General features: G+C 36.2%; 20 protein-coding genes, 1 long non-coding RNA gene and 3 pseudogenes across 22 annotated transcripts; 8 read left to right on the top strand and 16 right to left on the bottom strand.

Moving 5' to 3' along the window:
• Positions 1 to 4,756: 4,756 nt before the first annotated feature.
• LOC130736038 (uncharacterized) lies at positions 4,757 to 8,345 on the bottom strand. Its single transcript, XM_057587896.1, has 4 exons — positions 6,085 to 8,345; positions 5,702 to 6,007; positions 5,521 to 5,608; positions 4,757 to 5,395 (listed from the first exon to the last, which is right to left on the bottom strand). Exons 1-4 carry the CDS (start codon positions 8,343 to 8,345, stop codon positions 4,757 to 4,759), a joined length of 3,294 nt encoding a protein of 1,097 aa, XP_057443879.1.
• Positions 8,346 to 11,797: 3,452 nt separating this feature from the next.
• Positions 11,798 to 14,973, top strand: LOC130735252 (uncharacterized). Its single transcript, XR_009018351.1, has 2 exons — positions 11,798 to 12,762; positions 14,690 to 14,973. It is a non-coding gene; the product is annotated as an uncharacterized LOC130735252 (long non-coding RNA).
• Positions 14,974 to 17,799: 2,826 nt separating this feature from the next.
• Positions 17,800 to 22,045, bottom strand: LOC130735251 (uncharacterized; annotated as a pseudogene).
• A 6,919-nt stretch (positions 22,046 to 28,964) lies between these two features.
• On the top strand, positions 28,965 to 30,511 carry LOC130735250 (uncharacterized). The gene is made up of 2 exons (XM_057587325.1): positions 28,965 to 29,189; positions 29,626 to 30,511. Exon 2 carries the CDS (start codon positions 29,626 to 29,628, stop codon positions 30,154 to 30,156), a length of 531 nt encoding a protein of 176 aa, XP_057443308.1. The 5' UTR covers positions 28,965 to 29,189; the 3' UTR covers positions 30,157 to 30,511.
• A 23,200-nt stretch (positions 30,512 to 53,711) lies between these two features.
• LOC130737560 (uncharacterized) lies at positions 53,712 to 61,411 on the bottom strand. Its single transcript, XM_057589368.1, has 14 exons — positions 61,042 to 61,411; positions 60,605 to 60,702; positions 60,281 to 60,367; positions 60,041 to 60,191; positions 59,370 to 59,771; positions 58,856 to 58,998; positions 58,577 to 58,765; positions 58,347 to 58,437; positions 58,088 to 58,253; positions 56,029 to 56,136; positions 55,839 to 55,938; positions 55,323 to 55,398; positions 54,053 to 54,088; positions 53,712 to 53,967 (listed from the first exon to the last, which is right to left on the bottom strand). The coding sequence occupies exons 1-13, from the start codon at positions 61,150 to 61,152 to the stop codon at positions 54,077 to 54,079; spliced, it is 1,734 nt and encodes a 577-aa protein (XP_057445351.1). The 5' UTR covers positions 61,153 to 61,411; the 3' UTR covers positions 53,712 to 53,967; positions 54,053 to 54,076.
• A 4,119-nt stretch (positions 61,412 to 65,530) lies between these two features.
• Positions 65,531 to 72,762, top strand: LOC130737559 (uncharacterized). The gene is made up of 5 exons (XM_057589367.1): positions 65,531 to 65,645; positions 71,720 to 71,818; positions 71,943 to 72,011; positions 72,083 to 72,366; positions 72,498 to 72,762. The coding sequence occupies exons 1-5, from the start codon at positions 65,607 to 65,609 to the stop codon at positions 72,508 to 72,510; spliced, it is 504 nt and encodes a 167-aa protein (XP_057445350.1). The 5' UTR covers positions 65,531 to 65,606; the 3' UTR covers positions 72,511 to 72,762.
• Positions 72,763 to 86,268: 13,506 nt separating this feature from the next.
• LOC130737557 (RHOMBOID-like protein 9, chloroplastic) lies at positions 86,269 to 91,387 on the bottom strand. Of its 2 annotated transcripts, none has more exons than XM_057589365.1 (7): positions 91,139 to 91,387; positions 89,922 to 90,411; positions 89,229 to 89,442; positions 88,934 to 89,099; positions 87,909 to 88,079; positions 87,262 to 87,416; positions 86,269 to 86,764 (listed from the first exon to the last, which is right to left on the bottom strand). In XM_057589365.1, the coding sequence occupies exons 1-7, from the start codon at positions 91,370 to 91,372 to the stop codon at positions 86,533 to 86,535; spliced, it is 1,662 nt and encodes a 553-aa protein (XP_057445348.1). In that variant the 5' UTR covers positions 91,373 to 91,387; the 3' UTR covers positions 86,269 to 86,532. The 2 variants fall into 2 exon arrangements, with proteins under 2 accessions (XP_057445348.1, XP_057445349.1); XM_057589366.1 differs by having other exon boundaries at positions 89,229 to 89,439.
• Positions 91,388 to 93,385: 1,998 nt separating this feature from the next.
• On the bottom strand, positions 93,386 to 96,002 carry LOC130737556 (60S ribosomal protein L30-like). The gene is made up of 5 exons (XM_057589363.1): positions 95,844 to 96,002; positions 95,629 to 95,734; positions 94,590 to 94,691; positions 93,689 to 93,757; positions 93,386 to 93,601 (listed from the first exon to the last, which is right to left on the bottom strand). The coding sequence occupies exons 1-5, from the start codon at positions 95,862 to 95,864 to the stop codon at positions 93,561 to 93,563; spliced, it is 339 nt and encodes a 112-aa protein (XP_057445346.1). The 5' UTR covers positions 95,865 to 96,002; the 3' UTR covers positions 93,386 to 93,560.
• Positions 96,003 to 102,092: 6,090 nt separating this feature from the next.
• LOC130736037 (uncharacterized) lies at positions 102,093 to 104,963 on the top strand (annotated as a pseudogene).
• A 1,886-nt stretch (positions 104,964 to 106,849) lies between these two features.
• LOC130736036 (uncharacterized) lies at positions 106,850 to 108,535 on the bottom strand. The gene is made up of 4 exons (XM_057587894.1): positions 108,201 to 108,535; positions 107,748 to 107,913; positions 107,398 to 107,631; positions 106,850 to 106,996 (listed from the first exon to the last, which is right to left on the bottom strand). Exons 1-4 carry the CDS (start codon positions 108,533 to 108,535, stop codon positions 106,850 to 106,852), a joined length of 882 nt encoding a protein of 293 aa, XP_057443877.1.
• A 9,843-nt stretch (positions 108,536 to 118,378) lies between these two features.
• LOC130736034 (secretory carrier-associated membrane protein 1-like) lies at positions 118,379 to 121,268 on the top strand (the record flags this gene model as incomplete). Its single annotated transcript, XM_057587893.1, has 6 exons — positions 118,379 to 118,495; positions 118,586 to 118,648; positions 118,748 to 118,781; positions 118,877 to 118,999; positions 120,390 to 120,526; positions 120,625 to 121,268. Coding segments are annotated over 5 exons (372 nt in total), but the record flags the coding sequence as incomplete, so codon positions are not given.
• Positions 121,269 to 140,958: 19,690 nt separating this feature from the next.
• On the bottom strand, positions 140,959 to 143,848 carry LOC130736033 (glucan endo-1,3-beta-D-glucosidase ARB_01444-like; annotated as a pseudogene).
• A 5,423-nt stretch (positions 143,849 to 149,271) lies between these two features.
• LOC130737554 (wax ester synthase/diacylglycerol acyltransferase 4-like) lies at positions 149,272 to 154,433 on the top strand. Its single transcript, XM_057589361.1, has 5 exons — positions 149,272 to 149,571; positions 151,229 to 151,798; positions 152,005 to 152,361; positions 153,305 to 153,442; positions 153,581 to 154,433. Exons 1-5 carry the CDS (start codon positions 149,398 to 149,400, stop codon positions 153,728 to 153,730), a joined length of 1,389 nt encoding a protein of 462 aa, XP_057445344.1. The 5' UTR covers positions 149,272 to 149,397; the 3' UTR covers positions 153,731 to 154,433.
• A 301-nt stretch (positions 154,434 to 154,734) lies between these two features.
• Positions 154,735 to 166,387, bottom strand: LOC130737555 (ultraviolet-B receptor UVR8-like). The gene is made up of 11 exons (XM_057589362.1): positions 166,213 to 166,387; positions 165,991 to 166,135; positions 165,779 to 165,889; positions 165,573 to 165,633; positions 164,720 to 164,838; positions 163,200 to 163,285; positions 162,314 to 162,515; positions 158,341 to 158,394; positions 157,061 to 157,174; positions 155,949 to 156,005; positions 154,735 to 155,169 (listed from the first exon to the last, which is right to left on the bottom strand). The coding sequence occupies exons 1-11, from the start codon at positions 166,239 to 166,241 to the stop codon at positions 154,957 to 154,959; spliced, it is 1,191 nt and encodes a 396-aa protein (XP_057445345.1). The 5' UTR covers positions 166,242 to 166,387; the 3' UTR covers positions 154,735 to 154,956.
• A 4,089-nt stretch (positions 166,388 to 170,476) lies between these two features.
• LOC130736032 (uncharacterized) lies at positions 170,477 to 171,316 on the bottom strand. The gene is made up of 4 exons (XM_057587892.1): positions 170,954 to 171,316; positions 170,773 to 170,874; positions 170,627 to 170,692; positions 170,477 to 170,536 (listed from the first exon to the last, which is right to left on the bottom strand). Exons 1-4 carry the CDS (start codon positions 171,314 to 171,316, stop codon positions 170,477 to 170,479), a joined length of 591 nt encoding a protein of 196 aa, XP_057443875.1.
• A 1,106-nt stretch (positions 171,317 to 172,422) lies between these two features.
• LOC130736031 (uncharacterized) lies at positions 172,423 to 174,519 on the bottom strand. Its single transcript, XM_057587891.1, has 3 exons — positions 173,653 to 174,519; positions 172,476 to 173,462; positions 172,423 to 172,431 (listed from the first exon to the last, which is right to left on the bottom strand). Exons 1-3 carry the CDS (start codon positions 174,517 to 174,519, stop codon positions 172,423 to 172,425), a joined length of 1,863 nt encoding a protein of 620 aa, XP_057443874.1.
• Positions 174,520 to 176,275: 1,756 nt separating this feature from the next.
• LOC130737552 (serine/threonine-protein phosphatase 7 long form homolog) lies at positions 176,276 to 179,039 on the bottom strand. Its single transcript, XM_057589360.1, has 2 exons — positions 176,743 to 179,039; positions 176,276 to 176,653 (listed from the first exon to the last, which is right to left on the bottom strand). The coding sequence occupies exons 1-2, from the start codon at positions 177,346 to 177,348 to the stop codon at positions 176,495 to 176,497; spliced, it is 765 nt and encodes a 254-aa protein (XP_057445343.1). The 5' UTR covers positions 177,349 to 179,039; the 3' UTR covers positions 176,276 to 176,494.
• A 17,079-nt stretch (positions 179,040 to 196,118) lies between these two features.
• Positions 196,119 to 196,900, bottom strand: LOC130736030 (DNA topoisomerase 6 subunit A-like). Its single transcript, XM_057587890.1, has 2 exons — positions 196,402 to 196,900; positions 196,119 to 196,318 (listed from the first exon to the last, which is right to left on the bottom strand). The coding sequence occupies exons 1-2, from the start codon at positions 196,898 to 196,900 to the stop codon at positions 196,119 to 196,121; spliced, it is 699 nt and encodes a 232-aa protein (XP_057443873.1).
• A 5,841-nt stretch (positions 196,901 to 202,741) lies between these two features.
• Positions 202,742 to 205,848, bottom strand: LOC130737550 (protein MAIN-LIKE 2-like). Its single transcript, XM_057589358.1, has 4 exons — positions 205,667 to 205,848; positions 204,139 to 205,134; positions 203,293 to 204,053; positions 202,742 to 203,204 (listed from the first exon to the last, which is right to left on the bottom strand). Exons 2-4 carry the CDS (start codon positions 205,127 to 205,129, stop codon positions 202,848 to 202,850), a joined length of 2,109 nt encoding a protein of 702 aa, XP_057445341.1. The 5' UTR covers positions 205,130 to 205,134; positions 205,667 to 205,848; the 3' UTR covers positions 202,742 to 202,847.
• A 122-nt stretch (positions 205,849 to 205,970) lies between these two features.
• LOC130737551 (uncharacterized) lies at positions 205,971 to 210,444 on the top strand. Its single transcript, XM_057589359.1, has 3 exons — positions 205,971 to 206,136; positions 206,231 to 206,378; positions 210,185 to 210,444. Exons 1-3 carry the CDS (start codon positions 206,082 to 206,084, stop codon positions 210,261 to 210,263), a joined length of 282 nt encoding a protein of 93 aa, XP_057445342.1. The 5' UTR covers positions 205,971 to 206,081; the 3' UTR covers positions 210,264 to 210,444.
• Positions 210,445 to 229,778: 19,334 nt separating this feature from the next.
• Positions 229,779 to 233,567, bottom strand: LOC130737549 (uncharacterized). Its single transcript, XM_057589357.1, has 4 exons — positions 233,386 to 233,567; positions 231,400 to 231,723; positions 230,692 to 230,925; positions 229,779 to 230,303 (listed from the first exon to the last, which is right to left on the bottom strand). Exons 2-4 carry the CDS (start codon positions 231,676 to 231,678, stop codon positions 230,052 to 230,054), a joined length of 765 nt encoding a protein of 254 aa, XP_057445340.1. The 5' UTR covers positions 231,679 to 231,723; positions 233,386 to 233,567; the 3' UTR covers positions 229,779 to 230,051.
• Positions 233,568 to 236,870: 3,303 nt separating this feature from the next.
• LOC130737548 (probable dolichyl pyrophosphate Man9GlcNAc2 alpha-1,3-glucosyltransferase) lies at positions 236,871 to 244,426 on the top strand. Its single transcript, XM_057589356.1, has 6 exons — positions 236,871 to 237,426; positions 238,409 to 238,592; positions 238,694 to 238,801; positions 239,481 to 239,642; positions 243,435 to 243,687; positions 243,788 to 244,426. Exons 1-6 carry the CDS (start codon positions 237,029 to 237,031, stop codon positions 244,234 to 244,236), a joined length of 1,554 nt encoding a protein of 517 aa, XP_057445339.1. The 5' UTR covers positions 236,871 to 237,028; the 3' UTR covers positions 244,237 to 244,426.
• A 3,720-nt stretch (positions 244,427 to 248,146) lies between these two features.
• On the bottom strand, positions 248,147 to 250,354 carry LOC130735249 (LOB domain-containing protein 41-like). Its single transcript, XM_057587324.1, has 2 exons — positions 250,110 to 250,354; positions 248,147 to 249,040 (listed from the first exon to the last, which is right to left on the bottom strand). The coding sequence occupies exons 1-2, from the start codon at positions 250,297 to 250,299 to the stop codon at positions 248,475 to 248,477; spliced, it is 756 nt and encodes a 251-aa protein (XP_057443307.1). The 5' UTR covers positions 250,300 to 250,354; the 3' UTR covers positions 248,147 to 248,474.
• Positions 250,355 to 269,260: 18,906 nt separating this feature from the next.
• Positions 269,261 to 281,684, bottom strand: LOC130737547 (cystathionine beta-lyase, chloroplastic). Its single transcript, XM_057589355.1, has 13 exons — positions 281,450 to 281,684; positions 281,187 to 281,370; positions 280,960 to 281,072; positions 280,722 to 280,792; positions 280,528 to 280,619; positions 277,876 to 277,963; positions 277,628 to 277,739; positions 275,059 to 275,155; positions 273,163 to 273,244; positions 272,217 to 272,334; positions 270,617 to 270,724; positions 270,430 to 270,532; positions 269,261 to 269,689 (listed from the first exon to the last, which is right to left on the bottom strand). Exons 1-13 carry the CDS (start codon positions 281,513 to 281,515, stop codon positions 269,511 to 269,513), a joined length of 1,413 nt encoding a protein of 470 aa, XP_057445338.1. The 5' UTR covers positions 281,516 to 281,684; the 3' UTR covers positions 269,261 to 269,510.
• Positions 281,685 to 288,358: the final 6,674 nt, after the last annotated feature.

The following is a 288,358-nucleotide window of genomic DNA, read 5'->3' as shown; positions in this document are numbered from 1 at the left end:
TTGCTTAGTTTCCTCCAGAGGTTGTGGGCGGAAATCATCACCATCGTCTCTTGGATCCAAACTAAATCCCTCGTGTGGAAAGATTTCCGTGATTCTGTGACTTTCTTTGGCGGCCTTACGCCCATAGAGCGCCACACTTCTCAAATAACATTCTCTTGCTGCATTTTGGTCCACATGTAATACCCCAACCTTTCCATTGCAGGCTGGATATTTAACAGTCAAATGAGCAGTTGAAATGACCGCACATAGCTTGTTGAGGGTGTCTCGCCCCAAGAGTACATTGTAGTTGGCTCTGCACGCCAAGACTAAGTACTTCACTTGAAATTTCTTTACAAACTCTCCTTCGCCAAAGGCAGTTGGTATTTCCACATATCCCCGAACAGTGACACGGTCCCCTATAAATCCTACCAAGGTTCCTTTGTACGGCCTCAAGTCTGATTCTTTTAGCCCCAGGCGATCAAAGGCATCTCCATAAATGATATCCGCCGAAGACTCCTGGTCTAAAAACACTTTCTTCGTCACATAATTGTTAACCCTGATTGTTACCACAATTGGATCGTTGTCATGGGGAATCACATGCGCAAAGTCCTGAGGGGTAAATATGATAGGGGAGTGATTCACCCAACACTCGCTTTCGCTTGCCTCATGTACTGAGTGTACTGCCGCCACATAGAGTTTTCTAGCCCTACTTGAAGTGGCACCCCCGCCAAATCCTCCTGCAATAGATGAACATTCCCCAACAGGATCGCCCAACTCTTCAACTATCTCCTTGCCTTTGCCTTTGTCCCCTTGGGTGATCCTAGCGACCTCTGGCGTTGCTGTGTCTTTAACGAAGTTTGCCAAATGACCAGCCTTAATCAAACGATCGATTTCCCGCCTTAAGTTCCAACAATTATCTGTCGTATGTCCCAACGCTTTATGGTACTCGCACCACCTATTGGTATCCACATTAGCTGGCGGCCGCCGTGGTGGTGGCGGATACTGCACAACGTTTGTCTGCCCAACTGCCCTTAAAATGGCACTTAAGGGTGCATTCAACTTAGTGAGTGGCGCTGGAGTTGGCGGAGCACCATGCTGACCAGTTGTGGCTGCAGTGGGACCTTGAGAATTTCTGTGCCATGTATTCTGAAATCCGGGTTTGGAGTTTTGATATGGTCCCGGTCTTGGTACACGAGGGGTTTGCGCTACCCTGGTCTCCTTCCCCGCCTTGGGTTTCTCCTGTGAAACACCGCCAGATTGAGACTGCTTGCGCCCTTCCTCTCTTTCTTGTTTCTTCTGATCATCTTGTTCAATCAATATGAATTCCTGAACACGAGCACGAAGATCCATCATATCCTTCGCCGGTCGCCTTGTTAGGTCTCGATTCAGATCTCCTGCCTGAAGGCCATTTTTTAACGATGCCAAGCATACATCCGGGTTATCCTCCTCCAACTGTACCGCCATCTTACTGAAGCGTGCCATGTAGGTTTTTAATTTCTCGCCTGGTTGCTGATGTATGCTGATAAGATCAAACATTGTTGCTTTTGTGGTTTTATTGGCAGAGAATTGAGTTAAAAATTTCGTGGACAAATCAGTAAAATTGTCAATGGAGAAGGGCGGTTGGCGGATGAACCATTGCATCGCCATCCCCTTGAACGTTGATGGTAACAACCTACACTTCACCTCATCTGTTGCTCCTCCAATAACCATTTTTGTGTTAAAGTAACGCAAGTGTTCCATGGGGTCAGAGTCGCCTGAAAAGGCGTCCAACGCCATCGTTTGCAGATGCTTTGGTATGTCCACCCTTGTGATGGCGGGAACAAAAGGCTGGAATTCCACAACGTCCTCGGCCTCGAGCCGTTGTTCTTGCTTATAGTCTTGTCGCTGAGTTAAATACTGCACCTGGGCTTGCAACTGCTCGTTCTGGCTTTGTACTTTTTGCAAAGTGTCCAACATTTGTTGCAGGGCCGCCGGAGTGATTCAGGTCACCACCTCTGGTGCTTTTCTCGGAACGCTGGTTTTGAGGTCATCCAGATTTACATATTCAGGCGGCGCTGATCGTCGCCTGACTCCTGGACCTGATCTAGCTATCAGATCTGAAGGTCTCCCCGGAGCTGCATTCACCAACGACACCGGTGACTGGAGGTACTTCTCGGTTGTTATATCGTCCACCGCCGCGGCCGCCGTGACGACCACCACCTCTCCGGCGATGATCGCGGCGGCCGACGCCACACGAACGAGTTTCCATGGATCTTAAATCTCACCTTCTATGTCAAGTAATAGATCGAGGTAAGACCCACAGACGGCGCCAATGTTCCGTACTAGGGAGATCTGACGTAGAAGTCTGACAGAAAGTAAACCCTAGCAGAGCACTAAAAATATCATAAAAGGAATATTCTCATTAAATGTTCAAAAGGTCCTTTTTACAAGGTGTTGACCTCTCCTTTTATAGAGGGGATGGTCATGATGTGGACTTTTGTTGTACTTGGGCCTGACAACCGGGGCCCAAGCCTTTATACATATAAGACAAATCTAAAGGAATCTTCCAGCTGGCGTGTGGGCCTATCTAACGGGCGGGCGGTATTCAGTGTTGTTCTGTGAATCCCGCCAAGATTGACTTTCGTTCCTGGTTGCTCATTTTGGGCGGGCATAAGCATGACTGACTTATGTCCCGTCCAGTCCATCTCCTATTGTCACCTAGAAAACCTCAACCCTACCTAAGACATGTCTTTCTTAAGATGACTGATGCAAGAGTGGTTTCTCTCATTAACTAAACTCACACCAACTTTTCAATTGTCATGCAAATCCTAAAAATCATCATATTGGCAAAAGATACATGAACGCGCCAAGAGAATTATTAAACCTAAGACATAGGTGTTTTTCCCCTTTCTATAAACTAAGCTACATTAACTCATATCAATTTCCCAATCTATTTATGAATGAATATAAACTCTTTAAATCACCAATTAGTCAATTGAAGCATTAAACATAGAGAGAAACACCAAATAATGAAAAATCATACTTATAATTGCATAAAGATGTTTTTACTAAGAGTAAAATCAAACTAACATCATTCCAAATACCAAAAGAGAGTCAAAACATAAAAATAGGTAAAGAGAAAAGCAAAACCCAAAATAGAACGGAGTCATGGACATCCGGAGAAGCTATCACCTCCTCCATGGCCCTGACACCGGCCCTCAAGGGCCTAGCCTTCCTCTCCACCAAGAAATTGCCTCCAAGTCTCCCAAAGGTTTTTTATTTGGTTTTGGAGAAAAGAAAGATGAAAAGGATCTCAAAAAATAGGTTAAAAACTGATTTTATAGTGCTTTTTCGTGTTCTGTGCGTTTTTGTCTTTTTCTGATGAGCAGATGATCCTGTGCGGTCAGGTGCACCATAACACAGTGCACCCGCGTGCATCTGGTGCACTTTCTTCTCATCTGCCACGTGTCGCGATCCCGCCTCAGTTGCATGGTAAGCTCGTGCACTTGCGCATCGCATGATTCCAGCCTCCAGAATTCTATTTTAATTCAGAATTTTCTCTATCTTCTCCTAAAATAAAGCAAATAAAAATAAGATAACACCTTAAAATAAAATTATCTAATACTAAATTAAAGTAAATAAATCCTAATAATAATTAAATAGAATATAAAGCTAATTTAAATCCTAATAAAATCTAGAAAAATAATATAAAATGTAGAAAAATACTAAAACTAAATAAAAATATTAAAACGCATGAAATAAGCCTAAAGTGTCCTAAAATGACTAAAATATCTTAAATAATATATCAAAATGCATGCAAATAAACTAGGAAAATAGCGTTAAATCCCGGGTCATCACTAGACAATTACATATGAGAACAAATATCCTTATTTATGGACATGTGATATTGCAATTAGCAGCATTGACACGCATCAAGCCAACAATTCATTAGAATTCTCCCCATTGCAATCGGTTCATGGTCAGGAACCTAATATCTCTCATCTAAGAATTTTCAATGTGCGTTATATATTTTGAATCGCTCCACCACAACGCACTAAGGTGGGACCACAAGGAAAGCTGAGATTATGTAATCAATTTGAGCCAGTACCGATATATATTTTATATCTTACTTGTTGTTTCTCAGCTGAGATTATGTAATCAATTTGAGCCAGTAATTGTTATCTGCGCCAAATCTGTTACCTTTTTTTTTTTTTGGAAGGAACAAATATGTTACCTTAAATTTCTTATCTTTATAGTTTCTTTTTAAAATTTGAATTAAACATAGATAATAAAGATAGTCTATAAAAAGCATAGATAACATAAATTATTTAAATACTTATCTAATACCATTGATCAATGTCTTATCTTTATCACTTGAAGGTTTGAATTAAGCATCTGGATCAAATTTTACGTATATATTTAATATTTTCACTCTATACACATTAAAATGGGATATTTAAAATTAACTAAATTAATTCATTTATTATTTTAGCATAAAATTATAAAGAATAAATATTATGTTAAAATTCAAAAACTAAAAGTACTAATTCATACTTGTCCGACACTAAATAATAATTACCCAAAAAAATATACAAAAGTATAGAATATAAGCTAGAAATTTCTTTTATTCTGTGTCAGAATCTTCTTTCTCTGAGTAATCGTTTTCGGTTTCAGATTCTTCTTCATCAGTACTACTTTCAGAGTCACTTGCATCATCAGCCTCTTTTAATTCTTCTTCTTTCTGAATAATACTCTCATCCAAACATAGCCCTACGACATCATCCCTATTTAAAACCTCTTATACTTGGTCCACTAGTGGTGTTTCTTGTTCTCCAAGTAAAGCATCTTCATCTTGGTTCTCTAATGGTGTTGCTAGTTCTCCATGTGTATCACTCAACTCATTTAGTTGATACGCTTCAAATTCATCGTCATCTTCGCCATTTGGCAAGTCAAAGATATGTCTTGGCTTGACTTTAACCACTGAATACCAATTTTCCTTGTCACTGTATTGTACATAATAAACCAACTCAGCTTGGGAGCCCAAGATAAAAGGATCATTTTTGTAAAATAACCTTGTGATATCTACACTAATAAATCCATAGTCATCTTTCTTATATCCCCTGCCCTGGTTTCGACCTTCAGAAGGAGCCTCAAACCAATCACACTTAAATAGTATAACAAACTTGTTATCTAAATATTTTATTTCAGTGATCTTTCTAACAACCCCATAGTAATCAGCATGCCCAGTTAACTCATCTCCTTTCACTATAACACCGCTATTTTGGGTTTTCAGGTGTTTCTCTGCATCTTTTGTACGAAACTTAAAACCATTCAGAATGTATCCTTTATGATTGAATACTCGAAAATCTGGTCCTTTAGATAATGTTACTAGTTGATTAGTAATCCTCGTATCACCTAATTGTTGTAATCGCACAACCTACATTTAAATTTTGTAAGAACCATCAGATCTTTAATAGTAAATATAAAAAATATCATAATAACTCAATAGCTAGCTAGCGATCAACGACTTTAAATATAGATTAAACACATTAATCGTATTACCTCATTTTCAAACCATTTATGAAATTGCTCCCTGTGTCTCTTTGCTACATTCCTTTCACTTTCATTTCTAATCTTAGTCATGTGCTCTCTGAAATTTTTATAAATATATAATATAATTAGATATTAAAATATATTTAATTATGACTGAATATGAATAGAAGCTAGACTGGAAAAAACTTACTCAATCCAAGGTCTGACTTCTTCACAATTTTGCAAAATGTAAAAATGTGCTTGTTGGATATCCGAAGAGCTCATACTTTCCCATGAACCTCCTCCAATAGATCGACCATTGTTTTTGAACACCGACAAACCAACAAATTCATCGCTTGCATAGTCCATATATCTATCTGGTCGATTTAACCTAGAATCCATGTCGGTCAAATATCTGGCACAAAATGTCATACATTCTTCAGCCACATATCCTTCTGCTATGGAACCTTCTGGTCGTGCTTTGTTGCGCACATAACTCTTTAGAATGCGTAAAAACCTAACCACAAATAAAATAAGTTACATATAAATATTGATAAGTATATTTTTAATATAAAAAAAAAACTTTAAACTAACCTTTCAACAGGATACATCCATCTATATTGAACAGGACCTCCAATTTTTGCTTCATTTGCCAAGTGAACTGAGAGATGAACCATAACATCAAAAAATGACGGTGGGAAGATGCGCTCCAGCTTACAAAGTGTCAATCCGATACGATTCTGCAAATGATCCAACTCATCCAATTTCAACTCTTTAGAGCATAAGTCACCAAAGAATAAAGACATCTCAATCAAAGGATCACAAGCATCCTTCGGAAGCAACCCTCTTATGGCAAGGGGAAGAAGTCTCTCAAGTATAACATGATAATCATGGCTTTTAAGTCCTGAAATCTTCAACTCATTTATATTTACGCAACGGCCTATGTTTGAGGCATAAGCATCAGGAAACTTCACATCTTTCAAGATACGACAAAAATTAGTTTTTTCTGTCTTTGACATAGTGTAACGTGCGGGTGGAATCACATACTTATCCTCAATCTTAATAGGATGAAGTTGCTTCTTGAGTCCCATACGCTGCAAATCTAATCTAGAATTTATTGTATCTTTTGTTTTGCCTTCAAGATCCAACAACGTCCCAATAACACTTTCACAAATATTTTTGTCCACGTGCATCACATCTATGTTATGCCTCAATAAATTTGTTCTCCAATAAGGTAATTCAAAAAAGATACTTTTCTTCTTCCAATTATGATTTACCTTTGCAATTCTTTTTCTTTTCCTTGTAGCTTTTCCAAATGGTAGCAGCTCAAGACCCTCCAGTTGTGCAATCACTTGATCTCCAGTTAATGGTTCAGGTGCAACCCTTACCTCTCGTGTGTTATCAAAAGGACTCTTTTTCATACGCCAAGGGTGTTGAGTAGGTAAGAATCTACGATGGCCCATGTAGCATTGCTTCCGACCATATTTCAAACGACAAGAGCTGGTTTCTGAATGACAACAAGGGCAAGCTAGTTTTCCTTTAGTACTCCATCCAGATAGCATGGCATAAGCAGGAAAGTCATTGATTGTCCACAATAAGGCTGCACGCAATTGAAAATTTTGTCTTGATGATGCATCATAGGTTTCAATACCTGCATCCCACAACTCCTTTAAATCATCAATTAGAGGCTGAAGATAAACATCAATATCAATCCCAGGGCTTTTTGGACCAGAAATAAGCAATGTTAAGATAATATTTGGTTGTTTCATACACAACCAGGGAGGCAAGTTATAAGGAATTAAAACAACCGGCCACACACTATAGGCGGTGCTCATAATACCAAACGGGTTGAAACCATCAGATGCTAAGCCAAGTCTTACATTACGAGGATCTGAAGAAAAATCTTCATGGTCATCATCAAAACGCTTCCATGTTAAAGAGTCAGCCGGGTGCCTCATAACTCCATCATCAATTCTTTTATGCTTATGCCATTTCATGTCATCTGCAATTTGTTTTGACATAAATAATCTTTGTAGTCTTGGTTTTATAGGGAAGTATCGAACTACCTTATTGGGGACAACATTCTTCTTCTTATTTTCTTGCCACCTACTTTCCCCACAAATTGGACATTTATCAAGATTTTCATATTCTCCTCCTCTAAACAAAATACAATCATTGACACAAGCATCTATCTTGACATAGTCAAGTCCAAGATCCTTAATAATCTTACGAACCTCATACATAGAGTTGGGAAGCACATTTCCTTCAGGTAAAGCTTCTACAAGTAGCTTTATCAGTGAATCAAATGAATTATTGCTCCATCCATAAACACATTTCATTTGAAAAAGACGCATAATAAAAGATAGTTTGGAGAATTTTTGACAACCTGGATAAAGTTTTTGCTCAGCATCTTTCAACAATCCATACAAACTTTTAGCTTCCTTATTCGGCTCCTCATTCATATTGCTAGATTCGGGATAGTCAAACACATTACCTCTATCCATGTCATGAAGCATGGAGTAAGTTTGAGCATCATCATTTCCTTGAAGATTAACATCATAATCATTGTCCTCGTCTTCAGAGTGACTATCATTATCAGATGATGAATCACTTACCCTTTCACCATGATACTCCCAACGCTCGTAACTTGGTTCAAACCCCCACTTTAGTAAATCATGCATCACATCATCTCTTGATTTATAACGAACATTATTGCATTTACGACATGGGCATCTTAAAAACCTTTTCGGTTTGAGTCCAGAGAAAGCAAAATCTAAAAAATCCTCAACTCCTTTTAAATACTCTGGCAAAGTTCTATCCTTAAGTTTTATCCATCTCCTTTTCTGCTTATCCATGATCACGATATCTACAAATTTAAAAGAAAATACGTGTTATATTATTTTACAAAATGGGTAGGCAGCTTATAAATAAAACTATAACAAATTAAAATAGAAATATATAAATTTTGTCAAATATTAGTGTTATCAAAATAATATAATAACTTAAATAAATTATAATTTAATAAAAACATCTAACTATTGACAAGTATTTAGAGATAGTTTCCATACTCATCTTTCGAATTGTTCTATAATTTCAGTATATGAACTTAAATTCAAAATAATCCTCAATATTGGTATATTTAATTCAAGTCCAAAATTACTACCTTGAATCCTATATTGAATTTAATATATCAATAAATTATCATCCAATATCCTTAAAAGAATTCAACTTTCTCTCCTCTCTCATCTGTTAACTCCAGAAACATAAATTATGCCTCTGTAGCACAATTAATGGAACTTGTCTCTAAACCCACTCCTGATAAAATCTAAAGGTTGAATTAAACATGAACTTTGGTATTATACATACACCATGGATTGATAAGGAATTGTGAAAAAGGAAGAGCATATAGAAGTATATAGCATTGATGGGCCTGTTATGAGAAGAGGACGCCATAGAATGGGAGCAATAAAGTGTTTCTTGGATCTTTGGGATATGAATCTCTGCCTATTCTTTAATAAATTTCATTATTGGGAAGAGAGAATACTTTTATTTAATTAAACATTACATAGTTACTCATCAATTCAAATTAGTTTAAGATGAATTTGCAGCACCGCTGCTTTAGGATTACAGTTGCTAACAGTTTTATGTGAATTTGTAGGTGGAAGGGGAAGCAATGGATGAGGGAAAGCATAATTCGAGAAAGTGATTCTAAGAGGGACAAAAAACAGAGAGGGAAAGAAAGGAGGAGAAGGAGAGTAGGGAGAAAGGGAAAGAGAAGCATAGGGATAATGATAGTGAACCCAGTGAGAGAAATAGGAAGTAGCATAGGAAAGAGGATGACGGTTACAAGGGGAGAGAGAGAGGGAAAGGAGCGGTGGCAAGTCAAATAGGAAAACTGAGGAACTTGAAGCAACTCCAAGGAAAAAGAGTGATGGAGATGACTCAGATACCAAAGAAAAGGAGATAAAACTTAACTTACCCGCGAAGAGATAAATGAGGTGGCAGCTATGGTGTTTTGATTGAGAGAGGTTCTGAAAGGAGACAAAAAAAAGCTGTTTCATTAAACTGGAAAAAAAAAGTACAACTACTCAACAATTGAAAGATAAGTAATAACATTCAAAGAACAAATAGGACTACAACATGCTTATACGAGATAAAACTCTAATTTGACATAGCTTTGTTTTTCTTTATTGACTCATAAAAAAAAACTCTAGCGGAATTTTATGATTGATTTGTGTAAGTTTGCTAAGTATAAGAGATAATTTTAAATATATTGATTGCTGTTTAAATTTAAGCACAAAACAAAAGCAAAGAGAGTAAGCGTGATTACTTGGTTAAAGCACAGCAAAGAAACCTTCTTTAAAGCTTGGTGATGACTCCGCTACTTATATGTCACAACTTCACTCTTAGTTGCTCTCACACTTTTTCGAATTGAGGTTCAAAGATGGAACCCCAACTCTTGTTAGTAATGCTCTATTTTCTCTTGTGCCTTTTCACCGTCATTGCTCATTTATTTATAGTCATTCTTCTATGTTTGGTTGTTCCCTAACATGATAAAATTTTGATTTATTTTCAAATTTCAGATAAAATTTATTTGAACTTTATGATAAAACGTGATAACATTTATATCTGTTGTGATTCAGTTAATTTTCAGATTTCAGCTGATTATTATTTTCTAGAATCTTCTAAAATCATCTTCTACTTAATATTTTCTGATTTTTAATTTATTTTCATTTTTTGACTTAATATTTTTTTCAGTTTCTATTTTACTATTTTCGAATTTTATTATTATTTTTATTTTTTGAATTATTTGATTTTATAGTTTTTACAAAGTTTAATAAATTAACAATAAAATAAGATAAAAATGAAATAAAATAAAATGTAAGATAAGGTGTAATAAAGTGTTCATACCAAAAAAATTCTAATATTTTAAATTCAAAGTTGATATTAATATAATTTTCTAGCAAATAAATAACATAAACATAATTTTTTCCATTTAAGAAATTAAATGGTTTTTTTAGAAGAAACACACATATCGTTTCGCAGCGACAATAGTTATTGTTAGGAAAAACATAAATTAGGTTGTTGCCATAAATTTGTATCTTTTTGCAGCAATTATAATTGTTGTTGCTAATCTTATACATTTATCTCAAGTAAAAATATAGTTGTTGGGATATATGTTAGTCAAATCAATTATTATCATCAATAATTCGTTTTGTTGGCATACATGTGAACCTTTTAGCATCAACTATAATTGTTGTTGCTAAAATATGCAGGTTATTTCTCAGCGACCGGTACAGTTGTTGGGATAAGTAGATTTTTTACAACAATATTAGTATTGTCGCAAAAAAAATTCTTTTGGCAACAACTTGAAAATGTTGCTGCCAAATATACCTATCTTTAGCAACAACCCAAATGTTGTTGGGAGAAAGTCGCTGCGAATTAGCTTATTTCGCAGCGACCAATAAAGTTGTTGGGATAAGTACAATTTTCTACAACAATATTAGTGTTGTTGTGAAAAAAAATTCTTTTGGCAACAACTTGGAAATGTTGCTGCCATATACCTATCTTTAGCAACAACCTAAATGTTGTTGGAAAAAAGTCGTTGCGAATTAGCTTTTTTCGCAGCGACTAGTAAAGTTGTTGGGATAAGTTCATTTTTGACAACAATATTAGTATTATTGCGAAAAAAAATTCTTTTGGCAACAACTCTAAAATGTTGCTGCCATATAGCTATCTTTAGCAACAACCTAAATGTTGTTGAGAAAAAGTCGCTGCGAATTAGCTTATTTCTTGTAGTATAAGATCATAAAATTATATCCAAATTGTTTTTTCAAATAAGACACACACATTATAGTTAATAGTAAATACCTTATAGCGTCATTTAAAAAAGAATACCTTATAGTGTCATTTTAAATTTAAACTATTTTATCTAAATTATTTATTGATGACATTATTTTATCATTAATCAAGTTTAATTTTTGATATTTTTCACTAATGCAACCCAATTTTTATGTTTATTAAATATTATTTTTTAATTTAGGTAGTTAAATAAATTTTGACAGTAATTTTTTTTTTCAATTTTTCAATTTTATTATTAATATATTAATTACAAATAATTTTTCTATTGCTTTATTTATTTTAATAAGAATGTAGGAAGGTTTTACTACTTAATGTAAATGAAATTTTTATGATAGTTAAATAAATAAAATATTTATGACTAATTTTTTTTTTAAATTTTTTTACTAAAAGAAATATTTTTAAAATTATATTATTTTTTATATCATTTTGAAGGGTGAAAGTTTTGCAATACTTTTCTATGAAATTCTCTCTTCTCACCGTCCCGATCTAGGGTTGCTTGGGTGGCCGCCGGGCCGCCTCCCGGCACGGCGGCAACGCCCATCTAAGAACCTCATTTTCCAATACTTTTCTATGTTCTTTGTTCCTTCCTTTTCATGTCTTCATCTATTCTCTGCTTCGTCCGACATGGTTCCGTTCTAACTACCTTGGCGTTCACGTCCTCACTCCCCTGGCTTCTTTTCTGACGCCCCTTGGTGAACACAGGCTTCTCCACCTCCTCGTTGCCGCTCCCTACTATGCTTGTTGTGCTCCGTTTTCGTTCTTGCTGATGTCGGTTTGCCTTGCCTTCCGATGCACCGCCGAGGCTTCTCCTAGTTCCTGTCGTCGTCGTAGCTCGCCTTTGCTTCATGGTTGCTGCGGATCTTGTATTTCTGGGGTTTGGTGTTGCAGGGTTTTGGGCTTTGATCTGAAGATCTCACTTTCCGGATTTTATCAGTGGATACCCCTTCTGCGTGAAAGATTTTTTTATCAATCAGCGTGCGTTGCTGGAGCCTTGGATCCATATCAATCTTTAAGACAAGGCTCGTTCTAAGTGGTTTTCTTGAGGCTCCAATCTTTAAGACAAGGCTCGTGCATATGCTAAATGGAAAAAGTTGTTGAGACTTAACACATATGTATATATAGGCTTGATCAGCTTATATGTGCTTGGCAATTGTATATGGAACAATTTGGTGGTGTAATTTGTATTGGATCATGGTGCTTATGTTGATGGATTGATGTGTCTTCACGGCTGATGAGCATGTGGATTGAGGTTGTCAGTGGTGGCTGATGTTGGCGTCTCTTCGTTTTGACCATCTTTGGATGGGTTCGAGTCTTTTGCAAGAGTGGTGCTTCTTGGAGTGGAGTATGAGTTCGATCATCTTCTTGGGTTAAGCCAAGGAAACGTTGTCGCGGAGGTGGTCTGGTTGTCAGGTTTGTCCCCCTTAGGTTCTTATGTTTTTGCTTTTCGGTTGTTGTCATGAGCTGATTTGCGTCCCCTTCCATAGTGAGAGGAGCTCTGTTTTTGTTGGGTTATGTAACACCCCACTTTTTGTTATTAGGTTATTTAATATTTTATTTTAATTATTATGTTATATGGTAATTTGATAATTTATGTGATTTAATTTGATGATTATGTGATTTAATTAGATGATAAGGTCATTAAGTGATTTTATTAAATAATTATGTGATATAGATAAATAAGATTTTTTGATTTTATTGTGATATATGGAGTGGAGCCCGCTAATATTACTAGTTTAGGGTTAGGAGTGATATAAGTAGAAGGAAAGAAAGAAAATTAGGATTAAAGAAGCAGCAGAACAGAGAAACACGTGAAAGGTGAAGGAGAGGAGAAAAGGTGGAGAAAACCTAGAATTTGATCTTCAAGAAGAAAAGGGTCAAAGAGGCTTTGTACAGGTGTCATAGAAGGTAAGGGTTTGAATTTACCTTGTATAATTGTAGAATAACAGAGGTTGAGTTTAACATGAAGGAACCCCCATCTTCTTTGAAAATTCAGAACTGAGAGACTGTGTTGAGTGTTAACATGTGGTGAGCAAAATTGATTTTGAGCGAAATTGAGGTTCTGAGGAAAATTGGGTTCTGTTCTGCCCGCAGATACCCTAACAGTCTGTGTTGTAGAGAGCATAACTCTCTCTACGGAATTTCAAATTGAGTGAAACCAATTTTGTATGAAAGCTAACTCATAGGGCTATGTTGGGTAATATTTTCATAATTTTTCGATTGCTGGTTCAATACCAGAATCATTTGCAAGTTCATTCTGTTTCTGCCCGCAAATACCCTAGCAGCCTGTGTTGTAGAGAGCATAACTCTCTCTAAAGAATTTCGAATTGAGTGAAACTAATTTTTTATGAAAGCTAACTCATAGGGTTATGTTGGGTAATATTTTCGTAATTTTTGGATAGCTGGTTAAGTACCAGAATTATCTGCAAGTTCACTCTGTTTCTGGCCGCAGACACCCTAGCAGCCTGTGTTGTAGAGAGCATAACTCTCTCTACAGAATTCCAAATTGGGTGAAACCAATTTTATATGAAAGCTAACGTATAAGGCTATGTTTGGTAAAATTTTCATAATTTTTGGACTGCTCATTTAGTACCAGGATTATATGAAAGTTTGCTATGTTTCTGCTTATTTCTGGGATTGATTCTGAAATTGATTCTAGTAATTGATATGAGACATTTGATGATTTTGTGTTGCTATTTTGTCAGTGGAATAGTGAATGAGTTGATAATTATATTGAAGTGTTATTTTGTGCAATTTTGGTGTGATTTCCGTTATGGAATTTGGTGAGAAAATATGTTATATATTTGGGGCTGGAGTGGTCTCAAATTGCATGTTTTAATTTATGATTTTTTGCACGAAATACACTTCATTTAGTCAAGAGGCAACGTGTCGGTTTTCATCGGAAAACTGAGGTTTGTCCCAGAACTGGCGTGGTTCTGGAAGTCTGAAGTGGACTTCATTAGTGGTTAACTGTCTGGAGTGGACGCGGTGATACCGCTAAGGTTAACAATTGGTACCACATGCATACATTAGAGTCTCACACACTAAGTTTCACATTTTCAGTGGTTTTATATGTTTGGTGAATTGTTGGTGAATTATTTTGCTGTTGTGGTAAAGTCAAATTATTATTCCTCTTAAAACTTATAATTTTCCAAAACAACAATAAGAATTATGAAACTGTCTTGAGAGCAAATATTATAATCACTCAGATTTTAAAGAAAAGGTGAAGAGTTTATAAAGCAAAATCTGAATTGTTTACTTGCTCTTTGTTATGCTATATTTTATACAATGTAAGTTCTTACCCTTCTGTTGGAATGATGTTCAATGCGACATCGCTCAGGTACTGGAGGTAGAGATGTGGCTCATGAGGAGTAGCTTCGGAGAGTCTTAGCTTATGTTCTTATTATTATTATTATTATTATTATTATTATTATTATTATTATTATTATAAAATAAGTGTCTTGCTCTGTAATGTAACACTGGGTAGATATTTTACGTTACTTTTACACTTCTGTTGAGAGGATTTTATAACCTCTCCTTATGGAAGTTGTTGAATAATTTTCTAAATTATGGCGATGTCGTACTGTTGATGGTCGAAGTGCCTATGAAATTCAGTTTTGAGTATGATGAATTTTATTGGAATATCAAGGAAGATAAACCTATTTAAATAAGTGATTGGCTTAATTGCATATTTGATCCCTGAAGTAACATCATTGTGCAAAATTCGTCCCATTTATTTAAAACGAGCGCTTTTAGTCCTACTTGTTTTTAACGTGAGCAATTTTGGTCCTTCCGTTAATCTGCCGTTAGAAAGCTAACAGAACTCGCTGATGTGGACTCTATAATTGACGTGGCGGGTGATATAAGCACCTTACATAAATAATTAATAAAACTTTAAATTTATAATCCAATAACTAATTTAAAACATTAATTTAATTTAAAAATAATGACCTAATAAAAATCTTATCTCCCAAAAGTTCTCCATCTCTGCCAGATGTAAACCCAGGACCTAACCTTCTTCTTCCTCTTCTCCATCCAAACTCTGAGTCACACAAACTCTCATCTCCCTTCCACCCTATGCTTACCGAGAGAAATTTCGCCCCACATGCAAATTCCAAATCTGCATCCCCAATAACAAGGCTCGACTCAGGGTTCGGCGGAAAGAGGGAGAGAGAGATTGTGGAGTCGATAAAGTAAATAGAGGATGAAGATGGCGGAACCGTTGGCAGGCAGAGAGTTGCGCACGACTCTAAGGCTCGGCGAAGGAAGCTTCTGTCACGGTGATTCAGTCCGGGGAGGGGTTGGTGTAGCCGCGATTGGGCTTGGCTGAGGAAGTCGAGGTTCAGAATCAGGCGATGGTGACTGATTTGGGTGGCGCTGGATCTGGGTGAAAATGAGATTTTCGTGACGCAAAGGTTGGAGCGACGGCGGATTTGTCTTCTTCGCATATTCTTGTACAGGTTTGCACCAAAATCCAAGCTCTTAGTCTTGGAATTAGATAAATCTTATTCTGAGATTTGAAGTCTTTTCATTCATAACATTGTTGATTGGATTTTAATTCCTGATTGGGTTGGTTTTAGGTTTGTTGATTGGGTTTTAACGATGGACCTGAAGTTGGAGAATTTTGCCCAGTAGCAAGGAAATAAAATAGCAAGGAATGGAGAAGTATTGCGTGCCCATGGTTCTTTGGAGGGATAGAGACACTTGAATATACTTAAGGTGAATTCACTTCATAAAGGATGAATTTGGATATATTGAGCTTTACTCTGTTGGGTCCTGTATACATTGAGTTCAATGTAAATGTGTTGCTCGGTGGTCTTTCCTGTGTATTCACTTGCAAGGTTGATGTTTTTTGTGATTTTAATTTTCTGGAGATTAAAGTTAGGGTTTCTGGGTTTGGTTGATGAAGATGGAAGGAGGATGAATTTTCTGGGTTTGGTTGATGAAGATGGAAGATATGGTGATTTCACTGATTTGTGTAAATCTGTGGAGAGCTATAATTAAGATGAAAAAGAAAGATTTGGAATTTTTTTTCTTTAAACTTTTTTGTTTTTTAATTATATTTTAGTCTGTAGTTAACCCTTTATTCTATTTTTTTGTGTAATTAACCCTTTTTTATTTTTTTTTATTTAACACTTATCCAAGTGGCGTGCTGATGTGGCCTGCCACATCAATTAATGAGTCCACATCAACGGTTCTGTTAGCTTTCTAACGGAGATTAACAGAAGGATCAAAATCGCTCACGTTAAAAACAAGTAGGACTAAAATCGCTCGGTTTAAACATATGGGATGAGTTTTGCACAATGGTATTACTTCAGGGACCAAATGTGCAATTAAGCCTAAGTGATTTTATGCATCTTAGGATTATCTGGCTGGATTAGAAATTTTATTGGCATAAATAATTCTTTCTTTGAAAAGCATATGAACTTATAAATTTTCAAACGCAATCAGTGTTAATTTTAATGAGTTTCGTGAAGAAGTGTAATACTCCCTTAATATGTTTTTAAACTCTGATAAACGTTTTTAAATAAAACAATGGGAAAAAGGGGGTGTTACAGGTTATATGGTGTTTTCTTTTCCATATCTCGGTACCCGACAGATGCTCATTGTCTTTGTTCGTATAGTGCTTGATCTGGTTTTTGGCCTTGTCAATGTCACTTGTGGTTTTTCTTGCATTTTGTGCAAGGTAGGTGTTCATTAGGTGCTGGATTTCTAAAGTTTTATCTTGGGCGCACCTGAGGTATTTAGTTTTTAGGTATTTCTGTGTAATATTGAAGGGGATTATGCTCACTTTATTGAGTTCTGATTGTATCACCAACCATTTCATCTAATAAAACTTTTGCTTTCAAAAAAAATCATTATATTAACTCATATTAACCTTGGTACCTCAAACAAATATTTTCTAACTCATTTTTTTGTGTGCTTATCCTCCTTCGGAAGCAATTCTGCTCAAGCCGTGAATATTCACATCATAGCAAAGCTAATTCTCTAGCGGTTTTTTTCATCCAAAATATTCGAAACTGAGACATTTCTTAAGGAGAATAAATCACCCACAAATATATTTTTTCTCACTCCTTTATTTGGTTCTTGTGAGTTGTCGACCTGTTAGTTTATTTTAAGAATAAGTAGAGTAACTAAATCATATGTATATGTGTATGTATATGTATGCATATATGAATAAACATATGAATTTTGAGTAGAATTTACACATTATAAGAGTTTAAAATACATTATAGTAATTAATCACAAGATAAATTGTTTCCCAATATTTTAGATAGTAAAATCTATTATTATAATCAAAATTACTACAATTATAATATAAAAATTATGAAGGGACTAAAGTGTAAAGACAAATTGTTTAGGGACTTTAACATAAAACCTCCCCCTATGATATTAGAAACAAGGAAATTATGGAGAAATGGTTTTGTATATATACAAAAGAGTATTCACTTCATAGCTCATAGCAAACAAGCTTTTGATGTTTAAGGCTAGAATCAAAGTTTATTCTAAATGGTCCTTCAAACTATGTACCTTTATTAGTGTGTTCCTTTAAATAAGGAACTACATAGGGTTTCATATCACTCTCTAACATAAGAAGATGTTCTCCGGTCACATTAACAAATTTAACTTTCCCAGCTTCATCTAATGCTTTTATTCCAATCCAATCTTCAGTGTAAAGCTTGGTCTGCACAAAAGAAATCTTCTTATATCAAATAACTGAATATGGAAGATGATATAAACAATCATAATATACCATGACAAAGTGCATGTGTGAAAATCCTTCTACAACTGATTATAAAGGAAGAATTAATTCCTGCGAGAAATTATTGGATTTATGAGTTGATACTGGAAAAAGAGAAGTTTATCGAAATAAATTTCCAAACATGCACGTAATCAATCTGAGATCATGCTTTTAGCAATAATGTGGTGTCAAATGAGTGTTTTTCTTTCTTATTAAGAATAGCTAAACCATTTCCCATTTTTAACTGTTATGAGCAGCACTTGTAATAATAAACAAGACATAGGAGATGCTTAAATTACCATGTTCTTATACATAAAAATATGGATTAGAGCCGATACCTTCCTGACACACGCATTATCCCCAAAAGTTTGCTGAACAGCTGCTAATGTGTGTGTCGGACAAGTGCCAGCCAAATGTATATGTTCTTTAATCATTTCAGTAAATTACCTGTTGTACTGGTATAATAGGAGAGAAAACCCCATCTGAATAAAAACCAAACCAGGATGTTTCTTTGGGTATTACAACTCTATCTTGATCAAATTAGTTTCCATGCAGACAAATAGAGAAAGATGGTTCAGCCTTATTGACTTAAAAAGTAAATTGGAAATTCTCAAATCAAGAAGTAAGATTAGAGGAAGATTGCAGAGCTTTACTCACCATTATAAGGATTAAATTTTCTAAACTCGCAAATCTTTCCCGGTATGTAGAACTTCCTTGGTTCATGATTTCATTATTTATATATGGAAGGAAACTACAACCTCTAAGGTAGCTCTCAATGTTCTGAAAATATGAAACAAGAAAAGAATGTCCTTTAGTAGCATGTTTATAAATCCTTCTATATTTGATTCTAAAGTCAAAATCAATTCTTGAGAGAGTAGCTTCTGCGTCGCATAATTGATTCTTGAAAAAATAAATTAATCAAAACATGCTACAAAGAAATGTTGATGAAAATATCATCCAAAACAGAAGTGCTTGAGAAAACCAGGATCATACTCACATCTGGTACTTTAACATAGCCACTTGGAGCCACAGTATTCTGCATTAGTGCATTGGGTAAAAAAGTGAGTGAAGTGATAAGCTATTTGTTTCAGGAATGGATTTAAGAAGCAAAATGTTTTGAAACTAAAAGCTAAACCCACATGATTATCATCTAAATGTAATAAAAAGAGAAAATTTTCTGAGTGGAAACCTGAATCGTGCTGCTGTAGACCCCTAATTTTAACATTTGATTAATCATGGTGCATACTGGCCCAGGCTGAGAAAAAAAAAGCTCTTGTTAAACCATATTAAGAAATTCTCTATAACCAAATTTCAGATAATTAACAACTTAATTATTTACATTTCTACTTGTTCCACTTATATTCTTCAAAACAAGTATATTCTTTCATTATCTCGGCAAATCCTAGCATAATCAATTTTACCAAATCTGAAATCGAAATTTCTTGATTCATTACAATGTCTATGAATACAAGTCACGATTTTCAGAGCAGAGTAGTGGAACAGAACATACCCCACAGAAAGGCACAGAAGCAATACCAGCATGTGGACCTGCCAGAGATATTAAGGGTCTGTTTGTTAACTGTTTTCAAAACAGTTTTCAGTCTTTAAAAACTGACCTGTTTTAAAAGTTTTCAAAAACTGTTTTTGAAAACAGTTCTCATTTTCAGTTTCAGTTTTTAGTTTTCAAATATCAGTTTTCTAAATGTTTGAAAACATGTTATTCAAACTGTTTTCTTCTTCTGAAAACTGTATTTAAGAATTGTTTCTGAAAACTGTTTTAAAAACTGAAAACTAGCTGCAATCAAACAAGCCCTAAATTCTTAACCTGTATCATAAGCAAAGAGTAGAAGTAATAGTGCACTGAGTTAAAATATTTTCACAAACTCAATAAGTAATAAGAGCTAAAACAACTTAAAAAGAACATGTTCAATGAAATAGAGTTCTGCAAAAAAAAATTCAAACACCAAAATGAATTGTAAGAAGTTCTTTTACTTTTAGAAGTAATAATACAATTGCAATGTCAAAGATAATAAGTTCAGTTCTTACCGGAGGTGCTCCATCACACGTTTCAATAATGCCTCTTGCTATCATGTTGCCCTAAGAACCAAGAACTGACATCTTGTTAATATAAGAAAAATGTATTATAGTTAAATATTGTTCTATTAAAGTTTCCTATTATGCACGATAATATTTGTTTTCTATGAACACTGTTAAACTTGATTAGACTCTGAGTTAGTTAGAGTTTGTTAGATTACAGCTGTAAATAACAGCTTGTTGCTATGTTAGTCTAACTGCTATATATATATATATATGGTCCTAGTAACACTCTTAATTGAATCGAATCAGTTTTTATTCTGTTACATTTTCTAAACTAGCCTTTCAGTTTTCTCTCAACTTTTAACAAAATGAAGTTAACACTCAAAGTTCAGTAAGTCAATGTTAGAGCAAACAGAAGAAAAAAGTACAGGAGAAGAAATATTTACATTAAATCCAAATTTAGAAGAAGATATATTGGGCATAAAACTGCATAATTTAATTTCAAAGTATGTGCCCAAGGATGTAGCTATGATGTTTCAGAATCAGGCTATGAATGTTAATGAATTTCCCTTTCTGGGATGAGAGACTATTATCAGTCTTTTTCTCCCACACAAAAAAAATTAAAATTTCTCTCAACAAAGATCTTTGTTAGAGTACTAGTCAAGTTTCATTAGCATAGCAGTCTATATTTATTAGCATAGCAAAAGTAAGAATATTAATCAACTATATATTAAATTCTGGTTAATAGATTTGAATTAGATTTGTAATAAGTTTTGACTAGTTTTTTCAATTAAAGCATACATAGTTTATCCCAAATACTTTATGTTACAACTTCATATCAGAGTAGTATTGTCCACCATGAGTAGTGTCACTGTCAGAAGAGCAGGGTTTGATAACTTCAACTAGAAATTATATATAAAAACAAATATGCTTCAGAATAAGCAAGATCTGCATATAGAGGCATTTAGTATGTTAATTATAATTACATTCCTGCAAGCTTCAAATGTTCCCCAAATATATAGTGAGTTAAAGACTATATGCAACATGACATCAATCTTACAAGATGTTCTTATGAACAATTTTCTTGGTTACAGAAACATCAAAGGACAAATGAACACACATTTACAATATTAGACTGCAAAAAATAATGTTTAAGATAAAAGTACAATTGCATAGAATTCATATACCTGAGAAAGTCCAACTATGTTGTAACCCTGAGCGAGATCACTCATCTCCTTTACCTGTAGACATAAACGAACATTCATGTGAAATCGAGTATGATTAAACTACTGAGACAAAAATTTACAGAACAACTTCTCCACCTTCTCGCACGCAATAGCCGTCTGCAGGAATATAAACTAAATTACTTCTTGGTTACAAAATTTTCAAACAAGTGAAAAAGTGGAAGAACTTGATTCAAGTCACCTGTTGGAATAGGGGCTTGATCCAGGAATCCAATCTTCCATTTCCAATTTCCCTACAGATAGACCAAGTAAATACAACCATTTAGGACGTAACAATCAAATAAGTAAAATAAATATCAAGAGAGTTAGCAATGACGTACAAACAGTATCCAGGGGAACCCGACCAATCGATTAAAAACCTGAGCATGTTTCTGACTAAATGAGTCCTGCAGTCAATTCCAACACCTAACACAAAGTTCAAAAAGCAAAATATTATAGCTGTACATGATTCAAACAAAACGAGTATATCCTTGGGATGAATTAAATGCAATTTAGAAGTCTCCTTGTGTTTTTGGACCTTCAGTATGAACAAACAAAAGAAAAATGTATAATTCTTCATGTTTGAGGAGACAGCCCTCAGGGAAACTCATCTTTGATCTTGAAAACCAAGAAGAAATTGAAAAGACATAAAACATTGAGTTTTCAAAATTCATAGATCATTGACGACAACATAAGTAAGCAGAAGTGAATCATGAAAAGTAATGAAGTGTTTATATTGTAGAAAAGAAGAAGAAGAAGAAGAAGCTATGAGGTGATCACATTATCAACGAAGCAGTCTATGAGGAATATGAGCAAAAATTGAATAGATGAGGGAGAAGAAAGAAAATAACACACACCATGTATAAGAACAAATGGAGTTGAATGAATGCTCATAATCGATGCAAGAAATAAAAGCATCAAAAGCACCTTCACACTACCCATTTTAAACCCAATTGAAACCAATAAAAAGTACTATAGTAGTAGAAGTTTCAGGCTAGGAACAACAATATAGTAAAGTAGTGTGTTTCAGGTGTTTTCAGATGTGTTTAAACTTCTGAATTTATAGATCATTAAAAGGTTTGATGGATTGTAAAATGTAAGGGAGGCTTTGATCACATGTACCAGGTTGTTTTCAACAAACATAAAATCGTATAAGGGAGGCTACATTTAGTGCATGTAATGAATTTTCACGTTAAAAAGGAGATTTATTTCTGGGAGACGCTACTCTATAGCTTTTGTAGGTGCAGAGTTGATTTGGAACGTGAACAAACATGCTCTTAGTCAATTACAAAGGAAAGTGAACATCGTAACAGTCTATCTGATTAAAGTAGGATTTCAGAATAGAAAAAGCATGAAGATTTGAAAAATCCCTCTACCTTGCGTGAATGCTAATAATATATATCAGAAGATGTCAAAGTTCTCATTTGGTTAAAGCAGTAGTTTGGCATGAGGACTACGTTTTTCTACTGCTCATTTTGCAGACGTGGAGCCTTTTGGTTACACTTTGGGCTAATTACACATCACTTCATGTATTTCGTACCAAGAGAAACAATATCATATTCTTATTGGAAAAGCAAGGTGTTATATTGAGATACATGCCTAAGCTTAACTATGTTGGCTCGTGAATTCATAACTTCCTTCTTGGGGACGTTGCTGATATACTTGAACTCAGGATCCTATATAGCTTCTTTTCACATTTTATATGTGCTTTGATGTTTCGTATTAGCTTGTAGAAATCTAGCCTAGTAATCTGGTACTCAATTTGAGATTGGTGATTATTGTCATGAGGGCTTAAAGTTTTTTTTTTTTTCTGTGGTGCATGATTACTCACTTGGGAGAGTTTGTTCCCAACTTGTTCTCTTTGTTAGAGTATATAGTGATATGAAAATATCGGTTATGCTTAGTGTGTGTGCCAGCTGGACACAGTTGTTAATTCTGTTTTGAACAGCTGTCAATTCTGTTAGAGATTGTTATCTTTCAGTTAGAGTTAGTTACCATTCAGTTAGAGTTAGCTTAGCTGTTAGCTTAGCTTGTAGAGCAAGCTTCTTCAATCCTATATAAGGATTCTATACTCATTGTATCGATTAACAATTCATAGTGAATATTTCAGATGCAAATCTTTTTCTCTTTCTCTGGTTTTCCTATTATGGTATCAGAGCCTAAGATCCATGGCTATGGATGCTTCATCTTCTTCCTTACCTTCTTCTTCTTCTTCTACGAACACTCTCTCTCAAGCGTTTCTCACAAATTGAGCATCAAGCTAGATGACTCCAATTTCTATTCATGGAAACAACAAGTGGAAGGGGTCATCAGATCACACTAAGCATAACCGATATTTTCATATCACTATATTCTCTAATACTCTTTATATTCTTAATTATTTCAATTCTTAAATATAAAAGTTTCTTGTGTATAAAAAAAATACCATATTGTTTCTCTTGGTACACAACACATGATGAATTTATTGAAAGACTTGATAATGTGTTAGATTTAATAATTGTATATTTATTTAATGATATTTTATATGATTGGAGGTCTTAATTGTTAAAATAAAAATATATTAGCATTAGTATGTCATAATATTAATCGTCACTAATGAATTTAGAGCATTATTTAGAAAATTTTACCAAAAATCAATAATTGTCTTAATTATTACCTAAGGTAAAAAATTAAAATGTAGTTATAATGATGTATTATTAAAATTTAAAATTATTTCAACTTGAATTATTGATAATGAATAAATAATATTGGAAAATATTAAATAATACAATAAATATTAAATAGAAAATATAAATGCTATGTAATAATAAGTATTAATATTATAAATAAAAACTATAAATATTAATTTTCTTCACTTAGAAATATAATTAATTTCTTTCTTTCTTTATTTTCTTAAAGTTCTTTCTATGATGTTTACTTTATATCTCAGAATTTATTTAATTTTCAAAATTTAAACCATTTGAGTCACTTTGAATACTTTTGGTTGAACATCACTTTCCCCTAGTTGCCTAAGTTGAGCCTTGTAATTGAATATTTTTCCTTGGTCCCTGAACTATGGAGAACTGTGTTATGGTGAGTAATTTATGGTTTTGATTGAGAAGATAAAATATAAAAAGGACCTCCTTACTAAGGAAAGGAAAAAGAAGAGAAAAAGCATGTTGAATTGTCAAAAGAAAAAGGCAAGTGCCTTGACACTTGAAAACAATAAGTTGAAAAGAAAAAGAAGAAAGGAGTCTCATAGTCTTAACATTCTGTTCAGGTCTTGTTGAATAAAATAATTACTCATCCCAAAATATTTCTGAGAGCCCTTGTGCTATCCTTTGCTTGTTTTCTCTATCTATGCCTTTGCAAAAGTTATAACTTTTTTTATGTGTCTCTGATTCTTGTAACTATGCAAATGAGTTTGAATTAATTGATTACTAGATGGTAACCCGCGCATTGCGCGGGCGGATGTTAATTTAGTAACATTTTAAATCTTGATGAACGTGTTGTATAATTTTAATTTATTAAATGCAATCATGCAATCTTTAAAATGTATATAGAATATGAGAAAAGTTTAACAATGAATGGACAAATGTTGATAAGATGAAAGGTAGTGAAGATGTTCCTTTTGATGAAGTTAGTGGAGGGAATCAAAAGGAACTAATTTGTGTTCATGCTTATTGTTTGTGTGTTAGTTAAGCCAAATCAAGCACAAAAATTAACAACTTGTCATTAGCTTCTTAAGTAGTGAGCTCCGAGGAATTTTATATATATATATATATATATATATATATATATATATATATATGCATTGTTAATGTGATAGAATAAGTACTTAAAATCACTTCTTTTTGTTCTTTTTGTTCCAAGGACTAAGTAGTGTCCCAAAGTTTCTAACTAAGTTAAACAATCATTAGCTCTTAAGTAGTGAGCTCCAATGAATTATATATATATATATATATATATATATATATATATATATATATATAAACACACACAATATGCATTGTTAACAACTTGTCTAAGTTCTGTACCAAAAAAAAAACAACTTGTCTTAGTTGAAATAGAATAAGTACTTAAAATGACTTCTTTTTGTTCTTCATGTGATAAAGGTCATTTCTTCCTAAATTAGGCACCTAATCTCTCTTTCTTTCTCTCTATATATATATGTGTGTGTTAGAATTCACAAAAAGTGCATGCTTACAACTTTTTTATAATTATTTTCAATACTCGAATTAATTTTGAAAAGAAGCTCTGAGTGACATAATTAATTGTGCATTGCTCATTTCTAGAATATTGACAGTTGTTTTTTTTCCTTTCACATATGTTTATAGTTGATAGCATTAATAATATCAACTAACAAAAAAAAAAATAGTCTAATCACATTCAATCTTCATATATAGGTATGTAGTTGTTGTAAATGGATGACAAAAGAGCAAAATAGCATAAGCAGTTGTATGATCCACTCTAGTCTATTATGCACACGACACTCCTCAAAAGAGCTTCTTTCATAAAATTTCTTTTTTGTTTTTGAGTTTAATTAGATAAAGGGAACCTAAAAGCTAATGTGAAGAATGAAGAAAAATCACGGTAGAGGAAACAAACAAACCTGAGAGTAGAACCTTCAACTATAACTTTTCCTTCAAAAATAAGGTCTTCATAATTTCTATAGGAGCAACTGAAAAATCCAAACAACACGCAACTGTTTGCTTGTTACAATTCACAATTGAATTTGTATCATAGAAAATAAATCATAACAGAAATTTATCTTCAGAGACGACAATGACCTTGCTAAGGGTGTTGTTGAAGTCCTTGATGTTCTGATTTTTGTAGGTTCGTAAGAGTAGAAACGTAATTCACGCCATTAACACATGATGCGTTTGACATTCTCCAAGTGGCTGCCACTTTTCAAATGAACCTCCATTTTTTTGTGTCCAATTGAATTATCATATCAAGGAAAAAATATAGAGAGAAAATGATAATGTTTTGGGTACATCACTTGCCTTTAGTAATCTTTTATATGCTTTTAATCTTTACCCGTTTCTTTTCATTTATGTCATTAATTCAAGCGTTTCAAGTGGCTGAAGATGATTTGCTGGCGCTGCCGCTCTTGAGAATTAGAATTAAATTAACATAAAAGTAGAAATGGAATCTTGAGAATTGAACGTATAGAATAGAAATGAATGTCCCAAAAGAAGAATGACTGAGAGTAGTTATAGAAGAAAATTAGTTTATGCTTAAACCGAAAGTCCAGTAACGTAAAGCAGTGGGATGGGCATGTCAGGTGAAAAAATATGAAGTTAAGTAAAATGGAATAGAGAGAGAGAGAGGTGAGTGAAAGGGAATTGATACTTAAGACTTGAGAGGTGCAAAGGCTTCTTAATGCATAGAGTGTGACATGTCAGCAAAAATACATAGGTGGCAAGGTAAGAAGAGCTGAATTGTCATTCTAACAATGCGCGCTTCACAATTACTATATTACAATAGATAGATAGACTAGGGATTAAGTTTTGCGCTTGTGTATTAGAGAACCCAAAAGGTGAGATGAGTGCTTGATATGTTAGAAATTTGGTGAACTCTTGTTTGGAAATTTTGCTCACTTGTGCTAACGATTCACTTTGAGTTTTGTACATTGACCTCTTCTCATCTTAGTGAAGTATCTTTTGTGTTGAAAAGCTTGAGAAACTGAAGAAGAGGTGATTAGTTTTGTGCTTGAGAACAAGCTCCTTTAAGTTTTACATTTGAGGACAAGCTGTCGTTGACTATAGTGGTGTGATGACCGAGATTTATATGATCTTTTTTTCCTTTATTTACTAGTCCTTTCTTTAGTTTTTCTTAACTTTTTAGTTCTTAATTAAAGTCTTTAGTTATATTTAAGTCTTTTGGTATTTTAGAGTCATCATTTGCATAATAGTCCATTTTGAGTCTTCTATTGCACTTTTATTCCTTAGGATTGAGTCTTTTTGCATTGTTGTCCTTGGTCTAGCATGTTAGAGGAGGTAAAATGGGAAATGTATAATTCTAACATGTGATGAATATTCAGATGCACCTCCATGGCTTGATGATCATTATTTGATGTTGTGTGGTTACAAAGATGGCTCGATGGTGTATATAGTGTGCAGCTCACATTTATAGGTCTTGAAGGAGGAATGAAGCATTGTTCATGGAATATTTTGGTGAAGAATTGCAAGAGTTGATGATGATAAAAGACCAAGAGGTTTTAGAACTGAATAATAAAGAAGAAAAGAGTTGTTGAAAGGCATTTAATGAGTAGTTTTGAGCTGAAGAATGAAGAGAAGATGCTGCCAGTGAGGTTTGGCCGCATGTGCGTGCACATATGGCACGCACATGCATGTCGGGTTAGTGGCTTGGCACCCTGGAGTGGTGTTGGCCACATGTGCGTGCACATATGGCACGCACAAGCATGTCAAGTTAGTAGCTTGACACATATGCACGCATGTGCGTGCAAAAGTAGCACGCACATGTGTGTCCATTCGTCAGTTTTGCCTGTAAATATGAATTTTGGATTTTAGTTTCATATTCTTAGTTTTTTTGAACAAAAGCTTGTGTAAGGTGTTTTGGAGCTTCTCTAAGGCTTCTTCTCAGGTTAGAAATTATATTTTCCTTAGCCGTGCTTGGCTAAGTTTATTTTAGCACTTGGAGAGGCAGGGGATAATTTTTATCCCTTGGAGAGGTAGGGAAAAAATACTCAACAATGCCTGGAGAGGTAGTGGCCAAAGAATACTCAACTTCCTGAAGAGGCAGGGACAAAGAATACTTGTTCTGCCTGGAGAGGTAGGGTCCAAGGAATACTCAAGTTGCCTGAAGAGGCAGGGTCCAAATAATACTTGTATGGAGAACTCCTTGATACTTGAGCTTAGTGAAATCTTGGCGATGTCAAGGACTAGATGTAGCCCTATCGTTCGAAGGTGAACCAGGATAAAATTGCTAGTGTGCATCGTCTACTTCCCTGCTATACATTTCTGCTGCACCAAACGATTTCAACAAAGATGATATAATCCTTTAATTGTTTGGAAATCCAATTTTTTGGATGGCACAATTCAAACCCTCCCCTTTCTTGTGCTACTCTGATTAACCTCAAGACCCTCTCAGAGGTAAATGCGACTAATTTTGAGCTTAACCAAAATCTTACCAGGCTTTTGAGCAGACACAAGTATGGGGGGTCAAATGATGAGAATTTCTATGCTCACATGGTCTATTTCACTCAAGCAAGGCAAGTAATCTGGTAAGGAAGAATGGCGTATCTGGTGATGCAATCAAGCTTAAACTTTTCCATTATTCATTGAAGGGTGAAGCCAGAACTTGATTTAATTTTCAAAAGGATGTTCTCACATGGGAGGACTTGTTGCAGAGGTTAAGTGAGAAATTTTACCTTGCTCATGTGAAAATTTGAGTAAAGGTGAGTCATGTTCTTCCTAGTTCTTGAGGAAGAAAAGTCTATTAAGGACTATAACATTGAGCTTCTTGGGAGACAACTCATGATTTTATTTTACATTTTATTTTAGTTTTTATTTAAAAAAAAGTGTGAACCATTGTTGCTCCACGCATGTGCGTGCAGTATGGGGCAGGCACATGCGGGACAAAGTGCCAAAGCACTGTTGCTTTATGCAATAGGACATGCGTGCCTCACCAACGCTTGCACTAAAACCAGCACGCACACACTCTCATTTGTCCTACTCTTTTCTCTTCACCCACTAGCACCCACGACCCAAAACCTTCCTCCCACTCAAATTTCTTCAAGTTTTCATCATCTGCATTAACACCCACTACTCCATAATCATTTTTTGGTCACTTCCACTCTTTAATTCATCCCTCATCTGAAAAATTTCTTCAAGGTACGTGGTTTTATGAGTTAGTTCTTCTATTTTTTCTTCACTTCATTCTTTCTCATTAATGCTAGAAATGTTGGTTGAAGTTGAATTAGAAGACCTTTGTTGATTATTGTACATGCTCAGAGGGGGGTAATGTTAATGGGTTGATGATTTGGGTAAAATTTGTTAAGTTTTGAGTGTTGAAAAACCTTGCCCATCAAGTGTTTGATAAAAAATTTCAATGAAAAGAGCTTGAAGTTTGTTGAGTAGTCTTTGATAAATAATAATGTGGTCAAATTCTAAGTTTGTCTATGATGAAAAGAACTTGGTATGGCTTAGTTTACTTGAAAAATTTTAAAAAATGAGTGAAGTGAGAAATTGTGCTCTTACAAAATGCGTTTGTGCTCGTATGTGCTAACAAAGTGTGTTTGTGGTTGTACCATATTTGTTTTGATTTTAGATGTCACCAAAAGGTGCAAGTTCTAGCTCTGGTACCAAGAAGAGACAAATGCCTATTTTCAAGAATCCTTCTAAGCAACCCATAAAGGAGGAAGAGTCACTTATCCCCATCAACTACAATGAGCATGAGTTTGGATTAGCATCTAATGAGAAGTATTACAATGAAATTGTTGCAAATGCTCAGATGATAAATGAGAGGTCGGTCTCAATTCCATCTGGAAAAGACTCTTGGGGGATTGGTGCTGCAATAGTGCAAAGAAGATGGAGTGTGGTGTTATGCAAACCAGCTCCTCTAGGATGTGCAAACCTCGTCACTGAGTTTTATGCTAATGCTCAGTTTGACTCTTCCATACCTACTCCTTCCGAGCCAACATACAAATCCTACTGCAAGGGAGTAGTGATTGACTATAGTCCTGACACAATCAGGAGGTTCTTGAAGTTGTCATTTCTAGCAGTAGAGGCCAGAATTTTTGGAACAGATAAGCCCAACTTTCATTTCCCCTTGAACAATACCCAAAGGAGGAGGTTCTAGCAACTGTTGCTATCCCGGGAGCCATTTGGAAGGACAGGAAAGATGATGGAGAAGTGGAGGGGAGAACTACTCCAAGGTATATTCTCAGGCATATTTGTAAACCTAAGGTGAGAGTGTGGTGTCAGTTCGTGTTGGACACCATAGTTTCTTCCAACAAAACAAAGGTGCACCATGAAGCCGCACTATGTATATATTGTTTGATTAAGTAGTACCCCATTGATGTTGCTAGGATTATTTCTTGGAGGAGGGGGGCCTTCGGGTGCCTTACCCCAACCCCATTACCAATGTAACGCCCCAATTTCTCAGGTGAGGAGTCACATTAGTAACCTAACAAAGTCTAAGGACTATTTCGTAATCCTAAGAAAACACGATAATTTTTTTCTTTTCAAAACAACTAAACACAGTTTAATACATAACATAGTCTTAATTAAACAACTCGTTCCCGACATATAATAATAGTGTCTTACAATAGCATAAGCAAGTTTCCAAAATAAGTACGCACACTTAAACAGTGGCGAAAACAGGGTTTTAGTAACAGAGTTTTCAGATAACAAAGAAGACTCAAGCATAAACTATTAAGAGGAAAACTATACAGCTTCTTCCATCCTTGCTCCGCCGGTTACTATCCCTCCTCCATCTCAGCATGGCTAAGCATCGCCAGAAGGCTCTTCATCGCCTAATAGCGTTAAGCGCCCAAATAACAAGTAGCAAATAGAAAGGGTTAACTCCATGCAACTACCACATATAAAGGCGAAAATCATGCTATTCAAATTTAATTACCTAGCGTGGTAAATAAACTAACAACTTAAGTTAATCCAGATATCAACAAAACCAGCAATATAACTAAACTCAAATATCAAGAACTTAACATAGATTAACTCAGATAATAATAACCTCAACAATATAACATCAAATCAGATATCAATAAACCAATAACTAAAATCCAACAACATAGGGTCAGGTGTTAGTTCCCTATAATGCAACTATATGTTGCTACCAAAATGGATCGATCAATAACGTCTCACAAGACGGGACAATCACGCGGGACCACACCCACCTCATCGCCACTTAGCGCCACTACTGACGGGACAATCGCGTGGGACCACACCCACCTCATCGCCACTTTAGAACATCTCGAAAGATGGGACAATCCCGCGGGACCACACCCACCTCATTGCCACTTTATAACACCTCGAAAGACGGGACAATCACGCGAGACCACACCCACCTCATTGCCACTTTCCCTATATGCCAAGTCAGTCAACGCCAATTTCCAAACCAATAATCAACTCAGAATAACCACATGTTATTCATAATTTCAATAATAATCAATGGCCGAAGCCCCAGAAAACGGATATGCATGCCTCTATTGTTTAACAACGGCCTTAGCCTCAGAAAACATTTGACACAAATCTCAGAAAGCATTCCAAATAAGCAAGTATACAACATGGCAAGCATACCAATATTTCAATTAATTGCCAATCAAATTAAACACCTTCATCTCAAACGCATGCAGTGCGATAAAAGCATGCAAGACTCAAAGACACTCTATACTGAGTTACCCTTACCTTCGTGAGTAGTAGTAGTGCATAGAAGTTCTGAACCTCGTGACCTTTTAGATCTGAGAAAATTAGTAGCTTTCGTAAATGCTATGCTTCAAGACCCTAGCTTCCGCTCCCCAAAACTCAAGAATTTTAAAGGCTAACTCACTCAAATAGCTAATGTTATTGTCAATTTTGTGTGTGAATATAACTTTGAGCGTTTTTTTTTTCTTTTCTTCTGCCATTCATGTTGCTCCTATTTATAGTAAAAATTTTCTTTGACCACCTCATGTTATAGGCTGCATAGCTTGGCCAGCAAAGTTTTTCTTCAACCTCCACGTGTGTTTATTTTTTCCTTGTCATGCTTGCCATAAGCTTTTGTTTCTCTGCAATCTACACGTATGTTTTTAATAATCCTTGTCATGCTTACTTAAGTCGATGACGAATCATGCAACAAGAGGAGGTGTGAAACATTTGGAAGCATGACGTGGTGGAAGCAGAAGATAATGGAAGGAACGAAGTGATGAAGTGGAGAATAGAATTGTAAGATTAGATACTCTCACCACAAATTGTGTGTGAGGTAGACAGTGTTATTTATAATAGAAAATTACAGAATATGCTAAGGAATATTCTGAGGCATATTACAAAATATAACAAATAATAATAAAGGAATATCCTGTAGGATATTATGGCTATTCATCTCTAACACCCCCCTTCAAGCTTAGCGTTGGGTTGAGACCAACTCGAAGCTTGGATCGAAAAAGCTCAAACAACGGACGAGGCAAAGCCTTAGTGAAAATATCAGCAAGCTGGAGAGAAGTAGGCACATGGCGAACAGCTAAACGGCTAGAAGCAACCAACTCACGAACGAAATGACAATCCAAGTCATTGTGTTTGGCATGTTTATGAGCAACAGGATTCTGAGCCATAAACAAGGCATTTTGGTTGTCACTGAGTAGAAGAGGAGTCGCGGATAACCGAACACGAAGCTCATGGAGAAGATTAAGCAACCAAACGAGCTCGGAAGCAGTATTAGCCATAGCGCGGTACTCAGATTCACAACTAGAGCGAGCAACAGTGGGTTGTTTCTTGGCACTCCAAGACAATAGATTATCACCAAGAAAAATAGCGTAGCCATAAGTAGAGCGGCGAGTGTTCGTGCAACGAGCCCAATCAGCATCACTATAACCAAGAACCGCGGGGGAAGAGGTACGACGAAACGTAAGACCAAAATGTTGTGTGCCACAGACATAACGAAGAATGCGTTTGACAGCCTGAAAATGTTCCATAGTCGGAGCTTGAAGGAACTGACTAACCGTGTTAACAGCATATGACAAGTCAGGACGAGTAATAGTCAAGTACTGCAAGGCCCCAACCAAAGAGCGATAATGCGTAGGATCTGAGTAAGCCTCACCAGAACTGACAAGATGGGAACCAGCAGCCAAGGGCGTCGAAACATGACTGGCCTCAAGCATCATAGCACGAGAAAGCAAATCATGTGCATATTTGGCTTGTCCCAAGAATAAGCCATCAGGAGTATAAGTGATCTCAAGACCAAGGAAGTAGCCAAGCTTACCCAGATGTTTAATGGCGAACTCAGCATTAAGGCGAGCAATAAACTGAGTGAGAAGAGAGGGATCGCTACCAGTAAGAATGATGTCATCCACATACACAAGAAGATAAAGCGTAGTATGTCCTTTGTAGAAAAAGAACAAGGATGGATCAGCCCGACTACACGAAAAACCATTACGCAGCAGAAAAGAGCTTAAGCGTTGAAACCAAGCACGAGGCGCCTGTTTGAGGCCGTAGAGAGCCTTGTTCAACCGACACACATGAGTGGGGAAACGAGGATCAACAAATCCAGGAGGTTGTTCCATATAAACAGTTTCAGTGAGATGACCTTGAAGGAAAGCATTTTTGACATCCAACTGATGAAGCTGCCAATCATTAAGCACGGCAAGAGATAAAATAAGTCGTATAGTAGTAGCTTTGACAACAGGACTGAAAGTAAGAGAGTAATCGAACTCTGGAATCTGCGTGAAACCCTGAGCCACCAAACGCGCTTTTAAGCGCTCAACAGTGCCGTCACTATGGAATTTAGTGCGAAAAACCCATTTACTTCCAACCACATTGGTAGTGGAAGGGCGAGGAACCAAAGTCCAAGTACAATTCTTATGAAGGGCAGAAAGTTCATCCTCCATGGCTGCCAACCACTGAGGATGTTTCATAGCTGATTTGAATCCCTTAGGCTCAGTAACAGTATGCAAAGCAGTGAGAAGGTCAGTAGATTGAGAATGAACCAAGGCATAACGCGGATTCGGCTTAAAAATACCATTCTGAGAGCGAGTCCGCGGACGAGCGGCAATAGGAGCAAGGGGAACCTGAGCCACAGCAGGGGGAGTAGTCGGTGGTGAAGCAGGCGGAGCCTGAGTCCCAACAGGAGGGGTGGCCGTCTGTGCTGGGGAAGGAGGAGCCGGCGAAGGTGGTGCATCGGCAGGAGGAGCTGGCAGAGTAGGTAGGACATCTGAGTCATCACAAGAGGGATAAGACAGAGAACCAATAGGCAGTGAACTCTCCGAAACAACAGGAACAACAGGTTGTGGAGATGGAGGAGAACCGGAAGCCGGTTCATAAAACGTAGAGACCACCAAGTCATGAGGGGAAGAATGAGAACCTGCAAAAGGGAAGCAAAATTCATCAAATTGCGCATGACGAGACACATAAGTCCGAGAAATAGCCGGATCGAAGCATTTAAAACCCTTGTGGTGACTGCTATATCCCAAAAATATGCAAGGAGTACTCCGAGGGCTAAATTTATTCTTCATGTATGGACGCAAGCACGGGAACACCCGACAGCTAAAAGGATGAAAATTAGCATACGTAGGTGCAACATGAAACAGGAGCTGAAATGGAATATGATGAGAGAGCACCTTAGAAGGGACACGGTTAATAATATATACCGCAGTACTGAAAGCATCAACCCAATATCGAGTAGGAACATGTGAGTGATACAACATAGCAAGACCAAGCTCAAGAACATGTCGGTGTTTCCGTTCAACCCGTCCATTCTGTAACTGAGTATGAGGACATGAAAACCGATGAAGCACACCTGAGGAAGCAAATAAAGTTTGGACTTTGTTATTGGTGAACTCGGTGTCATTATCACTTTTGAAAACTTTGATCGACTGGGAAAATTGAATTTCCACAAACGCTTTGAAGCGAACAAGAACATCATAAAAATCAGACTTGCGCTTCAACGGGTAAAACCAAGTAAACCGGGAAAAATCACCCACAAAAATAACAAAGTACGAAAAATCATCAACAGAAGCAACAGGAGATGGTCCCCACAAATCACAATGGATAAGGTCTAAAACTGCAGAAGCTATTTTATTATTATCATAAAAGACTAGACGTTTACTCTTAGCCATCTGACAAGAAGTACAACAGATAGGCTTAGGCAAAATTGAGGAAACATTGAAACAACCAAGTTTATGCAATTGTTGAATAATGTCAAAATTAACATGTCCTAATCGGGAGTGTCACAGTTCAAAGGAGGCACGAGGTAATGGAGAACTGGTAGTAAGCAGCGCCTGCGATCCTTGATCAAGCACATAAAGTCCCTTATCACATCGGCCCCTTCCCAGAACGGCTCATGTCTGTCGGTTCTGAAGAACAAAAGAATCATCCAGAAAAATAGCTTTAGCATTATGATTACGAGTCAATTTGCTAACAGAGACAAGATTTTTAGTTAACTGAGGCACAACCAAAACATTAGATAAAGGAACAGAATGTGAAGCAGAACGAGAACCAATATGAGTAATATGTAAACCAGCCCCATTACCAACAAGAACACGATCATTACCAGAATAGGCCTGAGAGTCCGTCAGCTGAGATAGAGAAGGAGTCATATGAGAAGTGGCACCTGTGTCCATATACCAGTCGGAACGGTTTGAGTTGTCCAATGAACAACCCGCAGCAAATGATTGTGCCAAATTAGCAGACTCGGAAGAACGATCCCAGCGAACCAGACACTTATCAGCATAGTGACCCTGCTCACGACAAATCTGACAGCGAGGAGTGTAAGAGCCATGACGACCAAAGCCACCATTATTGCGACGCTGGCGAGATCCACCATTAGAGTTTCCACGATTTCCACCACGATAACCGCCACCGGTAGTTCCGCGGTTGCCATTAATGGAAGACTGAGTACTAGAAGAGCGGGGCTGATTGCTCGCATGGAAGGCAGCAGGCGGAGGGGTCACTGATTCTTCAAGAGAAGCCTGAAACATAGCATGGCTCTCGACCTTACAAAGAATGTCAATAAAGAAAGGTAGGGGTACCTGATCAAGCTGACCTGTGGAAAAATTTGCATATGAGGGATCAAGACCACGAATGAACCAGTGAACTTTATCATCATTAGGCACAGGTGCACCAATAGCAGCCAGCTGATCACAGATAGTGCGAAATTTCCGCCCGTACTCAGAAACTGATAAAGAACCACGACGCATGAGTTGAAGTTCATCACAGAGACGAAGTTCACGTGCCTTGCTGCGTGAGGCATAAGCAGAGTGTAAAGCAACCCAAACATCACGAGCAGTGGTTGCGCGTAGAGTCTCAGATAAGGCCTCCTTAGTGAGGGAGGAAAGAAGCAGACTGTTGACATTACGATCGCGAGCCTGCCACTCCGCATAAAGAGGGTTTGGAGAAGGAGCACCGTTACGTAGTGGTTGAGTAACAGTTTGTGCAAATGTCTGTTGAGTAAATTCTGCCGGAGGATCGACCGTAGGGTCAACAATATCATACAAGTTCTGATTCTGAAGAAGAGCAGTAACCTGTTTACGCCAGAGAAGAAAATTATCTGGTTTAAGTTTCACCGTAAGCATATGCACCAAAGTGTTCATGGAAAAAGTCGGAGGAGTAGCAGCGGAAGCCATGTGAGAAATATTAATCTGTCAAAAAAAATTAACTACTGCCAAAAGGAGTCAAGTCCAACCGAACCAAAAAAAGAAACGTGACTCGAAAAAGAATAAAATAAGGTCTGGGCTGACTAAAGCTGACAGCCAGCAAGGGCACGGAAGTTGAGGCTGCAGAAAGACGACGCACGGAATTTCAGGTTGGCTGCTGGCGGCTCGAAGCACAAGACATGTGCTGGCAACGCTGCGCTGAAACACACGGTCACGTGGGACGGCTGTCGACTGGATGTTGTCACCGCACGAAGCACGAGGGATGGCGGCTGCTCTGGCGCGTGGCAGGAAGCAAGATCACACGCGGTCAACAAGAGGAGCACACGCGCAAAGAAGAAGGTTTGGCGGCGCGGGGCTCGAGGCACGTGTGACCAGAGAATGACGTTAGCGGCTGGAAAGAGAAAGAAAAGTGGTTGCACGGAAAGCAAGGCAACGACGGCAGCAGCTAGAAAAGGAAAAAAAATAGAAGGTGGCGGCTTAGGGTTGGAGGCTAGGGTTTCAACCTAAACCTGATACCATGTAAGATTAGATACTCTCACCACAAATTGTGTGTGAGGTAGACAGTGTTATTTATAATAGAAAATTACAGAATATGCTAAGGAATATTCTGAGGCATATTACAAAATATAACAAATAATAATAAAGGAATATCATGTAGGATATTATGGCTATTCATCTCTAACAAGAATCCATAGTAATAAGGTGACTGATTAAATATTCACAAAGGTAGTGTAGAATTTAACTCATAGAGCTATAGAAAAAATTATTAGAAAGATGAATCATTATCCTAAAAATTATTAGGGACTCTATAATATAATTTAAGATCACTTTGACTAAGTTAAAATTATCCATGAACAAGGAAATGAGTAAAAACTGGCTAAAGAATAATTGTGAGACAATTAGAACAAATATGACGTCGTCATATTTTGCGTCTAAACTAAGTATGAATTTATAGAAAAAATGACAATAGTGATTATTATCATTTGAGGAGGAAATATTTTAGAAACGACCTACTCCAAAATCTGACACAAAACTGATTAGGGATATATTCTCCAGATGAGAAAACTTACTTCACTGAAAAGATTTCTAGAGACGAAAGGATTTAAGCAACGCGGACGCAAACTACGGAAAGAGCTCCGAACACAAACCCCTTTGGTTCAGGGTCTTGCTTAAGTCCCTGCGGAGATAAAGTCTAACTTTATCAAATTTCTGGAAAACGAAACCTATCGATCTTACAGTCGATAGTTCTGTAATGGAACATTTGCCATAATCAAACATATTCTGAATTTAATTATCATATAGATAATTTTCATGACTCACAAAGGGTTCGAGTCAGGAAAATAACATAAAAATAATTGAGGGAGTAACTGTGCTTTTGCGGAGACCCAGAGGCAGGCCAAAGAAGTCCGAGGCTAAAGGAAGCAGGAAGGTTCCGCCGGTGACTATGGCCGATGCAGCGACCAATGGTGAGGAGGTGTCAACCGGAAAAGAGCTGATGATTCTCTCTAAGGAGCTCTCTAATCCCTATAGCGTAATGACGCGTGCAAGAAGTGCTATCTTGATGGGGAAGCGACTCGGGATGACGTACGACTGCCCAGACTTCATAGCTGAAGGTGGGATCGCGACACAAATTTTGGCTAGAAGGGTTTGATAGCCCTTGTTGAGGGAGTCCCGCTGGTTTTTTCTTGGTTGGGTTTTTGTTTTTCTAGATTGCTTTGTGTCTATAGGGTGGGTTCCTCGTTTTTTGTGGGCTTTGCTGGGCTTTTTTGACCGTCTGGCGCCTTTTGTGGTGGGCTTTGCCTAGGCTTTTTGGGCTGTTTTTTGGCTGGTTTGTCTTTTGATCCCGTTTTTAGGAGGGTGTATATCGTGTATATCTCCTCATTATTATATGAATTCTATTTTACTTTCGAAAAAAAAAATAATAGAATATAAATACTTAATTAATTAATATGACAAAAGTAAATAAATAATCTAGTTATTTATTTCAGGGTCTTACAACCAACATATTGCATACTCAGATGAGGTGGGGAAAGAAGTTGATAGAACCTGAATTGAGGCTTAGTCCTAGTCTTACTCTCCTTGCTGGAAGTTAGGCTTAGTCCTAGACTTACTCTCCTTGCTGGCCGGAAACTCTACCTTGAGCATGAGGCAAGATTAAGAGACATTCAATATCCTCGTGCCTTGGTTGAAGGTATAGCACCTGCACATCGGTCTAAGGCAACTTCCCGATCGAGGGAGGTCCCTGCTGATGTTTCCCAGACCATGGAGCTTCCACCCTACATGCAGGAGTTCATAAGAAACAATGAGGAAGCTCATGGGAGGTCGTTTGATAGGTTGTTTGATCTGCACCATGATGTTCATATGTTATGGAAGGAGGGTGGATACACCAGACCAGGTTTCAGAGGGCCTATGGAGTTGAATGAATTGGAGAGGAGGATGATTGGATTGAGCATGAATGGATTATGCTGCAGAAGGAAGTGGATCAACGGAAGGAGGTAACAATTGTAACATCCTTAAATCTCGAGGGTCACTTTAGTAACCTTTTTGAAAATGTGAGTAAATTTTTGCCGGAAATAAAACCCTTTTTTACACATTAGTTTAAAGAAGTAACTAAAGGAGTAAATGAACTGAATAATTTCATTTTATTAATAAAATCTTGATTACAAATAAATCCTTCAATTTTAAAGACATCAAGGTAAACTAGTGTTCGACCACCACCGAGCCAACACAACAAGAATGTCTCTGGGTTAGGTTCGAACCATATAAGCAAACTCGACTCACCCCCAAGTACAGACTCAATTATCACACTCAAAACCCGACTTATAAGTCGCTTGCCTACAAGGCCTCCTCCAACGCTCGCATCACATCGTCTCGCATCCTCTACTCTCGCCAATCTCATAGCTGAACCATCAGTCGCGGGGTCGATGTCCCGAGCTTTGTTGTTGTCCACATCAAGTAGGTATAGGGTCGCATCTCGACTGATCACACGCATGCTCGTTGTCTAGGCGTTAAGCGCCTCAAACAACAAACAGCAAACAAGCAAGGGTCAACTTCTAACACACACATATCATAAGTAGTGTATACTACCCTATCAATCAGAAGTTCTTCCCTAAGCTAATATTCACAAATAGGGGAACTATATTAAGTTCTAAGTTTCACAAGTATGGAGAACTATCTCATAGCTCTACGTTATAGTTAGCCAATGCTCGTGCACATGCATGCAGACGCTTCGGATATCCATAAGTCGATCCCTCATGGAAAGGCAGGACGAACACGACTCCACGATCGGGATTGGACCTCTCCAACGCACCGCTGCCCAACAACTTGATGATCAGGGTTGGGCCTCTCCAATGCACTGTCGTATCACGTTCGTCCTTTGTTTAGTTCCATCTCGTGAACGTCACCACCGACTAGCCCAATCCAAACACTAGTCGTGGCCTACCAAGCCCAATCCAGGCACTTGGTCCATAAATGCCATGCAAGTCAGTCCTCATCACTAGACCATAAGCATTTTCACGTTCATCTTATATGAACAAAATCTAATAACATAATTTTAACTTGCATGCATAAAAATAAATGGAGCTAACACCCTAATCATATATGCATGTTCATAATAACACTAGCTAACATTTATTACATCATAATCATATAGAACTACTAGCACATATATCATTGATAACCCTAGCATGATGCTCACTAGCAATCACAATCACAAACAATATCTCTAGGCCGAGGCCGAAGTACCCTTACCTTAATCACAGCAAGGATGTCCTAACGAATTTGGATGTGGCGGGGATCTCATACTCTTCGAACTTCCTAGTCATGCGGACAGAGTAACGGTATGAATTAGTCGATCGTTAGCGATAGTATATCCCTTCCCCATATTTTCGAAAATATCTTCTTAAAAGCCTCGAAAAACCAAAACTTTCTCTTTCATAAGATCAAAACCTCGAAAACTCACGGCTAGCAAGGAAGAGAAGTTTGTGAGTGGTGTGATGAAATGAGAGGGGGAGACGCTCTATTTATACTAGTGAGGAGGGGACAAGGCATTCAAGGGAGGAATGGATGAAAAATTTCCTCCAAAATCCACTTGGAATTTTAAGCCATTGCTTGGTCAACAAGGGTCTCTTTGCAAATTAATTTCTAGTCCAAAACTTCCTTTAAAACATGTTTTAAATCCTTATTTTAATTGGAATTAAAACCTCAACTTTTAAGCATTCAAAAACAAGTCATTACTGACTTTAATGAAGAAATCATTTATTTTTAAAATAGCCCTTTTAAAAACTAAACATTCAAAAACAAGTCCTTCCATCAATGTGGTCAAAAGTCACCACCCCTTGATTCTCTCCTTCTTCATAAACCACCTTAAGAACATGAAAAAGTCTCACTTCACTCCCTCACTCCTCTTGGCCGCCCACCTCCTTCTTCTCATCGGGATTTTCTCTCAAAAATCTCATTTAACACAAAATCAAGTCAAGAATATGTGATTAAGTGCATTAACCACCAAATTCCTCCCCTCTTAATGCACCATAAAACCTCAAATTTGAATTCAAAAACCTCTTCATCTTTTCTTCCTCCAAAATTCAGGCTAAGACTTCATTAAGGCTCCAAAAATATTTTCAAAAATATTTATTTAATAAACCATAGGTTTAAAATAATTAAATACATTTTATTTAAATAAAAACTCATTTTAATTAAATTAAACCCTCAAAAAATAAAAGTAGGAATATTCTTAGAATCATGCCCAGCACATCCCCATAAGGTGTGGCCCACGAAAATGTCCTTGCTGACTCGATTCGCCAACTCATCGTCGTCGTCGGGGCATTTCTGACCTAAAATTCGCTGTCACGAAACCCTAGCAATATTATAGTCAAAACGACCGTAATGACGCGTACATTTTCATCTAGATATTAATAAGATCTAATAATGTCCCTAATAAAATCATTTCCCTTTCTAAAGGCATAATATCACATATAACACAAATAAATCACATAATATTATTCAATATTATTATTAAAATAATATGCCATAAAACCGGGTCTTACAAAAATGAGGAGGAGGATGAAAATGACAGTTTCTATGAGCCCATGGAGGGGCTCTAGACCAGGTTCCTTTTATCATTTTTTAATCATTTTTTTAGGCTAGTTTTTGCATATAGTCTTCATGATTTTCCTTTTAGGTTTGAGTCAGTAATAGATTTATGGTTTCATGTCCTTATGCTCAACTTGCTCAAGTGGTTTCATTTTTATTTGACTGCTCTTTTATCTAAAGTTGATGGTACTCTCACATGTTTATCTTGTGGTCTTGTGCATGTCAATGTGTTTGGGAAGTGAAGTGAGTGTCTCAAAGTCTATTCTTAACATGCTTGTACATGCTTAGCTCTGTTTTGAAATGCATATTTGGTTGTTGCTTAGTGCTTGAACTCTGAAGAGACTTGGTAGGAATTCTTTCAGGCCTCAGATTTCGGTTGAACATCACTTTCCCCTAGTTGTCCAAGTTTAGCCTTATAATTGAATTCTTTTTCTTGGTCCCTAAACTATGGAAAATAGTGTTTTGGTGAGTGATTAATGGTTTTGATTGAGGAGAGAAAATATAAAATGACCTCCTTCCTAACAAAAGGAAAAAGAAGAGAAAAAACATGTTGAATTGTCAAAAGAAATGTAAGTGCCTTGACAATTGAAAATAAAAATAAAAATAAAAACAAAATGTTGAAAAGAAAAATAAGGAAGGAGTCTCGTAGTCTTAACATTCTAGTCAGGTATTGTTGAATAAAAGAGTCACTCACCCCAAAATATTTTTAATTTAATTACTCCCTTCATTCCTAATTATAAGACCTAGTTTTAAATGTTCCATGTTCCTAAATATAAGACCTTTAACAATAATCTACTCCCTCCGTTCCTTATTATAAGACCATTTTTTAGTGTTTTTCTTGTTGCTAAATATAAGTCCATTTACAATACCAATGGAGCATTAGTTATTTTTTTTCCAAAACTATCCTCATATTTAATATGAAAGAGACAATGAGATTTTGAAATAATAACTTGGAGAGAGAAATTTATAAGAAATTAAATAAGGGTAATCTAGGAAAGTGAATAAATTCTTTTACAAATTTATTGCTTGTAACTATTTTTCTTAATCTAAAAGAATTGGGTAAAATGGACTTATAAATAGGAACAGATGGAGTATCAAAAAGTATTATACTCTTCCACATATACCCCTCACATTAATTGTATTTTTTCAATTCCAAAGTTTTAATTACCACCTACCATTAATTAGTGAGAGAAAATGACAAAGAGTAAAAATGGAGTAATGTATGCTTTTTTAAAAAACAATACAATAATTAGACACATTTAATGTTTTCTTCATAAGCACAATTTTTTGTAATAGGTCTTATAATTAGGAACGGATGGAGTATTATTTACACATGTAGAATTAAAATTTTAATTCAGAATTACATGTGGCATGCCACATAGGCGTTGACCTGCCACTATGCAATCTTGCCGGAGCTCTCACCCTCAAGCGATGACTAATGCCAACTTGATGCAATCGTGAGGAGATATCACTAATTTTATCCAAAGGAGGGACGAAATTCAAATTCCATTGCAAAAGACAAAGACTAATTTATTCATTAACCCTTAAAATAAATCCGGCGGTATTATCCAAATTTCATTTATTTAGGGGAGGTTTTAGTAACCTCCACAAAATAACCTCTTATTTACCTTATTTTTTGCAGTGATAGGCACAGACACAGTGGCTGATCATATGCCATAGTTTACATCTCAATAGTCTTGGTCACTTTTTGTGCACAAATTTATCTCAAGACCATTTATCCTTGAAAACATAATAAAAATGTTAAAATATATAAAGGTTGCAGACATACTCCTCAGTAACTACTAACTAGAATAATTGTTTTGCTTATATCATAAAACAGCCAAGAGGAACAAGGCCATTTGAGAAATCCTGCTATCATCCACCTTGTTTGATTGCAATGATCATGAATGGCCTGTAAAAAAGGCAAAACAAATATGCCACTTTAGCATTGTGTTAGTGGCCTGAAATGTTCCAATTCCTCCCATAATACTGTCAAATTAGTGAAATAATTCATAACTTTAGAAATGCCTTGTTTATGAAATCTCTTGTTGTAACTCTGAAATCCTCATCAGATACAGGGGAGGAGGAAGAAATTGCCATTACGAACAAGCCATGAAAAAAGAATTTCTATGTTATTCAATACATAAGCGAAGAATCAATATACATTGCATACTCGGAAGTCTTGGAAGAGAGGGTCATACACTTTATGGCCCTCCAAAGGTAAAGAGGAGAAGAACTCGTTACTTCTCCGTGAGAACAAGCAGGAAATACAACAAACAAAAATAAAAGCAGCAGTAAGGTCACAATTTCAGGACTGCTAAATTTCATTGATGGGATTTGGCCGGTCATCTAGTAGTAGAGAGAGACTGATCATATATACATACCACTAATTATGTGGAGAAACTTGATACCTAAGGTGGCTAATGAAAACATTGACACTTCCTGGAGAAATTGAGCAAAGCCCTTACAAGTTACGAAGAGGAGGCACTAATAAGCCCTTAATTCAAAGACATGAAGATTTCAAATAAGCAGTGTTTCATATTGATGATTCTATTTCACTTTGACTAATTTCACTTGAACTTTTCATATTAAATTTACTAAATAGTAATTTAATACAGTTATCATTATACAAGGCACTGCATATATATACCAACCAATCTTTTCAGGAGGTCCTATGTTTCCAATTTGCTTGTCACTCTGGTCCTCACTATTTTAGCTCCATCTGTCTCTCTTATAACAAGATATCAAAAAGAAACTAGAGAGAAACTCACCCTTCTGAAGAGACTTCTTTGCCCGTAGAAGACCACATGCCATGATTCCCATTGTAGGGCGCCTTCTAACTTCAAGCTATATCGAGGAACAACTGGGAGACCAAGAATATGCATAATGCATAAAAGCTCTTGCCACACCCAAACCTTGAGTTGAAAAACAAGAAAAGCAGGGAAAAAAACAACCATGGGCATAAAATAAAATGCTGACTCCAAACTGTAGCACCCAAAAAGAAAATGCTCCTTTATGCGATCAAAACATGACAACAATGCACAGATAAACTTTCTTAAGCAGATAGAGACTAGAGTTACACTTATAGACACTAATCCCCACCCCAGCATGATTTTTATTGCTTGACTAAGTATGGATATTAGTAACACTTGTTTCATAAAGTATTCCTGGCTGCTCAGGAAACAATTCAAAAGAATGTTTCAAAAAATCGCATGTTTTCTTCTGCAAAGCATCTGTCAGGTGAACACCATCCCTGTTAATGTGCAAGTTTTGGCATAAAATGTGGGAAAGTATGTTGTATGCTTAATGGGTTTCAATGTATGTTGGACACAAAAGTTTTAGAACAAGTTTGTTGAACAATTGAATGAGCACAAACAGAATAATCATATGAATGAGCTTATAGAGTGCAACCCGGACAAACAATGTTTGTTGAACAATTTCAAAAAGCTCTTAAAGGTTCAGAAAATCATCAACGAATTATCAGTTCAGAAAATCATCCGTGAGGAAAGGCCCACAGCTACAAAAGTAATTAAGAGTATGCCGGAAGGTATAATAGGACCCCCATGAAAATGAGAGGAATCTGAGTCAAATAGATCAAGCATAAATCACTGCAAGTGAATGCACATACTGAGAAAAGAATTCAAACAATGAGGTTGAAAATGAATCCGAATCTATTCAATTCTCTAGTATAAGAAGAGTTTGTATACAATTGAGAGAAAAAAACAGGAAGCTGGTCTAGCACATGTAACTGATTACAAGTAACAAACTATCTGGGCTAACTAATTTTCAGTTTCAACTCCTTTATTACAAAGAATCTCAGTTTTATTCCTAAACATCCTACATATTTGCTTCACTGATTTCATTTGAAAGTTTGTAAGGAGCCTTGCGAAGTTTAGATCTTTTAGCCCTGAAACCAAGGTAAAAAAGAAATAGATTCAATTAGTTGCACTTGTTGAACATCAATTAAAGGACAGATAATTGCAATATCACTAACAGAACTTTGAATTCAAAGCTTAGAGATTTAATACACAATTGTTTCAAGTACTACACCACTCACGAGTTTCTTTTTTTTAATTCAAACTCATGAATTTCTAGTTATGTGCCAATTTTTTAAAACAAAAATTAAACAACCCAGGTGTCTTTAATTTAAAGTTTGAGAGTGAGTATTATTGTAATATTGCAATTTTCGTAAGTAACATTTTCGATAGATGAGGTATTTAATACTATGTCATATCTAAGAGGGAAATTAAGAAGTTTCATTAACAATATTAAGAATATCTATAAAAATCCTGTAATTTAATTTGACTTAATAGAATTAAAGAGTATCCACCCACCATTCCAAGCAAACATTCAGGGCTCGTTTGGCACGCCGTATTAGGCATGATAGTATAAGCTTATACAATACATTATGAGTTTATCCATTGTTTGGTGATGACATTGTATTGTATAAGCTTATCCATCAAAGTCCCCTTATACGTTAAAATGACGTATTATTTAATCCATCATGTGAGTGATGGATAAGACATGATAAGGTTGCGACGTATAAGTCACCATCACCACCACCCTCTATTGCTGCCAACTTACACCACCATTGGCACCACCACCACCACCACCACCATCCGATCACCGCCGCCGCCGCCACCACCGCCCTACCGTCACCACTGGTGTTGCCACCACCACCACCACCGCCGCCCTACCGCCACCACCACCATAATCGCCGCCACCACAACCCTATCGCCACCACCACCATAATCGCCGCCACCACCGACACCACAACCACCACCCTATCGCCACCACCACCACCACCACCATTGCCTCCACCCTCCACCGTCACCACCACCCTACTAAGCCGCCACCGCCTTACTACCACCACCACACTCTATCGTCGCCAACACCACAACCACCATCGCTGCCACCACCGCCACCACCGATGTTGCCGCCACCGCCACCGCCCTACCGCCACCACAACCACCACCCTATCGCCACCACCACCATAATTGTCGCAACCACTCTATTGCCACCACCGACACCACAACCACCACCCTATCGCCGCCACCACCACCACCATTGCCTCCACCCTCCACTGTAGCCGCCACCGCCTTACCACCACCACCACCACCCTATCATCACCACCACCACAACCACCATCGCTGCCACCACCACCACCAACCTATCTCCACTGTCACCACCACCGCCACCAACACCAACCTACCACCATTGCCACCACCACCACCAACCTACCACTACTTCCATCACCACCGCCACCACCGTTATAATCACCTCCATATTTGATTTTTATTTTATATCATTATTCAATACTTCATTAAACATAAAATTGCATTAATTTAAACGATATGGTAAATTATACAGTGTATGTCCAAACGCTGTATAGTATAAGAAAATTATCAGGGCTTATACTATCAGGCCTAATACTATCAGGCCTTATACTATCAGGCCTTATACTATACGTCACACCAAACGGGCCCTCAATTAAATGATCAAGTACAAGATCAATCTGACTTTTTAAGTTGCATGAAATCAATAAAAACAGCAAATTATCCCATTTTTATATTTTGACTTTCTGTAGCAGTAAAGCATTTGCCAATAGTAATATTAAGTGGGTCAACTACTACATGTAGCAGTAAACTGCGATAAATCATGCAAAGATTTAATACAAGAATCATACCTTGCCAAACTCTGTACAGAACTCCAAAAATTGCAATGCTTTCCTATCCTCATGTGGGAACTCAATGCCCAATATCTCTTTTAACAGACTGCCAGACGGCAAAGGAATTTCCTCCTCTACTTTTTTATCACGAGCACATAGAGGATTGAAGACAACCATTATTGGGAGTAAAAAATTTGGGATCATAATAATCATTTGCTGTTTGCAACCCAATCCGCAGGACAACCTTTCATTTGATACACGGTACTGTCAAGATTCCCTTCTACTTCTGCTTCCTCGTCTGAGGTTGCATCGAAAATCTCATCCAGCGACACAACATCATCAGCATCAATCACAAGAAGGAACCTTTTGCTATTTGTTTTATCCTTTTGGCAAGCATCATCAGTGCTGGTGATAGGTATGTAAATTGTGCAAGTGAAGAACAGAGAAGATTAATACTGAAATGAGAATTATATTGATGAAGGTAAGGAGTAATACAGGAATAGAAAAAGATAGATGGTGTATTGTTAGAGAAAACTCTAACAACCCAGAGAAGCTCTAATGGCTCTCTTCCTAGAAAGATTCCTCTTTCTCTCTCCTATAACCGAATTTGATACTCATCAGTGCCCTCTCACCTCACACCTCACTACTCTATATACTAACTTACTAACTAACTCCCTCCTCTCCATTTTGCCTGAGACACCTCAGCACCTTTCCCTTTCTTTCTTTCATAAACTTTCCACACCTTGGGCTTTCCTAAGCCCATTTCCCCTTTTGTGTTCGAGTCTCTATCAGCTGGTGTCATTAAGTATCTCTTTTAACCCTTCCCCTGATTCTCCTAATGCAGCCTCCTGTAGTAGAAAACAAACAGAAACATCAACTAAAATCTCAAGAGAAAAAAACTATGCGCCAATCAGTTAAGCCAATCTGTGAATAAATATATCTAACAAAATAAAACAACCAAAGATTAATGAATTCAAGTAATCAACACAGTTTTTCTCCTATCAGCATTAATTTATATTTCACAAATGAAGAGAAGCTTAATTAGCCAGCATACAAAATGACTCCATAGATAAGAAGTTAAATGGAGAGAAAATCAACACACCTCCTTTGAAAGGGAATCAGCAGCATCATTGTTCGTGTTTGTTTCCAAATTTTCTGCAGCCCTAGTGCCCAGCAGTTCCGGCACTGACCTAAAACCAGAAGCACTGGCTTCACGCGTCAAGGCACCGGTTGGCGCCTGACCTTTATTTTATTTTATTTTAGAAAAGAGAACTTCATTCAAAGAAAAAAATCTTGGGAACAAACTCTCCTATCAGCATTAATTTATATTTCACAAATAAAGAGAAGCGTCCATTAGCCAGCATACAAAATGACTCGATAGTCGATACATAAGAAGTTAAATGGAGAGAAAATCATTAAACGAAAAAAATCTTGGGAACAAACTCTCCCAAGTAAGTTTTAAGGTTCAAAATATATAAGAAAGAAAGAGCACAAACAAAGCAGTCCAAGCCAGACATCAAACAAAGAAAACAAAAACAAAAGAGACAAAGAAAACGAAAGCAGAAAGCTGAAGCAAGAAGCCTGGTCACGACAATGAGCAGCAAAGATTTCCAAAGCTCTCTCCAATCATGCTATCACGCTCCCAAAACAAGCATCACCACATCAGCAGCCAGCAATCTAGACGCTGGGAATCATGAATCAGCAAGGTTTTAGGAACAGAACCACCACAGCACCAAATTATACAGAAGAAGCCAGCAATCTAGGCACCTGGCCTATTTCTCCTGCAAAATCCCTCTTCTTTTAAAATCAACACACAAATGGAGCAAAAGAAAAACAACAATGCTAAACTCAAAACTCACATAGAACTTACATACAAACGCTGCAGTTGCATTGGCCTCGGCACTTAGGGCAACTCCAGTGGTCCAAAAGAACTAACTCTCGTGCATCCTCCCCATATCTAATCCAACAAATAAAAAAATCTCAGTAGGAAAGGCCCATTCAAATATAAATCACTCTACTTTTGTACCCTTACCAAAATGAAATAATTCTGAAAAGTAAAACCAGATTAAAAAGAAATCCACAAATATGAAAAACTGATACGATACAACACAATTACGGGCATAGAACTTATATTGAAAAATATAGAACTTAACACAACTGTAATAGAATACACAAAAACTAATATAAAAACAAATTTCAAATCAAAAGAAATGGTGTACAGTTACACGACACATACACATTGCCAAGATAATTACAAGATCATACATCTATTATTTCTCATTCATATCCCTGAGCCTAACCTGTTTGAAAGGCATGTATGGCAAAATTTGATCACGCAAGGCTTGCCCTCTCTAAGATTCTTACATGAAGCAGCAAAACCCTTGATTTTTCGCCGGCACTGGAAAAATAACAATAAAACACTATCATCAAAATGAACTTGAAAACTAAAAGCAAAGAAACACACAAATTACACAAAACAGACTAAGTCAGAGATCCATCTACAAGCACCATCACCCTACAACTCCCTCCAAGTTGCAGTTGCGATCATGAGTGTAATCATGTCGCAATTCTTAATATTGTAAAAAATCAAAACTAAAAATGCAATCACAATTTCTGAGACTTTCAAAACCAGCATATAAACATACCAGCCAATTACACACAAAAAAAAAAGGAAGAGATCCATCTACAAACACCATCAACCTGCATACAGATCGAGATTTTAAATTGCGGTTGCGGTCACAATCTCAATAGTGCCACGATTCTTAAATTGTGAAAAATCACAACTACAATTGTGATCGCAATTTCAGACAACGGAGACCTTGATGTCACAACCACAATCGCTGTTACAGACCTTAAATTAAAACCATAGGTCCATCAATTTTCAAAAGTTTACATTTTTCACATAATTCCCACCTTCCCTTTAGATAGCCACTTCTGGAATTTGGTTTTTATCCCAAAATACAGACAAAAAATAAAGCATTCATAAAACTCAACAAAATTAAGTAAAGCAAACTAAGCTCTCATTTTTATCAGCAACATTTTTCAAAAAAACACTGACTCAATCTTGAAAACTTAAATGAAAAATCTTATAAAAAAACAGGGTGAATTCACTCAAGAAATTGAAAATTTCCATTACTTGGTGGCAATCTATTCGCTTTGCAGGATCATTGATCCTATTTCCAACAAGTGGAACCCACCCATCAGAGTTGGTGCCTCTAGCTTGCTGAGCAATGAGGTTCTCAGTTTGGGGAGACAATTCATGTTCCATGTTGGTGGTACTGGTGGTGGCAGAGCAAGACAAGTATCACAAAATCAAAATGAATGACTTAATTGGTTTGAGAAAAAGCCTTAGATACTGGTGGCTTTATAGCAGCAACACCGGATGTAGGGTGGCGGGAACTGGGAAGAATATGAAATTTTTGGGGGCACAATTAGAATTTTGCAATAATTGGAGGGTCTGTGTGTGATTTCAGTGAAAAGTCGCGTCTGTTGGAATAGATGGAAACATTTTGTATGGAAGGAGTGAACAATTAAGGGTACAATTAATTAATTAAGTGAACAATTCAAGTTCAAATTTATCTTCTGAAATAAAATAAAATAAAAACAAAAAGGAGGAAAAAGCATGAAATAGAAAGTATAGGAAGAAGAAGAAACCTCGCCGGTATAAACAAAACATAGGTGGCAGAGACAGTTATCGTCGGAGGTGGACGGCATGAGCCTGCGGCGGCTAAAATGGAAGAAGTGTTCCGGCACGGCGAAGATGAATTGGGATGAGAGGAGGTTAAAATGTTTTAATTACCGTTTTAACTTTTAACCTGTTTCGTTAATTTTTTTTTTATTTCAAAAGACTGAACTGCTCTTTTTATTTTTAAAGAAAAAATAATATTTATTTTTAAAAATGAAAACAAAAACATAAAGAGATAAGGGATTAATTTAAGTCTTAAATTAACATGCATTAAAGCCTTTCAAAAAAAAACACTCCTTAAAGGTTTTTAACGGAACCTTCCTTAAAGTTTTTTTTTTTTTTTGAACTTTCCTTAAAGTTAACAATGATATAAATTCCTTTCGAAAATAAACAATAATATATTTTTATTATGTTTCAAAAAAAATGATATATTTTTATTATAGGCAAAATATAATTGAGTAAAACTACACCTTTAAAAATAATTGAATTAAATATGATTTAAGATTAAATAAATTGACCAAAATACACATGCATCAATTTTCTTCCTGAAATGATAGCTCAAGTGTTAAGAGCTGGGACACACGTGGGTTGGGGAGGGGAAGAAAATCTATATAACCATTTTTTTTGTACATCGGAAAGATAAATTGCACCATTCCTGGGTTGGTCCTGAACCTCCCCCACCTAACTCATTAATCCCTGACTCTTACTACTTGAGTTATTATTCGGAGACATTTTAACTATTTATTAATACAATTTATATTATTTATTATATTGATTATTATGTTTTAAACTTTTTCATTTCTCATATTTAAATTAAATATTAATATTAATTAAAATTTAATAATTTATAACAACTTGGAGGAAAAAGTTAAAAAAAAGTAATATTGATTTTTTTATAAATAAAAGTAATATTGATTTGACCATTACATTCATAACAATGTTAATACATTACTAATCACAAGTTGGAATTTTTTTTAAAAAATAATAGAATAAAATTAATTACTATTTCATGTATATAACAAATGCACGACGGGAAGGGCAACGGACAATGCATCCGGGGTTGTCGGTGGTTTCGAAGGTGGGGTGGCATGGGCCGATTGCTGGGGTGCTGAAGGTTAGCATTGATGTCGGTTGGTCAGGAAATGGAGGTCAGGGTTTAGCTATGGTGGTGCGTGACCACGATGGTGATTTTGTGTATGCTGCAACATGCTTTTTGGAACACCGGATGGAGGCGTCACTAGCAGAGGCAACTGCTCTTCGTTGGGTGATAGCTACAATCCAATCACTGGAGATGGACACAGTGGTGGTGGAGACTGATGCTTTGAACGTCGTGTCAGCGTTTAACAAGGTAAGTGACTTTGCGGAGCTGGAACCGGTGATCAAGGATTGTCGCTTGCTTGTTGCTCATATTCCTAATTTTACGATACAACTTGTTAAACGTGAAGTTAATAAAGTGGCCCATATTTTGGCTTCAATTGCAGTAGAGTATCCAAATAGTTGGTGGGAGGATTTTCCTACACAAATTCGTTCTGCAGTTTTAGTAGATGTATTTTCTGTTTTGATTTAATGAAGTTATGCATTTTCCATAAAAATAAATAAATATATTAGGTATAAAAGTTAAGTATTTATATAAAAAATTGACTTGACCATTAAATTAATAAAAATATTAATTAGTTAATTGTAGTTTTAAAATTAGAAACTAATATTATTTATACATTAAGTAATCACAAGACTAAAGAAGGACAATAACCCAAACACGACAAAATATGGTAAAATGTTGAATATGGGCTGCAATCGATTAAAAGCAAAATCACATATGTACAATCATATATCATACCCAAGTGCTTCCCCATCAAGAAAGCACTCATCGCCCTAGTCATAACACGCTGAGGGTATGAAAACTCCATCAGCAAAAGCATTAGTTAATTCCCTTCGTGTGCGTCCAAAGAAGCTTAGTCTTCCATATAATGATTTAATCATATAAACTTCTTTAGAAACTGACTAATGACTTATTTACTCACTTCAACAATATAATGGTTTTGATATATTTTAACTTGTTAGTCATAAGTTTTTTAATATGTTTAGAAATATATTTGTAGGTTTACTAGAATGTCTTTTACAAAACAAGTCTTTAAATAGGCTATCGAGCCAAACTTAACTTTCGAAAAAGATTAGATCTAAAACAAAACCTATGACAAGTAACAAAGCAAACTAAAATCATGAATATATTATGCAGGTCAAGCTTATTATATAGCAAACTTCAACCTAGCTCAACCTATTTTCTACTCTACTCATCAGCTATTATACTATCCCTTTTTACCAATTCACAATTCTGTTTTTTTACACTATCATATCATTTATCATTTAAAATATACATTTAAAGAAAATCAAATTAATAATATTTTATATTTATATATTAAATTTATTAAAATTTTAATTTAAAAAAATTGTACATCAGAAAATTAAAAAATGATACTCTAATATATACTATTTAAAAAAGTAATATTTTAAAGTGCATTGCACGTGCTAAAATGCTAGTTGAACACAATCGGAAACTATATCTCAATTCTCAATCATAGCAAATTGTCCGGAGTTGGAAGTGCAAATGGATGAAATGAAAATTTCAGTTGGCAACAGTTGTACAACATGGTACAATGACTGAGTGCTTCATTATCTAAAAAGCTAATGGTGTATATATGATAAACCATCAACATTACAAAAAGGGCTTATCTACTCATAGTATATTAAGATTAATCATTTTGGAGGTAGGCACATTTAGTCCAAGATCAAATTACTGTAATATTTTAAAGTTTCAGTTGGTTGCATTCCTGTGAGCTTGACCTCAGTTTTCATTTTTCCATCCTAAAAGAACAAAGGCAAATATAGAACAACCAATTAGTAAGGTTATGTTGGAACATTGAAAACAACTAAAATGACATAGAAATACCTGGAAAGAGGTAGGATACATAAATCAGCAAATACCCTGGAAAATAGATATACCAGACTATGGGTGAGAACTTGGGAATGTGTACCATCATCAAGCTGAATTTCACATTACACATGGCTATGTATAGGAAAGAAATTTTTATATAAATGAATTATCCGTCTAGGATCAGATATAGCCAAAACAGATGCTTCTCTGTCCTGTAATGTTATCATTTGTTCGCATCTGGAAAGGTAATTAGCAACTTCAGCTAGAGGTTTCAATTTTCTTCTGATCATATGCCTAATAGCTAGATAACTTTTATCAGTTCTGGCCTCAAATTTAAGTTTTTTTATTGTCATTTCAAAATGCAAATATCAATTGCTTCAAGAACAAACAAAAAAGGTTGATATGAAAAAAAGAAAATAAATACAGAAGCAATATACATGCTACTAATCTGAAACAGTACATTATATTTTAAAACTTCATAAAATAAACTTATAGACTGCCGAATAGGAGAATAGACTAGTTCCATGTTTATAGTGACTTATCTTCAATATGACTCGTTGGGCAGAAGTTATGCTTTTTTAACTCTTCAATTAGATCTTGGACTTGTAGAAATGATTTTACATCTTCAAAGAAAACTAACTTCGCCTTCTAGCTTCCATTGACAAGTAGTTATTCATGGTTATTCGTTTCTGCTGATATGTGACATTTATTTGTATGATAGATGTTATTGTGATCATGCAGCCTTTCAAAGGCTTTGTTAAATCATTACTCATTGATGAGGTTGCATCTAATTTTTTATGACCAGTGATAGGGGGCTGTGTGAACCATGCGCGTGAACAGTGCCTGCGGTTGCAGTTGCACTCTGCAGTAGCAGTTAGGGGGTGTTTTAATTTAAATTAGGTCAGTTATTATTTAGCTTAAGTAATTATCTTGAATTGATTTAATTTTTATTTGATAAGCAAAAATCTTGAATTGATTTAATAACACATAGCAAAAGATGAGAAGCCAAGCAAAAGTCATAGATATCTATTTTTTTTCAGGCTAGCCACCCTCACATAAGGCAACGCCATCTGTCAAACTTCTTCTGTGATTCAATATTATATCATAATAAATCATCCTATTTGTTATAAATCATCTACCATCATATCACAAATCATCTCTCAGATATCATATATCATTCAATATTTGGAAAAAAATAAAATTAAAGCAATAAGAACAATTCATAACCAACAGTAGTAAGAAACCAAAGGAAACAAATGAAAAACAAAAGGGAATGAGCACTCACTTCAGCAAAAACAAGGGGACGAATAATTTCAACTTCTGATGAGTAAACACGAGCTTTTGAGTGTCCTTTATCCAACCTTCATCCAAGACAAGAATTATTATTCTTATAGGAAAAAATCAATGTCCGGAAGCTTTTCTTTTTAAGACTAAAATGGGGACTTTTGTTTCTTAAGACTAACTTGCATATCAAGAATAATTTTATGACATATATAGCTAATGATCAATTTATAAAGATAAGTGACTATTATAGCATAACAATAATTAGCAAATGATAATAATCAAAAGCCAAGTTGTACATAAAGTCATCTTAAGCATGAAATGGGGAAAAATTGTGTATCTTATCCGTGTAATCAAAACCACTTATAAAGGTTTTAATCTCAGAAGCTTTCCATCTTCAATTTTGGGCTTTCTTCAAGGGTCAAAAGTATTTCGTATGTACAATCCACTTTTTTTGAGACCAAGGTATCCACTGCCGGCTCAATGGCTAATCCAATTTGAATTAAACAGAAGATCTCACCTTGAGGAAATGTACTTATATATCTCATGCTTCTTCTCAGGACCATAAACAAACCATCTTTCTTCAATTGCAGTACCATCCTCATCTTGTATTTTGATATCTGCATGCCGTGCCATCCTTTAGAAAACTTGTTGGAGCCAAAATCATAATAGTATCATATTCAAAAGTTAAGCTAATTCATGAGAATTACCTTGCAGCAAAACAGCATCTTCTCCATCATAACTCCGTAATTTCCAAAATGCCTGACCATTGCCATCCACAAACTCAGGCTCAGTTCTCACAGCATCAGAACCTTTCACTACAATATTAAAAAACAAATAACCATTGCATTAGAAGAAAACTTAATCTCTTAAGAGACATGAAGTAGTCATATATAAACACATTTTCATGCGACAATCACATTTTTTTTTACAACAAGACAGCACTTTTCATTAATGTGGAATGGAACTATGAGGTTCCAGGCAGTCATCTAACAATACTTTCCGTAGACCACAAGGACCTATGTCAAACCATACATTTCTTTTTTAGAAACTAGGAAACTTCAATACATTTTGAGTGAGTGCATAATATCATGTAAAAAAAGAAACAAGATGTGAAATAATAATAGCATTAAAGATCAATAGTATATGATGCAAATAATTACTAGAGTCTGTCTACAACTCTGATTCATTTACAAGTTATGTTGTTACTCATGTCCTAGTTGATGCTTAGATTGCTGGTTCTTACAGAAGAATTGCCCTAACTGTGGTTCATGATCTCTTTAAAAAAACACAAACTCTGATTCTTTGAATAGTGTTAATTTCTGAAAGGAGGAGGAGGGTATAACTACATTATGTGCACTTTTGAATTAATGACCCAAAGTCTGCAAAATGTTTCTATTTCAGTTAACTATCAGAAGTCTGTTATCTAGTTCTATTCCAGCTGTCAGAATATATCTCAACAAAACTTATTCTATTTGAACAGAATTAATCAACTTCTAATGTGCCTCAGCCTATAATGCAAACATTATCAGATCAATAATTAAGTTTTTATTACTTGTAAGACTTCTCCATCTTCTAGAGGGTAAACAACACCATCCAGCAAGGGAAAGTAATTACTAGTATTTAATACTCTTCATGCCTCCAAGTGAATAAAAAGTAAGTGAGCAGAAGAAGCAGGGCGAAACTTTTCTCTTTTTATTATACTATAGATGTGCTCAATAATGAGTTTTAGGCATACGCATAAGATAATTTGAATCACCAGATATCTACATATGTATATTACTATTAATATGGGGGGGGGGGGGGGGGTGAAAAGTGATACACTGAATTGAGCTTTTTGCTATACACTGAATTGAGCTTTTTGCTTTTCTTTAACAATTCCATTCAATCCTTCATCAAGCATGGAGGTGAGTACAACACACACTACCATAATCCCCCAGTGGCAAAACATAACCCGCTTCTAAAATGTACTGGGATCAAAAGGACATGTTTTCTGCTACTTATAAACAGTTTCTATGAATTGAAATCCCTATTCACAACACAACAATAAGTAAAAGTCACATCTCCATTACATGTTTTGTTCTTCCAGCCATCTAAGCTACCAATAAATAGGAAATAAATATTGAAAACACAGACAAGCGCACATATCAACAATGACCAATATTCTGCATTTGGAACAACAATGAAAAAAAAATGAAATATTCTATGCTAAGGTTAGAGCAATTAATGCCAAGGGCCTCGGACAGTAAAATAAATCAGAAGCAAGCGGGCATTCTTTGAGTATCCAATCAAAATATTACTGCATGTATGTTATCAACTCATCAAAGAGAGAAATCTCAGCCTAGAAAACCTCAAACTGTAAGGGAACTAAAAAATTTGAAATGAACGCATCATCATATGTAAATGACTAAATCTAATGAAGGTTTTCTGCAATAAAATGGCAAAACAGTTACTCACATACCAAATCAAGGACAAAAGGATTAGGCCATTCTGTATATTTACTATATTCTCCTAAATCAAATTGCAGTATAGATAACATCACCAGTTATAAATTTTTTACAATAAACTAGTCATTCATCTTCAGAAAACATCAATACGATGAAGCATATCAGATGCCGTGAACAAAGTCAAATTCCATTTTCTAGTGCTATTTGTTGCTTGTTTGCAGATTAGATAAATCTCTTCAAATAAGAAGATCGTGCAAAACTTCAGCAATGAAATTGAATAAAAGTTAGAGCATATAAGCAACTCATAAACATCACAACATACTTTTAGGAGTCTTTCCCTTAGCCTCAAGCATCTCACTGTGAGCTTGAGCTATTGCAGTTCTTAACTTCAGCAAAAGAGCATCTTTCTTTGAAAATGACACAGGATCCCCATTTGATTGAACTGTTTTGGCTATCTCTTCCTGCAACTTTTGTTTCAAGCTTTTTTCCTGTAAGTGACATGTAAACACATTTATGAACACAATGAGACAGTCCCACGAATCCATATACAAAGAACATACCACCTTGTTTCTTGTAATTACCTTCTCCTTCGCAGCCTCAACTTGAACTTTGGCTTCTTTCTTGACCTGAGCAATTTTTGAATTTTCATCTTCAATGTAACCCCTCACTTTCCTGAACATATTAAGCAAGTTTTCCAACCAACTTAAACAAGATGAAATTGAAAACAAACAGAAGGTAACAAAAAAAAGATGAATTAAGATAAGAAAAAAAACAGAAAAAAGTATTTTCTATTTGAGTTTGAAATTCTTACTCTGTGCATAGAACTTCATCACAAATGAAATTCAGGAGGCTAAGCTTGTGAGACAAACTCAAGTTGCCGTACCCTTCATTAAGCATTTCTAAGGGGAAATCTTTAAGCACAAGAGCAGATTGTGAAGCTAAATCCCCCAGCGCTTTCAACCATGAATTTTTCCCATCTGTTGTGGTTAAGGATGGAGACCTACACCAAAGTGATGCAGATAACAAGCTTTAAACAAAGAAAACAAACAAAAAAAAAGAATAAAAAAAAAGGTAAACTGGATCAACTCACTTGTGTCCTGAATCAATGAGTATCAGGATCAAAAGTCTAATTTGGAATTGAACAGCTACGGTGTTCTCTCCTCTGCGCAAATTTCGTTTGCGAATTAGCTCTCGCAAAATAGCCTCAGCTTCCCCTTTCTTCATGTCAAGAGCCTGATTTCATAGGGAAGAAAAGTCAGACCACATGATAGAGCAAATAAGAATGAATGCAGCCCCATGAAGTATAAAACAAGAATTATTTCTGCAACAATACCACCAATAAATCTACAGAATTTTGAATTGACTTAGTAGAACTAAGAAGTATCCACCCACCAATCAAACATTCAATTAAATGATCAAGTACAAGATAAATCTGACTCCTAAGTTACATGAAATCAATAAAAACAGCAAGTTATCCCAAATTTGTATCATGATTTCCTGTAGCATTAAAAGAATATGCCTGTAGTTTTATTCAATGTGTTAACTACTACATGTAGCAGTAAATTGCAATTAACCAAGCAAAGATTTTAAGAGAAGAATCATACCTTTCCAAACACTCTACAGAACTCCAAAAATTGCAATGCATTACCAACATCCTCATGTGGGAACTCAATGCCCAATATCTCTTTTACTTGAGTGCCAGGCAGCAAAGGAATTTCCACCTGAACTTTTTCATGAGGATTGATGACATAACCATTGTTTACAGAGACTTCCTTGCGAACTAAGCTGTGATCCTTCATACTTCTTTTTGTTTCCTTCTCTGGAACTTCACTACAAATTTTAGGCCTTTTCAGGTCCTGGTTTTGGCAAGCATCATCAGCACTGGTGTCATTAGATATCTCTTTTAACCCTTCTCGCTTGGTTTTCTTAGTTTTCTTGGGGTATGTCTTCTCAACTTTCTGAGAGTTTTCCTTCCCAGGTTCCGCTGGTAGAGACACTGCAGCCTCCTGCAGTAGAAAACAAACAGAAACATCAACCAAAATCATAGGGTGAAAAGGCTATGTACATATCAGTAAAACCAACCTATGAATAAATTAAAATATAAAACAATCATCGATTAATTAATTCAAGTTATCAACACAGCTTTGCTCCTATAATCATTAATTCATATTTCACAATGCACACAGGAAGAGAAGCTTCATTAGCCAGAATATAAATATATACTCGATCAACCACTTAACAGAAGAGAAGTTAAATGAAAAGAAAATCAACACACCTCCTTTGGAGGCAAAACAGCAGCCTCATTGCTTGTGTTTGTGTCCAAATTTGCGGCAGCCCGAGCGCCCAGATATTCTGATACTGACCTAAAACCAAAAGCCTTGGCTTCACGCGCTAAGTTACCGGTAGGCTGCTGACCTTGTTTTTTCCTACAAAATGACTCTTCTTCCAAAGTTAACACACAAATGGAGCAAAATAGAAACCAATACGCTAAACTCAAAACTCACATACAACTTACCTGCACAAGCTACAGTTGCATTTTCCTTGGCACTTAGGGCAACTCCAGTCATCCAACAATTCTACCTGTTGTGCATCCTCTCCATATCTAATTCAATTCAACAAAACAAAATCCTCAACACCAAAGACACATCCAAATATGCATCACTCTACTTTTGTACCCTTAACAAAGTAAAATCATATGACAAATAAACCACGAATATACAAAACCGATACGATAAAACACAAATATAGGCAATGTGGCTAATATCCACCTTGTAAAAATGATATATTAGAAAGCACATGCATTTCCAAGACAGTTACAACACCACAAATCAATTATTACCTGTTCAAAAGGCAGGTATGACAAAATTTGATCACGCAAGGCTTGCCATTTCTCGTATTCTTACACGAAGCAGTAAAATCCCTTGTTTTTTGCCGGCACTGAAAGAAAAAATACAACAAAAGTAGACTGACTCAAAGATCCATCCACAAACACCATCACCCTACAAATTTTAAACAACATCATCACCTTCCCTTTAAAAGTACCCATTTCTAGATTTGGCATTTTAACAGCAATAGCCACAATCCAGATCCCAAAAATACAGAGAAAAGAAAAATTAACATTCATAAATCCCAACAAAATTAAGTGAAAACTGAAAAGAAGTAAGATTTCATTTTTTTAACCACATTTCTCAAATAAAAACTGAGCCCCAATTTTGACAACCAATGTGAAAAATCATATACAAAAATAAGGGTCAAAAAATGAAAAAGTTTCATTACTTGGTGGCAAGATTTTCCATTTGCAGGATCATAGATTCTGCTTCCAACGACTCGAATCCCCACGCCAGTGTTACCGCCTCCTCTAGGTTGCTCGGTCTGTTCCGGTTCCATGTTGAAGATAGTACTGGTGAGGAATGAATGAATGAATGACTCGATTTGAACAAAAGCCCTAGATTCTGGTGAGTTTATAAGAGCGCCTCAGGTCGTGAAAATTTGTATGAAAACAATTTTCCCTCTCCGATGCAGGGGTGGCGGGAACGGAGAGGAATATGAAAAGTTTTTGGAGATTTATGGGGGGGAATTGGAATTTTTTGATCTCTCGAGGATGTGTCTGTGATTTTCAAAATGAAAACATGTGTGTTGTTTGGACTTGGGAAACAGGGTGTGTTTATTAAGAGGAGTAGGGATGACAATGGATCGTGTCGGGCTCGGGTTTTGGGTTTACTCAAATCCATCGGATACCTAACTTTATGCATAAGCTTTATTTGGATTTATTTAAAGCAAAACGCAACTTAAATCATTTTATATCTTTTTGCAAAAATATATGGTATCTTATTGTTCAAATATGACCGAATTGTTAACAAATCGAGTTATTAATATGATATATATAAGTGTAGTTTTGTAATTTATATATATTATTCGGGTTCGAGCTGGTGTCCACGGGTTCGGGTTATATTGTCATGCCTACTGAAGAGTTAACATAAATTCGATAATCACTTTTGTAAAAGGATTATGTGATGTCTCTGAGTATAGTTTAAGTAGTAAGAGCTAGAGACATGGTTGGGAGGGAAAGGTCTATGGATCAATCATTGGAAGATGAATTTAAATGTTTATCAATGTAAAAAACGAAAAGAAAAAAAAAACTACAGATACAATATTTGAACTTGATGAAACTTGAGAGAGTTTACAATTAATATAATATTAATTCACATAAGTTTCGGTGTGTTTGTGAAGAATTAACAATTGGTTCATTTTACATTTTCGCATTGGTATCATCAAACTAGCATTTTTGCTTAGGGAATTGTTATTGGTTTCACGCCAACTTCTATTCATAACACCCCTGAAGTGATGAAAACAGGTTCTCTGAAGCATCATTTGTAATAACATCTCTATTTTAAATTTGATACATGATCCAAGCACTAATTACTGCAAATACAGGTCCCTGAAAACAAGTTAAAGTGACACAAACAAGAGTTGAAGAAAAAAACTCAGAAACCAAAAAGAAAGCAAGATAATTGCGAAAATTAAATCAACTTGACAATCATCTAGAGAAGTAGAGAAGGGTAAAAATAAGGTTCTTACTTCTATTCTAACCACTATGAAGCACCAAGACACATAAATAATGAAATATAGAAAGAAAAATTTAACTCAAGAACCTCTGTTCTTTTTTCCATTAATCCTCCCCCAAAACACTAAACAAGGGTGCATTTGGTGGTATATTGGCAATAATTTGAGGGCGCGGCGAGACGACGAATAAAATATTTTAAATCAGAAGAGTTGCCACCAATTTATTAAGAAAAATTGAAACCCTTAGAATAAAGAGAAACTGGTATGCATTTAGAGTTCTCAATTCGGGAGTTATTTACATGTGGGGAAGCTATTAGCACCCCAAAACCTTCGTATAAAATGATTATCTTTGATTGATTGTGCAAACTTAAATAACTTTAAAAATATTCATTTTACCCAAAAAGAAGATTTAAATTTGATATCTTATGTGCACTGACCGTGGGGCGAGGGATTAGGCTCACGGCTATCGGTTGTGGAGATACCTTGGTCAAGACTAGAGCTGGGTATGCGGTCTAGCCCGCCCCGCATAGGCCCGCACGTTAGCGGGCTTGCCCGTGTAGGCCCGCAAATAAATGAGCTTGTATTTAAGTTAGCCCGCGTCCGCCCCGCTTAAACCGCAGATAAAAGAACTGGCCGGCAGGCCACTATTAGATTTTAAAATAAAAGATTTTAAAATCAGAAGAGTTGCCACCAATTTATTAAGAAAAATTGAAACCGTTAGAATAAAGAGAAACTAGTATGCATTTAGAGTTCTCGATTCAGGAGTTATTTACATGTGGGGAAGCTATTAGCACCCCACAACGTTCGTAAAAAATGATTATCTTTGATTGATTGTGCAAAATTAAATAACTTTAAAAAGATTCATTTTACCCAAAAAGAAGATTTAAATTTGATATCTTATGTGCGCTGACCGTGCGGCGAGGAATTAGGCTCACGGCTATCGGCTGTGGGGATACATTGGTCAAGACTAGAGCTGGGTATGCGGTCTAGCCCGCCCCGCATAGGCCCGCACGTTAGCGGGCTTGCCCGTGTAGGCCCGTAAATAAATGAGCCTGTATTTAAGTTAGCCCGCGTCTGCCCCGCTTAAACCGCGGATAAAAGAACTGGCCCGCAGGCCACTATTAGATTTTAAAATAAAACAAGAAAAAAAAACCTAAAAAATAGAGAAAAAAACTGATTGTCAAAACAATTCTCCAAATTTTACATTACATAATCAAACTCTAAAATGTTCCACAAATCCAAAGCAAGAAGATTTCATGGTGGCGGTGGGAGACTTGAGAGAGACGGAAACCATAAAAGAAATAGAGTAAGAGAAGAGAAGTAGGGTATGTAAGGTAACTTATCTGGTAAGTGATGAGTGTCTCACTTCACTTGGGTCTCTTGAGTTGGTTTTTTTTGGGCCACTCTATCAAGAATTCAAGATCAAGTAAAGTAGTTCATGGACTATGAAGATAATTTTTTTATGTAATTATATGGCCCGCGGACCAACCCGCAAAACCGCGGGTTCAACCCATTTAAACCGCGGGCTAAACGAGCCAGCCCAGATAGACCCGCATTTAAGCGAACCACCATACACCGAGTTATTGACCATGCAGATCGCGAGTTACGCGGGTTGGCCCGCTTACCCAGCTCTAGTCAAGACCAAAAAAATTTGATATCTAATGATTTTTTTTTGACGTTAATGATGTCTTACAATTTAATATTTTCAATTGAGAGAAAATGATTATTTACATAGAACTTAAAGTTTTTTTATTTTGAAGTGCCCGTCGGGAATTAAATCCCGACCTACACATTTAGTTTTCCGTTTATTACCAAAAAATGAAAGCAAATTTTTAATACTAAGATTAGAAAAAAGATTTAAAAAGTACTCATAAAGGCAGAAAAACAGATTTGATCACGCAAGAGAAATTAATTAAAAGACTAATAATAATATATTAAAACTAAACACCAATGACTAAACTACACATATAGACACTAAAACATATTGGGCTTATCAGCCCAAGAGAGTGGAGAGAACCAGAGAGGTCGAGAGGCAGAGGAAGATGGTGGCACAGGCAGCTGTTGAATCTTGGTGGAAGGAGGATGAAGCTTTGTGCTCATGAACAGGAATTAGATGGTGGATTGGAGGGTCTAGGGTGGCTGCTATATGAGAATCATGGTGACTAAGGTTATTAATTTTCTCTTTTGGAGGAAGAAGTAGTCAGAGATAATGATATGAACAATTCTTGGGGGGAGAAAGTTGATTTTTTCCTCCCCCTCCTCCTTAGACTATCCACAATGGTTTTAACATTCAACACCCTCAACACTCCACTTTTTCTCTTCCCAACACTCCACATCACCTTCTCTCTCCGGTTCAACACTTCATTCAACTTTTACCCACTCCAATGGTTTTTCATTCAACACCCTACCCTACCACTTTTATTTCATATTTTGATTTAATTTTATATTTTTCTTTTTATGATTTCATAAAATTAAAATTTTCGATAAAAATTAAATTAAATAAACTATTATCGATTTAATTTAATTTAATGTTTTTTTTGTTTATTTAAATTAAATTAAATTAAATTAAATTAACGTAATATTTTTTTAACGTAAATTAAATTAAAACACTTAACAATTTAATAGAAAGAGGATAGTAGAAAGATAATAAGATGATGAAAAACTTGGTTTTTTTTTTGTGTCCAAATCAAACGAATCAAGTCTCTATTTATAGAGAAAAAAAAATCATGAATTTTGGTAAAAAAATTATATTTTTAAAATTTTTTTTGAATGAAATAATTGAGTTGGAAAGATTAGGATAAACGAAAATCGCCCGGACCAATCAAACGGAGCCACGTGTTGATCTGCAACCCCTCTCTCTCTCTCCACTGGGTCCCACACGCAGGTTTCAACTATGTTGAAAGTTTTCAACACCTCTCTCCTCCTTCCAACTTTCAACACCCACCTTCAACACCATTAAACTACCATTTCAACATTAAACTACCCACTTTCAACACCATTGTGGGTAGTCTTAGTTTTGATTCTCTTTTTATAGACTCAAAGTACTGCAAAATCAGTTTCTGCCAAACCTAAACCCATAAAGTAAGTGCTTATTTTATGTTTTCTCACTCATGCTTTATGTCCAAGTTCTGTACTCAATTGGAAAGAGAAATAATTAAAAAATTGAGAAATCCTATCTCTTCCAAATTTCAGATTTTCAATCGTACTTCTCACTCATGCTTTCTGTCCTTTTCATCTCTGTTTAGTTCTCTGTTTGACAGGAAAACGAAAATATCAATATGTTCTTCTTCTTCCTCGGTCGTCTAGAACGCATCAAGGTTTGCTTTTTATGATTTTTCTACTATTTCACTCCCTCTTTTGTTCTTCTTCCCATTCTTTTTTCCTATATTGAGTCTTTTGGTAGCATATTTACCTTTCTCAGCACAATCTACATGCTATTTTAGAAATTAGCAGCAAGTTTTGAAAATATAGTCTTAACTCTAAACCAAACCTGACACACTTTTGGACAAGTGAGTTCCAGAGCACATGAAGACTGATGAAGTTAACTCATGTCCTGCGCGCTTTGCAGTGCTTTCTATTACATATGTTGCTCATATTTGATTCTTGGTTGAGGGATTGTGAGTGCTTTAAAACAAGCTTGACTCATATTTTTTGAAAAATCACCTACCTTGAAACCTCCCTTTTCCATGCAAGGTATTTGGGTTTTTGTTTTCATTTGCTATTTCTACTAACCATGGGTTCCTGTTTGCTGATCCATGTTTTTGTTTTGATAAACAAACCTATTTCCCTTTGAAGATTTGATTTTGTTATAAGACATGCTTTTAGAGATTTTGTAACAAAACTGATTTTGAGGTTATTGATTTCCCTTTGGCTATGTTTAGATTGTTGGTATCTGGTGGAGTGGAGTGGAATGGGGTGGTTAGGAATGGGATTCCATTAACTGCTCTCAATTTGCTTCTTCCACCCAACTTAGGGAGGAATGGAATGATGAAAAAGAAACAACAGGGTTGGTAGGTTTAAGTTAGAGAGGAAGGGTGTAACCAATATAAAAAGTTAGAGAGGAAGGGAAAGAAGGAGAAAAATAAATAGAAGATGAATGTTTTAATGTAAATTAAAAAATTTACAGAGACTATAACTACTAAGAGCAACTCCAACGCTGGTTTCTTAACCCAGCTGGAGTTGCTAAGATACGGTTTCTTATTTTTTTCAGCATTGGAGCTTGCTGAAAAGGCAGGTTCAGTTTCTTAGCTACAGTGCATGGTTGCTTCTGCAAGCAATTATGCTTTTTGGTTTCTTAAGTTAAAAAATGATATTTTCTCTCACCGAAACCCAACTGATTTCAGTGGGAAAACAACATAATGGAAAACAGAAGGCAAGAAGATGAAATTGAACATGAACATAATTTTTTTGCAATAAATTTACATGAACAGAACCTCAAATTTACAGACCAGAGGTTAAAATTTACATGAAAAAAAAAACAAAACAAAAATCATAATCCAAATCTTGACTCAGAAGCTCTGATCTGCAAAGGGAGATGAGAGAGTTTCAATAGAAGGGTCATGAACAAACGAAAATCAACAAAACAAAGAGAAAACAACACGAACTCACCTCAGATCACTTTGCATGTGAGGAAAGGAAGCTTCTTTGCGAGATTGAAGGCCTTGATACGATGAAACAAGGCCGGTGGTTGCCGGATCGTGGCCGGAGGGTGGCGGGTTGGGGGCGTTAGGCCTGGAGCATGGCTGTTTGGCGGCGGATTGTGGCGGAGCCTGGCTTTTTGAGGTGGATCGTGACTCTTCTTCTTCCTGCGAGCGTGAGTGAGACCGAGAGAGGAGATCGCGAACAGGAACATGAGAGGAGAAAGAGAGAGCGAGTGGGTGAGAGAGATAGAGAGGAGGGACAGAGGTGGAGATGGCGGTGGTGGGTGTTTGTTGCCGGTGGAGGTCGTTTGGAGGGGCTTGAGGAAGAAGAAGGTGAAGGAGAGAGCTTGAGGGTTAGGAGGAAGAAGGGTGAGGGTGAGGAGCGGCTAGGGTTCTGAAGATGGGAGAAAAGAAAATGTATTTATAGTGGGTGACCGGCTGAGCCGGTCATCCCACCGTTATGGACCGGTCCAGACCGGTTTAGACCGGCTGGAGCCGGTTTTCTGCCCGTTTGGGCTTTTTTTTTAAAATTTGTTTGAATTGACCGGTTTGACCGGTTTTCTTACCGTTTTTTTCAATTCTCAGCATATTTACCTTATATATAGTATTAGCAACAACAAGTATCGCATTCATTGGCCCAAACCACTATTTAACCTTCAATTCCCAGCTTCTTTACCTTATACACTAGCATTTGAAACACTAGCATTTACTCCCACAATTTCTCTCTTGTCCAAAAATTCTCAAATTTCTCAAAATGTCTAATCCTTATGAGCAATACTATCCACTGCTCGACAATGAAACACCTCCTACAAGTGAAGGTTTGCAACCTTCGCCTATGTTTCCGCCACAAAACCAATCTCCGCAGATGATTCACCCGCAAAGCCAACCTATGATGGTGTTCCAACAACAAAACCAACATTCGCAGATGATTCGCCCGCAAAGCCAACCTATGCCGATGTTCCAACAACAAAACCCACATCCGCAAATGTATCAACCACAAAGCCAACATCCGCAGATGTGTCACCCTCAAAACCAACCTCCTCACACCGGTGGTAATGTTCAAAATCCTTCGTATCAAATGTTTCCACAATCGTTCTACCATCAAAACCAACCTCAGGGTCAAATGGGACCATATCCACCACAAATGTCTTATCCAAACAATCCACAATATTGCATGTATCCACCACAATACCAAGCACCTCCTACTGGTAGCAGCAGTAGTTCAAAAGTCTCAAGTACACAATGTGAGGCTATGCCCGATGAGCCTGAATTTTCTACTCAACGGGGTCTAGATGATATTGATCTTGAAGAATCCGGAAAGAAACGCACCAAATGGAGTGGTAAAGATAATATACTTCTTCTTCAATCATGGCTCAACGTTTCTACCGATCGGGTCGTGGGAAATGAGCAAAAGTCAGATTTGTTCTGGAATAAGATTCGAGCCCAATATGAGGAGTACCGCGACGATGCCTCTCCTTCGAGGACATGGTTATCCCTGAAATCTCATTTTAATAAATTGAATGCTGATCTTCAAAAATTTGTCGGTTGCCACACTAAAGCCGTCAATCATTGGAAAAGTGGACACTCAGATAAGGACATCATGGCTACGGCGCATCAATTATATCATGTAGATACGGGTAAAGATTTCAAACATGAGAATGAATGGTGGTTGGTGAAGGATGAACCAAAGTGGAAGGGAACATTTATGACAACCAGTTCAACGAGGCAGAAGAAGTCAGGAGATGGGGTGTATGCAACATCGTCTGACCGGAGTGCATCAATTGAGGGCGACGAATATGAGGCCACACAACCAGCAACCCGCCCGTTGGGAAAAAAGAACCAGAAAAGGAAGGCCAAAGTAGGAGACACAGCTTCAAGTGATCTCGATTATGTTCCTAACTCCGAGATGATAGCCATCGGGAAAGCTAAACTGGGATTCCTTGCGAGTTTTGAGAAGCTCAAGACTGAAGAACTGGAGGTGAAAAAGGAAAAAAACAAACTTCAAAAGGCGCGGTTATTGAAGGAATACAAAGATATCCTTATGGAGGACACATCTGAAATGAACGAGGTGCAGTTAGCAACGCATCAGCGCCTAGTTGAATTCGCCATGAAAGAACTAGGAATGTCTTAATTCTTGTTGTTGTCTTTCTTAGCGTGTGCCAATGTTGTGATTTTAGCATTTCTACTTATTGATTCTGCATTAGTGTTGTAATTTTAGCATTTCTACTTATGTGTATTGCATTAGTGTTGTAATTTTAGCATTTCTACTTATGTATTCTGCATTAATGTTGTAATTTCAGTATTCGAATTTTTCTTAATGTGTATTGCGTTTCTACTTATGTGTTCTATATAGTCGTTGGGGAATATAGTCGTTCGAGAATATAGCCGTTGGGGAATATAGCCGTTGTAGAATATAGCCGTTGGGGAATATAGCCGTTGGAGAATATAGCCGTTGTTGTTTCTCTTATTTATACATGTCATATTTCATTCATCTCAACATTCAAGAGTTGTTTTGTCCTCTCATATTGTCTTCCTCCTATCCAATTACACTGATAGTTTCTCATTGTGTCATAGAATGGATCCAAACAATATGGCCGACTTGGACATTTACGACGTTGTCATTGACGAACTTATCAATGACACGACTATAGAAGATATGATGCAGGAGGAGATGGAGTTTTATCAACGACGTGCCAACACCGTTAGGCCCAAGCGAACAAGAAAGGTGATAGAGAGAGATCGTGAAGCTGGGAACGAGCGGTTGTGGAATGACTACTTCTCCGAAAATCCTGTGTACACGGAAGAGCTTTTCCGACGAAGGTTTCGAATGCGAAAGCATGTGTTCCTCAGAATTGTAGGGGCTCTTGGGTCTCATGACCCGTACTTTTTAATGTCTGTCGATGCAGTTGGAAGACAAGGCCTGTAACCATTACAAAAGTGCACCGCCGCTATTCGTATGTTGGCGTACGGATCACCTGCTGACAGTGTTGACGAGTACGTTCGAATTGGTGAAAGTACTGCAATTGAGTGCTTAAAGAATTTTGTGGAAGGTGTGTGTGCAGTATTTGGTGAAACATACTTGAGGCGCCCGAACCAGGAAGACATTACCCGCTTACTTCAATGGGGCGAGTATCGTGGATTTCCAGGTATGTTGGGTTCTATTGATTGTATGCATTGGGAATGGAAGAATTGTCCAGTTGCGTGGAAAGGTCAATTCACCCGAGGTGATCATGGAAAGCCCACAATCATGCTTGAAGCAGTGGCATCACAAGACTTGTGGATTTGGCATGCATTTTTTGGCATTGCAGGTTCTAACAATGACATTAATGTGCTAAATCAATCTCCGGTTTTTAATGAGGTTTTGAGTGGAAATGCTCCCATGGTGAACTTTAGCGTGAATGGAACAATGTATAACATGGGATACTATCTAGCAGACGATATCTATCCCCCGTGGGCTACATTTGTGAAGACCATCCCAATGCCGCAATGAGAAAAAAGGCAAAAATTTGCGAAAAGACAAGAAGGAGCAAGAAAGGACGTTGAACGTGCATTCGGCGTTCTCCAATCTCGGTTTGCAATAGTTCGTGGTCCATCACGCTTTTGGCATCCGAATGAGATGAAGTCAATAATGTATGCTTGCATCATATTGCACAACATGATTGTTGAAGATGAGCGCAACACGTACCGAGGTAATTTTGTTTATGATCAGGTCAATAATGACATATTGGATGCTGAAGTAGTAAGTGGTCCTATTCCCGCTTTTAGAAATATCTTGGAAAGAAGAGCACATCAAATTGATAGGTCAATTCATCACCAGCTTCAAGCAGACTTGGTGGAGCATATTTGGCAGCTTCCCGAAAACGAGAATAATGAAAATTAACCTTCAAGTGTTATTATGTATTTCATTTCAAATGTATTGTTGCTTATTTTTCATTGTCATGTATTTTCTTTCGTCTTTATTTCTATCATTCAATAAAATTGTTTTTGCTAGAAATAACACAATGTACTTTTTTATTTTTGTTTCAAGTTAGCATGCCGATATTTAAATTTAATTGTTTTAAATATTAAGTAAAATTAAATTTAAATTAAATTCGTATTAATTTTAATTAAATTATTTTTAAGTTGAAGTATTGATTTAGTATTAAATTTTAAATCTAAATTGAGTGAAAATAAATATTATTAATTTATGTTGTATGGTGGGACACGGGTGAGACCCTTCAAATAGTAATTTAAGAAACCATGGGTTGAAGCAAAATCTGCTTCAGTTTCTTAGGAGTTTCTTAAGTCTGATGTGGCAGACAGGGCCCACAGGAATAGTGCTGAATAGTGCTGAATAGTGTGTTAAGAAACCAGATAAGAATTTTGGGGTTGGAGTTGCTCTAATGTTAATAAGTTCAAGTGGTTACCCTCAGTTTGCAAGATTAGCCACGTGGATGGTTGTTTAGTTAAAATTGATGACACTTTTGACCAAAAAATATTCCCAATTTTTTCAAGAATCCAATTTAATTTAATTCATATTACAAAGTTAGAAATCAAAACCAATATATTATTAGCTAATATGGTGATAGAACTTCCAAGGTAATAATGATATTACTATATACCGTATATTAATTATACCATTGATGGAAATAAGTGAAAATATTTGAAACAATCTCTATTCCCATCCCTGATTTCAGATTTATAATTTTGAAAAAACCATAATTGAGTAGTGAATAATTGCGTGTTAATGCAAATTACACATATATCAACAGAGAGCTCGAGCTAGTAAGAAGAATAACTATTTTCTCAGGAGCAAGAAGAATAACTATTTTCTCAGGAGCAAGAAGAAAAGTGCAACTCAATATACAGAGGTATGGTTTTTCTTTTTCTGTTGATTAGTTTCAATTACTTTCTCAATATAACACAACTCCAAAGTTCCTAATAAACTACACTCCACTTTTTAAAAAAATTCCACTAACGGTTCTCTTCATTCAGAGGAAGCGAAGCTGCCCATATTGCCGTACTTCAACTTCATGTTCTTGTGCTTCTTCCTCTACTCCAAAGGTAATATCTTGCTTTTGGAAATTTCTTGATACTGATGGGAATAAAAATTAGGTTACTTCATGATCATATAGGAGGAGTTGCAACAGTTTTTGGTCTCCCTCACACAACCTAGTGGGCCATCTGCACCGGTCACCAATTCGACTTTCGTCCATGGTGAACCATCAGTATCTCATGCTAGTGTTTCTACTGCTAATGTGGATGTTACCCTTCAAAAACATTGTCGGAAAATTTTGAAGAGGATGAAGATCAATTCTCTAACGATCACTTTCATTGTTGGTGTCCTTAGTGATGGAGAAATGAAAAGCTTGCTCTCGTGTGATAAAGAAAGCAGGGTTGAATATGTCAACTATTTGCTGTATGATTCTATCATTCTGCATTATGGACTATATTTAGTTTTTTCTTTTATTGTTAATTCTGCATGTTTTATATGTTTTGTATATATATTATATTATATATGTCATTGTTTTAATTGTACCATGTTTGCAGAAAGAAGATCTAGAGTAGACTCATCAATGGCATGCGAAATGTTGGACTTTGCTCCTGAGATTTCAGAGATTTCATCATCAATGTCATGCGAAATTTCGGAGTTTGCTTTTTTCTATGTTTGCTTCTAGACAAATTCTCATTCAAAATTTCAGTGTTTGTTCCTGCAATGTGAGATTTAGGTTTTTCATTCATTTCAAATTTCAATTAACCTTGCTTCTCTCACAAACAAAATTTGTCTAATGAATCTCTGTTCTATTTCTACTAATCCCTATAATTTTAGGATGCAATTGAAAGTATGTTGTTTCCAATTGGGATTTGATCAGGTAGTTTGCACTCATTTTGACATATCAGATCTTTGTTCATAGAGTTTTGTAGCTTGAGGTCCAACCGATTAGGTGCTTTTTCTGCTTTTCCAGACTATTAAGAAATGAATTAAGGCATGACTTTGATTTATCTGCAACTGAATATTTTTTCCTTTCTTTTTATTTGTTTGAATGAATATACACAAGCATAAACAACCTTGACTTAGTTGACTTTGTAGCAAATTCATTTTTGTGTGGAGTTTTGCTTCAATTAATCATTCTGGCATAAGATCTTACAACATCATAACACAAAGTGATGTTGTCTTTTGCTGGACTAATGACGACTAGGTCTAATTCAGATTATGCGAGAATGTTTTCATTGAGGTTGGACAGCCACATAAGTCCAAGAACTCAAAATGGCTTCAAGAAAATCTCAGTATGGTAATGTCTTATATCTTTCTAGCTTGAGTAGTAATTCTATTTAACAAGTTGAAAACAATTAAATTTCAGGCTTTAGTAGTAATTCTATTTAAGTGTTTCTGACTTAAAACTTGAAAGGAAGTCTAAATGAGAGTATTTTTTTTCATCTCTCTAATTTCTTTGCACGGTAACATAATTACGTGTATGAGGTTTAAAAAAAATATGGTTTTGAAACATACTTTTCTACTAGAATTCTAGAAACATATGGTTTGTCGGGCTTATGCCCTCCCCTTTAGCAAAAAATAAGAAAAAAGAAACATATGGTTTGCCAATTGTCATACTCCCTGTTGTTAAATTGAAGGAGTAACTATTGCTGCATATTCCTGAAACTTAATTACACATGGTTAACTATTAGTGTTGTTTTCAAAAAAAAAAACTATTATTGTTAAGGCGTAATACACTTCTGCTCTTCAAATCATGATCAACTGCAATCTCATAGGCTCTCTTATCTATCCATCCATATGTTATGAGATTGTACAACTTATCTGCTAATCTATCCCATTGCCTCTTTATAAGTCCCAGGAACAGGGTCTTCTACATTCACAAAAGGAGAACAATGTTTTATGCAAAATAGCCCTTAAGAAAATTCTTTAAAAGCAAACGACAACCTAAATTTAGATATAGGGGCCAATTGAAACCTGGATAGAATAGAGGACACGACACTTACTCTAAGACGACTCTGTTAGGTGGCAGTGTCACACAAGAGGATCTAAAGAAGCTTGATAGTTTCAACCAATGGATGCGTAAATAACTTGGGGATGTGGAAAAATTGAATAAGCAATCCACCTTTGATGCTTATTGGGATACGGTTGGAAGTGAAAATGTGGTTGACAGTACAATATATGTTCTCTTAAATTGCACTTTACTAGCTAATCCTTGACATCTTCGTCGTGCTTCCATAGATTGAGCATTGCAGACTTTCAAGTATCTAGGTTTAAATTAACTCTGTAAACTTATTTTGTATAAAAATAGGTTGTAGTAGTGTGTCAAAGAAAGTTTGAGTTTCTTATTTTATCTCATTGAAAGAACTACACATTGAAAAACAAATTAAAGAGGAAACATTTGACTAATTATGTAAGATCAAGTTTTGATCAAGTAGTACAACTCTATGTTTTGATGATTACATGTTAACTATTGTGTATGAACAATTATGGTACTCTAACGCTGTTTTCTAAGTGTTTTAATGACAGGCTCTGACTCTGATCTAATTACACATAAATCAGAAGCACTATGCTCAAAGAGTAACCTCCGCAACGCTTTCACACTCACTATGTTCAATCTGAACAGTAGAATAAGCTTCAGAAGATCTGAAGATAGTAAAGCTCTGATATAGATTCAGTTCACTTGAAGTTCTGAAGACCAGAAGCTCTGAAGGTCCAGAAGCTCTGAAGACCAGAAGCTCTGAAGGTTCAGAAGCTTTGAAGGTCTAGAGGCTCTAAAGGTCCAGAAGTTCTGAAGGTCCAGAAGCTGAGAAGTGAAGACTCTGAAGTCCAAGAGTAAGCTGGCTCTGAAGACCAAGTACTTCTCCTCTGAGTCCAGAAGCAGAAGGTACAAATGTCAGAGGATCCAAGCTTCCCTCTGACTCTGATCACCAAGTTTCACAAGTTCCAACATGAAGCGTCACTCTGATCAGAAGTCATCTAGGTTAAAGGTGAAGTCGCTATCCAAAGTACAAAAGCAACTGTACTATTCCTGACGACCATACCTAACTTATTCAGCCACAGCAGAACCTGGAAAATCCAGATCTGCCCTCCAACGGTAGCATTCCATGCAAACGTCTAAACCCTAATCCTTGGAGTATATAAAGAGGCTGAAGATGAAAGATGCCGCCTAAGAAACCTTGTTCAAGCTCACGCGATATTCAAATATTCTCTTAAGCAATCTTTCTTCAAACTGTACTTATTGTGTTTACCTTAGCTTTCTGAGAAGCATTTCTTTGTAACCAAAACTTTCAAACAGTTGTTTGTTTTTCCTTAAGGAGACCAAGGTTGGTCAGATCCTTGAGAAGACTAAGAGAGTGAATCTTAGTGATAGCTAAGTCATTGTATTGTTAGTCACTTTGTAGGTTGCAAGTGCAGTTGTAACAAACTCTGATTAGTGGATTGCCTTCATTCTAAAAAGGAAGAAATCACCTTAACGGGTGGACTAGAGTAGCTTGAGGGATTTATCAAGTGAACCAGGATAAAATCTTTGTGTGCTTTCCTCATGTAACACCCCGATTTCGGTGGCGTCACTTTAGTAACCAAAATAAACTTAATGCGGAAAAACGTGAACATTTTTTTTTTTTATAATAATAACTAAGACAAGACGGAATTAAATAAAACCCAACAATAACAAAAATCAGAACTAATATACGATATATAAACAGCCCCCGCTGTAGTAGCAACCTCGTCACGAGTAACCTCTAGTGACGGAAAGAAAAGTGCAACGCCCGTAGGCAATATATACAAACCAAATGAAAAGGGTGAAGTGCCCGCAACACCATCCCTCAAAACTGAGAATCAGCTGACCCAATGGCCTGAAAATAAGACCTCCTAAGTCCAACCAACTCTCTGTGATTCCCGTAAGGAAACCACACAAAAAGCTATAGGCGGATCTACCCTGTCCCCTAAGTAACAAATGAAGCAAGACTGTCAGAGCTAAAACTCTACTCCTACACTAATCCTAACTCGAGGAGCTCATACCAACACTCAAAACTATGTGCTAGCATGATCGTCGTCTGAATCAGAATCCAGAACGACCAAGTCTACCAACCCTATCTGTCCTCCCCTCGCAACCGCAGTGCGCTCCGATGCTGGACTCACGGGCTTAGGGCCCGAACCCTGATCATCGATGATCGCAACGGTGGGTGCACTAGACCCTGCCGAAGGCACTCCCACTGGAATCTCCTCTGAGGGATCCTCCTCGTCTGAAGACAATGGTGGTGGTGGTGGTCCTCCAAGTCCTGATCCACAGTGAACGCCCGGTGGCAAGTTGAAGCTGATAGAGCATCGCCTCAACACTCCTGACCTCAGAAGTCCTCCGCTATCCACGTGATCCTCCATGATGCGCCCCGAATACGTCGCTCGATGGCTCGCGGGGTCAACCACCCACGACCCGGGGTCGTCCTGATCGATCATCTCATACCTAATCCCCCCCGAAGGGTGGACCATGGTGTACCAATCCGCAATATTCATCTGACAAAAGGCGTTGTCCGCCAAAACACACACAGAAGACGCGAGGGTCAACTCTAAAGAACTATGTAGATAATAAACCCAATAGGTACAAATAATAGATAGCCACTTAGGCTTATAACTAGAGATATCATTCCTAGGGTTGCATGTTCCACAAAATCATAACGACAATAATAACAATTAGCATGTTCCAAGTAAGTTTATCAAATAGCAACCACACTCATCAACTAAGTCAGTATGCATGTTGCGTGATATGTATGCAGGTTAACCCAGTCAACCAATATGCAATCCGAAACGGATGGACATCAACGGATCAGCCCTTCACCAGCCACGGTGGTGCCATTTCGGCCCGCGTGCCTTTTACTCCAACAACAACGGTAGTCAGATCAGCCGTAACCCGTAGGTCTGCCATTTCGGTCTGCTACAAGAGACGTCTACAGACGCTCTATCACGGAAATCCGGGTCTTATGACCATTTTGGAATCCGACGAGGTCCAGAGTACGTCCTGTGTTAATACCCCATTAATGTTGCATGAATGCAGGATGATTAGTCAAACAACGTCTCCGTCCTCACTCGACACGTCGCCACGTGTTCTAGGTAAATTAAAGTCTCTAAAATCTTACCCTAAGGCAAAGTCGATTCTGCGACAAAAGACACACTTCACAACACACATAGCTGCTCCAACAGCACAAGAGTATCACATACTCGGGAACTAACGGTTCCCCGGACTTATCCCCAGGATAGCCCCACAACATAGCTGCTCCAACAGCACAACAACAAACGCTGCTCCAACAGCACAACAACCAACGCTGCTCCAACAGCACAACAACAAACGCTGCTCCAACAGCACAACAACGACATACTCAACACTTGGATCCGACGACACTCCTCGTTTTTCCAAAACTAAGATTTGACTTCCAATGCCTTCCTTCGAGGTTATTATCATTACTTAAAGATTTAGAGGTTATTTAAGGTCTTATGAGTTTTCTTTATAAAATAGATTCCATTTTGTCTTATCGCAAGTCTTATACATTTACAGGATCTACCAATCCCAAGTCGCTTCCAGAGGATGTCTCGATCCACTAAACAAAATCAAGGCTCGAACCTCGTTCGTCCTATCAAACTTTCTCAAAACTCTCAAAATAAAATCGGCATGACCTGCCCGCTATTCTCACCATTCAGAATCTCAGATTCCAGTACAGAGCATATTTAAATCATCACAATCAACAACGTGTCATATATCAATAAATCGCATCATAAACACTTAGCACTTAGCATATAAAGCATGCACCACACATCCTAGATTACCCACATAGCACATAGCATGTAAGTCAATCTCAAAAACATTCAGTAGATGAATCATCTACATTGTCAGCCGAAGCCTCAGAAAACATTTTCCAATCACACACAATCCCAGTGCATAAACAGTAAACAATGTCGAAACATCGACCCTAAGCATTAACTAGAGATTCAGTGAGAAGCTCTCACCTGAAAGTTCTCCAGAATGATCAACTAGTGCTTCCTCGCACTCAAAGTGTTGGTCCTCGGGGAAATCCTCAAAAGCACCTTTACAATAAAAACACAGAATACTATCAGAATCTATCGGAAACTAAGCTATCGATACTTACTAAGGTTACTCGAAGTAATCTATACTCTAAGGTACGATAATCTAGCGCGAAAAGACAAGTTTTCGGAAAAGGAAATTTTCCTCCTCCCCCCTATAGGGCTCGGCCACTTTGGTTAATTATGGGGCTCGATTTTTCTTCGATCAAACTTGGTTCCTATGCTTTCATAAGCCGTAACTAAGGGTATTCTGAACTCGGAAAAATTATCGGATCAAAAACTGTCGTAGGGGTATTTTGGTCATGATTTTTAACTTAGGATTTTCAAAACTGAAATCCCAAAAATAAAATTTTGCAGGGACGTCACCAACGACGTTTATGACAACTAATCCTACTAGCACTAAGCTAAGGCGATAGTTTTCAGCCTAAAGGTTGAAGCTTTACACCAAAAACTCCAAAAATGGGTATTTTAGGTTCAAATTGATTCCGGCGGAATTCCGGCGACATAACGGAAAATCTAACCCGGCAGATGTGATCTTGGGCACATATAGAAGAGGTTTAGAATCAGAAATGAAAGATTCAGGATAGTTTTGCAAAAACCCATAAACTATCAGCTCAGAAAACTCTACAGAAAAGCTATGGAAAAAGCGATCAGAGGTAAGGATTAGCGACTATACCTCGAAGCCTTGAAGTAGCAACTGATTGATCGACGATCAAGCAAACGATGAAGAAAATCTTCTCCTCCTTCTTCCTCTTTGTGGCCGCGGGTTTGGGTGGGGAAATGGGTAGTTTTTTTTGGTTTTTTTCTTCCTTTCTTTGCTATATATAGAAGGTGGAAATTCGCGGGAAAATGAAAGTTTCGCGAATCTGATTTTTCCGGCGTCATTCTCCATGAATTATTAGATATGTTTTGGCAAAAGAATTCCAAAACTATAAAGAGGTCTCCTTGTATTTTTGGCAACTAATGCATAGTCGGTATAAAACTATTTTACCCGATAAGTTGCTTTTTGCATCGAATGTCGGAATAGAAAACTTCCTTCGGAAGAAAGATTGAAATCATCAAGAGAAATGGGTGTACGCGTGTAGAATATTCATTTGAAGCTCTGAATAGATAAAGTCTTCATTGTCGAGAAATTCTAGGGTTTCGAAATACCAGGGTTTCGGTTTCGGCAAACTTCCGATGATTGGAATCGGACGTTCGTAGATCCTAGAGTTTCGCCTCGAGACGATCGTGATATATGGAAAAAGAGAAGTTCTAACATTTCTCTGAAGATTTTTGGAATTAACTGCCATCGTGCCTAAAAGTGAAAATTAGCTATATACTAGGGTTTCTGACCTAGGTTTGAGCGTAAAACGTTCGTGCTATAACTTTTATCGATCATAATGAAATCCTTGAACTTTTCCTGAACTTTCTCCTTCATAAATATATTTCATTTAATAAACTTTCGTTCAGGTTTCCCTTCACATTACATCAACCCTAATCGTGAATAAGAAGTTTATTCACTTAGCATGAACTTAAAAACTCGGGCCTCACACCTCAACTCTTATCTTAGCACTTTTATCTTCGGTGTTTGAAAAGATTTGTTAAATCTCAAGTGGGAAAAATTTTAGATTGAAAACGCTATTCAAACCCCTCCCCCTTTTTATCGTTTTTCATACCTTCAAATTAAACATGATTTTACATCTTCGTATTATTATCTGGCTATTATGTTGTTCATATAGACTTTAAAAATGTGTTTTTGTTGGTCTTTTTCTTTTTAGTGTGGGTTGAAATTCATGTTCTTAAAACATGCATAACCTAAAAGATTTATTTTCCTGTATTTTAATAATTAAATATAATGTTATTAATCTAAATACTGAAAATTTTAAAATGTTATTATACTAAATTTCAAGTTGAACATTTTATCAAAAAAAAATTTCAAGTTGAACATACTTTAATACTAGATATTATATCCGTGCGTTGCACGGGTTTACTTACAATATTTTTTATCATTATATAAAAATTATTATTTATCATTCAATAATATATTTTGTTTATGAAAAAAAATTGAAATACAAAACTCAAGAATTTTTTTATTTTATGAATGTTGCTGTTTAATGTAAATAGTTTAGTAGTTTTTTACAATATAAATTTTTTCAATTTTAATTTAATTATTGTTAGATATATTTATTACAATTTTTTTGTTTGGATGCTTTTAATATGCAACACTTGAGTTTTGCTTATGTATTTAATGCAAAAATTCAAGTGTGCTTTACATATAGAAGATAGATATGTTTTTAATTTTAAAACTATTTTATCTAATTTTTTTTTTTTGACAACATATGATATTTATTGATTGAAAGAAGTAGTCTGAGAACAACCCTCTCAAGACATGGGAAACATAGATACAATGCTAACAAATCCCTTTCCAAGAACATCCAAACATAGAGATCGTGCCTCGTTAAAACCTTCTCTAGGAAAAACCCATTTAGGGAATAAACTTAGAGAAGGAAAAAAAGTACACTATCTCTATGAGATTTTAAAACCTGAACCACCTTAATATATCCATATGCACCTGAGATAATCCAAAGTGGCAACAAAACCCCACAACAAAATATAAAGCATCCCCTTAAAGAACAACCAAAGTAATCAGTAGCATATGCCAAGCACATAACATCCTTCTTGCAATACTTATCCAAACACAGCTTCAACATGACAATATACGTTGTACTCCCATCTTCAAATCAAATCCAATACTTATTCAATGCAGCACAATTTGCATTCCACCTGCCACCTACAAAAGTATAAAACAACACCAAGAAAAACAGCCAGCCCATGCGCCCAAAACATGACACTCATTCCTGCAATTTAAGAAACTAATCTAGTGCTATGACAGAGAATATAGAACAACCATCTCTGCCAACTCCTGCTTATTACAGAACCCAAAACACTGCACTATATAGTGACTTTTAAACACAATACTGCATGTTTTAAATTATTTCTGGGAGCCCCTCTCACCCTTTGACAAAGTAAGATCTCAAACACAGACCTGCCACAGTACAACCCTCCCATCCCTTCCACTCTTTGCCAAGAAATCTGCTACTTCATTTGCTTCCCTCAACACATGAACAATGCCAACACAATTAACCAAGGGCTGAAGTAGATCAATTTTGCTCAGGATCTGATGCAACTTCCATGGCCTCCGCGAGTCATTACCTGCCCACCTCACCGCTGAGGTTGAATCACTTTCAATTAGAACTGTTCTGAAATTGAATTCCTGGCAGAAAAGCAACGCTTGAAGAATTGCATGAACTTCTGCCTCATAAGCCCACATATCATCTACTTGTTGTGCAAAATACCCCAGAGCTTCCCCTTTATGATTCTGCAACACCCCCCCTATACCACTTCTCCCCGACGTTCCTAAAGACAAACCATCAACATTAAATTTCAGTACCTGCTCCTCCGGCGGAACCCATTGTTGTGCTTTACGAATCTTTGCTGGTTTCAGTATCTAAATTTTTGTTAATAAATATTATTTTTTTATTGAATTTAATTTTTAACATTTGTGAAATACAACACATTAGAGGTTGAGATATGACATGCTTTTTTTGTATTTGGTTTGGTTTTGACCCATATCATGAGATGACTTGTTCTCATGTTTTTTTATCATTCAATAATATATTTTGTTTACGAAAAAAAAAATTGTGAAATACAAAACTCATGTAAATTTTAATTTTATGAATGTTGTTATTTAATGTAAATAGTTTAATCGTTTTTGACAATATAATTATTTTCAATTTTAATTTAATTATTGTTTAATATATTTATTACAATTTTTTTGTTTTGATGCTTTTAATATGCAACACTTGAGTTTTCCTCATGTATTTAATGCAAAAAACTCAAGTGTGCTATACACATATACTAGATATTATACCCGTGCGTTGCACGAGTTTCTTTACAAAATTTTTAACATTAAATAACAATGATTATAGTTTAAATTATTACATAAATATTAAAATATTTTTTATTTTAAAATAAATAATAATAATTGTGTTCAACATTTCAATCATTTCAAAAAAAAAAACTTTTCAATAATATATTATTGGAGTTCTCTTTGTAAATAAATTAATATTACTCAATTTTAATAATTAATATTTAATAATCAGCATTGGATCATTTTAAATTATTTATTTAATAATTTAAAAAATAATACAGTCCATTTGAAAAAACAATATCAAGCAATAAGTTTTTAATGCCATCAAAAAAGTTGTTTTACCATTTTTGTACTTTTTACAGAGAAAGTCATTTTTTTGGACACAATTTTCTAAACAGGTTTACACATGTTAAAATTGAGAAAAATAAAGTAATACTCCCTCTGTTTCTATTTATAAGTCATAAATAACTAATTCTCTTAGATTAAGAAAAGTAGTTAGTAATAATAAATTTGTAAAGGAAATGATTAGCTTTCCTAGACTACCCTTATTTATTTTCCTATGATTTTCTCTCTCCAAGTTAATAGTCAAAAAGTTCATAATCTCTTTCATATTAAATATGAGGGTGAATTTGGAAAAAATTATTTAATACTTCCTAGATATTAGAAAGTGACTTATATTTAGGAACAAATTTTTTTCAAAAAATGTGACTTATATTAAGGAACGGAGGGAGTATCATCTTTTTCAACTATAATAACATATAAATTAAATAGATTAAGTATTATGTAGTAAATTTATATTTATTCAACTTTGGTCATAACTTATCTATTAACCTTTCTCAAAATCGTTTTTACTAATATATAATAAGATCATAAAATTATATTGAGATATTTTCGTCAAAAAAAACACACATACATTATAGTTAATAGTAAATACTTTAGAGTGTAATTTTTAAATCTAAACAATTTTATCTAAATTATTTATTGCTGACATTATTTTGTCATTAATCAACTTTAATTTTAGTTATTTTTTCCTAATGCAAAATTTAAGTCAATTACTATATTTATGCATATTATTATTCAATTTAGGTAGTTGAATTACTTTTGAAAATACAATTTATTTCAATTTTTTATTATTTAATATATTAATTACAAAGAAATTTGCTATTGCTTCCTTTATTTTAATGTAAAGGTAGGGAGATTTTATTGCTTAATATATTTAATTAAATTTTTTATGATAATTAAATTAAAAAATAAATGACTTTGAATAATATATATTTATTAAATATTTTAGTATATAATTAAATATTTTATTAAATCATTATATTAACGCTTATTAACTTTCCTACCTCAAATAAAAGTGTAGTTTTTATTTATTAGAGTGTTTTGTTTCATTTTTTTTCTCTCTTTTTTAGAGAACTAAAGTGTTATGTTTCAGGAGTCTTTTGTCATGTTCTATTCTACCTTATACAACAAACATGAAAATTAGTTGGTAGTTGAATAACTAATTGATCTAAAAAATTATTGATTAGTTTTTAGTCTAGTTTAATGTTTATGATACAAATAATTATTTTTCTATTTATAACAAAATTTCATCTGAGTTATACATTTTAGTAGTTAGTTGAATAGCTAATGACTTAGACAAATTTATTCATTTTTAATATTTTAATTTATTTAATACAAAGGTTCAAAGTAACTTTTACATTTTAGTAGGGTGTAAAAAATAGTAATAATAATTATTTTTTATTTTCAAAAAATTCCTCAACTTATGATGAATAATTATTATAAAATTAGTTTTAATTTTAATATATAACAAATTAGAAAGTTTTACAATTAAAAGGAAGTATAAAAAATTACTATTAACTATCTAATATTGTTTTTTTAGGAAGCAGAAATAAATCTAATATTTTTATTAATATAATGTTAGTCAATTTCAGTTATTATTATTACTTAAAATTTCCCTCATGTAGTAATTAATAATTAAAATATAAATAATATTAATATTTAATTTAAAATATGAGAAATTGAAAAGTTTAGCATCACTAAATAATAATTAATAATAAGTGGATGTATATTGAAAGATGAATAGAAATTTGTTTAACTTTTCATTCTTTAATGCATTTAACACTTATAACTCAAGTGAGCTTTACATATATATATAGATATTTACTCACTACATAATAATTAAAACCTTATTAAATTGTTTAAAAAAAAAAACACCCGTGCACGGGCTTCTTACTAGTTGGTTAGAAAGTTAAATCTTGGAACTAAAGTCAATTCTAAAAAATAAGCCTTTTGCCGGCACTGAAAGAAAAAAATACAACAAAACATACTAACTCAAAGATCCATCCACAAACACCATCACCCTACAAATTTTAAACAACATCATCTTCACTTTAAAAATACCCATTTCCAGATTTGGCTTTATAACAGCAATAATCACAATCCAGATCCCAAAAATAAAGAGAAATGAAAAATTAACATTCACAGAAACCCAACAAGATTAATTGAAAAGAAGCAACCTTTCGTTTTTAACAGCATTTTTCAAATAAAAACTAAGCCCCAATCTTGACAACCAATGAGAAAAATCATATAAAAAAATGAAAAAGTTTGTTTACTTGGTGGCAAGATTTTCCATTTGCAGGATCATAGATTCTGCTTCCAACGACTCGAATCCCCACGCGTAGTTTTGTAATATATATATTGTTTGGGTTCGGGCGGGTGACCACGGGTTCAGGTTATATTGACATTCTTACTGAAGAGTTAACATAAATTGGATTATCATTTTTTAAGAGGATTATGTGATGTCTCTGAATGATAGCTCGAGTAGTAAGAATTATAGACATATGAGTTGGGAGGGGAATGTTTAGGTATCAATCATTGGAAGATGAATTTAAATGTTTTTCGATGTAAAAAACAAAGGAAAAAAAAAACTATAGATACAATATTTGAACTTGATGAAACTTGAGAGAGTTTACAATTAAGATAATCTTAATTCACATACGTTTTAGTGTATTTGTGAAGAATTAACAATTGATTCATTTCACGTTTTCGCATTGGTATCATCATACTAGCATTTTGGCTTAGGGAGTTGTTATTGGTGTCACACCAACATCTATTCATATCACCCATGAAGTGGTGAAAATATCAAAATTCCCTAATGAAAAATAACTTATCCAAACCACCCCACCTCACTTTCATTTCCATATCTCTCCCTAAACCAATTCTTCTTCTCCCTTTCTAACACGAACTAGTTCTCTTTCTTTCTTCTCCACCATTACTTACTTCTTCTTCTCCCTCCCTAAACCACCCACGACAAGCATTGCTCGTTCTTCCCATCTTCTTCTCGGTCGCCGTCGTTCAACGTTTGTCGCTCATCACTTCGTGTGCATAGGTAAGTAAGATCTCCCTCTTACTCGTTTTCTCCATTTTTACGCACTTTAAAATTTGTTGTTGGTTTCCGCACACATTAAAATGCGTTTCGATCGCACTTTAAAATCTGATACTGTCGCACTTTAAAATGCGTTACGGTTGCACTTTAAAATGCGTAATTGACGCACTTTAAATGCGTTAAGTAACACATTTTAAAGGGCGTCACACTCACACTTCACGGTGCATTACTTACATTATTTGAACTATCCCCCATTTTTTGATACAGATATGACAAGGACAAAACATTTAGAGCGCTCCCTTCAAGCCCCCGTGGATCAAGCCCTCGTACGCAAACGTATGACAACGTCAGAATGTAAAAGGCGTGAACAATCTCGTGCAGTGCCTGAGCCGGTTATTGAACTTGAGCAGGACCCTGAACCTGAATACGTGCCAAACATTGTGAATGAGCCTGAGGATGATATGTCTGAGAGGCATAGTGAAATGATCTGATACTGATAAGAACCTTGTAGAGCCCAATGCCTTGTAAACCCCATATTAGAATCTCATACTTCCAATGTTGAACTCAAATCTCATACCTTGCAATTGGATGAATCATCGTAACGAAGACTCAGCGGAAAAAAAATTAATTTGCTTATCTTTTTCTATTGTTGTTAGTGAAACTTTACATGTCAAACCCTAATATGAGCTAAATTTTCTAAGGAATAGAAAGTACTACGAATTTATAAGATGATAATTGAGTGATACAATTTCAAAGAGTCACAACTATTCACCTAGTGTGCACTTAATCATTCCACAAAACAACACATACCTCCACTAACATTAATAACTTTTTTTTGGTATATCGGAAAAATAAACTACAACCCTCCTGGGTTAATCCCTGGACCTCCTCATCCCCAACTCATATGTCCACCATCTCTTACCACTTGAGCTATCATTCGGAGAAACTAACATTAATAACTAATAATGCATATCTATTACTTTCCACTAAACATTAATATCAGCAATATGAAACTTCAGGACAGTGGCCCTGTAAGTGTTTATAAAGATAGAAACAAAACTGCCAAATCTTAGTGATCATGTCCTTAAGCACTTCTCACTCTACTTTCCTATTTACAATGTACATGTCATTGTGTGGGAGTTTCCAACACCTTCCTGCAAGAGAAATCTTCAGAAGACACAAGATGAATTGATGACATGGTGCATCAAACAAATATCTACATAAATTCTAAGGTGTCAGCACTGAGAGGGGGCTCCATAAAGAAAGGGAGAGAGCTTAAAACAGCAATGAAGATGGTGAATATGATCAGCGATTTCCAAGAATCACCATTTCTTCTAACAAGTTTGAGCCCTTCTTCTCGACCAGTTCCTGACGTATCATCCAACTGAAGAGCTGGGCTGGTTAGAAACCCATATGCCATGCCTGTGAAAGCTGCTCCAAAGTGTGACCTACAAGTGAGTCAGTCACCAAGTAAATGTTTCTATTTTACAGTTTAAAGAACATTTTGAAACATACAAGTTAACTTCAATTTTCCTCAATATATTTCTACCATTTGTAGGGGAGCCTTGGCACAACTGTAAAAATTTGCTGCAATGTCACGAGTTCAAGTGCTGGAAACAGCCTCTTGTGTAATAGGTAAGGCTGCGTACATCAGACCATGTGGTTGGACCCTTCCTCAGGTCCACCTCTAGCAGGAGCTTTAATGTACCACGCTTCCCTTTTTATTATATTTATTCCATTCCACTCTATCTTTAGCTCTAGTGCATATATTTGACATGTCAAGCTGTATTATTTTTTATAACCTTGATATGAGAAGAGAACTTCCTCTCATCATGAGACACCCAGTTTATTTACATGTGTGTCTCTTCCTTTTGAAGTTAAGTTCCTTTTGTATTTTATTTAGCTGAATCTATAATGTACTTCGTTGAAGTAATGTAAGCCATACCACTCATCAATAGGACCAAGGCTACTTAAGATGAAGCCAAGTGCTGTAATTATTATTGCCTTCTGGAACAGGTTCTCTGAAGCATCATTTGCAATAACATCTCTATTTTGAATTTGATACATGAGCCAAGCACCAATTACTGCAAATACAGGTCCCTGAGAACAAGTTAAAGTTAGACATAAACAAGGAGTTGAAGAAAAAAAATCAGAAACCAAACAGAAAGCAAGATAATTGCGAAAATTAAATTCAACTTGTAAAAATAAGGTTCTTACTTCTATTCTAACCACTATTAAGCACCAAGACACAAATAATGAAATATAGAAACCAAAATTTAACTCAAGAATCTCTGTTCTTTTTTACATTAATCCTCCCCCAAAACACTAAACAAGGGTGCATTTGGTGGTAAATTGGCAATAATGACTCATCACATAAGCACTTATTGATAAGCTAATTTGATAAACTTTGAAATAAGCTCAAAATATGTTAATAGACTTATAGGTATATATAAGTGCTTATTCATAAGCTGATCCGAGCAACTTATGAAAAGGTAGTAGATAAGCTCTCTCACACACTTTGCATAGACGCTTATGCTTTAAGATAATCTCAGATAACCTATTCTGAACGGGACAATGTAGAATTATACTTACAGTCCCACCAACAGCTGGATCTGGTGTATGCATAAAACTTGTCAAGTTTCCAGAAACTCCACCCAGTATGTAGATCATGAAAAATGTAAATGAACCATAGCCTTTGCAAACTTGAGGCCCGAATGATAGAAGAGCCCAACAACTGAGAGCCAAGTGAAAGATTCCCGCATGCTGCATCGCAAAAACAGTCACAATGAGATTAGTTTTTCATGTGGTACTAAGTATATGTCTTAAACAATTAGCAGAAGACACTTATTCACTTTAGTGTTGCAAAGAGTCTCTAGAGTCCCCATCAAGATTATACATATGGTGCATTATGTCCCTTGAAGTTCATGATTTTTCAAGATAGTTGTGAGCAATGATTCAATAACTCCTTTCTTTTTATGGAAGTACAACATTGACTTAGCAATTCTAGACTATTATTATCATGACCAACTATCTCAGAAGATTAAGTTGTTGGGTGACATGAATGTTATTTTGTATTATATTTCTAACATGCCCCACACAAGAGCCTTTTTGGGCTTGAAGGGTGGACAATGCCCAGACTCATCTACCTTGTGTTTAAACAACTTTTTTTATTAGAATAATGGGAGAAACAATGATTGAACTCTAGACCACTTAGTCATAGAGGATCTAATATCATGTCATGAACCAACTATCCTCAAAGCTTAAACTGTGGTGACAACACATGAGTGATTTTTTATACTGCTTTTCTAAACCCTATAATGGCCGTGTTTTAATGTTGTTGGTTAGAAAGTTAAATCGTGGAACTAAAGTCAATTCTAAAAAATAAGCAAGCAAAAAAACGCCTAAGCCTTTTCTCCGTAGATCATAAGGCATTACAATATCTTGTCAGGTATTATGTTTCAAATCTCACGAGTAAATGTAGAGAAAGACAAAGCACAGATTAAAAAAAGAGAACAGAATTAAATCTCGTGAGCCTGCCAAATGAAGATGGGTGTTATGCAAACAGTGCACACTATATCTGTGGAATGGTAACACAGACCCAATTCTCAATCTTGTACCAGAAACATTGGTGTTACAAGCCTCCACCATTCTCCGACCATGATCAAATGATTTATCTTTGCTCCATATAGTAGAGGAAGCGAAAACAGCTCGAGATCAGCATTCCTAACAGGACTTGCTATTTCAAATAGAAACACTGCAATGTTTACAGAAGCCAATATGCCACTGCACCCAAGGTAAAAACAGAGAAAATGAGAGTTATTTATAATATGAAAAAGACTATCATCAGTTGATAACAACAAGAGTAGTCTTTGAAAGGATAAGACAAAAATTATGAAAGGAATCAGAACTTACATTAGATAGAGACTGGAGGTTTCATCATGCTGCTGTGAGTCTATACCAGAATTTGGACCACCTACACCTTCTATTCTTCTTAGATCCACATAAGTATTGCGTTTCCTAAAGTTTGTTCTTCCAGTATAATTTCTGAGTGATTGTTTTGGTGCTAAATTTTCTTCACAGCGATTCTCAACATAAAATGGCACAAGAGACTCTTGATTTATTCCTGCTGCATATAAAAGTAGTTGCATATTCAATCTTTTCAGTATTTAGCTCTGATTTCTTGGTTTGGCTCAGTTTGAGTTAGGAGCATCCATATCCCCGATGGGAGTAGCTCGGTTTTTTCCATACACAAAACCTTTTTTAAGGAGAATCAAACATGTACCACCTAAACTAATCACGCATTGGCTGTATTTAGATCTCATGGGAACAGGAAAGATTATAGATGTATAAAAAAATCATCTTTTGTATAAAGAAAAAAAAAAAACTTATTTTGTAGCCATTACAAATTTAAAAAATTCATGTTATGCACTTTAAATTTTGGTTGGAGCTTGCAAAGGAGTCGATCGATTACCACAATCCTTTGAAACATAATTATTCTTCTCAGTTGACACAAGATTTAATTTACTAAGAAGAGCTAGTCAACTAGAATACCAAAAAGATAATAAATGAGAAAGCTCTATAATACTCAAAGCAATTACACTTTACCATTATTTAGTTTTCCAAGATACTCATCAAGAGACTCCAGTTCATTTCTTGATCTGAATCTGTGAAGCGCCAGCTGCATCACCTTGTTTGATGTATCAAAAGTTCTTAACTTTGCATTATCTTGAAGCTTTCCAAAATAGCAATCTAATGATCTTAGTTGCTTCTCAATAGAGCTAGACTCTCCTGAACACCAAACTGTGGAAAGTTTTTTTTTCTTTGAATGGCATCCCTGAAAGAAGCTTAAGTTACTGTCTTGACTACGAGCTTTTGTCGTGGTCTTATGCAAAGAATCTCTGCCAAGAACTATGCACCTAGGTGCATTCCTTTCTTGTGTGTTTGATTTTGTAAGGATATTTGAAGGGAAGGACCTTAGCATATTATCCGAGTCAAGCATAAATCTCTTGTCACTCTGTCTAATTACGCTTTGGGTTGATAGATTTTGGTCCCTGTAGCGCGTTTTGTAACATATCGGAAATGCAGCCATGAACACCTGAAGAACACACCACAAACATAAAAATGAAAAAAAAAAGGATAAGCAAACATCAAAAGGAAGAAAGCATTACTGTATTCATGAAACAGACAATATCTTATGAGCCTGCTTGGATACGGACCAAAGAACAACTACTGGAGCTTCTCTACTAAGAAAAAATGTACTAGATAAGCTCTAATAACCAATCAACATTTAGAGAAGTAAAACACAATAAAAACAGCCGTTGAAACAATTCAAATCTGCAATTAAAGCAAGAAACATTGAAACAGCATGGAATGCATGTCCATGTTACGGTGTCTACATGCATATTAGCATGCTCGGATCAGTTTATTTTTCTTCGGAATCAATTCTGACAACCAGAAACTACTAGTCTACTACCACATAAGCTTCTCCCTTGAATTAATTGTCTTTTAAGTCAATTGTAGAAGGATTTATAGACATGCTATCAGAAGAACACGAAGAGAAATAAATTATTTCAAACTTACTGAGTTCTGTTTGGTTCCAAAAAAGGCTCAAAGAAAAAACAGTGCCAATGATAACAGCTTTTTCTACCTTGTAGAAACAGAACAAGATTGCCTCACTCAAGGCCTTGTTTTAATTGTTTTAAAGCTAACAAATTGGAATGGTGAAGAAATAAACACTTAAAACAAAATGAATACCAGAATTTCCTCACTGCATATTCAAATTCACAACCTCCTTTAAAAATTTAAGCAAAAAAAGAAGGTACCTCTTTAAAACACCAAACCAAAGTGTAAACCTTCCTTGGCTCTAGGGTGCAAGTGTTGTTTATCTTCAGAATACCAAAAGAGGCCTGGGGTAGTTGTTGCTTAATAGTTCCATTAATGGCATAATTGACATTTGATAATGAAACCCAAGCGATTACTGATTGTACCTTATCTCTGTTTAGCCATTCACACTTTGGAACAAGAGATATGCAAAATTTAAGGGCCAATAAATGCATCTAATAGGATTCGGATGGACCCACTTGCCACTTTAATCAATGTTACACGTTGCACGCTCAAGTACCTTAAACTTTGTTGGGTTTTCCATCAGCACAAAATATATGTGGGATAGGACTTATTTATAGGAAATGTAGAACACAAGAAAACCAAAATATACATAGTTATCAGTTGAATATAAATCCGCAAATTGTCACATCACAATATCACGTCAAAAGATTATGTTGAGAACAAAATAAAAAACTGTCAAAACTAATATTGAAATATTGAATTTATTTATGTTGTCTTAAGTTTTTAATTACTTGTATGCAATTAAATATGTGCTCATGAATTATTCATACAAAAATATGTGTACATGTGAATTCTCTGGCTCCTATTGCCTAGGTCAAATGTTTTTTTAAATCTTTTTTTCATATGCTTGTATCTCATTTTCTAGTCCATAGAATGGGATGAAAATCTTAGCAAAAAAAAAGAATGGGATGAAAATCCATTTTACTAGAATTTCAAATCTTTTTAATTGTACTTCATGTTGAGCAAAACAATGAAATACAAACACATTATATAATACGAGTTGGATTAAGTTTGGTACATAATTTGTTACTTCATACGTAACTCAAACCTACACAAGGTGCCCACTAGGGTGGACAACTTTTATTTTGGTCCACCGGTGCACGAGGCTTAAACACCATTAGATCCAAGAATCTTGGAATATTCTTTAGTTGAACAGTTAGGATTTGATGACGATTAAAAGGGCAAAAATGAAAATTGTCAACCCCTCTTCTTCTTTCTCTCTGCTCCTCCTGACGTCTCTTTCTCCCGTCACCAAACCACTCCACATAACCAAAATCAGCCAGTTTGAGATTTCCACGGTGCGCAACTCCAAGACGGAGACAGTGTGCAACCGCTTCAAGAAGCTGCTTCTTCATCCCAACAGCTTTAACCTCCGGGATGGAGGTTCCACCAGAGGCGACGATGCGGTCGAGTGGACTTCCCCTCACCTTCTTTGACATCCTCTGGTTAAGGTTACTCCCTGTTCAACGCATCTTCTTTTGTGAATTCCCTCATCCAACCCATCTCTTCTACAATACCCTTCTCCCTAAACTCAAACAATCACTCTCTCTTGCACTTGGCCACTTTTTCCCTCTCGCTGGCACCCTTCACTTGGCCCCATGAATCCAACAAACCCATTATCATATCCACCTTTGATGACACTGTTTCCCTCACTGTAGCTGAATTTGATGCTGATTTTGATCATCTTTCAGGTACCCATCTATGTGAAGCCACAGAAAGTCACCATCTTTTACCTCACTTGACCATATCAAATGAAAAAGCTTCAGTCTTGGCCCTTCAGGTCACTCTGTTTCCAAACTCGGCAGGAGAACCATTGTAACAGAAGATGGAACATCAATGGTAATTTGGGAGTAGATACGAAGGGGAGAGGGAAGGGAGAAGAAGAAAGAAGGGAAAAGTCCAAAATACCCTCTGGTGCACCGGTGGGCACCCCTACTTGACAATCCCTTCAACTTTTTTTTTCTTGCGAATTACACATTCAAGAAAGCAATAAAACCATACTTTTGAAAGTTGAATCAGCCAAATTCAAGCTATAATTTTTGTTGTAAGTTAGACATCCTAGAGTAAAGAGTTCAATACTTCCCAAAGTGTAAAGGAAGAAAAAACAAGTGAAAAAGAGATGTTAGAGAAAGTTGGTGTGAAGTGTTGGCTTCTAAAACTTAAACTTTCAGAAGTATAATTTTTAGCTTTCATGAGCAAAAAAACCACACTTCCAAAACTTGAGTTTTTGAAAGAAATAACACTTGCTACTTCCAGAAACATACAAAATCCATTTCAAAAATTCAAAGTTAAATAGAACTTTGGGAAATATCAAATATTATAGGGTTGTGAACGAAATTTCAACTGTGTATTGCCCCTCTTTTATTAGTTAGCCCATTCCAACTTTATTGAGGCATTTTTTAGCATGCCCCGAAAAATACTGTCAAAAGTTGCAAACACGAGCATTTTAAGGGAAAAAATTGCATTCTCAATCAATTTCGCTTGAAGATACCAAACACATGAACCATACATGCTACCAGATCATTTAAACCAATATTCAATTTTCTTTTGACAATGTCTGAATCAACAGAAAACAGCAAATGTCAAACAATCACAGTTTTATAAAGACTTGATACAACTTTACTGGTCGCCAGGCAATGTTTTAATAATATCCGAATCACCTGAAAATAGCAACCAAAATCATTAAAAAAACAAAGCAAAGAATTAGATTCTTACATTGAAGTAATTGATTTTAAAGTGAAAGATACCAGGATCAATGATGCTCAGGCAGCACACTCTGTAATACTTGCCGCAAGCAGTGCCCAAATCCACATTATCTATAAACAGGAAACATTCCATTACAAAAAGTTCCATAGACACAGTTTCATGTCTATATGTTCATAAACAAACCCTACCAAATATCAATGAACTTGACATCAAACAGAACTGTTACTTTACAAATGAAAAACAACAACAAAGAGACATACAAAAATAGCAACCAATTCCAGAACAAAAGTTATAATTACAATAATACAAAATATCCAACACATTAGCTCAATCAATCAAGTGCCAGAACATCAGAATCGTATATTTTCTAGTAGGTGAAATCATTATCTTCAATAACATTGCATGCTTGATCAAGATTCAAGAAATGATTCTGAACGAAACAACTGAAAGTTCAAGGACATGAATGATAATCCCATAAATTTTCCCGAAAAAATTTTCCACGGGATAGGATTTCAACAGCAGAGATCTATAAAGGAAAAAAAAAATTAATTTAACCTGATCTGGTCAGATTGCTTCTCTTGAAACCACCATGGAAGTTACAAATAAGGCCATTTAGTCATATGAAAGCAAATAGTGTTGCTTTTAACCCAACCAACCAATTTAATATTCTTTTCAACTTAAGTTCAAGTTGCAGAAGCCAGCCACCTCCAATGTGGGTGTAACACAGAATCATGATGAATGAAGCATACAAATAATCAAATATATCCATGGATAAAGAATGTATCAAGTTAAACGAAGACTTGTTTATGACACTCCCCCTCCCCAAAAAGAAATAATAGCAGAATAGGCCAAACAAACATGGTATCTAACATTTACTACACATCATTTATCATTTATAAATGTTAAAAACAGACACAGAAAATGGCTAGATTGAGAACTTACTTCCATTATAATGATGAACTCCGACCTTCGCCAACATAGCATAGTACTCAATTTCAGACTTCCTCAACGGTGGGCAATTGTTGGCAATGATGATCAGTTTCCCTGCAAAAAAAGTTACACAATGATTACAACGTTTCCCATGAAGATTAACAAAGTTCGCAATTTGAATTTAAATCAAAGGCTGCAACTGTGACTTCGACTGCAAAATCAATGGGGGTTCCCGAAACACGACTATGCTTGCGGTCATGGCAGCCACGTTTGTTCACAACTTTGCACAAGACCGTATCGCAACCGTGAAGCTCTGTTACCATGACCGCAATTTAAAACCTTGGTTCAAAAAAAAAGCTAAATCTAAAATCCAAAAATAGTTACAAAAAGAAAAGGGTATGATTTTCAGTGATGCTTCAAAACAAGTAGTGAAGGGAAGGAAGGAAAGAGTGAGGCTGGGTTTAATAATTTGGAAGAGAGAGAGTTGGCAGCAAAATGGATGAGGTTGGTTGACAGGACAGTTGAGAGAAGTAAGTGAGGAACAATCCAGGCACAAATTTGATCCTGTGTGTTTCTTTTTGCTGCATTTGATTGTATTGAATTAGATCAGAGCACTGCACTCCGCCCATTGCACTTCTACCTCTTCCGTGGATCCTCACACTATTAAAATACAGGATGAATTTTGTGCTCAATTTACTTAACCGGTGTTTTATTTGACCATATGGACTAATTTGACTGACATTGGGACTAACTTGTCTGACAATTACATTTTTAAGGATGATCCATAATATTGAGCATTTACTCTAAACATGATATTTGTACATTTTTAAAATCCAAATTAGTTGCAAAATGAAAAGGTTGTAATCTAATGCTGACGCATCACTGCAGATTAGGCTTCATTGCAATTAGACTTCAATCGCCAATACATACACAGAACGATATCCTCAATCCTCAGCATAATTTCCAACTATCGACACTCACAATTTGAAATGCTAAATTATGCAGACAAAGCAATGGGTTACTGAAATCAAAAGAAAAGAGATACAATTACCTTTGGAGCTTCTGAGGGATTTGAGAACCGTTTTGTAACCCAAAGTGAATTTGCCACTCTTCATAACAAGAGCGAGCCTGTTGTTAATACTCTCATGGGTCTTCTTCTGCATTAAATCAAAACAAAAATAAATTAACATCTCGAGCTTGTTGAATGAATCTAGAGATAAAAACGAGGATAGTGAATGCGAAAGGAAACTGAGAGAGAGGGATTACGGTTTTCTTGGCGGCAACCATGGTGGCGCGGCGTCAGGGTTCTCTTCTCTCTCTGAAGATAGAATGAATACACTCTTCTGTCTGAACCAAGAAACCCTAATTGTTGGAGGCAGAGGCTTAAATAAATACAAACTTCACTGTCGTTAGGGTTTTGTGTTTTGGGCTGTTCGGCCACCATTTTGGTAATCTCGTCTTTATTTTTACTTTTTGGGATTTTTTTTTTAGCAGAAAAGAAAAAAAAAAAGTACAGTTTTTCGATGCATAAAAAAAATACTTAGTTCATCTCCAAATGGTAAATGGACCCGAAAACAAGGCTAAAAACCTGAAGAAGAATGACTCACACCTTAAAACAGCTACAGCCTACAGAGGAACAAAATAGAAAAGCATAAAAAACACTACTAGATACACAAAAACCCTAAACGAAAAACAGACGCAATCAACAAAATAGCCTCAAAACCCAAAAAAACCCGAACTAGACAACCCAAAACAAGAAAAAAGGCATCCCAAAAGGACCTCTGTGGAAAGGACCAGAATCAACAGTAAGAAAGGAGAAACCATCACTACTGTGGCGCCCTGCTTGCCCGACTCTGGGACTATATCTAGATCATAGTAGTGTCATATGTATAATCGTATCTCATACCTAGATAGTTCACAATCAAAAGAGAACTCCTCGCCCTAGTCATTTCAGGAAATATCACTTATCGTCTATCAAAGCTGGAAGTTAGATCTACAAGACAGTCTGCAGAAGTGAATGCTCTACAGTTTAGTTGCTTTTATCGTCTAGCTTTAACTAACCAACAAAAGACATTGTCTAGAGAATGAGTGTCATCTTTAATTTGGAAAATACTCTGACAAGCTTGGAGAGAAAGTTAACTGCGAAAATCACGTGATTCTTTACAAAGCACACTGACCGAAGAAACAAATACAACGTTGTCACAATCAAGTTTCTATATTCTCTCTACAGAAGAAAGGTACAAAGTTAAAGTGCCACCAACTAACTGACAAGATACATCTTTATGGAAAAAAAAAGTCTTCGTCAAATAGTGGCATGCTTTTAATGTACCTAATGAAAGGAACATTTGATCCAACGGCTAGAACTTGTTGTGACTTACATGCTCCAACGACTATTACCACTCACACAAGCTCTTGAAGTATAAAATGAGGACTTGAAGATTTTCAGAAGAAGAACAAGAATTGCAAGAATTTCATTAAGCTTTTAAAAAAAACATCCTCTTTTACTTCAGTTGCTAACAAGAAAGATTAAACCCTAAGAGTCAAATCTTTTCATCTTATTCTCTCTAGATCTAGAACTAAAAGTATACCTTAGATTCAAACTCATTTCAATAGTTTGTAGTTCGATATGTTTCCCTATCAATTTCACCACAAGACAATCCTCCCATGGTTTGCACGTTTTTCAAACATCTTTAGATCAACAAAATCAAAGGAATTGAACAAACGATTCCCTCCATAAGGTCCATCTTCATGACTTCTTCCTTGGTGAGGTCCACCACCCCTTCTATTCAGTTGTCATCGTCGTACAAAGCACTTTTTCCTTGAACGTAGCTTTCTTTTCAAATGATTTCCCTCGCCGACCGTGCGTTGTTTCCAATCACATCTCCTAGTTTGCTCTCAACTTCTATAACATAATAAAAAAGACTTAATCACCCATATATTGTTCAACTTTTAATAATAAACAAAATGTGCATGCATGATATATTCAACTTATGTCTCAATTACAATGACATTAGATATGATACTCATGCGTTGCAGAGGTGGAGTGGGTTGGGGGCCTTGCAGGGGTCCCTTGGTTCGGTTTGACGAATTGACCGCTTATTTTAGCATGCTCCCCATGCAGGTGAAACGATGGCAAGTCGAGGTCGGGGGCGACGAGGCGCTGAGTACGCTGGTATTCCGGCATTGAAGCCTCGGGATTCCGAGCCGAAGCGGAAAAATAAAGAGTGGGTGTTGTATCCTCCTTTGAAGGGGGACTTGGCACCCTACAACTAGTGTTGTTGCACGATCCTAGACTTAAAGTTCTGGTACACGAACAAGGATGAGGGGCACTTACAGACCCAGTACTATGTCTCCGAGACCCAAATAGGGCCGAGTCACCAGACGTTTTCCTCGAGCGCCACAGAGCGCCTGTCCTTCATGCCTCCATTTCGTGTATCCATGTACATATATACCGTAAAGAAGGTGAGGGTGCATATGTCATTCATCGACTTCTAGATGCGAGTGTTGAACCATCTTCAGGTGGCTCCTTCTCAGTTGCATCCGGGCGGTTTGGCCTGCATCCGAGGGTACGAGGCGACATGCATCCTGTTCGGGAAGGAGCCCACCATCTCCCTTTTCTTCTACATATTTGAACCATCCCACACCCAGGTGTTTGGTGGATGGGGCATTGTTAGCCTGAAGACGAGGTGGTCGATCTTCCATCAGTTTGTTGATTCATACAAGGACTTCAAGGGTGGCTATTTTCGTGTAGCGCCAACTGCACCCGGACCAACTTGGTGGTTTGAAACGACGAAGAATGGGGGGAGTCGTCCAAGGTTTCACCTGGCTTGAACTAACAAAAACTTTAAGCTGAAGGTCACGAAGTATTGCACGAACGACATAGGTGCGCTGTCCGTGGTCGACTGGGTTCGGCCTCTTGGAGGGCTCAGTGCGATGTGTGAAATATCGGGGGAAAATGAAGCTGGTTTGGCCGCTCTGAGTGTGCGATCTCTGCAAGTACAACGCTCGGAGGGTTGCTAGGGAATTAAGTATGCAATACTCTTCTTTACTTGGAGAAAACTTGTCCTTTTTCATGACTGACTTTTTTCTCTTTTTTTTCTGGAGTTGACATGGACGTTGATCCAGCCTTGATGGCGTCTCTTCACATCGTTGATGAGGAGATCACTGATGATGAAGCTGACTAATAACAGGACAATGAGCATCAGGAAGAGGAGGAATGAGCCGAGCCAAGCCGAACCCAAATGCACCCTAGGGTGAGGATCAGGTCCAAAACGATCAGGATCAAGGTGGTCCGGGGGCCATCCAGATTGACGGGGGCCATCAAGGTGGTGAGATGGTCGATGGGGGTGAGGACCGTCAAGGCACTCGAGTCTTGACAGTGAGCTCATAGGAAGAAGAATAAGAAGAAGAAAAAGAAGAGGAAACTGAAGTGGACCAGCCTAAACCAAAGAGGCAGAGCCGATTGATTCTTGGTTAGGGTTCTACCCCTGATTACTCAGAGCAACCAGGCCCTAAGGTTGACCCAACACTTTCAGTCCCCATTTCATCTGTTGTCGGTCGGGGGGGGGCGTATAGGGCCATTTTGGTGTGGGGTCGTGACGCACTGAATAACGATGAGCATTACGATCGTGTTGATGATTTGGTCATTCAAGAGGTCGACCGGAAGTACATGGAGTTGCATAATCCTGGTGACCTACTCAACTCTGCCCTTCGGAACACTCAGCACCTGGCCTCAGTGATTCGGTATTCCCCGAATGACCTCTTGGTGGAGCTTAACGAGTATAAGGAGTAGGAGTCCAGCCTGTCCGAGACCTTGAGAAAGTGTCAAACCGAATTGGCGAACAACATGGCTATGATCTAGTCCTTGACTGTGGGTATGTATGGGGCGGTTGCTGCAAAGGTTGAAGCTGAGGGGAAGCTGGAGGGAATAATTGCTGTGCAAGACAATGTGGAGAGGAAGCTGGCCGCTGTTGAAGTTGATTTGAAGAGATCCCAAGAGTTGCTCCTACAAAGGGATGACCGGGTCACTGAGCTAGAAGCTGAGTTGAAGACTTTGAAGGAGGCTGCGCAGAAAACAACTAAGGAAAATGTCGCTTTGAAAGATGAAGTGTAATTGTTAAGGGGGGCGACGACTAACCGGGATGAACGGGTGGCCATTTTGGAAGCCGACAAGAATGAGTTGAAAAGTAACTTGGCCAAGATCAACAAGGCTGCCTTTAACAATGTTGTTTCCTAGTTGCAAGTGGTCAACCCTGGCATCAGCGTCGATCACATTCATTACCGAAAATGTGTTTTCGGTGGGAAGATCAGATCATTCAAGGGGGAAGCGTTCGTCCCCTCTTTTCCTATCGTTGATTAGGAGCAGGCCCCTTGATTTTTTTTTTGAATATTTGGCTAACTGTTAAGCCTTTGTTTCCTCGCTTTTTGAACGATTTTCCTGTTTTGCACTTAAGCTCTTGTAACTTGTTTCTTTTGAGAGTAAAATTTGTTATTTCCGGTTGCCCATTTTGCTTCAGTCGTGATTTTATGCTTATCGTTTCTCTCGTTAGCATCGATTTCGGGACTTAGGCAATTTGAATGAATTTGCAGTTTTCTATCGGGTGCGCGATTGATTGATTTGACCTCTGCCAAGTAATCGGCTTCCGGGGGTCTTTGGGTTCCCTGATCGGGTCTTCTGCCTCTGCCAATTGATTGACCTTAAGAGGTCTTTGAGTGCCTTGATCGGGTCTTTTGCCTCTGCCAATCAATTGGCCTTAAGAGGTCTTCGAGTGCCCTGGTTGGGTCTTTTTCCTCTACCAATCGATTGGCCTTAAGAGGTCTTCGAGTGCCCTGATCGGGTCTTTTGCCTCTGCCAATCGATTGTCCTTAAGAGGTCTTTGGGTGCCTTCGGGGTAAGCCGACCAAAACTACCCAAGAAGGGGTAGGTGTTGAGAAAATGGGGGAAGGCTAAGGAGAGGGTACGTCCGTGGATCGGCAGGGGAATGAGTAACGCCCGGTCGCCGGTAGTGAGCCCAGGAGGGGGGCCTGCAAGGACTTCGATGCTAAAGTTAGTTTAGAGGACTTAGCAAATATTATAAGTGTAAGAGTTAATGAGAAAACATACCTACTCTCTTGGAGAAAGAGCCTTTTATACCCCCCTTAGGGGCTAGGGTAGCTCCTAGGGAGGGGTCATGAGAGCGTAGGTCCATAGGGGTCTCCCCACTGTTGGATCTCCCTGCAGTCTCTGTTGTATTCAGAGATCTAGAGGGTCAGGGGTTCCTAGTAACCAGCAGCTAGATCCGGGGCTGCACCCGTACTTTATCGTGGCAGGGGCTTAGAGTCAGCGGTGTGACGCTTGAGGTAATTTGGATCACTCTTCCAGCTGGCATCACCCGTCCCGCAGTGGTCGAGAAATTGGGTGCTCGACATGTATGAGTAATCGGTCATGGGGGTCATCAATGTTGTCAGACTCGCGAGTATACTCGTAGACTCGCGAGTCTAGGTGGGGAAAACGGGTAGACTCGAGTGTAAACTCGTTTTCTGCCCAGACTCGGTCAGACTCGATAGACTCGCGAGTCATGATCGAGTCAGCGAGTCAAGGTTTTTTAAAAAAAAAAATTAAAAATTCTTAATTTTAAAAAATTCCCAATCTCTAAAAACCTAATTTCGAAGGTCAGAGCTCCATTCCTTCTTTCTCGCGAGTCAGCCTCCATTCCTCTCTCGCGACCTGCCTGGGTCCAGCTCCTTCTTCCGCCGCCTGCCGCTGTTCAAGGGTGCGCGCCGCCGTCCAAGGCCATCCCATCATGATTCACACCTCCCCTGTACGTTTTATTTCGGGTAAGCAAGCTTCTCACCCTTTTTTATTCATCTCCTTGTTCCCTGTTCGTTTTCTTCTTCTCTTCCTTTTTTTTTCATCTCCTTGTTCCCTGTTAATTTGCTTATGTTTTTCTTACCTTCTATTTTTGTTTTCTGGGACAGTGAGTAAGTTCCTTTTTTTTCATTTCCCTATTCCCTGTTCATTTGCTTCTGTTTTGTTTACCTGCTATTTTTGTTTTCTGGGACAGTGAGTGAGTGCATAAATGTCAGGGGCTGGAAATTCACAAAACACTGGTACTGCTGCTAGTGCTTCTTCTAACGTAAGAGGAAGGCTGAACTATCCCAAAAGAAGAAATGATCCTGGGTGGAAACATGGGGTAGATGTTCTTGGAACTGGCAAAAAAGTTTGCTGCAATTATTGTCATACCGAATTTTGGGGAGGAATTAATCGATTCAAGACACACCTTGCTTGTTTTGGAGGAGATGCTGGACGATGTGTTGGTGTCCCAGATGATGTGATGCAATTATTTAGGCAAATTGTGTCTGATGCTGAAGATGCAAAAAATAAAAAGAGGCATTTGATTGACATTAGTGCAGAAAATGATGTGGTGGTTAAGGTTGCTTGCTAGACATCAAATTCAAAGCAAAGGGAAATGTCTTCTTAGCTTGACATCAAAGGGAAAGAGTAGTGGAGGAGGGGTGCAACAACACTTGAATGAAATGATGAAAAAGGACTTGAAGGAGCAAGCTTATGATGAAATTGCTGAATTTTTCTACACAAGTGGTCTTTCTTTCAATGTGGTGAAAAATCCTGCTTTTGCAAAGATGTTGGAGACTGTTGGGAGATATGGATGCGGTTTCAAACCACCTTCTTATAATGATATTAGAGAAAAGCTTTTGACACGAGTTGTGGCTCGAACTGATGAAACAAGAAATGAGTTTAAGGAGGAATGGAAAAAAACTGGTTGCACAATCATGTCTGATGGATGGACGGATAGGAAGAGGCGCTCAATTTGCAACTTCATGGTAAACAGTCCTAAAGGGACATTTTTTCTATACTCATTGGACACTTCTGACATTTCGAAAACCACTGATAAGGTTTCAAAAATGTTGGAAGATGCTATCAATTATGTTGGAGCAGAAAATGTTGTCCAGGTGGTTACTGATAATGCTGCAAATTACAAAGCAGCGGGAGAAAAGTTGATGCAGACAATAGATCATTTGTATTGGACTCCGTGTGCGACACATTGCGTTGACTTGATATTAGAAGATTATGAGAAGATTTTGAATGTGCATAAAGTTACTATAAAGAAGGGAAGAAATATCACCACCTACATATATTTCAGGACAATGCTTATTACTTTGTTGAGGAAAGAGACTTTTGGGAGGGACTTGATTAGGCCTGGTGCGACTCGCTTTGCCACATCATATTTGACTCTATCTTGTCTTAGTGAACTCGAAACACCATTGAGGGCCATGTTTGACTCGGAAGACTGGAGGTCAACTAAGTTTGCTACTTCAACATAGAGGAAAAATGTGCAAAGAATGGTAAAGGATTCTCAATTTTGGAAGGACATAGTGATATGTCTCAAGGCTGCTGATCCAATGATAGAAGTCCTTCGCTTGGTGGATTCAGATGAAAGACCCGCCATGGGTTTCATATATGACGCGATTGATACCGCTAAAGAGAAGATAAGAACAAACTTCAAGGATGTCAAGAAAAGGTAAATAAGTTTTCCTTATTCATAGATTAGTTTCACTCTTTCTTGAAACTAAATGTTCTCTAATTTATTTGTATATATTTGTTGTTTGCATATTGTAGATATGAGTGTGTATGGAAAATCATTGATGAGAGGTGGGATAAACAACTTCATAGGCCCTTACATGCAGCTGGATATTATCTTAATCCCCACTTCCATGGGATTCTAATTTCAGAAAAGATGATGTTGAGGTCAAAGAAGGGCTATACAGTTGCATGATAAACATGGTACCCAATGTCGCAGAGAGGAGAAAGATTCATGCCCAACTTATTGAGTTTCATAATAAAAAAGGCATGTTTGGACTAGAAGATGCACAAAGTGTTAGGAAGACAGTGACTCAAGCAGAATGGTGGGAGGCTTATGGAGATCATTGTCCCGAACTAAGGAATTTTGTCATTCGGGTTCTAAGCTAGATTTGTAGTTCTTCCGGGTGTGAGCGCAGTTGGAGCGCATTTGAAATGGTATGTTTGACTTGTATCTCACTTTGTTCTATATATTAATATATATGGCCTAGAATTTAGGAAGTTATGATATTTTTAGATAATAATAAAATTGTAAACTTATGTTTTTTTTTCTAGGTGCATACAAAGAAAAGGAATAAATTGCACCAAAAGAAGATGAATGATTTGGTTTATGTCATGTACAACTTGAAGTTGAAGAATAAATCAAAAAAGAGAAATGTTGTTGCCTCTTGTTCTTTTGAGGAAGTTGCTTCAGATGATGAGTGGATAACTGAGGAAGGAGAAGATGTTAATGTCAATGAAGAAGTTGGACTTGAACATCTTAATGATAATGATGTTAATGTTGATTTGGATGAAGTTGGAAGTATTAGTCATACTAATGCAAGTGGAATTAGACAAGACTTTTCATCTGATTCTGATGAAGGTGATGGAAATGATGATGAAGGAGAATCTGAAGATGATGATGGTGATAATCATGCAATGGAAGAATGAAGATGCTGCTGAAGGAGGAATTTAAACATCATGAATTATGAACTTTGCTTTTATTTACTTTGCTTTAATGTTTATGTTGTGGTACTTTGAGTATGTACTTTGTTTTGGTACTTACTACTTAACTTATGGTGTGGTACTTTGTTAAACATTGCTTAATTGCTTTATTATGAAGTTGGATTTTGAGTTTATTTGATTAAATGTATCTTGGATGCTCTTATAATTAGATTATATGTTTATATTTGTTCTTCATGTGACAGAGTTATATTTAGTAATTTTTCATTTCTGGTAGACTCGAGTCCCGTCGAGTCTACGAGTTGAGTCTATAAGTCGAGTCTACCTACCCAAAACGAGTATGCTTAGACTCACGAGTATGACAACCTTGGGGGTCATCATACATATATATAACCAACATTTAAACAACAATAGTACCTTAAATCCAACAACATTTAGTGATGGATCTAGGTGGCATAAGAATCTCTAACAAATCCTTATCTAACGTACAAAATCAACTACTTAATTGAAGTTGAAATCCATATATTCAAAAGAATAAGTTCTACATCCTTTCAACCACTGAATGATCGACTGCACAATAGTACAAAGAACTCGAAAACAATACAATCAACCTTACATGTCTAACACCTAAGTCGAGCAATTTGCAAGAAAATATGAAATGTCAAATCATCAATTATGGACACGAAAGTAAGATTTCCAAGAAAACAACAATGTAGTAATTGCTTCCTTGTTAGATTTCTCTTAAGCTTCTAATTTGTCTTGTTAAAGCAGGGTACTCTGGATCCCAACATTTAATTAAAAAGATACTTCCTGCAAAATTCAGGGAGATAACTGAATTTCCTTTTGGGTGGCATCTACTAAGATAACCCATATACTTATTGTACAAATTTCATAAAGAAGACTCCACTTCTTAAAGTAGGGTGAAATGAAACACCACTTAATCAACTCGTCAAAATTTATATATCATTTACAAGTATAAAAACTAACTTATAGAAAATGGTAATTCAACCTTCTTAGCACATATTAGACTTTCTGTTACATTCCCCCTATTTTATCTGAGATAGCACTCTCATCTAGAGAAACAACTTTGACACTCATCATTTTGCAACAGCTGACACTATTATTAGATCTCGCATGGACCCTAGAAACACCATAGAAGAATGCATCAAACACCTATAGGGTGACCAAACATAAGTTATTGATGTTTGTCTCAACATTAATTCTTTTTCATAAGGAATTCTCCCAGTAAAAGCATTAAAAGATTAAACTTACATTTACCAAACTAGTATAATTGGTAATGCAAGTTGGAATGGATCCATGTAGAGAGTTTCAGTTCAAGACAATAATCTTTAAATTATGAACCCAAGTTTAAAGGGAGTTCACCTGTAAGGAAATTCTAGCTCATTAACAAGTAAGTTTATCAAGTTTGTTACTGATGAAGGTAATCTGGCCAGTAAACTTATTTAAATGAAAGGTTAGCACTTGTAAGGAATTTAGAGATCCAATTTCAGAAGATATTACTCCCTCTAAGTTATTTTTTAGAGTCATAAATGTGTTATAATGATTTTAACTGAAATATGGTGGAATTTAAGTGACTTCCATATAACCTCAAAGTCTGCAATTGGACTATATTTCATTTCCTAGCTCGTAAGGAATACTTGCCACCTCGTCATTTTCTATTACCAATTAGATGGAAAATAGACAGAATGATCCAATTTCCACAGATAAAAATTCTCGGGTTAAAATTGCTCCTTTTAAACATCATGGACCTAAATGACACAATAAAAAATAGTCGAGTTAAATAAACACTCTGAAAACCCAAATAGTCGAATAAAGAACAATTTAATTAAGGTAATTGTTAATTTTCCACCCTCTAACATCAAGTTCCACCTCCCCTGAACACATAAAATCTAAAAACACCGTTGAAGATAAATTCGCTCACACTGAAAACTGTGTTAACTACGCACCTCAATGTGCGTAGGTAGAGCAATTTTTAGTACGTAGTTAACGCAATTTTAAGTGCGTAGTTAACGCAGTTTTAAGTGTGTTATCTACGCACTTTGAGGTGCATTACCTATGCACTTTGAGGTGCGTTACCTACGCACTTTAAAGTGCGAAATAACATAAAGAAAAGTAGAAACAGATACAGATGAAGCAGAAACAGAAGCATCATTGAAATAGAAATAAAAACATAGGCAGAAAAAGTTAAAACAAATAATAATTGTTTAACATATCATATTACAACAATTTACAACGTCACAATCGTTGAATAAAACATCATATTACAACACCACACTAACCTTAACTCAGTTATCGGTTAGATATACTATTTCTTCGCTCTTGACTAAGATTTGTTGTTGTTGAAAAATGTCTAGAAATGCGCTGATACGATCTATGTATGGTTTTTTTTGGAAAGCCAAAAGACGAGTATATATATATATAAAAGAATAGCACAAAGGGTGCTAAAAGCCCATGTACACTGAGTAAGAATACATTAGCCAGAGGAAGAGGGAGATGAAGAATGGAAAAAGAAAAAAGGGAGAACCAATTGGTAGGCAATAGGACACAGAGCCTCAACCGCTAAATGAAACTTATCTTGCACACAAACAACAACAAGCAACAAGAACCAATTGGTAGGCACCTCTTTAACATTGACCAACTACAAGAAACAACCCATGCTTCCTACCTTTATCCCAATTACCTCACGAGCACCCCATTCTTTCTATCACCAAAACCTCACCATAGCCTCTAATCAACCAGCACCCTCGAGACACACCTTTGGGTTAGTGGACCACTCATAGAAAGAATAGGAGAACCCCTTTAACTTGCCTCTGAGCCAAATCCAAGATTTCAATTTAATCACCTCAATTAATCTTTCTTTATCAGCAACATTAACAACCTGTTTAAACACAATTTGATTCCTTGCTAACCATATGGCCCAGACACACGAACACCACACGTTCACACCATCGACCAACCAATTCCCACACTTTTCCTGCCTACACTCACATATTGTTCAAAGTGTCCTTTACAGTCCTTGGGCAGTACTGTTTGTATCCCCCACCAGTTGTAACACCACATTCAAACTTCCCAGGATCGATTACTTGACAGTAACACATGACTTGTACTCTCTTCAACCCCTTGACAAAATACACATAAGCCGCCCTGCCCCGTTGGTATTATATTTCGCTTTCTTAGATTTTCACGGGAGTGAATTCTATCAAGGAGAGCTTAACAGACAAATGCTAACACGTTTGAAGGAGCTGTAATTTTCCACTGTGCCTCAAACACCCCACTTACCTCAACCATCCCTTGGTCTTGCAGATATTTATAGGCCAATGCAACCGAAAATCCTCCATCCTCAGAGGCTGCCCATACCCACCTATCCTCTTCCACCACTGTTGATTTAAAACTCCCTACTGCGTTTCTCAGCTCTTCAAGCAGTTGCACCTCCCAATCGAACAACACTCGTTGCCAATTAAACCGCCACACCCAGCCGCCATCCACCCAAGTGCCCATATCAGATATAGAGTTCTGTTGTTGGTTGGAGACATCAAACAATCTCTTATATTTCAGCTTCAGTTTAGTCCCTTCACCCCCCAAGAATCATTCCAGAATGATGTGTTCTTGCCATTCCCCACTTTCCTAACCACACGACCTTCAAACCAGTCCTCCTCCTCCGCACAACTCCACAAGCTCCTACACCACCCTGAAACCGTAGCTGCTCTTTGTACTGACCACTCAGAATGAGAATTAGCATACTTTTCTTTCACTACACTATACCAAAAACTTCCATCATCATTCATCAAACGCCACCTCCATTTAGCAAATAAGGACCTATTAAATGTTCTCAGATCCTTTGGCCCCAACCCTATTCCTCCTTCGGCTTGCACACAACCTCCCACTTTACCCAAGCTAGTTTACTCACACCTTCCCCCCACCCCACAAAAACTACCTAAGGATCTTATTACACATAGACAGACCGCACACCTGTAGGAATCTTAAAGAACGACATGTAAAACAAGGGTAAAGAAGATAGTACACTTCGGATAAGACAAATTCTCCCACCAAGCGAGAAAGTTTTGTGATTTGAAGTTTACAACCTCCTCTTCATTTTGTTGATCACCGACTCCCATGTTGCCTCCTTCTTCAGGTTCGCACCTACCAGAATCCTCAGGTATATGAATGGGATATTCATCGTCTTGCAATCGAGGATATCCGCAAGACCCTGAGTTCTTCTATGATCCACTAAAATCCCGACCACCTTGCTTTTGTGGTAATTTACTTTAAGCTCGGACATAAGTTCAAAGTTCCTCAAAATGCTTTTTACTACTAGAATATCATGACTTGATACCTCTTCAAAGAACAACGTGCCATCCACGAACTGTAACAAAGAGACCTCCACTTCCTCACTTCCCACCTTGTATCCCTTGCACATATTTGTGCTAATCCCTTGCACATATGAGACATCCACGAATTGGCCTATTTTCCTGAGTTTTTTTATTAGTTGTCGAGGTTGAGTCATTGTATATTTACAAATGTTTTTGATATAAACAAAAGCTTACTTATTTTAACTATTTTTGTTGAATTTTATGACTAGTTATTTTTTTCTATACATTCTTGGGATTTAGAATATTCTTCTTTATGTTAAAAAGCAACATCTAGAAGTGGGTATCTGAAGAGAAGACCCATTATGTGAAAAATGATAACTTTTGCAGAGACATGGACCCATGATTTTAAACTAAGGTAGGCAGTGATGATTATAGTTGTGACATCTGAGATGTAAGTAAATAACACAAGAAAGGGGGGGGGTTTGAATTGTGTTCTTATAAAACTTAGTTTTTCGAAAAGAATATATGTTTTTGAAAGCTTTTCGTAAACGTTTAGTGCAGCGAAAATGTAAGCAGAGTTATCAGACGATCAACACACACAGATTTATACTGGTTCATCCCTGAACGATGGGCTACGTTCAGTACTTGGCTACCACCAAGATTTTCACTAGGTATCAAAGACTTCTCCAATACAAGTATTCTCCAGGACTTCTCCTACAAGTATTGTCCAAGACTTCTCCTACAATCTTTACAAAGATCGTTTGGTTCTACAAAGATTCTCTTCGTACAAGAGTGATAGTAGATAATTTATGGTACTGGAACTCTAAGTGTTTTAGTTCAGATATGACTTTGGATCACTCAAGAGTTATGATTCTTAGAGAGTAATAAATGAAGAGATTCGAGTCTTTAAGGTTCTAGGTTCTCTCTCTTTACTTATAGATTTTGCGTTCAAAGATTTGACACTAAAAAATTTTCTGCCGTGGACTTGAAGAGCTTTGAATGCTTAGAAGAATGGATGATTGAATGCTTAGGGTTCTTGTTCTTTCAGTTTTTACTCTTGCGTTCTTCTTTCTTCAAGGTTGCCTTAAATACTTGCTTGCATTTGTTGTAGCCATTGTGAGACAAGATCCAACTGTTATTCTAATTGTTGTGAGATAAATTCATCAGTAGATTCAAATGGTTCTGGTTGGTAGATGCATTAAATGCATGCTACTGTTCAAGTGTGTCCTTTTGTTGAAAAGGTGAGGCTTGTCAGCTAGTAGGTGACACTAGACTTTGACTACTTTTCAAAAGTGAGACAATTGGGAAATTTGAAGTTGACATGTTGTACTTTTCCTCGTTGGTTAGCGTTCTTGAAGGAAAGAGAAAATTTTCATGTGATCTCGTTTGAATCCTTAACACTTGGTTGCATTCTGACTTTATCGTTGATTCTTTGACCTATGTGTTCAATCTTTCTGAATGATGAGTTGTCATTAAACGATCAAGAGCGAATGTGACTTAGCTTGTGTCATGTGCCAAACAGTCTTGGAAATTTGAATCTTAATCTTTAGGATAGACTGAACGTTGAGGTCCTTTATTCATAACGAATAAATCCTGAAATTCAAATTAATTTAGAAGCTTAGATTTCAGCGAAGTGCTTCTATGTATACTAAAATTGTTATTGATCAAAATTAGATTTTAAAACGATATGATGCGTTTGAACTTAACAACATCAAGGTATTATAGATTTCAATAGCAATTATTTATTATTGAAATTTTTGGCAATATTTAAATTTGTGATTACGATAACAACTCCATTTTAAAACCTTTGATTAAGTTATAAGGTGATACGATAGTTGTAGATAGATCTATGACCAGATCTATGACCTATTGTGTTTTGTGTAAGTTGTATGTTTCATACAACGAAGTAATAAAACTTTTTAATGTCTTGAGTAACTACACCCCTTTTTCTGTATAAGATTTTTTATATTATTTGATGAAAAGGTTTGATGTTTATTAGAAAAATTATGGTCATGTTTTATGATAAAAAAGAGATCTTGCTTACTTTTACTCAATTTTGTTGAGTTTTATGAATGATATTATTTTGTATTCATGAGATCTGGAATGTGGTTGTTGTTAAAAAGAAAAATTCTAAAGTGGGTATCTAAAGGAAATGTGAGAATTACGTGAAAACTTTTGTAGAAGGATGAAACCATGGTTTAAATTTAGGGTATGCGTGATGTGGAGGTTTTGAAGCTCTCAAAGACCTTGTTCGCCATTTTTGTTATGACTTTTTGAAACATTAAGATTCATGACATGATTGAACTGAAGGTCACGATTACAATTTTAAACCTTGGATGGGATTATAATGTGATGGTGTTTATGGATGGATCTTTGACTCAGTTTAGCGTAATTTGTGTGTTTCCTTGCTTTTAGTTTTCATGTTCATTTTGATGATACTATTTTGTTTTGTTTTTTCAGTGCCGGGAAAAAACAAGGGATCTCAAAGCTTCATGTAAGAATTTGAGAAAGAGAAAGCCTTGTGTTTAAACAACAAAATTTCACCAAAGTGTTTTAATTTATTGGTTATCTTTTAAAAAAATCTATAATTTTTTTTTTGAAAATGAAAGATGTTTTAATAATATAAAAGCTTGAGCAAAAGAAGCAAACAGGCAAAGTACATCTATCTATATATATTAGAAAAGAACAACTTCTAGCATGACGTGTCGCTCTCACAGGCCAAGTTAGTGACGTGTCGCTCCCAGATTAATTCTCACCTAATATTTTACATGTAAGCTCTTTCTCCTTGGCCCCACTTGCCACATGTGCCCTGATTTTTACTTACCTTATTTCTCCTTAATAAAAAAAATACATTTTTAAATTTTAGATTTGATTAGGATTTAGGTTTTTTATTTCTTGATTTTATCTTAATTTATTTTTGATTTATTTTTAGAGTATTAATTAATTTTTATGGTATTTTTATTGAATTTTCGGATTTTTATTTAATTCCGGATTTTATGAGTTTTTATTGTGATTTGCTAGATTTTGATAGTTTTTATCTATTTTTATTTAGTACATTTTTAAATTTTAGATTTGATTAGGGTTTATGTTGTTTATTTTTGTATTTTATCTTAATTTATATTATTATTTATTTTTAGAGTATTAATTATTTTTTATGGTATTTTTATTGAATTTTCGGATTTTTAATTAATTTCGGATTTTATGAGTTTTTATTGTGATTTGCTAGATTTTGATAGTTTTTATCTATATTTATTTAGAACATTTTTAAATTTTATATCAATATCTATATATATTAGAAAAGAACAACTTCTAGCATGACATGTCGCTCTCACAGGCCAAGTTAGTGACGTGTCGCTCCCAAATTAATTCTCACATAATATTTTACATGTAAGCTCTTTCTCCTTGTCCCCACTTGCCACATGTGCCCTGATTTTTACTTACCTTATTTCTCCTTAATAAAAAAATACATTTTTAAATTTTAGATTTGATTAGGATTTAGGTTTTTTATTTCTTGATTTTATCTTAATTTATTTTTGATTTATTTTTAGAGTATTAATTAATTTTTATGGTATTTTTATTGAATTTTCGGATTTTTAATTAATTCCGGATTTTATGAGTTTTTATTGTGATTTGCTAGATTTTGATAGTTTTTATCTATTTTTATTTAGTACATTTTTTAATTTTAGATTTGATTAGGGTTTATGTTGTTTATTTTTGTATTTTATCTTAATTTATATTATTATTTATTTTTAGAGTATTAATTATTTTTTATGGTATTTTTATTGAATTTTCGGATTTTTAATTAATTTCGGATTTTATGAGTTTTTATTGTGATTTGCTAGATTTTGATAGTTTTTATCTATATTTATTTAGAACATTTTTAAATTTTATATATATTAGAAAAGAACAACTTCTACCATGACGTGTCGCTCTCACATGCCAAGTTAGTGACGTGTCGCTCCCAAATTAATTCTCACCTAATATTTTACATGTAAGCTCTTTCTCCTTAGCCCCACTTGCCACATGTGCCCTGATTTTTCCTTACCTTATTTCTCCTTAATAAAAAAATACATTTTTAAATTTTAGATTTGATTAGGATTTAGGTTTTTTAATTCTTGATTTTATCTTAATTTATTTTTGATTTATTTTTAGAGTATTAATTAATTTTTATGGTATTTTTATTGAATTTTCGGATTTTTAATTAATTCCGGATTTTATGAGTTTTTATTGTGATTTGCTAGATTTTGATAGTTTTTATCTATTTTTATTTAGTACATTTTTAAATTTTAGATTTGATTAGGATTTATGTTGTTTATTTCTGTATTTTATCTTAATTTATATTATTATTTATTTTTTTTATTGTATTTTTATTGAATTTTCGGATTTTTAATTAATTCCTGATTTTATGAGTTTTTATTGTGATTTGCTAGATTTTGATAGTTTTTATCTATATTTATTTGGTACATTTTTTAATTTTAGATTTGATTAGGATTTATGTTGTTTATTTCATGATTTTATCTTAATATAAAATCTGTGATAAGTGATTTAAATTAATAATACATCCCATCAGCAAAAACCTCCACTATCTCCTCCATGGAATTCATCTCTTCCATGCAATTTTCATCTCATCTCTCCACTGAACGGAACCACCCCCACAAAATCGTCTCATCTCTCAACGGAACCACTTTGCCATCGACTTGCAATCGCATCCCTCCGATTTGCTGCCTTGGACTGATTGGGAAGGTTGCAGATGGAGGTTTCAAATTATTTTCTTCCTTTGCTTGCATAATATGTTATGGTTTTTTCAATTTTATTTTACTTTACCTTTAACTTTCATTCACTCATGTTTGACTTCAAGGTCAATTTCGTTCATCACTTGCCATGCTAATTTCAAATTCTTTTCTTCAGGTTTTTTTTTATAGATATTCCACCAAAAGAGATTCTTTGGAAGCCATGGATGGTGAGTCCATTTTATATTCTATATGGAATTTTGCAATATTTTGATTTGTTTTTTATGTTTTCTGATTCTCCTTTGTATGTGATTCTACAGGAAATATTTTATTCTATTTTAGAGTTATTTTTAGAGTATAAATCAATTAGGATTTAGGTTGTTTATTTTTATCTTAAATTAATTAATACTCTAAAAAAAATCCGAATTTTTATCGTATTTTTATTAAATATTTTTTAAAGATTTTGTTTTGTTTTTATTGTCAATTTGTTAGATAGCCTCTCTTATGTTGTGCTATTTTATCTTGAAACCTGAATTTTAAAAGATTTTCCCTAATTATCTAAGATTTAAATAAATTATATTTTGAAAGAAGATTTACTACTACTCCTTACTAAATTTATAATGATGGCTTCGACTCCCCTCTTTGTCACGTTCCATGACTCAATTGGAGAGCTGGCCGGAAAAAGTGGTGAGCATTCTCCCTTTTCCTCTTCAAATTCCTTCTTTGCATAGTTTTGTTTATGTTTAATCTTATTTTGACTCGGGTTATAGGTGATGGTTCCGCCAATCTACCTACGCGTGTTGCTCCAAAATTAGTTTCTTGATATAATATTGTAGGTTGAAATGATTTTCATGATCTAAGACATATTATGATTTGTTTTCTCAGACTATGCAAAGGAATGAAGAATGCAGGAGATTTCAAAAAAAAATTAGAGAAGAATTGTTGAAGTACATTAAAGGCTCGAGATAGAGTTTGGGAAGGAGTAGCATGTGGCTTAATGCTTTTAATTTCTGAGGTAGGAGAATGAATCCTTTTAGTTAAAAGTTCTTTATGTCTAGCATTTGATTCATAAGATTAATGTATTGGTTTGAAGCTACTTATGTGTCTGTTTTTAATTTTATTCTTTATGTGTTTTGGTTGGTTCAATTTGGCTAATTTGAATCAAATGCCTTAAAGAAATCAAGGCACTACTTGAAATAAGGTATGAGAAGCTAGAAGAAGGAAATGAGTTGTAGGCAGGAGAATAGAGAGATAGAGAGAGAGAGAGGAGGGTGATTGCACACAAAGAATGCTAATGAAGTGGATATGTTACTTTCAAACAAAAGCTATATTGGATAAGATTTGAAAAATAATTTAAAGAAATTTTAAAATTATTTTCCAAGAACTCCTATGTCATTTTGTTATAGCCTTGCTAAACTATTCAACTAGGTTCTCTAATGCTTTGTTTGATATGGTAGTGAAAAAGAAGAGAGAAATAGAGGAGAGAGAGATAAGAGTTAGTGTGTTTGATTAGCAAGGGATGAGAGATAAAGGGGGCAGATTTTGTGGGTCCAATGTATTTTTTCAATCTTCTCATTTTGAGTAGACATAGAACAAAGTTTGATCAATTTTTTTAGCTTTCCAATTGTAATCTTATTAATTTTTTTGGTTATTGGGAGGGAGTAATCTTATTAATTTATTGAGCCTATCATTGTTTTTATATTTTGATATTTTTATTTTTATTTAAATGTCGATTCATGGCAAACTAATTCCCTCTCTTATTCTCTATTTAACCCAACGATGGGAGAGAATCTACGTCATTCTTTCTCTACTATCAGAGCTCTCATACAAACAACTTATATAATTTACTCTATATCACACGTATTTCTCTATACTCATCACATTTTGTTATATTTTTTATTAATGTCAACTCCAACAATCAATTTGCCGTGCAACGCACGGGTAAAAAACACTAGGGGATATACAAGGGGTAGTTTCAAACTCCAAGCGCAATGTTGTCTACCAAGAAGTTTTTGAGAACATATGAGTGGTTAGTTTAATTTTTTATCTTAATAGTTTTTTTAATACAAACTGACTTCTAAGTGACCTAACTTTATTTCATTGTTAACATGATGTCTATGACATCTTATAAGTTGATGAACATCTGATGCAAAAATATTATTGTCGGTTTAAGGTTCGTTCTATTTTCCCTTACAATGAAATAATTCTTTATTGATTAAAACAAGTATGTACAAAGTCTGATATATATCTTAAATTTTGTAGGCACCCTGCAATATTGGCTCAAACATGGATGACTTGAAATAAAAAAAATGAGGCCATGCTTTATGATTTATCTTTCACAATTCAGATTTGTGCTACTATCACGTTCTTTTTTTTTCCATGATTAATATGTAATTATCATCTACTTTATTGGTGATTCTTTTTTGTCCACTTTCCTTAGCATTTCAGACTCTTCTATTTCATCTATTGTTTAATAATCACTTTTTTTTTAAATTAAATATGTAACAGAATCACAGTTGTTATCTAATGTATTGACACGTTGAATTTTTAGAAAAAGAATCACGTGCTATTTCTTCCATTTTCAAAAAAAGAATAATTTTTTAATGAATGTACTAAGGGTGGAATCACGTTGTGGTAATAGGACAGTCATCACCCTTAGACACAAAATTGTTACTTGATATACTATAAAAGATCATAAACTCCCTATATATTTCGGCTCTTCTCCTTTAGAAGACAAATTTCAAGTAGACGAATCAATATATATTTCTTACACATTTTATTATTATATGCAACTAAAGTAGTGTTGACAAACTACTAATAAAAAAGTCAAACTTTTTTTTTTGAAAGATAAATATATATATATATATATATGTGTGTGTGTATATATATATGTGTGTGTGTGTATATATATATATAATATCAAAAGGCTTGAGAGCAAACTCTTAAGCAGGAAATACAAACCAACCAACACCGGCGGAAAAAACCCGAAAGTACACCCAAAGATCGAGCCAGACAAAAACCAAACAGAAGAAACCCAACGACAGAAAGATAGGAAAACCTAGAAAGTGCCGGAAAGAAAACAGGACAGAGCAAACAAACCAAAAAAAAAATTCCTATATATTTCATAAATTTTATAGGTACCTTGCAATATTGACTCAAACTTGGATGACTTGGTATAAACACAAAATGATGTCATACTTTATGATTTATCTTTTACAATCCTGATTAGTGTTACTATCACATCCTTTTTTTTCCATAATATGTGTTTATCGTTTGCTTTATTGGTGATTCCTTATATCTATTATTTGTGTCATTGTTTTCATGTTCATGAAGAATGTGAAACGATTTCATCTTGATCTCAATCAGGCTTAGATGACAAGTCTTTTGGTCCACTTTACTTAGCATTTGAGACCCTTCTATTTCATATGTTGTTTAATATATTTTAAATAATCAAATAATTGATTGATGTATCAAATACGATAGACATATTCCCTGTGCAACGCGCGGGTAAAAAAACGCTAGAATTTCCCCTTCTATATTGATTTATGAAATTTATAAGATTTTGTTTCTCTGATAAATGAGAATCCATTGAGTAAGATGATTTGCATTTAAGTCTGCTCTGAAACCTAAAAGCGGTTGTTGTTTGTATTTGCGTATAATTTTCAATTGTATGTTTTAATTTTAAAGTACTATAATGCTATCTACGTGAGATTTTGTTTTATATAAAAAGTATCATTATACTTTTTTTATACAATCATTATATTCTAAACTAATTAATTGATATTATTTTAATAGAATAAATTTAATATAATTAACTTTAGTATTATTTTCAAAATTTTAAGAGTGTATATTTATATAAGTATATAACTATAATAATTTGATAATAAGAAAAGTAAGAGGAATACAAAATATTAATACATATGTACTATAAAATTATGACCTGAATTTATTAGTGCTAACAAATTAGAGTTACGAGATCTCACGGGGAGAAACATTTTACATGAAAATGAAAATTTGTACGAGTTAAAAAAAAATTCATTTTCTATAACTTAAGTGTATTTTTAATAATTTAAAAAATAATTATATATTTATGTATTGTTATATATCTAAAACACAAAAGCATTACCCTTTATGCAACACGAGTATACATCTTCACAAACAAAATTCAGTTATACCTCACATATGCAAAAATTAAAGTTTTTGGTTTATTAACTTCTGTGTTTTTCAAAATTTGTGCTCTTTAAATATCTACATCTTTATTATGATTATTCTTACATTCTTAGCATCTTAAATATTTATAATTTAAAATATGAATCGATGTATCAAATATAATAGACATATTCCCCGTGCAACGCGCGGGTAAAAAAGCTACAAAAAAATCTAATGCAATATAGTGACGTGTCGCTCTGAGATTAATTCTCACTTAATTATTTACACGTCAGCTTTTCCACCTATTAATTCTCATTTAATAATTTACACATCAACTTTTCCACCTTGGCCCTATTTGCCACATGTGCCATGATTTTTCTTTACCTTATTTCTCCTTCGACATCAACCTTCTACTCTCTGAGGCTCACTCCTTGCACCGTCGCCGTCTCCGTCTACCGCAACCGTCGCCGACAGGTCTATCTCTCTCTCTCCCCTCCCCTATGTCCGACCATCTCAACCCCCCTCGCCGCGAGCCCATCCATTCACGGCCATCTCAACCCTCGCCTCTCATCCTCATTCTGAAGAAAGAAGCGATCAAATTAGCTTTCTAATTCACTTTTTTATGTAGGCATGGATTTCTTCTCAGAGATGGAGCCGGCTAGGGTGCAGATGAAGATAACTCCATTAAAGCCAAGCCAACATCCTCTAGGTTTGGATTTCTTCTTCTGATCTTCGATTGAGATTGAAAACCTTTCATCGATCTGTTGAGGTCTCTAATACCTTATCTGCTGAACCTGATTTGGTTTTTCGTTGAATCAATTCCTTACTATTGAATTTAAGGTCTTTTGAATTTTGGGTATCTAGAAAACCTAACCCATCACGCTGATAATGATATGTGAGCATGCTCACTGCCACCATTTAAAACTGATATGCCTTTTTGAACTGGGAATTTAATCATGATCTCTTGATAAAATTCATTTGCTGATTTCCAGCTTTAGGTTCATCTTTTGCTGAATTGTGGTATCTTTACCACTAATTGATCCATGGATTCTTTAAATTTCTACATTTATTTTTATAAATCTGCAGAACTCAGGAAGTGTTCCCCTTGCAACCTCAAAGCTCAAACCCCTTCCTCCTGAGCCTTATGATCGCGGAGCAACTATTGACATTCCTCTTGATACCTCAAAGGTAGATAAATCAGATTATGAAAATGTCAAAACTATGATGTCATAGTGCTGTTGACCAAATATTCATTCATTATTTCATTTCAAACTTTAGGACATCAAGGCAAAGGAGAAAGAACTTCAAGCCAGAGAAGCTGAATTGAAAAGAAGGGAACAGGTTAGTCATCCTGATCTCCTTTTTTTGCGTTTCTATGTGAGCTGAATATTATATCTTTTGTACTAAGAAAGTAATTTATGATCTCTTGATATTTTGTAGGAGCTAAAACGAAAGGAAGATGCTATAGCCCGAGGTATTTTGAGTTCATCTATACTTCTTGAAGCCAATATGATTTACAGGAATTTGCTTTCAGTTTGGTGGTTTACATTGCGCTTTTTTCGTTTGCAGCTGGAATAGTTATAGAGGAAAAGAATTGGCCTCCTTTTTTCCCCATCATTCATCATGAAATTTCAAAAGAAATACCATTGCATCTTCAAAGGATCCAGTATGTTGCGTTTACAACATGGTTAGGTATGTTGAAGTTCCTCTTTTTTTCAAATGATTTGTAAGTCTTGATCTTGATAAATCTCATGCTAAAAGGAGTTTTGTTTTGATAAATTTCTATTTGTGATGTCGTGGCTAATGTTTTCCCTTATACTATCTATGTTTCAACCCCTGGATAGCTTCTGTTAAATTTTTATATTTTAATTTTTATGCAGTGGGTTGACTAATTTAAATTACACAGCTCAGCCAGTTGTATGAGAAATACAAATCAAAAGTTTTGTTTTCTGTTCTGTGTCCTTACTCCTTATGCAACTCAAGTTCTGAATTGCATATCACTAATAAGGCACAATGCTTGCTACTAATTTTTAATATTTTATAGCAACTTTGTTCTCATATCATTTTATTTGGTTCTTCTCATGTTTTCAAGGTTTAGGATGTGTAATGTTGCAAAATAGTATGATGATAGGGGACATGTTAAATCAATTATTTGAATTTGAATTCAGTATTTTTCTTCTCTCACATTGTTGAAGCTGATGAGCTTTAACATCAAATGTAGGTTCCATTTGGTGAATAATGGTTATGGAAGATTTATGGAAAAACTGACAAAGATTTATCTAATAATGATTCTGGAAGATTTAGGGTAAAACTTGAAGATTATGGTTCTTTGTGTTTTCAAGCAGAAAGGAATATCATGAGGTTATATGCATCCTGATGTTATAAGGCTAAATGCTTGCTGCTCAAGCAGCTGTAAGTCACATGTTAGGATGTAGCAGAAGGGTAAGTTACTTAGGGACTGCTAGGTTAGTTAGGGGTTATTAATGTATTTAGTTAGTACTAGGAGAAGATTAGCTATAAATAGAGGGAAATCAAATTAGAGGGGTGCATTATGTATCAATGTAATAAACAATAAAACATAACACATTTCAGTAAAAAGAAGAAATTTTGAGGGAGGTGAATTCAATATGGCTGCACCTGTAAGCACCCCCTAGGAAAAAAAAAATGACCAAACAATTGACTGGAAAAAGGATGATACCCCTTTGCACTTTGCAGCAAGGTTTCTATCTATTTTATATCCATGTAGAGTCAGAAGAGGAGCACAACAGGTATGTAATTTACTAGCCCCTCAATTTCAATTTAATTAAGGTGTATAAATAGTTAAATCAATCCCTTGAATATATGTCAGTCATATTAGTCCCAAATTATACACGTTAGAAACACATGTTGAGGTTTGATCGAAATAGGTACAAGGGATACCATAAGACTTGATAAAAGCATTACATTCTCTACAGACTTGATAAAAGCATTTCATTCGCTACAACAACACAGTTTGCACTATTACATTCTCTATTTCCCTTACTCTATTTACTTTCTTAGTACTATGACATGTATAACATATATGGTTGATTTGATGTCGCAGGTTCCTTATATGAATATTCTCAGATCAAATATTAATCGGGGGGTTTCTTTCAGCTTCTGAGTTCATGACACATGCTGAATAATAAGGATTAGATTAAGAGAAGAAGGTGGATGATGGCAACAAAACAATAGACCAAGGTAGAAGTTCTCATTATTCATGTGAAAATTAAGATTAGAGCCGCAGAATCTGAGTTTAGTGTCTTATTAATCTTTAATCAATTATTTTGTGCTGGAAGGGGAGAAAAATTTGTATTGGAGGTGTTTGATCCGGCAAACTATGTTAAGAATGGGACTACTTTCTACTTTCCTTTGATTCTGTAGGCTGTAACTGAAGAATAAACAGGAAGGGAATGATGCTGCTACTGTTGCAAAGGAGAAACACTCAACAAAGGAAAAAAATCATAAAAGGAAAAAGGTGATAAAATGTATATGCAGTATACATTGAGATTTATTAGAAACATGAGATTAATACAGTATGTGAATAGTGCATATCTAATCATCTCAAACAACTTTTTCTCATTCATAGGGTTGGTTACTGTGTCTCTGGGTTTATATTGAATTTTTTTTGAACTACCTAATAGAACTAGAATTATGGGAGTTATATTCATGTCTTTTGGCCAAGATTTGGTTGTCTATAGTTATTTGTTCTTTTTTCTTTCAATGTTGATAACACTTATTATGTCCAGTATATTCTTATATATGCAACTTGATTATCATCTTTCTATGGTGTCTCACTTTTTATCTCCATTGGAAATTGGGAATGAGAACTTTCTTAGTATATTTTAACCATTTCTAGGTTTGGCATGCCTGCTCAAAGCATCATCAGTGCAAGCTTATTGTAGCTATTAGCTAAATCTTCTGATTTCTTTAGTTATCTTTATTTCAGGGTTTTTCCATAGGAGATGTATGATGGAGACCATAGTAATAGAAGATTTAAGGAAGATTTTGGTTTCATCTATTATAAGGCAGTGTTACAAGTAAGGTATATACTCTCTTTTTACAATCTTGATGTTGTGTTCCTGAGGAGTGAGGAAGAATACCACTGATATGTATCAACCTGAATAGAAGTAACTGCACAACACTTAAAAACTAATATTATAAGAAGTTTTAGGTGTAGAAGCTTAGATAAAGTGATTTGCTGATTCTAATGGATTTGACTAGAACTCTAGATTGTGTTTATGGTAAAAAAGAAAAGACAGAGTATTTTTGAATCTTTACATTCCCACTACTTTCTTTCCACCCCATGTGACAGTTACAACATTTTACTTCCAATTTCCAAACAGCTGCACCGGTTAAAATGCACCCCTTCATATTCTAGCTGCTTATTTCCAAGAAATTTTGTTTAAACAGTCCCATTATAAAAATTCAAATTCACAAAAATCCTTTTGTTTTTGCTTCTTCTATCTGCACAGCTCCTCTTTACATGGCTGTTTTTGCATACTTAAGAAATTGCCCTTTCTAGCTGCATATTGCAGCTTATCTTTTGCAGCCTATATTGAGCAATAATATAAATGAAATTATATACAGCTAAAAAGTAGAAAGTTGAATGTCTTGCAAGAATGTATAGTTGATAAGTACTCTAGGTTGGAGAAGCAAATGCAAGGATGATTAGCTTCTGTTGGGGTAATGATTTTAGTGTATATTGTATAACTTTGTGGGTAAAAATTCCAAGTTGCTCTCTTACATGGTATCTATAAAATTTCTTCTTTGATTACATGTGACCTGTCCAGATATTATAATGACCTTTTTTTTGGTTTTGTGAAAGTGTGCTGGATAAAGAGTGCCATACTTGATTTGAACTGAGGATGATTGATCTACAGAATAAGCAAGGAACTGCAGATGAATTAGAGGATAGAAGGAGTTCTCAAAATTATTTGCTGGCTTGCAAATACCATAGTGGATAAGCAAGTAACTGCAGGTGAATTAGAGGATATGAGTTCTCAAACTTATTTGCTGGCTTGCAAAGACCATGGATATTGTGGGATTCTTCATCTTTAAACATGTAATATATGTTTTAATAACGAGAACTTACAATGGTTGATTTAGTTGGGAAGCTGCTCATTCTCTTTTTTATATTGTGAACTGTACATGTATGATCTTATCTCAATCTTTTTGCAATGTGGGGAATTAGAAGGTGGCTGATATATTTATCCATGTCAGAACAGTTTTGAGATCTCATGGTTTCATTTGTTTGGAATTATAAGATTGTTAATGGTAAAGAGGGCAACACTCATTTGGTAGTGAAAAAATGTAGTATGAGAATTATAAAATATTTTAATTTGTGAACAGTTTTTGTTTATTTATGTTCAATTACAGGGAAATAAACTTAAAATTTTGTACGAGAAGTAATATTTTCGCACTTTGGTTAAGACAAGTGTGTTTAATTAAATGTTTAATCTATCATGATTATGATTTTTTCCTTGACTTAAAAGTTTGTACGAGAAGTAATATTTTTTCCTTGATTTGTTCCCTGTTGGGTTTTTATGAATTTTATGTTTTGGTTTTCATTTCAAGCGGTTACCATTCTTACTCTTATTTATTTATGATTAGCAGTCAGCTTTATATTGTTGGCATTGGTATTAGAGCAGCAGTGGCATCAAGTTCCGGTTGGCTTATAAATGAAACTCTAAGAGCCTCTATTTCTTTAGTATTTTTTTTTCTTTTCTACATATTGATATATGCATGAATGATTTCTGTTAAAATCTCATTTACATAATAAAAGTCATATGATCATGGGGTACATGTGGTCTTGGAAATTATTTTTAGCTTTTATCTTTCCACACCTCTTAATATCTTCAGATTGTCAAGTCTTCATTTACATGTTTAGGCTTTACCTATCTCTGTAAAAAATGGCTCCCAAGGGGCGTACTTTCATGCTGATCTTTTTTCCCTTTTGAATTAGTTTCTTGCTGTAATTTTTTGACTTGAAAATCTTTGGATTATGTTCTACAATTCAAGAAGTCATGATAGAGGAGAAGGTTCACATTAACATTGTTACCATTGGAGATTTACCTTTATTTTATTTCCATTAAATAATGTATTCACTTTTATTTGTTCACTGTACAAGCTAATTTTCCTTTTAATGTTGTTTACAAAGAAGTTTTTGAGAATGTGTGAGCGGAAATTGATGCTCATGATCGCGGTCACTGCAGAGTAGCTCAGCTACTGTTTATTAGACACCGTAAAACCGTCCCCTTTTATGTTTTGGTGAATTTGAGGTTTCGCTAACCAATCTTCTTATTAGTTAATCAGTCGTTTGCTTCGCATTTCAGACACTTCTATTTCATCTTTGTTTATTAGTTATTCTACGGCACGAATTTCTATTAAGTGATTCAATTTAAGACTTTTATGCCACTATGCTCAGCGTATCAGACTCTTCAATTTCATCCGTTGTTTAATATATTTAAAATAATAAACGTATTGACTCACGTATAAAAAAAACGTATCGATTGATGTATCAAATACGATAAATCCGTCCCCTTATATGTTTTGTAGAATTTGAGATTTCGTTAACCAATCTTTTTATTAGTTAATCAATCGTTTACATCGCATTTTAGACTCTTATATTTCATCTTTATTTATAATATTTTAAAAAATCAACGTATTAATTTACGTATAAAATGTGACATATGTATTCCCCGTGCATCGCACGGGTAAAAAAACACTAGTATATTAGAAAAGAACAACTTCTAGCATGACGTGTCGCTCCCACAGGCCAAGTTAGTGACGTGTCGCTCCCAGATTAATTCTCATAAAAATTATTCCACGTGTCAATTTGTTAGAGGATATAATTTTCAATTGATATATGTTTTAATTTTATATATTCTAACCTAATTAATTGATATTATTTTAGAAGATATAATTTTCAATTGATATATGTTTTAATTTATATATTCTAAAATAATTGATTGATATTATTTTAAAAGATAAGATTTGGTCTTTTAATTTATTTTAAATTTATTTTTAGAATAAATTGATTAATTTTTATTGAATTTTCGAATTTTTTATTAATTCGGGATTTTATGAGTTTTTATTGTGATTTGCTAGATTTTGTTAGTTTTTATCTATCTTTACTTAATACCATTTTTAATATTAAATTTGATTGGGATTTAGGTTGTTTATTTCTTAATTTTATTTTAATTTATCTTATCATTTATTTTAAATCTAGAAAATACTTTATTTTATTTTAGATTTACTTTTAGAGTATATTAATTAAATTTTCTTAAATTTTCAGATTTTTAATTAATTCAGGATTTTACGAGTTTTTATTGTGATTTGCTATAGTTGGTAGTTTTTATCTATCTTTATTTAGTACCTTTTTAAATTTTAGATTTGATTAGAATTTAGGTTGTTTATTTCTTAATTTTATCTTATTATTTATTTAATTTTACTTCCAGGAAATATTTTATTTTATTTTACATTTATTTATAGAGTATAATAATTAATTTTTATTGATTTTTCGAATTTTTAATTAATGCGGAATTTTATGAGTTTTTATTGTGATTTGCTAGATTTTGATAGTTTTTATCTATCCTTATTTATTATTTATTTAATTTTAATTTCATGAAATATTTTATTTTATTTTTGAGTTACATTTAGAGTATAAATGAATTTTTACGGTATTTTTATTGAATTTTCATATTTTTATTTAATTCAGGATTTTTTGTGTTTTTATTGTGATTTGCTAGATTTTGGTAGTTTTTATCTATCTTTATTTAGTACCTTTTTAAAGTTTAGATTTGATTAGGATTTAGGTTGTTTATTTCTTGATTTTATCTTAATTTATCTTATTATTTATTTAATGCTAATTCTAAGAAAAGGGAGTTGATTTGGTGCTGAGGGTCCACAAAGCTACCATGGACACGCAGAGATTTGATAGCTGCTATTTCTATCTCTGCCACATGTCGCGATCACGACAGAGGTATGCCGTAAGATGATGTTACGTGAAGAAGAGTTTATCATGTTGTGATTTATGGTTTGTGCCATTTCAGTTTATCCTTTGTTCGTAATTCAATCCTGGATTCTTAAATTTTACATATTTTGTGTGTTTTGATCCAAAAGTTTACAAATTTTTGCATAGACCCTTTAACGAATCATTGTTGAAGACGTAATGTTTTTTCTATTGTTCTACTTCCGCTTTTGTATTTTTTAAAACCAAATTTTAGTATAGTTTGTAGAAATCCATGCGTGTGAAGCCATTCTAAACCAGATTTTGGTATAATTTATAGAAATTTACGAAACTTAGGATAGCGAGAATTTATATTCATTTCTCAAATTTTGCACGTTTTTATTCATCATGTTTGAGCTGTGTGTATAAGCATACTATTTGCATTGTATGTGAATGATGCACAACTTACTAATTTTTTTTTTAATGATGCACATGTCAGTCAAATTGATGAAAGCATATGAAAAGCTCACATTTAATCTTCATGAGTATGGTTAGTTCATTCTTAAGGTTGGTTCATGTTTTCCTCAAACTCATTAGTTTTGCATATACTCATGTTTTAGTATGCCAATTGGGTGACTTATCTTACTTTACTCTATATATTTCCTTAAGTTCAATTTAAATTGATTGTTAGTATAAGTTTATTGGTGAAGTAACCACAATTATTCTGGGTGAGAGAATTATTTTGTTTTTTTCTCACATATATAGATAATTTGCTGGGGTGCGCAAATATGGGGCAATACACCATTTTTTGTTTCTCTTGACTGAAATGTTCATTTGATTTTTTGTTTCACAAGGGTTCCACCCCAAGATTCACAAATACACTAAATACAATTCTTTCACCACAGTCCTTTCAAATTGGTGAAGGAGGGTATTTTGTTCTTCAAGACTTCATTTTGGGTTTCTGTTTCAATCTTCTTCATGAATTGATTTTGTTCTTCAACTAATTGTAAGATGTCATATGCTTCAAGGATTCCTGCTTTTATCTTCTTAATCAAAAGCAAAAGGATTGAGGAAAAGAAAATCTTCTAGGGTGCAGAATATTCACTAATTGGAAGAAGAAAAAAAAAACACGTGTCATTCTCAGATTAATTCTCATACTATAGTATCTACCCATTGTCATCCCTACTTAGTTGGAATAAACACAATAATGTTATACTTTATGATATATCTTACACAATCCTGATTTGTGCTACTATCACATTAATTTTTTTTAAGATTAATATGTTGATAATTCCTTATATCTATGATTTGTGTTATCGTCTTCATATTTACAAAGAATGTGAAACGAGTTCCTCTTGGTCTCAATCGGGCTTAGAAGAGAAGTCTTTATGTTTACTTTACGCATCAATTCTGACTTTTCTATTTCATTCATTGTTTAATATATTTTTAATAATCAAAGTATTAATTAATGTATCAAATACAATAGACATATTTCCCGTGCAACGCGCGGGTAAAAAACACTAGTATATTAGAAAAGGACAACTTCTAGCATGACGTGTCGCTCTCACATGCCAAGTTAATGACGTGTCGCTCCCAGATTAATTCTCACCTAATATTTTACATGTAAGCTATTTCTCCTTGGCCCCACTTGCCACATGTGCCCTGATTTTTCCTTACCTTATTTCTCCTTAATAAAAAAATACATTTTTAAATTTTAGATTTGATTAGGATTTAGGTTTTTTATTTCTTGATTTTATCTTAATTTATTTTTGATTTATTTTTAGAGTATTAATTAATTTTTATGGTATTTTTATTGAATTTTCCGATTTTTAATTAATTCCGGATTTTATGAGTTTTTATTGTGATTTGCTAGATTTTGATAGTTTTTATCTATTTTTATTTAGTACATTTTTTAATTTTAGATTTGAGTAGGATTTATGTTGTTTATTTCTGTATTTTATCTTAATTTATATTATTATTTATTTTTTTATGGTATTTTTATTGAATTTTCGGATTTTTAATTAATTCCTGATTTTATGAGTTTTTATTGTGATTTGCTAGATTTTGATAGTTTTTATCTATATTTATTTGGTACATTTTTTAATTTTAGATTTGATTAGGATTTATGTTGTTTATTTCATGATTTTATCTTAATATAAAATCTGTGATAAGTGATTTAAATCAATAATACATCCCATCAGCAAAAACCCTCTTAAAACCCTGCCTACCTCCACTATCTCCTCCATGGAATTCATCTCCTCCATGCAATTTTCATCTCATCTCTCAACTGAACGGAACCACCCCCACAAAATCGTCTCATCTCTCAACGGAACCACTTTGCCATCGACTTGCAATCGCATCCCTCTAATTTGCTGCCTTGGACTGATTGGGAAGGTTGCAGATGGAGGTTTCAAATTATTTTCTTCATTTGCTTGCATAATATGTTATGGTTTTTTTCAATTTTATTTTACTTTACCTTTAATTTTCATTCACTTATGTTTGACTTCAAGGTCAATTTCGTTCATCACTTGCCATGCTAATTTCAAATTCTTTTCTTCAGGTTTTTTTTATAGATATTCCACCAAAAGAGATTCTTTGGAAGCCATGGATGGTGAGTCCATTTTATATTCTATATGGAATTTTGCAATATTTTAATTTGTTTTTTATGTTTTTTGATTCTCCTTTGTATGTGATTCTACAGGAAATATTTTATTCTATTTTAGAGTTATTTTTAGAGTATAAATCAATTAGGATTTAGGTTGTTTATTTTTATCTTAAATTAATTAACACTCTAAAAAAATACGAATTTTTATCGTATTTTTATTAAATATTTTTTAAAGATTTTGTTTTGTTTTTATTGTCAATTTGTTAGATAGCCTCTCTTATGTTGTGCTATTTTATCTTGAAACCTGAATTTTAAAAGATTTTCCCTAATTATCTAAGATTTAAATAAATTATATTTTGAAAGAAGATTTACTACTACTCCTTACTAAATTTATAATGATGGCTTCGACTCCCCTCTTTGTCACGTTCCATGACTCAATTGGAGAGCTGGCCGGAAAAAGTGGTGAGCATTCTCCCTTTTCCTCTTCAAATTCCTTCTTTGCATAGTTTTGTTTATGTCTAATCTTATTTTGACTCGGGTTATAGGTGATGGTTCCGCCAATCTACCTACGCGTGTTGCTCCAAAATCAGTTTTCTTGATATAATAATGTAGGTTGAAATGATTTTCTTGATCTAAGACATATTATGATTTGTTTTCTCAGACTATGCTAAGGAATGAAGAATGCAGGAGATTTCAAAAAAAAATTAGAGTAGAATTGTTGAAGTACATTAAAGGCTAGAGATAGAGTTTGGGAAGGAAAAGCATGTGGCTTAATGCTTTTAATTTCTGAGGTAGGAGAATGAATCCTTTTAGTTAAAAGTTCTTTATGTCTAGCATTTGATTCATAAGATTAATGTATTGGTTTGAAGCTACTTATGTGTCTGTTTTTAATTTTATTCTTTATGTGTTTTGGTTGGTTCAATTAGGCTAATTTGAATCAAATGCCTTAAAGAAATCAAGGCACTACTTGAAATAAGGTATGAGAAGCTAGAAGAAGGAAATGAGTTGTAGGCAGGAGAATAGAGAGACAGAGAGAGAGGAGGGTGATTGCACACAAAGAATGCTAATGAAGTGGATATGTTACTTTCAAACAAAAGCTATATTGGATAAGATTTGAAAAATAATTTAAAGAAATTTTAATATTATTTTCCAAGAACTCCTATGCCATTTTGTTATAGCCTTGCTAAACTATTCAACTAGGTTCTCTAATGCTTTGTTTGATATGGTAATGAAAGAGAAGAGAGAAATAGAGGAGAGAGAGATAAGAGTTAGTGTGTTTGATTGGCAAGGGATGAGAGATAAAGGGGCAGATTTTGTGGGTCCAATGTATTTTTTCAATCTTCTCATTTTGAGTAGACATAGAACAAAGTTTGATCAATTTTTTTAGCTTTCCAGTTGTAATCTTATTAATTTTTTTGGTTATTGGGAAGGAGTAATCTTATTAATTTATTAAGCCTATCATTGTTTTTATATTTTGATATTTTTATTTTTATTTAAATGTCGATTCATGGCAAACTAATTCCCTCTCTTATTCTCTATTTAACCCAACGATGGGAGAGAATCTACGTCATTCTTTCTCTACTATCACAGCTCTCATACAAACAACTTATATAATTTACTCTATACCACACATATTTCTCTATACTCATCACATTTTGTTATATTTTTTATTAATGTCAACTCCAACAATCAATTTGCCGTGCAACGCACGGGTAAAAAACACTAGGGGATAAACAAGGGGTAGTTTCAAACTCCAAGCGCAATGTTGTCTACCAAGAAGTTTTTGAGAACATATGAGTGGTTAGTTTAATTTTTTATCTTAATAGTTTTTTTAATACAAACTGACTTCTAAGTGACCTAACTTTATTTCATTGTTAACATGATGTCTATGACATCTTATAAGTTGATGAACATCTGATGCAAAAATATTATTGTCGGTTTAAGGTTCGTTCTATTTTCCCTTACAATGAAATAATTCTTTATTGATTAAAACAAGTATGTACAAAGTCTGATATATATCTTAAATTTTGTAGGCACCCTGCAATATTGGCTCAATCATGGATGACTTGAAATAAAAAAAATGAGGTCATACTTTATGATTTATCTTTCACAATTCAGATTTGTGCTACTATCACGTTCTTTTTTTTTTTCCATGATTAATATGTATTTATCATCTACTTTATTGGTGATTCTTTTTTGTCCACTTTCCTTAGCATTTCAGACTCTTCTATTTCATCTATTGTTTAATAATCACTTTTTTTTAAAAAATTAAATATGTAACAGAATCACAGTTGTTATCTAATGTATTGACACGTTGAATTTTTTGAAAAAGAATCACGTGCTATTTCTTCCATTTTCAAAAAAAGAATAATTTTTTAATGAATGTACTAGGGGTGGAATCACGTTGTGGTAATAGGACAATCGTCACCCTTAGACACAAAATTGTTACTTGATATACTATAAAAGATCATAAACTCCCTATATATTTCGGCTCTTCTCCTTTAGAAGATAAATTTCAAGTAGACGAATCAATATATATTTCTTACACATTTTATTATTATATGCAACTAAAGTAGTGTTGACAAACTACTAATAAAAAAGTCAAACTTTTTTTTTTGAAAGATAAATATATATATATATATATATATATATATATATATATATATATATAAAATATCAAAAGGCTTGAGAGCAAACTCTTAAGCAGGAAATACAAACCAACCAGCACCGACGGAAAAAACCCGAAAGTACACCCAAAGATCGAGCCAGACAAAAACAAAACAGAAGAAACCCAAAGACAGAAAGTGCCGGAAAGAAAACAGGACAGAGCAAACAAACCAAAAAAAAATTCCGATATATTTCATAAATTTTGTAGGTACCTTGCAATATTGACTCAAACTTGGATGACTTGGTATAAACACAAAATGATGTCATACTTTATGATTTATCTTTTACAATCTTGATTAGTGTTACTATCACATCTTTTTTTTTCCATAATATGTGTTTATCGTTTGCTTTATTGGTGATTCCTTATATCTATTATTTGTGTCATTGTTTTCATGTTCATGAAGAATGTGAAACGATTTCATCTTGATCTCAATCAGGCTTAGATGACAAGTCTTTTGGTCCACTTTGCTTAGCATTTGAGACCCTTCTATTTCATATGTTGTTTAATATATTTTAAATAATCAAATAATTGATTGATGTATCAAATACGATAGACATATTCCCCGTGCAACGCGCGGGTAAAAAAACACTAGAATTTCCCCTTCTATATTGATTTATGAAATTTATAAGATCGATTTTGTTTCTCTGATAAATGAGAATCCATTGAGTAAGATGATTTGCATTTAAGTCTGCTCTGAAACCTAAAAGTGGTTGTTGTTTGTATTAGCGTATAATTTTCAATTGTATGTTTTAATTTTAAAGTACTATAATGCTATCTACGTGAGATTTTGTTTTATATAAAAAGTATCATTATACTTTTTTTATACAATCATTATATTCTAAACTAATTAATTGATATTATTTTAATAGAATAAATTTAATATAATTTACTTTAGTATTATTTTCAAAATTTTAAGAGTGTATATTTATATAAGTATATAACTATAATAATTTGATAATAAGAAAAGTAAGAGGAATACAAAATATTAATACATATGTACTATAAAATTATGACATGAATTTATTAGTGCTAATAAATTAGAGTTACGAGATCTCACGGGGAGAAACATTTTACATGAAAATGAAAATTTGTACGAGTTAAAAAAAATAAAATTCATTTTCTATAACTTAAGTGTATTTTTAATAATTTAAAAAATAATTATATATTTATGTATTGTTATATATCTAAAACACAAAAGCATTACCCTTTATGCAACACGAGTATACATCTTCACAAACAAAATTCAGTTATACCTCACATATGCAAAAATTAAAGCTTTTGGTTTATTAACTTCTGTGTTTTTCAAAATTTGTGCTCTTTAAATATCTACATCTTTATTATGATTATTCTTACATTCTTAGCATCTTAAATATTTATAATTTAAAATATGAATCGATGTATCAAATACAATAGACATATTCCCCGTGCAACGCGCGGGTAAAAAAGCACTAGTGTTATAAGAAACTGAGTAACATAAACCCACCACCAACCCGCAAAATGGCAAAAGCCAAATCCCAAAAAAGAGCCTCATTAAAATCGTGCTAGGAAAAAGCCATTGGAATAAAAAAATGAAAAAAATAAAGATAGTGTTAGTTAATCACATTAATTTTAGAATTTGGTTTAACTTTATCTTAATTGTGTTAGTTAATTTCTTTTTAAAGTAATCTTACTTTGTCTATTTCAATAAAAAAACTATAAAAAAAAATACTCGCACACATTCATTGAAAAACAAAAGGCCCAAAACCTCCCAAAGGAAAAATAAGAGAAAGAAAAAAAGGCCCAAAATGTGGGTCTCATTCTAAGTATAACGTAGGCTTCCCCTTAAAAGGAAGGACCTAGCATTCTAAAGAGGCCGGAGCAGCCGAATAATCAAGAAGAGAATGAGAGGGGAAAAAAGCACAACTTTCTTCTGCGTCCACACCTTCCTCTTCACAAAACCCTAACCGCCACTCCTTAACCAGCACCACCAAGAGATCATTGCCACCTTTTTTCTTCCTCATCCTTCTTCACCCCGTAAACCAAAGCAGCCACCAAAAACCTGAATTGACCACCGTCCTCCCGCCAATCACGAAGACGCTCCTCCACCGCTACTAGCTCTATTTCCTCATGCAAGATTCGAACCCTGACAACCATCATTCACGACGCCGACAAGAAGAAACGATGGTGCAATCATGACAGAGTGCGATATCGTACATGCCTCCTGATTGTACATGCCTTTTGAACAGGTTAGGCTCATGAATATAGATAAAAAATAATAAGATTTGAAATTTGCGTTCTTACATCAGTTTGATATATTCCATTACAATGTTTTAAGTTCTACTAATTTCAAAATATTTTGTATGCCAGTATTTTGGTTTAATCATATATTTGTTCCATATTTGTGATTTTCTCTTTTATTATGATCTTGCTCTCATAATAATTCCATTTTTAAAGGATATAAAAGGAGAGTGATACTTATTTCGATGTTTCTTTCCTCTTGATGATTTTGTTTTGTTAAATTAGATATCGTAAGGATGCACCATAGGCCTTTTGAATGTATGAATTTTCCTTAAGTGCCGAGGAAAAGGCAATTGCAGTTGTTGCATGTAAGTTGTGTGCGCGTTGAGTTTAGAAAAGCTGTTTTGATTTTGCTTCCTTTGTGAGGTAATTCTAAAAGAAGAGTGATCTAGTAGGAAAAAACGAGGTCAGCAGCTTATTGGTGCCTTAACAAGTGATGCACAACTTCTGCAGCAAATTTGGGCACGAGCACCAACAATGATGCTCTGATTTTCTCAACTGGAGGTGTGCTATATTTTTGTACGTTTTCTATTTATTCGCATATTGTTCTATTGATTGGTGCATAGGCATCTCATCCCAAAGATTTTGTTGATGTTAGTTTTTGCTCTTTACTACAAGAGGTTGCAAACTATGGAAGGTTAGTTTGCAGTAAAGTTCATTAAGGGATGGATAGCACCAAGACCTAGGGTGATATTATTTTTTTCTCAGTCTTAATCACAAGGATGAAAGAAATTGCAAAAGCTTCATATTATAATATATTTTTGGTATTGTGTCCCAAAATGAGATTTTCACACAAGTACAAAGGAACCATTGCAGCGATCTACAAATAAAAGGTGGACCTCATGCTTAGTCTGAAAATGGTATTGCGGATCCTAAGATTTTGTATCCCAATAATGGTTATGTAACAAATCAAGTTAAAAGAGAGATTGAGGATGAAAAATCTGAAGAGGAGATTCCTTTGCCACCGAGCACTCACATAAAGGAGATATTGGGCATTGAGTTCCCACATGAGGATATTAGGAATGTATTGCAGTTTTTGGATTGTGTGGAAATGTAAGCAAATACGTTTATTTTTTGTTAGGTATCTACTTGATTATTTGCAATTTATAGGTACCTGTAGCAGCTGACCTATTGAACTCACCCTATCAGTATATTCCGCTAATGCAACAAGAAGTCATAACACATAGCCGAAATTTGCTAATAGTGTATGTTCAATTGATAAGCTATTACTTGTACCAATAAACTGCAATTAATAAAGGTAAGACTTAATAGAAAAATAAACATAAATCCTTACCTTTCCAGACAATATGCAGTGCTCCAAAAACTGCAATGCTTTCCTAATGTCCTCATGTGGGAACTCAATGCCCAATATCCCTTTAACTTAGTGCTCGGTGGTAAAGGAATTTCCTCTTCATATTTTCCTCCTTAATATCTCTTTTATCACTATGTGTTACATAAACATTATTAGGAGCAAAACTCTTAGGATCCACAAAATAATTTGCAGCCCAAGCATTAGGTCCAGCTTTCGTTTGATGATCGCTGCCCAGGTTCATTTCTAGATGGTGAGAGAAAAAAGATACACAAATTTGTTCTGCCTCCACACATTCCTCCTCACAAAAACCCTAGCTGCCACACCTTAACCAGCACAACAAAGCCAACATTTCCACCTCTTTTCTTCATCCTCCTATCACATCCTTATTCCCCCCCGTAAACAAAAGCTGCCACCAAAAACTAGAACCGACCACCGTCATGTCGGCCATCACGAAGCTACTCCTCCACCACAACTAGCCTCATTTTCTTATCCAAGGTTCGAACCCTGACAACCAACATCCACGTCGCCAACAAGAAGAAACGGGGGTGCAATCATGACATAGTGTGATATCGTACATGTCTTATGATTGTTCATGCCTTTTGAACAAGTAAGGCTCATGAATATGGATAAAAAATAATTAGAGTGTGGTGTTGTAATTATTTCAAACTTTAGATTTGAAATTTGCGTTCTTGTATTAGTTTGATATATTCCATTACAATGTTTTAAGTTCAATTATTTTCAAAATAAGTTGTATGCCTGTATTTTGGTTTAATCATATATTTGTTTCATATTTGTGGTTTTTTTTCTTTTTAGGATCTCACTCCTCATAATCATTCCATTTTTAAAGGGTATAAAAGTAGAGTGATGCATATTTCCATGTTTCTTACCTCTTAAGGATTTGGTTTTGTTGAATTAGATATAGTGTGGATGCACCACAAGTATACCATTGCATGTTTGGAGTTTTCTTAAGTGCTAAAGCAAATGCAATTGCAGTTGTTGCGTAAGTTGTGTGTGAATTGAGTGCAGAAAAGTAGTTTTGATTTTTCTTCTTTTCTGATATAATTCTAAATGAAGAGTGATCATGTAGGAAAAAACGAGGTCAGCAGCTTACTAGTGGCTTAACAAGTGACGCCACAGCTTCTACAACAAATTTGGGCACGAGCACAAATCGGGATGCTATAATTTTCTCAACGGGAGGTGTGCTATATTTTTAATGTTTTTTATTTATTCGTATATTGTTTTATTTATTAGAGCATATGCATCTCATCCCAAAGATTTTGTTGAGTTTAGTTTCTGGTCTCTGCTACAGGAGGTTGCAAGCTATGGAAGGTTCGTTTGTAGTAAAGCTCATGAAGGGATGGATGGCCCTAGGGCTTGGGGTGAAATTACTTTTTTCCTCAGTCCTAATCAGAAGAATGAAAAAAATTCCAAAAGCTTCATATTCATAGATATTGCTGGTGTTGTGTCCTAAGATGAGATTTTCACGCAAGTAAAAAGGAACATTTGCAGCGATCATCAGATGAAAGGTCGACCTGATGGTTGGGCTGAAAATGATATTGTGGATCCTAAGATCTTTTATCCCAATAATGATTATTTAACACAACAATTTAAATAGATATTGAGGATGAAAAATCTGAAGAGGAACATCCTTTGTCACTGAGCATTAAGTTAAAGGAGATATTGCGGTATTGAGTTCCCACATGAGGATATTAGGAATGTATTGTAGTTTTTGGATTGTGTGGAAAGGTAAACATTTACATTTATTTTTTTGTTAGGTATTTACTTAATTATTTGCAATTTATAGGTACATGTAGTAGTAGCTGACCTATTGAACTCACACTATCAATATATTTAGTTAATACAACAAAAAGTCATAACACATAGTCATAATATGCTAATAGTGTATGCTCAATGGTTTAGCTATTACTTATACCAATAAACTGCAATTAATAAAGGAAAGACTTAATAGAAAAATAAACATAAATGCATACCTTTCCAAACAATATGCAGTGCTCTAAAAACGGCAATGCATTCCTATGTCATCATGTGGGAACTCAATGCCGAAAATCTTTTTAACTTAGTGCTCGGTGAAAAACAGATTTCCTCTTCAGATTTATCTTCCTTAATATCTCTTTTTACTTGATGTGTTATATAACCATTATTGGGAGCAAAAATCTAAAGATCCACAAAATCATTTGCAGCCCAAGCAATTGATCCACCTTTTGTTTGATGATCGTTGCTAAGGTTCCTTTCTAGATGGTGAGAGGAAAAAAGATGCACAACTTTGTTCTTCCTCCACACCTTCCTCCTTTCAAAACTCTTAGCCGCCACATCTTAACCAGCAAAACAAAGCCAACATTTCCACCTCTTTTCTCCCTACTCCTATCACATCCTTCTTCCTCCCGTAAATCAAAGCCGCCAACAAAAACCAGAATCGACCACCATCATCTTGGCCATCACGAATCAACTCCTCCACCGCAACTGGCCCCTTTTCCTCATCCAAGATTCGTACCCAGAACATCACCATTCACGCCGGCAACAAGAAGAAACGAGGGTGCAATCATGATAGAGTGCGATAATGTACATGCCTTCTGATTGTACATGCCTTTCGAACAGGTAAGGCTCATGAATATGGATAAAAAATAATTAGAGTGTGGTGTTGTAATTATTTCAAGCTTTAGATTTGAAATTTGCGTTCTTGTATTAGTTTGATATATTCCATTACAATGTTTTAAGTTCAATTATTTTCAAAATAAGTTGTATGCATGTATTTTGGTTTAATCATATATTCGTTTCATATTTATGGTTTTCTTTTTTATTATGATCTCACTCCTCATAATCATTCCAATTTTAAAGGGTATAAAAGTAGAGTGATGCATATTTCCATGTTTCTTTCCTATTAAGGATTTGGTTTTGTTGAATTAGATATAGTGACGATGCACCACAAGTATACCGTTTGCATGTTTGGAGTTTCCTTAAGTGCTGAGGCAAATGCAATTGCAGTTGTTGCGTAAGTTGTGTGTGAATTGAGTGCAGGAAAGCAATTTTGATATTGCTTCTTTTCTGATGTAATTCTAAGAGGAGATCTTGTAGGTAAAAAAGTGGTCAGCAGCTTAGTGGTGCCTTAACAAGTGACGCCACAACTTCTGCAGTAAATTTGGGCATGAGCACAAATCATGATGCTATGCTTTTCTCAACAGGAGGTGTGCTATATTTGTAATTTTTTTTATTCGCATGTAGTTTTATTGATTAGTGCATATGCATCTCATCCCAAATATTTTGTTGATTTTAGTTTTTGGTCTCTGCTACAGGAGGTTGCAAGCTATGGAAGGTTAGTTTGTAGTAAAGCTCTTGAAGGAATGGATGACTCTAGGGGGTGAAATTATTTTTTTCCTCAGTCCTAATCAGAAGAATTAACGAAATTCCAAAAGCTTCATATTTATAGATATTGCTGGTGTAGTGTCCCTAGATGAGATTTTCACACAAGTAAAAAGGAACCTTCGCAGCGAACTTCAGATGAAAGGTTGACTTGATAGTTGAGCTGAAAAATGATATTGTGGATCCTAAGATTTTGTATCCCAATAATAATTATTTAACACAACAAGTTAAAAGAGATATTGAGGATGAAAAATATGAAGAGGAAATCCTTTGCCATTGAGCACTCAGTTAAAGGAGATATTGCGATATTGAGTTCCCAAATGAGGATATTAGGAATGTATTGCAGTTTATGGATTGTGTGGAATAGTAAACATTTACATTTATTTTTTTGTTAGGTCTTTACTTGATTATTTGCAATTTAAAGGTACATGTTGCAGCTGACCTATTGAACTCACACTATCAGTATGTTCCGTTAATGTAACAAAAAGTCATAACACATAGCCGAAATTTGCTAATAGTGTATGTTCAATGGTCATCTATTACTTGTTACAATAAATTGTAAATAATAAAGGAAATACTTAATAGAAAAGTAAACATAAATTCTTACCTTTCTAGACAATATGCAGTGCTCGAAAAACTACAATGCATTCCGAACGTCCTCATGTGGGAACTCAATGCCAAATATCTCTTTAACTTAGTGCTCGGGAAGAAAGAATTTCCTCTACAGATTTTTCCTCCTTAATATATCTTTTAACAAGATGTGTAATATAACCATTACTGCGGGCAAAAATCTTAGGATCCACAAAATCATCTGCAGCCCAAGGAATTGATCCACCTTTCCCTTGATGATTGTTGCTAAGGTTCCTTTCTAGATGGCTAGAGGAAAAAAGATACACAACTTTGTCCTTCCTACACACCTTCCTCCTCAAAAAACACAAAGCCGTCACACCTTAACGACTTAACCAGCAAAACAAAGCCAACACTTTCACCTCTTTTCTCTCCCCTCCTATCACATCCTTCTTCCTCCCGTAAACCAAAGTCGCCAACAAAAACAAAATCGACCACCTTCATCTCGACCATCACGCAGCCACTCCTCCACCGCAACTAGCCTCATTTCCTCATCAAAGATTCGAACCCTGACCATCACCATCCACGCCGCCAACAAGAAGAAACGAGGGTGAAATCATGATAGAGTACGATCTCGTGCATGTAAGTTGTGTGTGAGTTTTGAGTTCAGAAAATCATTTTTATTTTGATTCCTTTTTTAGGTAATTCTAAAAGAAGATTGATATTGTAGGAAAAACCGAGGTCAACAACTTATTGGTGGCTTAACAAGTGACGCCACAACTTCTGGAGCAAATTCGGGCACGAGCACAAATAGTGATGCTATAATTTTCTCAACGGGAGGTGTGCTATTTTTTATGTTTTATTTATTTATTCGCATATTGTTTTATTGATTAGTGCATAAGCATCTCATCCTAAGGATTTTTTTTTATTTTAATTTTTGTTTTTTACTACAGGAGGTTGCAAACTATGGAAGGTTAGTTTGTAGTAAAGTTCATGAAGGGATGGATGACCCTAGGGCTTGGGGTAAAATTATTTTGTCCCTCAGTCCTGGAACATATTTAACCTTAAAAAAATAATAACAAAATGAATTTCATGAACTCAAATCTAAGTAGTAGTATCAATAAGGTGTTGGTCTAGCGGTAAGTAAGATAGGCTCTCGTAAGGATGAGAGTATAAATTCGAATCCCATAAAAGACATTTCTTGAGGGGAACATGCAACCATTTTTTACAAATAAAAAGAAAAAGAAGAAAAGAATTGTCATTACCTCTTAAAAAGGTTTCTTGATTTGAAAATGATTCTTAGACGAGATTTTGATTGAAGTTAGAACAAGATACGTTAAAGAAAAAGTAGTAAATGGTTGTTTAAATGACTCATGAGAAAGTTTGGATTAAATAACTCATCATCCAATCACATTGAAAATAAATGGATTAAAATTTGTATGTTTTAGATAAATAAAAAATCCTATTGGTCCATTGAGTTGTGAGTTAGTAACCCACATGAGTCATTTAGAAAACTCTTTTTCGCACTTTATAAGAAAAAAAATGTAAATGAAGTATTTAAATCTTAAAAAATGAGAAATAAAAAATTTCACAAATTCTTCTTTGTATCTTTATTTTATAAAAAATATGTAAAACAAAAAACTCATAGATTAGGTGACAGGTTTTTAAATCTATATCACTCTATAAACACATTCCACTAAAAATTTATCTTGTAAAGTTTTGACACTTGTCCATAACTCTGATGATCTCATTCATGTTTTAATTGTTCGCTGGTTCATATTTTTGTTCGGGGCATATTTCAGTAGGCTGGGGAATTATTTGTAAGACCATTTTTTAGTGTTTTTCTTGTTCCTAAATATAAGTCCATTTACAATATCAATTGAACATTAATTATTTTTTTCCAAAACTATCCTCATATTTAATATGAAAGAGACAATGAGGTTTTGAAATAATAACTTGGAGAGAGAAATTTATAAGAAATTAAATAAGGGTAGTCTAGGAAGGTGAATAAATTCTTTTACAAATTTATTGCTTGTAACTACTTTTCTTAATCTAAGAGAATTAAGTAAAATGGACTTATATATAGGAACAGATGGATTTGTGCTCAGATAGGTTGTTTGTGGGCCTTAAAATGAATGCATTTTGTCCAAGTGGTTAGGTCTAGTGTCTGCATGTGTTTGGTGTTTGTCTTCTTTAATTGTCCTTTAATGATACAACGTTGTAAAGTCAATCCATACTACAAATTGCGACTTCACCTAGCACTATGTATTATACTAGGTAGTTTCCCGTGCGATGCACGGATACTATTTTATACGGAATGAAAAAATATATTATGGATAATTTACAACCCAATCTAAATTAATTCACATATTTTCATCGTACTAAAATGTTTTAAAATCGAAACATACCTCTTCATTTATTAAAATTTAAATATTTTTAGTTTCTAAATTACTTATTATGTAATATAAAAAATGAATAAAATAAATACACGTGACAAATTTTTTATTTTATCATATAAAAATGCAATTAATAAATAATAAATTTGTTTAAAACTTTATGTTTATTTTATTGTAATTATAAATGCTATGCAAGGAAATTATGATATACGAACTGGTTTTTTTAATTTTAAATATTGTTCTTCATCTAATATCTCTAAATACAAAATTAGATTATTCTGTTTCATTTCCATTTTAAATTTTATTAAACTCTATTTTAATTTTATCATATCATCAAGTTAATAAATATAAAAAAGTCTTCTGAAGCAGCAAAATCTAAATATAAGAAAAACTTTATTTAAATTTATTAAAACATCTCAATTCAATCTCTTCTATGATATCATCAATAATATACAACAAATTTAAGATAAGTAACAAACAATGCCAAATGGGAGCATTATCAGCAGCAAGGGAAGTAGCAAGGGAAGTAGAAGCAGCTAATTTCGGGGAATGATTCTGAGAAATTGTTTGTTCTGGGACAGCATGATTTGGTTGTATACATTGGTGTTGTCTTTGTGGGGAGCTGCAAAAAATGGTTTTGGTTTAATATTATGCTCCAACACCATGAGTAAACATGAAATGTTCTTTTCTTCCGGTAAAATTTGATCAGCAGTCAAATATATAATACTGGTTTTTCTTTTTTTGCTAAATTTTATTTTGAAAGACCAAGGCCAAACTATCCACCACAGAATGGTCCTCATATGAACAAAAACTACAAGTAGAAAAGATTGTAGGATTAGTATCAGTTTCAAAGAAAGGGCACAAGGAGACCAACAAATGTCATATGCATAGGACCAAAACGGGCTTTGCATTCTATGACACACTCGGAGGTGTAAGCTTTATTTGGTCAGCATCATCCTTAACAGTATGCATGAACAAGAAGTGACAAAGAGGCTATATGGAAAGCTTGCAGGACATCATAAAAGAATTCATATAGAAAAGAATGGTGATAATAGTGCAACTAAGTACAATTTGATTCAATTGAAATGAACTTTTGATCCCATCTGCTGCTCTAGAAAACAACAGGGGTCTTCCACACATTATATTTAGTTTATGGTTGTTCTAAGTAGATATCCCTCTCACAGTCTCACATGTCATTTTTATTTGAATGGAGTGGAAACAGTACAGTGTGGTTATGTGATAACAGAACAAAACACATGCATGGAACAAATGTTTCCCATAATAGATAAAAATATTTGAACCATAAAGGCAGCACTCAAGATATAATTCATCAAAATTAAGACATAGATAAAAAATAAAACACTTAAACACAATAGGTTATCTTGCTTCATGCTTGTCATGAGTATGCAATATAAAAACAAGCCTTGGCTTGGTCACAATAAGGGAAATATATTCCCAGTTACATGCTTATAAAACTAATAAGTGCTGGGATAGATCTGAGGGACTTTAGAGTTAAGCTGCATGCTCAATAGTGCGCCTAGCAAGAGAGAAATTTGGAAAATGAAGGAGTCATTTTCATTCCGGTGTTCTAATGGCACCATAATGTATTGCCTCATCACGAAATCAACCAACTAACTCTCAGTTTTAACATTTAAAGTGCACACTTCAATTGCCAAGAGTCCTAAATCCACAAATTTTTGTTGCTTTCAAATGCATTGACATTTCAATAAAATCTGGCATTACTTACCAAGATTAGACAAATTGGATTTTCATTACTCATATATTGCTTCCTTAATGCTAGTTAAGGTCTCCAGATTTCAGAGGGCATCCATCAGCTAACAGCTATTTTTTTTAAATTTTAAAGCTGTAAATGCCTAAAATGCACAAAACAAAAATAAAGGAAAGCTGCTAGACGATACAACCACAAGATTCATCATGACACAGTAAAGATAGACAATGAATTCAAAATTCCACACAAACATACTTTATTTACAAACAAATTGTAAGAGACATAAATAAGTTGAATACAGAAATAGGTACAATGCAAGAACTACTAATATCTTCTTTACTTTTTAAGTATTTGAAATCATTAACAATACCTAGTGGCAGTAATGACCAAACCAGCAGTGTTTCCCATGTCCAAATTCCTCTTCTTCATCACCTCTGCTGTGAACCCACCATAATAGATTAGTCAATGTGTTTCCATCATCAAAACCATTTAAGCTTCTTATCTTCTGCAACGCACCTTCATTATCATACACTCCTCGCAGTGCATACACAAACCCCTTCCATCCTTCTCCAACACCTTCCCTATTCAAAGCACGTAAAGTCCACTCCACAAGCTCCTTCACAAAATCAACATTTGAGAACAGAACTTCAGAAATAGGCAGCAAAGGCAAGAGCTGAATCCTTAGCCATACACTCTCTCCACTCAGGATGAGCAAACCATAGTCCACTGTCTCTCTTGTTAGCCCATAACACACCAACTACCTTGTTCTCTTTGGTAATATCTTCCTCATAAAGCTTATCTCCTTCTCTTACATGCCACCACATTTGAGCTACATGGATTTCGAACGCTGTAAGTGTCAATCCAGTAGCAACAAGATGGGTGTCTCCATATGCCCAAACCCATCAATGCTGCAGAGTAATATGCATTCACAGCTTCACTGGTGCTTTCCTGATTTCTTCCATCAGCAAACTCGGTTAACCCTCCAGCCCAGGAGTGCAGTTTATAAAGGTCGAAACACCTTAGACGCGCGTAATTAGAGTTTGATCTTCTGCTCAAGGTCATGAAATCTGCCATGAGTGAATAGGCCTGAGGCTTATCCTTCCTTCCCCAAACTGGGTCAATCTTTGCAAGCACTGCAATTCCATAAACATAGTACCCCAAATGATAATGATGACCATTGTAAACTCCAAACCCGAAATCAGCCCCAGTATCAGTAGAACCTTGCTTAATAATAACCCTTCCCCACTTCCTATCATAGAGAAATTCATTCCCATTAAAAGTTCCATCCAACAAGGGCTCAATGGTTTCCTTCAAATACTTCCTAATCTTTGGAATCACATCAAGGAAGCACACCTCTTCAGCTATCAAAGTCAACCTTGCTGCCCTTGCAATCAATTCCCCATAAAAGTATGAAGAATTTGTTGTGATTGCAGATGAATTCAGACCCTCAACATCTTTCAACGGTGCCCCTCGTGAGAGCAAGCATTGCAGCGAGAAAAAGAAAATAGAGAGAACAAAAAGATAAAAATGTTTCCTTGATGAACCAAATGCTTTGGTGGTTGAAGTGATAATTATAAAAACTCCAAAAGCTACTTAAATAAGGGATGGTGGCACTATGAGGGGTTGTCTAAATGACCCATGCTAAAATTTGGGTTTAGTAACACATGGTCTAGATGGACCAATCACATTTAAGATAAATTGATTGATTTTTTATATATTTTATTTATTAATTTATTTATGGTTAAATATGTTTTTGTCCCTACTTTATATTCATGAATCTAAAATGGTACTTGAAAAAAAAAATGCAAAGGCTTTAGTACTTGAAATTTTATTTTATCTAAAATGGTTTCATGTGGATTTTTCACATCTATTTCATCAATCCCTCCAAAAAAATTCCATCAAATTAAATCATTCTCCTTTCATAATTATTTCAAATCCTAGAAATTCATATCTTCATTCTAAAACTCAAAAATTTATCTTAGAAACCCTTCTATCTTGAAAACCTAGGAATTTTTTCTTCATTTTCTTCATCCTCCTTCCTCTTCCATCAAACCATGTACCACTAGCATAGCTATCATATCGCTGCCACTTTACATAATGATACTCCCTCAATAGTCTTCTCATTTTTTTTTTCGATGCAATAAAAAGTGAAGTAAAACAATTCATTATTTAAAAACACCTATTAAACCATTCCGATTTCTACAATGAATTAAAAGAGGGAGAAATCATTTTTCCAGCAAATCAATTATTAAGAGTTTTTTTTTATCATCAAAAGTATATATGTATATAATAAATATGGAGTATTAAAACTATATACATCATCCCTGCTAATTCCAATTCTATACAAGGTTAAAACCCAACCCAGCCACAATCATACTTGCTGCCAGTTCTCACAAGCCCGCACCATCCATATAGAATCACTCAGTACAAAGCAAATCAATTAAGAGTACGGAAGGTTTAATCCAATAATCAGGTCCAAAAAAAAATCCCTTCCTAGGGAGATCCACGGGTGAATGATAGCTTAGAGGGTGCTTCCATGGTCTTCGAAAACGGAGGTTGGTGGTGGTGTTAGGTGAGGGGGGAGGGGGTGTATTCGGTAGTGGTGGATCTGGGTGGGGGTTTGGGTGGTGATGCTGGTTTTGGGTGGGAGAGGGAGGAGGAGGAAGATGAAGGGAAAATCTGGGTTTTGAAGATGAAGAAGATGGAGGGAGGGGTTTCTAAGTTTCTGAGATGAATTTTTGAGTTTTGGGATGGAGATATGGATTTCTAGGTTTTGAAATAATTATGTGGGGAAAATGATTCAATTTGATGAAAGTAATTTTGGAGGGACTAAAATACATATGAAAAATCCACATGAAACCATTTTAGATCAAAATAAAATTCAAGGACTAAAGCCTTTGCATTTTTTTTTTCAGCTACCAATTTAGATTCATGTGTATAAGTTAGGGGCAAAAACATATTTAATCATAAATAAATTAATAAATAAAATATAAAAAATTCAACCAATTTATCTTAAATATGATTGGTCCACCTAGATCATGGGTTATTTAACCCAAATTTTAGCATGGATCATTTAGACAACCCCACTTTGAAAACACCAAACGGAAACAAAAAGCAAATACAACATGCTATAAAGTGACCTATAAAGACTTCTAAAGCTATAAAGTCTTTTTAAAGAGTTAGTTTAAAAAAAGTAGATTATAGTTAGTTTCATGAAAAGTAGGTTAAAAAGTTAGAACAAAATTAAAGTAGATAAAAAGTTATTTTCAAACAAAGTAGATTAAAAAGTTAGAACAACAATTAAAGTAGATTTTAAATTTTGTTCTAACTTTTTAATCCCATATTATAAAATAAATTTAAATTGTCAAATTTTCCATGAACACCTACAAAATATAAAAAATAAGGAACTTGATCAATGATTTTCCCATTTTTTTTTTGGAACATAATCATTTTCTCTAACTAAAAAATATGTATCCTAGATCAAATGATTATTAACCTCAATACTTAATTTCATAATTTTTTATTTCTTTTATTTAGACACACAATTATTAATTTCGTATCATATATCAAATTAATAATAATCTCAATACTTAATTTCATAATTTTTTATTTCTATTATTTAGGCCTACAATTATCCATACTATCAATATATTTTTTTTTAATACTCTATACTATCAATATTAATATCCGCATAATAAATATTAACAAATATCATCTATTAAAAGAATTATTACATAGAGCTAAAAATAAACAATATGAAATTATTTCCATCAAACTCAACCAAAGTAAATACAAACAAAAAATAACTTTTGAAGCATAACCTAATAATTTTAAAACTTCAATTTAAACCAAATAAAAACCAAAAAGTAGCAAAAAATGTTCCTTATGGTGCACCTCAGCAACATTTATGAAAAACCCTAATGTGAATAGCGGCAAAAATGTTATCCCTTTGTAGTAGTTATAGATATACAGTTTTTGTTTTGCATTTTTCCTTTACGCATATTATAAGAATAAAATATTGTGCGTAATAACTACTAGGAATATTAGTTTTTTCTTATATATCTAAAGATTTGCTAAACATTTTTTAGAAATATACCAAAACGTAAAAAGAGAGAGAAAAGTAATCAAGATGTGACAAAAGAGATTGAGAAAAAAATATGTATAGAAATGTAACTATTTTTTGTGGTACACAAATCAAATCGAGACTTTAATAATGTGTTTACGAAATGAGTGTTGGATGGGATGAAAGGAAGGAAGAGACTTCCAAAAAAGTACTCTTCCTTTATTTGTGAGTTTTTAAAAAGGAGGAAATGGTTTGGATAAATTTTTTAAACCCTCCCTTTGTGGCACTCGTTTAGTTGTTGTGTGGACTTCCCTCATATTGGGAATTTAGTGGAATTTGAAACTTGTAAACATGGGAAGGGCTTACCCCTTTCACTTACTCTCCCCTCCCCTCTCCTCCCCCTTTAAAGTCATCTCCTTTCCTCCCCTAAAAACTAACAAACAAAAGTATATAATGAGTAACAAAAGTTTAGTTTCACAATTCGAAACACCATAACAATTTTAAAAGTGAAGTTAAGGCTATATTTGACAAGATATTTCAGATAATCTTTTCGGTGAATGAGAAGAAAATATTTCACATAATATAAAGCTTATCTAATTAGTTTAAAAGATCTTTTAAATTGTTTGGTAAATGAACTTATTTCAATTGCTTATAATTTCTTAATAAGTTATTTGAGGTAGCTTCTAGTATAACACTTATTTAATTTATTCTCATTTTTTTTCTCTATCATTTGAGTATGATTTCATCACTGTTCTTTTAAATTTTGAGAACACTAGACACTAATTATGATACTTTTCTATCAAACTCTTCTCATCTAAAGTTATCATCGTTGCACCAGACTTGAATATTTTATAAATTTAGATAAATATAAATTTATTTACTCATTTAATAAATAAATAAAATACATAGTTATTTTTATTATCCTATAAATATAATAAAATATGAAAAATTAAAAAAATTAAAAAATTATATTTCATTACGATAAAAAGTTCGAAATAATTTGGAATATTTAAAGTGATGATTATTTTAAAGTTAACATCAATATGTGTAAATAAAGTAATTAAATATACAAAATATGCATATATTTTTTTGAATATTATTAATAGCAAATGAAATATGAGAACAATCCTCTCATGAAAAAATCATTTGAACACCAACCAAAGGCGCCAAAAAAAAAACTCCAACTAGCATTTGTGTCTCGTTAAAACCTCCCAAGGAAAAACCCATTGTGGGATAAAAACCTCGGATAGGAAAAGAGTACACAAAAAACTAGCCTACTTACATATCCAACTCCAAAAGCAACCTTAAAATATAACCAGTACACAGACCCTTACAATAAGCTACTTCCCAACATGAAAAAATCAATCCCCATCCACTCTAGCACATGAAAGTTAACCAGTACGTAACATAACATTTCCATCATATAAAGAATTACCATTACTCAAATATCTCCACTGGCAATCAAAATATGCAGAAGTATAACTTTTTATGTTATCTTACCATTTCAGTTTGATGGATAGCTAATTTTGCCAAACATTATTTTTGCAACAATACTGGTCAACCCGTCACAAGTTAGGTTGAAAATGGGTTGATATCTGTCAACACAAAGTCTTGACGAGTCAAGAATCCAACCTAGCTCACTACGGGCTCGCAGGTTGAGTGAAATAAATATAAAAAATGGAGACATTGGATTAGGACATGATTAAAATATTATAAAAAATATTTGAAAAAAATCCTTACAAAAAATTGATATCAACTCATAAACAAGAGGTTTATCAATGCAAATTTTTCCGTCACATTTTTTATAAGCCTGTCACATTTGAAATATAGTAAAATAATTTCATTTACAGGATTTATGGACACAATTATTCTATTGTTACATTTAACATGGGATAGATAATAGAATAGCAATAAATAAGACACTAAAATTTGTCTCAATTTAAAGAAATGATAATTTCCATTTTTCTATCTAAAAATAATTCATAAAACTAGCCTTGAATTAGGATAAAAAAAAATTAATACAAAAAATAACTCTAACCCACAGATTGGCTCGCTTGACCGACATGTTGACCCTTTTAACCCGCGAGTTAAACAAGCTGGGTTGTACTAGCCCAGGTATTTTTCGAGCTAAAATTTAACTAACCCAACTCGACTCGTTTAACCAACCTGTCGAGCTGGCTTGTGGGTTGTCGACCGCTCTAACTATCAATTGTTTTATGAGCTTTCAACTAGGCATTGTCCAAATAGCCGAAGTTTTCTATTTACTAATTTTCTGCAAGTAGTTTTGTTTTTCAAATGAGTGGTTTTTTTTGAAACAAAATGAGTGGTTACTAACTTCTAAAAAGGCTTTACAAAGTTATTCAATTAGAATTCATCAATTTGTCATCTCATAATTATATTTGGATTTAAAAATATTTAAAATGGAGTGTGATTAGATGCATGTGTAAAACTCTTCACACTATCAATAAATATAAATTAAATGTTTATTTTAATTATTGCTATCATTGTCGATGACTTATGTATCTTTTGTTTTGGAGAAATATTTTATTTAGTTCAAAAGATTTTCTTTTACGTACTCAGTTTTTACTTGTAATCGTAAAAATATCGTCTAATAATAATTTTAATTTTTAAGTATTTGTAAAATAAAAAATATATTACTTTTACTATCTTCAACAATTAAAGTATTATTTTTTGTCCCCATAAGATAGCTCAAGTGGTAGGAGTTGGGACATATGAGTTAGGTAGGGGAGGTCCAGGAATCGATTCTTGGCGGGTACAATTTATTTTTCCGATGTAAACAAAAAATATTATTTTAAAAAATCATTAATGAAGTTGCAAAATAAAAACAAAATAGTGTTTTGAGTGAGTAAGTAAATATATTGAATGCTGAAGCTACCAGAAATTTTGTAGTAGTAATTTCACTGGCACTACATTAAGGGACCGTCAAAGGGAGGGTGTGCTAGCTGTGTGACCATTAAAGAATAGAATTCAAATTGAGTTACCCAATTAATGTCAACAAGGCAGAGTGTTTCTCTCTCTCTTTTTTGCCGTTGTATATATCTACTCCAACTCAAGAACTGTATTTGAACCTCAAAAGCAAAGCTTTATGTGAATCTGAAAAGAAAAATGGAAGAAGTTGAAGAGCCTGTAAGTCCCACTGGGCAATATTTGAACAGCTCTGCCTTGTGTATATACATTCTTGGTGTCTTAGAATTTGAGATTCCAATAGATGATTGTCACACCTTTTCACTGCTTCAAGATGTCTTCCTTCCAATCAATACACGTTTTTCCTCTGTCATGGTAGTGTACTCACCTCCTCTCTAATTGATATATAATTTTTCTCCCTCTTTCTCTCTCACACATCACATTGTTTTTTTTTTTTTTTCATTTTGTAATTTGGATAATTAATAACTCTTTGTATCATTGTCATAAGATCTGTTCATATCATTGAAATATTGGTTAAATATGTGTCTTAGAAAACATGAATGTTTAAGTATTAATGAGATATGAAAAATGTTTTTGTTCACACTAAATACATCTTCACTTTTAGACAAATATGAATGAGAGATGTTAGTAATATGATGAGTGGTATGATGGAAAAAAAAAGTGGGAATGAAATAGAAGAGATGAGTGAATATATAAAAGTTGTTGAGATATAGCAGGATTTTCATTTATGCGCTTTTATTATGGTAGAGTTTGGTAGAGAGAAAAACTGAGTTTTACTTTAGTATAATTATCATATCATATTTCATATTTTAATGATTTTTTTAGATACGATATAGTGGATTTCCTTTTAGTTCAGCCTTGTATTTATTTTTATTTGTAATTTTCTTTTCAAAAATTTTAATAGCTGAAAGAATTTTTGTTTTTGCTTTATTGGATAACTACAAAGACAAAACAACTACACAATGGTTAGAGACTCTCAAAGAATAAGAAAAAATATTTCTGTAATGCTGGGAAATATAGATATGAATTAATTAAAAAATTAGGATGTAATTTTTATAATAAACTAATAATTATTTATAATATATCAACTGTACATGTTTTATGTAATTATTGTTTATTACTTATTTTTTGAAAAAAAAAATTCTTTTCGTTTAGTAAAAAATAGCTTGAGAACATCTCTCAATTAAGATATATAGAGAGAAATAACATTTTTTTTTTTGAACTTGAGAAATAACATGAATTCAGTAGAAAAAAATCCTCAACAATAATTAAGCCCAAAACACAGTTACAACTGAGCCTATAGAACACTAATTATCTGCCTAAGTAGTTATTATTATTTATAGGGAGATATATTTTGTTTTTTGGTTACAGATATTTCAAATGAAAGTTTGAAAAATATAATAACGTGTGTAAGTTAAATGCAAAAAAAAAAAATTCAAATTTCAACCAGCAATTAGTTTCCCATTTTAAATACTATTTTTTTTTGAAATACATTTTAAATACTATTTTTAATTCTATAGTTAGTACATCGATCCATGTATTATATATAGAACTTATCCACACAAAATATATGTAGAACATAACACAAAATGTGCGAGTTATCTTATAATTTATAGTTCAAATGATATGATTTGATAAAATAGAACAAACTGCATGTACAGTGCCCTGGATATGTTTTTCCTTTAGTAGGGTGCAGGCAAGTAATAATTTTGACACTCTTCACCAATTTATTTTTTATGTAGTCACTACAATATAATTGAGTGATCTCGACCAATTGTTGAAGATTGGAGGATTCAATTTCTAATTCTATATATCAAATATATATAAAACATGTTTTCAAAGTTTAGTTTATCTGAATTTTAGCAATTATATTGTAAATCATGTAAAAAATTGGTTCACTCATGAAACATATTTTTACTATTAACATTTAACTTGAAAGCTCTTTTAACTAGTGAACTACCTTTTTTTTTCCAAATAAGAACTAACCATTGAAGTGCATATACTTGAATAGATTGGAGACCACAATGGGCAGAGAAAATGGAAGAAAGTTGAAGTGAAGCTGGAGGAACATATTAATGTTCCTATATTTCCCACAAGATCCAACTTGTTATATGATGATTATCTTGATGAGTATTTGTCCAAGATTGCAATGGAACATTTACCTCAAAATAGACCACTTTGGGAAATCCACATAATTAAGTACCCAACAAGCAATGCAGCTGGTACAGTGGTATTCAAACTCCACCATGCCCTTGGAGATGGTTACTCTCTAATGGGTGCACTTCTTTCTTGTTTGCAAAGAGCTGATAACCCCTCTCTACCTTTCACAATCCCATTTAGCAAAAGACCCAAATCAAGCTTCAACACCATTAAAGTTTTGAAAAGATTCCCCTCTTTTTTTTTCTCTGCATTCAGATCAGTATCAGATTTTGGATGGAGCATATTGAAAAGCAGTTTCCTTCAAGATGATCAAACACCAATAAGGTCTCGTGGAGAAGACACTAAGCTTCGGTACATTACCATCTCAAATGTGTCCTTCTCCATGGAAAACATCAAGGAAGTGAAATCTAAACTTGGAGTGGTAGGTGACATATCTCAATTATTAACACCAAATTATGACAATTGATGAAAATATGTTTTTAGTTCATGTAATATTAGAGTGCATTGATTTTATTATTTTCTTTATCTAGTGTCTTAGAACAATTGTGATATATAGCATTTGCCTTGTATATTTTACATTCTAATTAGCTTGATTATTGTTTCTTTCTTTCTCCAAATTAATTGCAGACCACAAATGACGTGATTGCTGGCTTAATTTTCTTGGGCATTCGGTTATATATGCAAGAAGTTTATGTGGAATCAAGCAAATCCCAGTCCACAGCATTGGTGTTACTGAATACTAGAAACATCAGTGGCTATAAGTCTGTTAAGGAGATGGTTGACAAGACCAATTATAGTGCTTCTTGGGGAAATCGATTTGCATTTCTGCATATACCAATTCCAAAGCTAAGTGATTCTAACTTGGCAAACCCTCTTGAGTTTATCTGGAAAGCCCATAAAGAGATCAATAGGATGAAGAATTCCTTAGCCACACCTCTAACTGGCATGCTTTTGAACATGGTGAAGAAATTCAAAGGTCCTGAGGTTGGTAGTTAGACTTTTAATTGAATGTCATTATTTTACACTTTCAGTTTATAATTTTGGACAATCAATTATATGGTGGTGGACGATGTTAAAAACTTGTTCACTCATGAACATGTTTTTACTACTAACATTTAATCCATGTCATTTATAATACGTTTTTTATGTGCTAGAATTAATTAGCAAAGATTCAATTCTTTATGTGGGCTGGATCAGGATCTTTTCAAGTAAATTGGCAGTGTCAATTGTAGAATTGTGTCTATTTATCTCTTCATAAATATTTAAAGAGTTCACATATTTAATGCACATGAAGAGAGATAAACATAAAATTTTAACTGAGTTTACAATTGAGAGAGGGTCCTAAACCAAGTGGGCTATATCAAACTTGCTCTATACATTTTTGAATCTAATTAGGGACAGTTTTATGGTGGACCATTGGACCATGTTAAAAATAGGTCCACCATGAACCATGTTTTTATGATTAATATTCGGCACTACATATTATTTATAATATGCTCTTTATTTGTTAAAATTAATTTATAAAAAGTCATTTCACCGACAAGGTCTAGCACGACGGATACTAGCAGTTATAGAAATACCTTGAAAACCTATAAAAAAAGTCATTTTAACTTGTGAACTATATTTTTCTTTTTTTAGACAGACTGTTTTAGTATACACTGCCTTGTAAATAATTTTACACAAATATTTAATCACACCTTACCATTTTACTATTTTTATACTTTTTAAATTTAAGTTATTTATAATATAGAGAAATGTTAAATCTAATTGAATGTTTGGGTACTTTTTTTTCTACTATGGCACAAAGAACTTTTCTCTGTATGTATTGCAGCTCTAGAAGTGCATTTAATCGCCAATTCTGTAGTTGACTTTAAACTATAGTACTATGAGTTAATTGTGTGTGATCATTTATGCTCACACTTTACAGGCTGCAGCAAAATACGTACGAAGTACTTTAAGAAACTCAAGCACAACAGTCTCAAGCATCATTGGACCAGTTGAAAAGATGTCTCTTGATAATCAACCAATTAAAGGTTTATACTTCATGGTTGCTGGTCCACCAGAGGTATGTGATAATTGATTGCACTAGAAATTGTAGTAATTACTTTTTTTTATATATAGAAGTTACATTGCACCAGAGGGATGTGAAAGCTTGTGAAGGTGATAGTGGTATGATTTATTTTAATAATTTTTGGATTTTCAGAGTCTCACCATAACGATAACGACCTACATGGGAAAGGTAAGAATTGCGTTTGGTCTGGAGAAAGGCTTCATTGACAAACAAAAGATGAAGTCGTGTATGGAGAATTCTCTTGAGAAGATAATTCTAGCAGCAAGAAATATTTCAGCATAAAATCAAAGAAAGAAAGACAGACCTGTATGGCGCACCCAAACCGCTTCGGATTAGCTGGGAAAATTAGATCCAGATCTCTAACTTTCTAGCTTATTTGCAGTTATTGCTAAGCTAATTCATGTGAATTCTATTTTTATTGAACCGAAACCCCAAATATTACATTTAACGGAGGCTATTTTTAAAGTCAAACCATATTTTCATCCCGAGTCAAGTTTTCTGGTTGATTTTTTTGGGGGGTGGGGGAGTAAAATGTCCCTAGTAACTAGTAAGTCAATTTTTACATCCTTCGAAAGGCATAAGATTAAAGAACATTGTACTTATACTTAATCACGGTGTATGTTAAATTTTAAATAAGCTTAAGTTTGAGGAATCCTCATCGCTTAATTGGAAACAGAGCTTAGATTGTTTAGACTTTAAACATCAATTCAAAGGGTTAGTTCGAAATGCAGGACTTAGCAATTTTCTTAGAAGGCCAAATGTTATGACCTTAGAATTCGAAATCAAGGTTAAACATCTAGTTAGTGAAAGCTCTGAAAACGTCCAAGTCTACTACTCTGATAAAGGCTTCAAAGAGTGGCAAATAAACCGATCATTCTTCCATCTCTTGTATTTTCTTTCAGTCTAACGCAATATGTTCTTATTATTTACCTTAAGTTCTTGCAATCTTTCTTACAAGTTATTACTTGTTCTTGTTTGAATAAATACTCATCAGAGTAATAATGTAAAAAAGTTGCATATTGTATTTGACCTTTATTTAAATAAAAATAATTTTTATAAAATTTAAAACAAAAATTGCAAAAAGTTGAATTATGACCGGTTTTGTATTGGTTCAGACAGGTTCAATAGCACCAATTTTCACCTGGTTCTTAACTGGTTTTCATCAGATTACTTGTCACTTAACCAGTTCCCGATCCGTTGGATCGACTGTTATGGTTTTAACAACTACAATAACAATAAACAGACCATAGAACTGAAAAGAATTAAGGGCGAGAAGCAATTCCATGTTGTGGGCCAACCAAGGTTAATTAGATTAGAGAAACGGTTTTTTTTATGTGTTTGGGCTGTATATGGTTATATATGACCATCCATGCCAAACGCCATTACTATGCTTATTATTAATGTGTTTGTGCCATGAGACACTATCATACTGGACACAACACAAGAATTCTATGACCTGAACTGAGTTCCAAATCAGTTACTAGCTTCATCTACTTTCCAGTTTCAATTTACGAGTCAACTTGAGGTTCGTCTACTTTCCATTCTACTATTGCCAGAGTATGACGGCCACCACAAGCAACTAGTTTGGATATCCAATGTCCCTCATCAGCTTCATTGCCGCTGAGATTCTGTGGAGGAGGGATGTTTATAGGTACCTCAATTGGCTGACCGGTGGTGACTTTCCTCCCATATCCGAGACGGCCATGGTCACCTCTACCAAACTGCCAATAGTTCAAACAAAATAGAATTAGGGTGTGTTTGGTTAAACAGCTTATTTAAGTGCTTATGACAAAAAATCATGGCTTTTTCATAAGCTAATTTAAGAAACTTATTTTAATAAATTGAAAATAAGTCATGGATAAGCATTAGATCTTATTCATAAGCTAATATGAACAACTAATGAAAATAAACTCAAAACAGCTTATAGGTAGGCTATAAGCTATTTACATAAGTTCTCTCAAACACTTACATAAGCGCTAAAGCCTCCTAAGCGCTAAAGCCTCCTAATATGATAGGGTTAGTATTGAAGTGAGGCCAGCTAAGCCTCCTATTAAGCATGTGTATGTTAGGCGCCAAGCTGGCAGCAAAGGAAAATAACTAAGTTAGTTACAGAAATAGCTATATATAAGAGGCTATACACCTCAATAGGGAGTTATCTGGTTGTTAGAGTTGGTTAGAACTGATCATTGGGATCAGTTGGGGATTTTATCTCTCTTTCAGTTGTATCTCTTTCTGCCTGTTCTTCACTGTTTCTCTCTACAGAACCTCCATGGATTCTGGCTGTTCTTTTCTGTGATTTCTACTGGTTTTCCTATACACTGAGATTACCAGTTCTAACACGATATATGATTAATTCATAAAAATGCCAATGGAACATTAGCCAAAAAAATTACAAAATGAAGACTTCCAATAATCAATGTAATAAAGCTGGATTTGAGGCATCCTATTATTTGAACAAATTATGGAAAATGCAGTTAAGATGTTATAAATAAAAACTTACAGAAAACATGCGTCCATCCCTGGTTAATGCAACTGAATGAGTACCTCCACAAGACACCTGACCACATATCAATAAACTTCATGTCAAACAACAAATAATTAACTATAAATTATCATTTACCAAACATTTAATTTTTTTATTCCATTTGTTCTTATTCATATGGAAGATGCCATGCTTAGTAGGAGATACGAAGTAAAAAACAATATGGATATCAAAAAGGTTCACACGTGAGAAGCAAATTTGACAACTTCAGATTTAAAATAAATGGAGAAACATGTCAAATTGTATTCTTTACAAGGGTATATATTTTCCAAGTTCTGGATATTTGTATTCTCCATTTTTTGGAGCATCAATGATGTCAAAATGAGATAAAATGTAGACGGATCTCAAGCTTAAAAGATTGATGCTTAATGATTTTATCACTTTTCTTGTGATATGTAGCTTTTTATTGTATTTAAAGACATAATTACATCAATATCTTCAATAAGCACAGTTTTAGAATAGAAACAGATATTTCATCAATGAAGTAGTTGTACATTGATTTTCTCTGTAAAATTTGTAATGTTTGGTTTTGGTCCCTAAGAAATATTTTATTCGATTTTAGTCCTTAGAAAATACAAAACTAAAACCTCACGACGTTTATATTTTATAGTGGCTAAAACTGTAATATGGACTAAACCCAAAATATGTCAATTTTTTAGGGATCCCTTGTAAATTTGTAATTCAATGGAAGCTAATCATGGGTGATAAGATGGTTAAAGAAAATATTTGAAAGGTAATTCCTAAGCTCAACACTGGAAACCACACAGACATAGACATGTTAACAACATATAAAATATAGGATATCACAATAATTTCTAATCATACACGAACCAAAAACATATTTAAACTTAAATTAATATCACAATTTTAGAAGACTAACTTTATTTTGTATTCACTAACTCCTATTTTTTGTTAGTGATGTTTAGAATGCAATTTAATAGGGCACATGACGAGAAGTGCCTAAACTTCAAAAGAAGTGGTTATTGTTATTGTTTCTTAGCCATGACACCATGCTCCACACCTTGGTTAACCTGATCAAGAGAGTAGATAGTTACAACGAGAGATAGTACCTGAACAATATCCTCCCCGGCTAAAAGTTGAACCCTCTGGGGTACCATTTTACTGCTCTTGTCACTATCACCAAATCCAAGCCTACCATGTTCTCCTCTTCCCCAGCCATATACCTGAAACAAAAATAAAAACAAAGATAAATATACAATCTACTCATCGAAAAATGTGGCTATTAAAAAATATTCCAAATGAATCTTTGGCACTTTAACTTTCCAATTCATGCATATCCCATAATACACACTATGAAATCAAATAAGCAACTAAGCATATAGCTTATCTCCATTCATTGCCCACAAGTCACCTATGATGCACGGACTCCGACACGGACATGGCAACACGCCTAAAATCCAAAAGGTAGGACACTGGGCACGGCTTATATATATTAAAATATAAAATTAATATGCTTTTTGAAAAACAGGGGAATGGGGCAGAGAAAAAAATAGTCTATTGGGTTCAAAGTTCAAACAAACCAGTAAAAATCACAAGAATGAGAGAAATCATGTGAACACAGAACTAAACACAAAACTTATGGGAAAAAACAGCACACAAAACTCCCATGAACATAACTCACACTTTGGGTGTCTACCCCATGAAGGAGTGTCGGCTTAGTATTCAAGATTTCAAGTTGTGTCCAAGCCGGAAAAAAAATTACTCGGACACTTCAACACGTGATGGATACGTGTAATCTCATGTCGGTGTTGCACGCGTGTCCGACATGCGGACACTTCCCTTCTCAGGTGTGCCCATGCTTCAGAGAAAGTCACACAGCCTGTCATGTTTAGGTCGCCACAGTTCTTTAATTTGTAAACTAAGAATCTAGATTCATAATTGACTATCTAAACTGAAAACACTACCTTAATATATACGCACACATCCATAAATTCCACTTTTCTGACTTTTTTTATTTTCTCCACTTCAATTGAATGATATGTTCCAGAAACAAGCTACATGCTTGACAGACACAGAAAATGGGGCTGCAGTAACTAATTCTAGCAATAGGAAATCAAGATATTATTTTCTATTGGCTTTATGACAACTATACAGAAGCTGGCTCATGGAAGATAAAAACTAGAGATATATGCTGAAACCCATGCGTCAACGAAATATAATGAGAAAAAATAATAAATAGAGGTTACAACAAAATTCATAATGCACATTTGAACAAAATGCATTCCCATACATAATCAAAATCGCATCTCGAATGAAACAAAAATCAAAACTAACATGGGTGTCTTGAAATTAAAAATTAATAGATTTGAGAAAGACATAAATAGAGCACCTCTCCATCATCTGTCAATGCAGTAGAGTGCCATCCACCAGCTGCAATATCAACCTAAGTTTCCAAACACAATAAGAAAAGAAATTAGATAAGCTATTTTACATATGAATGAACAACAAAACAAATATATCTGACCATATTATCATTGCAATGACTTCCAATTTTCAACTATAATAAAAGGATGTCATCATACAGAGTACAAATACTTAATGATCTCTCCTCACCCAAAAATAAAACACCCACGAAACCAAATGTATGCCACTGAAAATATGGATTTATAGTACAATTAACAACATATTTGAGAAAAAATCAGCTAAACCAAATTTAAATTCCTTTCATATGAATTTCCAACATGAATCACCAAAAAGGGCCTGGAATTTCTTACGAACAATTTTCATTACTAATAAAAAAGTTTTAAGCTTGTTTCTCTATCATATAAAAATAGCTCTATCCCTTTGTGAGTGTTGGGGAGGTATTTTTATATTAGAGTTGAGATGAGGAAATATTGTCAAAGCATGGATTGTCAAGATTAATTTATTTGATGATCACATGATATATTAGTTAGATGACTAAATGCTTTATTCTTAACCCCTCATATTCATGATAACATATAATGTTTAATATTTACTCCTCCAACTCTCATAAAATAGTCTTCCAGCTTGATACATCTCCTAAATATATTTTCTTTAAATGTTTGGGACCACATATATTCTCCATGTGAAGCAATCCTGCTCAAGCTAGCTAGGACAACTATGGGCACCAAATCTCTCCCTTCAAGTATATGATCCGGCTGCATACCCAGGGTTCAAACTTGAAACTACTGGTTAAGTTGTGGATCAATGATCTGATAACCACTCAGTCACACAGAAACCAACCCACCCAATAAGATAGCACCAACCACTCAAATGCACAATTAGCTAGTGCATGTGTTTGTCACACTTCTCACAAGTGCGATGGTTACACTGAAGGAAACCAAAGGCCAGTGATTGAAATCATTGAACACGAAATTAGAGAACATGAGAACTGTTGGAACTTGGAAAGCTTTAGAGAAAATCTTGTGATTGAATTGATTGTACAGAGGGCTGCTATTTATACAAGTGTAATGAACTAAGTCCACATAACTAACACTATTAACGGAATGCGAACTCCTTTCAAAAAAAAAACTTCCATTATCAACAATGTCCTCCATATATTCAACATCTTTCTGGTCTCACCCCAAATCCGGCTAAGAGTGAGGTTTTCTTTTTAGTAAAGGAAACCACAAAGGATCAGATCACGAACATGCTGGGTTACAAGGAGGGAAAACTTCCCGTAAGGTAATTAGGGGTACCCCAACTTACGACAAAGCTCAAAGCTAATGATTGTGATAGGTACACAGGTTAGCTAGTTAGTAGTTAAGCGGGGTCAGTAGTTTGTTATTTAGTTATAGACTTATAGGGTTTAAGAGGCATGTTGCCTATAAATAAGAGTGATTAGAGAGCACTAGGTTATCTTTGTATTCACTTTGGAAGTAGGGTTTAGAGAGCGTTAGGTCTCTCTGGTTCTAGGGAGGGTGTTTGGGATCCCTTTTTCCTTGTATCACTCCCCCAATTCCTATTTGGGAATTAGGGTTTTACCATTGAATAATATCAGATTTGGCTGGGTTCTATCATTGGTATCAGAGCACTAATTCAGGTGCTCTGGCCAACAAGAAGATTTAACCGCAACAGCATTCATGGATTCATTTCCACGTGAGGAAAGGAGGGAGATATTTGCTCTTGTAGAGGAATTGAAGAAGGAGTTTGCTGAGAGCAGAAAGGAACACGAGTCAATTAAAGAGCAGCGGAGAGATCTCGATGAGCGAAGGCAGAAGATGGAATGAGAAAGGAGCGAACCGGAGTCACCAACCGTGGGAGAGCGAACAGCGGCAGAGGCGTCGCTAGAAGGAACGGGGACTGCATGGGAAGAAGAAAGAGACGCTACGGTGGCTGAGCAAGCATCTGTAGCAGAGGAAGTCTTGACGTTTGAGGAGAGGCTGAAACCCAATCTTGAAGCGGCGGAGGAAGAACGAGTAGCGACGGAGGCGTTGTGAAAAGAATCTGAACCTGATTCAGTTAAGGAATCTGAAGCAATGGATGAAAGAAGAGGTCAGCAACTGAAGGCAACGGAGAAATGCAAGCATCAACCGCCACCGGCGCTGAATAGAGGAACGACCAAGGTACCGTCAGCGGCGCACTTCGCACGCGTAGAGATAAGTTGTTGGGCGAGAGAAATATGGGAGGGCTCAAAAGACCTCCACCGAAACCACCTTACGACGAGGCTTGGTGGGCGACGAGGATGGAGGAGTTGGTGACGTTTCTGTTGCAACAACAGCAGTACTGTGAACGACTGCCGTCAAAACCGCCATACCAGGGTGGTTGACATTTCGCCGGTGATCGAGGCCACTGTGAAGGAGGCGGTTCTATAATTCTTCTGCAAGAACCTCCGTATTTTGAGATGCCTATGGAGACCCAAGCTGCCCTCGTAATAGCAAGCAAGGCAAGGCGAGGCATGCCAGTCCAGCAACCACCGCTTGAGTCACTAGAGAACTATATGCACATGGTGGCAGAGACGATTTTAGCCTTAGAAAGGCAAACAGCTCAAGGTTTCATCCTGCAAGTGGGACACAGGTTCACATTCAGTGTCACATTTTTGTTGTTGAATACTTATGTGGTCTGGCAGAAGTCAACAGCTTAAGTCTTCAATAAAGAGGACATTGAGCCAGGTGTCGTGTTGCCAAATTCTCTAAGTTGTTTGCTGGCAGCGCATGGAAGAAACAGCAAACGGGTTTGCTTTCCAACTGCCAAAAACCTTCTGCAGGAGCCAGTAAGAGTTGACACAAGGCAGGAAGAAAAAGTGGTGCTTGCCTTACATGACCCAAGCAGTGCCAAGTGCCACATTGGAGTGACAATCCTGGGCCTAGCATCTTTGTTAGGGCTACTTGTGGGAGAGAAAAGGTGGGTCAAGCCCATGTCTTAAAATGGAAGACAAAAGGTGGGTTTGGAAGGCAGAAAAAGTTGAAGAAAATTGGAGAGCTGAAGAAGGGTATCACTGTTTGGATTCATTGGGTCAAATTCATTCTATCAAGGATTTTGTGAATCCAAGGAGAATGGTGTGGGATCCAGGGGGACTATTTTCCCTCAGTTATGTGGGAAACTGGCTCAACACTTCAAGCAATGTGTACTATTTGCAGTTTCAGCAATGGGATCCGGGTGGAATAGCTGCGAATATTCAGCATTTGGATCCAAGTCCTTCACCTTGAGGACAAGGTGAATTTTCAGAGGGGAGTATTGATAGGTACACAGGTTAGCTAGTTGGTAGTTAAGCAGGGTCAGTAGTTTGTTATTTAGTTATAGGGTTTAAGAGGCATGTTGCCTATAAATAAGAGTGATTAGAGAGCATTAGGTTATCTTTGTATTCACTTTGGAATTAGGGTTTAGAGAGCGTTGGGTCTCTCTGGTTCTAGGGAGGGTGTTTGGGATCCCTTTTTCCTTGTATCTCTCCCCCAATTCCTATTTGGGAATTAGGGTTTTACCATTGAATAATATCAGATTTGGCTGGGTTCTATCAGATTGCAAAGTAATTGTGGACAGAAAACCATCCAAACTTAAACATTGGAAGGGTAGAAGCCTATCCTACGCTGGCCGGCTACAGCTGATAAACTCCATCCTTAGTTACAATAATACCAAGCTACAAGTTAGGATCCTTTACAATTATCCAATAGCGCCTCTCAGACTCTATTAGAAGAGGTTTTGTTCCTAATCATAACTGCCCAGACAGTTGACCCCTGCTGTTTAGCTTTTCTGGTTTGTTGACATGGATCAGCCTTGGAATCCTATAAAAAAAACTTTGGCTGTTCTTGTTCTTGTTGTACATAGAAAAATATATTATTTTTTATGTTGACACGAAGAGAACTTGAAATCAACAAGATGACACTGGAAAATAAGATACACACCAGAGTAAGTCCAGAAAGCCCTTGCACCGGAATAGGTTGTGATCTTGGCTGGGTATCTCCAGTTCCAAGTTGTCCATATTCATTATTACCCCATGCCCATAAAGTTCCATCCTCCTGAAGAGCCAAATTATGGAATGCCCCAACTGCAATAAGCCTCACATTTTCGAGACCTTGCACCCGAACAGGGACTGAAATCTGCTTACTATAAAATGAAGCAAATAATTTTGAAATTATCAGAGCACAAACTATTTACTTACGTAAAAAGCAGAGAAACATCCAAACACATCATTTGAATTCATACTTAGAGAATCGCACTGTGGTTACATGAGGAGCCTTAACTGATTTTTGGTAGAAGTAAACAATTTTTTTGTAGCAATGTGAAATCTAAGCTAAAATTTGGTTTATTTGGTTGGAGCAGAACTGTTGTGTTTTTAAGGAGGCTTCTTTGGCAAGCCACTTGATTGGATATAAGATCAGGCCTTCGGTATCTATTTGGAGTAAAGTACATAGCCTTTTAAACAGGATTTCACGAAAAGATATGTTTACTATGGGTGCATTTTGTTATATTTAGATAAAAGAGATTTATGACATCTTTTTGAGCTTTTATAGAAGCTCCTCTCTTTTGTTTCTGATAAAGGCACTAAACTACAATTTTCTTGGGGAAAAAATTATCAAATAACTATCAATTTTTTAAACATGTTTTTTAATTAAAATGGCATTTTTCTGTTAAAAAAGTACAAAGATATGAACCCTATGTTGATGTTCATTTTTCCTTAGTTGCTTCCTATTTTTGTTTTTGTTTAGGAGGATTCCTTCTGCTCTTTTCTCTTTGTAATTCATTCTCATATCTCAATAAATTTTTTCTTAAAACCAAAAGAAAAATTACATGTCACCAGGAGGCCACGGCTGACCCCATGTCCATACATGCCCTTCACGTGTAAGTACCACTGAGTGAGTCCCTCCTGCAGCAACCTGCACCTCAAGCAATTAGAAAAATATTAAACAGCAATCTAACAAAGCTTATGGCATCAAATACTCAGATGCTGTGTTCATTAAGACAGAGATGCCGCAGTTCCTATACAAATCCAAGCACAGTAGGACTATATTGCACAATGGGTCAAGAATGAGGAATTAATACCAATTTACTTAGCCACACGATTGGAGTTAGGGAGGTAATACCAATTATGGCCGTCTGACCCAAATGGACCAAATACTGAATAGACTAAACAGACTAGTAAAACGTTTTGGAGCTATATAATTATCATTGTCCTGTGACATCATTCATAAGAAATCAAGGTGATAGAATATAGGCCGCTGGAATGAGTGGAGCACATCTCATAAATTATAACCTTAAAAAATCACTCAACTCAAACAGATAAAATCAAGAAAAAGACAACTAAAGATTATAGGTTTAGAAGTGTATTTCTCATGGTGGCTTAACCATTTCAGGCTTTAAGAAAGTCTCAAAAGCCCTTGCATGGATCAATAAGCACACAAAATCTCAAAATTTACCTGCTAAGACTAGAGACGTATGATAAATTCTGTGTAATTGAATTACACGGTAGAGACTCTATATAAACATAATAAATAAATGCAATGATTAAAAGAATCCAAATTAATTGCCATAATCACAAGATATTATGAACCTATTTAATTTATTGATGTATTCCTCAACAGTATAATTGCTTACTAACATATCAGAAGCTGTAATTGATCTTTACTTGGGAAATTACAAATATAGTTTGTTACCAATGGTGACAAGAAAAAAATTAGAAAGAGGACCTTAAACACCTGAAAAGTGAAAACTAAATAATTGTCAAGTCAGATATTCTACTTACTTAATTTACATAGGAGTTATAGTTTAGACAACACGATAAAGCAAAACCAAGAAGGTGGGAATGGCTACATAAAATATAAAACACCAATGTGTTATGTCAAAATCAAGCCAATAAATTTAAACAGACTTTACTCGCACAGTCAGAATTCAATTCCTGGACTCTTTTGGGGAAGGGAATTACCTATCCGGTAACAACCACATCCATCCCAAGGGTCAGTCTCACAAATATGCTTGTGGTCATAATAGGTCAAAGACTTAGACCGTGTTTGTGAAAAGTTCATTTACATTTACACGCTTTCCTAGGTGCATTTTCTTCACGGAACAATGACCTAGCTTATGTTAAATGCACACTTTTTTACGGAAAACGTAAATCAACGTTTTTACACACACAATAATGGTTTCACTTAAAGTTGACTAAAAGGAGGATATCCCAATAATTAGAGGTAATCAGGTAAATGAAGATTTATGAAGGAATTATAATAGTTACATACAAATTAATGAAAAAAAACAGAACAAAGGTAAATCATCTTTTGTTCCATCGTTGCATGGTATTGGAATACACAAGTTACCTGGCGAACAACAAGCTTAGGAGCACAACGCTGAGGGATCACTATATCTCTCCTCAGAGGTCTACCGGTGTCATCCTTGCGCTCAGGTTCTTCACCACACTGCCCATACTCATTTCCACCTGACATCAATTATATTTCCTCTTAGCATTCAGATAACACGAGCATCAATTAAATCGTATTAAAGGAATTTCTGATTTTTAGGAGTTAAAAGAAACAAAAAAAATAACATAGCATTTTACTCATTCTTCAAAAAATTACTTTTTATTAATATAGATCAATTGAAGTTAGCCAAACTCTTTCTGATTTTTCAAAAGCCAATTTGTGTGCGTGACACTTATTAGGATTCTAAATTGTGGTCCGCAGAGGCAACCACAATGTACACAGTTTTCATGTCACCACCGCAATCGCAGCCGCAAAAACTGGTATTTGTCTGCAACTCCGCGACATTACCACATCTGCAACCACGACAGCAATTTAAAACCCTGACACTTATCTCAATTTTGTCCAAATAGTCGCTCAACAAATGAGAGAACATAAGAAAAGAAATTAGGGTATGCAATCAATGAAGTAGAAAAATAAGAAAACATTCCAATGTGTTTAATACCTACATTGCCACTTTGTATCATGCCAATTCTAAGAATCAAGAAAACTAAAGCCCTCGTCCCCGAATAATAGTTCAAGTGGTAAGAGTTAGGGGACATGTGAGTTGGGGAGGGGAAGGTCCAGGGATCAATCCCTGAAGGGAAAATTTCGCTGATCAAAAAAAAAACTAAAGCCCTCCATATTCTCATAGAGGATGTTAGAAGCTAAAAGACATAAAGTTAGAGATGGTGGTATGGTATGAAATTCATACCCCAGGCATAAGCTCTGCCCTGATCATCAACAGCCAAACAGTGCCACCCACCAATAGCCGCCTAACATCGAAAACAAAATAAATAAATAAAAAAACAAAACAACAAACACATATCAATCATCAACACATATAACTGCAAATTCAAAACACAAACATAAGCAGCAAGACACTAAAATGAAATGAGGGTTGTGTAATAAAGAAAATACCTGAACAATTTTAACATGGGAAAGTGCCTTGACCTGGCTGGGAATGTTTTCAGTCTTGGTCTCAGGTGGGTGTCCAAGTGTTCCCCTTTGATTCCAACCCCATGTGAACAACTACACCAAGAATTCATAGCAATGAAAATTAATATTGATCATAATCAACCCTGAAAAACAGAAAAATGGATTGAGAAATTGATGGAATTGGACGCACGCACCTTGCCATCGTCACAGATGGCGAGGGAGTTTCTGCTACCAGCGACGACAGAGCGAACTGAACGAGAGGCGAGAGCTTGGACGACGCAAACCCATTCCTTGTCTTCGTTGTTACCGATTCCGAGTTGGCCATCTTCGCCGGAGCCCCTGAAAAGTGGAGAACGGTGAGTGTGTGGAAAGAACGAGAGAGAGAGAGAGAGAGAGGAAATGGGAAGAAGAGAGACCAAGCAATGATGGGTGAATTGGAATCCATGACTTGAGTTGAGTTGAGAGTTGAGAGTTGAGAGTTGAGAGTTGAGAGTTGAGAGCGAGAGCGAGAGTGAGAAAACACAAGTGAATGAGAAAAAGTGTGATCAATCAGCTTGATATTTGACACTTGCTCGCTTCACGTTGACGACTCAAGTGTGTTGCGACTAGGGATATACTTCAACCGAGTTGGTTCGGGTTTAAGGTGTTTTAGTTCGGTATTCAAATGTCTCATTATTTTACTTAGGCCCCGAACCACACCAACTCAATCCAAAATTCGGGTCAGGACTCAGGTGGTCTATTATGGAATAAAATAATTAAACGCGAAATTTTATTTTAAATATTCCTGAAAATTTGTAAAAGTTAATAAAAAATTGGAGTTTTAATTTGGTACATTTTTAAATGTACAATAAAGCAATTTTTCATATTAAAATTGTAAGTTTTTTTATAGGCAAATGTTAGGTTGTTAGAAATGTTAGTAAATTAATCTCTCATCCGGGTTTAAATTCGGGACCCTTCACCCTTATCTCACCCACCATTTATGTTCATAACTCTTACCACTTGAGCTATCCTTCAAGGACAAAATTGTAAGTGATGATTCACCATTTCAATTCACTTTGTTTAAAGCTTAGGAGTAACATCTTGTTAATTGAAATACAATCTCCAAACTATTCCATACAATAACCAACAAAAAGAATCTTCAACAAAGCTTAAAGAGTTTCATATCCTAATTGTCATTAAGTGGTTTCATAGGGAATATATAGTTTGCCTCATTCTTACAACACAGCGACAAAAGAGTCTCAATGATCATCTTTTTCTCATATTACTCTCAAATTTCCTCTTTTTTTCACACTAGCCTCCAATCTAGTCTCTTGGCCCACTTCATCAAAGTTGCTCTATTTGTTCAAATGCTGTTCAACAAAGCTTAAAGAGTTTCTTTCATGTGATTATCCTTCTCGCCCATCATCAGATTTCTTTTGCTGTTCAATATTTTTATAAAATTGTAAATCAATTATAAATGTTGATATCATTTTCAATTAATACTAATTATTTTAATAATTATAACTTTACATATTAGCTAAAATTTGATAATGTATAGCTAAAGATATTTGATTACTATGAAGACAAGGCCGAATGATTTACAAAAGATAAAATATGAAAAGAGTTATAAATAATAAACTTTAAAGGTAAAATTATAAAAATTAAATATGAACAAAAAAAATCGGGTGATTGAGTTGGATCGAGTTAAAAAAATAAATTTGAGAAAGCCGATTACATTATTTGATTTGGATTTAATGTAAAGTGAACCAGCTTACTAAGTAAGCTAGAACCAATTAAATTGGTATGATTTTGATCATCAGTTATTCGAGACGATTCGAATCGATAAATTCCTGCCAGATATCCTCTTTTAGCTCTTTCACTACTTGGGGTTAGGCTGAGTGTCTTTTGTATGTGCCTTTAATTCTTATAAAGAAGTAGCATTTATGACACTCAATTAGAAGTAGTAGCTTGGTGCATAATTTGGACTGGCAGATCTTGGATAAGGTATTGGGACACTCTCAAATTCTCATTTTTCATTCATACTACTCACAAATAAAATCACTTAAACAGTTCCAAATTGCTTACTTAAAATTCATCAATTAAAATTCCATCTTTCACCCAAAATAAATTTACTCAAATCTTTTTTGTATAGAAGGAGGGCATGAGACCCGCAAACAAACTACACTAAAATAGATCTTGGAAATGCTTGATAGTTTGATTGAACATGAATTTTACTGTTTTCTTGATGGGTACTCGGGGTACAATCAAGTTGTTGTTACCCTTTAGGACCAAGAAAAGACAGTTTTTACTTGTGCTCTTGGTGTGTTTTCCTATAAAAGAATTCATTTTGGGTTGTGTGATGCCTCATCAACTTTTCAAAAATGCATGTTTGGTATGTTTTATGATCTTATTGGAAAATGCATGGAGGTGTTTATGGATGATTTTTATGTGTATGGTACCTGTCAGCACCCAATTTTAGCCGGCTAATTTTAAACTTAATTTTAATTCTCACCAATTTGATTTTAGTCTTCATTTTAAATGTTTTAACCAAAAGTAGAAAAAATGAAATTATTAGAAAAAGATAAAAAGGGATTTGGTCACATGGAGTTTTTTCAGGTTCAGCCGTTCAGTTACGAGGTATGTCAGCTTCCGGGTGGGATCCTCTCAAGTGAGAAAAAACTTGAGAAAATAATGTGAGTAGATCTCAACCGCCTATTTCATTTAAAATAGATCAAAGACTGAAACTAAAAAAAAATATAGTATCTTTTATGTGTGATGCACCCAATCATCTCCATGTGTTGATTAGATCACTTTCTCTACCCAATGTCCCAATCCTTTCCCTTTGCACTTGTTGTGTCATTTAATCTGTCCACAAATAGAAGATGATAGAAAACCAGTAGGAAGAAATGACAAACCAAATTAGAAGAACAAAAGACATCAACCACTGTTATTTTTTTTAACAAATTGAAAACTAGGATTGATTAGAAGTTTGAACATCAGTTAGTTTTACATCAGAACCACCAATCAACTGTAATTAATTTGTCTTTTGGGTAAAATGCTGATTTAGCTAAATTCCCTTATAAATCCACCTACATTGAAGAAGGAAATAGGGAGGGGTTCTAAGGAATTTACAATTCAATTGACTCAACACCATCTGCATCACTTCCACTGATATGAGCTTCACGGCTCACCCAATATCAATGATTTCCATTTTTCATTTTATGAGTGGCTCTCTCAACCGAATCTGTGTCTCTTGGCTGTGGATTAGTTGGTTGCATCTGGTATGGTGGGTATTTGGGTGGTGTGTGTGGCTCTTATTTGTTCGTTTGCTGATGATGTGGTACGCGTAGACAGGGTTTGTGATGGTGGTGTGAGTATGAGTGGGTTGACAAGAGGGATGATCTGTTTCTACTTTCTACTAGGGGTGTTCGCGGATTGGATTGAATCGGTTTTGAGGAGAAAAATCATCCGATCCGATCTCATCGGTTTTATGATTTTGTCATCCAATGGATTTTTTACTAAATTCAAATCCGAACCAATCCGATTCAATCTATAGCGGTTTGGATTGGATTGGATTATTCGGTTTTTGTTTCACTTTTTTATACTTTGAAATTGTGTTGTATAAATTTTAAAAATATATAATATATGATAAATACAACGATACATAATTTATAACATTAATATAACATTCATAAATTATAACATAGTAACATATTTTTAAATTATGATTATAATTGTTTACTTTGATACATGTATATAGTTCAAATAATTACTTGAACTTTTTTTATTAAAACGTAATTTTATAAATAAGCATGTGTGATATAATCAATATATAAACAATAAATATGTACTATGTAAGTGTAAATTGAATGATATATGTATAACTAAAAGTAAACATATTTGTGAATGTTCGGTTTGGATTGGATTGGTTCGGTTTTGGAAATCAAATCCGAAATCCGATCCGATCCAATAAATAATTTCGGTTTTTTCAATTTCCAGTCCGTTCGGTTTTCGGTTTGATTGGATATCGGTTTTTTTGAATCGGTTTGTCGGTTTTGTTTGGATTGGTTCGGTTATGAACACCCATACTTTCTACCCCTTTTTGAGTCTGTGTGGACTGCTATGGTAGAGCTGCTACTGATACGGTTTTGCTGCTGCTAGTGAGTAGTGAGGAAAAACTTGGTGGGGATCCTCTCAAGTCTCAAGGGATCTAATCCACACATGGAAATGATTTGGTACATCACACATAAAAGATACTATTTACTCTTATTTTAGTTTTAGCCTTTGATATATTTTAAATGAAATGGACAGTTAAGATCTACTCACATTATTTCCTCAAGTTTTCCCTCATATGAGAGAATCCCCACGGGAATTAGATTTCCCACCCCCTGTTTTAGAATTGTCACCCTAGCCTTTTTAAAAAAATGTCGGGACTACCCTCTGGGACTTAAACCTCTATACCAGTCCAGAGGTTGATGTTTTGGACTAGTCCGAGAGTTATAAGTTCGGATTCTTTAATTACAGTTAAAATAACATGACTTTAAAATTTAAAAGTTACATAATCCAATTTAAACAAAATTACAATGCATAATCCAAGTTAAGCATTTGAAAAGTAAAGCAAAATAACAATACATAATCTAAGTTAAACATTTCACAAGTTACACAAATAGTCCTTAATATATAATTAGTAAAGAACTAATATTAATCTTCAGTTATGTTTGTGAAGCTTCCAGGTGGAGGTGCACTGTCCTTTGGAAATACCTGTATAATGAAAACAGATTCAAATGCTTTATTGTAGATGTGGAAAAGATTCAAATGCTTTATTGTAGATGTGGAAAAAGATTCTCATACCTTGACTACATTGGACAAGGTTATATTCAGATAACAAGTAGACTTTCTAGGAGAGAACACAGCGACCTGAAAGCAAAGTGAAGAAACGATGTGATGTCCAAGTTGTCCAAAGAAGCTTAAAATGTTAAAGTTGCCTATAGATTAACCTTTTGGAGAAGCAGAACAGATCCAACAGTTATGTCTTTCGCAAATACGCTTTCAGTGAAGACCTTGTGATGGATACTAGCGCCAACAGTGCTCGTAGGGTCCTGAATCTCAATCTCAGATGTCATGAGAGAAACATGAAGATAACATTTCACTGAAATATAAGGAGGAATAAGGAAATACCTTGAGTGTAACTGTTGCATCTCCAAACCCATTGGGATTGTAGGATTTGATAACAGCGAGGACGTGATCTACTCCTTCATGATGGTGAGTGATTGCGCCCAGAGGAGTGGCAGATCCGTTTAATTGCAGGGTTGAAAGCCAAGCATTGGATTGGAAATCGGGATCGATGTTGTGGCCGTCTTGGAGGACTTGCCTGACGAATTGTTGGGTTGAAATGTTTGGTTTGTCGTCGGTGGATCTGCGGTGAATCATGGCGGCCTGGACGGCGCCAGCTGGGCCGGGAATGAGAGGACGGGAGCTGGAGGAAAGGTTGTCTTGGCGTTTGCAAGGGCGGATGAAGGTTGATGGTGGATCTTGTTCCATTTCTTCTGGTTATTTCCTGCAACAAGGGAAGAAGGGAAGTGATGTAATGGTGTAGGATGCCTTTGGTGCATAGGGGACTAATATAGGAAGTAAAGGGATTTATGGTGTAGGATGAATGAGTAATGGGGCTGGTGGTGGGGTTGGTGGTGAAGATTAATGGTGGTCAGAGTTGGTTGTGTGATAGGCAGTGATGGTGGTTGGGATTGTAATTGAGGAATATGTCTTTGGTTTGGTCTTAACTTACTGCATTCTGCTGCATTTGGTAAGAGTGATCCAGGACTTTAGGTTTCGGATCAATCCAGGACTATAAGTTTCGGATCTCTTCAGGACTATAAGTTTCGGATCTCTCCAGGACTATAAGGTTCGGGCTGATTGATAATTAAATTTGCCACCCCCCCCCCTTTTTAAGACGTCCGAGAGTTGAAAAACTGGATTAATATGAAACTTCAAGATTCGGATCTCTCAAACCAGATACTGTCACAAAGACAGAAACATGAAAATGCAGCGACAATAATATGGGACAAACAGACATGGTTACAATACTGGATCATTGTCTTAATACATGTAGGAAAATATTCTTGCTAATAATATGGTTACAGACATGGTTACAACATTACAAACATGAATCATATTATCAATCTTCAGTTATGTCTGTGAAATCAAATTTGGTAATAACACGAGGACCAATCCAAACAATGTGTTCAGCCATAAATCTATCCAAACGCTCTTTATACGGTTTACACCATTCGGACTCGGGTTCTTCAACGTTGTATTCCCATTGGGGAGCAATTGGCGGCATAGGATGTCCAGACACCAACTTCAGCTACATTTAAGAGTATAATAGTAAAATTAGATATATTTCAATATAAATTGTTTAACGTGACAAGAGAGTGTATTAATAGAAAAGAAGAGTATTTAATTGAGGATATACCCGTACAAAGTGATTGGTCACATGACCAATAGCTATGACAGGATGTTCTAACGGTGGGGCGCCTCCTCTCATCGGAAGGTAAGTGTAACTAGATTTTAACGAGATGGAGATGAAAACCACCCGAAACCGGTTAGCAATAAGGTACCCCATCTCCGGTAGATGCATCCATTTGGCTTTAGTGGCTCTACCATCAGGAGGGAGAGTGAGACGATTGTGCATGGCTTGTACCACATCATAACCCCACATGCATGTATAGTGTTTCTCATAGAGTGTGAGTTCTACAATCAGCTCTTCCCTAATCCGAGGCCAACCGTCCTGACCGTTCTGAAGGTCCAGCAATGCAGCGACGGCTCTGTATCCACAGTTACCATTCGCGACAACATCTATCACTTCATGTATATATGGCCATAAAAAAGATGGCAACTTCGGTAAGTAGATTTTGGAGCCGGTGGCCGTCATAGCCTTCTTGTTCTTTGACTTAGGAGCTTGTGATGTTGGAGTTGTTTTAGGAGTTTTGGTGAGCCTAGGTTTCCTCTTGCTAGCTTTTGCTTCTTGTTCTTTGGTCTGATTGTCAACATGTTCCCAATGTGAAAGGTAACGCTGGGTGGATTCTATTGATTGACCTCTAGGAGGTTTGGTTTTCCTCTCCTTGGACGATTGATTGTGCTTTATCTTCACTTCAGGAGGACACAATGAACTGATTTGAGGACAATAAAGCTCTTTAAGCTTCCTTCTCAGCATACTTTGGCCTGCATCATCCAAGGTATTGAAATGAGCAATCAAGGCCTCAATCTCTGGCGGCATGCATCCACTGTTTGAGGTTTGACTCTCCACAACAGGCACTTGTTCCCAAGAAAGTATCTTCCATAATGGATCAACTGCTGCATACGGAATTGTTGTCATACTCTGAAGTGCACAAGCGCAAGGTAGTCCATGAGTGACTTTCATCACGCAACCGCATTTCTCACCATGACCCCAAAATCTGTTTTGTTCATCATACATTAGGTGAAGGGCATGTTTAGCAACGAATCCTCTCATATTCTTATACATTGGAGACTTGAAACGGTGCTCTACAATGTTAATACTGCGCTCAAACGATGCTTGTATTGCATTGTGGCGTACAATGGTCAACCTATCAACTGCTTCCCATGAATCGCACAGGTTACCCTTGCCGTTCCTAAGCATCTTCTTCAAGCTTGCATGTGCACTTTCAGCCTGCATACAAACATGAAGCTAGTCTATCAAGCCTATCAAATGAAACAAGTCTATCAAATGCATACAAAAAATGAAACAAGCCTATCAAATGAATCAACTCTATCAAATGAAGCAAGTCTATCAAGATTGCATGTGCGTAGTACCTGTTACTTGTTGTCGTTCCAAAATGCTTCACTCTGTTTGTCCATGCCTTCACAAATTTCTCCTTGTGAACCAACCAAGTGTCATAAATGTACGATGTGAACTTTGGATGGTCCTTACACATATCACACATGTCGCTCCATTCCTCCTCAAATTGTGTAGCTGTTTCCGCATATACCACTTCATTCCACTTTTGCATCACTAAGGCTTTAAAATCTGTTGTGTCAACCCACAATTTGCACTTTGCCTCAACATTCTTGTTTATGTGGAATAGGCATAGTAAATGGGTAGCCTCAGGAAAAATATTCTGAACAACACTGAGTAAAGCCAATTCCCTATCAGTCACAATCACTCCAGGTAATCGGGCAGGGTCAGCAAGCAGAGACTTCATGCACTCCAGGGCCCAAACATAGTCAGGTGTGCGCTCACGAGTCATGTAGCAAAATGCAATGGAGTAAGTCAGACCAGTAGAAGTGAGGCCAACCATTTCAAGCAATGGAATTTGGAATTTGTTTGTCTTGTATGTGCAATCCATGATTACCACATGAGGGAGTGTGTTGAAGAGTTTAATAGCATTAGGATGAGCCCAGAAAAGTTCCATAATGACACCCGAATCTTCTTCATGTCTTTCGAAGAGAACATAGTTGGCTTCTGCCAACTTCTTTAGGAAATATTGCATCTCTGTAAGTGGCCCGCGGTCTAATTCTTTAACTTTTTTGATGCGATTATACACTTGAGTGATTGTAGACAAGTTACCCGGATTATTTTCCTTCAAAGTGGCCAACATGTGTCTCGGTGGGACCCAATTATTATTCATGCTGTCGACTTGAACCTTCTCTTCTTCTGTTAGTCGACTAGCGTAGGAATGGCCAACCAAAGATCTAGCTGGTTCATGGTTGTGTACCCCTTCCAACATTTTCAGCCACCAATTTCTATCACCATCCGTAGGTCGTCCTTTAATTTAAAAGGACAATTACATTTTTGTGATCCGGTGGAGTTGTACTTGAAGGACTTAGGGTCCTTGTACGGGATGTACAGACCATGCTTCGAGCACCGCAGAACAATATACATATTTCCACCTTTTTTGGAATAATCAAACCTTCCAGTCACAATCGCATATCCATTGTCCTTCCCAACATTCTTAGCCCATTGTTTAAGGTCATCAACAGTATCAAATATCTGTTCAGTGGTAACATATCACTTTAAAATTAGTAATCAATTCAAGCATCACTAAACAATAATGTCATTATGGTCTACGCAATGAATACCTGATCGGTCGACCATAAATGAGTGGTATCCACACTTATAGGCTGAACATTATCTTGTTGTTGAAGCAACATTCCTTCACTTTCATCATTATCTTGTTTTAGAAGAAGCATTTCATCATCATAGATGAATGTGCTCGTCATACTGCCTGCATAAACCAATCTGCCACTGGTTAACAGTCTGTATAATGAACATTCGTACCACTCCGAAACTATAACCTTCATACTAATCCGAGTGTTGAACATTCGGATTTATATCGAGGCAGAAAGCTTGAAGTGATGGTGGTGGCAAAAAATGGTGAGAAATTTAAACAGTAGAAAATTTAAACAAACGTATATATGTATATTACAATGGATGAAATGATACATACCAAGAGTACAATGAAAGTTGGTGCTAGTTGATGAAGGTTGTTGGTGCTGGTTGATGAAGGTTGTTGGTGGTGGTGCAATGATGGTGGTGGGGGGTTGAGGGGTAGTAAGAATGAAGAAGAGGGTTGGTGTGGGAGTGAGAGTGATCAGAAGTGAAATGTAATGGGGGGGTTTGGTGGTTGAGGAGTTTCCTAGGAGGCCATAATGGTGGTGAGGTAGGTAAAGTTATGGAGTAATGGAACTGAAAAAGGTGGAAGAATCTGTCAGAGGGGTCCGAAACTTGAAGTTCTATATTAATCCGAATGATGAAGTTACAGATCGAGTCTTAAAGATCAAACTTCATACCCTTCGTAGCAGTTAAGAATAATTCATTTTTTCCTCCATTACAAGGATAAATATAAAAGTAATAGATTTTACAATTATTAGGGTTGATAATAAAAGTGAAGTAGGTGAAGGAGTTTACTAGGAGGCCATAATGGTGGTGAGGTAGGTGAAGTTATGGAGTAATGGAACTGAAAAAGGTGGTAGAATCTGTCAGAGGGGTCCGAAACTTGAAGTTCTATATTCATCCGAATGATGAAGTTACGGATCGAGTCTTAAAGATCAAACTTCATACCCTTCGTAGCAGTTAAGAATAATTCATTTTTTCCTCCATTACAAGGATAAATATAAAAGCAATAGATTTTACAATTATTAGGGTTGATAATAAAAGTGAAGTAGGTGAAGGAGTTTACTAGGAGGCCATAATGGTGGTGAGGTAGGTGAAGTTATGGAGTAATGGAACTGAAAAAGGTGGTAGAATCTGTCAGAGGGGTCCGGTACTTGAAGTTCTATATTAATCTGAATGATGAAGTTACGGATTGTGTCTTAAAGATCAAACTTCATACCCTTCGTAGCAGTTAAGAATAATTCATTTTTTCTTCCATTACAAGGGTTGATAAATATAAAAGTAATAGATTTTACAATTATTAGGGTTGATAATAAAAGTGAAAAAATATGTTAAAGTGATAAAACTAATGACAATGAACATAAAGCTCACAAATTACGAAATAGCGGTGCGAAATAGTAGTCAACAAAATAGCGGTGCAAAATACATAGTCTTCGCTAATAAAGTAGTGCAAAATACATAGTCAACAAAATACATAGCTCATACAACTAATGTCCCCTACCCCGACGACCTCCCCTACCCCTACGGCCTCCCCTAGGTCCTGCCCTGCCTCCCTCCCGGCCACCTGCTCGGCCACCTGCTCCCATACCTCATCTCCCAGCAGCGTAAGCAATGCCCTGTGTCCCAGCCAAGTCCTGGAGGATGCGAAGTGCTCTCTCAGTTAAAGCGCGGGCCTGTGTGCATGGCAGCAAAGCATCATCCACCTCAAATGACAGCTCTAGGACTTCTAAAGCCCTACGCAAAGCAGCCTGAAAGTAAATCAAAAAACGATGTTAGTAAATCAAATACAGAAAACCACAAGTGCATAAAGAAAATAGAATTAAAATTTAAAATTTACCACTGCACTGAGATCAATCCTCCTCTCATCCGGTATGATGAAACAATGAGACACTCTGGCGTACCAATCCATATAACCGCCCACCGCATGTCCCTCCTCTATAACAGGGTCGCTCTCAGGGAACAAGTACGGCACATAATCTGCGAATGTCGCATCAACAGCCTCAGCTGCGGAAGATCTATCTATCACACTAGGGTGGCGCGAGATCGTATGTATATACCCAAACTGTCGCATGACCCGCTCCGGAAGATGAGGTCGCACAGCAAGGGGATATGGACACCGAATGTAGCCTGAGAACAAAATCCTCTCATCCCGCTGTCGCCATTCCCTGTGAGCCTCATATGGAGTCCAAATGACGTCGTCTTCCGTCAACTCATCAAGTAGTACTCGCCTCTCGTCCAGCCTAGCATGCCCCGACCGTGACTCCATCCACCTACAAGCTCTGGGCTGGTCCTCTGTGTAATTCAGGCTCGCATACCGGCGAATAAGCCTGTCTGGGAAGTGCTCGAAGACCCAAGCCAACAACAGGGACGTGTAACCGCCCATCTGTTTGACCCCGCTACGCGAGGACTGCCCAAGCTGGTCGTACAACGTGGCAAGGGCCATGGCGCTGTAAGATCAAGTTTTGATCGAGTAGTACAACTCTATGTTTTGATGATTACAAGTTAACATTTTAGTATGAACAATTTTGATACTCTAACGTGTTTTTCTGAGTGTGCTCTTACAGGCTCTAACCTTAATCCAATCTCACACTAATCAGAAGCACTGTGCTTAAAGAGTGTCCCAAGCAACGCTTTCGCAATCTCTATGTTCAGTCTGAACAGTAGAAAAGCTTCAGAAGATCTGAAGTATATCAAGCTCTGATAAGGACTCAGCTCACTTGAAGCTCTGAAGATCCAGACGTTCTAACAACCCAGACACTCTGAAGGTTCAGATGTTCTGATGGTGTAGAAGACTCTGAAGATCCAGAAGCTGAAAAGTGGAGACTCTGAAGTCAATAAGCAAGATGGCTCTGAAGATCAAGTACTTCGCTCTGAGTTCAGGATCAGAAGATACAACAGTCAGAAGATCCATGCTTCCCTCTGACTCTGATCAACGAGCTTCACAAGTTCCAACACAAAGCTCTCCTCTGATCAGAAGTCTACTAGGTTAAAGGTCAAGTCACTATCCAAGGTACAAAAGCAAATGTACTATCCTGACGACCTACCTAACATTCTCAGCCACAGCAGAAGCTGGAATTTCCAGAACTGCCCTCCAACGGTAGCATTCCCATGCAGCGTTCAAACCCTAATCCTTGGAGTATAAATAGAGGCTGAAGATTGAAAGATGCGGTTGGAAGAATCTCATACGCGCAAGCTATATTCAAACTTTCTAAGCATTCTTTCATCTTGAATTCATTGTGTTTACTACAAGCTTTTCAGAAGCATTTTCTTTGTAAACATTCATTCTTAAACAGTTGTTTAGTTTACCTTTAGGAGATCAAGGTTGATCGGATCCTAGAGAAGACTAAGAGAGTGAATCTTAGTGTGAGCTAAGTCAGTGTATTGTTAGTCACTTGTAGGTTTCAAGTGCAGTTGTAACATATACCTGATTAGTGGATTGCCTTCATTCTAAGAAGGAAGAAATCACCTTAACGGGTGGACTGGATTAGCTTGAGTGATTCATCAAGTGAACCAGGATAAAATCCTTGTGTGCTTTTCTATTCCCTTATCTTAAGCACCTTATTTGTTCTCGAAAGATTTGTCAAAATCTTAAGGTGGAAGTTTTATTTTGAAAACGTTATTCAAACCCCCCCTCTTTCTACCGTTTTTCATACCTTCAATTGGTATCAGAGCGCAAGTTCTGATTACCACACCTAACAGTGTTCAGTGATCCGGGCGGTGTGAAAAACAAATGGCTACCACCAGTGAAACTCAAAAAGATGGCTACAATGCAAAGCCTCCCATGTTCGATGGTCAAAGGTTCGAATATTGGAAAGACAGAATAGAAAGTTTCTTTCTGGGTTTCGATGTAGATCTCTGGGATATCATTGTGGATGACTATGAGCGTCCAGTTGATGCAGATGGCAAGAAGAGTTATTCTTCTTAGTGCTATTTCCTATGAAGAGTACCAGAAGATTACAGATCGTGAGTTTGCAAAGGGCATATTTGAATCCTTGAAGATGTCTCATGAAGGAAACAAGAAAGTGAAAGAATCAAAGGCGCTGTCTTTGATCCAGAAGTATGAATCATTCATCATGGAACCCAACGAGTCCATTGAGGACATGTTTTTCAGATTTCAGTTGCTTGTAGCTGGAATAAGACCTATCAACAAAAGCTACACTACAAAAGATCATGTCATAAGGGTCATCGAAGTCTTCCTGAAAGCTGGATGCCTTTAGTGACTTCAATAGAGCTTACAAGAGATGTTGAGCATATGAGTTTGGAAGAACTCATCAGCATACTGAAATGTCATGAGCTGAAGCGCTCAGAGATGCAAGATCTGAGGAAGAAATCTATAGCATTGAAATCTAAATCTGAGAAGTCAAAAGTTCTCCAAGCTGAAGCAGAAGAATCTGAAGAAGCATCAGAAGATTCTGATGAAGATGAGCTGACTCTGATTTCAAAAAGGCTCAACCGCATCTGGAAGCACAGGCAGAGCAAGTACAGAGGCTCTGGAAAGGCCAAAGGAAAGTCTGAATCCTCGTCATGTCAGAAGAAGTCCTCAATCAAGGAAGTCACATGTTTCGAGTGCAAAGAATCAGAGCACTTCCAAAGCTGAAAAAGGACAAGAAGCCAAAGAAGCACTTCAAGACAAAGAAAAGTCTGATCGTGACTTTTGACGAATCAGAGTCAGAGGATGGTGACTCTGATGGTGAAGTTCAAGGTCTTATGGCTATTGTCAAGGACAAAGGAGCAGAGTCAAAAGAAGCAACTGACTCTGACTGAGCATTAGAAGAAGATCCTAACTCAGACGATGAAAATGAGGTATTCGCTTCTTTCTCAACCTCTGAACTGAAACATGCTTTGTCTGATATTATGGATAAGTATAACTCTTTATTGACTAAGCATAAAAAGTTGAAAAATGATTTCTCTGCTGCTTCTAAGACTCCCTCTGAACATGAGAAAATTATTTCTGATTTGAAAAATGATAATCATGCTTTAGTGAATTCTAACTCTGTGCTTAAGAACCAAATTGCTAAGTTAGAAGAAGTAATTGCTTGTGATGCCTCTGATAGTAAACATGAATCTAAATATGAAAAATCCTTTCAAAGATTCCTGGCTAAAAGCGTAGACAGAAGCTTAATGGCTTCAATGATCTATGGCGTAAGCAGAAATGGAATGCATGACATTGGCTATTCTAAACCTAATAGAAATGAGTCTCCTATGCCTAAGGCTAAATCATTGTATGAATGTTTTGTACCCTCTGGTACTATATTGCCTGAACCATTACCTGTTAAAGCTGCTAACCCCCCTCTCAAAAAGGGAACCTTCTCCATGTCTAAATATCATGCAAAAATTCCTTTACACTATCATGTTGAGAAACCCAAGGTGATCAGAACCTTTGGGGTAACTAACAAGAGAGGACCCAGAAAGTGACCATGGTGGAGAGTTTGAGAATGACAAGTTTGAGAGTCTGTTTGATTCCTATGGAATTGCACATGATTTCTCTTGTCCCAGAACTCCTCAACAAAATGGGGTTGTTGAGAGAAAGAACAGAACTCTTCAGGAGATAGCTAGAACCATGCTCCAAGAAACTGGCATGGCTAAGCATTTTTTGGCAGAGGCAGTATACACAACATGTTACATTCAGAACAAAATCTCTGTGAGACCAATTCTGAATAAGACTCCCTATGAATTGTGGAAGAATATAAAACCCAACATTTCTTATTTTCATCATTTTGGTTGTGTTTGTTATGTTCTTAACACTAAGGATATATTGCATTCATTTGATGCTAAGTCTTCTAAATGTCTATTACTTAGTTATTCTGATCGTTCTAAAGGTTTCAGATTTTATAACACTGATGCTAAAACAATTGAAGAATCTATTCATGTTAGATTTGATGATAAGCTTGACTCTGATCAGTCAAAGCTAGTTGAGAAATTTGCAGATTTAAGTATAAATGTTTCTGACAAAGGCAAAGCTCCAGAGGAAGCTGAGCCAGAGGAAGATGAACGAGAAGAAGCCGGACCCTCTGATTTACAATCTCAGAAGAAGAATAGAATCACTGCAGCTCATCCTAAGGAATTGATTCTGGGTAACAAAGATGAACCAGATCAGCCTTCAGACCATCTGAAGAGACCCTGCTCAGTCTGAAAGAATTAGTGTCCTTAATTGAACCTAAGTCTATTGATGAAACTCTTCAAGACAAGGACTGGATTCGGGCTATGGAAGAAGAACTAAATCAATTTTTCAAGAATGATGTTTGGAGCTTAGTGAAGAAACCTCAAAGTGTTCATGTTATTGGAACCAAATGGGTGTTCAAAAACAAGTTGAATGAGAAAGGTGATGTAGTCAGAAACAAGGCAAGGCTAGTTGCTCAAGGCTACAGTCAGCAGGAAGGAATAGACTATACTGAAACTTTTGCTCCAGTAGCAAGACTAGAAGCAATCAGACTTCTGATCTCTTTCTCAGTGAATCACAACATAATTCTTCATCAGATGGATGTTAAGAGTGTCTTCCTAAATGGTTACATATCAGAGGAAGTCTATATTCATCAACCCCCAGGCTTTGAAGATGAGAAGAATCCAGACCATATTTTCAAATTTAAGAATTCTCTCTATGGTCTGAAGCAAGCTCCCAGAGCATGGTATGAGAGACTCAGCTCATTCCTTCTGGAAAATGAGTTTGTAAGGGGTAAAGTAGATACAACTCTCTTTTGCAAAACTTACAAAGATGATATCTTAATTGTGCAAATTTATGTTGATGATATTATATTTGGTTCTGCTAATCAATCTCTATGCAAAGAATTTTCTGAGATGATGCAGGCTGAATTTGAAATGAGTATGATGGGAGAACTCAAGTACCTCCTGGGAATACAAGTAGATCAAACACCAGAAGGAACATATATCCATCAGAGCAAGTACACTAAAGAACTTATGAAGAAGTTCAATATGCTGGAATCTACAATTGCCAAGACTCCAATGCATCCTACACGCATCCTGGAAAAAGAAGATGCAAGTGGTAAAGTTTGTCAGAAGCTCTATCGTGGTATGATATGATCACTTCTATATTTAACTGCATCTAGGCCATATATTTTGTTTAGTGTTCATTTATGTGCTCGTTTCCAATCAGATCCAAGGGAAACTCACTTAACTGCTGTTAAGAGGATCTTGAGATATCTGAAAGGTACCACTAACCTTGGCTTGATGTATAAGAAAACATCAGAGTATAAGCTTTCAGGTTATTGTGATGCTGATTATGCTGGAGATAGAACAGAGAGAAAAAACACTTTTGGAAATTGTCAATTTCTGGGAAGCAACTTAGTCTCATGGGCAAGCAATAGGCAATCAACCATTGCACTATCTACTGCAGAGGCAGAATACATCTCAGCAGCAATATGCAGCACTCAGATGCTCTGAATGAAACATCAGTTGTAGGATTATCATATCCTTGAGAGCAATATCTCAATCTACTGTGATAACACTGCTGCAATCTCACTAAGTAAGAATCCTATCTTACATTCAAGGGCAAAGCACATTGAGGTAAAGTATCATTTTATTAGAGATTATGTTCAAAAGGGCGTACTTCTTCTGAAGTTTGTTGATACTGACCATCAATGGGCAGATATCTTTACAAAGCCCTTAGCAGATGATAGATTTAATTTCATTCTGAAAAATCTGAATATGGACTTTTGTAAGATCAAGTTTTGATCGAGTAGTACAACTCTATGTTTTGATGATTACAAGTTAACATTTTAGTATGAACAATTTTGATACTCTAACGTGTTTTTCTGAGTGTGCTCTTACAGGCTCTGACCTTAATCCAATCTCACACTAATCAGAAGCACTGTGCTTAAAGAGTGTCCCAAGCAACGCTTTCGCAATCTCTATGTTCAGTCTGAACAGTAGAAAAGCTTCAGAAGATCTGAAGTATATCAAGCTCTGATAAGGACTCAGCTCACTTGAAGCTCTGAAGATCCAGACGTTCTGACAACCCAGACACTCTGAAGGTTCAGATGTTCTTATGGTGTAGAAGACTCTAAAGATCCAGAAGCTGAAAAGTGGAGACTCTGAAGTCCAGAAGCAGAATGACTCTGAACACCAAGTACTTCGCTCTGAGTTCAGAATCAGAAGATACAATGGTCAGAGGATCCCTGCTTCCCTCTGACTCTGATCAACGAGCTTCACAAGTTCCAACACGAAGCATTCCTCTGATCAGAAGTCTACTAGGTTAAAGGTCAAGTCACTATCCAAGGTACAAAAGCAAATGTGCTATCCTGACGACCTACCTAACATTCTCAGCCACAGCAGAAGCTGGAAATTCCAGACCTGCCCTCCAACGGTAGCATTCCCATGTACCGTTCAAATCCTAATCCTTGGAGTATAAATAGAGGCTGAAGATTGAAAGTTACGGTTGGAAGAATCTCACACGCGCAAGCTATATTCAAACTTTCTAAGCATTCTTTCATCTTGAATTCATTGTGTTTACTACAAGCTTTTCATAAGCATATTCTTTGTAAACAATCTTTCTTAAACAATTGTTTAGTTTACCTTTAGGAGATCAAGGTTGATCGGATCCTAGAGAAGACTAAGAGAGTGAATCTTAGTGTGAGCTAAGTCAGTGTATTGTTAGTCACTTGTAGGTTTCAAGTGCAGTTGTAACATTTACCTGATTAGTGGATTGCCTTCATTCTAAGAAGGAAGAAATCACCTTAACGGGTGGACTGTATTAGCTTGAGTGATTCATCAAGTGAACCAGGATAAAATCTTTGTGTGCTTTTCTATTCTCTTATCTTAAGCACCTTATTTGTTCTCGAAAGATTTGTCAAAATCTTAAGTTGGAAGTTTTATTCTGAAAACGCTATTCAAACCCCCCCTTTCTACCGTTTTTCATACCTTCAGGCGCCCCACGCGAACTCGAACACCCGCTCAAGATTCTGAAACATGCCGATCCAACGAGCGGAGAATGAGTGCCCCCCACTCTTGTCGGCGAACAAAGTCGCGCCAACAAGATGCATTAGGTACATCCTGGCTGCATGCTCGTACCGCCTCTCTACATTACAAAGTAATAAAAATTATCATTAAGTAAACATAAATAATAGTTGGAAAAAGTTTAGATAATGAATGAAACAAACCGTTAACAGCTGTCGGGTAAAGGTTTCGCAAGAAGCTGAACCTCATAGTCGGACCTCGCTTCTCATCAAACTCAGCCAGATACAAATCTGCATCCCCCCTAACAGCAAAGCGCAGGTCTCTGCCACATCATATCTCGAGGCCACGCTTGGAGTGTAGAATCTCCCACCAACCGGGATGTGAAGAAGAGCAAAGACGTCGTCAAGGATGACAGTCATCTCCCCGAATGACATGTGGAAACTACTAGTCTCCTCGTGCCACCTCTCCACAAGGGCCGATATAAGCCCTGGGTCCGTCTCTGCATAGCTGCATGTGACGCCCGGGGCCGACGAGGGCGGGGAGTGATCGCCGGTGCAGTGAGGCACGGACAAGGAGCGGCTCCTGACAGGCTTCTAGGCGGAGGGGCACATGAATGAACCGATTTCACACCCGAACAAGAGGTATTCCGAGACTGTATAGGGATGGACTATACAGTTGAGGATGGCATAAAAGATTTGATTGGTACTATTCATAACAATAAGTTGCAACTTCTTTTCGGGAGCCCAACTGATAAGAACTCCATGGTTAAGTGTGCTTGCCTTGGAGCAATATCGTGATGGGTGACCTCCTGGGAAGTTTTCCCGGGAAGTGCGCAAGTGAGGACAAAGCGCACTGAAAAGACTCGTGTTGTTACCGTGAGGCCAGTCGTCAAGTCGGGATGTTACACTGCACCTGACCAGAGGATACAGTCCGCTCCTCTCCACAATCAAACGGACCTCCCTGTAATCGTCCCCCTCGCACGGCATCAGCCCCAGCTTCGTACCAGCAGTGGCAAGCCTCAAATCACCTCGCTCAATATAACGAGGGTTAGTGGTGCCTAGTAGGGTATGTCACGTCCACGGCGCTATGTGATCCGGGTAATGCCGCAGAAGTGACAACTCAACCGGCCCACCAAGAAAGGGTGGATCTCTCTAGAGCGGAGGCCTCCTCGGATCCTCTACCTCTACAGCCTCAGCCTCATGCTCAGGCTCAGACTCCGACTCCAATGGCTCCTCAACTGCAGCAAGATCAGGTTGAGCGGTGGAAGGCTCAGCAGTATCGTGGTCAGGAACCTCGGGGAGCGGCTGAGCAGGAACCTCAGGAGTCGGCTGAGCAGGCACCACAGGTGTCGGCTGAGCAGGAACCTCAGGCGTCGACACAGTAGGAACCTCAGGTGTCGACATAGCAGGAACATCAGGCGTCGACTAAGCAGGAACATCAGGCGTCGACTGAGCAGGAACCTCAGAGGTCGCCTTCCGAGTCCCCTTCCGAGTCCCCTTCGGAGTAGTCGACACATCCATATCATGATCACCTCGCCTACGAGAAGCGTGGAGAGCGGCATGACGATCGACCAACTCTTCAGACGATACCCTCTTATGTATCTTTGTCCTCGCTATCATCTATCAAGAGAAATAATGAAAACAGATTAATAACTATGTAAACCATGAAACATTAATAAACAAAATCCTCAGATACAAATGTGCTTAAAGCAAACCAAAATGATGGATGAAGAAACAAGCAATTCCTGAGCAGAACAACAACTTTGGAAGACATTACAGGCAAAACTCTACCCCTAGAAAACTAGCAATCCTCAATATCAGTGTTCTGTGTTCAATGTAGCTAACTAACCGGACATATTCATGATTTAGCAATCAATGATTTGAAGACAGCTTTAAAAAAAATTATACATGCACCAGAATAAATGAAGATTAAAAGAAGATAAAAGCAAAGAAAAAGTAATGACTATATAGTCCCAAGACTTCCATTAATCCTCAAAGACTATTCAATTTATCACAAAAGCTATTGAAATATTTGCAATGAAAAGAGCAGATAATTTAAGCCACTCTGAGACACCAACAACCTTTTTCATTCAATATCCAAAGTGGTAAAGAAGCTCACAGCCTAACTAGCTCACTATTTCTTTAGGCCTAAAAGAGAAATAAAACCTAACACTAGCAGAAGCTAAATGAATAATTTAAAGCCAAAAAGAAAATTGGTAGTTTGAGCTAACACATTTATTGACTGTTACAAATTTGAATATTCTCAACATAAAGAATCATCGTGTGACTTAGAAGCAATTGCTTGCGCACATCTTGTCTTTAAATCATCAATATAATTCTGATAGATATATGAAGCAAAACCCCAGATAGCCAAAAGCATGGAAATTATCTTCACCCCATTCATCTTATCATGAAAAACAATAACAGAAGCAATATGAGTTACTGCCAAAGAGACAGTACTGATAACATTGGACATATTCATCAAGAAGCTAGCAGTCTCTACCTGAAGCTATCAATTCCGAATCTTGAAGACCTGAACCATTCCAAATCTTCAAGATTCGGAGTACAAACATCCCCAAATTCGCACATCAGAACCCCAAGAACCCCAGAAATCACAACATCAACTCATCAAAATAAAAAGGTATTCGAATACCTAAATTTGAAACCCTAATAAAAAGGGATTTGAATAAAAAGGGATTCGAATACCTAATCTGAAATACCTAATAAAAAGGGATTCTTAGTCGTGATTCGAACAAATTACCTCAGTGTCGGTTTTGAAACACAGCTGATTCTTGGTCGCTTTTGGTCATGATGTGTGGGTCGCTTTTGGGTGCCTCTGGGTCGCTTCTCTTGAGACCTCCGAGTGTTGATGTTCTGTCCCATTCTAAAAGTGAATCTTAATTGATTGTTTTGTTCTAATATTAACAGAGTCCGACATTTGAACATTCGGATGAGTCCGAATTTTCAACATCCGGACTAAAACACGGAGGGGCAATTTTGGTTTTCCTCCACTTTTAAATGGGATGACAATTCTAAAACAGGGGTGGGAAATCTAATTCCCAATCCCCACCCGTCAAGTTCCATTTGAAAAAAGAAAAAGTTGAGATGCAGTTTTGGAAATATTAGAAAAGATTTGATTTTCCCTCATTCAGCCGCAATTGCTGAAAAATTGTCACTGACTAACCTAGTGCCAATTCATAAGTTTTGCTTCCAGAGCTAGAGAAACATAGCATGGCGGTGGAAAAGCTCAATTTGCAATTCAAATTTTAATTCTCACCACCTTCCTTCTGACAGAAAAGAAGGAGTGAAAGTGCCTAATCAATAAGGAAGTAAAAAGTCAAAAAGAAGAGGAAAGAGGCATGTGCAGAGGCGGTGGTGAAGTAGGACGTGGGGAGGTGATGTTCAGATTGTGCAGAATGCAGAAGATAATATGGCAGTACAAAAGATGACAGAGCCGCAATTATGGAATTTTTGAACACTTAGAGAACAAAGCTTGCTTAGAGAGCCTTACAATCAGAGATTACAGAGCATGACTCACCTGCTTATGGGGCAAGTGGTTCACTACCCTCAGCCACTATAAAAGGGAGTGAAGACCTGCAGAAAAGGGGAGGCTGGAATAAAAAGAAAAGAAGGGGCTCACTGCAAGGAGAGTTTTCAAACCAGAAAAAGAGGGGAGAAAATACAGAGAAAAATTGAAAGACTTCAGAGTAAAGAGAAGACAGAAAGTAGCAGAGGAGGAGCACAGATTAGGAAGAAAAGATTGCATCAGTGACAAGTAATTGTATCTCTTTTCATTTGTTTGAACAATTACATGATCTTGTGTGATGATGAGAATAGAATAGTTAGGGCTGAGCAGCGGTCGGGTAAGGTCGGATTCGAGCACAAAAATCCCAATCTGGCCTTACCCGTAGTGATAGAATTATGGACCGCTCCCGTCCGATCAACACTTTGGATTTATTGGGTTCAGTTAACGCCGGTAAACGGGTAGCACGGGTGGGTTAGGCCGGGTTTGAAGCTAAAAAAAAATAAGAGGAGAGGGAATGGTCTAGAGATTTAGGATCTTCATTGTTCTGTGTCTTGCTACACACACAGATCGGACACTGCATCTTCCAGATTTGTCATGCCACTTCGCTCCTGCAGCCACATACGTCCTGTCCTTACAGTGGCCTTACCTCCTTCAACAACAACCTAGAAGCATGACGGAGCACGCTCGCGGCACCACCATCAACACTATCAGTCCTCCACCGTCTAGTACGATACCCAAGAAGAATACTCAACAGGAAAAAAAAAGAGCCATAGTGATTGTGAAAAAGAAGAATACTCAGCAGAAACAAGATTAAACACTAGGAAGGAGATAGGTCACAAATGAATTTATGAGAGAGGAAAAGCAGGAGCAATTAATTGAAGGTAAAGGGTGATTAAGAAAAAACAGATGGAGGTGTACAGTAGTCGATGAAGTTCCTCGAAATTCCAAAAGTTAATTAAACAATATTTACTTTGAATGTTAGTGTGGGTAGCTTTTTATTTTTTTAGTTTTTTGGAATGCTTCTGCAGTCCTGTGTGTGTCAGTTGTAGCATGTAGGTCATTATTACTAATTTGAAAAATAACATTGACAAGACCAATTTTTGATTGGGACATGACTAGTGCGGTGGAATAAGTTTAAAATGTCTACATATTTAGTTCGGGCGGATTCAGATACCGATGGTTGATTTTTTTCAAAACCGAACCCGCCCGTTTTAACCCATCTAGAACTGAAAACCAGACCCGCTGACCCGTTCTAGACCGCTCGGTTGCATGGAATTGACCTCGGTTGAACCAGGTCCGGTTCGGTTCGGCTTTTTTGAGCAACCCTAGAGAATACTGTGATTCAAGATGTACTTTGCAATATTAATCATGAAGTACCAGTACATTTGCTCAAAAATCCACTATGAATTGCTTGATTTGTTGGATGCTATCCTATCTCTTTCTCCCTTATTTTCTTCTTCTGCGGCCACTCTACCATTCTCTGTTCTTGTCCATTAGAGCATCTCCAACGCTGGTTTCTTAGACCAGGTGGAGATGCTAAGAAACCGTTTCTTATTTTTTGCAGCATTGGAGCATGTCTAGTTGGCACTTTTGAGATCTTAGCAACAGTGCAGAGTTCCTTGCACAAGGAACTCTGCAAGGAACTCTGCTTTTTGGTTTCTTAGATTAAAAAATGATATTTCCTCTCACTTGCTTCAATAGATTGCTTCAGATTTCAGAGGGAAAGAAACAGAATGAACATCAACACACACAACAGAATGAACATCAACACACACAACATGAACATAAACCACAATTCCTGAAATTTTATTCAACAATAAAATAAGAAAATAATTACAAAACTATAATGAAATGTTCAGAAGATGAATTTTTTTACATAGAAAAAAGAAAAACCAAAAAACACAGAAGCTGAAAGGGTGTGATCCGGTCGTTTTTGCTCCGATCTTGACTGTGCGAAATAACAGGAGCTCCGATCCGGTCGTTTTTGCTCCGATCTGAAAGGGAAATGAGAGAAATTCAATAGAAGAGTAATGGAACTGACGAAAATCAACAAAACCAACAAAATCAACAATAACTCACCTCAAATCGGCTTGCATGCGTGAAAGAGGGGCGGTGGAGGCTGCGTCGTGGCCGGAAGAGGCAGTGAGTGGGTGAGCGAGAGAGGAGGAAGAGAGCGATTTGAGGTTGCGGTGAGGTGGGTTTCGACGGCGGTGAGGTGAGTTTTAGTTGCGGTGAGTTGGGTTTTGGTGGCGATGAGGTTGTAGACAGAAGGAGGAGCTGGAGGAAGACAGAAGAAGAGAAGAGGGGAGGAAGAAGAAGAAAAGGGGAGAAGATAGGAGGAAGAAAGGGAGAGAAGAGGAGGCGTGAAGGGAGAAGAGGAGAGGAAGAAGAAGAGGGTGCGGCTAGGGTTATGGAGAGTGAGGAGGAAAAGAAGGTTTATATAGTGGGTGACCTGCTTAGCAGGTCAGCCCATCGTTATTGACCGGTTATAGCCAGTTTCTGCCCGTTTGGGGGTGGTTTAACCGGTTAGACCGGTTTTTTTTTAAATTTAATTATTTTAAATATTTAGTAAAATTAAATTTAAATTAAATTCGTGTAAATATTAATTAAATTATTTTTAAGTTGAATTATTGATTTAGTATTAAATTTTAAATTTGTACAAAAAAAAGTATTAAATTTTAAATTTAAATTAGGTGAAAATAAATATTATTAATTTATGTTGTATGGTGGGACACGAGTGAGACCCTTCAAATAGTAATTTAAGAAACCATGGGTTGGAGCAAAATCTGCTTCAGTTCCTTAGGAGTTCCTTAAGTCTGATGTGGCAGTACGGGCCCACCGGAATAGTGCAAAATAGTGCTGAATAATGTGTTAAGAAACCAAATAAGAAATTGTGGGTTGGAGTTGCTCTTACAATTAACTAGAAATAATGCCCGTGCGTTGCACGGGTTTATTTACACTATTTTTTTTAATATAATATAAAAATTATTCTAGTGTAATTAAATTACCAAATATTAGAAAAAACGTGTTGAGGCATCAAAAGAATAGTTTTGGTGTACTAAATTGTTCGTACTAAAGTTTTCTTTGTGTAAATAATTAATACCAATCAAAGTTAATAATTGATATTTAATATTTAACATTCAATTAATTTTAAAAACTTTGGTGGTAACTTATTCTATTGATTTGGGTTCTTTTTTTTTTTGGTTTATCATTGTGGTTTCAATTGTAGAGGGGCTGATTTATTATATATCTGGTTGTAAACATTGATACTCAGTTAGGGGGAATATTGTTCCCAAATGTTATTCGATTTTTTAATCATAACTAATCCTTAAAAACCAATTTAATAATTTATTTATTTAATAATTTAAAAAATCCTTAAGTGAATTTCAAATATTTTGAATCAAGTGATAAGATTTTAATATAAGTTATAATAGCATATTTTTTTATATTTTTTATCAACAGTGAAATAGTTTTAACTTTAAAAATTATTGTAAGTTATCATTTTAATATCATAAAATATTATTTAGTAAACTTAATTCAAATTTTATTATAATTATTTTTCTCTGTCATGCTTCCTCAGTTATGTTTACTTTCATATAATAGATCAAAAATCATATTTGAAGAATCTCTTTCAAATACCTTATAGTACCTTTTTTAAAAAAAATTCAACTATTATTATCATTAATGTAAAGGTAGTAAACTTCAATTATTATTATTTTAAAAAATTCACCTCATGTTGTTATGAATAATTAAAATTTAAATAATTTTAAAATTTAATTTTAAATAAGAGAAATTGAAATTTTTTAAATTTGAATATTTACTTTTAAACATGAAAAATTGAAATGTTTAACAATTAATAAAGTGGATGTAGTTTTTATTTTAGTTTTAATTTTTTAATTTAATGTATTTAATACAAAATAAATTTATTATTTATTTATGTGTTTGATGCTATTTTTTCAAGTTTGTTTTACATATGTATATACACATATATATATATATATATGAGTTTAATGGTTATGCACTGACAGTGTAAAATAGTTTTACACAGTCATCCAATAAAAACATGCCACATAGGAGAGATAATTACATTTGACTTTAATTTTAATTAAAAGAATAAGATATTTTATGATTTGGTGGAATTCAATTGGATGTCTGTGTAAAACTATTTTACACTGTCAGTGCATATCCATTAAACTCTATATATATATATAATTTTTTATTTTAAATTTTTTTATCTAAATTATTTATTAATAAATATTATTTTATTATTAATTTTAATTTTTCAGAATTTTCAAATTCAAAGCTCAAGTCAATTTTAAGTTTATGAATGTTGTTATTTAATATAAGTAGTTGAATAGTTTTTTATTATATAAAGTTTTTCAGTTTTTGATATATTTAATAGTTTTTTGTTATTTTTTTAATGTATTTAATGTAAAGGTATGGAAGCTTTATGGTTTAATGCATTTAATACATGCAAAAACTCAAGTCTCCTTTACATATATATATAGATTAGGTTTTTCTTTATCCTTTTTCTCTTTGTTTTATCATTATTTTTGTTTAGTACTTTGGTTTGTTCTAATCTTTTGTTCAATAGCAAGTGAAGGAACTGGGCCACTTAGCCCAACGTATGTACCCTAATTGTTTTTTTTTCTTTTAATTTGTTTTTTTTGTCCTTTAAGACCACGTACAATGGTTTGTTTAATTTACTTACTCTCAACACCACTTTTTCTCTTCCCAACACTCTACATCATCTTCTCTCTCCAATTCAACACTCATTCAACTTTTACTCACTCCAATGGTTTTTCATTCAACACCCTACCCCACCACTTTTTTATTTCATATTTTTATTTAATTTAATATTTTTGTTTTTATTATCTACATAAAATAAGATAATAAGATGGTGAGAAATATAATAAAATGGTGAAAAACTTAGTTTTTTTTTTGTCCAAATCAAACGAACAAAGTCTCTATTTATAGAGGAAAAAAAGTTATGAATTTTGGTTAAAAAAAATTTCCAAATTTTTTTTTTCAACGAAATAATTGAGTTTAAAACATTTAAAAACAAAAAATCCGGCCAACGAATCACCTTCTGCCACGCGTCCCCCCATCCATTCCAGCCGTTTCTCTCTCCTCCCCACTGGCGCTGACGCGCCCTGTCTGCGCGTGGCTCCCAGGCGCCTGGCTACCACCAATCCGAAGCCGCCACGTGGCACCGAGCAGCTCTCTCAACTTTGTTGAACACTCTCAACACTTCTCTCCTCCACCTCATCCTCAACAAAACCTCAACAACCACTACAAACCCTCAACAAAATTCAACATCTCTCTCAACATACCATTGCACTTGGTCTAAGTTAGCTAGTAAATTATAATATTTTATTAATTTTGATATCTAATCAGGCTATCACTTAGTTAGTTTCTTAATTAAATAATCTGAAAATAATTGATTAGTTACATTTAGATGTAATGGGTTTCGGGGAAGAGGTTTGTAAAAATGATGCAAAATCTTTTTATTATTATTAAGGTAATATGTGTGAATAATTAATTTTAGTTCAACGGGGTAAAATGAACATTTTTAAAGTTATTGAGTTTTGCACAATTAATCAGAGGTAACCGTTTTTACGGACGTCGTGGGGTGTTAATACCTTCCCCGCACGTAAAAGACTTCCGAACCGAGAACTCTGTCGCAGACCCGCTTTCTATTGGTTTTGAGGGTTCCAATTTCCCTTAATAAATTGGTGGCGACTCTTCTGATTTAAAAATATTTTATGCGTCGTCCCGCCGCGACCCCGGCTGCGACAACCACTTTTGATAGATGTTTGGACAATTTGGCACAAGTTCTGAAAAGGTGCCAAGAGAAAAAACCGGTTTTAAATTGGGAGAAGTGTCATTTTATGGTGAGAGAGGGTATTGTTCTTGGACATAAAGTTTCTAGAAAGGGGATTGAGGTAGATAGAGAAAAACTTGAAGTGATTGAAAATTTACCTCCCCATGTGGATATTAAGGATGTTAGAAGTTTTCTTAGTCATGTTGGGTTCTATAGGCGATTTATAAAAGATTTTTCAAAACTTGCAAAGCCTATGAAGAACCTACTTGAGAAAGATGCTCATTTCATCTTTGATGAGAATTGTATGAATGATTTCAAGCATTTAAAAGAAAAGTTGGTAACAACCTCTGTGGTTGTTTCCCTTGATTGGGTTGCACCCTTTGAGATTTTGTGTGATGCTAGTGATATAGCTATTGGTGCTGCCCTATGTCTGAAAAGAAACAAAGTGTTGCATGTGTTGTATTATGCTAGCAATGTTTTAAATGAGGCACAAAGAAATTACACCACAACTGAAAAAGAATTCTTGAGTGTAGTTTATGCTTGTGATAAATTTAGATCCTACATCATTGAATCTAAAGTTTATGTAGACACCGACCGTGCTGCTTTGAGATATTTGTTTGCTAAACAAGATGCAAAGCCAAGGCTGGTGAGGTGGGTCTTACTCTTGCAAGAGTTTGACTTAGAGATTATTGACAGGAAGGGCAAGGACAATGGTGTAGCTAACCATTTGTCTAGGATTGGAGGTGGGAGCTCGAGATCAATTCATATTCAGAGGAGTTCCCGGATGAAAATTTGTTGGCTGTCCAAAATTCTGAATCAATGCCCCGGTATGTTCATCTTGCTAATTTTAAAGTTGCTGGTGTGTTGCCACGTGATCTGAATTGGCAACAAAAGAATTTTTTTTACATGATGTAAAGTATTACTTCTGGGATGAACCCTTTTTGTACAAACAATGCTATGATGGAGTGATTAGAAAATGTGTCCCAGAAGTAGAGTTTGAACAAATACTTTGGCATTGTCATATGGATGCCATTTTTCTTGGAGAGAGGACTGTTGCAAAGGTTCTCTAAAGTGGAGAGAGGACTGTTGCAAAGGTTCTCTAAAGAGCATTTGTGGAAAGGTGTGATAGATGCTAAAGAACTGGCAACATATCAAGAAGGAATGAAATGCCCCATAAAAGTATTTTAGAAATTGAGCTTTTTGATGTTTGGGGCATTGATTTCATGGGACCATTCCCTTCTTCTTATGGTTTCCAGTACATTATTGTGGTTGTTGTATGTGTCTAAATGGGTGGAAGCATCAGCCCTTGCCACAAATGATTCTAAAGTTGTCATTGCTTTCTTAAACAAAGATTTTTACCAGGTTTGGTGTGCCTAGAGCAATAATTAGTTATGGTGGTAAGCATTTCTGTAATAAAGCTTTTGAATTCCTTCTAGGGAAGTATGGTGTAAATCATAAGATTGCTACCCCTTATCACCCTACACCAGTGGTCAGGTAGATGTTTCTAATAGGGAGTTGAAAAGGATTTTGGAAAAAGTAGTCGAATCCTCAAGGATGGATTGGTCAAGAAAGTTAGATGACACCTTGTGGAGTACCGGACTGCATTTAAAACTCTTATTGGAACTTCTCCTTACTAGTTGATTTATGGAAAGGCTTGCCACTTACCTGTGGAATTGGGGTACAAAGCCTTCTGGGCTATCAAACTGATATCGGAAAAAGTAACACAAGAAATGGGGTTTGAATTGTGTTCCAATAAAACTTGAGTTTTCAAACAATTATAAGTTCATAAAGCGTTTTTAACAATTGTTTGACGCAGCGGATATAATGACAATAAAGTAATAGGATTAACCACACAATGATATATCTTGGTTCACCCACAAACGTTGGGGCTACGTCCAGTCCTTAGCTTAACCAAGATTTCACTATCAAGTATCAACTATCAAGGACTTCTCTTACAATAAGTATTCGACATGACTTATCCTACAACAAGTATTAGACAAGAAATTATGATTTCTTCTTTTTTTAATTGAAAAGCAAATGATGTAACTTACTTATATGATTTTTTTTCTGGTATAGAGAAAAACTACTGAATATGCTCTTCTTGATTGGTTTCGTAAAGCCCAACTTAATTCCCAAATCTGATTTCAAGATTTCTTTCTTGGAACTTCGAGGACATGAACTTCAAATTTTCATGTACATATCACTAAGTAGTATGAAAAAGAATCTACTTTAACAATGTTTCACGGATTAGCCTAGCCAAAATGCAAACTGAGGCCCTCCGAAAGAAAGTGTGGACCTAACTGCTCAACTTGTTTACGAACCCAAACTATCATACGACAAAAGAAATAAATCTCATAATTATCTAGAATCATGGAACAAAACCAGATACTGCTTCAAAAACCTTGGCAAAGTTGGTGATTGTTCAAGTGCCACATGCTCTACTTGAGGAAATGTTGAACTAAGGATTTCAAATTTAGGAACATTCTTTGTGAAAAAGGGCACCATGAAGCATAAAAGAGTATAGAATTGTAACTAACTCAGATAAAACCCTTTCTATGAAATTCCCATCCACCTGAACAAACAGAAAGAGTACGATTAAATCTTCAAATATATCTAACTATTGGCTCTAAATAAAATAAACATTTTTCAGGAAACTAAATCATAAAAATGCCCCAGGGGACATTGAGACCACTTTCGTAACATCTATGAAAAAAAATTGTGAAAATGACCTAGTTTATTATATAGAACGTAATGATGTCATGACATATATGGACCGTGTTAGAAGGAAATGCAATAGGGCTTGAGAGGCATGAATTGTGGGAAAAGAGCCAAACCATAGAGTATTCAAAGACAAAAGAGAGAGAAACATAAGGTGGAGAAGGGCATATGAGGTCTGTAGAAAAGAGAGAGAATAATAGAGAGTGCAAGCCACATACATAGTGTTGTTTCCTGAATTACAAGCAAAGATGAGGTTCTAGAATCTCTTGAAGCTTTGCTGGCAAGTAAAAATTACAGAGATAGCCTAAGCCATGGCTATTGAAAGCCTGAGTTTCACACTTTTTCTCATTTGCCAGCATATAATTCAGATCTCCTACCCATTCAGGATTCTCCTTCACGAACTCTTTCTTAACAAGTTGATGGTAGTTGTTATATCCTTTGGAGTCAGGGGTACCAGACATGCTTCAGGTATCTCATAGGTCTCCCAATCCTTAGGCCTAACCCCAATCAATTTAATACCTGGGATCACCAAGTTACGGTTGTCGTATGACATATTTTTTGAACCATAACGATAGACCGATAATACGTCGATCACAAATGGGTCAGCATCCATCAGGGCGAACACATGTAGTTCTAAATCCATATGCATCCGTCTAACAAAGAGCCTAGTAGAAACGTCAGGGTATCCCATGAAAGTCACAATTATGCAACGCAATCTTGTGTTGAACTTGTTCTGAATAAGCCTACAAAAAATGGCATGTTTCTCAGAGCGTATAAATTCCAGTTCATGTACCCTAGGCAGAATATGTGTGCCACCTTCTATACGCATGCAATCAATTGTTTTCTCACGGTCAGAAAAAGTTAAGCTTCTAATAACGGTGCCTCTTTGAGCAGCTACAATATTGAGGCTGACTCTTGTGCAACATACCATGCATGCAATGTCATCGATTACCGCATCAGATGCATCCTGATTCTGAAAGGTCACAGGGTCTAAGTAGAAAACCTCACGCTTAGTCATGATCTGTCAGTTATGGTTGATGTTCGCATATACCTTCCCCTCTTTCAGGATCATGTGTCGTTAGTTGTTTGTGTGCAAGTTGCTTAAAAAACTGAATAATACCATGGCCATAGTTGTGCTTTGGTGGTCTTGGAGGTGGAGGAGCGAGCATGTCTTCGGAGCAAGCCCTTGGGAGATCAACTATGTGCTACGATAGATTTTGCTTGACGTTTCTAATTGGACTCGTTGGCCTGGAGTCAAGTTGAAGCAACAACACGAGGCTCTTGCAGACAACAGTGCAACAACGATAGCAGTTAGGAGTTGACCACATATATATCTTCCTTGTCATCGACTGAAGTTTCAATCCAGGTACTCGTTTCATGGGTTGCAGGGCAATCCTCAGGGATGCTCATGGCAATTGGATCTCTAGAATCTCAGTGAGTTTTGGCCATGGAAGTGCTTTCCTAACAGAGGCTTTGGCTATTAAGACTATCTTGAATGTGATTGACACTCTTCGTCATAGCAGCAATACTTCTTTGTTCTAGGCTAGAGAGACAATTTCAAGAGTTAAGACTATGCTCGCTTAGGATTGGGAGGTTAAGTTCGACCACGTGCCACAACAAACGCAACGGATTTCCTAGCACGACAAGCTTGTAGGGAGCACTCCCCACATCGTGTGTGGCGTCTTTGAGTCCCTCTGTCTTGATGATTTAGCTTAGTGTTTACCTTTAATAAATTTTCCTCTTGTAACAAAAAAAAATCTCGAACGGGCCCTAACTTAATTTTTTATTGTTTAAAATGTTGTTTTTTTTTTCGTCTAACAATTATCCTTTATCAGAAATAATCTTGTTCGAGTCCACATCTTGGTGGGCTAAATCTCTAAGCAGAGATTTTTCATCTATTGAACTCGAATGCGACAACTTAAGGGTTTTTAAACAACATGTTCGAAAAATGTTGGCCCTTTTTTTTGGTACATCAGAAAGATAAATTTCACCCGCCAGGTATTGATCTCTAGACCTCCTCAACCCAATCCACATGTCCCCTAACTCTTACCACTTAAGCTATAATTCGGGGAAAAAAATGTTGGGTCCTTGAACATTTTGGTGGTGCCCACTAGGGTGGACAACTACTTTTTTGGTCCGCCGGTGCACCAGGGGTATTTCGTACTTTACCTTTTCCTCTCTTTCTCCCTCCCACTCTCTCTCCTAGCCTCCTAGACTACTCTGCCTTTTCCGCTCCCTGCCGCTTGCCGCTCCAACGACAACTCGTTCACCTCCAGCTGCATCCTCTCCGACTACCACCGCTTCCACCAACCACTGTCAACTCCATCGACAACCTCCTCCTCCACCGCCATGAAGCTTCAACCAAAATTGGAAATATAAAATCAAGCCAAATTTGGAAATAAAACATCAAGACTCTTCGCTTTTTCTCCTTTTCCTTTTTTGCTCTCAATCATGAGATGAAACCTCTCTACATCGGTTTGTCCTTGAATTTAGTCTAGGATGAAACCACTGAGAGCCACCGGGTTGAATCTGAGATGAAGCCATCGAGAGGCACCAGCCTTGAAGCTCTTCTTCTCTCCCTCACAATCTTCTACACGGCGTTGACCTCAGTGCCAACTACTCGTTTTCCTTTTCTTAATTTCGGCCAATTCATTGACTTCAAACCATTCACCATTATTTTATGCAGCGCTTGATAAATGATAATGTAGCTTCAATATCTCATTCCAAACCAAACAAAGAGACAGAAAAACAGAGAGAAAATTTCAAATTCTTCAATGCCTTATTCTTCTTCTTCTTCTTTCACTTCTTCTCTACTTCTCCTCTTTCTATTTCACTTCGCTACTACTGTGCTCTACGACCACGAGCTCATAAAGCAGCTTTGTTATGCACCAACAAAACTGCATCACCATCAAACCTTCATAGCAAACTTTCTAGCAGCAATGGACGCATTGACCAAGGGTCTTAGGTGAGTGGTTTTCACTGTAGATTTGGGTGTTGAATTGGCCAAGGTGGCAGAGGTGAATCTGATATGGATTTTTAGCGTAGATCTAGGTTCCGAAAAGGAGTTGAGGTCGCCTGTGTGGAAAAGAGGTTGAGGTCGCCTGTGTGGAAAAGAGGTTGGATCTCTGCTATGGTTGGTTGAGATGGCTAGGCAAGAAGGGCTGGGATGGAGGAGGATACGATGGTGGTGGTGATCAATGTGAAGGTGGATACGGTGGTGGCAGCGGTGGTCGTATAAAGGTGATTACGGTGGTGGTGATGGTTACTACAACCAATGCCTCATAGTGGATGATGTTTACTTTTTTACCCTTTTATGTCCAAACGAATCCTAGCCACTCATTCTATAGAATATTCTTAGATTCCAGATCCAATGGTGTTTAAACCTGGTGCACCGGTGGATTCAAAAAAAGTTGTCCACCCTAGTGGCACCCCTTTTGGTGGAGGCCTTTAATATACACAAGTAAAAACTTGTGTAGAGTTGCACAAGCACCTTTTGACCCATTGTAGCAGGTTTCCAGATTTTTTTTTTAAAAAATAATTAAAAAAACATATTTATCAGTGAATTAGTAAAAAAACATAAATAAGGATTTATGTTAATCATCTTATTCATCATCATCATCATCTTCTGGAATTTTTCTTCATCTTCCAACAACAAAACCCATAATACTAATTTTTTTCACCTTTATCTTCATCATTATTTCATCATCTTCATCCTCCAACAACCAGAAAAAACCAGAAAAATAAATCATTCATCCTCTCACTCACTTTTTTTTTGAAAGTCCAAAATTGAATAACTAAATGAATTAGCAAGAAGGGAGCTAAAACCCCATTTACAACGTTCAGCAACAGACACCCTCTCCCAGTATGCAGAAAAACGCAACTACCAGCAGCAGGGTAAACAAATCAAAGAGGGTGATTTTTATCATTTAATTTTGTGTGCATCCTCTCTTCCCCAAGCTCTATCTTGCAACCTTCTTCTACTTTTCAGATCTGGAAATCAACATCCATAATCCTCATCAGCAGATCTGAATCATCATTATCCAATAAACAATACAGGAACACAAATCAGTTCAAAAACCTCAATCAGTGGGAAAAAATGGCAGACAAGAACAATTAGCAAAGGTAAAAAGTACACAAACTTACTTTGAAGCTTCTTATCCATGTACCTGTCGCATTCACAAAATAAGGGTACGAAAATCAGAAAAAATGCAGCCGAAATTATAAAATAAAAAAAAGTAATAACAAATGGGTGAAAGAAGTGTTTAGAGGAGAGGAAGAAGATGATGGAGAAGAATAGAGGGGTGGGAAAACCAGAACGTAACCTCCTTCCACCGACTGCGAAACCCAGATCCGAACGGGAATGGTGGATCTTCAAATTTGGGAGGGGGTTCTTCGCACCAGACCCTCAGCCAACGCGCCGCGACCAGAATTCCCATCGCGCCGCTCCTCACTGTCGTCTCTCGTGCCACCGTGGTAATAACCATGTGCGGCCAGCGTTGCAACTACCCAGTTACCACCACCGCTTCACCTCCACGCAGATCTGAAACTGGAAGTGGAGGAGGGAGAGGGAGAGGGTGTTGTGGTCGTCGGGAAATGCGCCGCCGGAGGTGAAGGAGAGAGGGAAAGGGTCGTGCTTGGAGGAAAGGGTTGTGGCGGGGTGCATGGTGGTTGATGGGAGGGATTTGTGGTGGAGAGTAGGTCTGGAGTAGAAGAAGAAGTCTTGAATATTCTGAAGATTAAAGAATTAATGTTTGATTAAGAAAATAAGTATTTTGAATTTTTTTTTATAAAAAAACCGAAAAACCTCCTATACGAGGTAAAAAGGTGTTTGTGTAACTATACACAAGTTTTTAATTGTGTATATTAAAGATTTCCCCTTTTGGTTAGTATTATTTGGAAAACCAAAATTTATTTTAGAAATATAAATGGGGAAAATCAAGGAGGTTTCCCAACTTTTTCCTTTTTTCATTTCTTGTCCTTTTTTTTACTAGAAAACCTGCCGTCTGAAGCTGGGGAGTTGGGTTTGGGGCCTCCCCTATGGGGTTGCGCGCCCCACCCTTTTTTTTTAAACCCAAAAGTGCCCTACGGAAAGGTACTTTCCGTATTCAATTTAACTGAATACGGAAAGGTACTTTCCGTATTATATTTTGATGACTACGGAAAGGTATTTTCCGTATTTAACTCTGACAGGATTCCCCCTTTTTCCACCATTACTCCTCCCTCACCAACCTTCACCAACCCCTCACCAGCCCCCCTGAACCTCCTCAATGCCTCCAGACCACCCTCTCTCTCACCCTCTCCTACCTCACTTTCATTCCCAAGCTCTCCACCACCATCCACTCCTTCATTTCCCAAGCTCTCCACCACTACAACAAGTGTTGTAGTAGAGGTAAGTCTATGTGTTTATTTGTTGTTATTTTGTAGGATTAAGTAGTGGAAGTAGTTAGATTAAGTAGTTAGATTAAGTAGTTTAAGTAGTTAGAAGGATGGGTTTTTGAATTCTGAGTCGTGATATAATACGGATTGTTATCTTCCGTATTGAATATGGAAAGGTACTTTCCGTATTCAGTATGGAAAGTAACAATCCGTATTCGGTATGGAAAGTATATTTCCGTATTGAGTATGGAATGTAACTTTCCGTATTCTCTTCCAGGGATGACAGATTCATTTTTCTTTGGTGAGTCACAATTGATTGAAGCTGGATTTCACAATGGTCAACCTGAAGAGGCCACTACAGAGGTGCCACCACCAGCATTTGTGCCCCCGTGTATAAGTATAGATGTCTCGCATTTATTTGCAACTGATCAGGTATTCTTTGAACATATTTTTGCATTGTTTTGAGAGTGTAATATATCAATTCTTATTATGTCTTGATCACCCTTGTAATCAATTCTTATTATTATAACAGATTTTCCCTACCCGTGATGATCTTATCAATTGGGTTCATGGAATTGCGATTGAAAATGGATATGTTACGTTGATCACAAAGTCAGATTATGGTGGGAATGGAAGCAGAAAAGCTTATGTCATGTTGGGGTGCGAGAAGCATGGTAAATATGTTCCTTATAGAGACCCTGACCTTGTTGAAGGGACGAGATCACAAAAGACAAGTTGTCCTTTTAGACTAAAAGGACGACCTAGGAAAAATGGCATAGATAGAGATTGGCGGCTAAAGGTGATGGAAGGTATACACAACCATGAACCAGCTAGGTCACTACTTGGGCACAATTTTGTTGGTCGTCTAAAACCCGGAGAGAAGGAGCAAGTGGGAAAAATGACAAGGAGTTGGGTTCCACCGAGAAAGATGTTGTTGACTTTGAAGGAAAACAATCCTTCAAACTTGCTTTTCTCTCAAGATGTTGTCCAGCTTCTTTAACCGTCAATTTGTTGTCTCATTTTCTCTCACGATTGCATTGATTTAGGACCCTACGGGCACCGTTGACGCTAGCGTCCATCGCAAGGCCTTCACTGACGGGGAATTTAGGAATGTCATAACTGTTGGATCTGTTCTTGTTCTCCAAAAGGTCTATTACCTTAAACATTAATCTTCCTTCCTTTGAACAAGTACGCATTAATCTTTTAAATTTGCAATTTACTTGCAGGTTGCTGTGTTTGCACCGAGTAAATCTGTTCGTTATCTGAATATAACGTTGCCCAACATAGTCAAAGTATTTCCACAGGATAGCGGACCCCACGACTTCATCGATATCACTGAGGATTAATTTTGTTTTCGTGTTGCTTCTGAATAATTTCGTGTACCCTTTAAACTGTTTGCCATGAATTATTTATGTTACTTATCCTGCCTTTGATTATTTACGGTGTAGTTATACGGGTTTTTTTCAATACAAGAGTCGGCATATAATGAGTGAAAATAGAAAGCATGATTAATATAAAGAGAGTCCTAATACAAAGAGTCACATGTCATAATATAAAAATACAAAAAAAATATACAAATATACAGTCAATCACTCGCCCCGACCCCTACCGGCCCCTCTACGACCTCTAGGTCCACGGGCTCTGCCTCCACGGCCTCTGCCTCCACGCGCACCCTCTGCAGGAGCACCCTCTGCAGGAGCACCCTCTCCACGGGCTCTGCCTCCACGGCCTCTGCCTCCACGCGCTCTGTCTCCACGACCTCTGCCTCCTGCAGCTCTAGCTCCTCGGACAGCAGCAAAGGCTACCCCCTGGGTACCAATGAAGGCATTGGATCTAATAAGATCCAACGCCCTCTCAGTGAGGGATCGGGAATGCGTGCCCTCTGCAGGAGCATCTGGCACCTCGAGTGACTGCTCCAACAAGTCCACGGGCCGACGCATAACAGTCTGCAAAAATAATGTAGATACATTAGATACAAATAAAATATCATGAACAAAAAATCACAATTGAATGGAAAATAAAATTCAAACTTACCACTGCACTGAACTCCTCCCTCCTATCATCAGGGATGATGAACCGATGGGACACAGCGCTGTACCACCTCATGTAATCCTCCACAGCCTCTCCCGGATATGTAGCGGGGATCCCCTGAGGGCGGAGGTGCGGCGCAAACTCAGCAAAGGCAGCATCTGCGGTCTCAGCAAGGGACCCAGACGTCTGGATCTCAGAGGGGTGTCGAGGGACATCCTGTATGAAGCCAAACTGGCGCAGAACCCTCTCTGGTAGATGCCGTCGAACAACACGGCCAAATGGCGACCGGATGTAGCCAGAATACATGGCCCTCGGATCCCGTGGTCGATGAGCCCTATGGTCCTCAAATGGGGTCCATATAACGTCATCCACCGTCAGCTCATCGAGCATGACTCGCCTCTCATCAAGGCCTGCATGCCCGACCCGGGACATAGCCCACCGCCGCGCCCTAGGCTGGTCCTGCGAGTACTCCGGATCCGCCCTACGGATAATGACGCGGTCAAAAAGGTACTCGTAGACCCATCCTAGCAGGAGCGAGCTAAAACCTCCCATCTGGGCCGTCCCCCTCCTGGACGCTCGACTAAGCTGGTCGTATAGCGTAGCGAGCGCAATCGCGCCCCACGCGTACTCGCACACTCGACCAAGATCCTCCAACATCCCTATCCAGTAGACGGTCGTATGGTAGCCTCCGCTCTTGCTAGCAAAGAGCGTGGCGCCTAGCTGGTTCACCAGCCAAATCCGTGCAGCGTCCTCATATCGGTGCTCTACAATGAAGTGAATTAAGTTAATAGTTTATAACAATACAATAATAATAGATACAAAGACAATACAATAATAATTAAGACATACCCGCCAACGCAGCCTCATACCGGGTCTGCAAGACCCCAAAGCGAATAGTCTGGGACCTATTCGTATCAAACTCAGCCTCATAAATACCAACAGATCCTCCCATCAACTGAGCACAGAGCGCTGCACACTCGTCCCTCTCCCCCCTCCCAGGCGTATAGAACCTCGACCCCATGGGGAGATGGAGAAGAGCCGACACGTCGTCCAAGGTGATAGTCATCTCCCCGAACGGCATGTGGAAGCTACTAGTCTCCTCATGCCATCGCTCCACAAGGGCCAAAATAAGGCCTGCATCTGTCACCGGGTAGCTGCAATAGGGTAGCTGATGAAGACCCGTCTGCTCAATCAACTCTCGAACCCGCCTGTGACTGTCTGAATCACCATCACAAGCAAGGTTCCAAACCTTCCCCCCAGCTGTGGCCACCTTCAACTGTCGACGGTCCACATACCGCTCGTCTGTGCGTAGGAGTGCATGCCACGCCCAGGGAGCCTTGTGATCAGCATAATGGGTGAGGAGCGATAGCTCAACAGGCCCCCCCGGAAACGGCGGCAACCTCTGGATCAGGTCCTCCTCGCCACCCTGTGCCCCCTGCTCCCCCTGCTCTGGCGGCAGGACATCAGCATCAACAGTAGGCGGAGGAATACTATCCTCGTCAGATCCTCCCATGCCGGATGAGGCCTCGCCTGATGACTCCTCGCCGGAAGACTCCTCGCCTGAGGACTCCTCGCCTGAGGACTCCTCGCCTGATGACTCAACCATGGGAGAGGGCGGAGAAACAACTGTAGGTATCTCAACCGTGGGAGACGGCGGATAATCAACCAGAGGAACCTCAATCATGGGAGACGGCGGAGAAACAACTGGAGCTGAAGCCTCCACCGCCTGAGAGGTTGCAGCATGATCGCCGCGCCGGCTAGAAGCATGTAACCGCCGGTGTCTATCCTCAGTAGCCCCGACATCCTCACTAGAAGCATGAGACCTCTTTCTGTTCTTCATTCTCACTATATATTCAGAGCAAACATTCACTATATATACCATTTCAGCCATAGACAGAAACATGATGCAAGCAAATGGAAAATTCCTAGAATTTTATAAGTACATAGATGATAATCGGATCTTCTGTGGATTATGCATGCTTGGATCAACTTTTATTTTCCTAATAATCAATTATGGCATCTAGAAACTACTCACAAATGCTTTGGAAACCTTCTATAATTGATTCTGAACCCAGAATCAATTATAAGTGTTGGGTTTGGTTCTGAGATGAATACAGAAAACGTTTTTCCGTATTCAATACGGAAAACCATGTTCCATACTGAATACGGAAAACCATTTTCCATATTCAATACGGAAACCTGTGATCCGTATTTACCCAGAAACGCCATTAACGACAATGAGCTATCGGCCCTAAATCCAAACCACATTCAAGACATTTCAGCCAACAATACCTCTACACAAGCAACAATCGACTACCCTAGGGTTCAATGATTAACATAATTTCAAGTTAAATGGGGAAAATCCAAAAATCCTTACCTCTAGGTTTCAATTCTGAGAATGGGGTTGTGAAGAGCTTTGATGGAGATGATGGAACCTTTCAAGTACACGGTTCAAGCAAGGGGAGCGACAGAGATCGAAGGTTGAAGAGGGGAGAAGAGCTTGGCAAAATACGGAATGAAGTTTGAAATGGGTTTGAATAAACCCTTGCCGGTTTACATACTAATATAATACAGATATAAGACTTCCGTATTGAATACGGAAATGTTGCTTCCGTATTCTATTAAAGGGGGGCGTTCCAGTAATTTCCCCACTTTAAGTGGGGCGGGGAGCCCCATAGGGGGGGCCAAACCCAACTCCCCTGAAGCTGCAAGCAACTGGATTATTGTATAGGGGAATCAAAAGGTGTTTGAGGAATAATCTGAATCCCAACCTCTCTCAATCTCAAACCTCAATGGGTTACATTCAAGACGCGCGTGAGAATCACGTCAAGAAGAAAGAGGAAGAAGGTATTCATAAACCCTAAACCCATCGTGCGTTTGGTTGCTCATAGAAAACTAAGAAATGTGTGATTAACATGGTGGGTTATCGTGAATTTGGCAGCTTTACGCAGCAAAATGAAGCAGAAGGCATTGAAACAGTGTGATCGTTACACGGCAAAATATGCTGAATGCGCTTCAGGGAGAACACTGTCTGTTGTTTGGCAATGTCGCCAACAAGCTAAAGAATTGAACGAATGTCTTCATCACTTGTAAGCTTTCTTATCTTTCATCAAGTGATTTGTTGATTTGATTGTCTCCTTTTTGATTCAATCCTTCAATTAATTGTTTACAGACAAGTTATATGGCATTTGTTCCTATTTATATCATGTGAGCTTGATTAAATAAGGCATTTTCACTGTTTTTTGAGAAAATCAGTAGTTGATGTTTTAACACATCCATGATTTGCGTTTTTTTTTTATAGATAAATGCTAGCTGGTAGTAATGTTAGTAAATTAGTCATCCTCAAGGTTCGAACCCTGGACCTTCACCCTTCACACATCCATGATTTTTGGTGCATGTGTTGTGTTTGTAATATCAATAGTTGATGTTTTCCTCGATGGGGGAAATGTCTTATTTTCATTTCTATGGTGAATTGTTTACTTTAGAGGAGTCAGATCCCATATATATTATCATTTTCCGACCCTTTTGTTGTCCACTGGTTATCTTCTTTCCTCTATGCTTGAGCTTGCTTGTGGTGTTTCACAGAATTCTTTATATAATAGTTGAAACTTAAAGGGTTTCAGTTGGTTGGCTTATTAGTCTTAGTTTGTTTTTGGTGAAAATCTTGCTAACTTATCAAGCTTAATGTAAATTGCAGAAATGCTGAAAACTGAATGAGATATATTCTTAAACTTTTAACTTCCTTTTCCTGAATAAATTCTGTTTGTTGTTTTATTGTACTAGCTGTAAAATTATGCCCTTTTGGAGACCCAGAAAAGAGCGAATGTGTGTGTGGAGCTTATAAGGTGTGAGAGCATGCTCTCTTGTGATGTGAATACAACATAAATTTACAGTCAATATTATATTTAAGTAAAACATTCTTAACCATTCATGTAAGGTTGTTAGATGAAGATTTAGTCCTTTCTCTCACTTTCACTCTCTTACTAAATAGGTTAGTGTGACTATGTATTTAGAGGACATATCTAGTGGGATTTTTTTTTTGATAAAAAACATCTTGACCATTGATGTATAGTCGTATGTTCCAGATTAACTCCTCTTATATCTCACTCTCTTTTGTTACCAAAGTATTATTGTGGAGTCATACTTGCACTTTAAATAGAATGCTTTCTAATCAATAGCTTTTTTTGCAAAATGTCCAAGGCCGTACTTCCTAATAACAGTTATGTCATACATGAGGTCCTGGAGGGAAAAGTGACATTTCCTTTGGGAATACAACTTTTATTTGGTGCTCTTGCAGTAGATTGTAAACTTTATCAGTTTCACCTGTTAATTGTTACTGAGATAAGGTGTTCTCCAATTTGTCTATTTATCTGTGTGTATAATCCCAATTATCAATATAAGCCATCTAGGTTTCATTTACTGATTTGAAGATGTGGTGGCCAATGATGTCATGCCATTGCCATCTGTTTATGTCATTTAAAATCTTGGAAATTTCTGAGCCTTCTAGTTATTCCCTTGATCAGACAAGGTATGTAAAGATTCACTTTTTGAGATGGTTAGGGAAATGATACATAGAAAAGACATCTTGCCAATTGGCAGAGTGATATGATATAGGGAATTAGACACTGCACAGCATGGACAATCATGGTAATTTAATTCTATCCACTAGCTAACTGAAAAAGAACTAAAATACTACATTTTTACCATTTCATGGTGGTAAAAAGAAATGAAATTGAGAATTATGAATAATCCTTGTTTTCAAACTGGTCACGCCTCTAACATTAGACATATTATAACTGCCTAGTTACTGCTTCCTAGTTCCTACTCATTCACAGCTAGAGAAGATGCTGGTGTGGTCTGGTAAGTTTACAAAAATGCTAAATAGAATCAATATGAACAATTCTATTATGGAGTATGGACCAGGTTTTTACCTGTTATAACAGGTAAACTTAGTATGTGTGATTTAAAATATGCTCGCTCTGTATTAAAATTATTTTACAAAAGAAACCCTTTCAATTTTCTCTAATGAAATAATTTTAATTCAGATTCAACCTTTTTCACCCCCAAAATCATAATTCTGCTTCTTTCTTAATCGGCGGGGTCAGTTAAAAAACTGGAGCTTCATGTGGAACACCATTTGATTTAAGTGAAGCTCCTTAAATTGCGATTGTCTTCCCCACTCTGCATAATTCACGAAACTTATGAGACTTCAACAGCCAAAAGACAAAAAGAGATAATCAAACACAACCTATAACGCCCAGAAAGAAACTCAAATATGGGTTTTCAAACCATATTACAATTGAGTGATTGACATACACCCATTTCCCCAACTTTCCCAATTCTATTCAAATTGACAGAATCCACAGAAGCCCACTTCCCCAATCTTCCAAAATGTATAACACATACTCGAATTGACAAACACAACCACAATTAAACTAATCTTAAAAAATGAATATTAATCAAGAAAAAGAATCAACCACCAATTAATTAAAGAAGTGATATTGGTTGTTGGGTCTGGGAGATATGGTGGATTTCTGGTGGAGGTTGCGTGGCTAGTGGCTGTTAGTTGCAGGTGGGTGGCTTTTGATGGAGCGGAGGTTGGTTTCATTCACAGTGAGGAAGACGGTTATGGGGAGGCTGTGTTGAGTTGGCTTAGTGGAGGTGCCACTCGGGAAAGGGTTTGGGAGCTGAGTAGAAGGTTCGGTAAGGCTATGGAGTTGTAGTGTGTTGCGACAGTGATGAGTAGATGGGGTCATTGGGGCTGTGGTGGCTGTTGCCTGAGGGGATGGAGAAGGGGTGCAAATCTGCTAGAGGAAGAAAAAGACTAAAGGAATCCATTCCTAATTATAAGAACCCCTACTAAATTGTAGAAATATTTATTACTCTTTTCCATATATACCCTTACATTTGTTAAACTTTTATAATTCCAAAATTTTGATTACTTCTAGTAATAAATTCACTTCAACGCTACCCAATACATTAATTAAGGACAAAATGGAAGATTGGATAAACTTTTGAAAAACCAATATTTTTTAAAAAACCTCATTACATATTTTCTTAATAAGCGTAATTGCCTGAAGAGAGTCTTATAATAAGGAATGGAGGGAGTATTCTCTAACAGACCAGTAATAGTGAGTTACCTCCACTAAATCTTATCCGTTGGAAAAAATATAGCAAATCCAATGGTTATAATCTTGGTCACAACTGGACCAGATTTTTCTTGGTCCACCTTAGATGTTGTCTGTTTCGCTTACTGTGTTTTTGAAATGAAGCAGAATATTCCCTGGCAACTGATTTTACGTTTATATATTATTACTTCACAATGATTTGTGCCAGGGTTGATTATCATCGGAAAATTCCAATCTTATATGATGTTTAAGTCTATGTCAAGATTTTTATCTGACAATCTAAGCCTGATTTGGTTTACATGACTTCATTTGCACAAACCAATATGCTAATATGCTAGCTTGCTGAAATAGTACTTACTCTCTTTTTCTATGTTCATCTTAAGTAGTTTTGAAACTATGGAATCACAAAACTTGACAAATAACAGATTTATTACCATGTAGCCTGATGGTGAAACTGCTTGTAAACTTGTAACTAGGTCCTTATTTTTTAGCGAAAGGGGTGGGAAAACAGGGAGCTTCATATTTTTCTGTCGTAAATTTCTATTATAGATCTCTGATCAAGCTGGAGAAATAATAATGAATATTACAATTGATTACCATTTGTCATACTTGTTTGTTTCTTCATTTTGTATTGATTTTCCAGTGTCTTTATCAACAGCTTAGCTACCTCTACAACCAAAGCTCCATGTTGTAAAATTTTGGAGATTCAGTTTGTGTGGCTATGAATGTAGAATTTATGTCTTTTTATCTTTGTAATTCTTTTGCAGCACCAATGATTCTGTCTTGGAGGAAATGAAGAAAGCGTACATGCTAAAACAAGGTGGAGAGGGCTCTGCTAGAATCTAGAGTATTTAATTTTGATGACAAGATGTGTGAAACAGATTATGGATATACTCTGAAGCATCTTACGTTCAAAAAATTTAGATGTTTGGAATTAGGTCTTCATCGTTGTGATGCTGTGGAGCTTCATTAAACTGCAACCATTTTACGGAATAGTAGCACATAAATGAAAAGAACTTGACTTGGATGATGTTTGTACCAATATGACAATATGCTTGGTTTTTTTTTTGGTTACAAAAAAAAAGTTATAAGGAAGCTATGATCCTTCTTGAGCCCAACAACTCATTTTATAGTGAGGCCTGCCCCCTCTTTGCTTCATCATTAAGCAAAGCTATCTATTGACCCAAAAAAAAAAGCAAAGCTATCCTGAGTGTCTAATTTGAGCTCTTATCTTCAATATTAAGCACAAGTAGTTTTGAGTGCAAAATTTGAACTCCTCCACAAACATTAAGAAGTTTGTTCAAACTTGAACCTTCTTCTACATGGCTATAGAAACTTGTAGACAATACTAGCACGCACTAAACTTGTAGTCAAATATGCATATGAAGTTCAATGTGGGTCAAATCTGTAGGAAGATTGTTCGGCGTTTAATTTGCTATGGACTATAGCAGCACCTCAAACGTTCTCACTTTCACTTGGAGGGTTATGTTAGACAAAATTCTGACAAAGGAAAACCTCCGGAAAAGGAGCATCATTCAATCGGGGACTCAGTGCACTTGTGTGCTATGTCAAGATCAAGAGGAAAGCTTGAACCATCTTCTGTTATCTTGTAAGTTTGCGTGGGAAGTTTGGACGAGGATATACAATTGGCTAGGAGTTTACTTAGCTCTTTAGGTCATGATGATGCTAGGTCTCATTTCGCTCAGCATGGTCATTGAAGGTATGAAAAACGGTAGAAAGGGGGGGTTTGAATAACGTTTTCAGAATAAAACTTCCACCTTAAGATTTTATCAAATCTTTCGTGAACAAATAAAGTGCTTGAGATAAGAGATAGGAAAGCACACAAGGATTTTATCCTGGTTCACTTGATGAATCACTCAAGCTAATCCAGTCCACCCGTTAATGTGATTTCTTCCTTCTTAGAATGAAGGCAATCCACTAATCAGGTATATGTTACAACTGCACTTGAAACCTACAAGTGACTAACAATACACTGACTTAGCTCACACTAAGATTCACTCTCTTAGTCTTCTCTAGGATCCGATCAACCTTGATCTCCTAAAGGTAAATTAAACAACTGTTTAAGAATGAATGTTTACAAAGAAAATGCTTCTGAAAAGCTTGTAGTAAACACAATGAATTCAAGATGAAAGAATGCTTAGAAAGTTTGAATATAGCTTGCACGTATGAGATTCTTCCAACCGCATCTTTCAATCTTCAGCCTCTATTTATACTCCAAGGATTAGGGTTTGAACGCTGCATGGGAATGCTACCGTTGGAGGGCAGTTCTGGAAATTCCAGCTTCTGCTGTGGCTGAGAATGTTAGGTAGGTCGTCAGGATAGTACATTTGCTTTTGTACCTTGGATAGTGACTTGACCTTTAACCTAGTAGACTTCTGATCAGAGGAGAGCTTTGTGTTGGAACTTGTGAAGCTCGTTGATCAGAGTCAGAGGGAAGCATGGATCTTCTGACTGTTGTATCTTCTGATCCTGAACTCAGAGCGAAGTACTTGATCTTCAAAGCCATCTTGCTTATGGACTTCAGAGTCTCCACTTTTCAGCTTCTGGATCTTCAGAGTCTTCTACACCATCAGAACATCTGAACCTTTAGAGTGTCTGGGTTGTCAGAACGTCTGGATCTTCAGAACTTCAAGTGGCTGAGTCCACATCAGAGCTTGATATACTTCAGATCTTCTGAAGCTTTTCTACTGCTCAGACTGAACATAGAGATTGCGAAAGCGTTGCTTGGGACACTCCATAAGCACAGTGCTTCTGATTTGTGTGAGATTGGATATAGGTCAGAGCCTGTAAAAGCACACTCAGAAAAACACGTTAGAGTATCAAAATTGTTCATACTAAAATGTTAACTTGTAATCATCAAAACATAGAGTTGTACTACTCGATCAAAACTTGATCTTACAGTCATAGCTTGTTCATTGGATCAAAATGGCATGGTGGTCAGTTTGGGTTGTAGCCATTTGGTCTATCTGGCTCCATAGGAATAACACACTGCAGTGATCACTTCTTTATCCTTGTTTGGAGCCTTTCTAGTTATACCTCTTGGAGTTGTTGTTTCAAGGTAACGAATGTCATAAAATATAGTGGTTAATGCAAAACCAAGGCAGTGAATAGTATAATTTTTCCACCTTTCAGTAGTTAGGCATTCCATTTTGGAATAGGAATCTGCATATTTGTTTAGGTTCTCCATAATATGCACAATTTTTATAGTGGTGTAAATTTACACCACTTGTTTTGACCGGTTATAGCATGTCAACGCATTTTCTTTTCTTAAATAAATATCATTAAAAAAAATTTATATGTTAAATTTTTTTAAAAAATATGTGTCGACCTGTTATAGCAGGTTAATGCAAGTGGTGTAAAATTACACCACTTAAAAAGTGATGCACATTAGGGGTCACCATTTATTTATCATCATTATCTCCTTTATTTCTCCAAGCATGATATCCATCTTTTCATAAAGCTCTCCCTTTTTTGGACCTTCACCATCAGCAAACTTAATCAACAGATAAATTGGTTTTGTTATGTTGATCACATTTTCAACTTCCTCCAAAAAATTATCATTGCGAATTGTTTCAGCAATTAAAACACCTATTTTTCTAGTATTCTCATCTCCCTTTTTATCCATTCTCTCCAAGAATTCAAAGCAACTGTAGTAGAAAGAGCCTCTCAACATTCATAAAACCTCCTCAGTAAAATATAGTGTGATGCAAATATAGTCTTTGCAACTTTTAGCAATTCAAGATATGAATTTGCTCTAAAAATTGTTAAGGCCTTACTGTGATTAATTATATACTTTACTATGTTCTTTCCCTATTTGTAAGCGTTTCTCAATCAATCAAAAGTTTGAGCAAAATCTTTGAATATTAAATTCAAAGTGTGAACAACATAAGGAGACCAAAAAATGTGTTTGTGTACCTTTATTTCTTTCCCAACAACCTTGTAATTTGCGGTGTTATCAGTCACCACTTGTAGAACATTAGATGGCCCAACTTCTTCAATGTCTCTGAGTAGATATTGAGCAATAGCAACCCCAGTTTTTCCGACTCCACAAAAGTCCTCTACATACATAAACATTACTGCTCTACTATTCACAACAAGAACATTAATCAACGACATCTGCTTCACGTTGCTCCACCCATATGAAACAATAGAGACTCTTTGATGATGATACCAAGTGTCTCTGACAGGAGCTAAATTTTTCACAACACTTCTCTTGCATTCATCCAACAAAACAGTTCTGGCCTTTTCAAAAGAAGGTGATTTGTAACCTTTAGGCCCCTTATTAATGGCTTCTAACATGTGAACAAATTATGGATTTCTTAAGACATTAGAGGAATCTCATTAGCACAAAGGCCTCTTATCACCTTCATATCAACATCTGCCATTTCCATAAGGTGGAAAAAGCTTCAATAGGCTTGGATAATCCATATTCTTTCTTGCTAATTGTTGAACTCTTCAAAGATAAGAACAAACCACCAGACTTTTATGCATCTTCAACTCTTCTTTTAAGTTTTTGAAATTCATCTATGTTAGTCAATAATGTTGGACAACGTTGAATGTCGCTTCTTTCCCTGCTGGAGCGCTAAATAAATGATAGGCTTAATCCAGTTTTTGGTCCCTAACCTTTGTCATAAATATGGCTTTAGTCCCTCGCCGGAGTAAAGGTGGGGATTGGTCCCCAGTTTTTGGCAAAATATTTGGCTTTGGTCCCTCCGGCCAGTTGGGTCAACGCCGGAGCTCCGGGAAGCCCATGTGGCATTGCCACATCATTTAATGAGCTTATGTGGAATTTTTATTTTATTTTTTCATCTAAAAAAATAAAAAAACCGAGATTAATTAATCACCATCATTCAATCTTCATCTTCATCATCCTCAACTTCATCTACTTCATCTTTTCTTTCTTTCTTTCTTTCAGAAACCCAAAAACCCAATCTGAAACTTGCCCTAATTAAATTAAATTGATCTTCTTCATCATCATTTCATCATCTTCAAGAATCAAACCAACTCACATTTTAAAGATGTTAAACTGAACAGAATTTTGCTTTTCCAACACTGGTGGAGAATTTTGTTAATCTGGATTGTTCCAACACTGGAGAATCATGAGGCCTGCATTTTTCTATTCCTTCTTCAAAACTAGAATTTCTGCATAAACGCAGACAAATAGACAAACACCAAAAAGGCAAAAAAAAAAAAAACCATTAGCCCCCATTGAATTCTAACAAAAAAACTCTGGTCCTCGCACTTCACCTCTACGCCAGGTTCGTTCTTCATCGCCAAGCTCGCCGAAGAGCCGCCATTCACCAACTCACCCTCGTCGTCGCCGCCCACAACACTACCCAGTTCATCGACGAAGGAGTGCCCTAAACTGAACTAGAAACCAACCCCATCTTCATCTCAAAATCGCAACTTTTAACAACCCAAATCCAACCTTTTATTCACTGTCAAAATACCATGGCTATGACATCCTCAAAGTCCCAACCCAGATCCAATCGAAACACCATCCCTCAAAGCCCCAACCCAGATCTGGACACTACGGTGGCTGGCCTCCATGAAGATGATGGTGGCGGCGCGATTTCGATCGAAGCTTGCATCACCGCTCCAAGCCACCATGACCTTCGCCTCTTCCTCTGGTTTCTGTGTCTTGGAAAAGAAAGCAAAGCATGTAATAGTACAAGAATCATAAAGCAGTGGAATGGAGGAGAATGTGTAGCCTGTTGATGATAACCAAACAGGTTTTGGACATGGCAGATATCGAGAGGAAGGGTCCCTTGATGATAACCAACAGGTTTTGGGGCTTCTTGATCTGAGAATGATTTAGATGAGGATAAAATTGTTTCTGATTAAGATTTTTTTATTTTTTAGAATCTTAAATAATTCTATTTTTTAAATTAATTAGGTTTTTTAAATGAAAAAATAAAATAAAAATTCCACATAAGCTCATTAAATGAGGTGGCAATGCCACATGGGATTCCCGGAGCTCCGGCGTTGACCCAACCGGCCGGAGGGACAAAGCCAATCATTTTGCAAAAAACTGGGGACCAATCCCCACCTTTACTCCGGCGAGGGACTAAAGCCATATTTATGGTAAAGGTTGGGGACCAAAAACTGGATTAAGCCTAAATGATAATTATCCTTGTATATGAGCTAGTGTATAAGTTTTTGCAGTGCTTGCATGACCACATTTTTTACCCTTTATGATTTTTTCCAGGAGCAACACCAGTGTAAATGACCTCTTTAGCTAGAGGCTTTGTTGCTTCTTTGTGCTCACTCGTCATGGAAGACACCCCAGATGAAGTTTCACCTGTTGCAATACTTGAACTTCCTCATTGTTACTTGCTTCATGACTCTAAGTAGCAGAACCATCAGAGAAGGAGGGAGGTTGTTGCAATTTCTTTTTCCAAATACCATGTTATCAAGAAAAAAAGAAGACAATACATTGAAAAATAACGAGGAAATTTTTAGGGGGTAGAACAATTAGAAAACTTGCAGACTTGCGGTTATTAGAAGAACAAGGGAATGAAGGGATAAAAGAATAAGCATCATAATATATAAGGGAGTATTGCACAAAAAACTCTAGGTTACAGCTGTTAATGACTTTAATTTTCCCAGTTGTTAGTGAGTCCAACATTTTCCAATGTATTCAGTCCAGTTTCCAAATAGTATACAATAGATTAAAAAAAATCTTTATAAAGGAAAATCAGAAGTCACGACACAATATGATGAGTATTAGTTGGTTATTCCTTGATTTATTCACTGTTGTTTAATAAAAAAAATTGAAATTAATTGCATTAATAGATTGCACGAGATTTGTACACTCATTAAATTATTTTACTTTTCCAAACATGCATTTTGGTATATTCAAAATACTTTAAAAAAGGGAAAAAATATGCAACCTGTATCTAAAGAACCGATGCGCGTAGTGGAGAGAACTGTTGTTTATCAAGTGTGAGTAAGTCCCACATTGGAAGATAAGGATAAGTTTGAGTGGTTTATAAGTGTCAGGACCCATACACCCATTGCCTTAAGGTTTTGGGTGAAAGATGTGGTATTTGGTCCACTTATGGTTTGCTCTTTAGCCAAATGTGAAGTTTTATTCTCCGAGTTTTAACCATCTCCTTTGTTTGGACCTTTCTTTGTCCCAACAGTGGTATCAGAGCTGATGGTTGTTTGACCTTGAGCCTGGACCTCTGAGACTCACGAGCACAAGCTCAGAATGACAGACTCTGAGGTTCTGGATGAGTACAAGCCCATCTTTCCTTTGAGATGGACTCACACTTGAGGGGGAGAATGTTGTGTATCAAGTGCGAATAAGTCTCACATTGGAAGATAAGGATAAGTTTGAATGGTTTAAAAGTGTGAGGACCCATACACCCATTGCCTTAAGGTTTTGGGTGAAAGATGTGGTGTCTGGTCCACTTATGGTTTGCTCTTTAGCTCAATGTGGAGTTTTATCGCCCGAGTTTTAACCATCTCCTTTGTTTGGACCTTTCTTTGGCCCAACAAGAACCGGTTCGGAAACGTACTGCAAACTGGTACTCACGATCCAGTAACTAGGTAACTATGGTTCCTTTTATTACTGTTGCTGGACGTTTGCTTCCTCTTGTATGTGTCTTTTTCCGTTTGTTTTCCTTTTGCACTTGGGCTTTCTATTGGTTTTTCTTTCTTTGCTTAGTGTAGGAAGATTGTTCTGCGTAAATGTTGTCACCTTAATGCATAGTTGGAAAATTTAAGTCACACATTAAGAAAACTCCACCTTCACTCGAATTTACTAAGTCCAATCTTTTATCTTCCTACAACATGCCACCAAAAGGATAACACCAACCTTCACTTACATTTAACCAACTTAGGCGATGCCTAAATTTTTCTTGGGCAATGATTTGGTCATTGATAAGCGCATAATTGATGCACTTTACGTGTGTCTTTCTAAGCTTCATTATATACATTTTTGTGCTTAATTGTTATGACTTAGCCATGTTTTAACCATTAGTGTTTATTTGGATTATTCATGGAAAAGAGCTTAATTCTACACTTTTAGTTTCTATGACTGTTTTGCTAGAACAGATTAAATATGGAGCTAGCAATATCGATATAAGGCCCATAATATGTCGTTGGAAAGCTAACTCGATGCCCTACAACTTTCATGTTCAGAACAATTGAAGAACAAGCCTCTAACATGGTCAAAATGGCCTTGAAAAGTTGCCATCGCTAATCATGCGAGTCTGGAACAGTCTGCACTAAAATGATCATATCTTGGGCTACAGAACTTCGAATTAGGATCCGAATGAAGGCCCGCGAAGCTGACTTAAAGAGATACAACTCTCATGTTTACCTCAATTGAAGATTCAAACTTCTTGTGGGACCCGAGAATGCATGATTGTTCAGCAGCTTACTCCTTTATGTGGGCCCGATTTTGTGAAGATTTAGAAAAGATTTAGATAACAAAGATTGTTACTTGATGAACAAGTTTATTTATTAGTATAAATAAGTGAGTTTAGACTTTTGTTAGACCTCACCACCTCACCACATCTCACCACCTCACCACATCTCACCATCACCTCCTCCACCTTCTCCTAATATCTCTCTCCATCTTTTCTAGTATGAGTTGCTAAACTCCATAGTTAGTCTTAGGATTTTTAATATTCTTGTGTTTGCAAACTTGAGGTTCTGTTCTTAATGCAAATTTCTTCTTTATTAATTCTCTTCATCTCTATTTCTGATCTAGGGTTTGCTTAATTCCGTAGTTTTAGAAATAAGAGTTGATGCATGTTCGCTTAGTTCATGTTAGTTCGTAACTGTTTCTTAATCGCTTAGTTTAGGAAACTGTGAATTGATTTTCGCTTAGTTAATCAACTCTCACGAATTAGGGAAATAAGGAAGAATTAATCTTTTGTAACCAATGAAGGTTTGTTGCACTTGAATGTTATAATCCGATGACTAACACTTTCTTTTATCTGATTAAATCTCTTTTAAGTTTTGTTTGGTACTTTACAATCAAATCAATCAAACCCCTTTTTAATTGCTTTGTTTTACTCTATTATCAATTAATACTTCACCGAGTCCTTGTGAGATCGATCATGGTGTTCAACACCTTGTACTGCATTCAAAGCAGAATACTTTGGCACGCACCCGCGACAGTGCGTTTGTCAAATTGGCGCCGTTGCCGGGAACTTCAGTGATTATTAATTGTTTTAAGAGTATTTTTATCCTTTTTTTTTTTGTTTTATTTATTTTATTTTCGTTTTTTCTTAAAAAAAATACAAAAAAAAGGAACCAGCGGGTATACACCACTTGATTTTTTTTTAAATTAATAGATTTTTTTTATTTTATATCTATATCTTCTATATCTATCACATATCTTTTATTCATATCTGATATCTTCTAATTCTCTTTCCTATCTTTTATTTTTATATCACTATCTCTTTCTTATTTCTCTATCTTTTCTCTCTTTTATTTTATTTTGCTATCTTTTCTATCTTCTTTCCCTTCATTATTATTATTCTTATTATTATTACTAGATTTGTTTTTTTTTACTAACCTTTTTTTTATTTTATTGTTTCAGGTCTCGTTCAACCCTTATTTTTTTTTCTTTCTTGTTTTTTTAGTAACGTTGAACTCTTGTTTTTTTTTTGTTACTAACATTTTTTTTTTCTTTTTCCACCAACGTTTTTTTTTTCTTTCTTTTTGTTGTGGTGAAAAAAAATAGAGAATAACGGATCACAAGTGTTAGTTTGTGGAGTTTTTGCAGTGATGGAAGCTAAACTTGATAAGCTAGAAGCCAGACTCGACGAGCTACTATTTTCTGTTACACAAATGTTGCTCAAGAACCTTCAACAACAGTTTAAGTCACCTCAATGTTCTCCACAAGAGAATTTTGAAAATATTTGGTGTGACCCACCTGGCTATTATCCACAAGGGCAATTCCAACAGTCTATTTATGCACCACCATGCTACTATCCGCAAGAAGAATTTCAATATCCTTTTTATGATCCACAATGCTACTATACACAAGTGGAATTCCATCAACAAGAAAACCCTGCACCACCATCGAAAGAGTCGTCGTTTGAAGAATTGGTGAAGCAGTATGCGATCCAGAGCATGCAAGAAACTAGATCTTCCATTCAAAGACAAGAGGTCTCCATTCATAATTTAACCAACCAATTAGGACAGATGGCTACCTCATTAAACACGCTGCTAGTCGCACGCGCTCACAAATTGCAACATGAAGTTGATGCGGAGATTGATGATGAAGTTAATCCTTGTGTTGATACGCATCTTGATGCTAGCACTGATGGTTCTGGTGATGTTAATGGGTTTGAAATTGATGCTGCTTCTAATGCTGGTATTGATAGTTCAGCATGCTCTTACTTTGATGATTCTAATGATGAAAACAACCAACAAGAAATACATCTCCCTCTTCCACAAAGAACTTATGAGAATGAGAAGATGTATCCTGGTGAAGAAGAAAATAAGTTGTTGGATGATTTCAAGAAGTATTTTGCAGTGGATGAAGTTAAGAAGATGGATGTAGAACGTGGATCTAAATTAGCAATATTTCCACATAAGCCGCTTTTAGTTAATCTAGACATTTTTTAAAAAGTCGTGCTTATTGGAGAGTCTGTTGATTGCAAGGAGCCAACCTCAATGGAGGAATACTTTTTGAAACCTCTACCGAAACCTCCAGACAAAGAGTTGATTGTTGAATGTACTGATTTTTCATTTACTCTTATTTCAGGTTGGACACATGCTCGAAAAACGTTTTCACTCAAACTGAACATTGTCATGAGTCATGCTGAAGGTGCTAGAGAACAGTTTGAGTTTGTTAAGATTGTTGCAGATGAGATCCCTCCAAAGCCACCTGACTTGTGGATTGTCGTTGTTGTGCCTCAAGACTATGAGCTTCCCCTTAATGCAATAGCATTTTCAGAGCATTACCAGGTTTCATGCCTCGCCAGCTCCCTTGATCCCTGGTTTTTCCTAACCTTTCTCTTTTATTACACTTGTCTAATTTATTTGATGATTTGTGCCTCACATTGAGGACAATGTGTGATTTAAGTATGGGGGTGGGAATCTTATTTAGGAGTAGTAGAACCTCGGTAAGGATAGTTTGCAGTTTCAATTTATTTGCTTTGTTTTTATTGTTTTCAATAAAATAGTTAACACTTTTTCAATCAGTTTTAGAGATGTTGAATAAAATGAATTTTTAAGTTAAGTTTGAAGGTTGACAGATTCTTCCTGTCAACTTGTGTGAATTTTTAGAGGGTCTTAACGACCTCATTTAGGAACACTTCCTTCATGAGAGTTGTAGCCAATTAAGTTAAGAAAATTCTCCAAGTGGTTTCGCGTTAATCCGATGTCTGTAGCTCCAGATATTCGTGATTTAATGGACAAAGGTCCAACTGTCCAGACCTTGCGAACTCTAATTTAAAACTTTGGGTCAAAGCCTTGTTTAATGTGTTAATTGGGCTGATTAGTGGGCTCAGGAGATCATAATCAGAAGATTAAGAGGAAGCTTAGTGGGCCAAGTGTGTTTGGATTGCAAAAGAGGGAGCTATGGTTATGAAAACCCTAGCCACACTAACAAAAGGGGAGAAATTCTATTTCTTTTTTTTCCCTACTGTGCAAAACAGAAAACAAAACACGTGAAACACTAAACACTACAGAGAGCCATCATCACCATCTCCTCACCATGACCGGCTGCCACCCCAGCACCCACCCAACCACCGCTGGCCGCCGCCAGCAAGAGAGGAGGAGGGAGCGACTGCAAGAGAGAGCGACGCGAGCGGGAGAGGGAAAGGAAGAGGAACGCGTGGAGAGAACATTGGACAGCAAGGGGAGTCGACTTTCTGAACCTTACTTCCTCTATATTCAGATCACTCTCAAGGTAAGGGCTGGTCTAGGATGGGTAGCTTCATTAGGAAATTGTTTGCCATGACTTGATATGAAAGGTTTGTGTTGGAGGGTTTTGCATGAGGGTTGGATATTGGGATTAACTTGCTGGATTCTTCTTATGATCATGTTCTTACTGGATTTGCCATGAGCCATGTGTTATTCCATATGCTATTCTTGCTTTAGTTCTTGATGCTTTGTGAAGATCTCATGCAATACTTGCTAAGTTTGACATGAAACTTAATTGTCCAACATGATGTTTGAGATGTGTTAGGTTCTGAAATCTTTTCTATGGATGATTCCACATGATTATAAAATGTTTTAGTTGCTGGAAAATGGCTTTGAAACCGTGTACTTGCATCTCCAAAATTTTAACTTAGGGCAGAAGTGACCCTGCCAGTTTTCTGCACTGGACAGCGCACTTCATGGCCCGATATCACCTATTTCCGATCTTCAGATGAAAAAGTGGTAAACTAGAAAGTTGTGGAATTTTGAATTAGCTTTCCAGACATGGGTATTTCGAAAATTTTGGTTGAGACACGAGCTCTGTAGGTCGATTTTAGTGAGCGCTGTTCCTGCTGTCTTTTAAAAAAAAAAATGGCCGAGACTCTTTTAAGGGTTTTGGGTGAAATTCTTTCTTCCGATTTATGCACAAGTTCACATGATGCTATGATTAATGGAATTGCTATGAATTATGTGTTGAGATGCATGAGATTTATATTCATGAGAATTCTTATATGATCAAATATGACTATGGACCATGAGAACGATGGTACCTTGTTCATGCAATGTAGACCTATGTCCTAGTCCACTCTAGACCTATGTCCATCTCAAATCTCATCATTAAAATTACACTTGCATGCGAGTTATGTCTCATTCTCTTTTAAGTTTGGCTCTATGGTTATCCTAGAGTCTTATTAAATCTTGTCTCAACTATGTTAGCACAATATCACATTCACAATGAATAAAGGGAATTACGGCTAGGTGAGCGACCCCTTATTCAATTAATTAATAAACACAATAATTTACTTAAGAAATATCATGAATATAAATCTCATGCATCTCAACACATAATTCATAGCAATTCCATTAATCATAGCATCATGTGAACTTGTGCATAAATCGGAAGAAAGAATTTCACCCAAAACCCTTAAAAGAGTCTCGGCCATTTTTTTTTTAAAGACAGCAGGAACAGCGCTCACTAAAATCGACCTACAGAGCTCGTTTCTCAACCCAAATTTTCGCAATACACATGTCTGGAAAGCTAATTCAAAATCCCACAACTTTATAGTTTACCACTTTTTCATCTGAAGACCGGAAATAGGTGATATCGGGCCATGAAGTGCGCTGTCCAGTGCAGAAAACTGGCAGGGTCACTTCTGCCCTAAGTTAAAATTTTGGAGATGCAAGTACACGGTTTCAAAGCCATTTTCCGACAACTAAAACATTTTATAATCATGTGGAATCATCCATAGAAAAGATTTCAGAACCTAACACATCTCAAACGTCATGTTGGACAATTAAGTTTCATGTCAAACTTAGCAAGTATTGCATGAGATCTTCACAAAGCATCAAGAACAAAAGCAAGAATAGCATATGGAATAACACATGGCTCATGGCAAATCCAGTAAGAACATGATCATAAGAAGAATCCAGCAAGTTAATCCCAATATCCAACCCTCATGCAAAATCCTCCAACACAAACCTTTCATATCAAGTCATGGCAACCAATTAGCTAATGAAGCTACCCATCCTAGACCAGCCCTTACCTTGAGGGTGATCTGAATATAGAGGAAGTAAGGTTCAGAAAGTCGACTCCCCTTGCTGTCCAATGTTCTCTCCACGCGTACCTCTTCCTTTCCCTCTCCCGCTCGTGTCGCACTCTCTCTCGCAGTCGCTCCCTCCTCCTCTCTTGCTGGCGGCGGCCGGCGGTGGTTGGGTGGGTGCTGGGGTGGCAGCCGGTGATGGTGAGGAGATGGTGATGATGGTTCTCTGTAGTGTTTGGTGTTTCACCTGTTTTGTTTTCTGTTTTGTACAGTAGGGAAAAAAAAAAGAAATAGGATTTCCCCCCTTTTGTTAGTGTGGCTAGGGTTTTCATAACCATAGCTCCCTCTTTTGCAATCCAAACACACTTGACCCACTAAGCTTCCTCTTAATCTTCTGATTATGATCTCCTGAGCCCACTAATCAGCCCAATTAACACATTAAACAAGGCTTTAACCCAAAGTTTTAAATTAGAGTTCGCAAGGTCTGGACAGTTGGACCTTTGTCCATTAAATCACGAATATCTGGAGCTACAGACATCGGATTAACGCGAAACCACTTGGAGAATTTTCTTAACTTAAAGGTCTACAACTATCATGAATGAAGTTTTCCTAAATGAGGTCGTTAAGACCCTCTAAAAATTCACACAAGTTGACAGGAAGAATCTGTCAACCTTCAAACTTAACTTAAAAATTCATTTTATTCAAAGTTTTGCATAAATGGCACTAAGACAAGTCTAGGGCCTTACAGTGAGCAATGTAACCACTTTTCTGTTAAGTTTCATGTCTCTTTTGGATGAAGTTGCTTGCATTTTGAGTTCATCATGATTTGCATTGAGAACTGATTTGTTGGATTCATTGTGTTATATGCTTGCCATGTGAGACTACCTTGTGAGATTTTGGACCAAACACTTGAATGGTAATATCTTTGTCATGATTCTCTTCTTTCTTGTGTGATTTCCTCATGTTTATATGCACTGCAGAACTTGACTTGATTCTGACTAAAATTGTTGTTTATGTGTATACATTGAAGTGATAAGGCATTCTTCTTCAATAAGCTATTGGCCTAAAAAGCTTACCTTGCATGTTTTAACCTTTGTTTTAACCCCTTTGAGCCTAATATCTCCATTCTTTTGTAGCTCATTACAAGTCTAAGTGAAAAACAAGGATGATACCTAACCTTAGGAAATGTAAGAACTTTGGAATTGACTTGGGAATGAGTATTCAACAAGTGCGGGGGTGATTTATTTGAATGCATGGTCTAAGTTGCTCAAAAGAGGTGCCTTCCTTGAGGATAAATTGTAAGCAAGCTGAAAAGAAGTTGAAAGAAAAAAAAATGCAAATGTCAAAAAAGAAAAAGAAAAAAAAAAGAGAAGTTACAAAGTGAAGGAAGGTACTAAAGAAAGAAAAGGAAGTGGAAGTTGAAAAAAATGAAGTTGTAAAAGGAAGAATGTGTTAATTCTTGGGGTTGTGAGTAAGTTTAATTTGAATTTTTCCCCATTGCTCTTATTTTTCCTAAGGTCTTAACTCTGAATATCTTCCATAAATCCTTCCTTGACCTTAGCCTCATTACAACCTTCAAAAGTCCTTTGATCTTTGTATGCATTTGTTCAATTTAATTGGTGTGTTAGAATCTTGTCAAGCCTATGATAGATGTATGTTTTCATGAGATGATGAGAGTTGCTTAAGCATGATTAAACACAAGCCAAAACACTTGAGAGTAGAGAGCATAACACTTGCATCCAACTTTGATGTTCAATTTGCAATACTTGTTGGCTTGGAATGTAGGTGATGGAGTTCTTGCTTGTCTAATCTCTGTGGAAAGTGAAGTGGTTGTTGTCTTGCTCATAAATCTGAATTTCTACCTCTCAAAGATAAGTGTGAGCTGAGTTTTTATGTTTTAGGAAGTACTTGTTATCATAATTGATTTTCTGAATCTTCTTTGAAGTTAAGTTTTGCCCAGGAGTGCAAAAGGTTAAGTGTGGGGGTATTTGATAAGCGCATAATTGATGCATTTTACGTGTGTCTTTCTAAGATTCATTATATACATTTTTGTGCTTAATTGTTATGACTTAGCCATGTTTTGACCATTAGTGATTATTTGGATTATTCATGGAAAAGAGCTTAATTCTACATTTTAGTTTCTATGACTGTTTTGCTAGAACAGATTAAATATGGAGCTAGCAATATCGAAATAAGGCCCATAATATGTCGTTGGAAAGCTAACTCGAAGCCCTACAACTTTCATGTTCAGAACAATTGAAGAACAAGCCTCTAACATGGTCAAAATGGCCTTGAAAAGTTGTTGTCGCTAATCATGCGAGTCTGGAACAGTCTGCACTAAAATGATCATATCTTGGGCTACAGAACTTCGAATTAGGATCCGAATGAAGGCCCGCGAAGCTGACTTAAAGAGCTACAACTCTCATGTTTACCTCAATTGAAGATTCAAACTTCTTGTGGGACCCGCGAATGCCTGATTGTTCAGCAGCTTACTTCTTTATGTGGGCCCGATTTTGTGAAGATTTAGAAAAGATTTATATAACAAAGATTGTTACTTGATGAACAAGTTTATTTATTAGTATAAATAAGTGAGTTTAGGCTTTTGTTAGACCTCACCACCTCACCACATCTCACCACCTCACCACATCTCACCATCACCTCCTCCACCTTCTCCTAATATCTCTCTCCATCTTTTATAGTATGAGTTGCTAAACTCCATAGTTAGTCTTAGGATTTTTAATATTCTTGTGTTTGCAAACTTGAGGTTCTGTTCTTAATGCAAATTTCTTCTTTATTAATTCTCTTCATCTCTATTTCTGATCTAGGGTTTGCTTAATTCCGTAGTTTTAGAAATAAGAGTTGATGCATGTTCGCTTAGTTCATGTTAGTTCGTAACTGTTTCTTAATCGCTTAGTTTAGGAAACTGTGAATTGATTTTCGCTTAGTTAATCAACTCTCACGAATTAGGGAAATAAGGAAGAATTAATCTTTTGTAACCAATGAAGGTTTGTTGCACTTGAATGTTATAATCCGATGACTAACACTTTCTTTTATCTGATTAAATCTCTTTTAAGTTTTGTTTGTTACTTTACAATCAAATCAATCAAACCCCCTTTTTAATTGCTTTGTTTTACTCTATTATCAATTAATACTTCACCGAGTCCTTGTGAGATCGATCATGATGTTCAACACCTTGTACTGCATTCAAAGCAGAATACTTTGGCACGCATCCGCAACAGTGCGTTCGTCAAATAGGGATAGATGAAGTTACATCTTTGATTATGTTTGGATTCGTTTCAGTTTTCATATGAAAGACTATATTTCGTTCTTGAATTTCTCCCTTGCTCTTATTGTTGTCTACTGCGCATAGATTATTTTACTTGTTTCTATACAATTGGGAAATTGATAGGAACTAGGGATCTAGAGAGAAATTGGATTTTGGTCTCTACGCCTTAGGGATAAGGGTAGCAATAAATCTGTGATTGTCTGATTTTGAATTGAATCTCTTGTTAATTAGGATTAGGTACTAAGGGATTAGCTATCACTAATTAACTAGAAGGAGAACTTGACTAAGGAATTAGTAAGTAATCACATAGACATAACACCTTGAACGGGTTTAGTCAACTTCATATGTAACTGGAATGGGTACAAGCATAACGAGGGTAACCGATTCAATTCTGGTTCCTTTTATTACTGTTGCTGGACGTTTGCTTCCTCTTGTATGTGTCTTTTTCCGTTTGTTTTCCTTTTGCACTTGGGCTTTCTATTGGTTTTTCTTTCTTTGCTTAGTGTAGGAAGATTGTTCTGCGTAAATGTTGTCACCTTAATGCATAGTTGGAAAATTTAAGTCACACATTAAGAAAACTCCACCTTCACTCGAATTTACTAAGTCCAATCTTTTATCTTCCTACAACATGCCACCAAAAGGATAACACCAACCTTCACTTACATTTAACCAACTCAGGCGATGCCTAAATTTTTCTTGGGCAATGATTTGGTCATCATATCAACAAGATTATCTACAACAACTATTTTCTATACTGAAACTTGCTCATAGACAACACTTTCTTTAACAAAGTACATTGTAACATCAATCTGCTTGGTTCGTTCATGATAAACGAAGTTCTTGACCAAATGCATTCCACTTTAGCTGTCATAATGCACTTCTGGAACTCTAGAACCTGTGCATTAAACTCCAAACAATCCAACAAATCGTGAAACCACTTACTTTCTTTTACAGCTTCGTCATTTCAGATTCAATAGCTGACAACACAATTGTTGGCTGCAATATAACGTTCTAGCTCGTAGTGCACCAAAAAAATATAAAGTTGCTGCCTGTCCTCGAACACATTTTGCCCAAGTCACCTACATAATCAGAATAAATATAGTCTATCACGCTTTAGATGCTTGATTGTCATCATAAGCCAAGCCAACATCTGTAGATCCTCCTAAGTATTGAATAAACCATTTCGCTACTTTCTAGTGTCATTTTTCAAGATTACTCATGTATCTGCTGACAACACTTACGACGTGTAAAATGCCTGACTTGTGCACACCATAGCATACATGAGTCTTTCAACAACATCTGGATACATAACTTTAGATATATGCTCCACCTTAACCTCAGTTTTCGATGTATCTTGAAGAAAAGGTTTAAAGTGCGGGACAAGTGGTGTACTTGCAAGTCTGGCTCGAACCATTCCAAAGTGTTGTAGAACTTTTTGTACATACCCTTTTGGGATAATATCAATCTGCAACAACTTCGATCACAATGAATCTCCATCCTCAAAATTATCAACTCAATTGAGATTTTAACATATCCATTTTACCTTTATCACATATTGCAATCAATGAATCAACATGTTGATTTCAGCTTTATCACATGGTTCAAATTTGATTCTTTTTATTGCTTATTTTTTGGGTTGTTCATCTCCCTATCCCATTCTGTTTCTGGGTTGCTTCAAGTTTATCTTTCTCATTCTGTTCAAATTGATGTCTATTTTTTTCAGTCATTAGTCTGTTCTAGCTATTGGATCTATTCATGTATAAAAAATTGTTCATGCAATTTCTCTTTTATTTTTTGTGTATTGGATCTACTCATCTCCCATTGGTTTTTTTTTTTATGTTCCTGAATTTCCCCTATTCTTTTAATCATAACTTTGTTGAAGGATGATAAAGAATTAATAGTTTTATTCTAAACAATAGTTTCACTAGGGTGCACAATTTATAAATTGGTTCACCGGTGGTCCACTATTTAAAACCGTCTGATCTTGAAATCAAAGAATATTCTATTGATGAATGGTTAGGATTGAAAGGATAATAAAAGGGTAAAAGTGTAATATATTTTCTCTTATTATTTAAAAAAAACCAAAAAAAATAATTTCTAAAATTTCCAGATTTTATTTCAGATTCAATCAAATTCAGATTCAGTCAAATTCCACATTTCTAGATTTCATCAGATAAATTCAAATCTCAAATTTCCTCAGTGTATCATCAAATCCCAGATTTTCTTTATCAAAACAAAAATTGGTAGGAGGAGAGGAACAGTGATGGAAAATTGCAACAACTTCTTCATCTTCTTCAGACCCAAAATTGCAAGGACTGCCAGATCCCAAACCAGAGTGGTCTCCGTCAAATCCCAAATTTGTGACTCTGTCATGCTCAAACACCCAAGGTTCTCCTCCTACATCTCTGCTCCCAGTTCCTTCAGCTCATCTCCTCACCGGCGATTATGACACCAAGCATCGATACTGGCGGCAGTGGTTCTCCTCTCTCAATCGAAGCCCAAGCCCACACCGTCGTCGTCCTTGAGCCATCACCCAGCCACCGCGAACTGGGTTCAAGGGTCACTGAATATGGTTTTTGGGGTTAGATATGGGTCTTCTGTTATCTACATGTTCATTTTTTCATGGCCCAGATCAGAATCTACGGTGATTATGGGTGGGAGGAACCTGCGAATTTTGGGGTTTCTGAATTTGAGTTTTGGGTTGTTGGGGTCTGACGAAAAATCCGAACTTGGAAGTGATTTTGGGACCTTGAATTGTTCATGATCTGGGTAAAATTTCTGAGTTCTGGTTTTTGCAACAATGTCATTCAATTGGTGGAAAAAACAGGACAAAATGAAATTGAAAAAATAGGGTATATTTTTGAAGTGAACAAAAACCTCAACGGTTGAGCTTGAATTTGAGAAAGCTTAAATCTTTTGTGTTCAATTTGGAAACTTGCGCAGCAAATGATTGGTGGTGCTGCTAGAAGACGAAAAGAATAAGCTATTTATGATCTTTTGTGCCAGAATTCCACTCTTTCTCTTCATATCACATCATCTATCCATTTATCAATTGCCATATCCATATTTAGGCACCTTAACCTTTCTGGATTCTAATAGTAGAATAAAAATTGCTCAGTGACTCTAGACTATAGTTGTACTCTAAATTTGCTTTTTTTTTTTACTAGCATGTAATCAATAATCTTTACAGCAAGTAATAGCAGTGCAAATTACTTCCCGCTTTTATTGAATCAAGTTCAACTATTTATCTGCATCAAGTCTACATCTAATTTTAATTATTTTCAGGTAAATGATGGACATTTTGAAATGGAGCTGACTTATCTTTTTCTGTGCAAGGCACGTGCCCCTATACTTATGATTAAAAGAAATGAAAAAAAAGTTGCCAAACAAATAAACAATAAATAATCATCAAATATAGAATAAGTATTAAATTACTATCCATCTAAGAATTAATCGCTGTCCATAGTCTTTTTCTAGGGATGTAAATATCAAATACAAATTCGTAATGTGATCTTTTTTACTTGTAAAAGAAAGTAATGTTAAATCCATAATAGAGTAAGAAAAAAAATGTAATTTATTAAACAATATGCGATTAGATTTAACAGCAGTAAACAAAGAATGCGAAAGTAACTCCTCACCATAAGGGTGAACATGAAGGCACCAAGTAAACAAAACTTATGCATCTGAATTTGGTTTCATGTAATTCCTAAGGACATCATCATGGTAGTAATCGAGGTTGTTCCTCTGTGTTGGGGCTTCCTCCAACTCATTCTTAAGAACTTTCCTATTCCCTGTCAAAAGCTTAAAAAATCGCGTCCACTTGTAGATGGCTTTTTTCAATCGAAGACTCTGGGTTCCACCAAACAGATACTTGAGGATATCCTTAGACAGCTTTGCAAGCTCCACACCATCGATGACACAAATATACTGGAAAAGATGAAGAATGTTATCAGATGATTGAGACATGGAACATGCATCTTCTCAACCTAGTTAATCATGACCTAGGTACAGCTATATCACCAGGAATTGGCACAGATGAATATTTTTTCAGTTCAATGACCTCATGCATTCTAAGGATATCAGCAGGTCCTGGTACTAGTTGTCTATTCTATTGCAATTTACATTAGCAGTCATCTTCCTTTAATTACACAAAAGCACACACATTTACTACCATTGTTCTCTTAGCTCCATCACATCAAGCTTTTCCTTCATTTTTCACACAATAAAAAATAATTGAGATTTGATATTAATGACTGAATTCATTGGACATGGAAGCACTTATATAAAATACACTTAAGAGAGAGAAAGAGAGTACCACTAATATGAAACCAATTGTTGCTAAGATGATTTGCTGAATCTCATCTGACAGCCCAGCAAAGTCTCCCTCCTCTGATCCTCCAGGACCACCACCACCACGACCACGTCCTCCTGGAGGCTTGTCCCCACCTCCCCCATTTTTTTGCTTATGAATTTGCTGTCGTAACATATCCTCTATTGACTGTCCCTTCAATTTTTCTATTTCTGCCTCAGGAGATTTCCACCGGGAATCCTAATTAAATTATTAGCGTTTAGTAAAATGAAGAAAAATTCAAAATATGGAGCTACATATAAATTTAAGAGCATCTAAGTTCCCCTATCCCTCTACCTAAACCCCCCATAAAACTTGTTTCTTAAAGGTTTATGGCAGGAAGAAGGCTTGAACTTATATAAGCAAAGGACTGCTTCTAGTCTATCACCCTGTTTTGGCTCTGGTTAAGAATTCAGCGTTTGAAAAAGTAACACAACAATTTTGTTTGTGACTAACAACTCCTGCAGACCTGGCTCTTGATGCTTCTCAACAAAGTATTCATGGCTGACAATAGAAATCAAAATGAGACGGCACAAACTTAGCTAAAAGCCAACCAATAGTTTAAGGGAATAAATCTTGAGAAGTTTCCGAGCATCTAAGTGACAGCTAGGAATATATAATATAATAACTGGTAAAAGCAAAATGCATATTATAACTCAAACGAAGGTGTATTACCTCGTTACTTCCCATCATTCCTTTTCCACCAGCTAAACAAACATGGAAAGGTTGCTGAGATTTCAGAACAGGCAAATATGGCAAGCCAAATGCAGGTCTTGCTCCTGGTCTCAAGGAAGTCCTAGAGAGAGGGAAGGCATTCATTGATGATATACATGGTAAAGAGGTAAAATGGTGCGACTGAGATTTGTTTTTGACAGGAATAACAGGCTTCCTTGCAGAAAATTTGCTTTCGACAGGAATAACAGGCTGCCTTGCAGCAACTTGGACAGTCTTCATCTTTGTCAAATAGACCAAGCACCCAAAATATCAGACATTACACTCCTACAATTCATAAAAGCATGCTTCAAGTCAGATAACTTAGTTGAAATATTCACTGAAAGTGGTGGGAAATATGTAAAATGGATCTGATCACGAATTAAAATTTCACATATCAGGGTGTTGATCTTTAAGGCTAGGTGATTAGTTTTTTTTTGCTGTTCTAATCTCCTTATTTCCCTTTGTACTTTCCTATGCTTTGTTCCCAAAGCTGTTATCTAATACATATTTTTGCTTTCAAAAAAAAAACAAACTAAGAAAGTAACTAAGCAAAGCATAAACTGATACATTGTAGCGAAAGTATTAAACACAAACGGCCCAATAATTCCATCAACTAACTGTGAACGATGACAAAGCAGGAATGCCACAACCACAAGTATCAACTTAGTATCCAACTTCACTAACTATGTTCCTACAACTATTAGCTCAAGCTAGGAAGACCTCAATTCTCTCAACAGTCAAAACTAGAAGGTACATGTATCCTACAAAGAGGAGTTCTAAATCTTATTACGATAATATCAGATTGGCTTGATGCCAAGGTATCTAAAGCCATAGCAGTAATGCTTAATAGGTCTTTTCTTCTCTTAAGGATATACATATATGATCCAAAACACACCACTAAAGGACCTCAAAGCATTTCTCAAAAGTTAAGACAGCCTATTAAATATTATGAGGAACTAAAGGCCAAGGAAAACCAAAACAATAACCATGATATAGAGTTTGAAGCATTAGTACTTAGCAAAGTCGAGAATTATTGATTACTTTAGATTAAATAAAGACCAAACTTATAATTAGTTAACCACGTATCCTTTTTCAAATTGTTGTGCAAAACTTACGAGTAAACAGGGTTTGAATACTATGAATTTCTAGCGCAAGAGTACAGAATTCAGTTTCCAAAACTTAACAACAAACTAAACTTCAAGGTAAGGAGGCAAGTACCAAGTCATTTCCAAGCAAAACATAGCCAAAATAATAAAAATGAGATACGATAACTAGGGTATTTAACTTGAACTCCAAATAAACAAGCAGTTTATACGATAAGGAAGTAAACACCTTGAACTTAAGGGCTCATTTGGTGGTGAGAACAGGATATGATAGGATAGGATAGAAAAAATGGATAGCAACATAATAGGATAAGAGCAGGAGGATAGATTGTTATACTATCTAGCGTTTGGTGTGCACCAAATAGGATAGACTCATATCTTATCCTGGTAGACTGGATAACAATAGGATATGATAAATACTACACTAAAATGATAGAATTACCTTTTAATTTAAATTAAAAGAGAAAGTTGATTAAAATAAAAGCAACAACTGAGAACAATCCTCTCCCAAGTGATGGTAACCTTCATAATCAAACATCAATAGAAATCCAAACTCAACAGAGACACTTGAATTATTATGGGTTGAAAGGAAAGCCAGAAAGACATACAAAGGATCAAAGAAATTAGGAGGAAATGACAGAATCATGGAATTAGGGAAAATATGATATAACAACAACAAAAACATCAAGAAATTAGGGGGAAAATGGCAACCTAGATCGATTAAACATGCAATCGAGAACCACATAAAACCAGTTAGAAACAATATACCAGAAGAAAAGAAGGGAGAAAACAGAAGAGTGAAGGCTCGCAAAAGGAGAAGGGGAAAATGGAAGAAAGAACATACCTGCGACAGGTGAGTGCGGCTGACGGCGGCGGAGAAAGGGAGGAGAGGAGAGCTAGGGCGGGCGGGCGGCACAAGTGTGAATGAATAAACGAGTCTGTCTCGTTAAAGGAGAATGGTTGTGAACGTAAAAAGAACTTCTAATCCTGTTCTCTTTCCCAAAGTCTCTTCCCCTAGGATACAAAATTTGACTAAGGGTATCATACATTCTTTTATATATATATATATATATATATATATATATCAGGTTGAAAAAATAATGATAGGTTATGACATAAATATAAATATTGAGAAATATATCAAATTTTCCTTTGAATAAAAAGGGCATAATATTTTTTTTAAAGCAAAAGTTTATCGAATGCGAAAGAAGTCGGGATAAAGATCATCTCGACAATGAATTAAATACAAAGCAAATTAAAATGAGAGCAATACAATGAAAACAACAAACGCAAACCTACAACACACACACAAAAAGACAGCAAAAAATGCAAACAGAAACCACGTAAAAAGGACATAATATTTTTTAAAATTTAAAATTTTAAGAAGTGATTATTCTATTCAATTTTTTTTATAAATGAACCTATATTTTAAAATTAACTTAAACTAAATTAATTTTTATTAATCATGTTCAATTTTTTATTTATTAATTAGCCTATTTACTTTTTTTGAAGGTAACCTATTTTAATGAAAACTACATAGGCTACCAATTGGTTTTAACTTAGTAGTGGCAAGTGATAAATTAATTAAACTTAAAATTATTATGAGGGGAATATTTGTAGTTCTTCAGTCCTAGCCTATTATTGGTTTTCCCTTTTATGGGGGATATTGAAGGAGTAACAAAGCTCATAACTTTCTCTAGTGTAGTAATTAGAAGTCGGATTCTCGATGGGGATGCACCTTGGGGTCGTAGTCGAATTCAACTCTCAGTTCATGATAATTCGTTCTATTGTTGTTTGGAACCAATTGAAATTGTCTAGACATTTTTCTTGTTGAGTCGAGAAATAAATCTAGGTTTTTGATGGTGCAGAGCGATATTCTCTTCGAATTTCCTTTTATATTTAATTTTAGCTTGGAGATTAAATTGTAGTTCCATGTATTGTAAGATTCGGTTTATAGTTCCTATATATTTATAGTTTTGCATTTTATTCATGTATATTGTATTTAATATGTTTTTTATTTTAAAAGCAAGACTTTCTCTACTGTAATATTTGTGGGCATATTTTTGTCTTGTGACTCTTGTCCTATATTTACTATGCATGTAGGGGGTATACCAAGAAGGTCAAAGTTGCATGAGCATCTTTTCTTAACAATATCCTTTACAATTTTTTCCATACTCATTGTGTGCTAGACCTCAAACTTCATATGCCCATAATACCCTATCCAACCTATGCATTGGCTTAGAAATAACCTGACCTTGATAATTATGCAATCTCCCTTTCTGAGTTGCAACCTTGCTCATTGGATATTGCCTAATTGACTCACACACAATGACTATTGGCTTGTCTCTTGCTCCAAGAAAATTGTTCATGAATACATCACGAGTAATGATATATGCACACCTCATCTTTGAAACACTTTATTTGCACCTCTTTTTATTTCCATCTCTCCTCATATCATCTATCACATCTAATACTTTCTCTCTCTTACTTTTTCTTTTCTTCCTATATCTCTCTTCATTCCACCTCTCTCCACCTCAAAGAGAGGTGTGAAGATAACATTATTGATACATCACACGTGGCTAGAAGCTGAAAGCATGCTTGCATCATGCCTTTGTTTGAATGACTTGAATACCAATCGTGTTTTTGTGCATTGAGTGCCATGATCTCCAACAAAATTTTCTCTTATGCTTGGATTTAAGTAGATTTGGCAACAACCATCATCAAGTCCCTAATTACTAGGCCTCTTCTAGACTTTTCCTTGAATTTTGCATGTAGGTATCTCAAGCAAAACCTATGCTCCACACCTTCCAATAACTCATCAAAAACTGACATCAATCCCCGTAACATCCAACAAAACTATATTAGGTACCATAAAAAAGAGTGAAGAGAGAAAAGTAAAGAGGACTAAGAAGTTATTCCTGTTTTTAGCCATAAATATCCAACTATTGGTGGTGACATAACCAATACCTTCCAACAAAAGAGTGAGGAACCATCCCAAGGCTCCTTAGTCTCAGTTTCAACAATAGCAAATGCAAGTGGGTAGTATTGCTGTATTGGTCATTATCGTCCTTACCCACTACATTAACTAATGTGCTCGTATCTATTTTACTGTGATTGAATCATAAAGGTTTAAGCAAAAAACAGTACAGTCAAGAAAAAACCTTTTTCAAAAAATCCTGCACAATCTCATTCAATTTCACACTTGGGCTTGACCTATACTTCTCAACAACCACACTGGATACCCACATTGAGTTAGCATTTATGTTGCCAAGCACCCTTCCAGTACACTTATGCTTTGTCTCACATGTTTTTATCCCAAATGTTTGGCTTTCCCCTAACCTTACTAATAGTTCTAAGAAACCCACAATCACTTCCATCACTATCACTTCCATCACTATCACTTCCATTTCCATCACTTTCAAGTTCTTTAGTTGAGTATCCATCTCCAACTCCATGCAAATTATTAACATCAGGGGCGTAGCCAGGATTTTGTCATCGGGGGGCCAATTAGATCAAACAAAACATTTATATGTGTATATTTGAAAACACTCTAAAAAATTATAGTGTACAAAAGTAAAATGAAGTTGTTTATACCGAAATTTTGGTTCACTGTGCTCTCAGTTGTTTATCCAAAACACACTATGACTTGAAAGAAGAAACAATATTTTTACCCCAGAAATACAATAGTATATTTTAAAAGGAATCACATTTTTCATTAAGTATGTTAATGGAGAAAAATGTAAACGTAATTAAGTATGTTATAAGTGTGAAAACGTAATAAATGAATTTTTTATTTTATCTGAACAACATTCCCTTTTTAAACTTTTGCGTAGGATTTTCATACACAAATTCAATCTTTTATCTTTCTTTTTATCAGTTTTCATTATATCAAGCATAACTTTATTGAAGGATAATCAAAACGGACTCCACATGTGTAAATCAAATGATATAATTGACTTTTTAAAAGTAGAAGAAATGTATAATGTTTAATTAATTTGAGTATAAAAGATATTAACCAACTTAGAAGTTTGTATTTCACATTTAATGATGATATTATGTATAGATAAATAAACTAAATCGTATAACATACATTGTATTCTCCCTAGTTCAGTGGTAAGTTGTTCCTCGGGAGTCTTCCAAGTCGCAGGTTCAAACCCTGCAACATAGTATCAATATAAAATTCGATAAGATGCCAGGGGCCGTGACCATGGTAAGCCACTGCGGTGGCTCCGCCCCTGATTAACATAGTGACTCATTTACCTAGTATCACAACCATTCCGGTAAATGAGTTAGGCAGGGCCCTGCCTACTACATTTCCAAAGTTCAACATATAGTGCTATGGAGGGACCTCAAATTTTGCCCTTTTCCACACAAGTTAATTTGGATCTGAAAATGCCAAACGACGTCGTTTTGTGGATTATCAGTTTCTAAATCGTGTTCATCCGCTAACGTGTCTTTTCCGTTTGAATCCCCATTCAGTCTAAGACATGGGGAAGAAGAAGATGAAAGACACCGCGAAAACCAACGACGGAGACGGCAACTGTTTATGGTGGCTGGTACAGAAAGGGACGGCGGTTACTTCACTAACCGTCGTGTTGTTCGCGTTGCTGGTCCGCGTGGTGGTGTCGCTGCACCCTTATTCCGGCGCCGGAAACCCTCCGAAGTTCGGGGACTACGAGGCGCAGAGGCATTGGATGGAGATAACCACCAACCTTCCGATTCGAGAATGGTACAGAAATGGCACGAGCAATGATCTGAGCTATTGGGGTCTTGACTACCCGCCTCTCACTGCATACCAGAGCTTCCTTCATGGCATTTTTCTCCGATTCTTTCATCCTCAGTCCGTTTCGCTTTTCGCTTCCAGAGGTCACGAGTCCTATATTGGGTGCGCATTTTCTGTTAAGTAGATCTAGTGTAATGGTGTTTGGATCCAGGAAACTCTTGTTTGATTTGATTTTGAGTGAATCCTCTGTTTCATGCCTAAATTTTATTGTTCAAGACAATCAAATTAGTGTTAGACCTAAGAAAATCACACATTTGAACTTCAATCATATATTTGGACTTAATGTATCATGGTGTCAAGCACCTTAGTTCATGATATACTTGAAAAGTCATATTTCAAGGACTAATGTGCCTGGCATTGTCGTACATTGGATCGAAATATGTGATTCGCTTGTGTCTAGGACTGATTTGGTTGGAGTGGAAAGCATTAGAGATGAAATTGAGGGTTTACCAATTTCTTTTTTTGTCTGTCAGTTAGAATTCAGTTAGACATCTATTTGACTGATACAAGGATTAATATGATACAAACTATCAAAAGTTTTGAAGACAAAAATGATTATTTAAATTAGGGTTTGGAGGTGCAAACTAGAATCCAAAACATGCTGCTAGTTTTTGTAAGAATTTAAAAAACATGGATTATTTCATAAAAGTTGATCTAAAAAAACATGAAGACATGTAGTACTCACTTTTCAAATTATTCAAATTGGTTTATGCTGGTCCCTGCTAGAGATAGCAGGAGTAGTGTGGAACTGACTCTGAATAACTTAAGAATTCTCGTAATGAAGTTTAAACTATAGCACTAAACTCATTTTAAAACACTACTTATTTTTTTGTTTATTCTCTCAAACATTCACACTCTTTAAGAAGTGATATGGTTACAAGGTAGTTTTGTTAGAAAATAAACTAATGATCGAGTCTGTTATTGGCATTTCTCTTTGAATCAAAGAGTAAATTATGAGCGGTGTATCTAGTTATGACCAATTGCCACAGTTTTTTTGTATTTTTTACTTTGCTGCTCAATAGTGATTATTTTAACTTTGCTTCTGTTGTCATTATATTATCTTAACTGCAAGTTGCATTTGCAGAAAACTACTGATGAGGTGGACGGTGTTATCATCTGATGCCCTGATATTCTTTCCAGCAGTTTTTTACTTTGTTGTTGTTTATTATAAACAATCTTCAAGGAGCCGTAAAAGTGACATGGCTTGGCACATTACCATGCTTCTGTTAAACCCATGTTTGATTTTAATTGATCATGGTCACTTTCAGGTTTCAGAAAATGTTTTTATGTTAATTGCATTTCGCTCTTATTTTTCAGTCACAGGTTTGAAAGTGCCTTGATTTGAATGTTACGATTTGTTGTATTTCAGTTCAACTGCATCAGCTTGGGCTTAACTGTTGGAGCTGTTGCTGCCATCTTCTCTGGGAAAGATCTTGTTGCTTCTGTTCTTTATTGTCTAGCCCTAAACCATAAACAGGTTAGTCTCTTTCATCATTGCACAGGTCTACTGTTCATGTTTTATTTCTTCCTGCTATTCTATGTAGTCATGTATGATTACTCAACCCTACCCCAGAGGAAGTTTTATTCGATTTTTTTTGTATAGGCTTATCTTGTTACAGTATGCTTTTGCCTCATGAAGGAATTTTCATTTTTAGCCTATTAGCTGCATCATTTATTTACTTGTAATCTTTGTGCTATTGGCGGTGAAGTTGGGATATCTAATGGTTGGATTCTGTTAATTATTTTTCATTTTTTCTTGGCCGTTTCTTATAACTAATTAGTTGATTTGTATGCCCCTTAATGTATTCCTATATACTTATAAGCCAATACACTTGTATGAACTGATGAAAATTTCTGTATATTTTACCAGAGCAATTTTTATCACTTTGTGAATTTGCTGTTGTCGTAGGTGAATTACAATAAATGACAATGATTCTTTGGTTATATTATAGTCTTTAATTGACAGCAGAGCCATACTAGTACAATTACACGGAGAATAATAAATTGATGTAATGGATTAACCGATTAAGTAGCCATGCCAATTGATAGGCTTAGGATTTCATGAGCTGTGTCTAAGGTCATAACCACATGCCCTCTCATTTTTCCCCTTCACTTTTATTCGGGGTATGATATCTGTCTTATATATTCTTTCCCAGATGAGTGCATATTTTGCACCTGCTTTTTTCAGCCATCTCCTGGGTAAATGCTTGAGGCGTGATCACCCACTACTTGAGGTGTCAAAACTGGGGTTATTCGTTTTAGGAACATTTGCAGCTGTGTGGTGGCCATATCTGTATTCAGTGAATTCCACTTTGGAGGTAATGATGTTATCGTTAGTCATTAAAATATGCATTTTTGTTGTTAACATTTTTTTTCTGTGTATTATTCTCACACAGAAGCCAATAATGTTACATTAGCTGTGTGCCTGTTAGTGGATAATAGGACTTGTACATTTTATAGATACAGCAAACAGCAAAGAGATGACTCCTAAATTAAATCTAATTAATTCTATCCCTATTTTAATGGGATAATACTAATCTAATATATAGGAACTATATAACCCAATCCCTATTTCTTTGAGAATATGCTAATCTAAATAACAAACTTACACAAATATTCAACACCTTTGAACAGAGATATTTTAGCAGTTTTACTAGAAAAAACATCATTTGATTTTCCAGATATGGATAGTGCAAATTTTCTTGTTAAAACGTATATGGTGCTTCTGCCTTGTGCTTTTGTTATTGATCCTATCCTACCTGCATGAAATTCAGCGTAGTCTAGTAAATGTTTTTTTTTTTTCTGGGTTTTATCTTGAAGGCAACAATAAACTGATCTTGTATTTGTGGTGTACGAAAGCCTTATGACGTTGATAGATAATTTGAGTGCCACAACTGGCGGATGCGAAGCAATCAAGTAGACCTGCTCATTCATATTCTTTAGTCTATCTTGTAGGATCATATGATCTAGACTTGAAGTGGGCGTGCTCAATTTTGCTTTTGCGACATGGTTGTGGCATGTGCCCCCCTTGTGGCATAAAAAAATTCTCCTAAATAATTGTTAATTGGTAGGATAGATATAGAGTCCTCTCAAATATCTCTGAAGAATTGTTCATTCTTCTAGATGTGAATAGATGTCAATCATGCCCAGCTTGCTAATATTTGAATCAAATTCCGACTTCAGTGAAGACTTTGTGAACATATCAGCTTCTCGCAATTTGGTTAACACAATGTTTGCTAGAAGTTCTATTTCCAATCTGACTTTATGAAGTTCCGGTCAATCCTTCCCCATGTTGTACAAAAGTTTGGACTTTGGACTATACTAATAGTTGATTACGTCTCGGTGTACATTTTCATAGGACCTTTGAGAGGAATAAATAGGTCTTGTGGTAGCCTACTTATCCAAATAAGTTCACATGCACCTTGTGCAATTGCCTTAGATTGTGCTTCCTTGCTACTTCTTTCGACAACATTTTGTTTCTTGCTTCTCCAAGTTAATTTCCCCACACTTTTATGCAATAACCGATAGTTTATTTTGCACGAAAGAGTAAAAATGGATAATGAAGGAGTTTTATTAAAATAATAAGGATAAAAATGAGAATAAGTTATAGGCTGAAATGCTACCTCAAGTAGCATGTCAATAAAAAGCTCTAAGTTAATGAGATAAACTCATTTACCAAATACCTCTAATTAGCTTATAAGCTAGTCAAATAAGATATAAGCTAGTCAAGTAAGCTTTAAGCTAACTAAAATGTCTTACTTACCAAACATACATTAAATGTCTCTTGCTTGGAGCATAACTCACTATACTTCCTCTTTAAGCATTGTCAAGTCTAGTGTGGGATAGGTAGATTAGTTTTCCTACTAAGTACTTGTAAAATTCCCTCTCCACAAAAGGATCTTTATTTAGTGTTTTTAATTTCTGCCTACGCGCCTTCCAGCAGCCTTGCACAGTTGCACGGTTGCACCCAAGTTTTCCTGTCTCTTTCAGCAAATCAAGGGTATATTTTCTTTGAGAAATGAAAATGCCTTTCTTGTTCCTTGCTATTTCCATCTCGAGCAAGTATTTCAAGTATCCAAGGTCTTTTGCCTTCAATTCTGCCCGTGCTGACCTTTAAGTTTCTCAATTCCTGGGGTGTTATCACTTGTAATGCCTATCTCATCAGCAAGATAGGATTGGTATAAAAAAGAGAGAAAGAACATTGAACCGTAATTACTAATTCCCCAATCTGCTACAATGTTGAACAAAGTAAAAAACAAGGCAAGAATGAGTCCAAATGGTTACTGGGTCGAATCCCAAACCTCTCCCTAATTTCCAAATTTCAATTCTGATCCTTTTCCCTCTCTGTTGCTCTCCTTTTATTATCCTACCAGACCTTCATAATCATAACTAACTAAGTAGCCATAAGATCTACTGGTTTGTCACAATTACAGCCTAACACCTCTACTCATAGACTCTCCTGATTGGAGGTCTATTCCTATCAATTGTCCACATCACTTGTACTACCATGCATGACAGTGATAAGATGTGGTTCTCCTCTTTCTGGCTGCAACTATATCAATTGCACTCTCATCCCACTCCTGAATTTCATTGACAAAAATATAAAAGGAGACAAAAATTCTCTTAATGATTTTTTATTTACAGCTTCAGGATTAATCAAATCCTCGATCCTTGGGGTTTACAAGGGAATCCAACATGAACCCCTCCCAAGATGAATATACTGTGCTGGATTCCCTCCTTTTTGAACCAACTCAAAGCCCTTCCCTCCATAGCCACCATCACTCCTCTAATACCTCTTTAATTTTAAATACCTATCCAATTTATTGACCCGCATCATCCCTTGAAAGTAGAGGAATTTCTATTCTTCGCCTTCAGTCATCATTTTGACCACGGAACTTCCCTCCGGCAGACCCGCTTCCTGCTTTTTCCAATGCCCTTGAAGTTGTTCTGTTTATTTCCCTCCTTCCCAAAGGATTGCAGGAGACTCTCCATGAGATCTTAAATCTTTCTGAACCTGGCCTCTCGAAGCTCTATACCTTTTTTCTTGGAATTCCCCTTCTGCCTCCATGTCTCTTCTCTGTTGTTCAAAACCTATTTCCAAAGATTCCAGTCATCCCTCCATTCTCTTATGCAACATGAACCTGCAAGACTCGGATTTTGGTGAGCTCTGGTAGCAATTGATAGAACTGGATGAAAACTATTCAGAGGAACTGAATTTTAAAACATAAAATATGTAGAGCTAAAAGGTGAACTCTCACTGAGGTGCTAGAGAACCTGGACTCTCCCTCTAACCAAATCCTTTAACAAGACACCTGCCTGCTACCTTTTCATTCTTCCCATTTGTTCTATCCTTTAGTTACAAATAATTGTCTATTTCCCCTAACTACTCTCTCATGATTTGTGACTGTTAAAATTCATTGTCTAGAACAGTTGTTATTTATTCCCTTAATTCATTGTCTCAAACAGTCGTTATTTATTCCCTCCATTGCCTATTTTTATCTTTTTTTTTTCTTCTCTTTACTGGCTGCTACTACTAGCAGACTTGAGTCTTAATCCTCTACTTCGATCCTTATTCCTCTCAACATATACCCAGTTTTCTATCACATTCTTCCTTTGTGTTGCTTTAATATTTTGTAGAAGTTCTTCTAAGGACGGATACAGTTTAGAGGAAGCCAAGGTTAAAAGATAATCATAGCCAAGGTTGATAGTCATAGTCTCATAGATAGTTGATTTTTTCAAATTGAATGTTTTCAACTAATTTTAAGAATCTTGAGCCCTGAGTAGAAGTATATTTTGAGATGGAAGCCATAGGTTCAAGTCTAACTGAAGGGTATAAATATAGATATGGCAGTAGTATTAGTAAGTTCAACCCAAGTCATTGATTAATGCATCATCACATTAAACAATAAGAAACCTGCTTTTTTGCCATGACTATTTTGAGCCTGTTTCTTTTACTGTTGGGTGCTGCTGAAATGTAGAAATTTGTCTTCCTGGGTTAGTTTTACCCAAGGAACTGCTCTTCCACTGAACTTCTGTTTGCAATTGCATAGATACAAACTGAAAAACCAGCAGGCAGTTCTGATTTTTACCACTTGGGGTACTTTTAACAGGTTCTCTCCCGTCTTGCTCCTTTTGAAAGGGGAATATTTGAGGATTACGTGGCCAACTTTTGGTGTGCCACTTCAGTTTTCATCAAGTGGAAGAGGTTGTTTACAACAGAGTCACTGAAGTTTCTCAGCTTCACCGCAACTATTATAACCTGTCTTCCTTCCATGGTTCAACAAATAAGGTCTCCTAGCTATCGAGGTTTCCTTTATGGGCTGCTGAATAGTTCTTTCTCGTTTTACTTGTTTTCTTTTCAAGGTTGGTAGGATTTCTTTTCTTTCATTTTGCTGAAATGTGATAGTTTTGGTTAAGAAGGATCTCATTAGAAATTATCTGTGCTCCTGTTGTGTCCTTACAGTGCATGAGAAGTCCATTTTATTGCCGCTTCTTCCGGCAACCCTGCTGGCTGCAGAAGAGCCTTTCATGTTTAGGTGGTTGGTGCAATTTGCCATGCTCTCCATGTTCCCTCTGATGTGTCGTGACAACTTGGTTGTTCCATATCTAGCTTTACTTGCTCTCTTTTTCTTGATACTCAATGCCCCTGGTCAACAGCGAGTCAGAGAGATTAATTATTTCAATAAATATTTCAGCTCGACAACCATGTGGCTTGTTTTATGTTGTTCATTTATTCTTCACATAGTTTACTTGACCATGCATCCTCCTGAGAAGTACCCTTTTCTTTTTGAAGCTGTAATTATGAACCTGTGCTTCTCTCAGTTTGTGCTTGTAACTCTTGGCTGCAATATAAAGCAGTGGATGTTAAATAAACCTGTAAAATTTGAAGAAATAGAAAAGAAGCTCCTTTGATATTGTTTTCACCTTTCCTGTTATATTTGTTGTTTTATTTAGACAGTTGGATTTGGTGGTGGATGTTTAATGCATTTCAGCAATGGTTTATAGAAAGTGAATTCAGAGCTTAGCCTGCATTTGACATTGACTGTAATGATTGTGATCTTGAATCATATGTATTTGTCTCCCTTTTCGGTTTGATTGTTCATTTCCCAGTCTATTTTTATTACAATTTTATTACTGCTACAGAAAACCGTTTTATATGCCCATAACACTACAATGCCCAAGCAAGCTGGATTTTCTTCTCTAAACCGCGAAAATGCACCCTTCAGCTCAGGCTGCTAAAGAAAAATGTTAATTTTGAACTTTTTTTTTTCCTGTCTGGGAATACCCAAAGACAACACCGTGAGGTGAATCCTAGGGCTGTTGATGGTAACTCTTCAAACCCTCACCAAAGGTGGGGGTAACTTACCTTATTAGCTAATGCAATTAGTTGTCGAAATAGGATAGTTGTTTGTCCACACCTCATCTTTGAGGTGGAAAGAGGTGGAGGAGGAGAGAGATAGGAAGAAAAGAAAAAGTAAGAGAGAGAAAGTATAAGATATGATAGATGATAGGAGGAGAAAGATAGAAATAAAAATAGGTGAAAATGAAGTGTAGAACATATGAGGTGTGTATATATCATTGTTGGTCGAAATATCGACTTTTATTAATGATCTTGAATCATTGGGGCTTATGTCATTTATTGGATTGTTGAGGCTTATGCCGTTTTACTAGATTCTGTTTTATCGCTTTGTAGTGGATAGGACAGATTCTTGTTTTATTGCATTGTAGTGTATATATAGTACAAGTTCTTATTTTATTAAATTGTAATGGATAGGATAGGTTTTGTTCTATTGACCGTTAGTGGGATAGGACGAGTTTTGATTCACTGAACTGTCGTATATGTAAACTGTGGAGTTGTGCTGAATTATTGAAATTCTAAAGTACAAGACAAGTCCTGATTATTTGAAATGTTATATAAATATGCATAACTGTTGAGTACGATGAGATATTGAGATCATGCGATTGTGAACACAGAGTATTTATGAGAGTCAGTGAGTAGATCCGACGGGAGGTCTGAGCTACTGCTGACATGGAGGATCGAGACTTTCTCCGGAAGAGTATTTGGGGGAAGAAGGGGATCTTTGAGTTGTTAGGTTTTGTAACAAACGAGTGAATAATACTTCAATCTTAAGAATAAATTCCATAATGTATTAACTCAAAGATAAAACGTTTTGAATGATAAATAGAACCCCTTTAGAAGAAAACATAGGATGTGAAAATGAGTTTGAAAACGGGAACGCCGGTGATTCGGAATTGTGAAGGTGAAGAACCTGGGTTACGAACATCAAGAAGATAGGTTGTCGTGACGGGTGAGGTCACTAGGACGCGGGAGGAATTCTTTGCTGGTGAAGCAAGTTTTTGGTCGAGGATCACTGTTTACCTTAGGGTACCATAGAGAAAATATACACATATACTGGTGAGGATGTTCGTTTGTTTGGCTAACTATATTGCATTCATTCATTCATTCATGTAAGGTACTTGATGGTACCTTGGGCTCGACGGGAGTATATGGTCAATCGGGAAGGTTGGATCATCTTGGGTATGTCAAGGAGAGTAAGCGACACACGAGCAAAATTGTTAAACATAAGGTCTGTGTTAGGAGTGACTTGATGGTGCCCAGCCTAAGTGACAATTATGCTGTGTTTTCCCATCACCGGGTAGGGTGATGTTATCTGAATTTTCTGTGCATGCATTACATTGACACCCAATGCATCTAACTATATTTAATGATGTATTGGTGATGGAATTGTTACTTATGAATTGATAACATGATATGAATGTAATATTGATACTTATGATGTAACATGTTATATATTGTTGTGCCTTGATATGTATTATACATTATTTCCGTAAGTTGACCCTCGCATGCCTTGTTTGTATGTTTGTGTTTGGGCGGTCGACAAACTGTCAAATGGTCGACAACTAGTTCGTAATGGCTCCCCACTCAGAGCATACCCAAAACGAAATGATTGCTATTGAGGACTCTGACGTGGACCCGGACTCCATGAGTGAGGAAGAGGAGGGCCGGTGAGAATGAGCTTGTTTATGGGTGGGTAGAGCTTGTTGTTATGAGGCGCTAGCTGTTTTGACCAGCTGTGTCTGTATTTTGGGGCAGGTTAGGTCTCAACATGTTACTGTTGTGTGGTTCTCCGTTGTTGGGAAACATAGGGAGTAGTTGGACGTAGAGGTCTAGATGAGGTTATTTTGGGCTGACTATTCCCTTCCTTCACATGTAATATATTTGGAACTACTGATGCTTTATGAAAACTTGTAAACTTTGCCTTCGAGCCTATGTTCATAACACTATGAGTTGTAATTATTTATTCTAAGTTTTATGCATTGCATGTTGTGAAATGTTTCCTTTGAAAATGATAAGGAAAAAAGAAAACAATTACTCGCTTTTGCATATTTATTTGAAAACAGGTTACTATTGTGATCCATGAAAGTTGAGGTGTTAGATAGACCACCCTTAGGGTTCCTGATGTTCTCTTTTGATGGGGATGAAGAGAGACTTTTTGTCGTGTCTACAATTGGGGACCATAACCCATATAAGTAACTCCATCAGTTACAATTCAATTTTCAATATTTCTAATTTGACCCCTCATCAAATTAGAATATTGTCTTATGGTATCTGCACAATACCCTTTCATAACACATATGCCCTTAGCCATAAAATAAATATCAAATAGACAACTTTAGTTTTGCCTAATTAAATAATGGCTTAACACATTTAAATGTTACATTTGTGACCCAAAATTCTAACAATCTCCCACCGGCACATATGTAACTTTACACACGTGTTAAACTTTATGAGCTCAAAATTTGCCATTATATACTTCAAGCATATCCAAATAATCTCGTCCATTAGCTCTGTCAGTGCATAGAACCAAAGTGATTTTTGTTATATCAATCATAATTAAACCCATCAATGATTACTAATATTGACATAACTAAATGACATAGATTCATTATGAAATGAGCAACATGAAAATCACAAGAAGGTGTACATGTCAATTTTCAATTGGTCCTACTTTACTTTAGTGAGATCATTCAACAACCTTACTGTACAAAGTATAAATAATAGAACATCAAACCGTATAATTAACCAAAAATATTCAAATACTAGAGTATGCATACATAATACAAAACATAGAACACAAAATTTATAAATGAGTAACACCCACTAAACTAAACATTCCTCACACCGTAAAACACCCATGTGAGTGGTGTGCTCATGAAAGACCTTGGGCGACAGACCTTTTGTAAGAGGATCCGCTATCATGGAGTTTGTCTCTATGTGTTTTATGAAAATTTGTCCACTTTGTACCCTTTCTTTAACAATTAGGAACTTGATGTTAATATGTTTTGACTTAATTGGTCGAGCTCATATTATTGTTGGACAATAGGACAACTGGTTTATTGTCACAGTGTAACTTAAGCGGTCTTTCAATTACTTCCACAATTCGCAGCCTAGTGACGAAGTATTGATGGCGAACACTCCTTCTTGTATTTTTATTTGTTCTGTTTCATGCATTTTACCAAACTTAATTATTTTAAAATAACTTCCAATTGAACGTTTAAAAAACACAAAAGTGGTATTTTTACATAAAAATAAATTTTAAAATTATCAATAATATTAAACAAGTTCCCTTTTCAGTGATTATGGCACAAATAAAGTCTCTTTCTCTCTATCTCTTATTTTTCATAAATACTTAGAATTTTCAAATTTACTTTTTCCTCGGCGTATCACACGTATCACATACGTTTGGACTACATCAGACACCGGCTTAAGATTATCTCAAGTGATATAACATTATCTTTATCTCGCTCTTCATTAGTATTCAAATAATTGACATATTTAATACTTGTGAAGAGAGAAATAGACACAGAATTGCAACTTGATAAAACTCGTACAAAATCCTGATTTATCAATGCACTAACATTTGCACAATACCACATTCACAAAAATCTAACCCAAAATGAAAAGCAAAACAAAAGAAGTTTAAGAAATAAAAAAAAAGCATAACAACGGTTCTATTTCTTTTTTTTTTTTTTTCAAAGTTCTCATCTCATCTGCAAGATTGAGGAAAATCTAATTCAGTCAAGTAATTGCGATTTGTTCAAGTTGCAACCTCCAATCCCAGCTCAATTTAACACAACCAGTTCTTCATATCAATCTTTCTCTTTTTCATGGGCATAGAGCAATCCACACGAGAAGTGGATTCGAACCCGAGCTTCAGCTCCAGACCAACTTCATTACCATTTTCTCTAGCTTGGTGGTCACTCAGCTTTGAGTTTGAATCAAGTTCATCATGGATATTGATCGAAGCCTCAGCGGATACAGCACTTTCACTCTCAAACCGATGGCTCGATGATGACTCATGACACACAGAATGGTTTCTCCTGGTGGCCTTTGGCTTAATGACTGAGCTAATAACCTGCTTCAGCTTGGACCTAGTCTTGACACCCTCACCTTCAATGGGTACGATTGAGCTTTCATCTTTGGACACATGACGTATGTCGTAGATGTTAGGAGGTGGGCTCCACATGTTTGTCGTTGGCTCAAAAGTTATTGGCATGATAGGCGCACCCTTCAAAACAGCTTCCACAGCAGCATGGCATAGTTGCCAGCTCCCAGACCATAATAGACCCACAGACCCATTAATAGGGTTCACGATTCGACCACATGCCTCATATAACAATGAACGAAAAAGCTCTGGAAAAAAAAAATACAATCAATGCAATTTTTTTTAGTTCATTCAATGGAAGAAGAAGAAAACATTTAATCAAAATAAATAATATAAAAAGATAAAATAGCAATTCAAGAAAAGAAAAGTGAAGAAAAGTGAAAAAAAAAATGAGAGTAGTTTTTTTTTTTTCAAAAGCGAGTCATGTGTAATTTAATGTTAAACATAAAAATTAAAGGATGTTTTTTTTTGGCTATTTAGTATTTTTTTTTGTTACAGGCTAATGAATATTTTAAACAATAACCTTGAGGATTATTTTGAAATAATTTTTTCTTAAAGATTTTTTTGGTGAATGGGAAATATTTTATTTTCATAAAGATTACAATAAACTAAGGATTTTAAACGTTTTATCATTATTTTGATAAAAATAAAAAATTATGATTTATTATTTAAAATTATAGCAGAAATGATAATTAACTAAGCACTATTTTTATTTTCCGAATGTAACAAAAAATACTATTTTTATTTTCCAAATATTTTATTTTTAATTTACTATTGTCTAATTATTTTATTTAAGTAAAATGATGTATTAATCAACAACTTTGCGAACTAAGCTCAAAAAAAGGAAAAAAGACGACTAGTGCATTAAAAAGCTGATTATAACCACAAGGCCCAAAACAAGCCAACAAAGGAAACCAAACATAAAAAAGGAAAAAGAATCCATATAACCACAAGGCCCAAAACAAGCCATTTAGCTCCCTTAACCTGTGAGATTTGTGTTTCTATATCTCGAAATGAAACTTCATCAGAGCAATCGTACTGTTGTCTAATTATAGCATGACACATAGGTTGAAAAATGAAAAATTGAGGGAAATTATCAGATTAATAAATGTTGAAAAAGTGAATGAGCGAATTTCTTATTAAGGAACAACACAACCTATGTTTTGTCCCGTAAAAACCAAGTGATTTCTTTACATGTGCTAGAAGATTTTTCCTTTCCCAGATACATTTTTAGATTCATCAAACAAAGGCCTAAATATATTTTTGAAATTAATTTATTAATTTATTAATTTTTTCAAAAAATAAAATAAGACCGACCTGGACGAAGGTGTTGAGGGCTAGCATTGATGAGGTTACTCAGGCCAACGCGACCATAGAACTTGGAAAGAAACAAAGTTGCATGTGCTTGTGATTCTGGGCTCTCAATCCACTGCAAACAGGGTTTGATGTTACAATCTTCACCACAACCCTTTCTTAACACCCGACAGCCATTGCAACTTGTTCGCATTTTGATGAAATTTCTTTTTTTTCTTTTGTTGTGTGTTATGGAAAACCTAGCTCGAATTTTTGTGAGAAGTTAGAAGAGAAAACAGGGGAAGCATTTATAAACTTGTTCGAGGTTCCAGCGCTGCTGGTTTTTTCACATGTTTCGGGGAAAGCGCAGCTGTTTTCCAATTGTTTTTTTCACGTTTAAGAAGGCTAAAAGTTCAAACCACTTTCTAGCTTTCCGCAAATGTTTACTGCTTTATTAATCGGATCCATATGTATTTGAATGTGCAGTTATTTTTTTATGACTATTTTTTCTCACTAAAATAGAAAAATGATAAGCACTAAGATAATTTTAATTTAATGGCTTAGTTATTTTTTACTAAGAAATTTCTAATTTGTTTATATAAAACTATTTTTAAGTAGTTTTAAATTTTGACTAATATTTTAAAATTTATATATACTAGTTATCTTTAAGAACAAGAGCTCACACAAAGAGCAATGCTCACCAAAAAAATCTTTAAGAACATAGTTTAAGCAGTACATACTAAGTATTTTTTACACAAAAGTTGAATATATTTCTCATAATTTCTTTTTAATTTAAATATAAATATAAATTATGTATATATTTTAAAAATACGAAAGCTTCCAATAATAAAGTGAAAAACTAGAAGGATAAAAATGGTAAAATATGTCATGTCTCAAATGCTTGCAAACACGTATAAAATATGACAAATGAAAATCGTGGTGGTGAAACGCACGATCAGGTTTCACAGTGGAATCGAGTCACAACAAATTGAGGAGTAAGAAATAAATCCCCGGTTTTCAGGAGCTTTGGAGAAAACTAAAGCATGGTTTTTTGGGTTTTATGTTGGAAGTTGGAATTGTGGGCTGAGATGAAGAAACTAGAAGAAGATGAAAAGCATGTACGCGATGGTTTTCGTGTTAAAAATTTCTTTTAATAAAGTAGTAATAATACTTATTAAGTTTTTTTTAAAGTTATAATTATAAGGGTTAAATAAGTTTTTGGTCCTTTTATAATATGCTAAGTTTGAAATGATCTCTCTTCCTTTCCGATGTATCAAAAAAAGAAATGATCTCTCTGGAGCAAAGTTTGAACTCAGTCACTACTGTTGAGAAACTACCTAGCTTCAGTTCCTGCAATAGGTGGTGGTCCAGTGACCTCTGCTATATGGCTTCACTGATCTACGTGTAATTGCCACATGACTTCACCAATCTCGTCGGGATTATGTTAATTAGTGAGTTAGTGGTAAAGGTAATTGTAACATCCCGATTTTCGGGTGTCACTTAGTAACTTAAAAATAAAATAAAGCGAAAAATGCATGTAATTTTTTTCGTTTTCTTTTTAAAATAAAATACTTTTCAAACAAAAGACTCAACCCAAAATTGCACAACATAACTAATGTACAACATAGATATACAACCCGCTGTAACCATAAGTGGCAGAAAGTGACAAAAGTAAGCCCGAAGGCAAAACGTATAGATCCAGTGATCAGAGTGACAAAGTTATAAGTACATGTCCTCAAAAGTGGGAGTGTCAGTCCAAAACGGCCCCCTCCGTACTTTCTACGTCCGAATACTCCCTGTGATTCTCATTACAAAGAACCACACAAAAAGTAATGTGTCGGGGAACTACCCTGCCCCAAAATACAAATGACGAATCAAAGCTATGACAACGACAACCAATATCAGAAGACTCTAACCAACCATACCCTATACTAATATCATCGACCCTCATCTGATCACGCATAGAATCCGGGTCCTCGTCGAAGGCTCAGTAGTAGTCATTCCGTTCCGGATCCTCCCCGAGCGACGCATCATCTTGAACCGTTTGTTGATCGTATGGCAGTTTGCCAACCGCCCAAACACAAACAATACAAACAAGGCAAGACGTGAGGGTCAACTCACAGAATAATGTAGATAATACAAACAACATGAAACGATAAGGGGGGTATATACATATATATGTTCTTCATGGCCTATCATAGTGTATATACATAGCATATCATCATTTCACCACTAACAAATATATCATCATCACAACTAACAAATATATCATCATCACATCATCAAATATGGTAAGATGCATGGCGTGCTAATGCAATGTCATGCTGAAAAGATGATCCGGATAAACGCCACCAGCACGATCGGCGGGACAAGCCAATGACATTGCCACTTAAAGTTGGGCTTAGATCGGTCCTCACCAGCTCGGTTTAACCATATATGCTTGTTATTCATGAAGCAGCTCGCTTTGCTGAAGCAGCTCACTTCGCTGAAGCACCACGCTCCTATCAAGCACCTCGCTCCTGTGAAGTCTCGATCTGAGATCGTACTTCGGAAAGCAGCACATCCCCCAAGAAATGTATGCATGAATGCAATATGGTTACCCAAACAACGAATCGTCCTCACCAAGGTACGTGTGTATAGCTAGAGTACATTGTCTCTACAATACCCTAAGGCAGTGTTGTTAAATAGCGGTTATAGCGCCGCTATACCGCTATAGCGTAGTGGAAATTCGTTGTGCCGCGACGTAGCGGCAAACGCGATAAACGCAATAGCGCCGCAAAACCGAATAGCGCCGCAATAGTGGTGGAAGAGAAGATCACGTGCGATTTTAGGACTTTTTTTAAAAAAGGCACCGCTTGGGAGATGGGAATCAGCCACCGACTGAATTAATTGTACCCAATTAATGGAAGAAAAGTTTTATAACTTAAAATCTTCACTCTATGAAAGCCTCAAAACCTTTCGAGTTTTCCCTTCTCTCTTCCTCCTTCTAGATCAAGCTTCTGACCCTCATCTCCGGCAACCCCAAGAGCTTTTCTAATGACTTTTCCGGCGAGTTTCTGGCTCCCATCTCTTCACTCTGCCATGCTCTGTTTTTTTGTTTTTTTTTATTTCTTTCTTTTTCTTTTGCGTACTCTTCTGTTTTTTGTTTTTAGCCTCTGTTTACTTTTTTTCATACCCTGTTTTCCTTACTTTTCTTTTTCCCTTCCTTCTTTCTGCACATTTTCAGACTCTGTTTTTCTTTTTTTTCCACACTCTGTTTTCTGTTTTTTTCGTCCTGTTTTGTTTCTAATATCTGTTCTTCCTTTTTTTCCTCTCCCATCATGATCTGTTATGTTTTTCTTCTTCCATTGTGAATGTGAACCTATGTTTCTAAAATTTGTTCTTTCTTCACATCATCATTTGTTTATTTTTTCCTTTACATACAATGTTTTTTTATTTTATGTTTTTTTTTTCCCTGTTTTGTTTCTAAAATTTGTTCCATCATGGCCATTTTATGCATTTCATTAGATGTCTTATTTTTATTTATTTTTTGCAACTGTTTTTTACTAGCACAAACAGCACAACAAGCCGTTTTTCTATAATTTTTTTACTTATTTAAACTGCTATGGGGTTTCCGCTATTTGCCCGCAACGCTATCCGCTAAATGAAATAGCGGATTTTGGCCTCGCCGCGATTTTCCGCGATCATTTTTTGACAACACTGCCCTAAGGTAAACAAGGAAGTGCTAGTCACAGTTGGTAACTTTTCTAGTCACTCTGGCTCACCGGCTCGATGTCCTAACAAGTTGCTCAACGAACAAAAGGAGTGCTACTCACACTTAGTGACCTTTCAAGTTACTTTGACTCACCAACTCGATGGTCAAAAGTTTGTTCAACGAACAAGGAGAATGCCCCTCGCACTCAGTGACTTTTCAATTTACCCAGGCTCATCAGCTCGATGGCCGAAAAGCTGCTCAATGAGTAAAGATGGTGCACTCGCACTTGGGGACTTTCCAATCATCCCTGGCTCATCCTTTGGATGGATAGATAAACTTCTAAAGGAGCAAGAGGTGCTATCGCACTCAAGGATTTTCCTCACACTTAGATCGTCGACCTTTCTCGTTTTCCAAACTCATTTCAGATCCTAAGTCTTTTCAAGAAAGTTTCATTATTATTTGAAGGTGTTCTATCTTTGGTTAATGCAGTATGAATTTCATTTATGAGTCAAGTTCCATTTATCTTTTGTTTCAAAACTCTAAAAGTCAAAAGATCCCAACAAACCCAAGAAATTCCCCGAGAAGGTCTCGATCCCCTAACACGACAAAGGTTCGAACCTTGGTCCGACCTGTTAGTCATTCCCTTAAAAGTTCAGTCACTAGTATGTTTTAACCTCAAATTTCCCCACACTCCGTCGATCCATATATATATATATATATATACATATATAATTGCACAATCCAGTTAGTACAATCCAACAAGCATATTTGCATATATGATCACATCCTATAATTAGCCACTTAGCACCTTTAAAGCATGTGATTCAGTCAACATTAATCATAGCAACAATCAAATCATAAAGACATATGTCGGCCGAAGCCCTAGAAAATGGAGACACAAGTCTCAAGGTTTAACAACGGCTGAAGCCTCAGAAAACATTTTCCAATTCAGCTCAATCAACATCATCACAATCAAATAAGCAAGTCGAAGTTATCGACGCCTAAATCATTAACTAGTAAGTAAGTTTCCCTCACATCTGGTATGTTCCGCTTCATCTTGAAAATGCTCTGCTTGCTCCAAATCAGCTCCTCTTGGCTCAGCTAAGTCGGAACCTTAAGCAAAAACAACATTGTTTAGCTACTACTAAACAATTTAATCTAAGAAATGCTAACTGACATCGGATAAAGCTTCATAAGCTTTAGAGTACGACATTTAAGCACGAATGAAAGAGTTTTTCCAAATGGGTGAGTTTTGACATGTGAAATCAACCCAGAAAATTCTAATATTTACCTTTGCACACTAAAACGCGCATAACTCGAGCTAAAAAACTCGGAATGACACGAAAGCAAAGCCAAAATTTCGGCGAATTAAAGGGCTATAGTAAGCTTAAGGCCACACTTGCCTAGATTTGAGTGTTCCCCAGTCCTAATACTTGTAAGTCTCGGCCACTACCCAATTTTAGCGTTTCGATGTTTTTTCATTGATCTAATTTAATTCCTAGGTAATCTTAGGTCATAACTAGGTTAAAACAATCCTCGGAAAAATTATCCCATTTGAAATGCACATTGGGGTATTTGGGTCAAGATTTTAGGCTCAAAAACTCAAAGTTGAAATTTTGAAAAACTGAATCGGTAAGGTTGTAGACAACGCCTTTAATATCAACTAATCCTAAAGGCACTAGGTTAAGTCATGAATTTTTTGTTCAAAAAGCAAACCTTTGGTGAAAATGGGTATTTCCACTATTTTTCAGATCTACGACGACTCAGAGAAAATCCGATTGCACCTGGAACGCAGGAAAGGCATAGAAGAGGATTGATAGAATAAATCGAATTAAAAAGATGTTTTTGAAAAATGCTCAAAAATTTGAGCACAGAAAGATATGGTTTAAAGCAACAGAAAGTATAAACAAAGGTATGGAATTACAAGATTACCTCGCTGTCGATCCAAAGAAACTGAAATTGGGTCAATCGGCAAGAACTCGCGAAGAAACTCCTCTCTCTCTCTCTCTAAACTCGCGGCTCTCTCTCTCTCTATGGGTGGGAAATGAGAAATTTCTCATTTCCCGCATTTTATAGCGGAGGTCGAAAAAGTAAAATTCGAGATTTCTCGAATCCTGTCGTCCTGGTACTTTCATCTGCTGATAAGAAGTTAATATTTGGCGACAGAATGCCAAAACTCAAAATGAGTTTCTCTGAATTGAAGAAAATGATATAAACGGAGTATGAATCAAAATACGCTGGAAAACTACTTTTTTCAGTTGGCGTCGGATGAAGAAACTTCCTTCTGAAGAAAGGTTGCAATCGTCGAAAGAAATAAGATCACGTGGATGAAAACTTCGTTAGAAGCTTCGAATAGAAAAAGTCTTCATCCAGAGCTTAATTAAAGTCCTTGAGAAGATAGAATTTAGCTTTGCCGAACTTCCAGGAAGCGAAACCTGTCGTACGTATAGTCGAGAGTTCCGTGTCAAAGCGATGGTCATGGGAAAAATGAAGAGAGGTTCTTATTTTTCTAAGGATTTTGAATTTCGTTTGAACAGTGCTCTAAGAGTGGAAATAGCTTTTTTCGGACACTTTCGACCTTAGCCGGGTGTGGAAATGGCTCGAGCTATCACTTAAACTGACTACAGTGCTATCCTTAGTCAATTTCTGAACTTTCTCCTTCATTAAGTTATCCAAAACTACAAACACTTGTTCAGGTTCCTTTCACGATACACGACCTAGGTGTGAATAAGGAATTAGTTTATTTAATCTACGCTAAAACCTGGGTCTTATAGTAATCGGACCGCCACCTTTGATAGGAACTAAAACCAGTAGTCTCTCAAACATTAATGACTGAGTTCAAACTTTGATCCAAAGAGGGACCATTTTCGAACTTAGAGTATTATACAGGGACCAAAACTTTATTTAAATAAGTCATAACCAAGTTTTTTTTTATAAGCAAAATTGTATTAGATATTAGAGTACAAGGGGTACTCCAACTCGAATACAAACAAAATGAGAAACAAAAAGAAAACATAACTGTCTCTACAAAACACCACAAGGAGGTCAAATTGCCACTACAAAGCTAAGCACACCCAGTCATAACGCATACCACTTCCCACACCACCTACTGGTCCAAACCCAAAAGATATCCATCCATTAAATCCCACAATGCAGCATAACACTAGCAGCTCGAGCGCAACAAGAAAACAAGAGCAACCAGTTTCATCTCCACCTTTCCATTACAACACCCAAAGCCCCTAGCAATTCTGAATACACAACATGGGACTTGTATGCCATTCAACTAATGAATTCCCAAACCCGTCCCGACCTGCTTTACACCATTGCCAGGATCTTAACTTGACCATTTCCAATATGTGAGATAAGTTAACCACTGTTGATTTGTAAATTACTTCATTACGAAAGAGCCAAACAGACCAGAGCACCGCCAACCAGATTGAGCTCAAGCACTGATTCTGTGATTTACTGCCAAACTGAAATTGCAGATAGTGTGACTTAGGATCCAAAGGCAATACAATAGAAAAGCCAAGCCATTTGAAACAAGCACACCAAACATTATGAACCAATGGACAAGTAAATAACAGATGTGAGCACGTTTCCAGTTCCTGCAAACAGAACTTGCAGCCAGCTGCTTCCGGAGAGGGAATAACCTTCCGCTTCAGCAAGTTGTCTAAGGTCGGGATACGGTCCAAAAAGGCTCTCCAAACAAAAGCCTTTACATTTGAAGGGCCAACAGAACACCATAAAGATTTATAGATAGGATCAGGTAGCCGATCACTAGGTACCTGCAAAAAAAGAAACGCTGAGTTAACAGAATATGCGCCATCCTCACTTGGCTGCCACACCCACTTGTTTGGGACACCCGCCGAGAGAGAAACACCACTGATTTCTTGGATTAGGACTTGCAGCCAACCAATCTCCCTACCAGCTAGTGGTTGTAAGACCCAAGTTTTTAAGTTTATACCAAGTGAATAAATTCTTATTCACGATTAGGGTTGATGTATCGTGAAGGAAAACCTGAACAAGAGTTTACCAAATGAAATAAATTTGTGAAGGAGAAAGTTCAGGAAAAGTCTAAGGGTTCATCAAAATCGATAAAAGGTATAACACGATCGATATACGTTTAAACCTAGGGCAGAAACCCTAGTAAATAGCTAGTTTTCACTTAAAGTCACGATGGAAATTAATTCCAAAAATCTTCAGAGAAATATTAGAACTTCTCTTATTCCTTATACGACAATCGTTTCAAGGCGAAACTCTAGAATCTACGAACGTCCGATTCCAATATTAGAACTTCTCTTTTTCCTTCTACACGCATACACCCATTTCTCTTGATGATTCCAATCTTTCTTCAGAAGGAAGTTTTCTATTCCGACATTCAATGCAAAAAGTAACTTATCGGGTAAAATAGTTTTACACCGACTTTGCATTAGTCACTTAAAATACTAGGAAACCTCTTTTGAGTTTTGGATTTATGTTGCCAAAACCTATCTTAGAATTCACGGAGAATGAAGCCGGAAAAATCAGATTCGCGAAACTTTCATTTTCCCGCGTTTTTCCAACCTCTATATATAGCCAAGAAATGAGAAAAAAACACAAAAACTCACCCATTTTCTTCCAAGAGGCCGCGAGTTTGCTAAGAGGAGGAGGAGAAGAGATTTTCTTCATTTATTGCTTGATCGTTTGATTCAACAGTTGCTGCTTGAAGGTATCGAGGTATAGTCGCTAATCCTTACCTCTAATCGTCTTTTCCATAGCTTTTCTCTATGTCTTTCTGTGTTCCTAGTTTTGAGGTTTTTGCAAAACTATCCTGATAACTTCATTTTTGATTCTAAACATCTTCCCTACGTGCCCAAGAGCATGTTTATCTAATAATACTGCGCCGATTCTCGAAAAACTACCGTCGAGTTTCAATTCTGCTTAAAATACCCATTTTGGGGCAAAGCTTCGTCCTTTGGGCTAAAACTATCGCCTTAGCTTAGTGCTAGTAGGATTAGTTGTCATAAACGTCGTTGGCGACGTCCCCATCCAATTTGTTTTTCGAAATTTTAGTTTTGAAATTCTGAGCTAAAAATATTGACCAAAATACCCCTGCGACAGTTTTCGATCCGATAATTTTTCCGAGTTTAGAATACCCTTAGTTACGACTAATGATAACCTAGGAACCAAGTTTGATCGAAGAAAAATCGACCCACCTAATTACCAATAGTGGCCGAGCACCCTAAGGGGGGAGGAAGAAAATTCTTGTTTCAAAAACTTGTCCTTTCGCGCTAGACTATCGTACCTCGGAGTATATACTACTTCGTGTAACCTTAGTGAGTATTGATTACTGAGTTTCTGATAGTTTTTGATGAAATTCTGTGGTTTTACTCTAAAGGTTCTTTTGAGGAATTCTCTGAAGAACAAGGAGCTGGTTGTGAAGGAACTTTCGAGGACAACCCTGGAGAATCTTCAGGTGAGGGCTACTCACTGAACTATTAGCTAATGCTTTAGGTGTCGACGTATTCGACTTGATTTACTGTTTATGCACTTATTTGTGTTTGATTGGGAAACGTTTTCTGAGGCTTCGGCTGACAATGTAGATGATTCATCTACTGAATGTTTTTGAGATTGAATTACATGGTACGTGCTAAGTGGGTAATCTAGGATGTGTGATGCATGCTTTATATGCTAAGTGCTACGTGGTTGTTTTAGAATATGTTGATATATGACATGTTGGTTGATTGTGCTGATTTAATTATGCCTTTTCAATGATATCTGTGATTCTGAGTAGTGAGGATAGCGGGCAGGTCATGCCGATTTTATTTTGAGATTTTGGGGAAAGTTTGATAGGACGAATGAGATTCGGGCCTTGTTTTGGTTGATGGATCGAGACATTCTCGGGGAATTAATTGGGATATTTGGATGTTGAAAACTCATAAGATTTGCGATAAGACTAAAAGGATATTATTTTGTAAAGAAAACTCATAAGACATTAAACAACCTCTAAATCTTCAAATAATGATAACAAACTCGAAAGGAAGCTTAGGATGCAAATCTTAGTTTTGGAAAATGAGAAGTGTCGTCGGATCCAAGTGTTGAGAAAAATTGTAAGTTCTGAGTATGTTGATACTCCTTCGCTCTTTGAGCAGTTTGTTTAGCCATCCAAGGGATGAGCCGAGAAGCTTCACTGTGGCGTGAGACCTTGTGAATGCGGGATACTTCACTGAGGCGTGAGACCTTGTGAAAAGCATGGATCTTCACTGAGGCGTGAGACCTCGTGAACAGCATGGAACTTCAATGAAGCGTGAGACTTCGTGCAAGTGTGTAAATTCACTGAGGCGTGAGACCTCGTGAGAGCATAAAACTTCACTGAAGCGTGAGACTTCGTGATTGTGTAAGACTCCACTGAAGCGTGAGACTTCGTGAGAGCATTGATGACTCGAAGAGTTATCGTGAGTGGTTGCACTCATTTTATGATTATTGTATTTTGTCGCAGAATCGACTTTTACCTTAGGGTATTCTTTTTTGAGACAATAAGTTAGCTAGAACACGTGGCGACGTGTCGAGTGAGGTCGGAGACGTTGTTTGGCTAATCACATTGCATTCATGCACACATAGGAGGTTAATACACGGCGTGATACCGGACCTCGGTGGATTCCAAAATGGTCATAAGACCCGGATTTCCGCGTAAGAGCGCTATTAGGCGACTCTTAGTAGCAGACCGAAATGGCAGACCTTCGGGTTTACTGCTGATCTGGCTACCTTTGTGTGGTGTAAGAGGCACGCGGGCAGAAATGGTCTCACCGTTGCTGGTGCTAGGATTGATCCGTTGATGTCCATCCGTTTCCGGAATGCATTTGGTTAACTGGGTTAACCGCTATCTGCATTTCATGCAACATGCATACTGACTTAGTTGCTGAGTGTGATTGATAATTGCTAATTCTATTTGATGCATGCTATTTGTTATTACTATCGTTACATTCATTGTGGAATATGCAACCCTAGGATGTTATCCCTAGCTATAAGCCTAAGTGGCTATTCTATTATCTGTATCTATCGGTGCTATTATTTACATAATTCTTTGGAGTTGACCCTCGCGTCTTCTGTGTGTGCTTTGGCGGACTACGCCCTTTGTCAGATGTCTTTGGCGGGCTGGTTCACGACGGTTCACCCTTCGGGGGGAACTAGGGTTGAGATGCTGGAACAAGAGCGCATCGCGGTCGCGAGAGGAGGACGGATGGTGTACATAGACTAGGTCGTTCTGGATTTCGAATTCGGACGACGATCATGCTAGCATGTAGGTTTTAGTGCTGGTGTGAGCTCCTCGAGATGGGATTAGTGTAGGAGTAGAGTCTTAGCTCTGACAGTTATGTTTTCTTTTGGGAACAGGGTAGTTTCCCGCCGATAGCTTTTTGTGTGGTTTCTCTACGGGAATCACAGAGAGTTGGTTGGGCTAGGAGGTCTTGTTTTAGGCCATCTGGGCTGACTCATTCTCATTTTTTAGGTTTGTGTTGCGGACACTTAACCTTTACTTTTGGTCTGTACATTTTGCCTACGGGCGTTACACTTTTCTTCTTTCCGTCACTGGAGGTTACTCGTGACGAGGTTGCTACTTACAGCGGGGGCTGTAATATATATTGTATATTAGTTCTGTTGTCTTTCACATTCGGGTTTTATTTATTTCAGTCTTGTCTATATTATCGACAAAAAAAAATATATTCACGTTTTTCCGCATTAAGTTTATTTTTGGTTACTAAAGTGACGCCACCGAAATCGGGGTGTTACAGTGGTCTACGCCATTGAAAGGCCCAACTCCAAACACATTGGCTCCAAACCCCACACTCACTAACACTAGCCCATTTCAACTTTGATAAGTTGTATAACCGATAAAATTTCTCCCTCAAAACACCTGCACCACACCAGTTGTCCAACCAAAACTTGGTGTGGTTTCCAGAACGCAAATCTTTCCGACCCTCCTCAACCCAGCCATTCTCGCTTCCACCTGCCTCCTGCACTCCCCTCCACCACGCAGAAACATTCACACTGCCCCCCCCCGTCACCATATTTAGCCAAAATTACACGACACCAAAGAGATTTGGGCTCATTTCTCAGTCGCCACAACCATTTACCCAGCAGTGCCTTATTAAAGAGTGCCAAATCTTTGACCCCCAACCCGCCCTCCTCCTTTGACTTACAAACCTCCGACCACTTGACCCACGCTATTTTCCTCACTGATTCACCTCCACCCCATAAAAAGCTCCTCATGAAACCTGTACAAATTTTCACCACACACGTAGGCATTTTAAAAAATGATAAAAAGAACAAGGGTAGCGAGGACAAGACACTTTTAAGGAGGCACAACCGCCCACCAAAATAAATCATCTTCTGCTTCCACGGAGCCAATCTTGACCTCATCTTACTAACCACTGGATCACACATACTTCTACATTTCGGCCGCCCACCCACCGGGGTACCCAAATACATAAATGGAATACCCATTACCTTGCAGTTAAGAAACGAAGCAAACTGTTGTGAGACACCAGGTTCCACAGCAACCACGACAAGTTTGCTTTTTTGGAAATTAACCTTCAACCCCGAGCAAAGCTCAAAACAGCGTAAAATACATTTCAGCACCACCAAATTCTGGACAGAGGCCTCCCCAATAAATAAAGTATCATCAGTAAACTGCAACAAAGAAATCTCAACCCATCTTTCATCCCCAAATGAACCCCCTGAACTTCTCTAATTTCAGGGCATTAAGAAAGAGCCAATTTAATCCCTCAGCAACAATAAGGTAAAGAAACGGAGCAAGAGGATCGCCTTGTCTAAGGCCTTTCTCCATGCGAAATTCCGCGCATGGGCTACCATTCACCAGAATTGAAACAGAGGCAGATTTGAGACCACTCATAATCCAATTAATCCACTTTCCACTAAACTGCATCCGCCACATCATATACTCAAGGAAGTCCCACTCCACCGAATCATAGGTCTTTTCATAGTCATAACCAAGAACTTATGTTATTTGTAGTGGTATTAGGAGTTTTTTTATCACTAATTAAGCAATTAGACCTTTTACTACCCATTTAGTCATAACGTGCAGGTGGCACTTCAAAGAGGTTAAAAATAAGGTTTAGAGTTTCTACAAGAAACCCGACCTTATAATTAAGATAAAATTATTTCTCTCTTAACCTTCAATGAGCATGAGCATCTGAAATTGAATTGAAAATAAAAATCATAAATATGTGGAGTCAATTATGGGATCCTACAACTTACATTTCAAGTGACATTTAAGGTTCAGAAAAACATTTCTAAGAAACCCACATAAACAACTCTCATTTTGTGGATTCTCTAAGACTTATAAGCACTAATTAATTACTCCCTCCGTCCCTAATTAAAAATTCTTGTTAGAACAATTATACTTATGAAAAAAGTATGTAATGTGGTTAATTAATGCATTAGATTTAAAAATGTTGATATATCTCCCATATTTACCCTCAACTAGTGTATTAGATAGTGGGCAAAAGCATTAATTTAGATACATGGAAATAAATTTTGATCATTTTTTTTTGTATTTCTTATAAATGATATTATTGGTTTAATAGTTTAAAAAAAAATTATTGGTTTAATACGTATGTTAAATAAGAAATTAATTAACAAATTAAATTAATTCCTCTTTTCAATTTAATTATATGTATAATTTTCCGTTGTTCATGCACAAGTAGACCAATAAAATTTAAGATTAGTGGATAAGAAATTCCATAACTTTTTTCTTTATTTTTTAAAATGATCTTATGATGTTCAAGGGGTTTAGTTGCACCCTTATGAGTGATTTATACAACCTTATTTAATTTCTAATTTTTCTGTATAAGTTAATAAATTTTTAATATTTTACTGCGCGTCTCTTTTATATTAAATATGTGGATTTCTTTAAAAGTGTGGGTAAATTTAGAAAAATAATTTAAATACTTAATATATATTAAAGTACCTTATATTTATAGATAAAAAAGATGTAAAAGTTTTATTGAATGAAACATGTGTTGGCAAACTAATCTTACTCTCATAAATGGGCAAAGTACAACGCCAACAACGAAAAGCAAACTACGCCAGGATCACAACAATCCTATCAAAGAAAACGGGAGGGGAAAATTTATTATGGACCAGTTTTTGATGGTCTAAACTTACACCACTACCTGTTGACCTGGTACTGGAGGTAATTTCGTATTTTTTGAAATTTTGAAAAAACAAATAATTAATATATAATAGAATGATTAGTGAATGTTTGTATGATTTAAGCTAATATAGTTCATCTCCCTCACTAGAAATCCATGATATTCATCACTTCATCTTCTTCTTTTTCATCACCATTATAATGGATCCATGAAAATATCAACAACAAAAACCAAGTAACACACATAGAGACAGCTACAAAATCAAAAATTGATTTTACTCATCAACTTTTTAACAAAACAAAATTGATTTCCAAGAAACAACATAAGAACCCAGACTCATCCTCCACACCTCACGCGCCTCCACCCAAATGCTAAGAAATCCACCATCCCACCAGATCTGCCCCTCCGACCGACCTCGCTGAATCCCTCATCCTCCGCGGCAACCACCCCCTACCCCGCCGCCGATGCTTCTCCATAATAGTTCTAAGCTCAATCTCCATCCCCAACAGACCCATATCAACAACGCTCAACCTCCCGCGTGGCAACTTCAATTCCCCACCCCCACTGCGAACCCGATCTCCCACAGTCCCACCATGCTCCTTCTCCTTCTTCAACTTGGGTTTTCATTGCTTTTGGGTTTCGAAGCTGGAGCAAGGTCGAAACTTGAACACCACCCAGGTTAGCAAGCATCGTGCGATAGGGTTTTGGGTTTGGTTGATTTATGGATCGATTGAAACGTTGTCTCCTCCTTCGACAACGGCAGTGCAGAGCTCTTCTACCAGTCCAACGCGCGTTGATGACGGTGAAGTCCACCTGTTTCTGAATAGATCTTTTGCTATTTTTGCAAAAGATCTTTGTTTATGCAAGATCTGGTTTCTTCTAGGTTATGGGTATTTATAGTTTAGGGATTTTTTGGTCTGCTTTGACATGGGTTTCAAATCGAAGCAGTTCTGAGAGGGGCGGGGGGGGTTTGATGGTGGTGGGTTTTTGGGTGAAGAAGATTTTTTGATGATCTGGGTTGAAATCATAAGTTTGATGCAATAGATGGTTACTGTAATTGAGATTCAGGAAGGTTGTGGGTGGTAGTGGTTGTTGGGTGGGAGGAAGTAAAGAAGAAGATGAACTGATCTAATTAGCTTAAATCATACATTAACATTCACTAATTATATAACTAATTATACTATAATATATTAATTATTTTATTTTTGAAAAATTACAAATTACCTGCAAAACCTGCAGCAGCAGGTCAAAAGCAGGTGGTGCAACTATAGACCACAAAAAAGTGGTCCATAGTAAACGGCCCCAAAGAAAACAACGAAAATAAAAGCCGCAAATTTGCATATAACATCTAATGACACGTCATAAGATACAACACGCTATCAACGAAACCTCAACTAAACCCATTAACTTCAGGTTTGACAATACCAATATTATTCGGACGTACTTGTATCACGCACAATAAATACAGAGCTAACAACACCATTACAACCTGTTCTTACACGGCCGTAAGCCCCCGAATCGGAGGGTTTATGGTTTAGGGTTCCGAGCCGTAAACACAATAAATAATGGTAGAAATGAGGACCTGTATATTCAATGAAGTCTTTTGCCTTTTATAGTGGGGCTGTTACATTAACCCTAGTCTATTACATATGGGCCTCAATTATGCTTTTATGGGCCTGGCTACTAGCCTAATACCTAACTGGGTCCAATTCCTACAACCGCGCACGTAAAGGTACACTCGCCCTCCCGTGACCCTTTGACTAAGGGACTCGCCCGATACTTCTTTGACGAGTCCTGTCCACAACCCATAAAGCTAATAGAGGGAGCGATTCCCAAACGAGATGTGCCACAAGAGAAAAAAAGTGGTATTTAGTGGTTGAGTTTTACTAAATACACAAAAATTGTAACTCTTGTTGTAATACACATGCTTACCAAAAGTTGAAGAAAGTGTGACGAGATAAAAGTGGGATAAAATAAATAGAAGAAAAGTTGGATGATTTTTTTTAAAATTGTTTATTTGAAGAGAATAAAGAAAAATAATATTTTCTCTCCTTTTTAAATTGTGTCCAAAATATCCAACGTGTGTTGGTCACAGTAATAGTAAAAAGTAGTTGTTTGAACGCCAAGGTCGAGAGTTCAAATTCTAAGAGCCGTACTTTTGGGGAGATCTTTAACCTTCATCACACCTAGGTCGGAATGTCGAGAGAAATTAAAAAAAAAATTGTGTCCAAAATGGAATAAACTAAAAATGTATCTTTATCGAACAACTTTAATACTCCTAAGTCCTAACCTGAAAAGTATGGGTTACTAAAAGTTCTCTAGTAAATCATATTACTATAACTTTACCCACTAGTATTATTTTTTAAAGGTTCTTAGGCTCACAAGAATTATTAGGCTCAAAGTTAGGAGCCCTTACCTCATGTTCATACGACTAGACATGTTGTTGGACCAGGACGGGTTTCACTTTCCGCACTTTTCGCTGGAACTTTATCCTGTATTTGTCAACATTGTTTTGCATCTTCAGGGCCATTTCAGCACCATCATCATCATTACCATCATTTTTATCACCAGCATTGTCACCATTGTCATCAGTGATAGGCATGGAGGAAGGCATCAAAGGCTCTAGTGGAATAACAACCAACACTAGAGCCTCAACTTTTTGACTACTCTCCCCCAAGGACTGGGATAAAACGACTCTATTTCTTGAAAAGTAACATCCATGGATATATAGACACGACGACTAGGAGGATGACAACACATGTACTCCTTTTTATCTGAAGCATATCTTATGAAGATACATTTAATAGCCTGAGGATCTAACTTACCCCGATGAGGACCATGAACATGGACAAAGGCAGAACAACCAAACACACGACTCTGACTTGACAAAATGGACACAGACTGAAAGAAACTAGTCATAAGCTGCACAAGACTAACACCAGATAAAACCCTGAAGGTAAAATCTATTGATTAAACAAGTAGAAGCATACAATTCCCCCCAATAAAACTTAGGAACGTTTATTTGAAACGTAATGCTCGGGTTACTTCAAGAAGATGACGATTTTTTCTTTCACCAACCCCATTTTGTTGTGGGTTGTCAACACAAGTCAACTCATGAACAACACCATTATCCTTGAGAAACTTGTAAAAATTTAGATTTACATATTATTTCCCATTGTCTGAGTGTAACCTTTTAATAGTTTTACCAAACTGTGTTCTAATCATATGGAAAAAGTTAACAAACAATTGAAACACTCACAGACTTATCTTTCATAAGAAAAACCATGTAACCTGAGTACAACAATCAATAAAAGTAACAAACCATTTGGCTCCAGAAATATTAGAAACTGAGGAAGGTCCCCACACATTAGAGTGAACTAGATCAAAAGGTTAGACACTTCTAGTATCACTAGGGGAATAGGCTGTTCGATTAGATTTGGCAAACTTGAGACATCATAATGAAACGACTCAACGATTACTTTGTTAAATAAGTGATGGAATAAAGACCTAAGCATACAGAAAGTAGGATGCATAAGACGTTTGTGTTGAAGCCATATTTGGGAAGAATTCCAAGATTCTGAACTCGCATGATGACACTTGCTTAACTTGTGCGGCAAACAATATGACTCGTCGTGTTCCTTAGCAATTCCAGTCGTCTTTTACGTGGCAAGATCCTGAAAAACACTGTAAGAATAAAAAAAGATAACTTCAAAGTTCAAAAGATTGTGAGAAATATTTGGAACATGAAGCACACGATTTAGGTGAAGAGATGGTCTAAGATGGATATTACCACAACCAGTAGCTAGGGGTTGAGATCCATTTGCAATGGTAATACAATGTTTATCAGATGAACATGAATAATAAGAAAGATATGACATATGTGGTGTCGTCATGTGATCAATTGCACCAGAGTCAATAATCAAGAAATCTTCAGTACATGAGGCATTAAAAGTTAAGAAGCTAGAGTTCTTACCAATCATGGCTAGAGAATGAGTGTCAAAGGACTTCTCAAAGAGTCCATGAAGAGAAGCAACCCTTCTCAACAACGTCGCACTAGCAAGTAACAAAGGATCCAAGGGCGGCCAACGAGGACGGTAGCAATAAGAGGAATAATCAATTTTCAAGAGCAAGGTGCTTTAAGAACACCCAACAAGACTTCAAATCTAGGAAAAATGACCCTTGGAACATACCAAGGAGAGGTCGGCGAATTGTTCGGGGCAAGCTCGGTGGCGAGAGGAAGCTGGGATGATGGCGCGTGAGAGAGAATCTGGTGGCGCCGCAGTAGGGGAAAATGTAGATCATGGTGTTGCGTTTCCAATGGAGGTGTTTCCGATCCGTTCTTAGCAACTTTGAAAAACGGCAGTGGAAGGAGGTTGACGGTAACTGAATGTAATAAGGGTCACTAGGGTTCCAAGTGAGGGGAACCTTGACCAAAACAAAGGATAAGAACAACTAAGGTTTTTGAGCGCGAAAGCAAAACTCCCAGAATCGGAGTTCTTTTACCACATTGAAATATGAAGAAAATATACTTTTATTACTTGAATACAAATACACCAGGTACGTGCAATTTATAGAGGCTAGACTACCTAATCAAGAAAATAAGTAATTTCGAGTGCAATATCTCTCCTAATCTCCTAAATAAAAGTAAATCTCCTGAAAGTAAATAATATCAAAGCAAATAGTATTCTAGTATTACAACACTATCATTACTTTAGAATGAAAAGGACTTGAGAGAATTTTATTTCATGTCTACGATAACGATATTTGCCGACCTTTGTATAGTTAGAATTACTTAAGTGACCATACAATGACAAAATAGTGCAGCTCAACGCAATTCAAGAAAGAAAAATCCAAAAAATATATGAAAATAATGCAGTGAAAGATAATAGCCGTAGTCTGATACAGTATATCAAACTACAATACTCTAGAATAGTCTGTACTGCATTCTGTTAAGTGCTGGCTTCTGCTATTGTGACTAGCTGTAGTCAGTTATATTGTTAGACAGTAAACAATAGTGAGAAATGAAGAGAATGTGAAAAAGTAATTGGTGTGATATATAATGAATGTGGTAAGGGAGATATAGGAAATATAGTGTCTATCAAGGGTGTTTGCACTATTTGAGTTTCTAAGTAATCATGTGTCTCGAACCACCACGCCAACTCTCATTAATATGTGCACAACAAAATGTCAACACCTGATCTAAATCGAAACCATTGAGCCATTGATTATTTTCAAATATGATATCAACAAGATAATCCAAATTGTACAACATGAAATTCAAACTTAAATATCAAATAGGTGTGCAATTAAGTGTGAACAAGATAATCAAATTTGTAAAACATGGAATTCGAACTTAAATATCAATTAGATGTGCAATTAAGTGTGAACAATCCCACCACTCACTATTTGTTTTAATTTATACACTTGGGATAATGTGACTTACACATAAAGATAAATACAGTGATGCGTTCAGTCTCGAGAGGCTAAAAAAGGATGATAACCATGTTCCAAATCTTCAACATGTTTGATCTACATAAATGTTTCCTTATTTAAAACAAGCAAATAATTAATCTAATCCATCTACTCCAGAGGCCCCGTTCTAAATGCATTGTTTAGATCAGCAATGAGATCATTTGCATCCTCAATACCAACAGATATACGTACAAGATCTTCCGTCAAACCTCTCACCTCACGGACTGCAGCAGGTATGCTAGCATGGGACATGAAGCAGGGGAGGCTGATGAGGGATTTCACGCTCCCTGCCAATAAAAACGTCAGCAGAAATGTAGTGTATAGAACTTCAGCATGTTAACCACTAAAGCTTGTTTATTTTCCAATCATGATAACAGAAAACAGAACTTTTTTTTTGTTTAGAAGGAGAAATAACTTACTTTTTGGAAAACGAGGAGAGAGATACCGAAGTTGATTGGAAAACAAACAAGAACCTGTTTGTTTTCCAGTCAGGACACTTTCACCTCGTTTTCACTTCTGTTAACAGAAAATTAGCAACTAAGCTACTTCTTCAAACAGAAAAAAGTCGTGTTTTCTGTTTTGTTGAGTCTACTAAGTTCAAACAGACATCTTTTGGTAACGAATGTTGACAGGGATGCCAGAAAATAAATTACAAGGTTGGCAACGAATCATACAGAACTCAATCTGAAATCTCAACTGTCAAATGAGCACTTCAAACCCCTTCCATTTGGTGAAAGAAACTAGGACCAACAATGATGAAGAAAATATTCAAGCCATGCTCAATTACTATAGAGGTCCAACTCCAACATCTAGGGAGCAGGGACGGCTATAATGTACAAGCCAAATGGCTTATCAACAAATGCATAGGACATGGTTGTTGATATAAGAAAAAAGAGAAGAAGTCTTAATTTTAGAACTGTTTAACTTTTACTACTATGCCCCCCCCCCCCCACCCTGTTTTTCAGTAGTTGCAAGGACGACAGTATAAAACGTTTAAAACTAAGGCACGGGATGGAGGAGTTATTACCAAAACTAACAGTAATGCTATAGTACTTGGTAGTTTCTACAATATGCTTCGAGAGAGCCAGTGAACCTGTCAAAAAACTAAGCACAGATCCTGCACCTTTTGCCTGGAAAGGGAAAGTATGAATTGATGAGAAAATCAATACAGGGCAAAGCAAAATTTATCTAAAATTTCATATTATAAACAGTGCCTGAGAATAGTGTAAATCACGTCCAGGATGACCACGCAAACCGGCATAGTTTACTTTCTTGACTCGTGGATGGGAGGCGAGGAACTCAGCAATCTTCTGCGCATTTTCCTGCAATAGATTTTAACTCCCAAGTTAAAAATAAAAGCATATGAATCAATGATAATTGCAAGTGCACAGGAATTTTAGCATCAAAATCAGTTGTTGAAAGACCACCTATATTGATGAATAATATGCTGCATCAAATCTATAATGTGCGCACATGTTAAATGAAAATGCATAATAAATATCTAATTTTAAATTCTGACAGCATAAACTAATATTTTGACAGACCTAAGAGCAGGGTAAGATGACTTGAGAAATAAGATCAACATTTATGATTACAAAGTTTATTAAGTTCATGCATGTTCCATGACTGCACCACTCAAGCACATGATTATCCTGCAAAGATAAACAGTGCAAGACTTTTCATAGGACTGATTTTAAAGGATGAGTTCATCAACCAAATAACAGTTACAATGCCAAATCAAAGAAGAGATTCAGGAAACTATGTAAGATATTCATGTGTCTCTTTTAAGTTTCTTTATCTTTAAAAGTTGATGCAGAACCCATTTAACCAGGAAGAACAAACATCCGAGAAATATCTTTAGTGCTTCATGTTAAAATTAAGACCTGTGTGTGTGACTGTGACGATGTACACTCCTCTTATTGATAGCCTGATTACAATCAACAAAGAGCCTAATCAAAATGTTGACGATAATCATGGCGTCAAACATGTAAAGCATCTTTGTCATCATTAATACACTAAAGATCTTTACAGCATTTGTTTTTCTTAGGAATAGAGGTGGTACAATTCAAGCAAGGTATTGTGATTTCTCATAGAGAATATGCAATGAATATTTTGGTGGAAACATGGTTGATGAATGCAAGGCCAGTTTCAGATCCAAAGCGCGAGCCAGAAGACTGGTTGAAAATTTGAATTACCTCACTGTCACTTGCCCAGATATTTCCTTTGTCATTACTCATTAGTGTCGTAAGCTAGAATGCTAAATTATTAACTCTACCTATAAGGGACATTGGGATGCAGCTTGTCGCATCCAATGTATATGATAATTAAATGTGAACTATGATTTTCATATATTCTCTAGTAGTCTGCACAATATCTATATACAAGCATCCAGAAGTCAATCCTAACTAATCCTAAATCGAATTCGTAAACCTTAGGGAGTAGATAAGAAAACTATACAACAGAATTATCTAATAATCTCAAGAGATAACAATCCTAATTTAACTTAAACCATGACAGAATCATGTCAAGATAAACATAATATATCAACACTAATCAACACTCCCTGTCAAGCTGGAGCACCTATATTAGACGCATCCAACTTGTTACAAAGAGATGTTGAAAAATGTTAAGGGACTCAGGTTAGAAGGGTAAGAGTCACGTTTATTTTTAATATGATATAATATTGATTTGTGTTAGACTAAGTAAGATTTTAACAATTTTATATATTGGGAAAAATAATATTGAGAGAAACAAAACATGATTCAAGTGCCACTAGATAAATACAAGCACTTCAAAGCATGTTCCAAATAGCACCTGTTGCTTCTCCACTCGAAGGGCCATCGTCTTGATTCCTCGCAAGCAAAGCCAACAGTCAAATGGAGCTAAGCCTGAGCCCTCCGCATTTTGCAAGAAATATAGTTCTTTTGCCAACCTTGAGAGAATGAAGAAAAGAGGTAAGTGATACGGGAAAGGCTATAAAAAGTCGGCGGAAATGAAAGATGTGCTTCATTTGTGAGGATATTTTCTGTTTTTTCTAATAATTGCAAAAACTCCACCTTATTATCCCTGTTTCCTGTTCGCAAAAGTGTGGACAAGAAATAGTGAAAACCACATTTTATTACTTTCATTATTTCTTATATATATCTCTAAAGCCCCAAATAATGAAAACAAGGTGATATTCTAGTAATCATTAATTATAAATATAAAACAACGAAAAATTACAAACAGAACACTCCAAACTTTGTAGAAAAACAAATCGATAGAGTATATATGAACACAAATTCAATTAGAAGTGCTCTGGTGGGTGGTTTATGGAAGAGAAAAATTACCAACTAGCTTAAATGAGTTGTACAAAAAACAGATAAGAGTAAGGAAGAGCAACAAGAGTACCACTTAATAATTTTGAAGGTTCAAGAACACGGATATCACAGAGAGAGCCTATCAGTGTAATGAAAAATATATATATCAAAATCAAAGACATGATTTCAAGTCAGCTCATGGAATATTCCATAACAAAACATATGAAACAATTTACACACAAGCAATTAAAACATGTATAATTACTTAATTAGTCTACATTATGCATAAGAGCTTGTGAAAATTTTCAACCAATTCAATAAACTAATACACAAATTATGTTACAATTAAAATTAAACTTATTGCAATCTATGAATGAAATACAGACTGACAAGTAACAATGACAAATGTAAATTACTGTCTTTATAACTTGAAAGTAAGAAATATAATTAAGAGCTACAACCTTTCACCTTTTACAGCAAGCACACCAGCCATGATATCACTATGTCCAGCAATAAATTTGGTAGCCGAGTGCATGACAATATCTGTAGGAAATATGTACCAGCCACAATTGTATAAGTTTGGGCATAGAAAATGGAAGGAGAGAAATTTACTTTATGCTAAATTGGCACAGGGACTTAAAGGTGGATAGGTAAGGTAATGTTTACTTTAATGTGCTAGGAGTCCAGGTTTGGCACCTAAGGAAGTTTATAAGAAATATTTTATACATCCATATAATAAGAGTGAAAATGTGAGATTGTAATCATACATTAACAAATATTTCTACTCAAATGAATAGAAGCAAAATTGCACTTAAAATATAGCATTAAGGGTCAAAACAATACAAACAAATTATTTTGCCACACTTTTTAACGATAGGTCTTCTTGTGTCATTTTTTAACTACAAAACTAGTAGGCCCAGTTCAACTGTGAAAGTGTCCACCAGCCAGTCAAGCAGCCAAATTCGGCATGTTATGAGCTGGACTCAAAACTAGTGAACTGACCAGACTCAGTGTTCAAACTGCGCAAAACAGTCACAATTAAACGCCGTAGGCCCTTGTTGGAGTACAAGTGTGAATAAAGATGTCCCAGGAAAAAAAAGCAAGGGAAGAACAGTATATAAGTGAAAAGACTCACTCACCCATTGTCTTAAGGTTTTGTGGTGAAAGTATGTATATGATGTCCAAATCACTTGTGCTCTAAGCCCAATGTGGATGTGATCTCCCTACCTAGCCTGTCTCGCTTTCCGCCTAACAGCTAACCTAAATTATAATACAGAGCCTAACAAGCCTGATGGCTCATGATCGAAGAAAAAAAAAGGACTCAATAACAAATAGAGCAAGTCATAGGCCTGAGTCTCAAGTTCAGACGAAGGAGCAAAAGTCCAAAGACCATTGAGGTTCTGATTGAGTTCAAGCCCAGACAAAAGCAAGTTGTAAGGCCTTTGAGACTTAGATGAAGGAGCACAACTCCAACAACCTCTTAGGTTCTGCTAGAGTACAAGCCCAGACAAAAGCAAGCCATAAGGCCTTTGAGACTCAGAAGGAGCACAAGTCCAACAACCTGAGTTGCTACTTGAGTAAGCCCAGGCGGAAAAAAAAAGGATTCACACTTGAAGGGGGAGTGTTGGAGAATAAGTGAATAAAGAAGTCCCAGATTAGACGGAAAAGCAAGGGAAGAGCAGTATATAAGTGAAAGGACTCACTTGCCCATTGCCTTAAGGTTTTGGGATGATAGTATGTGGACTATGTTCAAATTCCTTGTGCTCTTAGCCCAATGTGGATGTGATCTCCCTAGCCCAACTCACTATCTGCCTAACAGGTAACCTAAATTATAATAGCCTTTATTAATAAGAGGAGCGCCTTCTAACACTTTGACTTTGACACCATTCTTGTTAAATATAGTCATATGTAAGAATTAAGTCCCCTTTAGTGAAGCAGGCATATTAGAGGAAAAAGTAAAGACTTATTAAAACTATTGATTGAAACAATCAATGAAAAAGATTGTGATAAGAACACATGGACATAAGAAATTACATAAATTGTAAATAACCACTTTCTAGTTTTTCCACCAATGGTAAACTCTGCACTTTTCCCTCTAAGTGCACACCTTAATTTAAAGGAATTATATCCTTTTTTCAAATAGATTTTCATGTCCATTGAGAAATGAAGTGAACATTGTGAAATTCCAAACAGTGGGAAACTTAGTCTTTCTCAAATATAAGAAAGTATATAGATATTGTACTGATAAAGCTATTATTATAAACTATCAATTTAAATTTGAAAATATTGCCTACTGTGCAAGTAAAGTAAGTGAAGTGTAAATATATTTCTACGTCATTGCTATACTATGTTTATACCTGCTCCAAGTTCCAATGGCTGGGATAATACAGGTGACATTATACTATTGTCGACCAACACAAGAGCACCATGTGCATGAGCCATCTCTGCTATTTTCTGGACATTAGTTAAGAAAAGAAGAAAAAATTTCCATTATTTCATGAAAATATTTAAGAAAATTACATTACAAGTTCATACCATAATTACCAATAAAGATGAAAAGGACTTGATAGCATTTTATTTCATGTCTATGATATATTTGCAGACTTCGACTTGTGGCAAGAAATACTCAAGTGACAATACAATGACAAAATAGTACAGCTCATAGTAATTGAAGGAAAAAAATTGCAAGAAAATATATGAAATAATGCAGTAAAGATAATAGCATTATTGTCTATTATAGAGAACATCAAGCTACTGTACTCTAGAATAGTTTGTACTGCATTCTGTTAGTATACTAACTGTTGTACCCTGCTAGTGTGACTAACTGTGTTCAGTGAGGTTATTAGGCAATAGACGTTTGTGGTTAGTTAATCACAAGGGTTTAGATTCAGGCCCAAAACAAAGACGCATTATCTAGAAAGTCTATTCTAAGAAACATAGGACTTAGTTGTAGTATTTGCCATTAGGGTTTAGTTTTAATAACTGCCATATGTCAGGTAATGGAAGCTATGTATTTTTTTTCTGTGTGGTAGTTTTAGGAGACAGTTGTGATTGTGTTGACAGTTTTATGCACATAGATAATCTCTGTGGGAGTTTTTGAACTGGAGGAAAGAAAGAGGTTGTTGTAATTTTAGTAATCTGGTGTGATTTAATCATTTTTCTTACTGGTATTCTATCTTTTTTGTCCGACCTACTGGATTGAAAGGAGTAAGTTCCTGTGACCAGAAGAGTACAACCATGACTCGTGTGACAGAGGAGGCTGAATGATATGGAAGAGATATTAGAAAGGATAGAAACCAGAATTGAGGCTCGGGTAAGGATAAGTATGGATGAGAAATTGGAAAAAATGGATAATGTATAGGGCGGCTGTAGGCAAATTCTGAGGAGATATCTGTTCGAGATGAGAAAATTAATGGACAAGAATGCAAAAAGAGGAGCAACTGAGCAAGGGAGTTCTCTACATCGAAAAGGAAAAGAAACAGTCAGATTCCAGCAATTATGACATGGATAGTACCGTATGGTGATTAAGAAAGTGGAACCGCCATCCACCAATGGTGATGACTCTATGGTGTAGATCATAAGAGCAAAACCTTATTTTGAAGATCAAATTACTAGTGAAGAGGTGAAGAGAATCTCTCATCATAAATTTAACATTTATCCAAGTCATGAAGTTTGCACGTAGTATTGAGACAGAAACAAATGCCCTTGATTTTGGAACAAGGAGTTTAGATTCACAATGTGGAAATGATGTCTTCTAGAAGTGTATCAAGGCCACTGCAGTGGTTGTCAGGTCTACAGTGTGGAGATGTGGCATCAATTTCTGTAGGTCAAAATCGTTTCAGTACTGTGCAGAATATAAGAAAATCCGGAAAAAATAGAGGAGCCTCTCATTTGTGACTTCCTTAGGTAGAACAACAGAGAGGGAACTGAAAAACTTCATAAAAATATAAAAAATAAAGGCCTGAGACATTTAACATATCAAGAGTTCATGGAGAGAGACTTGTGGTTTTTCAAGTATGGAGAAAAATTACATCCCTTGGACCAACGTTCTGAAATACTTAGACTTTTAGTCCATGCTTGTTTGTCCATTAAGTAATACTTCAAGAAACTAAAAATAAGTTCAGTCATATAATTAAATAAGCTCCTTTATGAAGTATAAAAATCAGAAGTTCCAATCAAGGGAATAAATTGTTTCCCGAAGGGAGGGCCAATGCAAATATATACTAAGAACAAGAACAAGAAGCTTATAATGAAAATTTGTAATAAGAGAATTCAATTCCAGTACGAGTTTGATTTGCTTTAAACAACTTACTGTTGTTCCTAATCTTTTAAAGCAAGAAAGCCACCTTGACCTCCTTACCCCATAGATTCACTAACTTTATTCTCATTGAGTCAAGAAGCAAATTGTGGATCATGCAACACGAAACACTTGAATAGCCTAAATGCATTAGAAATTTTGGCAGCCTGAAGTTGTAGATACCCTACACTTGGTTGTTGAAAAATCTCCTTCACTCCTTGTCATCTTACATAAAAGTTAAAACAGTTTTTTCTGAACTGTTTGTTTGTAGAGCTTCAGCATTTTCAAAATTCATCTGTCCTATTATAGAACCAAGGAAGCCTTAACAAATAACTAGTTTATATTTATCACTTTCTTGTTCAAAAATTTCCCTTATCATAATGTTCACATTTAATGTAAGATAAGTTTTAAAGACAAAAGCATTCCCTTGCACCTAAAACTATTTACAACATACTGAATAACATCCTGCTCTCAGTTGCAGAAGAAGAAAAGACACAAACATTCTCTTGCACTTCATATTTCTTAAGGAGATATTTCATAAAAACACCCTCTCAAAGAACAAAAAGAAGCAGCAGAAAAATGTAGTCAGCATAATTATCATTTAAGAATTACAAAATGAGACTCCTTACTCGAATATCAGAAATTTGTAGTCGGGGATTGGTTGGACTCTCCAGCCATATGAGCCTAGTCCGGGGTCCAATAGCAGATGAAACCTCCTTTAGATCACATGTATTTACCCGTCTGCAGATGCAAAAATTACAATCTAATCAACGATGGGCTGGCAGTACAAGGAATAAACAAACTTTGCCGGTTTGTCTCTGTACTTAATTAATCATCTTAGAGGAAATAAATATGCATGAATACAGATCATACTAACTTCACCACAACACCACTCTTGGGAACAACAACGGACAGCAACCTATCAGCACCACCATACAGATCATCTCCAGCAAGAATTTCCTCACCTATATTCACATTACTAGGAGTAAATATAAATAACAACAAATAACACCATGTCTCTATCAATATAGAAAAGAAAGAAAAAAAAAACATCATGTTGGAATACACTGCTTCCACAGTGCATTAGTGAGATTCATCTATTATTAATACAATGCAAAAAGATAAGTGTTCACTGAAATAGTATCTTGTAGTAAATCCAACATGTGAACAATCAGGGCAACCATAAGGATGCCGTAGTAATCAGATCAAGCCCCACAATAGCAAACAAGAGACAAAACATGCAAGCTTGGAATAAAAAACAATGCGCGTAAAATTATGTAAATTATTTGAGGAGTAGGCTACAAACTCTCCTCCGTATCCAACTCCTCCATTTCCTCCGACCTTGCCCCCTGAGATTGCTCTTCCAATTGCACTACGAAAAGGTATACGCTCAACCTGTAATCCATCACCTCATTATGTAAATTTGGGTTATCATCGCTTGTCTCATTTGCGTTATGCTTGTATTTCCTCTTTGTCTTCTATGTCTATTCCTAAGACTGTAGGTGATACTTTATCTGACCTTGGTATGTTTGATAAGATGTGTGCTCTTCAGAATAGTGGCACATAGGACTTTGTTCTTTTTCCTCTTGGGAAGTTTGTTGTAGCCTTGTAGGTTGCCGGTGGATTTTCGCAGTCAACGATGGGCTCGGTGGTCAAGTTGATCGCCTCACGGCTTGTTTGGTAGCCAAAGGTTATTATTAGAATTTGGTCACATCTAAAGCCAATGTGGGACTTCTAACAGTTATAAGCAGATGTTCAGCTTGAATTACCGTTGGCATGAACCAATTATCCCGAAAGATTCAGTTGTTGGGTAACGAACACATGAATGGTTTATATTATATTTCTAACAATGGTGACACTTTTTCTCCTGAGTCTACAATGACTTCGGTCAGATTATTTCTGTTTATCGCAGCTATACGTCATTGGGCTCTTTATCAGCTTGACATCAAGAATTCTTTCCTCCATGATGACCTCACTGAAGATTTCATTTGGAGCAATCTCCTAGATTTATAGCTCAAGGGAATCTTATGGATTAGTTTGTCATCTTCGAAAGTCTTTATATGATCTCAATTGTGTATATGAATAACATTGTCATTAGAAGTAAAAAGCACCTTTGTCATCACTTTCGGATAAAAGTCCTTGGAAGAATTCATTATTTCTTGGGCATAGAGATTGCATAATCCAAACAAGGGATTGTGATTTCTTAGAGGAAGTAAGCTATGGGCATTTTGGAGGAGACTGGATTGTTAAATGACAAGCCAGTTGACACTCCTATGGATCCCAATGTCAAACTTATGCCAACTCAAGGGGAGCAACTTTCAGATCCAGCAAAATGTAGGAGATTAGTTGGAAAATTGAATTACCTCACAACCCATCCAGATATTTCAGTTTTTGTTAGTGTGGTAAGTCAATTTCTTATTTCTCCATGAGAAGGGCATTGAGATGTTGTGATTCGCATGCTAAAGTATATTAAAAAAGCTCACGGAAAAGGTAAGGTTTATTGTATGAAGACAAGGGCCAAACACGAGTTGTAGGATACTCAGATGCCGATTGGGCAGGTTCTCCATCTGATTGGAGATCTACCTCTGGGTATTGTGTTGCCCTTGGTAATAACTTAGTCACCTAGAAGAGTAAGAAACAAAGTGTAGAGGCAAGATCAAGGGCAGAAGCAGAATATCGAGACATGGCTACAGCTACTTGTGAAGTTATATGGGTCAAGCAGGTGCTTCAAGATCATAGATTTGAGGATGATTCACAAATGACACTTATTTGTGACGACCAGGTGGCCTTACACATTGCCTCAAATCCAATGTTCTGTGAGAGGACCATACACATTGAGAACTTGAGATTGATTGTCATTTTATTAGACAAAATTTTATATGGAGATATCAGCACTAGATTGGTCAGTTCAAATGATCAGTTGGTTGAAGTTTTTATTAAGTCTTTAAGAGGTCCTCGAGTTTATTATATTTGTAACAAGCTTGGTGCATATGATATGACATATATTCTCTAGCTTGAGGGTGGTGTTAGATATCTTGTAAATATGTGCAGTATCTATGTCGTATGTTTATTGCATCTATTATATATAATACACTCCATTGTGTAGTTGAGACCCGCGGATTTAGTCCAATGCCTCTTGTCATCTCATTTAACAAATGTGAATTATATTAACCAACATGAAATGGTATAGATATTTGCCGAAAACACGCAAAATTAAATTATTTTTAGTTTTCCATTATGATAAATATTTGGACTAAAATTGGTAAGAGAAAATTTTACGAATATTGAGGTCTCAGTCTATGAATTCCTTCTAGATTAACATCGAAAGCCCCAATTCAAGTGCGGAAGAATGGCATTCTAACCCCTCAAGCTTAAGACAGCAATTTTTTCACAAACATTTAGTGAAGATATAGATAAATATTTAACCTATATAAGTTTATACTGCACTGTACTACAAACTATAATATATATTTTAACTTAACAATAAGCTAAGATCAGATTTTATCACTCAAAAGAAAGAAAAAAGCACCAGTTTTAAGAAGATGAGTAACAGCGCTCAAAGCAGCCATCCCACTGGTGAAGCAAAAGGCTCTATCTGCTTTATCAAGTTTTGCCAGTAAACTGAGAACATAAAACATGCTAAGTTAAAGAGGAGGGTCAAAGAAAAAGATATGAAACATCTGCAGTTGCAACACAAAAATTAACTGATAAGTTTCACCAAACCTTTCTAAAGCATCTCGAGTAGGATTTCCACTTCTAGTATAGTCATAGGGACCATTTTCTATTGCAGAAGGCTTCACCAAGAAGTATAGAAAACATCAAATTACAGAAAAAAAATATATAAGAAAATCTGCAAAAGAGATACTTAATACACAAATAACATAAGTTGGGCATGGACTGACACACAAATCCAATAAAGGGAATTCTTTCACATAATGTATGTACCAAATAAAATGCCAACCTGCTTAAAAGTAGCGGTTTGGTAAAGCGGAGCACTAACAGCGCCATAAGGATCAAACTTATTCTCAAAATTCAACACCATTGTTGAGATATCAGGCTCTATTAGCCCCTCTTCTGCAAACAGAAAGGATCAGCAGCAGCAGCATCAGCATCATCCACCACAGCCGAAAGCAAAACACTACTACTACATCAGGCATCATCACAAAATTAGAAAAGCAGAAAGCAAACCACTTAAGCATTCTGCAACAGCAGCAGCAGCATCATCCACCACAGCCGAAGTGCTGACATCCATTTCTCTATCAACTGAGCAGTTCAACTTGAACCCTTTCGCAGACAACAGTTCACTTGTTCTGAAATTCGCGGAATTGCTAAACCCTAAACCGAAGAATGCATCTTTTTTATGCAGCTCAACCTGCAGGTACAAAACAATCGAGAATTTCATTGCGGTTTCGCGTAAGAAAATGGAAAATGAGAATCATTGGTTTTCTTACCTGAGTGTGGGGAGCAATGGAAACTGAATTTGTGAAGGTTCTGAGAGAGATCGAAGAAGGAACCATTGTTGAAGTTCAAGGAGAAGAGAGGAAACTGTGTATATGAAGGCCTAAAGTAAAATACATAATCTTTGGTTAACTGTGTATACTTCTTTTCAGGCAGGCGGCGATAGCTCTCTTCTTCAGGCTTTTCAGAAATAGTGCTTGACGGCAGCAGGGTGTTGTGTGTGACTGTGAAAGCTAAAAACTAAACATTTAAAATTTAGTTAGTTTAGTTTTTATAAATTGAATAAATTTATTTTTACAAGAGGAAAACTAAATTGAACTTTTTTTCTTGTGGTTTTTAATTTTAAAAAGTTGTAGTAAGTTTCTTTTTTTTCATCGGAAAATTAATAACACACGATGTAACGCCCCGATTTTCGGGGGTCACCATAATAAACTGCTAAAATAAATATGCAATGTTTTTCAAAAGGATTTATAAACACGGGTATATTTTTTCTCTTCAAAGTATTTCCAAAACATGTCATGCATACTCCCAACTGTAAATCAAATTACATCTAGCCTTAAACAATGTAAGTACCCGAGGGTAAAGACGAAAACACACAACCTACAAAACCTAACAAGTAGAAACAGATTCAACAAAGAATCTATTATGCAATGACACCATAAATCTGACATGCTCCCTACGATCTCCACATTTGGAATTGCAGAAAAGTAAAGCATCGGAAGACGGGACAGTCACCTAGAACGAAAACCATTGATCTGCCACTTGACGTCTCTGAAGACGGGACAGTCACGTGGAACGAAAATCACTGATCTGCCACTTTGGCGTCTCTCAAGACTAGACAGACACGTGGAACGAAAGTCATTGATCTGCCATTTAATAACGCCCCAAAGACCACTCAGTATGCCACGAAGGCCACACAGTACGACACGAAGGCCACGTAGTACGGCACGAAGCCCACAAAGTACAATCCAACAACGCATATGCACAAATATCAACACAACATATAGTTAGTCACTTAACACATACATAGCATGTGATTCAGCCCAACATCAATCATAGTAACAATCAAGACATTAACAACACATATCAGTCGAAACCCTAGAACATATTTGGCAAAAACCTCATAACAATCAACATAAGCAAGTATACAACACAGCAAAATAGCCCAACATTTCAATCAATTGTCAATCAAATTAAACACCTTCATCTCAAACGCAAGTAGTGCGAATAAAGCATGCAAGACTCAAATGGCGCTTCTAATACTGGGTTACCCTTACCTTTTGCTCTCCTTCCAAGCTCGATGTCACAGTCCGATCCAAAGTCAAGCTCCCGAACTCAGCAAGTTCCCCGAGGCGTCCTCCTCCGTTGTGAAACCTCACAGCTTAGCTTGCTCCAAAACCTCTTTCCTCAGCTCAACTCGTTCCAAACCTTAAGCAAAATATCATTTCTTAGTCACTAAGAAACAATACAATCCAATAACACTAAACAAAACCGGAAGACGCTTTCGAAGCTTCAGAGTTCGACATCTAGGCACGAATGGACAACAAGACCTATGTTCGCTAAAACGCGCATAACTCGAGCTGCATAACTCATAATGACACGAAACCACAGCCAAAATTTTGACAACTGAAAGAGCTACACTATATTTCAGGCCAAACAAATCTAAAAATTATTTTTGGACACGGTACAACTCCAACAAGTTTCGTCCATAGCCAAAAGTAGTGCTTCCCGAACTTTTTCTTCGATCTACTTTAATTCCAAGGTATTCTTAGGTGATATCTAGGGTAGAGAAGCACTCGGAACAACTACGAGAGCTAAAACTAGAATAAGGGTTTTTTGGTCCAATAAAATTGCCCAAAAACTTAATGTCGATATTTTTCGAAACAGATTTTGAATAACGATAAACAAGGCCTTTAGTAACAACTAATCTCAAAAGGAACTAAGCAAGATCAAGAATTATTGAATCAAAAAGCAAAGTCGGGTAAAAATGGTTTTGAGCTCAAATTTCAGATCTACGACGACTCGGTGAAAATTCGAGTGCACGGATCATGAATATAGCATGTTGGGTTAGTAGGAAAGGTATTTGAAAAGAAAAATCGAAGCTATCAGACATTTTGACATTTTGCTCCAAACTTTGAGCATAGAAAGACATGGAATAATCCAACAGAAAGTAGAAATAGAAGTAAGATTAAGCATCCTTACCTCTGTATCTACACGTAGCTTCAGAAATAGGGACGATCATGCAAAAATCGGACAAACGACGCCTAAGCATCTCTCTCTTGCTCACCCACGGCCACACTAGCATAATGAAGAGGTTTTGGTGGTTTTCTCCTTTTATAGGAGAGAGAAAATGAAGAAAAAGAAAGACTTCTACAGTCCGGTCATTTTGGTACTTTCATCTGCTGATTTTAAGTAAGTATTCAGCGACAAAATGCCAAAACTTATTTTGAGGCTCATTTAAATGAAGAAAAGGATTCAAACGCAGTATGAATCGAAATACGCCGAAAAACTAATTTTTGCAGTCGATGTCAGATGAAGAAACTTCCTTATGGAAAAAGATCACAAACGTTGAAAGAAATGAGATCACAAAGGTTATATCCGCTCCTAGAGCACTATTTAAGAGAAATTTATATTTGACGGAAAAATAGGAACCTCTGGGTATTTTTCCCATGACTAGTGTTTCGCTACGGAACTCTAGAATGTACGCACGATAGGTTTTGCTTCTCGGAAGTCCGTCGAAGCTAGACTTTATCTTCTCGGGGACTTTAATTAAGACCCTGAATAAACAGTTTTTCTAATCAGAACTTCTAACGAAGTTTCCATTCGCGGTGCCTCATTTCACTAGTCAAAACATCAAACACTTGTTCAAGTTCCTCTCTTGCTTACAAGAATCCTATGCGTGAGTCGGGAATTAATTAATTATTTAAATTTTAAAATCCTGGGTCTTACACACGAAAAGACGAACTAGGGTACGATTTGAGAATCTATCAACAAAAGAGTCTCTAACTCGGGAGAAAGGGAAACAATAATTTAAGTACTCTCTGGTTACGCAATGGATGAGATCAAGGCTCGGAAAAAATCTTTAATGATTCAGAAAAGAAGTGATGAGGATATTCAAATCTTGATTAAAGAGAAACAAATTCTTGCCCCAGATTCTGCCCAAAAATATGCTGTTACTGGTTATTCTTTTAATACTCAAGATATGCTTTTGAATTCAAATAGTTTTTGGCAGCCATGTTATTTCAGATGGGACCCACGAATTTTTAACAACCAGCATGGAGGAGGGGCGTGGTTGGCTTCTGCAGCAGCTTATAAAAATCTGTTTTTCATTAATCAGGGGCTACTTTGTTTGGATCAAAAAATTGTGGGAATTAACGAGTTTGTTAGCACAGCAGCAACTTCACGTCAAAAACAACAGGTGTTTGTACATACTTCTCCTCACTAAATAATTAGACAAGAGACGCATACAACAAGTTTTTCTTCCCCTATACATGATGTGCGAAGTGCTACGGAGGTCCAACAACAAGGGTTGCGTCTTGGCTGTGATGAAAAGGAAGTTCTTGCGTCGCCAGTGTTGATTTCTACCCCAAACACAAATTGTTCAAGGAAGAGCTCTCAACGTGGGCGCTCAAAAGGTAGTAAGAGCAAGCCACAACCGTTGCCAGTTGAGTTCTTGGAACCAGTTCCGCGGGAAGACGGCGTGACAACACGTGCACATCGAACGTGGTTTCTTGGAAAGCAGTTGAGCTTGAAGCCAAGAGGTTCAGAAGCTTTGATGCTAAGAGGTCTAGAGGCACATATACGACAGAATCATCCCCATCTCAGATGACAAATGAGTTGAACATGATTGATTATTTAATGTCGATGGTATCTTATAATGGTGTGAGCCATATCTTGAAGGAAGGGAATGGGGAAGCGGATGCATTGGCAAAGGAAGGATGATTTCTTTTGGAGCCTCCATGGTGTTGTTGTTGCTGTTTATTTTTTTTGCTGCTATTTGCTGTCATGAGTTTGCTATTGCTGCTGTCAGAAATTGCTGTTTAATTTTTCCTGTTGTTGCTGTTACGAAATTGATGTTGTTGATGTCAGGAAAATTTAAAGTGGCTGCTATCACGAATTTTTGGGATGGGGCTGTTTGTATTTTACATATGAGGCTATTTGTTTGCTGCCGGACCTGTTTATGGGTGTAGATTTAAGTACTTTTGCAGTGCTTTCATTGAAGGGGCGAATAAATGCTCCGTTTAATTTGTATGGTATGCAAAATTGGCTATCCTAAGGATGTGGTAATCTTTTTCCTTGCTAGGTTTTTCCCCACTGGGTTTTTCTTAACAAGGTTTTAATGAGGCTCATGCTTAAGATTACATTTTTTAGCCGTTTTGCGGGTAAGTGGGCATGGAGCAGTCTTTAGCTTCTTTGGATTAGCTATATGTTGCTACAATGTTTTGTACTTTGTCTTAACCTTGAGAACATTTACTCATGGTTGCTTTATTATTAATAATATTATTTCCACTTTTGAAAAAAATAATAATAATAAATTTAAGTACTCACTGGGGAGAAAGAGCACCCCGATGAGCAATCCAATCAACCAAAGAATTACTATCACGGTGACTCCATGACACCTGGGCCCTCCACCCTCTATCAAAGAGCTCACGAATTTCTCCCAGCACAATAGTCATCACTTTTGTAAAACATTTTATATCACATTATTTGATGGCGACAATAGAGGAGGTGGAGGAGGTGGAGGAGGAGGAGGTGTATGTAACGTGTGGCGGTGGTTCTTTTTACAAGACAGACAAAAGGGAGCACAAGGGGTGCTCAAACCTTAATATATGAGAGAAGAAAGAAAAAACATAGGAAGTGGTGGTGGCGATGGTGGTTGGTGGTGGCGATGGATGTGGTTATGGGTGTTATTGACTTTGGTTGAGGCGGTATGGTTGTCCAAAGTGTTCCGGTCGGAACCGGATCTGGAAAAACCAAGTCATTTATTTTTCTGAAATTGCGATGGTCAGACAGGTTGGTGAGTCAAACAATGGGAAAACCGGTTTATTAAGGTTTGGTCGGTCAGTTTTGGTTTGAGCTCTGAACCGACCAAAATAGAGTTACAAAAAATAAAAACAAACGAAACAACCCAACTCATAACAGTTTGTGAGTGAGATAGAGAGAGATAGGGTAAATAAGCCTATTAAATCACTAACAGCCTACCTTTAAAAATTCACTAACTCCATTCTGAAACCCTAGCTGTCATTCTCATTTCTCACAGCACCATCTTCTTCTCTTCCCCCACTTACAAATAAACCCTAGCTGCCACTCATCAAACCCTAGCCATTGTCGCCGACGCTTCTCTTATGTTCTCACATCCTACCCTCTTCTCTTCTCTCCTCCCCTCCCTTTTTGGCCTTCCCATCCACAAAAAGATCTAATTTGAAAGTTCATCACCATTCGTAGTTACAACGACGAGAGAAGAAGAATAAGAAGAAGAAGAAGAAAAGATATGTACTGAGGACAACAACCACCGCTCTTTCTCAACATCTTTCTCAGATCGCGATGCCTCCTCCTTAGTGTCAACATATCCGACAAGACTACCAGGGGTTTCTTTTCTAGCTTTATTGTTCTTCTATTGTATTGCGAGGTGAAATTTTTGTCTTCTTCCTTCCATTTGCATTTCTTGTATTGACTATTAAAGTTGTACTCTTTTTTTCTCTGATCGGATATTGTTTAACCGACCTGGTACACCTGAAACCTGCAAAGACCAAACCCGAACAACCCGCTCATACTGACAAGCGGTGGGGATCCTGCTTGTATGATGGTTTCAACCATTTGAAATTGACAATATTGGCCCAAATCCACCCGTTCGACAACCGTATGAGAAGGTATGTGATGATCGCAATGGGTTAAATGTTCTTAAAACTAAACCATAATCACAAAACCATTTTTGTGGTTCTAAAAATTAGGTTGAAATCGTTTTGAAATTAAGTGAAAACCATTTTTGTTCTATTTTAATCGAACACATTTTGTTTTCAAATTTACATTTGAAATAAAAATTAAAAAAATTACAACCAACTCGAACATGCAATAAATATAATGAGTTTGGTGTTTTTGCAATGCAAAATAACGATGGAGAAAATAGTGGAGGCTGTGAAGGTCTTTCCTAAACATGGCCACCATCTAGATGTTTTGAGAGATTGTAGGCCATGATCGTCCAAGACAAAAGACATAGGTTGGAGTCCCCAAATTGTGGGTCGAACTTCAACATTGTGCCCCGTGACACTCCCACTCTCGAGGTGCGGTGCATATTTGATATCGGAAAAAGTAACACAAGAAATGAGGGTTTGAATTGTGTTCAAATAAAACTTGAGTTTTTCAATTGATTATAAGTTTATGAAATATTTTCGCAATCGTTGGGTGCAGCAGATATAGAAGTAAGAGAATAGACGATAAGCACACAACAATATATCCTGGTTTACCTATAAACGATGGGGCTACGTCTAGTCCTTGACTTCACAAAGATTTTAGTCAACTAGTTTCAAGGACTTCTCCTACAACAAGTATTAGACAAAACTTCTTGTGGCGTCACTCTTTCACAAGTGACGTCTTCATCCAAATCCTATCACTTATGAACGAGCGACCCATTTTTAGTTTTGTTGTGTTAGTGTTACCGTTTCTAATTATATATCGACTCAGAGACCACTATGACTTTTCACAGTCGGAGAGTTCCCGTCTAACCTTTTCAGATAGATGACCGCATACCTAAGACAAGCAAGTTAGCAACAAACAAAGCATCACAAACATAGCATGCGTGGCCTAGGCCACTACAGTGTTCAAATGACAGAAACAAGAGAGTGTTCGAGTGAGGGTGTACACATCCCACACAAGGCATCATCAAATAAAAACTTAATTAATCA

The sequence above is a fragment of the Lotus japonicus genome, chromosome 2, assembly GCF_012489685.1.
Source record: "Lotus japonicus ecotype B-129 chromosome 2, LjGifu_v1.2".
Taxonomy (NCBI): domain Eukaryota; kingdom Viridiplantae; phylum Streptophyta; class Magnoliopsida; order Fabales; family Fabaceae; genus Lotus; species Lotus japonicus.
This window is presented reverse-complemented; position numbering and strand designations above follow the sequence as displayed.

What these genes read in the sequence shown, in the direction of transcription:
- LOC130736038 (XM_057587896.1), bottom strand. Translation starts at nt 8,345, where the DNA reads ATGGATAAGCAGAAAAGGAGATGGATAAAACTTAAGGATAGAACTTTG. An exon ending in TGGATGTATCCTGTTGAAAG is followed by an intron (nt 6,008 to 6,084) that starts GTTAGTTTAAAG and finishes ATTTGTGGTTAG; the next exon opens with GTTTTTACGCATTCTAAAGA. An exon ending in GAAGTCAGACCTTGGATTGA is followed by an intron (nt 5,609 to 5,701) that starts GTAAGTTTTTTC and finishes TAAAAATTTCAG; the next exon opens with AGAGCACATGACTAAGATTA.
- LOC130735250 (XM_057587325.1), top strand. Translation starts at nt 29,626, where the DNA reads ATGTCACCAAAAGGTGCAAGTTCTAGCTCTGGTACCAAGAAGAGACAA.
- LOC130737560 (XM_057589368.1), bottom strand. Translation starts at nt 61,152, where the DNA reads ATGGAACCGGAACAGACCGAGCAACCTAGAGGAGGCGGTAACACTGGC. An exon ending in TAAGGGAAAGACTCCTAAAA is followed by an intron (nt 56,137 to 58,087) that starts GTATGTTGTGAT and finishes TTAATATTGTAG; the next exon opens with TGAAAGGTTCTGATGCTGTG. An exon ending in AGATGCTGTTTTGCTGCAAG is followed by an intron (nt 55,939 to 56,028) that starts GTAATTCTCATG and finishes CACGGCATGCAG; the next exon opens with ATATCAAAATACAAGATGAG.
- LOC130737559 (XM_057589367.1), top strand. Translation starts at nt 65,607, where the DNA reads ATGTTCTTCTTCTTCCTCGGTCGTCTAGAACGCATCAAG. An exon ending in GTCGTCTAGAACGCATCAAG is followed by an intron (nt 65,646 to 71,719) that starts GTTTGCTTTTTA and finishes ATATATCAACAG; the next exon opens with AGAGCTCGAGCTAGTAAGAA. An exon ending in GTGCAACTCAATATACAGAG is followed by an intron (nt 71,819 to 71,942) that starts GTATGGTTTTTC and finishes CTCTTCATTCAG; the next exon opens with AGGAAGCGAAGCTGCCCATA.
- LOC130737557 (XM_057589365.1), bottom strand. Translation starts at nt 91,372, where the DNA reads ATGCATTTATTGGCCCTTAAATTTTGCATATCTCTTGTTCCAAAGTGT. An exon ending in TCTTGGAAAACTAAATAATG is followed by an intron (nt 89,443 to 89,921) that starts GTAAAGTGTAAT and finishes TTTTATATGCAG; the next exon opens with CAGGAATAAATCAAGAGTCT. An exon ending in TTGTAACACCAATGTTTCTG is followed by an intron (nt 88,080 to 88,933) that starts GTACAAGATTGA and finishes TTTGCGATGCAG; the next exon opens with CATGCGGGAATCTTTCACTT.
- LOC130737556 (XM_057589363.1), bottom strand. Translation starts at nt 95,864, where the DNA reads ATGGTTGCCGCCAAGAAAACC. An exon ending in TGGTTGCCGCCAAGAAAACC is followed by an intron (nt 95,735 to 95,843) that starts GTAATCCCTCTC and finishes GATTTAATGCAG; the next exon opens with AAGAAGACCCATGAGAGTAT. An exon ending in AGTTCATCATTATAATGGAA is followed by an intron (nt 93,758 to 94,589) that starts GTAAGTTCTCAA and finishes TCCTGTTTATAG; the next exon opens with ATAATGTGGATTTGGGCACT.
- LOC130736036 (XM_057587894.1), bottom strand. Translation starts at nt 108,535, where the DNA reads ATGTGCAAGGGATACAAGGTGGGAAGTGAGGAAGTGGAGGTCTCTTTG. An exon ending in ATCAACAAAATGAAGAGGAG is followed by an intron (nt 107,914 to 108,200) that starts GTTGTAAACTTC and finishes TGCTAAATGGAG; the next exon opens with GTGGCGTTTGATGAATGATG. An exon ending in AAGACCAAGGGATGGTTGAG is followed by an intron (nt 106,997 to 107,397) that starts GTAAGTGGGGTG and finishes GTGTTTAAACAG; the next exon opens with GTTGTTAATGTTGCTGATAA.
- LOC130737554 (XM_057589361.1), top strand. Translation starts at nt 149,398, where the DNA reads ATGGAAGAAGTTGAAGAGCCTGTAAGTCCCACTGGGCAATATTTGAAC. An exon ending in CACGTTTTTCCTCTGTCATG is followed by an intron (nt 149,572 to 151,228) that starts GTAGTGTACTCA and finishes ATACTTGAATAG; the next exon opens with ATTGGAGACCACAATGGGCA. An exon ending in TGAAATCTAAACTTGGAGTG is followed by an intron (nt 151,799 to 152,004) that starts GTAGGTGACATA and finishes AATTAATTGCAG; the next exon opens with ACCACAAATGACGTGATTGC.
- LOC130737555 (XM_057589362.1), bottom strand. Translation starts at nt 166,241, where the DNA reads ATGGATTCCAATTCACCCATCATTGCTTG. An exon ending in CCATCTGTGACGATGGCAAG is followed by an intron (nt 165,890 to 165,990) that starts GTGCGTGCGTCC and finishes TTCTTGGTGTAG; the next exon opens with TTGTTCACATGGGGTTGGAA. An exon ending in CCCATGTTAAAATTGTTCAG is followed by an intron (nt 165,634 to 165,778) that starts GTATTTTCTTTA and finishes TTTCGATGTTAG; the next exon opens with GCGGCTATTGGTGGGTGGCA.
- LOC130736032 (XM_057587892.1), bottom strand. Translation starts at nt 171,316, where the DNA reads ATGGAACAAGATCCACCATCAACCTTCATCCGCCCTTGCAAACGCCAA. An exon ending in ATGCAACAGTTACACTCAAG is followed by an intron (nt 170,875 to 170,953) that starts GTATTTCCTTAT and finishes ATTGAGATTCAG; the next exon opens with GACCCTACGAGCACTGTTGG. An exon ending in CTGTTCTGCTTCTCCAAAAG is followed by an intron (nt 170,693 to 170,772) that starts GTTAATCTATAG and finishes CTTTGCTTTCAG; the next exon opens with GTCGCTGTGTTCTCTCCTAG.
- LOC130736031 (XM_057587891.1), bottom strand. Translation starts at nt 174,519, where the DNA reads ATGTTGGAAGGGGTACACAACCATGAACCAGCTAGATCTTTGGTTGGC. An exon ending in ACAAGGAGAAATTTGTGAAG is followed by an intron (nt 173,463 to 173,652) that starts GCATGGACAAAC and finishes GTTTGTATGCAG; the next exon opens with GCTGAAAGTGCACATGCAAG.
- LOC130737552 (XM_057589360.1), bottom strand. Translation starts at nt 177,348, where the DNA reads ATGGCCCTTGCCACGTTGTACGACCAGCTTGGGCAGTCCTCGCGTAGC. An exon ending in GGATTGATCTCAGTGCAGTG is followed by an intron (nt 176,654 to 176,742) that starts GTAAATTTTAAA and finishes ATTTACTTTCAG; the next exon opens with GCTGCTTTGCGTAGGGCTTT.
- LOC130736030 (XM_057587890.1), bottom strand. Translation starts at nt 196,900, where the DNA reads ATGACTAAGCGTGAGGTTTTCTACTTAGACCCTGTGACCTTTCAGAAT. An exon ending in CCGTAACTTGGTGATCCCAG is followed by an intron (nt 196,319 to 196,401) that starts GTATTAAATTGA and finishes CTGACTCCAAAG; the next exon opens with GATATAACAACTACCATCAA.
- LOC130737550 (XM_057589358.1), bottom strand. Translation starts at nt 205,129, where the DNA reads ATGAAGAACAGAAAGAGGTCTCATGCTTCTAGTGAGGATGTCGGGGCT. An exon ending in GTATGAGGCTGCGTTGGCGG is followed by an intron (nt 204,054 to 204,138) that starts GTATGTCTTAAT and finishes ACTTCATTGTAG; the next exon opens with AGCACCGATATGAGGACGCT. An exon ending in GGGAGGAGTTCAGTGCAGTG is followed by an intron (nt 203,205 to 203,292) that starts GTAAGTTTGAAT and finishes TTATTTTTGCAG; the next exon opens with ACTGTTATGCGTCGGCCCGT.
- LOC130737551 (XM_057589359.1), top strand. Translation starts at nt 206,082, where the DNA reads ATGGGTTACATTCAAGACGCGCGTGAGAATCACGTCAAGAAGAAAGAG. An exon ending in CAAGAAGAAAGAGGAAGAAG is followed by an intron (nt 206,137 to 206,230) that starts GTATTCATAAAC and finishes TGAATTTGGCAG; the next exon opens with CTTTACGCAGCAAAATGAAG. An exon ending in AACGAATGTCTTCATCACTT is followed by an intron (nt 206,379 to 210,184) that starts GTAAGCTTTCTT and finishes ATTCTTTTGCAG; the next exon opens with CACCAATGATTCTGTCTTGG.
- LOC130737549 (XM_057589357.1), bottom strand. Translation starts at nt 231,678, where the DNA reads ATGAAGACTGTCCAAGTTGCTGCAAGGCAGCCTGTTATTCCTGTCGAA. An exon ending in GAATGATGGGAAGTAACGAG is followed by an intron (nt 230,926 to 231,399) that starts GTAATACACCTT and finishes TAATTTAATTAG; the next exon opens with GATTCCCGGTGGAAATCTCC. An exon ending in CAATTGGTTTCATATTAGTG is followed by an intron (nt 230,304 to 230,691) that starts GTACTCTCTTTC and finishes CATCTTTTCCAG; the next exon opens with TATATTTGTGTCATCGATGG.
- LOC130737548 (XM_057589356.1), top strand. Translation starts at nt 237,029, where the DNA reads ATGGGGAAGAAGAAGATGAAAGACACCGCGAAAACCAACGACGGAGAC. An exon ending in GGTCACGAGTCCTATATTGG is followed by an intron (nt 237,427 to 238,408) that starts GTGCGCATTTTC and finishes TTGCATTTGCAG; the next exon opens with AAAACTACTGATGAGGTGGA. An exon ending in TTGATCATGGTCACTTTCAG is followed by an intron (nt 238,593 to 238,693) that starts GTTTCAGAAAAT and finishes GTTGTATTTCAG; the next exon opens with TTCAACTGCATCAGCTTGGG.
- LOC130735249 (XM_057587324.1), bottom strand. Translation starts at nt 250,299, where the DNA reads ATGCGAACAAGTTGCAATGGCTGTCGGGTGTTAAGAAAGGGTTGTGGT. An exon ending in CCCTCAACACCTTCGTCCAG is followed by an intron (nt 249,041 to 250,109) that starts GTCGGTCTTATT and finishes TTTTTTTTCCAG; the next exon opens with AGCTTTTTCGTTCATTGTTA.
- LOC130737547 (XM_057589355.1), bottom strand. Translation starts at nt 281,515, where the DNA reads ATGGTTCCTTCTTCGATCTCTCTCAGAACCTTCACAAATTCAGTTTCC. An exon ending in TACAAATTTCTGATATTCGA is followed by an intron (nt 275,156 to 277,627) that starts GTAAGGAGTCTC and finishes ACTAATGTCCAG; the next exon opens with AAAATAGCAGAGATGGCTCA. An exon ending in GTGATTTACACTATTCTCAG is followed by an intron (nt 270,533 to 270,616) that starts GCACTGTTTATA and finishes TTCCCTTTCCAG; the next exon opens with GCAAAAGGTGCAGGATCTGT.